The sequence below is a fragment of the Cryptomeria japonica genome, chromosome 3 (genome assembly GCF_030272615.1).
Source record: "Cryptomeria japonica chromosome 3, Sugi_1.0, whole genome shotgun sequence".
In the NCBI taxonomy this organism is placed as follows: Eukaryota; Viridiplantae; Streptophyta; class Pinopsida; order Cupressales; family Cupressaceae; genus Cryptomeria; species Cryptomeria japonica.
This window is the reverse complement of record NC_081407.1, coordinates 381,876,787-382,165,144: the sequence shown is the minus strand read 5'-3', so window position 1 is coordinate 382,165,144 and position 288,358 is coordinate 381,876,787. Positions and strand designations below refer to the sequence as shown.

The window sequence follows — 288,358 nt, the reverse complement described above, 5'->3', positions numbered from 1 at the left end:
CCTTGACTACTATAGGGTTTTCTATGAATTCAGGTGCAGAGGAGGATGCCATGATGATAAATACCTTTTTCTTCCTTTGGATGGATTGATTGCTGAAGTGCTTTGCCTCTTTGCTCAAAATGCCTTAGCTCTGCAAATTTTGCACTCTTCGAATGTTTGAATGCTCGGTGAAGTGAAATGGAGCCAAAACCACAAATTTATAATGTCAATTTTGCCAACTACCACATTTAATGCATGTTGGTTAAGTAGTCACTTAACATTATCTGCTGGTATAGAAGTAATTTCCAACTTCTCACCATTAATAGAGGGAATTATAGCATATGTCTCATTTGATTGCCAAACCCTCAAGAAAATTTTCTTCAATTTGATGAAGAGCTTCCTGCTGGTGGAGTATTACTCTGTCCTGCCGGTGAAGCACTACTCTGTCCTACCAGTGGAGTGTTGATTGGTTCTACCGGTGGAGGAGTATTCCCAACAATATTTAGGTCTGACTTTCTAATCCATTGTTTTGAGAATTCTTTCTTAACCTCTTCAAGTTTTTCTTTTCCTTTCAAACTAGGACCTTTGTTGTCTATCGGTGAGGACTTGCTTTTACAAAATTTAGCAATATGCCCAATTTTGTTACATGCATAACAAGTCACATTATTCTTCTAAATAGCTTTCCCACAACCTATGCCGGTACGTGTTCTACATTGATTAGATAGGTGTCCAAATCTTCCACAAACATAACATCTCACATTCATTCTGCAATTTTCAGAGTTGTGACCAACTTTGTTGCATTTTGAACATTGACCAGTGGGTGTGTTGATATTCTGATAATTTCTAGATCTATTTTGATTTTCTCTATGACCATACTTGTTACAGTTAAAGCATTTTCCATTGAATTTATAAGCATTAGGTTGCCTTACCGATTTGCTATGATCCTATGTGTTTGCAGTACCGGAGCTTTCACCAACTTCAAAGCCAATTCCAGAAGTGTCACCTTTAGGTTTTTTATTCTTCAGCAAGTTACCAAGTTCCTCTGAGCTTTCTTGAATTTCTCTTTATGTTGATTTGCAGTATCTAGTTCTCTTTCTATGACTTCTTTCTGCCTCATCAGTTCATTGGAGTCATTCTGAGTATGCATCAGATATGTCTTCAACAAATCATTTTCATAGCTAAGTCTTGTGTTTTCATTTGCAGCATCACTTAGTCTTCTGGTCAAATCTTCTTCATTCTTCTTTCTATCTTCAATTTCTTTACAAAATCTCATAGTCATATCCTGCATCTCATTCTTTGTTGTCATGTTCTCTTGTTTCAGCTTGTTTATCATATCATTAAGTGATTCCTTTTCATCATTCTCATTTTGCATCTTTTCACAAAGTTCTCTTCTCTTGTTCCTTGAAATAGTAAGATTTTCTTGAAGTGCTTGAATAATATCCTGAGCTGCCTTTAGATCATCTTCTAGTTTGATGTTTTTCAATTTTTCTGCATCATAGTCTAAGAGAGCTGCTTCTAGTTGCTTCATCAGATTTTCCATCTCTACCGATGTCAAGATCTTCCTCAAGCTATTAGGCTTTTATAAATAGAGGACCAAGCTCTGATACCAATTGTTAGGATTCCCACAGATACTGAGAGGGGGGGGTGAATCAGTATCTAACCGATGAATTGAATTTCTTAACTTAAAGCATGTAGAACATATTATAATGGTGTACTGGTATGCAAGAAATAATGCAATAAACAGAATTAAAAGCATCCACATGAAAAACACACCATAACACAATGTTTTAACGAGGAAACCCGGTGTGGGAAAAACCTCAGTGGGATTTGTGACCCACAATATTCACTTACTGGCCAATAAGAGAATATTACTTACAAGAGGGGCCTGCACGTGCAGGAAGGCCAATTGCCTAGAGCTCACTGCTAAATGGGAAGTCTCACTGACTTACAAAAATGGATTATACAAAGCCAGTGTCTTGTACTGCTTCAAAATAGCATTTATAATGCTAGATCCAGTACCGGTTTCTGCTCTGCTTCTTACATAAACCATTAACCTATAATTTGCATAATAGGTCTGCCTTATTTCGCCTAAATATATTCTTCTATCTTACTTACAAATGTTCTATAATGATCTCTCATATATATGACTCATTATACAATGATGCCAAGTTGGCTTACAAAGATTTTACAATAATAAACAAAATATAATATAACAAAAATCCTGTCGGCCTTTGTGCCGGTATGCTTCCTTTCTCTGTCGATGTCGGTGGCCTGAGTGTCAGTGTAGAGTCTGATCTTGCTAGTGCCAGTGTGATGCCTTGCCGGTGCCATAGGATTGTAAGGTTGCCATCAATGACAAAACCTTCAATCACCTACAATGTCTCATTGGAGTGTGCATATGCCAACATTCTCCTACATCGCCCACTTGCCTCTTTAAACCCCTTCTAAATTATTCTAATCCCTTCTAAATTAGCCTAATCCATCTCTTAAATATTGTCACATCCCTAAGCAAAGGGAAGTCACTTCTCAAATCCTCAAAGTCTTTGAAAACCATTAAAGGCTTTATGTCTTCAACAACTTAACCATTTAAGTCTCTTACATAACCATTAATGGTTAACTCAACCTTCTTACATGGTCGGAGACTTTTTGCCTAAGTCAACCCTATTCTAACCCTAGGGTCTCATCAAGAATTTATTGATTTGACTATGGTCATCCCTTTAACCCTTGCACAAGAGTTTATCCTTTGGGTAAAAGCTTTATCCAATGGGTTTTCTTAATCTAACCTTAACCCTTACCTTCTAAGGTAACCATGAGGTCTTCTCAAGCATTTAATGCTTCTTGCATCTCCTCTCAAGCAGTCTTATGTTGATAATTGTCACCATTTCATTGGTGAGAATTGTAAACATGGATTGATAACTTTCAATCCTGACCCTTGATAATATCATCTAATCTTGACTTTTCATTGCCCTATTTTTCCTATACATAGAGCTCTCTTTCCTCCATTTATGATCCAAGTCTTTAGCATCAAAATTATAGACATTTTACTAAGCATCTAATCTAAATCATTTTAATCAAGCATTTAGCCTCTCTTTGATAATCTTGATAGCATCTTAAAATAGGCATTTGTATTATCACATAATAATCATCTCAAACTAGTAAAGCATGCTAGGATAGTTTTGTTACTAATCCTTTCATCTTATCATCATAAGCATGCTAGTTTAGTTCATCTTTCATTAATATCATGCACATTAGGATTGCATTCATGTTAGATTGATCAGAACATCCCTCATTCTCATGATTGTCATCCCTAAGTCACTTTGGTCAGTGATCTGAGAGCAAAGGAATTGGCTTAAGGGGTCTTGTGAGATATAGAACAATGGAGCATACCTTGGGAAGTTGAGCTATTCCATGCAGCTCCATAACTTGCACCAAGAGTCCCATTGGTGTGTGGACTAGTCTTGAATTCATAATATTCATTTCATCGAACCACTTTTCCCACATACAGTAAGAATTGGAAATTTTAATTAATTTGTTCCTAAAATTTGACAATTGCTTGTCTATATATGTTGTGAGTTTACCAAAATATAAACAAGTCTTATATACACTACCTCCTTCTGCCAAAGCTGCATCAATGGATTGCAAGCAAGTTTGGAGTTTACCTATATCAATCTCAATCATTTGCAAAAATGTTAACTTCCGGGCCGCAATAAAATTTTCTTCAGCCTTTGTTAATGATTTTTTTAATAAATAATCATAGTGCTTAGGAATAAAATTGATAATCTCTTCAAGTTTACCGAATGAGCTTGCGCTCTCTTGTGCTTGAAATTCTAGTACTAACCGATTCAAAGCTTCAAAACTGCGTTCAAATAATTTGTTGTCTTTTGTCTACCTGGGCCAATTCCTAGGTTGCTTGAGCTTGAAGAGTTGTTGCCACCAAAATTTTATCTGTCAGTGACATTTTGTGATAGGGTTTATCAAAACTGATAGAAATTTGTGAAAAATTCCCTTTGGCTAAGGTTGTAGTGTCAATTGCCAAGCCGGAAGAGAGTTTTGTCACAGTTTCCTTACCCTTGTCTACTAGTGAGATAACCTTCAAATCTTTTATCTCTATCTCTTGTGCACCGATGGCTTCGCCACTTGGTGCCCTATCCAGATCTTGAACATCCTATGCACCCTTATTAAATCTATCCTTATCTATATGTGCCTCTATGTCCTCCATAATTTGTACATTATCAGCCTGTAAATCCTCTGCTGCAAAATGTGATTCACTAACCGGTACAATGCTAGTCAGTTTCTCAGTATGTACACTTTGGTGTTCTGTCAGTTGTTGACCTTTTGGCAACTGAATATTCTGAGATTGCAAAAAACTGGGACTCGGGTCATAACCCAAACTCAAAAGAATTCTCACCCAAATATCTACAATTTCCTTCTGAATCTCCTCAAATCTTTCCAACGTTAGGCTGTTTATTTTGTGCTTGGGATTAAATTCGGATGAGCCGGTTTTATTGATTAAATCTGTCATCTCTGGAGGGGTTATTGTGGGACAGAGATTGACCAATTTTATCTCTTTTATTTGTTGTTCCAGAGTTTGATCATGTAATTTTCTGGCCTCTAACTTATTATACAATTCTTTAGGCAAAATTTTCTCAAGTTCAATCAATTCCCTACTAAAAGAATCAAGATATAAAAGAATTGCTTCCTCAATTTTCCTCTTGTCCTTCTCCTCAAATTCATCAAAGAATAAAGAGGTATTATATAAATTCTAATCATTAATAATCTGATCAATTAAATCTTGAGCTTCCAACTTCTTCTTACTAGTTCTCCTTTTTGCTTCTAGTTGGGACTGCTCACTTGACTTGGGTTTTCTCTTATGTACAATGGTTATCTTGGGCTTCCGGGGAGTCTCTTTGGCGGGTTCTTTATTTTTCTCCTCCTTCTTCTCCCTCTCTACACCTTTCTTCTTTGGAATTTCCTATACACCCTCATCTGATTCTATTTCCTCCAAAGAAACAGTCATGTATTGTCAGGCGACCTTTTTCTTAGTCAGTTTAAAAGAAGTAAGCTCTGTGGATGGGGCTTCCGATTTCTTGGAAATCTTTGTTTGTACCAGGAGCACATTGGGAGTGGCCTGAGCTTCTTTCTGGGCTTCCCTTTCCTCTTTCCTCTTCTGCTTCATCTCTTCTTTCCTACAGGCTTCAATAATGTTAACTTTTTGTTCAACTTCTGCCCTGTCATGACCTTCACCAATAAGAGATTTTGCTACAACCTTAGTCATTTTCTTTCTCATTTCTAGTGCAACCTTTTCCTGGTGAACCTTAAGTCCTTTTTCTTGGGTTGTGCTAAATTTTTCTTCCTTTTCATCTACCGGTGCCTGCAATAGGTGTTGTGCATAAGCATCCAGTGTGGCCTTGTCCACCTCATAGCCCATTGGCATGATCTAAATTATTCTTGGTTGTACAACTTCCATCATGCATTCATCTTTGTTGACCATAAAACATATAGTATCCTTATATTTTTCTACTATAGATTTAGGGATCCTAGATTTGTTTTTCACTTCTTCTTGAAAAGTCTTGAAAAATGTGCATAAATTTTCCTTACTAAGCTTATCCCCCTGCCTATCCAAAACTTGACCTATCTGAGACGCTACTGCGCAGTCAAAAGCCCATTGAATCTTTCCAAAACTAGGTACAGTACCCAAAAAGTAAAATAACAGACAAATAAAAAAAGATCCATACCAAAAAGTATTATTTTTGTCTTCCTTGATTTTCTAGAGGTTTGTCATGAATTCTTTCAGCATTATGCTGCAAAGATCATAGTGTGCATCCTCCTTAACCATTTGATGAGAAACCAAAATATTATTGTCAGAGACAGAGTTTAGTCGATTAGACTGGTAGACCTTGTAACTAATAATCATTGTGGCAAACTTGACATCAATATCCCTCACATCATCAACCCTCATAGATCGTCCATCAAAAATTGTGTCAGTTAGCTTGTTCAGTTCAGTGTTAGAAAGCTTGCACCTAGGGTTGGGTACACCTCCAACTGTGTAAACAAGTGAAATTCTTAATCACTTCCTCTGTAATCTTGTACAGACAGTCCAACTAGATAAACTCTTTGTGAATGCGGCTGAAAACATATCGCACCCAGTTTGCCTCATCAAAAGTAGGAAAATCTGTGAACTGAGTGAAACCCTTCCTCTGCAAGTGTGCAAATTCCAGTTTCAACTGATTGTCGGTGATTAGGTTTTCAGTGAAAATGCAGAACAACTCATATCCACTAAGCTCCTCAATATTACAATGTATGTATGCCCTAATATCCTCAGTGTGAAGAATACCATGACAAACATTAAAAAATGCACCCAATGGTTCATCCAAAAGTGACTTGAAAGGATGTTTCTTGAAAACAAGATGGGGGCGATTCTTGATTTTCACCACCAAAGGAGTGTCAATGTTGGATGATGAAGAAGCCATAATAACCAGATATGGAAACTAGGGTTTTTGCAAATGAAAAATACCTCAAGATACTGTCAGGAGATGAAATTGCTTTTGAAAATAAAGTGCTTGCACAAATCACCTTGAACCCTGAATCACTCTGTAAATCACTCATTTGAATGCTTGATCATTGTGTGACAAAAATAACTTTTCTTTTCCCTTTTATCGTCGTTAACCCTAATTTTTACATAGTCTGCAAGTAGGTTCTGGTAAACAACTAAAATTTCCTGAGTACCATCCTCAATCAGAATTCTCTGACTACAGATCCAATCCGGGTTATTTGCATGATCTTCAATGATTTTCCCACCCCTAAGACAAAGTGCCTTAGTTACCGGTTGTATTTGCTACCAGTGTAGGACCCGATGACTCTACCAGGTGATCTATCGATTGTGTATCATATCTTCTTACCCATCTTTTCTCATGTTGTTTCCTAATATATCTTCCAATTTTGCCTTTCCCTTCTCATCTGTATTTCCATTAGTTGTCGGTGGGTTCTTACTTCTACAATATTTAGCAATATGTCCAACCTTATTGCATGCATAATAGAAAATATTGTTCTTTTGAATTGCTTTGTTAAACCCTTGATTTCCTTGATTTACATTTAATCTGCATTGGTTAGCCATGTGTCCAAATTTTCTACATGCATGACATCTTACATTTCCAAGACCGGTGAATGATGTATTGTTCTGATTATTCCCATTTCTACACTAACTAGCCAAATGATCATATTTATTGCAAACAAAGCATGTACCATTGAATTTGTGAGCATTAGGTTGTCTTACTAGTGATTTTTGGTTCCAGTTGTTGACATGATTCTGCTTCTATCCAAATGATTGATCTTGTTGTGTAGTGTCAGAGCTTTCTCCTTCTTCATAACCAAGACCTCTCCTGTCATTAGCATCTCTCTGATTCTTCAATAGTTCATCAATTTTAGTAGAGCTATCCTTGAACTTATCCTTGTACTCATTTTCAATAACCAAGTCATCTCTCATGATTATAATTTGTCTCTCAAGTTCCTATTCATTGTTCCAGGACAGGGTCAGCTCAAATTTCAGCATATCATTCTCATGAGTCAGTCTATTGCATTCATCAGATCTGTCCTTCAATGCTTGAGCTAGGTTTTCTTCATTTTTCTTTCTATCCTCGGTCTCCTTGCACATTCTTATGGTTAGGGCTTGCATCTCATTCTCCAAGATAGTGTTCTCTTGAGTGAGTTTTTGACATTGATCCTTCATAGCATCTTCCTCATCATTGTTCTAATTTTTTAATTGATCACAGAGTTCCCTTCTCTTAGCCTTAACAACTGAAATCTTTCTTTGCAATGAAATGATGTGTTCTATGGCTTGCTTCGGTTCATTTTTTAGTTTACTGTTCTCTATCTGCTCATTATCAAGATTTTCAAGAGCAAGTCGAAGCTGTTGCTGCAGACTGGTTTCCATTGAGAACAAATTCTGGATTTTCCTCAAGTGGTTAGACTTCTTCTGAGGAACCAAGCTCTGATACCAATTGTTGGAATCCAAAAAGACTGAGAGGGGGGGTAAATTAGTGTTCTACCAGTAATGACAATTTTGAACTTATTGCTTATTAACCAGTTACTAGTAAATAAAATTAAAGTGCATACATCGAATAACACATAAAGAGGAAACACCATAAAACCAATATTTATAAGTGGAAAACCCTGAAAAGGGAAAAACCACGGTGGGGATGATACCCACAATATCTATATACTTGATCAAGGTATACAAATATTACCTGAAAGGGATTGCACATGCAATCAAGACAACCATCTAGAGATCACTTTTCAAACACAGAATGAGAAGTCTCGCTGACTTACAAAACATTACAAAGTAATCACAAAGTAGAATAAACTTATAAGATGCATCTGACCATGCTGGATGAGTTATGGTTCATGCTCTGATAACCTTCACTGTGTATCGATTTGTTGATGTTATGTTTTGCCCTGTTCTGCTACCGGTTATGTTGTGCACGTGAAACTGCACACATACGCTTCTAATCGCTGACAAAAATGCATGTCGAAAATAACTGAATAATTCACAACCAAAAATTCACATTCCACAACTTCATTGATCTATTGCTGAAAGGATCTCCTTAAATATCCTTCAATCTTCCACCATGTCAGCTTCAATGAAAAGTATAAACATGTCGGTTGTTGAATCATAATGAATCTCAAACATAATCCCAATGATCATGTTGGCCTTCACACGTTACCATGAAATCCATGAAATAAATAATCGAGGCCTTAAGATCTCCTAGTCGCATCTTATCCATTACCGAGTTCCAAATGCACGTTACCAGGATCAGGACTTAGCCGGTTGTGAAGCAAAGTGAATGTCGATTAAAAAAAATGAATGCCAGTTAAGCCAAACAAAACAAAGTAATGGATCTAGTAGAATGTTTACACCTAAAGATGAGTTCCAATCACCTAAAGAAGAGTTGCCATCAATGACAACCCTAAAAGCCATTAACCCTTACCGGATGAGTGTCAATTGCCAACAATAACATCCAAGTAGGATCTCTCATGAGACAGGGGCATTCTATCAACATCTATATAAGTAGCGCAAATTGCTCTCATCCTTGCTTCTGGGATTAGTTGCATCTCCCATGTTGGAGAGTAAGAATTGTCCTCCTTCTTTCTTCTATTTTTCTCATATTGGATTTTATACCACCTTTCCTTTATTTTTAATAATTCCTCATATTTTTATGCATTCCTTATGAGGTCTTCATCATCTTCCTCATCCCATTGATGCTCTGGTGTTTTAGCCTTCCCAAACTTTTTGACAAACCATTCAAATTCATAAAACCTATATCTAGCTCGGGGAAGTCTATACTTGTTCAGTATAAAATCCAAGATATCATATGCTTTCCCATTGAAAAAGTGATACATCCCAATCACAACTTGTGATGGGATCATTGATCCTTTCTTGTGTGACCCGCTCATCAAAGACTTATCAGACTCATTTAATTGATGCATGATTTCTAAAAAGGTCACCCTATCCTAAACAGTAATAGGCAAAATCCTAGGAGTAACAGGACTACCAAAAACCCTTATGATTGTGTGGTCCTTGATACCTAACTCAGGCTTAAGGGCTTTTGGTCTAAGAAATTCCTTAGCCTTTTGGCTTAGACCCCACCTAACTTCCTTCTGCAAAATACTCAAAAGCTCTCTCACAAAGAAATTTTCAAAGACCAAATAGTTTGACTCATTCATATGTGAGTCCCAGATATAGGTCCACTCTTGAACAGGAAGCAACTCTCCTTTAGTCGTGGTTACAATTTGCAAATTAGGATGCCATACCTTAAGACCTTTGAACAAAAGTATATGCATTAGGAGAGAGTAATACCTAAAAAAAAATTATTTTCCCATTTTGAAATCACATAAGGCATTATGCAAATCTTGAGCTACCACAGAAGCATATTCGAAAGGCCTATTAATATCCCTGCTTTGGATATCCATACAAACCATCAACATCTAGTTTGGAATCAGGTCCCTTACATTTGCAACACAGACTTGACATAAAGCATAATATGTATCCAAAAATTTATTGATTAATAGGTCTATGATGTAAGGGGCAGTCTACTTTGATGTCAACTTTCTATCATCTCCCTTTATGTGTACAGGCCTGAATGATGTCAATCTTGTTCTATACAAGAGCTCATTTTTCTTATACTCCATATCTAGCTCTTTGGGATCAATAACCCAATATGTGTCAGGGTTGAGCATGAACACTTCATTGATAGCATCTATGGTGATCTTTGTTATCCTGCAACCTTCACTGGACACAATCTCTCTAGTAACATAGACATTTGGCACCACAATTTTTGCCAGATTGCAATTTCATATGTTGGACACTGGAATTGTCTCCTTCTTCTTGTAGCCTCTCCTCCATAGACTGAAACCTAATGGTAGAATCAATGCATCCCTGATTCCAATAGAGTGATCAATGATGAATTCATCTGGTCGGGACCCAGGCTTGGATCTCTTTTGTGTCTCTAATGATCCAGGGAGCTATGCAATTATTTCTTCAAAGAACTTTCTCTTCCCCAAATTAGAAGACTATGTCATTCCTAGGGTTGGGGTTCTATAGACTAACATAAATGAGAAGATTATATAATTCAGCTCCAATTAAATCCTACGACATTCAAACAACAATGAGCATTGACAATCTGGAAATATGCAGAGAAGGTCAAAAGCTAGCGGGAGTGTAATGAAAGTGCAGACAACAATCACTTCTTAGAAACCCTAACTATGATACCAAAAAGCACAAAACAATTTTTAGAATATGCAGAGCGCTATAAATACAAATTAGCTACAAGCCTCCTACATGGAAGGTCTTAAGTTTGAATCTCAAAAAGCATTATGTAATAAAAAAATATGAATTAGTAGGAGATCGATGTTAATATAGCAGAAAAATTCATATCATAACAAGCAAAATGGATTCATTAATGCGGGCACGTATGCAGGTGTGATGGTCAGTCGGTGTCGAAAGCAAGCATGTAGTAGATTTAATATTTTTTATTTCATCGTTACCAACTTAACTCTTAAGCCTCCTCGACATTGCGGAGTTATCTTGGTCATGCACCTTTTCCCAATCGTACAACCGCACGACAATCTCAACTGTAGATCCCCTCTGAAAGTGTCTCTCTTTAGCGCACTTAGAAAATGAGGGCCTAGGTCCCACACTCTTATTACATGGCTTAGCTATCCATATGATCTTGTCTTATTGGTCAAGACATTTACCATCAGCCTTCACGGGTCCCACATGCCACATCTATAGCGGCATTGCAGAATTAGACTTTGGATGCATCTTTGATTCGTTGCGCAGTTGCGTAATCACTTCTGGCCATTGATATTTGCCAAATTATTCACTTCGTAAACTACAAAGGATGTGACCGTGTCAGGAACACCTTTCCACCATGTCAACGGCCACATATATGCATAGTGAGCTTGAGTGGGTCCCATCTACCACGTAAGCGGCGGGGTTGCGGAGTTAACATTTGTCAGCCCATTAATCTAATCACGCAACTACGTGCAAACACTGGTCGTGAATCTGATTGAAGATGAAGGACAGTTAAACAAAAAAAGAAAGAGGGGCATACCAGATGGCTAACAAAAAGGGTCAGTCATACGATAACATAATGGGCCTCAATGGATAACTTAAGACACCGAAAAACCGACTGCCAAGGGTCACCGCTAAAATAGATCAAAAAGAGAATATAGCGTGGCTAGGACCTGGGGTTTAAGGTTTTAGGCTTAAAAATTTTAAAACATAGAAGATAAATCCTAAACCATACGGCAAAAAATTTCAAAAGCCTCCCAACACTAAGGTCTTCCTTCCACTCTGATTTGGATCTAAGGACCTTTTCAGAATTAAAATAGAGATAAAATAGAGTTAATTCAAGCCATAACAAAACATTCATAGAATCATAAAATAGAGATAAAACAGAGTTAATTCAAGTCACAACAAAACATTCATACAATCATAAAACAAAGATAAAACAGAGTTAATTCAAGCCACGACAAATTACAATATTCTTGAAATTACAAACAAAGTAAATCAGAAAGCCTAAATGTATTTGGGAATACATATTATAAAATCATTGTACGAGCTTCTAGAATTATAATACATATTTGTTATTTTTAATTACAATTATAATATTATAATAGTCTTGGAATTAAAAACCCTCACATATTACAATATTCTTGGAATTGCAAACAAAGTAAATCAGTAAGTCTGAATATATTTGGGAATACAAATTACACAATACATATTATGAAATCATTGTATGAGATTTTGTAGCATGCTCCACTCTCCATCTAATGGAACTCCAAATTGTTCTAACATATAGTAAGTGACTTGCAAATTTGTCAGCAATTCATAATTCAAAGTGGAAGTTGACATCAATGTTTCAACCAAAGCTACATTCAAGGTTATCAATGGTTTGGTCATGCCAAGAAAGTTATCCTCATTTATGTCATTAGGAAATGGGTCCAAATCATGATTCATTTTCTCCTTCGTCTTATTTTTGAAAGCAACATCTCCAATGTATTGTTGTGTTGTATCAAAACTCATCAACAAACCAAGTTTAGTCAATCTCTGCACCTTTCCATGTAGCTTCTTCGTGTTTTTTGCAGCCTTATCCAAACATTCATGTGATTCTCGTAGTTTCTTACATTTTTGAATGAAAGATGAATCCTTTACTGAGGCATCAATGTGATCATGAATTCCCTTGAATGCCAAATATTTATCATTGGATTTGTAGACTGTTTGCAAAATTTGATTTGCAATTTCCTCTCTTAAATTCAACTATCTATTCTAAGCAATGTATGCAGTGTAAAGTTCTGATGCCAATAGCTAACAAGATGAGAGGGGGGGGTGAATCATACAAACTTAATCTTCCATAAAATCAACAGATTCAACCTCGGTAACTTATACTTCAGCAATATAACCAAAAACTGCTAAACATGCTAACTCATAAACACATAATCATCATAACACATATAACACCAAATTTAACGTGGAAACCCAAATAGGGAAAAACCACTATGGGATTTCGGACCCACTAAGAAATATTCTCTTCTAGAGTATGCTCGATTAAAATCAAATCCTGTTAAAGATTACAAACACATTGCTAGATGTGACCTGGTTAAGGGATTTCCCTCAGATCTGTTAGGATCTTCACTTTGTTAGAAGTGACCTTGTCAAAGGATTTCAAACACTCATGTAGAATGTTGCCTTGCTAAAGGATTTACAAATAAGACTATTAAGTCTACTCGGTTAAGAGATTTTCTGTCACTTTACAAAATAATAGTAATAAAAATATATCTGCAACTTCACATCTAAAATGCTAAAGCAGATTCTTATTTGCTCAAAACAATCTTGTCATAGGACTTATCTTGTCCCTCTGCTAGGCTCCCTACTCTGTTAATCAAACAGGTCTTCAAGCTTCTGTGCTCGGTAATCACTATGTAGCATCCTTGTGCCTACTCTTGCCCACATACATTGTTTATCAACGATTCCTTATTTATAAACAATTTGCTAACCGCTTAATCTCCTTGATCAATCTTGGCCATTAGATCATCAACCTTGACTAGGTTCAATGTATCCTTCGATCTGAAAACGTTTTACCTCACCTTGGAACTTGCATTCCTTCCTAGGAACTTGTGCTAGGTTATTGCGGTTCAATCTGTGTTGTAGATCTTCCTCTTGATTTTCCATTGCCGTAGATCCTTAACAAACTTCATGCACAGCATACCAATCATCTATTCATCTCCAACTCATCAGCATCCTTCATTAAATAATGCTTTTATCCATCCAATGTGATTTGTCATAACTCGGTTGTTACTCGGTAAATACTAAACTTCACTCGGTAGACATTCTGCATTCTTTAACCGATATCGATAACCTTAGGGTTTACCGACTAGGTTCCTTAGGGTTTACTGACTAGGTTCTTTGCCTGGTGATATGGTATAGTATTAACCTTACAATCAACAACATATGTAGGATATCAAAACAATCAAAACAACATGATCTCATCATTGTCTAACTCGGTAATAGTTGCCCATTGAATAACTTATTATTCCCCTTCATTATCACATTCTTTCTGTGTCACTTACCGACATCTTAATTCTCATCAATACATACTTCTTAAGATATGGCAACCTCATAGTGAATCAGAAAATCAATTTCTTGACATCAATGACAAAATAATATTATAAAGATAGTAATCATCCTTCTTCATTTATATCAATAATTTCCAACAACCTTCTCAATATCCTTATTGAAATGCCAACAATCTCCTTTCTATTGTAATGCCAACATGCAGTCAACTTCACATAATGTACACTAAGATCTCCAATCAATTCAAACAACTGACACAATTGGTCAGCATTCTGCATTATTTGCTCCCAAATATTTTTTTTTATAAACCTCATTGTTTGTTTCCAAGATCCAGTCAATTTGCCTTTGAGAGAGTTTATATCATTGTATTCCTTATGCAGCTCTTGTATCATTCTTTCATTGTTTATTCTTTCTTCCTCTACTTTTTCCCCCCACTGATTTGCTCTTTCCTTCTCTCTATTCAATTGGTCTGTAATTTTTTTGTTGAGGCAGTGGCGTTCTCCATATTTTTGTATAATTGTACTGAAGAGACTCTTTCACTTTCAATTTTTTTGATGCTTTCAGCTAAGCTTTTCTTCAGTTCATTCAATTCCACCTCTACATGTTCCTTCTCTGCACTTGTAGATGTAGAGGTGGATTTTTTTATCCTTTTGCATAATTCATTGCAACTATTATCTGCAGCTTTCCTCTTTTCTTTCTCATTTTCTACATATCTCTGTAATTTTTGTATTTGTCTCTCCAATTTTTTTCTCTCTCTTGTTTGAGCAATGATGTGTACACCAATTCGTTGGTCTTCCTTAACACATTTATTTTGTCTACATTCTTTACTCCTGAGAAATCCATTTGGACGGTGCTAACGTGAAATTGGGAGGGATCAATCTGATTCTCTGGTTTATTTTGATTTGGAATTGGGGGCATAGAAACCATTAACTCCATCATTTCTTTATTTGGGTCATATTTGGTTCAATGCAGGTTCTGTTGGACATTGTTGCTACTAGGATATGTTGTTGTCATTGATGTCAACCTATTCTTGTGATTTATTGCTCTGGTGATTGCAAATTGGTTTATTGGGATCATGGTTTGATATATGGAGTATTTATAGTGTCATTACATCTTTCTGTATTGGTTTTGGTGATCTGGAAAGCTTAATTGATCATATCATATGATTCGGTTTACAATTGTGTTTTTCTTATCAGTGCTTTGCAGAGTTCGGTATTTCCTCCAGTATATTCCAGTGTGATCAGATATTGAGCTGTGTTCTTGAGAGATTGTTTGGGACGGTCTTGTGTATCTTCATTTCAGATGGTTTGTGATTTTGTGCTCCGCAGGTTATCTTTCTTTGTGACAGTCGTTGTTGTTTGAGTGTTCTTGAAGTTCAGATGTTGATCGAGGAAGATTTGATAAGTGGTGCTGGTAAAGTTGTTACTAATGATTCTAACGTGCTTGCTGGTGTTTCCTAATTGTGTCCTATTTATTTTGATGATCTGCATTGATCGTTGTGCAATTTTTTGGTATTTTTTGTTGAACCAGTGATGTTCTTTGTGTTATCTGGTATTCTTGGTGATGTAGTGTGTTGTGGTTGATCTTGGCGAGATTTCTGATGGTGTTGCCTATTTAGATATTTGATTTAGATCCATGTTATATCATGTGTATCATTATATTGGTCCAGTGGTCAATCTTTGTATCATGTGATATAATTTTGTAATTAGGTGTTGAGGGTTTAACCGACATTGTTGTCAAGATTGATGAATTGTATAAATAGGTGATATTGTCATGTAATTTAGGTGTCAAGGTTGTGTCTCCATTATTAGAGAGTGGTGTATGTGCAAACAAGGATTCATCTTTTGATGTTGTGTATTGAGTTGAGGTGTTGCGGAGCAGACATATGTGCTTAACCGGAACTGTCATCAGGCATTAGCAGATGTTATTATTGTAGTTCATTTCTTTCGAATTATAGTCTGAATCTTGTTGCAAAACAGTGAGACTTCCCTGAGGGTTGTAGCCTTCCGAGTTATTGCATATTGAGTAGTGAGCTCTAGGCAGTGTGCCTGAATGCTGGTGCATTCCCCATTGTAATTATTTTCACATACTACTGCAGAGTATCATCTTATTGTGGGTAGGTTCCCACCGTGATGTTTCTCTTAACCGGGTTTTCCATGTCAAAATTTTGGTGTTGTGTTGTGATATCAATTTGCTTATCTTTTTTGTTGTTTGAGTTTATCAGATCTGTATTTATGGTTAAGTTTGCTGATCTGGTGAAAACTGATTCACCCCCCCTCTCAGTTTTCCTTCATTGTTGTTGCCAACAGGTTCTTCCTCTATAGTTGTAGTACTTGCAACCTTCATCATGTTCTTCCTTTTTTCTTTATTTTTTCTGCTCTATCTAAATTGATCAACGAAATTATTGTAATTGAAATATGGGTTGCTGACACAATTAAATGTTTGAATGGTGAATTAGCACTTGCAGTGATGTAGGCACCTCCACCTATGCCTGTGGCTCTAACTATTTCATTGTGAGGTGGAGGTCTAGCAAAAGATGTGAAACCCATTCCTATTCTTGTCTCATTTTTACTTATAGTTGGGGTTATCAGAGTCATTTGAGGTCCAAGCTTGGTCTGGAGCTAGAAACATTACCTTCACAGGGGAACTTGATGTAGTTGGAGTTGTACAGACACTCGTCAGTGTTGTCATAAGCTTTTGCTTCTTTAGCATGCCTTGATCACTGGGATTCTATATATTATCTTCTATTGTTGGTCTTTTTTGAGTGTCTTTTTGTCCTTGCACTTGTTGACCACAACTAGAACTAGTACCCATACCATCCCCACCAATGGTAGTAGCACTTGATTCTCTACCATGTTCTGGTTGTGATTGAATCTCAGTGTCGAGATTTGAAGCTATAACAAAACAAGGTTCAGGTTTATAATTATCACCTTTCCCTTTTGATTCAACTCCAATGCCTCCATGATATGCACCTTTTCTTGGTAACTCTACCTCTAGTGGCATCTGAGGGCCTTGTCCTTTTGACCCCAGACCACTACCTTGATAGCCTGATTTTTCCATTATGGCTGCCCTTAAAGAATATTTTTCAAACATGGCCTCACTCGAAATAGATGTTTGTCTAGATTTTGTAACAATTGTACCTGAGGGTATCTCATTATCACTTTGATGATCTATATCATCATCACTGACATCATATGCTTCAAAGGGATTCTCTATATTCCACAATTTTCTAAACTCGTAATCCTCTAGGATATCTTCAAAATCTGCAATAGTCTTTGGTTCACCTAGATTCTTCCTCATAGACGAAAAATCTTTGATTTTGTTTTGTGTCTAGTTTGACTCTATACAAGTTTGTGATAGAGAATATGGGATGCTTATTCTAGTAGATGGAACATCGACTCTTTTGTAAAAATTGTTTGACCTCCTAGTTTGGATCTCTTGCTCTGTTGTTCTCTGTGGGTGCAATGTCATAATTTGTGCTAACAATTGCTCTAGAGAAATACTTTTCTCAGCAACAGTTTCCTCCATCACTTTTTTGACCTCATCCCAAGAATCCTTGTTTTTCAACATCTCTAACAAGGGTTTACTTACATGTTGGATTTTACTTGCAGAGTTCTTATTTGCCACAACCATTTCCTTAATGATGTCGCTTGGATCATACTGCCAGTAACTGTCAACATCAAAATTAAAAAAATTCAAAGTTTCATATATTGAATTCTTTTCTCTGAAATGTGTACCCTCCACATGAAAAAGGTAATGAAGGAAATATGCTCTTCTTTTGTTGACCATAAAAGTAGAGCTTATTTGTACTCTCCATTTGTCGTACATATTCCAATGCAAAAACCCTCTCTATCACATGTATTGGAAGTTTGTAGGGTTCTACTACTAATCCATAAAACCTTATCACAGTATATTCTTCCACGAGGTACCAGTCAGCCAATTGTATTTCACGTCCCAGTTGAATGCAATCTCTACAAGACTCAGGCAATCTAGGCATTAGAGTGTTTGTATTTGCATGATACATTGGAGCCAAAAAGAAATATACAAAATGGTTGTAGTTCCCTCTATTATCATGCATCCTTATCTTAGTGGTACATCCATATATTGGACGCACTATTCTCGCCTCAACATCCCTATACACCTGAATCTGAAGCTTGTTGGACTAGAATGTTCCACTATATTTCACTAGAAGAAGATGGCACAGGTAGGTTGTAAACCTAAATTTCTTAGAGGAACCTCTTTTAATCTCTATAAATTATTCATGCATGGATTGAACAACGTGCTCAACAAAATTATATCTAAAAGGTTGATTAACATAATGGATATTAAATACCATTTCAAGGAGGTTTGCACCCACTTCTATATTATTTTCCAATCCCAGGAAAAATGTTAGCATGGCGATAGTATCCTGAACCCATGGAACAAAATTATCTCCTTTATAAGGTGGCTTATGATTTTGATCTATTTGTTTACCATCCATTGTTATCGCTTTGAGATAATTATTTCTCCCCTCTTCATCAACTGCTTCAAAATCACATGCAAGCTTTTCTAGGTCAATGTGGACGTTTGAGTCTCCAAAATGTCCTCATCCAAGCCTTGAGTCCAACAAAATTTTAAATTATTCCTGAGTAATGCATAAATTTCCTTTTGAATATTTTATTAACAAATTGCTCATCTATTTTCATCATAATTTTGGGCGCAAACCATGACAATTTTTGGGCAAGGGAAAATCTCAGGTAGCATCATGTGTCCCAATCCAACATCCCACGCTATAGTTTTATTTATGTATTGGCCTCTCACATCAAAATCTAAGAGTAGTGGTTAGCCTACCATGGATTACAGGATCATAAATATCATGGGATTCATCAGAGAAACCTGGGGTTTTAATGAATTGGGCATATTCTATTTTTTGTATCTCTTTGGATTTCCCCATCGCCCCTAATTCTACAATCTAAACCGCAAGATTGAAAAAATTAAAAACATGGATGTAGGTGTTCTATATTTCTCTCAGGAACTTACCCGAAAGTTTTAATTTGAAATGATGAAGAAACAAACTGGTGCAGACAGAATCTGTTGCATCCCCGAATCTGGATTCTAATTTATGAATCTCCCTGGTTAACTCGTTACTCCAAAGTCCAATCTCCCTTAATTTCAAGAGCAATAGAGCTTTCTCAAAGGGAAAAACCGTGGTTAAAATTTGTTTCTTTTTCTTTCTTTCTTTCTTTCTTTTATTAAAAACATTCAAACATTCATTTATTAAAACCTTTCATTCCTGACAGTGCTCACACGTTTCTCTATTTCGATGACTTTTTGAAGAACTTGTGTCCTTCACAACTTCGGGTCAAAATAGAGCTTATGTCAATCTGTAATCATTCAACGGTCACTAAATTGATTAAAATTAATTAAGTATAGACTTAGATTTAATTAATTATATAGTTTATAAAAGTTAATTAGACAATGCACACACATGTTTGCATTCCATAGACTTTTTCAAGAAACATTTGTCCTTGACAACTTCAGACCAAAATTGAGCTTATGTCGTTGATCTGCAATCATCCAACGGTCATTAAATTGATTGATTAATTAAATTTTAAAGTTTCCCATGCGACGAACTAGGAACAAAGCGGTTGATGTGTTGTTCAAATGGGTTACATCTTTTCGAGAGACACAAGAATATCAGCTTGAAGATTTTAGTAATATGTCAATGGATAACGTGGTGATAGAGAATGATTTTATGGAAACTCCTAGATTTATGCAAGTTCGAAGTGATGGGAGTTGGCCAATCTAATTGGTGTATAGTGGTGGTGGAGTTAATGTAGTATCGAGCAGACAGATTTGAGGGCAAAGCAAGGACAATGCATTTATGATAATGCATTGATGAATTTGTCAACCTCACATTAATCATTCACCTTTTTACAACTTGAGAAGAAGTTGAGTTCTATTGCTTGAAAGGTAAGTAGTGAAAGATGGTGTCGTTGCAGAGACTAGTGTAATGGATGCAAGTTTTACTTTCAAAACAGAGAAGAAGCTAGTGCCTTTTGTGGGAAAATTTACAAGCAGACAATTGCAGGATCTATTTCTTTTCAAGGATGAGAGACTAATGGAGGCGGTGAAGCTAATTATGGGAGAGGAAATTGCACATGTGGGTCATTGGTATCGCATAAATATGGAAATTTATTCCCTAATTGCAGTGTGGGGATTAGAATTTGAGGACTCGGTGGATAAGGTGAAGCAGGTGCTCTGAGATTTAATTGCTAAAGAGTATTTGAAAGGCATGGACTCTATATTTGAATGGTTCATCCTAAGAGTGGGAAATGTTTCTAAAGGTTTGAATGTGTCGGTGAATCTCATACCATTTGTATGATAGCAAGAAGATGAATTGAAAGCAATATTTATGGCTTTGGCTAGATGTGGTTGGGAGGCTTTGAAAACCTTTGCAAAGTTGATGTGTGTGGAAGAGGTACTGCGGGTGGCACACAAGGTGGCTAGGGTGGAGGTGGGTCATAAGCTAAGGCTGAGGAAATGTACATTGGATGCGGTGATGGCTCTGTCGAAGTTTGAAGATGAGTTTGCTCAAAACAACTAATTGCATAATGATATGTTGTTTCTCTATGTTTTGCTAGTCGTACTCGTCTCGATTTAAGTATATGATATTGTAACTTAATGTATGAATGTATGTTGACTATCATCGAGCAGAATACATGCTTGGATTGTTATTTTTTGCCTTTTGGCATCTATCATATGGGGGGTCTTTTGGTGTTGGTTTCAAAATTAGATCTGGTAGGTGGTTTTTTTGGATGAATAGGGTGGATACACTATACTTTTTATAATCTTAATGTTTAAATATTAATAAAATACATGCATGTCATGTGGATATTTTGTTTAGTTTTTTGGGTGTTTTTGGGACTTTTCTGGACTTTTCTGGAAAGTTTACTTCTTCTGAGATGTTTTTCTCTTTGAATATGAATAAAATAACATATTATTACAGAGCAAAAAATAAAATTTATTTCAATTTCTAAAACAAATGTAAGTGAATTTACAATAAAAATTTGATATAACTTGATTGTCCTCAATGGTATTGTTTATTTATATTTTATAAATTACTATTAAAATATAAATAACATATTAAATTTCAAATATTACACCACAACACGAGACAAATATTGTTAAAAATTAAATTTTAAATATTATTATGACTAATAAATTAAAAGTTATTAATTAAAAAATATTATAAATATTCATAAAGTAGAAATATTATAAATAGATCACCATGCGATTGCACAGTTAGATCAAGATGTTTATTCACCTTAACTATGCAGCCTCGCCTGCACACATGGAACATGGGCCCTGCTGATGTTAGTCTCTTATTAAGTGGACCAATAAGATCCTACATATTGGAGGTCAAAGGACACATCAGAAAGGGTTGGACCAACCTATCCTCCTCGTAAGCCACAGTATTGAGCAGTCACCTCCTGTTTATCCGACGCCCAAATCATTGCGCAGTTGCACAATTAACCATAGTTGCTCGCCAAAACTAACTCCACCCACACGGGACCTACCAATAGTGACGTCATACCAACACTAAACGGATGACATGTGGAAAGCCACGTGACATGGCTAGGACATGGGTCCAGCATGTTCGTCTCCTAAGTGTGATAATGTGTGGTTGTCTTCTGTAAGATCAATGGCCAGGATCTTCGTGTGATTGTGGAGTTAGCTGTAAGTGCTCGATGAAGCTAACTCCACAGTGTTGAAGGTTATTATAAACTATGACAAATAAATAATAATAAAATTAAAGACATTAAACTAGTACACATGCTTGTAATTTGAATTTACCATTGTAAGGGATTATGCTCTAGGGTTTTCTATGCAGGCTATAGTTGTATTTGTTACATTAATCATTGCTTTCTTAAATTCTTTATGTCTTTCAATTTCATGAGCCTATCAGCCTAATTGATCATCTACAGTAACAGATTTGCAGAGTGAATTATTTTAACCTTTATTTTGAAACCCTAGCTATAACCTATATCGGTTTAACAATGCAGTAGGGCAAAAGCTAATAACAAAACCAAAATTGAAACCCAGCTCATACAAAATTACAAATACAACTTCACCAACTTCCAAAAAGAAGTAAACCAGACATAAAAAAATTCTAGAAATGATATTATCATGAAAGAACTTGCATATGATAGGTTAATAGCTTGGTAGGGCCAGCACCCATTATACTATGATAACATTAAAAATAAAGATACATATTTGGATTGTAGCTGAAAATATATTCCAATTGAATGTCCAGTAGTGACATAAAATATGGCACAAGTACTTAACAACCCGTAACCCACAATACAAAATTCAAAATAGAATGAAGCAGTTGCACCATACTTCAAGACTAGGAGACATTTCAAGCCTGCCTTGCCACTTCACATTTCTCCTTCATTCTATCCTGCCTGACTTTCTTGGCTTGTAAGATGAGCAAGCAGTCCTATTCGCAGTTAGCATGAGCTTCGTCTGTTACAATTTCCTCCACACCACGTCTGTCATCCTCAATCCATTCCTCTCCACTCCCTAGTTGCAGTGCCCCTACAATCTCAGCCGCATTCGCCTCATCATTTCCAGATTCATCTAGCAACCCTTTAGTGGTTTGGTAATCCCAATGCCAATTGTCCTCCTCAAGTTCCTTGATTTTGGCTACATACAGGAGGAATTTGATACTACAATCATAAAATTTAGAACCCCCCCCCCCCCAATGTAATATTTTTGTGGGAGGGGAATGAGGAGGTTCTCATCCATATTATCAATCACCGCATCAATGTCGCATAAATATGCATGCTCAAACAACATCTGGGTGATTTTTTTTGCCCACTCCTTGGAAACCCTCACTACATAGTATATCACTCCTCCACCCCTGTAGCAACGGAGCATCTTATGTTTGCACAATCAGAAAATTTAGAACCCCCCCCCCATGTAATATTTTTGTGGGAGGGGAATGAGGAGGTTCTCATCCACAATATCAATCACTGCATCAATGTCGCGCAAATATGCATGCTCAAACAACATCTGGGTGAGTTTTTTTGCCCACTCCTTGGAAACCCTCACATATAACACCATGGCAAGAAAAAAGGTCGGAATGTCCAAACTGACCCTATGCCTGTGATATGCTATCAGAAACTCCAACCCCAACACTACCTTGACCGCATGCATTATGCACGGTCATTCACCAAGACCCCTCCTAACCATTTATCAGTGACTTCATCTACAAACATTGTTTGTTGTGTCGTTGCCCTATGCATAACTAGTGTGTCCATCACTCCCACCTCTGCATTTTCAACTCGAACATGTAATGTGGAAATACAGTATACCCCAATGTCCAATTTAAAGGAATTCGATGATGATCAGATTCATCAATGATCTTAAGTGTCTCATTATATACACACTTACCATAAGTTACCTTCTGTGGTATATATTAATAGTATATATATATTCTTTTATTATTTTAGAATTTTTTGATATAAGTTACAGTGACCATGGCATGTTTTCTATATGGGTTATTTTCTAAAAAAATAGTGAATAGCTTCAACAGACTAGTGCTTATGTACAGGGCACATAGTCAAATCTAAGATCAAGAATGTAAACCCAAGAAGCAGATTATTTCAAATGAGTGAACCACTCAAGCATTAATTCCTAACAATAACACATTGACAAGGATCACACAGTGATAAGGAAATTGCCAAGACAAAACAAAATATCCTTAATATTATGATTCATCATTCATGTATCATTTGAAAGTACAAATGGAGACAATCTTAGCAACAATATAGTAGTCTATTCATTAAGTAATTGAAAAAATACTGAGAGAAAGTGTACATTCCAATTTCTTTCACCATGAAACCACCCTACACAAATAGACAAGACAAATCCTTGTTTCTACTCTACCTGGAGATAAGAAAATTTTAGAATCCTTATTTACAGCCTTGGTATTCCTTTTATAATCATAAGGAATGCAACAAGCTAGTGGCCATTTACAAGAATGTGTAACATGTATTGCATGTATAGGATATTGTAAAACTGCCAGGCCAGTATACATGAAAGCTTTGGTACTGAGACATAGAAAGCTTCCATGAAAGCCAACTACCTTCTGAGCCATGCCACTATCACACATTTGCGGTTATTCATGCAGAGGATACCAGGATACAAGATTCTCATTGCATTTTCCGCTAGGGGAGAACTTTGAGAGTTTTGATCAAGAAAGGATGCTTGACTCTAAAACATCTCATGTGTCTTCACCCAGCTTTCTCTATGCATTCCACCCATTATAAGGTGGAAATGACGGTTGGAAGAGAGATCAGAATTATTCGCAATTGCAATTGAAGCTTGTAGTTGCACTCAAGCCTTTTAATAACCATTTGGTTATCTTTGGCAATTTTAATAACCCTTTGGCTACAAGGTAAGTCATCAATCTTCTTTACTTCATGGCATCTGCAAACCTTCCGCCATATCTCCTTATGCCAGAATTCAACTGCACCTTCTATGCACTTCATTTTAAAACCTCTACAAGCAAGGCAACAACACTTCTTAAAAAATTATCCTAGAAATATGTCTATCTTCTACAATTTGAAATGCAATATGCGAATTATATAACTTCTATCTTCTACATTCTAAAATACAGCATGCGAATAATGACCCTATTTCTCTATTTGTGAAGTGGCGACAACTGACAATCAGGTCTATACTTTGGATTATTTCATATACTGTATTAATTTGTGTGAGATGTAAATTTCTATCATTCCACAAGAAAGCTTTCATTCCAACAGTCCTGACACCTATACATGACTCACGGACCTCAACATAGATTAATACTGGTAGCTTCTCATTGAATATTAAATTTGTGTTGTCCTACGTATTTTTCTTCCTCTGACACGGGTAGTGTTTTCTATGCAAAAGGATAGCAAAGAATCCTCAATCAAGATTTCATACGGATATGTAGGACATTTACAGCTAAGATGTCATGTGTTTGCTATATTAGTTTTTTTCTCCAATTAGTAATGGAAGATTCGCCTTAATTATTCTACAATTTTTATGTGATTGAAAAACATTCGCCAATGTAATTATTATTTTCCTCCAAAAATAATGACTAATTCGCCTTAATTTTTCTACATTTTTCATGTAATATGAAAAAAATCGCCAATGTAATTATTATTTTCCCCAAAAAATAATGAAATATTCGCCTTAATTTTTCAAAAAAAATCACGCAATAGAAAAAGATTTGCCAATAAAATTTTTTAAAAATCCCAAAGAGAATGAAAAATTCGCCTTAATTTTCATACAATTCTTACGCAACTGAGAAAAATTTGCCAATGGAATTTAATTTTTTTTCCCTTTTAAAAAAAATTTGCCAAAAAAAATAATATTTTCCCCCCAAATAATGAAAGATTCGTCAGGCATTTACACCTTTACCTAGGGGGGTTTCTTAAAGTTATCCCTTCTTGGGTATAGTGGATTGAGATCATAGGATATCGTGGCTATGATCAATGGTTGGCCAAGGTTGTATAGAAATTGCCCATTGGGTTGATTTGTGGAATGTTGCTCCATCCATGGTGGCTTAGCAAATTTGGAAGAAATGTAATAGAAGGTCTTTTGTAATGAGGAATGGGAGGTCAAATTGGTGATCCAAAAAATAGAGGGGGGCTCACAAAATTGCTCAACACAAGGAACAGATCTAGTACCAAGGGTATTTACACTTCTTGGTATGAAAATATTATCAAAAGTTGGTCTAGACCTGCAAAGCCAAATCTAATTTCCAACACAAAGAAGAAGGTGAACATGGGAATAGTAAAGTGGATGGCTCCCCTCCAGGTCATCTAAAGTTCAATTTTGATAGTTCCCCAAAAGGGAACTTAAGCCCTACTAGTGCGAGGTACATTGTTAGAAATGATAAAGGATTGATAATTTGTGCACTTTTGAGAAACATTGGTTCTGCCACCAACAAGGTTGGAGTTGTGGCATTAGGAAGGGGTCTATGGTTATGAAAATTGAGAGGTTTTGATGGTATTAACATAGAGGGGGACTCGTAGATTATTATCAATGTTGTCAAATTGAAACATGTCATCAATTGGAAGCTCAAAAGTTGGGTTCGCAGATTTGGAGACTTATTAAATAGTTTTAATGATTGCACTATCAAGCATGTTTACATAGAAGCGAACATGTTTGTTGATTGTCTCGCTAACCTTGGGGCCAATCAAATGGAGGTTAAGATATTGGGGGATTCAACTAAAGACTGGAATGGTTTGATAGACATCCTCACCAAGGAATGTTTGATTGTACCCTGTAATGGTGCATGATGCAATATAGCTCACATAGAATGTTAATGTTGTTTGTTGTGATACCTTTGGAATTCATGTACTGATGCGGGCCATTTTAATTCACTGGGAAGGGGTTTTTGTATCCATTGTTTTGAACTAGATATGGGTAAAATTATTTAGTGATGCTACTTGGAAATATTCTTTCCCAAGCATAGTGATGTGGTGAGGTGGGTTGCTTCTCATTATGCAAATTTTGTATATTTTGCTCTTTTGATATAATAAACAGGAGCTACCATGATTAACGACAGTACTTACATAAAAAAAAAATTGCAAGTCATCACAACTATCACATGCTTTATCCAAAAACAATTTCTTGTAATATAATTGTCCACAAAATCTTTCACATAAAATGGTTGAAATGAAATCTCTTATCAATTTAGCTTGATCTTTTTCCAAACACTTATGCAAAATCTCATTAAAATGGAAAGCTATATATATATTTTGATAAACATCATAATGGTTAAAAAATTCAAATGCACTTTACAAAAAATTGTGCGTGTGTGATTTATTTCAACATAAAATTGTTTTTTTCATTTCAAAATACCTTTGCATAATTTTTATTTAAGGATACATCTCTAGAAAAATTGGAGAAATGTTGTGCTTGAGTCATATCCAAAAAATGGTTTAATTGTGGCCCACAATTTCGACAATCAATTCTTCTTTTCACAAAATCTCTTTGAATAGATGATACTCTTGTTTTTTCAAGGCTTCAACTATAAATTTATCTTTTCATTTCAGTCTACTGAATAATTCCCATAGTTTATTATTATTTGGGCTCTTTCAAACCTCCCAAAAACTTTCATTAGTATTTTTCTACTTATTTTTAGTTCTAATTTTTCTTATTAGGTGAGTTTTATTCATTTTATTACTTACTACATGCAATATAACATTAGTATGTTTAGTATACGAGGTTTAACCCACACTTTTATATGCATTCATTAGAATTTTTACAATAAACTTTTCACTATTAGTATTTGATATTCTTAGTCCAAGTATCTGCATTATGAATCTAAACATAAGATTTCTCATCATTCCAACAAACAATTGACATCTTCCTATTTTAAGTTTTCAAATTTATTTTTCATATTTATTCACGTATCTTCTACAAGTGCATTTGGGATTATTACCAACCATTGGTTTTAAAATATTCTCATCAAGTCAATAAAAAATTTAGTTTTTCTATGTAAAAATCTTGGAGGTGTTCTCAAAGGTGAGGTCCCTCCTTAATACACATTTCTTTTGATGCATTCATAGACATTCATGGACTTGTTTAGATAAACTTATGCTACTCTTGGTAGATGCTTATGGTTTTATTTATGTTTTGATGATAGACATTTCATAATGAAAAATGATACATTAGTTTATGTGAATGATGATACATTCATGACTATATTGGGATTTATGTTTGAATATTTATGATTATTTAGTGATTTATGTTTACTTATGATGTTATCATGCTATGTGCTAACTTTACTTCATGATTATATTGGATATGATAATGTTGTGTCTTTGCGATGTATTGTTATTGTGTACATGGAAGGGACGATGTCATACCACTCATTGTGAGCAGGGTGTGACGTTGCAATTCTCTTTTCACTTATGTGTTTACTCTGTGACTGTATATATATATATATATATTGTGCATAGACATTTGGTGTTATGCAGCTTGCAGGTACTAGACATTGACTCCACCCGATTTCATAGGTTTGAGCATGTCTCTAATCTCAATGGCAAGTTGATCGAAGAATGATATAACGTCCTATCACATTCTAAGCATATATATATATATATATATATATATATATATATATATAGTGCATAGACATTTGGTGTTATGCAGCTTGCAGGTACTAGACATTGACTCCACCTGATTTCATAGGTTTGAGCATGTCTCTAATCTCAATGGCAAGTTGATCGAAGAATGATATAACGTCCTATCACATTCTAAGCTTAGTCGATACCTTGTCAATTTTAATATTTGGTTATGTTGTTTTATGGGAGTTGTGTGGTGTTTTATTTTAATTATTATGTTGGGTTGATTCAATTGTGGTAATTAATTAATTAATTTAATGTTATAAGTTTTAATGCATAATTAATAAATAAAATAGTAACTAATTAATAATATTTATTGCGAGTTTAATATTATTAAATAATTAATTTTATGGAATAATATTATGGAAGATTTTAAATTTAATTGTTAATTTCTTTTATTTATTTTTTATTATTGGCTAATTGAGAGTTTTATTTAGTAAATATTATTTTTAATTATTTTCCCTACGTTTTTGAAGGTGGAAGTGGAGTGAGCTTTATGCTTTGCATTGAAATTGATAATTGAATTTCTATGCATGAAAGATTATTATTTTTAGGATTTTTGCTTTATGTTTTATTTTAGGGCTTTTTAGAGGAGTTTTGTATTATTATTGTATGGGCTGAAATTTGGAGAAGGTTGTGATATTTTTCTGGAGAATTTGGAGCATTTTGGTGATTTTAAGTTTTTGGGAGAAGAATTGTTGTTTTCAAGTTTTTGAAGTTTCTATGGAACTATTCATTGTGGATTGCATTTTTTGGAGTTCTCATTTTTCCTATGGATTGTGTTGGTGTTTTCTAGATTGTGGTTACGCTTCAACTTTCTTTCAAAATTAGATCATTCTTCTTATTACAAGTTGGAGACTCTATTATCTTTGTATATTATTTCTACATCTTTTATTTTTGAAAAGGAAAGATTGTATACTTTGTATCTAAAATTTGTCCTCTGGGATTATTGGGAAGAAATCTATAAATTATAATTATTATAATGTCAAAATTTTGTTTACTATGCTTGGGAGTTTTGGGATTCTTGTTGTGATTTGTTTTGTGTGTAAGACTCCTGTGTTGTGAAAAGAAATTCTATAATTTGCTATTAATTTCTATTTACTGTGTATGAGAGAATTTTGGGCTTTTGATTCTTGTTGTGATTTTTTTCTATGAATGTATTTTCTTTCTTGAAATCTTATATTTTGGCTTTTGAGATAAAGACATTTCTATTTGGGTCGATTTGCTTATGTGAAGCCTTGTTTGAGTTTTCTGAAGATTGATAATAAGTTTTATCTTTATTTATGTGTCATGTTTTACTTCTTTTCATATGTGCTAGAAGAATTAACATATGCACCAAAATATTTTTCGTATGTGCTAGACTGTGTAACAAATGCGCTAAACTAAGTTACAAAAGTGCTATTCTAAGTCACAAATGCGCTAGAAGAGTTGGTGTATGTGCTACAAGATTATGTAAATGCACGAAAAGAATGTGAAAATGCGCTAAAGAAGTTTATGAATGCACTATTCTAGTTATTTTTATCTTTTGATTGTTTTTCAAATTTTTTTCAGACTTGAGATTTTCTGTGATGAATTCTAGAATTGGTTTATTGTATTTTTTAAATATTTTTGTGATATTATTGATATTGCATAAGTTGAATTCATTTGAAGTTATGATGATGAGATAGTTTTACTGTGATGGTTCAGTTTCTCATATGAGAACCAATTGATTATTCATTACTGGATGATTTTGAGATGGGATTATGATTTATGATTTGTATTTAACCCTAGACCTTACGAACTTATTAGGGGGATTGGCTTCCAAGTGAGTGTCGAGGCCCATAAGTTACTACTAGGAGATCTCATTGGAATTTTGTGGTTCAATAAGTGATAACGTTAATTTATTTATTTAGGGGTTGGGCAATTTTCACATTAACAAGATAATTATGGTGCCCCATTCATGGCCTAAAGTGCTAATTAAAGCTCGGGATGAGATTGGGAAGGCCTTGGTGGCATGACTGTACTTCCTTGTCTTCTTGAGAGGTTGAGTTGGTTCCGCATGGTTGTCACTTGGCGTTGAGGTCCAGAGAAATTGCTAGGATAACCTTGATGATGGCGCGTGATGACACTTTCTCCTATATGTGTCCTCGATCTTAGCCTTTCTTTCATGGAAAACTCTGGTAAGTCCTTGATTTATATTTGAGCCTATGTCTTATGTTTTTTATTAATGAAAAAGTAGGTTTTGAAGGAGCCCCGAAACCCTTTACAAGAAAGACTTAAACAGCAAAGCCACAAGAAACAGAGAGGAACAGAACAAAAGGAAAAAACCAGCGAAAAACCGAGGAAAACCCACAAAAGCCCCTAAAAGCCAGCAGGCCATCTAGGAATCAGATTTTATCTAGGGCTTTAGCCAGGGTGCTGCTAATTTCTTGCAACTCTTTGATGTTGTCTTTGAAGTTGGGAGGGTCCTTGGCTGCAGCAGCCACAGCTTTCTTGATACTGGCCCTGGTTCTCTTCACAGTTCCGCCCGCTAGGGTAGCAACACCACCACTTCCAGTCTGGATGGTCTCCTCCTCCAGGTCAAGATCCACAACTGGTTTAGGAGTATGGTCAAAGACCTTGGCAATGTCTTCCAGGTTTTTGGTGACAGCAGAGAGGATACTTGGGATAATTCCCATCAGATTTTTCATCGCTTCTTTTCCCTCTTCCAGCGATTTTACCTTATTCTCCATTTCCTACTTCCAATTAATATGCTCTCTATTTTCATCCTCCCTGTTTTTATCCGAATTTATCCCTTGCTTCTCTAGGTTTTTCAGGGTTTCATAAGTCCGTCTGTCGAAATTCATTTTGACCTCCGAGAGCTTCTTGAGATTATTCAGGATAAGCCCCTCACCAGCACTTTCCTTGTCCTTGCTATCCCTTTCCTCAGTCAAGTTCTTCTCAGAGCCTTTGTTTGTTTCCTTCTCATAATTAACTTCGATTTCCTCATTATCCTTGGGAGCCGTCTCCTCCATCAAATGGCTAATGTCCTTACCAGGGTGATCACTTAGAATAGGGCTATCTTAACCAGGCTCGAAATCTCCACTTTCTTCCTCGTTGCCTAGCTCCTTTTCCTTCTAGTTGTCTTCACCGTTAGAGTCATCCGTCTCCATACCACTGCTTTCCTTGATAATGTCCTCAGTTTCCAACCCGAAGGCACTTTTCCTTTTCTTGCTGGATGACTCCTTCTCCTTGCTAGTATCTCCCTCTTCCATCTTCCTTTTACCTGGGGAAGCGAAAATCCGCTTATTTTCCTGCAGAGTGAGGGTTTTGCAATGCTCATAGATGAGCAGCAGGAGCCCGCAGTGGAGAATCGGGCTAGAAGGGTTAGTCCTGTGCTTGTTCAGGGACCTGGAGAGGGATCGAAAAAGGTAGTAGGGCAAAGACACTTTTTTGTCGTGTCTGAAATGGTTTAAGAGCATGAAGTGGTAGGTGTGGGCCCTAGAGAAACGACCTTCAATCGTAATATACTCCATGATTGCGTTCAGGACCTAGCCCCACAACTTCTTGATGTTTGCAGCATCGTAGTAGCCCTCAATAGCCTTGCCAATTTTGGCCCGCTCTTTCTCTTTCCGTGGGAATAGGGTAACTGCATTGTTGGAGACCTTGAGGTCTCGAAAGAAGTTAATCCCGGTGTGGGGCATTCCAGTCACAGTAGAAATAAGCCCAGCATCCAACTTAAATTTAACTCCATAAAGTTTAAAAGAGCCATTAGACCAGTTTTCAGAAATCTTAGAAATGGCTAAGTTGACCCTACCTTTGTCATAGTCCTCAAGCTTTTCCATGAAGCTGGTGAGAGAGCCCTTCTTCAACTTTGCCCAGACTTTAGGCATTGCTTTCTAGGTCGATGTGTTGTCAGGTTCTTCGCGTCTTAGATCTCCTCCCATTTTTGAATGCAGGATATCGACTCTGTTTCTCTGCAAATTGAGAACTTCTTTCCCGATGCAACTCAAATTATTGCTCTGAGTAACCCACAAAGCGTGCGGCCATTTTTTGGAGATAGTAGGAGATTTGTTGCAGTGCCAGGTAATGATGGCCTTTTCAGCGAGGCGTAAGTGATTCTTTTTACTTGTCATGATTTAATTGTCCTTCTCTCCCCGTATAATGGTCCTTTTTGAGTATCTCTTTAATATTTAAATTGAGATCATCCTCGTGCCAAATCATTTGAATGTCAGAATTAACTCCAGTATTCGCTAAACAGTCAGCAACATTGTTTTTCTCTCTGAAGGCATGTTGTATAATAATTTCTTTGAAACTGGCGATAATCTCTCTAGCTTTCATGATGATATTCTCAATAGACCAAGAAGGCTCTGATTCCCCCTTTAAGCACTTAATAATATTAAGTGAATCCCCCTCAAGCCATATTTTATCATAATTCAGATTTTTGGCTATAATTAAAGTATGCAAGGCAGCAGAGGCTTCAGCAAAATGGCTAGTTTGATTCCCCAGAGGACCAGCCACCACCTTAAGGCAACTTCCAACAAAATTCTTGATAATGCCCCTATATCCAGCTTTACCCAGATTTTCTTTAGAAGCCCCATCGAAGTTAGCCTTAATCCATCCCTACGAGGGGAAACACCAGACAAGACCTTCTCTGCCTTTCTCCTTGCTAGTAGTGGTGGTAGAAAGATTTCATCTGTCTTTGAAATCCTCTTTAGCAGCAAGTCCATGATCAGTGCCATAGAGGCATTCAAAAATACTCCTAAAGATTTTGTCTACAACCACTTCAGGAATAGCCCTTTTATCTCTGAAAATCCTGTTGTTGCGCTCTTTCCATATGTTCCAGATAACAATCGGCAGAGTAAATCTCCAAGTCTCCACAATTTTAGGATTAGAGTTAGGACAATGCCATTGAAGCCAAGTGTCACCAAGAGAGTTTGGGAAGACCCAGCTCAGGTTCCACCTGGACAGGATGATTTTCCAGATGTCCTGGCTAAAAGAGAATTGATTGAGAATATGGCAAGTTGTCTCTTCTTCCCTGCAACAAAGAGAACATGTGTTAGGAAAAATGATGCCTCTTTTATGAAGATTATCCAGGGTTAATATCTTATTTTGGATGAAAATCCAAAAGAAGATGTTGACTTTGGGAACTAAGTTCTTATTCCAAACTTTAGGCCATATGGGAGTAGCTTCCACCAGGACATTATGAATAGCCACAGCAGAAGAAATAGAGTATTTCCCATCCAGAGTTTTCCCCCATATCAGAATGTCATCTTTGTTGTCTCTAGGGATTTTAGCAGAAAGAGCAATCTAAAGGAACTTGAGATCCGGGCACTGCTGGCTAAAGTCAATCCAGTTCCCATTTATCCAGTAATCTCTTACCATTTCACCATACTTGCATTTGAAGTTGTCTTTCCAATCTTTGATGATAGGGATTTCCTCCAGAGGTTTATCCAGGATCCGTCTATCTTCCCAAAATATTATTTTCCTCCCATCCCCAAGGTTCCAGGTTCTGCCAGCAGCAGCCCAGCCTTTAGCAGATTGCACTGCATTCCAAATGGCAGATCCATCAATAGAGAAAGAGTTGTCAAAGAACTCTTCCTCAGAAGGTTGCATATACAGATATTTGTTTTTTCCAAATAGAGTTCCATTCTCTTTCCTCCCCTTTGAATCTCCAAATTTGTTTGGCTAATAAAGCTTTATTCATAGAACTAATGTTCCTTAAGCCCAAACCACTTGAGGCCTTAGGGGTACAAATGTTATTCCAGGCTATAAGGGGGATTCTGTTTTTAACTTCCACACCCGACCAAAGGAACTTTTTTTGGATTCTTTCAATAGCTTTTGCAAACTTTGAGGGGATTTTGAACAAGCTAAGAGCATACACAAGAAGATTATGGAGAGTGGCTTTGAGCAGAGTGACTTTACCAGCTTGAATAAGAATAGCCCCTTTCCAGCCAGCAAGTTTCAGGTTGAGTCTGTTAATTAACTTATTCCAGAAGGAATCCTCAGGCTTGAGACAAAGAGGAAGCCTCAAATAGGTAGAAGGAAACTCAAATATGTTACAACCAATAATCCTACCAATCCTAATTTTCCTTTGGGCTGGGGTGTTGATGAAAAACAGAGAGCTTTTATCCCAGTTGATTTTTTGACCAGAGGCAGATTCATAGGTATTCAGAATGATTTTCATGTTTTTGGCTTCCAAGATGGTGGCTTCCCCCATGGTGATAGAATCATCAACAAATTTTTCATGAGAGCAAACAGCATTAGATGAAGAGGGTTTCAAACCCTTAAGATTGCCTTCTTCCACATTTTTAAGGATGAATCTACCCAGGCATTCAGCAAGAATGGTAAACAGGATAGGGGAGATGGGGTCTCCCTGTCTGAGACCTCTGGAGCTTTTGAAGAAATTAGACAGGGAGCCATTAACAATAACAGCAGAGGAGGAAGTTCCCATGAGTTGAGAATAGAGCTGGATAACTTTGTCACGAAAACCAAATGATTTCATGATCCTGAGGAGAAACTACCAGTTCACTCTATCAAAAGCTTTAGCCATGTCTAACTTAAGGAAGAATCCCTGTTTACTCACCACTTTGAGGGAGTGGATATTTTCTTGAATAGAGATAATAGAGTCCAAAATCTGTCTTCCGAGAACAAAGCCATTCTGTTGGACAGAGATAATCCTTGGGAGAACATCTAGCAACCTGGAAGTCAAAACCTTGGAAAGGATCTTGTAGACAGAGTTACACAAGTTGATGGGTCTAAACTTGTTAAGAGAATCAGCTTTGGGGATCTTTGGGATAAGGACAATGAAAGTGGCATTCGGTTCCTTAAGAAGTCTTGTGGAGCCAAAGAATTCCTTAACACCATTGCATATGTCCGCCTCCACAATGTGCCAGAATTTTTGGAAGAAAAACATGGGAAAGTCGTCTGGGCCAAGGGATTTATCACCCTGAAAGGAAAACACCGTCTTTCTAATTTCAGGATTAGTGGGAATACGGGATAAGAGGCGATTGTCAGCTTCGGATAGGATAGAAGGGATAGCTTGTAAAAGTGTATTTTGCTTACTGTAATCTAGGTTTTCCACTTTGCCCAACAAGGTACTGAAATGCTTGAGAGCTTCCTTCCTGATGTCGCAATCCTCTATTAGGACACCTCTATTGAAAGTTAGTCTGGATATTCTATTGGTTGTCCTGTGCTTAAGTGAAAGAAGCGGGTGCTTTTATCACCTTCCTTCAGGAACAAAGCTCTAGATCTTTGTCTCCAAAAAATCTCTTCATTAGAAATGATGGAGTGGTATTTAGATAACAGATCATTTTCAGCCATCCTAAGATCTTTGGTCAACCCCACCTCTTGGATTCTATCCTGAACAAGCTTTAATTCAGCTTTGACTTGAGTTTTGTTCTTGAATATGTCCCCAAAAATCTCTTTGTTCCAGGTTTTAATTTTGGCTTTTATGATGTTGAGCTTTTTAGCAATTCTAAAAAGAGCCTTACCCTCCACTTCAAAGTTCCACCATTCAGTAATACAGGCTTCCAGAGAAGGATGGGAGAGCCAAGCTTTTTCAAATCTGAAAGGGAAGTTTCTCTTAGCCGAAAAAGAGTTGGCAAAAAATGAGATGGGGAAATGGTCTGAACCGATTTTGATAACAGAACCAAGGGAACAACTATACTTAGAAAGCCAATCAGGAGAAATTAAAGATCTGTCAAGCCTAACTTGAATCAAATCAGCTCCGGTTCTTCTATTGGTCCAGGTGTAATTGATGCCCTAGAGATCAACATCAATGAGAGCTTGGTCATTAATGAAATCCATAAGGTCTTGTTTTCCATCAAGATGTAAGGGGATTCCTCCCATCTTATCTTCGTCTTTGAGTGGGGTATTGAAGTCTCCCATAATAATCCAACTTTGATCAGCAAACTGGAGTCTGTCAGCCGCAAGGCTTTTCCAAAATTTATCTCTCCTGAATTTAGTGTTAGGAGCGTAGACATTAGATAACACCCAAACAAAGTTGCCCTTAATATGCTCGAGAAAAAATGAGTTCCTATTAAAGGCGGAGATGATTTCCTTTCCTATTATAGTATTTTTGTTCCAAAAGATCGCAGTTCCTCCAGAGGCACCCTCCGAGTTAGTTCCTATGACTCTATTTTCTTTGAAAATTCAGATCCTTTCAACTTTTTCTTTGGACATCTTGGTTTCCTGAACAAGGACCACATTCGGTTTATGATCTCTGATGACATTCTGTAACACATCCTGCTTATGGGGGGCATTTAGCCCTCTGATATTCCAGGATATAATCTGATATTCCGTAACACATCCTGCTTATGGGGGGCCTATGTCTTATGTTGATAGACTTTTGTTTAAGTTTTATTTGTTTTCTTTGAGAGATAGGTGTCAGTCTAAGCTTAGTGCCTATGGGGCCTTATATCATTCTCTAGAGAACTATGGGTGGTTTCTTTTGGTTCCACATGATCGGGTGGTTGATGCCTTCTTCCATTGGGATATTTTATCTTCGTTGGATGTTCATGAGCGTGATGTATATTTCTACTTTTTTCAATCCTTGTACTTGGAGCATTTGTATATCATGGTTTCCTATTTGCAGCAAATGATGTATATTTGTAACAAGATATTTGTACATGATATGTAACATAATGGTGACTTGTGTAATGTTGATTTGCAAGATATGAATATCAATTGGTATTGTTAGTTTAGGATCATTTGATGAACTGGTGTTTAATGGATTTACTATGATAGATGTATTTAATGGGAATTATATGGTTACTTCTCTATGCAATATGATGGTGTAAATAATGTTAGTTATTGTATGTTTATGTTGTAGTTAAGTAATGGCGTTATGATACCCTAGGGAAGAATACTAAGATTATTTATATGTTTTTGAATTATTTCCCTTCTGCAATTTAGTTTATGTGATCATGTATAATATCTATATGTAAATTCTTAAGAATAATGAGTTAATGTAGTTTAATGTGTTGTTGTATCTTCTTAAAAAAAATTACCTCTATTTTCTAGATTATGTGTTAGTTTCTCTAGGTCTTTCATGGTGGGCATTACATCTGGTATTAGAGCCTATGTTCATACACTAGGTACTTTTTTTTCACATGATTTTGAATAATAGTATAATAACTTGAGTTAAAACTTTGGAGTTATCTAACGAAATTTACCCCTAGTAGCAGTTGGCCCTAGACTTTATATTATAATTATTTTGTACCTTCTGTAGATAAGATGTCTGCTAGAGGTAGAGGTCGTGGGCAAGGTAACCATATGGGCACTCGACAGAATCCTCATCCCAAGTTTTTTGAAGAGATTCGTCAAGAGGATCAACAACTCAATATGAAAGTTGTGTTGTGACTGTGACAGAGAGTTGAGACAGATTGTTGACAGTTGAGAAAAAAGTTGTGTGTTCATGTTGGTCGTTTGATGCAGAGTTCAAGGAATGCTTCGTGATCAAGAGATCCTTCTTTTCAAAAAAAAAATCGTATCTTGCCCTCAGTGCAGTTAGCTTCAAGTTTTGCAAGTCCTCTTTGTATCTTGTCCCATGAGTAGTTAGCATTGGTGTACAAGTTCATAGTAATGAGCTCTATCTTTTTAATCATTTTAAATATAGTGGATTATTCTTATGGGTTGACTCCCATCGTAGTTTTTACCTGTTTGGGTTTTCCACGTATAAATCTCGATGTCCATGTGTTGGATATGTGTTATTCATTAATTTCCTCCCCCCTCTTAGTCCTACCTTGGGTTCAACAATTGGTATCCGAGTGTGGTTCCTCTTGAGTAAGCTTAATCGCTTGAGGTAGATTTGGTATGGTGCATGATATTCATTACAAAGTTCCTATATTTGATGATAAAAATTTTCCCTGTTGGAAGGAGAGAATGGAGTTGCATTTGGAGACATTGCAGAATGAAATTTGGGAAATCATTCAGATTGGATATATAGAGCCGTAGGGTGGTACTAAGACTATGGTTGAGATAAGGTCGAAGGAAGCTAATGCTAAGGCTAGAGCTATGATTCTAAGTTGTATAAGTGATTCAGTGTTTGGAATAGTAGATGGATTGAAGGAAGATAAATTTGTGTCGAACAAGCTACGTTTGGCATATGAAGGTTATGCAAACAAAGTAGGCTGGGCTAATGAATTTGAAGCAAAAGTATGAGTACCTAAGAATGCTTGAAGATGAAGGAGTTGAGATCTATACTCACATAATGATTGTTCTTGTTGGTGTCATTAGAGTTACCTAAGGACATTTGGAGGAATGCAATGTTGTGCATAAGATCTTGTTGACTTTACCTAAATCCTACAAGTTGTAGACATGTTTTATACATGAGAGCAATGATCTAAGCAAATATTCTATTGATCAGCTTATTGGTACCTTAGCAACCTATGAGATTTCATAAATGGAGGAAGAGAAAGAGAAAAGAGAGAAGACACATTTAATGTTTCAAGTTTTGATGAGCCAAAATGCAATGGAGACCTAGATGAAGTTGAAGAAAATTTTGTGAGAAGATTACAGCGAGACACTGGAAAATATAAAGTTAAGTTGCCTCTAAAATGTTTTTCTTGTGGTAGAATTGGACAATGTGTTTCTGTTGGCAATATGGATGAATTAAATATGTGTTGAATTCATTTTTTGTCATTGATGTCAACACTATCTGTTATGGTTGGTTACCGACAGACAGCTTTTGGTTACCGGTAGAAGATCTTGTGTTACTGGTATGGGTTTAAGGTTTAACCGGCAGAGATTTCATTGAGAAACCTTGACAGAATGCTAAGTGGTGTTGGTGCGGCTTCTAGATGGAATTCAGAATGCAAAAGGTGATCCTTGATTGTGCCTCAACTGATTGAAGACATCGCTTTGGTGTGGTGGACCCAGATTAGGTCTGGTACCTATCTAGGTTATGGACCGATATCATGTTAACGTGTTCTCTACATGTTACCGGGATGATTTATGGATTGGTTATTGTTGTTTCGGTCTAAAGATGACATGGAATATCATTGTAATATGGATGTATGTAATGATCTTATTGTAATATCTTTTAGGTGGCCGACCTAATTGGTTTAGGCCTTAGGGTTTGTATAAATTAATGTAAGATCTCATTGTAGATCATAGAATGGTATGGGAATGGAAATATAATGATTGTGGTCATGGAATGTAATATCATATGCAAAGGAGATTTGGTCGATCATAGGTGATCGAATTGGGTTTAAGTAAGAGGTCAAAGGCCTCGGGTATTGAGCTTAACCGAGACTGTAATCAGGCATGGTAGATGCTATCTCTGGCAGTTCGTTATTCATGATTGTTGTCCAAATATCTTGAGGTGTTTATAGCCTCTCGGTAGTCAATGAGACTCTTTTGTAAGAATAGTACGCTTTAGGCAGTGTGCTTCCATGCATGTGCAAGCCCCTTATTGTATCACATACTTTTTGTAGAAGTATCATCTAACTGTGGGTAGGCTTCCCACCATGGTTTTTCCCTTTACCGAGGTTTCCATGTACAAATCATGGTGTTATGTGGTATGGTTGCATTGTGTTAATTCTTTGTTTCATTCTTAAGTTTTATTGCTTACCGGTATCTATTTCTGCTATTCTGGTATTCAATGTTTATGTGCTCCGGTTAAAGGTTATTAAGTGGTTTAAATAATATAATATGTTAACAACTGATTCACCCCCCCCCCTTCTCAGTTGTTCACCGGTTATCCTAACAATTGGTATCAGAGCTTTGGTCCTCTTTTGCAGAAGCTTAACCGCTGCTTGAGGTAGATCCTATGGCAACTAATATTTCTAATCCATCGGCAACTATTTTCAGAAGAGAAATCCCTAAGCTTGATGGAATAAATTATGGGATATGGAAAATCTGAATGGAGACTCATCTTAGATGTCTTGGCAAGGATATTTGGGAGATCACTGAGAAAAGATATACACCTTATGATCTGGCATCTGGAAATCCTACTCCTACAGACCTGGACAAGAATATTAAAAATGATTGCAGAGCTAGAGAAGCCCTCTTGTGTGCACTTATTGATCAGCAAATCATGGGATTGACTAATAAATCATCGGCAGGGGTTATGTGGGATAAATTGCAAAATCTGAATGAAGGTGATCCTAATGTCAAAATTGCTAAACTTGATGGTTACCGGGTAAGGTATGAGAACTTGAAGATGGAAGATAATGAAAGAATTGCTACATTTATGGAAAGAGTAATTAAGATTGTCATGGGAATTCAATGTTGTAGAGGATCTCTGAGTGAAGATGAAATAGTTTCCAAAGTCTTGAGAGCCCTTCCATCGACTTACAAGATGAAGGCAACTGCAATTAATAAACTAAGAACAATGGCAAACACTTCAGTTAACAGAGACATTCTGATTAGGAAATTATCTACTTTTGAGCTTGAAGAATTTGGACGTTCTGGAGCTACAAAGTTTGAACCTGCTTTTCATGCATCATCATCTACTGACAAAAGTGATTGGAAAGCCTTGTATGCAAAAAAATTGGTAGATATGAGGAAAGAGGATGAAGAATTTGAGAAACCTGAAGTCTTATTTGCAAGAAGAGTACCTAAAGGACTGACAGGAAGTAAGTATGAAGGAAAAGCACCTTTTAAATGTTTTGCATGTAAGAAGATTGGTCATTTTGCATCTAGATGTCCTAAAAGGAATGCAAGATTTGAAGAGAGAGTTAAGAAATTATTTAAGCCTAATCAAAACAGATATAGATTCAAGAAATATAAACAATGCTACATAGCGGATGAGGAAGGAGTAAGTGATGACTCTGAGGATGAACCGGTAGCAGACTTTGCTAGTGGATCCAACAATAGAAAGGAATGGGTGTTCTATTCTTTAAAGGAAGATGAACCAGAGCCGGCTATCAAGAATGAAGAAAAGGCCTTGGCAACAAAATTTGAAGACAAGGATGAATGGGTAATTGATAGTGGATGCTCACATCATATGACTGGAGATAAAAGAAAAAATTTGTCTCTAGAAGAATACAATGGTGATCAAGTCAGATTTGGAGATGACAAAGCATGTGTGATCTATAATACCCTAAAAATGGTCATCTAAACCATAGGCCCCCTAATCTCGACAATGTCACCAAGGTCCTAACCAAAGGCAATTAAAATTAATCTTGAGCACACAATTAATATCTTAAATCAATCAATGTCACATGGAAAATTAATCACTCTGAATTAATTAAATAAATATTTAATTAATTGATCATTCCAAGTAAATCATTTTTAAAACAATTATCCTATTTATTTTATTGAATATCCTAGCATATTTAATTAAATAAATCAATTTGCCATTAAAACATCAAAAAAGGAATTAATTGAAAAAAAGAATTTAAAATTGAGAAAAGAAATCAATTGGAGATAATCTTGAAAATCAAATTAAAAATTGAAGAATAATCTCAAAGAAAGCAATTAAAATAATTAAATCTCGAAATTGAATGAAATAGAGAATAAATCAGTTTTTTCTGATTTTATCTTAATTTTAGTTCAATTTCCTTGAAAACTAAGAAAAGCGGCCAATCACATCAATTCACCTAGATTGTGCTTCCTCTTGGAAAATCTTGACCACTCATCATCATTCGATCTCAGCCGTTGGTTTCTTTCTAAGTTTTCTATAAATTCAGGCTCTCATCTCTAATTCAGGGATCCTGGAGAATATATTGTTATTATGTTGTTTTTGCTCTAGGTTCATTAATATTTTGTATTGAGATATTACATATTAGTTATTGTATCCTTAGTTAATCATCTAGCTTAATATTGCTTAAATCATATCTAGCTTAATCTTGCATTAATTTAGCTCAATTCATGCTCATATAGATTAAATCCTTTGTTTAGGTGTTGTCTAGTCACTGGTATTACATATGAAATCTGAGAGCAAGACTAAACTTGCATCTACTATAAGGCAATAGGTCATTTTGTGATGGTTTATTATTCATTGTTGATTGATTTACTAACCTTGCATCTAATGACTTAATTGAAGTGTTGTGTATTCAAATACAGATACAGGTCCACTTTTCACACACACATTTTTTGTGCCCACTGTGGGGCTCGAAATTCAATCCTTCGGCCTCAAAATCACTTCTTTATCTTTTAGGTTTCATCCGTACAGCCTCTGTTGAATATCGTACGAACATAAGTCCTTCTTTGTACGATATTTTATCAAGACCTGTGTTTTATCGTGCGGATCAAAAAAGGAACTCATATGAGTTTCTTCTCTGACAATTTAACTCTGTATTTTATCATTCGGTCATGTGAGAATACTCGTGCGAAAAGGTATACTATGTTGTACAAATTTTTATTTTATCGTTTCAAAAATAGTATACTTTTCAGGGTTTTTCGTAAATTAAATTTTGATTTTGCTAACGTTGACGCTATCCTTGGTCTGTCTTTTGTTTGTCTGAGATTTTTACAGCCTAACTAATTTTCTTGCAGAACGCTTGTCAGAGAATTTATCAATCAAACATACGCCTGTCAAAGAATCGAAAACAACATGACTATTGATGTGTTGTTTTTGCATGTTGCCTAAAGAAAATCGACCAAACATCGTGTATTCTTTAAATTCATTTTTTTAGGCACTTCAATTGCTATCTGGTTAAAGAACAAATATGTCTTTTGTGTTTTCAGAAAAAATTTGAGAGGTTGGAGAGTATTCTCTTGTCTTTTACAGACAATCAAAAATCTAGACCCTCAAAGCTTTTTCTAAATTTTGAGATTTGTATACCTTTAGCAGGCCTGTCACAGTGGGAAAAAGTAATCACCTTGTGAGAATGACCCAAGCGAGTACAGTTGGACCTAAGCATTCCAACTCACTATAATAAATAGGCCTATGGGGATTAAAGTCTCAGAGGATGGGATTATTTGAGTTTTCTCTTTGAGATCTCTCATATCGAGCATATTGTAAGGTCTCACAATCTCAATCACGTATACATGACTACAGCTTGTTTCAGTACCTTGTCGGGCTATAGGCCTCAATCATGCATTCATGACTTCAAGGGGTAATTTCGAATGGAATTCTTGACTAAGAACTATAAGATAGAAGCTACCTGATTCACCTCCAAATGGGGGATAATCTTTGTGCAAAAGAGATAGTAACTCTCCCAAGACACTTGCCATATCATGCCCCCATTAGCATTTGGAGTTAGCTAATACGGTGTTGAGAATCCATTGTGTAAGACTCAGCAGTCGTATTTTGATTCACTATTGGGTGTGTACTTAAGTCAACAAGCAAAGGTTTTCTTCTCTAAGCCAACTTCTGTAGGGTTAGCGTGTTGTGCTTGGAATTATTATATATATCTTGCATGTTTTCTTTGTTTTCATCCTGGAAACTAAAACTCAAATACTGAAACTAGAGAAAACAAATCAACAACTCAATGATAAACTTTGTCTATGTCCAAAACTGGTCTCTGTCGGTCATCGAAACATCGGTCCATGTCCAAAACCTGGTCTTCGTCGGTCGTTAAAAAAAAACTCTACCTGTCAGAATTTTATTTCTGGCCAGTCCTCTATCGTATGAGTCTGCTAAATTTTCATCCTGCTACATATCTCTTGTCGTACGAGTCTTCATTGATCTTAAAAGTTTGACGTCTGGCTCTGTTAAACCTATTGTATGAAACTGAACAACTGTCGTCTGTCTTTTAACAGTCTGTCGTACGAATATATATCACATTTAGCATATTATTGTCTGGAGTCTGACCAACTGTCATACGAAATTAGGCAGCAAATCATACAAGGAACTGTCTTTATCCTTCGGGAGCTGCTAAACTGTCATCTAGGTCTAAAAACTCTGTCGTACGAATTCATGATCTTGTCAGTCAAAACAATCAAATTTGCCCAAATTAGTCTACAATGAGCATAAAACTGGTCATCATAATTCTGAGCATAAATAATCTCGATAGTGTACCCTTGTCGTTGTGTTGCATGATTTTGTCGATCATCTCTCAGCTAGTTCAATCAACTACTTATCAAACCTAAGTTAACTTAGATAACGTCTTATACAAGATAGATCATTCCTGAAACCAGACCAGATCTTAGTTACTTCTCTCAAATCACTACGTTAAACGAACAACTAGCTTCAATTTGATATTGACTTCTGCATCACATCTAGCTCTCAGTCCCGTCAGTTGTAAATGCCTATTCAAACCAGAAGATCTTCTAAAAATTCTGACAAGAGTAAGAAGCCCATGGATACCTTGGCCCAATAAATTCAAAATATCAAGTGGGAAATATATGACATTCAAGCCCAACAAAAAGATTCAATGACCCCTTTTAAAAAAAAATTTCATGATACGAGACTTCAAGAAATGCTAAAATAATTACATATGGTGGAATGAAATTAATTGGAAATCAAAATCCAAATTTTATACAAGATCACAAGACACCTTCACCAAGACAAAAAGATATCTATCCCCTAGATAGACAGTTTACACCTTTAGGGCAATCTATTGAGTCGGCTTTGGAAGAGCTTATTGAGCATAATCTTATCATATTGCCTAAAAATACCACATGGGGATGTGAAGTTTTGAGTAATTATTGTGCATATCATAGGCATAAAAAACATAAGACTTCAATGTGCATGGAATTAAAACATAAAATTCAAGACCTCCTTGATGATGGTGTTATTGAAATAGAAGACCCTAATAATTCACCTAAGGAGAAACCTGATGTCATTACCAAGCATGATCAAAATTATGAACCTGTGTCTAGAAATGGCTTACATGTAGCCTCCATCTCTTCCGTGATGCCTCCATCTCCTAAGGCTTCTCAACAACAATCCATATCATATCCCTCAATTAATGAACCTAATGATGAAACTTTTAATTTTAACCCTCTAGGGCTATCTCAAGGGCCATCCCATCCAATGATTGAAAAAGATCCTATCTCCCTAGAATCCCATGATGATCCCCTTATACCTTTCCATTTCTTCCAAGATGATCCCCTTCCATCTCAAGAGAAAAGCATACTTCCTAAGAAATATCATGATGCCTCTTCCACCTTTTCAAACAATCCTATTCAAAATCAAGAGTCAAACACCCTTCCTACTCTATCCAATGGTCCTCTTCCACAGCAAGATCAAAGTATACCTTCATCTCCTTTTCATAATCCTCCACGTTCACCTCAAGGATCCGTCATGCCTACAAAGCCCTCTCATGATCCTACAATCTGTAATATTTATAAACGCAAAGGGGTAGACCTTCATAAGCAAGAATCCCTCCATGTTAAAGAAACTATTAAGAGTCGTGGCCTCAGTGACATTCCTCAAACTATCGGTACCCTTACTAAACCAAAATCCAAGTACACTCCTTCCCCTTCATCTCTTCCATCCATTTTAGGACCCTATATTCCTCCATCCCTTGTGCAAGATCAATAAAGGCGTACATCTTCGTGTACCTTCCATCCATCTAGAAGGACACAAAGGCGCATTGAACAAAAGAAAGAAAAATCAAAATCTATATGGGTTCCTAAGGCACTTGTAGAAGCAATGCATTCCAAGAAACTACAAAAGCATGAAAAATCAAAAACCATGTGGATCCCTAAGCGTCTCCTTGAAGCACAACAGTCTAAAGAAAAATCCAAATCAACAGCCAAGATTGTTGTTCCCCCATCCAAACCTTCCAAATCTATTCTTCCATCACCTCCTTGATCCATTTTGGATCCTTATGTCCCAAAATCCCTAGTTGTTCCTCCATCCAAATCTCAAAATCTGAGATCCACTTTTCCTCCATCAATCCACCATCCCTCAAGATCTGTGCCAATGGTGATCCCACAAACATTTCCATTTGCTCGTGCACCAAACTTTCTATATCTGATCCATTATCCAAAACCTCCTTTTCATCCTTCCTTACGCCTTATCCAATCCTTTGCATAATATTTTACCCTAGTTTCATCGCAAAATCCAAAAAACTAAGGATATCGACATTGGAGATGTTGAACATGTATACTTAGCTCAGTCCTTATATCCTATTGGAAAAGACATCTTTATCTGACTTTTCAAACAAAGACCAATGAGCTACCTACACAAAACTCCCTGACCCTATTAACAACATGCATCTTAAATGATACTTTATCTAAGGGTTGGGTTAGTTTAGCATTTTCTTTCTGCATTGCATATCATTTTATTCAAAGCACTGCATCACATATAGTTTTTAAATGCATCGCATTCGCAAAATTTTTGCATTTGCATATAGCAATATTAATAAAACAGGACAATTGTTCATGTCTATCATTTGTTTGCATTCAAGATAAACAAGGGTCATCTCCTTTCTTAGATATTCAGACATGAAGTCTTTGAGGTACTAAGGTCATTCATTTTCAATATTACCCTATGACGACGCTTTACTTATGGTTGGGTAGTGATTTCACTATTTGAGAATTGTTAACCCAAAATCTATCAATTGCTATATCTCAAACACATCAATAAAATCTCTAATTCATTCAAGACACCTAGTTGATCATATGACTAGTAAAAAATCTAAAATTCTACTTCAGCATCGTTGTAATTGTCACACCCAAGTAGGTTTCATTACTTACAAGTCAAGGCAAGAAAAGAAAAGAAAAAGTGTTATGCCAAATATTCATCTCAAGGCAAAAGAGAAATTATATATAATTGAAATATCAAGCATACAAGTGCGACAAAAAGCTTGACTATGGGAACATGTGAGTAACTCCATCAGGGCTATGGACGCCTACTGGCAATGGAGCAATATTCAAGATCTTACCGTCTATAACCTCATCGGAGCTCTAAAATCTTGCTGGCAGTAAGGCCCTATTCGGGATGCTTTTGAAGTTAGAATAATCCACATAACTAGTCATATAGGATGCTAAGGATCTTTAGTGAACACAAGAGAAGGAATTAACTCATTTGCACTGACATGGGCAAAAGAAGATCAAAGTTTCAAGAATCTATGGGGAAGTTTTATGCGTCTCCATTTGTAAATCCTAGTCACTAAGTGTGTTAATTTGGATGTTCCAAGGGACCTTTAAGGATCGGTTGACCGCTTATCTATGAAATATTTTGTACCTCCAATTCAATTGGTGTATTATGAAGTGCTAAACAAACACAGTCATCCTTGTTCGAATAGGAAATGCATCTTCATCATGCATATTATATTAACATAGGTCATATCAAAAATTCATTGTCTCCACATGCATTTTGCAGATGTCATATAGGTCTGCATACTGGGGGCATAGCTGAACAAATTCTAAAAAACTTAAAATGTCCTGAACAAACTCCTAAAAATCATAAAATGTCCTAAACAAACTCCTAAAAATCAGAAAATGTCCTGAACAAAATCTTAAAAATCAAAAAATCACAAAATCAAAAACTAAAAAAATCAAAGCAAGAAAGCATAGACCATCCATCAAACCAAAACAACAATAGAAAAACTCTCAAAGTCTGCAACCAAACTTATCGCATGTCTTGTTAATCAATCTATCAAACTCTATCAAACATCAACATGTCTTATACAAGCAAAGGTACACTCAAAACCAGACAGATCGGTCTTATACGGGGTACTTACTCTTTGAAACCAGACATTCCTATCAATGATCAAATCAAAACAATGACATAGATCAGTATGGCTGCTGGATTTTGTCCAGGTTAGTCTTATCTCTTGTAGTGAAGTGTTGCATCTTTGCTTTCACTTGTACATATCTTTTAGTCACTTTTGTGGCATCCTAATTCTTTTGGAACCCTTGTGGCTTGAAACCGATCAATGTCCTACTCTTAGGGTAATCGACTGAGCAATTTATATGTCCTAAGCAGTATCAACCAAGTCATATTTCAGTCAGTCATATTTGGTCATCAACTCTAAATCAGTCACCTGTCTCCTAACTACTTAAGAGTTTTATCACTGAGTAAACAAGCAAAACAAGGTTACTGAAAACAATCACTGAACAGTTTGAGATATGCATGAAAATTTCTTTGTGTGTTATCTTTTACATTGGCTTGCGCTTATTATTCCCTCTGAGTAACTCGAGGAAGTCTATCTTGACTAAGAGGAGCAAGGATTGGGGGCATAATGTTTTTCTTTATTTTTTGCTTGTAGGAATGAATCTGATGATCCAGAAACATCTAATTAGTTGGGTGTCTGTAATAAGTGCCTTCACATCAAGGTGAAATCGCCACACATACCTCGAATCCACTTATTTATATGCTACAGAGAGGTTGGGGCCATTTCTTTGTCTGTTTTGAGAGAATTTATTTAATGTGCAATCCAAATGCATGGGTAATCTATCCAAGGATATGAACGAAAAAAATGGGTCATTGCGGACAAGATAATTAATATTGCATATGACAAAGAAATGAACTCTATTCTACCTATTGTATTTGTATAACGCTCAATGATGAAAATTAAGCATTCCAAATCTAGTGACTAGGTTTAGGTTGCATTCATTCTAAAATTTTATGCATTTCAAGTGATTTCGGCATGATAACAATGATCTCTTTATCTTTTGAATAAGAGTTTGAAGCAATCATCATTTCTTGGCTAAGCGGTCTCTTTTTCATCATTATTTCTCTGATCGAGTACTTGTGTATTCAGATGTTAGCTGCATACATGAGCATCTTATATAGATCCATACATTTCATTATTACTTATTTGCATTCATATTATTTCATGGAGAAAACTAAACATTTGCATTACTAGTTACTCATTTTCATCATTTATTTGCATATGAAAAGAAATTATAAATAAACATCCATATTCATATGCATTACATTCATCACTACTGAAAAGATATGCATACATATAGAATAAAGCATATAGAATGACATCTCATAATCAATCAACACAAGTTCGATGAAATCAAATCAAGATCTTGTATATATCATCATAAAAGTCTCAGAGTAAAAATGATATCAACTATAATATACAATGTCTCATCGGAGCAAGAATTGTATAGGCTACAAAAATGGGGCACATAACAAAAATCTAGGAGATATAACAAAGCTAGCTCTCTGCCTCTCCCTCATCGCCAGGTGGAGGAGGTGGTGCATGCTAACCAACATCCTGTCTGGATGCCCTAGCTCCCTCTGATTGATCCATTTACTAAGAATATGGAACAACTTGTTGTGCCACTGGGACTGCTACACTATACGCGGCAACATAATAGGTTGCCTGTCTCATCTGATGCAAAACCTCTCATTGGAGAGTATCTTGCTCTGCTCTGACCTCATAAAGTTGTCGGTCCTGCTCTGCAAGCTACAGTTTTGCCACTGTCAACTATGACTACAAACCTACCAATCTAGCCCTCAGAGACCGTGCTACATCCGCTGCCCCCTGCTCTCTCACAAGCTCTCTACCTCCCTGCTCCTCCCTCCGCTATCTCACCTGCCTAGGATATTCTCTCTCCTCCTCACCTCCGCTCTCTGTTGCCCTGGCACCACTGGCCTCAACCCCAACAGCCCCTAGAGATCCACCCTCCCCTCTCTGTTGTTGTCTCACTCTAGCTAGTATCTTGTTGCTACTAGCCCCAGGATCACCTCTCGCTCGCCTAGGTGCATCTGCTCTTTGACCCTACACCAGTCCTCATCCCTGCACCTATCCTCATCCCTATACCTGACCCAGTACCTGTTCCTATATTGGTGCCTTATCCTCGACCTCCTCTATGAGAGGCGCATGCTCTGCAGGATCTGTGAATCTAGGAAATGGATGTCTCTGGAACCAATTCTTATACTAGGGCAATACCCCTGCATCTGCAACATCCTCCAAATAATCCCATCATTATCATTGTAAACCGACTAGCTCCTGCATGCTTAGCGCATAGGATAACCTCGAAGCCCAACCTCATCTCTCCTCATCTTCATATAGGGCATAGGTTGTAAACTCCTAAGATATACCCTGTGATCTGCCATACTGCCTCATAACCCTAGAAACTACAAACCGCTCAGTGATGGACACTGACCTGCCAATAAGAGGATGAGTCATAAACATATTCTTCCTTTGCCCTCTCCAGTCATCCCATAGCTTCAAACCCCTATAGGGTCTTCATACTACCATGATCAAATCATCGAGTTGTCTCCTCTAGTAATTTGTCTTGCCCAGGTGGGGCTGAGTGACATAACCTAAATAGCAATATACAATAGGTTGGTGTGGCTCTCTAGCATCATCTACTATCAGCCTGCATACTGGGATGTGCTCCCATGCCCATATCTGAAAAACTAAGACTCTTGTTGCCATGCTCTTCCCATCCCTATATGGAACCTCGTGCATCTCATGATACATATGGGTAACAAACAAGATCCCCACCCTAATCTCTTAGGATGAGTCAATAGTCTCTCAAGCATCCTAGCCCAGCCACACAGAGAACCCTGTTGTCCCCTGTCTGGCATAACAAAACACCTAATGATACTTGCTAACACGCATGCCAGCAAAAACTGCTCACTATACCTAGTCATCAGAACATCTCATGTGATGGCCGACTCAAGGATAGTCTCATCGTGGAATATTCATCTCAAAGCTAAGATACCTGGCCGCTGAGCAGAATCATAATCGACCTTGTCGCCAGCAAACAAAATCCTGAGAATCCGGTAGACATCCTCAGGTGTGATCGTCATCTCTCCTACAAGTAAATGAAAATTATTATGCTCTGAATGAAACCGCTCTGCTAATGCGGTCAACATACCATGATTTACATGGATATCCGGCATCTGAAGAAGGTGTCCAAACTGCACATCTCAATGTGTCCCCTATCTGCATCTGATAAATTGTGAACTAATCCCATCGTAGGCAGATAAACACATCGAAACAAGATATCTGGCAACCGAATCTGCGAAATCAAACATATACACTTTCAGCACGTGATCCAAATTGCACTACAAATATGCTAAATATGCTTACGAAGCCAAATATACAAAATGCAAAATCAAAACTTGATATTTTGACCCTAAAACATGCTTGTTGTTTTTCATACGAGTTTTCACAAAAGGGCAGAATTTCGCACGAATCAAGATTTTACATAGCACGACAAACTATCACAATACAAAAAACCATTATACATCACACGACAAAATGGGCACTCAAGCACATGTTCATACGAGACATGGGCCCACATCATACGACAAACCCTATATGCCCATACGATAAAATAATAAGGCGACAGTTTATCGTGTGAGAAATGGTCTTATCCCGCACGATAAACCGTGAGACATGACTTTAAACGACTAAAAAATGCAAAAAAATCAATCAAAATTCAAATTTTAAGAAATCAAATAGGCTTAAGATCGATCACTTACCGTTGGGTTGTAGTTTTGTGGATGATTGTGATATCTCTGGTGCTCGAATCAATGCTCTTGGATCAGAATAGCCATTTTTCTTCGTAGAGGGCTTTTCAAATTTCAAACTTGGAGAGGTTAAAATGAATTGAAAATGACACATGGACCCCTTATATAGCCAAAACCCTAATTTTTCAACTTGCTCCGATGGACGTCAAACTTGTACCCTAAGATAAATCGACGGCCCTGATTCCATTTTCGGAATCGAAATTGAAATCTGAGATCATCTTCCTAGTCAATTTTGCACAACTATGATCACTTAGCGCTTTCATCAACTGCTCATTCTTTTCTTCAATTTGCGCTCAACACTAAATCTCAATTTTAATTCTCAAACCAACTCTAATTTTAATCTTCAACATTAATCTTCATGCTCAAATAAACTTATCATTGCTCAAAATTGCTTGAAATCACTGCGCAACCCTCGCTTTCTTTCGATTTCACTCCCGAGGGGGCATACTCATGACATCATCATCAGTGGTCTCATCCTCAAAGTCAAGAGTTTCTTTCAAAATATTTATTTCAAGTTGAGCAGCTAAGCTTCATCAAACAAGACCTTATCGCTAGGAGCATCTCAGCTTCATCGCTTCATATCAAGTTGATATTGTCTTCATATGAATCAGTCTCTTAATGTTAATCAGTTTCATCGCTTTTTATCAAGTTGATTATTCATTTAAACTCAATCAAGGGTTTAAAGAGTATCTTTGATCACACACTCAATCTAAGTAGGTGTTCAGATTCATCGCATCAAATCAAGCTGGATAGTTTATCTTCTCTAATCGTGTCTTGATCCATCAAGTTCAAGACCGGTTTTTCTCTCCACTCACTGTGTCTAGTTCAATCAAGTTCAAGATCGGTAAGATCTACAATCAATCCTAGTTCAATCAAGTTCGGGATCAATTTCTCTTTAATCAAACTATGTTCAGTTTCATCACTTCAAAACAAACTGAATACCTCGCTCTTCATCAGGTTCATGATCAATCAAGTTCAGAACTGGTATCTCCTAGACATCAACTATTCTTTGAACCAACGCGCTGCTCGCACATTAATTCAAAGAGGGTCAAATGTAATACCCTAAAAATGGTCATCTAAACCATAGGCCCCCTAATCTCGACAACGTCACCAAGGTCCTAACCAAAGGCAATTAAAATTAATCTTGAGCACACAATTAATTTCTTAAATCACCCAATGTTACATGGCAAATTAATCACTTTGAATTAATTAAATAAATATTTAATTAATTGATCATTCCAAGTAAATCGTTTTTAAAACAATTATCCTATTTATTTTATTGAATATCCTAGCATATTTAATTAAATAAATCAATTTGCCATTAAAACATCAAAAAATGAATTAATTGAAAAAAAGAATTTAAAATTGAGAAAAGAAATCAATTGGAGATAATCTTGAAAATCAAATTAAAAATTGAAGAATAATCTCAGAGAAAGCAATTAAAATAATTAAATCTCAAAATTGAATGAAATAGAGAATAAATCAGTTTTTTCTGATTTTATCTTAATTTTAGTTCAATTTCCTTTAAAAATAAGAAAAGCAGTTAATCACATCAATTCACCTGGATTGTGCTTCCTCTTGGAAAATCTTGACTACTCATTATCATTCGATCTCAGTCGTTGGTTTCTTTCTGAATTTTCTATAAATTCAGGCTCTCATCTCTCATTCAAGGATCCTAGAGAATATATTGTTATTATGTTGTTTTTGCTCTGGGTTCATTAAGATTTTGCATTGAGATATTACATATTAGTTATTGCATCCTTAGTTAATCATCTAGTTTAATATTGCTTAAATTATATCTAGCTTAAATCTTGCATATATAGCTTAAGCTTGCATTCATTTAGCTCAATGCATGCTCATATAGATTAAATCCTTTGTTTAGGTGTTGTCTAGTCACTGGTATTGTATATGAAATCTGAGAGCAAGACTAAAGTTGCATCTACTAGAAGGCAATAGGTCACTTTGTGATGGTTTATTATCCATTGTTGATTGTTTTACTAACCATGCATCTACTGACTTATTTGAAGTGTTGTGTATTCAGATACAAATGCAAGTCCACTTTTTACACACACATGATCAAAGGTAGAGGTATTATTTCTCTGGATGGCAAGCATAATATTGATAATGTCTATTATGTAGAAGGTTTAAAGCATAATCTTTTAAGTGTTGGTCAATTGGTGGACAAGGGTTTCCAACTTCAATTTAAAGATAGAAAATAAAAAATCATTAACAAAATTGGTTTGGAGATTGCAACTAGTACTCAGACTGGAGGTAATATCTTTCACTTGAACACTGGTAATAGGACATGTTTGATTGCTCATATTGATGAGAGTTGGCTATGGCATAAGAGGTTGTGTCATGTTCATTTTGATTGTATTGTCAAGATCAGTTCAACAAAGGCAATTAGAGAATGCCTAAGATTATGAAGCCTCATAATCCGGTATGTAATGAATGTCAATTGGGAAAGCAAGTTAGAACTTCTTTCAAGAGCATACATGATAAATCTAATGATGTACTTGATTTGATTCACACTGACTTATGTGGTCCGGCAAGGACTAGAAGCTTTCAAGGTGACAGGTATTTCATGTTGATTATTGATGACTAATCTAGGATGATGTGGGTGACTTTTCTTAGAGAGAAGTCTAAAGCCTTTGATAAATTCAATATCTTTAAAGCAAAGGTAGAAACAGAAACTGGATTGAAAATCAAATGTCTGAGATCAAATCAAGGTGGTGAGTTCACTTCTCATGAATTTAACAGTTATTGGGAGACAAATGGAATTAGGAGATACTTATCTGCACCTAGGACTCCTCAGTAGAATGGAGTAGTGGAAAGAAAGAATAGAACCATTTTGGATGCAGCAAGAACTATGATGATGGAAGTCAAATTGTCTCACATCTGCTGGAGAGAAGCAGTGAGTACAACAGTCTACACATTCAACATAGTTCACATCAAAGGTGAAACCGGTAAGACCCCTTATGAATTATGGTTTGGAAATACACCTACTGTTAAATATTTCAAAATTTTTGGAAGTAAATATTATATCAAAAGAGATGATTCGATTGGGAAGTTTGATCCTAGATGTGATGAAGGGATATTTCTTGGATATTCAATTTAAATCAAAGCATATAGATGTTATAACAAAATATTGCAGAAGGATTTAAATCAAAGCTTATGGATATTTCAAAAGTCCTAACTTCTAGATTGTTGGTTGTTCTCCCCTTTCTTATCTCTGAGGAGCAAAAAGGATTTGTCCCACACAGGCAGATTTTAGATTCTATTATTCTTGTGCATGAGAATATCCACTCTCTTAATGCTGCAAACAAAGAGGGATTTCTTATAAAGCTGGATCTGGCAAAAGCCTATGATAGAGTGGAATGGTAGGTTCTTTACAGGGTCATGGATGCCTTTGGATTTGATGAGAAGGTTATTAAAATTACTAGATAATTGATATCTACACCAAATTTTCTATTCTTATTAATGGATCTCCGTCTAGATTTTTTAAATCTTCTAGGGGTCTTAGGCAAGGAGACCCTATTTCGCCTATTATTTTCACTATCTTGGCAGAATGTTTGAGCAGATTGATTCAAAAGTTGAAAATGAATAAAACCATCAAAGGGTTGCAACCCTCTTCTGCTAATGTCTTCTGCACACATCAACAATTTGTTGATGATACAATTTTGTTGGGATATTCTTCTATTAGTGAACTTGTGGCCTTCAAATCTTCTCTTAGATCTTATTCCCTTGCTACTGGACAATAGGTTAATTGGGAGAAATCTATTATTTACTTCATCAATACCCCATTATTGAGGCAGCAGAGGATTGCTCACATAATTGGTTGTAAGGTGGAGCTACTCCCCTCTACTTATTTGGGTCTCCCTCTTGGTTTGGCTCCTCCAAACTCATTCTGGAATTCTTTAATTGATAAACTCAACAAAAATTTGGCAGGTTGGAAAGGATCTATGCTATCTCAGGTTGGTAAGCTTCAACTTCTTCAAGCTACTCTTCAGAATCTGCTTGTTTATGCTCTTAGCTTGTTTAGTATACCGGTCAAATTTGTTGAAGCTTTAGAAAGAATTCAGAAAATATTTCTTTGGTTTGGTGTAGAAGATAAGAAAAGGATTTCTTTGGTTGCCTGGGATAAAGTCGGTACTCCTAAAAGCAATGGGGGGTTAGGTATTAAAGCTCTCAAACCTTTCAACAAAGCCTTGTTAGCTAAACAGATTTGGAGGGCATATGATATTAAGAAAGATTGGAGTAGGGTGTGGTTTGATAAATACATACATAATCAGCCAATTCATTCTCTTCACTATTCTGAAGATATCCCTGTTGGATATTTTATATGGAATAGTATGATCAAATCTATAAAATTTGCTAAAGTTGGAGCCGGATGGGTCCTTGGCAAAGGTGATAAAATCATATTTTGGGAGGATGTCTGGATTAAAGATGAGCCTCTTTTTAACCAGGATTGCAACCATTTCATTGAAGAATGTAAAAGGAGGTATGGTTTTATGGTCTGTAATTATTGGAAGGAGAATAAATGGGTCAGACTTGATGCAGTTTATGTTGGATTCTCGTTGCTTTAGCATGATTTGTTGTCCTTTTCTATCAGTAAAGATTCTGAAGATGTGTTCCTATGGAAGAGTAATCCTAGGGGTAATTTTACTATTGCCTCTGCTTATAAATTTTTTTTTACTCAGGCCTGCAACCCAATATGGACTAAAATTTGGAATAGATTCCTCATTCCTAAAGTTAACATGGTTTTTTGGCTTGCAACTCACAACAATATTCTTACCTTTGATAACCTGGCTCGAAGAGGATTCATGATTCCTAATAGGTGTGAGTTATGTCAGAAAGAGGCTGAATCTGTGGATCATTTGTTTATTCATTGTTATTTTACCTGGGAGATCTGGAGTAAAGTGTGGATGCAATGGAAAGTTGATTGGGTAACGCACAATAATTTTAAGGAAGTCATCTGGCAATGGATCTTCCCTACCAAGCTTCCTATGATTAAGACCCTCTGGTCCTTTGTCCTTCCTATGACCTGTTGGCATATCTGGAAGGAGAGAAATAATAGAATTTTTAGGGAGGCTAAGTGTTCTTCTCAGGTGGTTTTTGAAAAGATTTGTAGGGCTATTAAAGAAAACATCAATACCATTCACAAAAATAACAAGCATTTTAGTTATATTAACATGACTGATAATGAGAAAATCATCCTAACTTAATGAAATTTGATACACAAGGTCTGCAAATCTGATATGAAGAGCAAGAGAGATAATGTTGTGTGGAGGTTCCCTCTTCATGATTGGATTAAGGTGAACTTTGATGGTGCAGCTAAAGGTAATCTCGTGAAGGATGGAGGGGGAGGAGTCATCAGAAACTCTTATGGCTTTTGTGTTGTTGCAATTTCCTCTCCCTTTGGGGTTCAAAACAACCATGTGGCAGAAGTTCTGGCAATGTTAAAATGTCTCCAGCTTGCTCAGAGTTTTAATTTTAAAACAATATGGCTGGAGGGGGATTCTCTCAATATTATTCAGGCTATTAAAGGTATTAGTTCCCCTTCTTGGAACATCCATAATATCATTGATAATGCTAAAAAATTGTTAGATGCCTATGATAGTGTGATTATTACCCATACCTTTAGGGAAGGTAACAGGGTAGTTGATTTGTTAGCCAATGAGGGGGTCATTTTAGTGGAGGATGCTAAGTATATCAGAGAAGTATCATGTAAGAATGGAGTCTGTGAGCAATTATTATTTGATAGAGTCCATGGTACATGTTAATTTCATTATTACCTTTTTGTGCTCGGATCTCAATGATGGATATTGGAGTGATGCAGAGTGTCAGTTGATTACCTGTTTAAGGCATCGTGATAATGAGCACCAGTGTGATGGGCCTTATCATATTAAGTGTTGGTTTATATTGAATGTCTTAAAAGACTATTTGAACAACAAGAAAATCGCCTTAATTTTCGATTCCAGTGTCTTATTCCTTCAGCATTTGGTTATTTTGCACTCTGTTGAGGGTTTCGACTTGAACAACCATTACATTATGGGGGGAAATCTTAATCGCAATGAGCCTTCCAGCTGTGATAGCTGGAAAAGTGAAAGGAAAATATGGCGAAGGTTGCACAGATATGGATTCACTGATTACATGGAGAAACTGTATGGGAGCAAGAAGTTTGCTTCGCATGGTTTGCCAAGGGTTGGACCAATAATAAAGTTACTCTGTTTGGCTAGACATGGAAGTTGGATGAAGATTTGGTGACGGAGGTTATTGGCTTGTAGAAGGAAGGCATCAAATTCTACAGAGACCACAAGTTCTCGGTGGAAGATACCAAGAATTTCCCAAAAAATGAAGAAGAAAGGGCTCGGCTCGCTAAGAAGGACAATGCGTCCTACTACCTCCCTAACCAGGTAAAATCTTTCTAGCAGAAAATGTTGAAAGTTTTAATGGAATACCTTACGGTTGATGGAAGGTTTTCGAAAGTTTACAATTACCACTTTGTCATCCTTAACCGTTTTCGCCATGGATCGAATATTTCGTTGCCCTTCTATTTGGCCTCTTCCCTTAACGATAGCCTAGCCGACCATGCCAAGAAACCTAAATCCTATCCCATTTCTCACCAAGGCCTTATTTTATTAATATATGAGCATCTGAAGGGTAAAGCTAGGGCTAATAGGGATGACCCCTTTGTGGATAATGCCCACATTTTCGAGGGTTATGATGGCTCTGATTCTGATGAAGATTCTTCTAACCTTCCTCTACATAAGAAATTGAGGATTAGTGATGAAGCTAAAGAAGACACGGAAGAGAATGTTGGTCCTGAGCATGAACAGGGGAAGGAGGTGGAAGAAGAGGCGAAGAATGAGTAGGAGAAGGAGGTTGAGGGCAAGGAAGGAGATGGGTAGAGAAAAGAGGATGTTGAAGATCCAGAGGCGAAGGATAATCCCTATGTCTTGGATAATAGGGATGATGTTCAGCACATCATGGAGGAGGGAAACCCTAGGTGTGTGGACTCTACCCCAGTTATGGAGAACGCAAAATCCATTCTGAATACTGCTAGAAATAGTACCCTGGAAATATTCAATTTTCAGAAATGGGTGATTGATAACATCTCTAGCATTCAGAATAAACAGAGAGACATGGATTATAAAATTAAGAATTTGATTAAGGATATCAACATTAAAGGTAAAGAGGATGATGCGAAGGATACTAGTGATGCAGAGGATGAAGAAGAAAGTTTGGATTGGCCAGAAAAAGACATTATTAAGGGAGATTTAAAGAATCTTGAAGATGTGGTGAGAATTATCAAAGAAAAGGGTGAGGTTGATAATGGTCAGATAAACAATCAGATTCAAAAAACTGAGAATGCTTTGAAGAAATTCATGGAGCATAATCTAGTGGTGTTGAAGGTGTCTTCTCAAAACATGAATGTGTTGGTTGCTTGCCTAGAGAAGAACAAGCAAAATAAAGAAATGGTGATCATTGATGACGAGTCGGCCTCTAGTTTTGTTCTACACTCCTCCAGACGTAGAACCAGGCAAAATACTAGTGAGTTGGAGTTAAAGACCAAAGACAATCAACAGATCCAAGAAAACAAAGAACTGAAAGAGGTAGCTAATGCGATGATGATGCTGGTCAAGGATGCGAAAGAGACTATAAAGATTTTCATCTGATATGTAATCTGGTTTTTGGTTGCCAGTCTCTCGTTGGCCTTGTTCTGTTCTTTTCCTTGGTTGTTGTTCTTTCTGTTATTTTTTTGCAGCCTTTCTCTCTTTGTTCTATTCTTTCTAGTTTCTCTTTTTCTTATCTCCTCGTTATGTAAGTGGGTTTCGCGTCCCTTAAAACCTAATTTTCCTTAATCAAAAACAAAAGATTGCAGAAAATTGTGGAGAGCGCTAATGTGAAAGTGGATGAGCAATATAGAAATCAATCTATATCATATGATAGGGAACCAGCAGTGGAAATGATCATAACTGAATCGACAATGCCTCAACTAGTACAAGACACTAAAATAGTTATGCCAGTACAATCAGAAAATTCAACTATGATTGATGATCAGAACAGTGAACCTAAAGTTCAGAAGACACCAAGATATTTAAGGTTAAACCGTTCTAAAGATCAAATCATTGGAGATAGGAACAAGGGAGTTATGACAAGAAGAAGACTGGAAAATGAAGAGGTATGTCTTATTTCTCAAATTGAACCGACATCTGTTATTGAAGCTTGTAAAGATAAACATTGGTTAAAGGCTATGGAAGATGAATTAGATCAGATAGAAAAGAATGAGACTTGGACTTTAGTTCCCTGACCTAAAAATAAGAATGTTATTGGAACAAAATGGGTTTTTAGGAATAAACTAAATGAGGATGGTCAAGTTGTAAGAAACAAGGCTAGATTGGTTTGTAAAGGATATTCTCAAATGGAAGGAATTGATTATGGTGAGACATTTGCACCTGTAGCTAGAATTGAAGTTGTTAGACTATTTCTTGCCTATGCATCTTATAAGAACTATAAGGTCTATCAAATGGATTTTAAATGTGCATTTTTGAATGGTGAACTTGAGGAAGAGGTATACATTAAGCAATCTGATGGATTTTTATTGGCACGTGATAAAGATATGGTTTTCATATTAAGGAAAGCTTTATATGGCTTGAAACAAGCTCCTAGACCTTGGTACACAAGGTTGGATAAATATCTTTTGAAGCTTTGTTTTACTAAAGGCAGTGCTAATAGTAATTTATATTATAAGATCATTGATGATGATATTATGATTATTGAAGTATTTGTTGATGATATCATTTTTGGAGGAGAAGATAAATTGTGCATGGAATTCTCTAATAATATGCAGAATGAATTTGAAATGTCCATGATTGGTGAGATGTTATTTTTCTTAGGTTTGCAGATTACTCAAACTCACAAAGGCATATTTATCTATCAAACTAAGTATCTAAGGGAATTGTTTTGATTAAGTAAAAGCAGATATTTGAAAGGTACCCGAACCTTGTACAAGCCAGGAGAACAGAACTACGAGAAAGAAAAGTGTCTGGTCACTTCAAAAAGACAAAAAGATCCCACCGGAAAGGATCAACTTACATAACATAACCTAAAAAAAAACCAGTAACATACAGCAAAAGGAAAGCAGAGCAACAGCAAAAAGACAAGACCAAGGAACCCTGCAGAAATAGAGACAGAGAGCTAAATGCTTTTCATGATTTCCTCAGCATGAACAACCATTTGTTTCATGTTGTTCACCGAGGTCTTTAATTCCTCCAGCTCACGACCTTTGATGTCGCCCTTGATCTTTGTGTTAGCTCTAGTCCTCATATCATGGCCCTTCTTGTCCGGCTACTTTTTATCACCATCCTTCTCAGCATTGTTCTAAAACCTGTTGATAAGGATGTTCATGTTATCCATCGAAGCTTTGAGGATCTAAAAAATTTGGTCAGCAATCTTCTTAACATTGAGTTCCAGCCTGTCGATTCTGCTGCCCAAATTGTTTATTTTATTTTCCATTTCCTTGGTGTCTCCCATCTTATTAACCTTGTTTTTTGTTGCTATAATTTTACCCACCATACATTCAATAGCTTCCGCATTGTGCAGAATAGCAACTAGTTCTTTAACATGTTCCGCGAGGGGCTTATCACCAACTGTAACTCTTGCTATAGCCTTCGTATTAGTCTTCAAACTGTTGATATCCTTTACCATGGTAGAAATGGTCTCACAGAAAGATTTTATAGTATCATTGTCACCAATATCACTTTTTTCCCCTTTATCCTCCTTCTGTAGACTTGTGCTATTCAAAACCTCAATGTTGCCCATTACCGGGTTAACCTCCCCTTCTTTATCCTTACCCTCAACCTTCTTGTTTTCATCAGCATCCTCTTCAAAATCAACCAGAATATGGTTGATGTCTTTGTTGTTATTCTTTTTAGTGTTCTTCTTCTGAGTCTGCTTTCCAGTAGCTTTCCCTTTCTTTGTTTTAACAAAAAATTTCTCTAAAGATTCAGTTTCAGACTGCGACATGTCTAAGTGCACCACAATCCTTTTCCTCTTAGCCTTATTCCTCCCTTTTTTGCTAGTCCCTTTCGATTCTCCCTCAGTCTCTGATTTAAAGTTGAATCCACTAGCTTCACTCTCTGTAGTCTCATATCATGCATTTTTTTCCTTTGATAGGCTTTTCAATGCACTTCCCCTTAACCATTGTATAAACTAGGACCATAAGCCCCTGGTGGAGGGCATGGTCGCCTTTAGGATCCTTCTGAACCTCCTTGATAGTGTGGTCTATAAAGCATGCAAGGTAATAAGGAAAGCTCACCTATTCCCCATGGTGAAAATGGTTGAGCAAAACAAAGTGATGCCCGTAGGCTCTGGTAAACCTACCGTCTAAAGTAATGTAGGCAATAGAAGCAAATAAAACAAACCTCCATGGCCTGAAAATCCTCTTTGGAGCATGGTAGGAGTTGTCAATTTTAATCATCTTTCTCCTCTCTTCGTCCATGACTGGAAACTTATCCACTGCTTTATCTGATATGTTGCGATCCCTGTAAAATTTCATTCCCTCAGTAGTCATCCCCGTAGCCTCAGCAATGACCTCCTCATCAACATTCATCATTTGGGACCCGACCAAGATTTTACCATTTTTCCAGTTCTTGATGAAATAGCTGGTAATTGTGGGATCTTTCCCACTTAGCCACTCCGTGAAAACATTCAAACCCCTTGCTGAAGGATATCCCAGACATCGTTGTTCTTTTTCCAGTCAAAGCAAGAGGTGGGTTCAAATCTTTTCTTATTACCTCCCTTTTTTTCAGCACTTTCCTTGAAGTTCCTTCTCTCGGCTTGATATCCTCTCCTCTGGTTTCTATGGTTGCCTTGTAAGAATGCCCAAAATCCATACCAGATAATTATGATAAGACACCTATATAAATGCTCATTATCTTCAAAGTAATCCTGCATCGAAAAAGGCAGATGAGGCATTAGAAATAATGATTGAAAGTACCATGTTGCCTAGCCTGGCTCCAGTCCAGATTAAGTAGGGATTTCATTTCACTTGCAATCTCACTTTCACCATGACTAGTAATGATGTCTTCCGATTGGCAAGCCAGGTTGGCAGCCCAATCAGCGCAGGAATTGGCCTCCCTGTACGCATGTGTAAAAACACACATTTCAAATTCTTCGCTAATTTTCCTAGTTGCTTTAATAGCATTACTAATAGACCATGAAGGCGGGAATTTCATATTTAAACAATTGATTGTGTTCAATGAGTCTCCTTCACACCAAACTTTAGTGAATTTAGCTTCCTTAGCAAGGATCATCCCATGGTAAGCCGCCATCGCTTCAGCCACATGATTTGTCTAATTTACTATGGGAATACTTTTTATGATTTTGCAATTCCCTCATTCGTCCTTAAGTACCACTCCACATCCTGCAACACCCGAGTTACCCTTTGAGGCACCATCAAAATTAATTTTCATCCATCCTTTGGGCGGACTGATCCATATCACACCCTCTCTAGGGTTGATTTGAGAGTGTTCTCGACCCTTTAATCTCCACTTTTTGTAGATAAATTGATCATCCTTATCTTGGGGATTATCAATGCCTCCTATGATATTCATATTTTCCACTATATTTCTTTTTAACTTCTCAAACACAATTTTTTCCTTAGAAACTTTTTCTCTCAAAATTTTGTCATTTCTCTCTTTCCATATACCCCAACACATATGAGGAAGGGCGATTTTCCATAATAAAGTTGTGGTTTTATTCCTTGAAGGATGACGCCAAGAGTTGAAAACCTCCTTAATCGACTCAGGGAAACCCCAACTGATTTTGAAGTGGTCCAGACAGCTTCCCCAAACATCAGCAGAGAAAGGGCAATGAAAGAGCATATGATTAATGGTCTCCTCCTTTTGCTTACAGAGAATAAAAACACTAGGCATACTAATACCTCTTTTTCTGATATTCTCAGTAGTTGGAATTTTATCTTGTAGGGTTGTCCAGAAAAAAATGTTAATCTTAGGGGTGAGGCCTTTAACCCATGCCTTAGCCCATCATGGGCTTTGCATGTTGGAGAATTGTTGATGATACAAAGAGGCCATAGTGAAAGTACCACTAGCTATGAGTTTCCAAATTAATTGGTTTTCCTCTTCAACCCTTACCATAGAGTTCATAACTTTTCAATCTACTCAAGGACTGATCCACCTGAGATAAATCCTTCCACTGTCCATCTTCCCAGTAATCATCCACCTTAGATCCAAATATTTTGTTGCATTGGTTCTGAAATCTGCTCCACTCAGGGTCTTCATTCAAAGGGGAATCCAGTAGCCAAGAATCATCCCAGAATTGGATAAGATTCCCTTTCCCCATTTTCCATTTTGCACCTTTGACAATTAAGTTTCTAGTTCTAGAAACATTTTTCTAGATATTGGACCCAATTGGGATATTATCCACTTTAAGGAAGCTTTGAAGGGTCGGACATTGACTTTTATATTTTTTGTCCCATATCAGTTTCCATTCTCCTTGATTTTTATACCCTCTCCAAATCTTCTTGGCCATAAGGAACTCATTTATGTCTCTTATTCTTCTAAGACCCAGTCCTCCCTTTCTTATTGTCTTGCAAACCTTCTCCCATGCAATCAAATTCATTCTCTTCTTCTCCTCAACCCCAGTCTATAAAAAAGTTCTCTGAATCTTTTCAATGGCCTCCACATACTTGGCAGGAATTCTAAAGAGACTAATGGCATAGAGAGGGATACTTTGTAGAGTAGATTTCAGCAATTGAACCTTACTAGCTTGGCTAAGAAGAGAACCCTTCGAGCGAGCCAACTTCTTATGGAATTTTTCCACCAAGGCTCCCCAAAAAGTATCAGGTGGATCATGGCATAAGGGTAGCCCTAAGTAAGAAGCTGGAAGATTTCCAACTTGACAACCCAGGATATTACTAATTTTAATCCTCCTTCTCTCTGGGGTATTGATAAAATAAGCAAATCTTTTAGACCAGTTAATAAGTTGTCCAGTAGCAGCTCCATAGCTATCCAGAGCCTTCTTTAAACTTCTAGAATCCTTCACTATAGCTTTCCCCATTATTATAGAATCATCAACAAATTGTTGATGGAAACATATTTGATCCGCCGAAGATGGGTTCAAACCACAGAACTCCCTTTTCTCAACCAGCTTCCCAATACATCTCCCCAAACACTCTGCCAAAATAATAAAGATAACCGGGGATAGAGGATCCCCCTTCCTAAGGCCTCTAGAAGCTTTCTCCCTGGGGACAGAGAAAGAAGCCGAAGAGACTAATTGTCTGATAAGACTAATACTTCTAGAGCAGAAGCCAAAAGCAGAGAGAACATCCATCATAAAATCCCAATCCACTCTGTCATAGGCTTTAGAGAGGTCTAGCTTCAGAAAAAAACCTTCTTTTTTAGAGAAAGATAAAGAGTGGATATTTTCATGGACAGTGATGATCGAATCCAAGATTTGTCTACCCGAGACAAAACCACTTTGCTGAGGCAAAATGATAGAGGGAAGAAACTTTAGGATTCTAGAGGTCAGAACCTTGGAAATTATCTTATAAAGAGAGTTGCATAGACTTATAAGTCTAAAGAGATCCATGGTGTCAGCCCCCATCTTCTTGGGGATAAGAGCAATAAAAGTACCATTAACTTCTTTCAAAAAAAATTTGGCACCAAAAAACTCTTTCATAGCTCTGGACACATCATCTCCAATAATATGCCAATACTTTTGAAAGAAAAATATGGGAAAACCATCTAGGCCTGGGGCCTTGTTGCCTTCAAAGGAGTTGATGGCTATCAGAATTTCATCATGGGAAGGGATAGTAGTCAAGTGAGCATTCTGGTCATCCCCTAAAATGGTAGGTATATTGTCCAAGAGATTCCTTTGGGCTTGCATATCCAAAGTCTGATCCTTAGCAAGTAAGTTGGAAAAAAAAGTCCATAGCAGCCCTGCTCATGGGTTCATCTTCTTCAACACATCTGCCATTCACTTTAATCTGAGCTATTCTATTAATGGCTTTATGTCGTAGGGTGGACATATGGAAGTATTTAGTATTCCTATCCCCTTCCTTCAACTAGACATTTCTTGATCTTTGTTTTCAGTATGTTTCTTCTTTAGCAATAATATCATGGTATCTCATAAGAATAGCATCCTCAGCATCTCTAGACGTATTAGTATGACCATTATTTTGTATCTCATCCTAGATATCCTTAAGCTCTAAGAGAATAGTGGCTTTCGAGGCAAAGATATTCCCAAAGCATTCCTTATTCCACTTCTTAACATTATCTTTAATAATCTTAAGCTTTTTAACCACTCTATACATGGCATTTCCTTCAATATTGACCTGCCACCAATCCTTAATCTTACTCTCCAGATGCGGGTGCCTAGTCCACATTCTTTCAAATTTGTAAGGGAAATGCCTCCTTCTATTCTTAGCTTTAGCTGTAAAGGTTATTAGATAATGGTCAAATCCTGCCCTTATATGAGAAGATAAAGAGCAGTCATGAAGGTTAAACTAATCTAAGGATAGAAGAGCTCTATCAAGTCTAACCCAAATCAAATCCTCTCCACTTCTTCTGTTGGTCCAAGTGAATTTAACTCCTTGCAGCTCCAGGTCATGGATGGTATTATTGTTAATAAAGTCCATCAAGTCCAATCTACTGTCCAGATTAGCTTGACTCCCTCCCTTTTTCTCATTTTCCTTCAAGGGGGTGTTGAAGTCTCCCATGATAATCCAGTTGTCCTCAGCAAGCCTGCTTCTTAACCCAGTAAGATATCTCCACAGCTCACTTCTACCAGTCTTAGTGTACGGAGCATATAAATTAGTTGAGACCCAAGTAGTGCAATTTTTAAGATGCTTGAATCTAATACAAGCCAAATTGTTGTCCTGAATCAGCACCTCGCCTTCTACATTATTTTTGTTCCAGAAGGTAACAATTCCTCTCAAAGCACCTTCAGAACTCCCTCCACTGACTCCTCCATTTTTGAACATCTTCAAGCTTTCTACTTTATCTTTCGCCATCTTAGTTTCTTGAATCAAAAAAATATCAGGGTTTTTATCTCTAATCATATTTTTAACTAAATCATGTTTGTGAGGTCTATTCAGTCCTCGAATATTCCAAGAAATGATCTTCATGGATTTTTAGAAATACCTGCCTCAAAGATGGTTCTCTGAGTACCATCTGCAATATTCCTTCTTGTTTCCATTGATCTTTTTTTTGCATTTGAATGTCTTCCTGGAGAAGTGTATTGCACCCCCGCATCCCCAAGCCTGCTTTTGGTATTTCTAGTCATCGTACTATTGACAAGGTTATTATTATTCTTTTTTTTTTGCTTGTTCTTTTTTTTGTCCTCTACTACTTCTTCTTCCTCTTTCTTTGTTTCACTCTTCCCCAGTGCCTTTTTGATGTCTTCCTCATCTCCCCATTTTGGACCTTTTTCCTCTGGAAAGGTCATCTTTACTTTTGCTGGGGAAACTAATGAGATTTTCGATAGCCTTGATCCAGAATATTATCAGGTTGGGCCTCCTGGAACCAATCTATTTCTTTGTCCAGATCCTGAGAATTTGATACAAGGTTGAAATTATCTCCTTCATCTTTTTTATCTATGGGATTTTTATCTCCTTTACTCTCAAACTTATCTAAGACTAACTCTGTCTTATCCTCTTCCGATTCCTCATTCTGTTTATTGACTTTTTTTCCATGCTCTGAATCCTTACCGTTCTGCTCCATCTCCTGAGGATCTTTTTTTTTTCTATCTACTTTCTTTAGATCATTTCCCATTTCACTGATGAGTTATTCCTCCGTCCTTCCAACCTAAGACTGTTTCTCCTGATCTGGGTCATTGGACTCCATTGCTTTTAGAGAACTATCAACTTTTTTCCAAACCTTAGCTTGGGGATAAGATTTACCCTCATTATTGGGGCATTTTTTAGCCCAGTGTCCTACTTTTTTGTGATGAAAGCAGGCAAAAGGGATTGGTTCATAAACAATAATCTGCCCCCACTTCCCCAATTTAGATTCTATCTCTATTTCCTCTGGCATGCTCGTATCAGGTCCAACTCCAACACAAATTCTAGCGTAAGTTAGCCTTCTTCTGGATGTCATGACTTGGTCAATAGCAATAAGCTCCCCAAAGGTATTGGTTATTCCTGCTAGCACATCTTCCTCCCAAAATTCCATTGGTAGCCCAGGGAGTTTAATCCAGACCGGAACTTGAACCAGAAAAGTTTTTCCTGTTCCTGCATTAGGGTACCACTTCTGGATGTACATGATGTATTTACCTATTGCCCATGAACCACTACATAGAATGTTTCTTTTGTCTTCATCACAAGAAAAAGAGAAGGATAGACAACCTTTGTTAATTGCCACCACATCAACCTGGCCTTTCAGGTTCCACTTTCTTTTGACAAACCCATGAACGATCTCTATGTTCGCTCTAGTCCCAAAAAAATTACCAATCAAAGTATTTTCCATTCTAGCAATGTTTTGGTCTATGATTTGGTCTGGAATAGAGATAGAAAAATTTCCCTAAGACACATTCGAGGTATTTTTAACCGGAGGCAGAGAGGACTTACCTTTAGGTTTGACTCCGAACAAAGAGGACCACTTACGATTATGTCCATTCAAACTGGGTCCCCCCTTAAGATCCTCTGGGGTCGAAGAAAGATCCTTTTTAGGAGATACTTTACCTTCCACCATGTTCTCTGAACCGCTAGCCGCTTGTTGTCTTAGGGCTCCTTCCGAGTTGCCATCTCCTGATTTTGAAGTTTGAGCCTGACCTTTCCCGCTATCACCTGCTATCCGCTCTTCTCGTGATCTTGGTCCTCCCCCTGGGTCCCCTAAATCCAAGGGAGCATCAAGATCCTTACTACCTGAGCTCCCTCCATCTGCAAGAATCTTTGAATCATCTGCACCAATTTGTCCCGACACTGAACTAGAACTCCCACTCAAATTTGAATTCTGAACCTGAGCTCCCTCCATGTTAGCTCTCCTTGTGCAGTTGATTGTTCTGCAGACTAGATCTAAGGGAATTGTTGAAGAAGTTTGGGATGGATAATTCTAAACCGGTAAGTACTCCTATGGTGACAAGTGAGAAATTATCAATCAAAGATATAGCTGCACTGGTAAATCCAACAAGGTATAAGTCTATGATTGGTGGCTTGTTATATCTAACTCGAACTAGACCAGATATTATGAATGCAGTAAGTATTGTTTTAAGATATCAAAGTAATCCTAAAAAAAATCATGAATGTGCAGTAAAGAGGATATTCTGGTATTTGCAAGGAACAACAGAATATGGTTTATGGTATTCTAGAGATGATGACTTCACTTTATGTGCATATACAGATTCAGATTGGGCAGGAGATACTAATGACAGGAAGAGCACTTCTAGTGGAGTTGTCTTTCTTGGAAAGAAATTGGTTTCATGGATCAGCAAAAAATAGTCATGCATTTCTTTATCTACTGCAGAAGATGAATATGTTGCAGCAGCAACTAATTGCACTCAAGTCTTGTGGATGAAGCAAATGTTGAAGGATATCAAGGTAAATTATGGTGAACCGATAGTTATCTATTGTGATAACTCTGCAGTTATTGACATATCTAAGAATCTGGTATTTCACTCTAAGACCAAACACATATCAATAAAATATAATTTTTTCAAGGACAAGGTGGAAGAAAAGGAAGTCAAATTGGTCTATGTGAACACTAAAGAGCAGATTGCAGATATATTCACTAAACCGTTGTCAAAGGAGTCATTTGAGTATTTGAGAGACATGTTAGGGGCTTCTGCCCCTCCGACAAAGACTTGATTAATGTGGTTTGACATCAGTCCGACATGCATTATTAAAGATACTATTCATTATGGCACTGATGAGTGATGCTACTACTCAGGGGGAGTAGTCAGCTTTGAGATTCAATGACTTATATTATTGCTTTGATATTTTTGTCAGATTTTTGGCATTGATGTTCAAGGGGGAGAGATAGTGATGTGAAAAATAAATTCAGAACTTTACAAAGATATTATTCATAGGGGGAGAGTTATTGATATTCAGAGCTATATATAGGAGATTGTTGGTTGTCTTCCACAGGGGGAGACTTGTTTGGAATTTCTTGGTACTTAGATGTTTTCACATCTAGTGTTGCCATCAATGTCAAAGGGGGAGATTGTTGGCAATATGGATGAATTGATTATGTGTTGCATTGATGTTTTGTCATTGATGTCAACACTATCTGTTATGGTTGGTTACCGACAAATAGGTTTTGGTTACCGATAGAAGATCTTGCGTTACTGGTATGGGTTTAAGGTTTAACCGGCAAAGCTTTCACTGAGAAACCTTGACATAATGCTAAGTGGTGTTGGTCGGCTTCCAGATGGAATTCAGGATGCAGAAGGTGATCCTTGATCGTGCCACTGATTGAAGACATCACTTTGGCGTGGTGGGCCCAGATTAGGTCTGGTACCTATCTAGGTTATGGACCAGTATCATGTTAACATGTTCTCTACACATTACCGGGATGATTTATGGATTGGTTATTGTTGTTTCGGTCTAAAACTGACATGGCATATCATTGTAATATGGATGTATGTAATGATCTTATTGTAATATCTTTTAGGTGGCCGACCTAATTGGTTTAGGCCTTAGGGTTTGCATAAATTGATGTAAGATCTCATTGTAGATCATGGAATGGTATGGGAATGGAAATGTAATGATCGTGGTCGTAGAATGTAATATCATATGCGAAGGATATTTGGTCAATCATAGGTGATCGAAATCGGTTTTAAGTAAGAGGTTAAAGGCCTCCAAGATTGAGCTTAACCGGGATTGTAATCAGGCATGGTAGACACTATCTCTGGTAGTTCATTATTCTGCATTTGTCCAAATATCTTGAGGTGGTTATAACCTCTCTATAGTCAGTGAGACTCTTTTAGAATGAGAAATACGCTCTAGGCAGTGTACCTTCCTGCATGTGTAGGCCTCTTATTGTATCACATACTTTTTGAAGAAGTATCATCTGACTGTGGGTAGGCTTCCCACCGTGGTTTTTCCTTTTATCAGGTTTTCCACATACAAATCATGGGGTTATGTGGTATGGTTGCATTGTGTTAATTCTTTGTTTCATTCTTAAGTTTTATTGCTTACCGGTATCTGTTTCTGCTATTCTGGTATTCAATGTTTATGTGCTCTGGTTAAAGGTTATTAAGTGGTTTAATTGGTATAATCTATTAACAATTGATTCACCCCCCGCCCCCTCAATTGTTCACCGGTTATCCTAACAGTTTCTAATTGCAAGTACAGAGAAGATTATAAGAAATCAGATGATGATGAGAAGAAGAAAAAGTTAAAAAAATTCAATTTCAATATAAAAGAGAATAAGGGATTGTGCTCTATTGAAGAACATGCATCTGAAGATGAAATTGATGATGCCTCGAATGAAGAATCTTTTTTTTTGGCAATTGAGGATCAAGAAAATGCCTTGGAGAAATCGGAAGATGGGAAGATTGTTAAGACTACGTTGCATACTAAGATAGAACCGAATACATGGATTATAGACTCTAAATGTTCAAATCATATGATTGGTGACAAACACAGGTTTATTAATCTAAATAAATATGATGGAGGATTTATGAAGTTTTCTAGAAAATATGATCCAACTATTTGAGGAATTGGAAGCATTTTAATTGATGGTAAGCATAAGACTAATGATGTTTCTTTTGTTGAAGTATTGAGACATAGTTTGTTAAGTGTTAGTTAGATGTGTAGAAAAGTGTATGAAGTTTTGTTTAGCAGTACAGGGTGTGTGAAATTTAAGAAGAATGGTAAAGGAGTTGTAGAAGGAATTAGAACAGGAGGAAATGTTTACTACATTAAAGATAAAGAGGAGAACAAATGTTTTCTGATGCAAAGTAACGAATGTTGGTTATGGCACAAATGAATGGGGCATGTCAATTTTGATAACATGGTCAAGATTTGGGTGAACCCACAATAGTGTGTTACACTTTTTTAGATGAAAAAAATTGACTCTTTTGTCCAAAACTTGATTTTAGCCATGTTCTATCGAAACCCCCTTTCAATCGAATGTAAAAAACACATTCGATCGAAACCCACTTCCAATCGAACCCAAAAAGGCATAAAACATAAAAAATTGCATTAGGGGGTTCGATAGAAGGGGAGTTCGATCGAACCCCCTTCGATAGAACATATGTTCTATCGAACATGCTTGGTTTTGGACTCCCCCCAAACCTCTCATGGTTTCTGCAGATTTTTGGCCTTCGAAGCTCAAATTGGGGGCTCAAATGGACAAATTTTGACAAACCCAAATGCCTAATAGTATTACTCGAAGAAAGATTTCTAATGACTATTATTTTAATATGTAAAGAGTTTATTATGATTTTTTTTTAGATTAACTAAACATAGGTTTCATACCGAACATCAACTTCCGAGTTCAACGGTTATAGAAAAATAGTAAACAAGTGAAAAAAAATTCTGAAAAATATTTGTGCACTAGGTATTGAAGTCCTCTTTCCAACAAAAAAATATGAATTTGGATACATACACAACAAGTTATGATCAAACACATGAACCTATGTCAAAATTATAGTTAACTCGTCTTCAAAACTTAATAGAATATGAAATATTGAAGATAATGTTATGAAACCAATTGGAAACATTAGATATGGATGTCACAAAACTAAATTCAAAAGAATCGCATTCATATCTATTTTAGAAAAAAAGTTATGTCATACCAAATGAGTATCACTCTTTAAAAATGTTGTTTTTTGTAAAAAACTAGTTTTTGAGTTAGATAGAAAAATGAAAATAATTTGATTCAAAAAAAAATATTTAGAATCTACACACAAAATGTCACAAATCACTAGTTCACATCATCTGCAAATTCTGTATGGTTTAGTAGTAATAAGTGTCTGAATGTGAGATTTTTTCTTAAAATGAAAATTGAAGTGTCAAAGTTGACAAAAAGTGTAACCTACTATCGTGGGTTTACCCATTTACAAATCTAAGGCGGTTAGATATTTACCTAGATTTGTGAAGCGTACTGATACTATATGCAAATAATGTCAATTAGGAAAGTACAAAAAGAGAAGATCCATGAATAAGGAATATTCCACTATGAAACCTTTGGAGTTGATTCATACAAACTTATGTAGACCTACAAGGATAGGGGGCTTAAATGGAGAAAGGTATTTAATGTTACTCGTTGATGATTTTTCTAGAATATCTTAGTTTACATTTCTAAAGGATAAATCTATGGCTTTTGATAGATTTAAATTTTAAAATCCATGGTTGAGAATCAAGTTGATGCTAATATTAAGTGCTTAAGATCAGATAGAGAACAAGAGTTTACTTCATGGGAATTTGATAGTAATTGTAAAATTCATGGGATTAGAAAACATTTTTTTGCTTCGAGGAATCCTTAGTAGAATGGCGTTGTGGAAAGAAAGAATAGAACTGTTGTTGAGATGGCTAGGAATTTGTTAAAATATGCTAATTTGGCTAATGTGTATTGGAAAGAAGTAGTACATACTACGCTATATCTTCTTAACAGGGTGCAAATCAGATTAAATCATACCAAAACCTCTTATGACCAATGCAATGGAAGGCCACCTACCACGAAGTACGTTAAGATCTTTGGAAGCAACTGTTATATCTTGAAAGAGATGGGGATAATCTTGAGAAATTTGAATCTAGAGTAGATGAAGGAATCTTTATAGGATATGCTACAAACAACAAAGATTATCGATGTTTTAACAAAAGGTTAAACATAATAGTAGAAAATACAAATGTGAACGTATGTGAAGAATGGAATAATATTGAACCTAAAATGATACTAGTATTGAGATTGTTCTTGCAGTTCCAGAGAAGACAAGTGATTCAAAAGAAATCAAAGAGAAGGAATCAAATGAAAATGAAGAAGAAGAAGAAGAAGAAGAAGAAGAAGAAGATTCCGTAAAATTTCCTAAGTATGTTTAGAAACATCATTGAGAGAATCAGATAATTGGAGATAAAGCAAAAGGTGTTCAGATAGGGAGGAAGATTGTAGAAGCTCAAGATCAAGCTAATTACTATCTTCTATCAGTAACTGAGTCGAAGACTTATGAGGAAGCAAACAAATATGAAAGTTGGGTAAAGGAAATGGAAGAAGAACTAAATCATATTCAAAAGAATAAGAATTGAGAGTTAATACCAGTGGACAAGAATGCAATTGGAACTAAGCAGGTATTCAGAAATAAATTGAATGAGCAAGGACAAGTGACAAGGAATAAAGAGAGATGGGTATGTAAAGGATATTCTCAAGTAGAATGTATAGAATTTGAAGAAAATTTTTCTCTTGTAGCAAGGATGGAAGCTATATGCATGTTTCTTGCATTTTCTGCTTCAAGATCTTTAAGGTTTATCAAATGGATGGCATATTAGCATTTTCGATTGGAGATCTAGAAGAAGAAGTTTACATTGAGTAGCTAGATAGATTCATACTAACAAAATATCTAGATATGGTGTACAAAAAGAAATAAAGCTTTGTATCAACTGAAATAGGCACCTAGAGCCTGGTATGCAAGATTGGATAGTTATTTACTTCAACAAAATTTCAGGAAACGTACAACAAACGATAACCTTTCTTTCAAGATTGATGGAGATAAGTTGTTGATTGTTATAGTTTATGTTGATGATATTATATTTGGAGGAAATGATGATCTATGTAAAAAATTTGCTAAGGAGATGCGGAATGAATTTGAGATGTCAATGATTAATGAGTTGTCTTTCTTTCTTGGGTTGCAAGTTAGTCAATCAAAAGATGAAATATTTATTTCTTAGAGCAAGTATGTGAAGGAAATGTTGAAGAAGTTTGGTTTTGATGATTACAAACTGGTTACTATGCTTTAACTGTTGGGTGCAAGTTGATAAAATATGATGAGACTCCAAAAGTTGAACAGAAGAAGTACATGTTGATGATTGGAGAATTTTTGTATATTTGACTCCATCCAAAATAAATATCATGCGGGCTTTTTTTCTGGTAGCTAGATTTCAAGCAAATTAGAAGGTGACACATGAGCAAGCAGTGAAAATAATTTTCAGATACTTGAAAGGAATAGTGGACTTTGGACTTTGGTACAAGAAAGGTGGAGATTTCATGTTGAAAGCCTATATTGATGCAGATTGGGCCGGAACTATTGATGACCGAAATAATGCTAGTAGTGGTGCATTCTTTTTAGGAGAGAGATTGGTTTCCTAGTTCAGTAAGAAATGAGATTTGGTTTCCTTATCTACTATTTAAGCAAAGCATATTGCATCAACATCTTGTTGTACTCAGGTGATGTGGATGAGATAGACTCTTAAGGATATCAAGGTAACATATGATGAAGCAATTCCTACTTTGTGCGACAATACAAGTGCAATAAATATTTTGATGAATCATGTTAGGATATTTCAATCAAATATTGTTATTTAAGGGAGAAAGTGATAGAGAAGGAAGTTTGGTTGGAATATATTTCTACAAAGGACCAGGTTGTAGATATTTTCACTAAGGCATTAGTGAAGGATTCACTTGAGTTTCTTTGGGAGAAGCTTGGGGTCATTGCCCCTCCTTATAGATAGGTACATTATGAGGATGCATCTTTCTAGGGGGAGATTTCATGCCTATTTCTTTTCTTGGATCAATGTTGTGGTTTCTCTCAGGGGACCAGTGGTGTGCAGTGATATGCAATATTGTTGTGACATTTTTCCTCGATGGCAAAGGGGGAGAGATTGAGTTGTTGACTGAGGGATTGGGAGAAAGAGATTGAGTTGTTAGTTCGGGGAGATTGAAGAGTATTATTCTTCTTTGAGTTTTGGTCAAAGTGCAAGTTTTTAGCAAGTGCTTATCGATTGTTATAAAGTGTTGCCATCAATGACAAAGGGGGATATTGTTGGAAATATGAGTTGATGTGTTGTTGTGGTTGTCATTAATGTCAAACTTGTTATTCCGGTTTTGGTCCAGAATGCTTGTGGTGCAAATTTATCTTGTTATGTTGTTGGTACAGTTGATATGTTGGTTATTCCGAAAATGCTTGGATCTAGAATCTGTTGTTCGTTAGGTTTTGGTTAATTAATCTTTGGAAGATGTGTTTTTTCATCTCTTTCTCCTAGAGTGGATCAACGTGTGTGTTTCTAGTTCAGAAAGTATATTTTGTGTAGATTCAAAAATTGCATACCCCTTTGTAATATTACCTACACTTTTTTAGCCACTTTAGTATCCATTCCCCTAGCATTTGAGTAGGCTCATTTCAGCCCTTGTATCAACCTTTTCCCTCTCAAGATGCTCAAGACATCTTTCAGTAGCTATCCTTCAGCTTTTGCTTCATGTTAGTCGCATGCTTCTCTTGCCACTTGTCATTTTTAGCATGATTTGTCTGGACACTAGTGCATCGTGTGAACATCTGTGCATCGTGCATTCGTCCCATAACATCTTAACATTCAAATGTTAGTTATGTGCATTTCGACACTTGTCACCTATCTTGGTCGGTGGGAATGGCTCAAAATATTCTAAACGGCTTGCTGACTCTTATTCTCTCATTTTAAATCCATCTTTTCTCTCCATTCAAGGTCTCTTTTTTTGTTCTTCAAGCAATCTCTCTAGTTCCTCCATGCAATGTCTCTCTTATTTTGGTTGCCACGGCTCTTTGCTACAACAGTCTCTAGTTTGCTACAACACTCTCAAGATATCACAATAACCTTTTGCAACTCTCTTGGCTTTATCAAGCCTCTTTGGTAATATCTTTCTATCATTCTATCCATCTCATCTTTGAGAATCTTGGGATTTATCACATCCCTAATCTATTTGATCATTTTATCATTCTAGTTGTTTATCTTTTGATCTATCTATCTATCTGGGTTGTCCATGGAGGTGGAAGCACCAAAGCGGGTGTCTCACTGAGGCAGACCTCTAAACACAACTCCCAAAAAATTTCCTCTTCTTCATGTGTGCAGGTTTGTGTTCATGAGGAGCTTACTCAGCGGGAGGCTTCATAGCTTGGACCTCTTGTATATTTATCTTTTGCCTTATCCTTTGTCATTTAATTTTTGATACCTATCCTTCTTGCATTTTTTAGATATTTTAATTTTTGTGCATCCGTACGGATGTTAGCATCCTTTTGTATGACTCTCTATCTCTATTTGTATAGGACTCTAGCATGTCGCATTGTTGTCTAAGACACACGCACTCGTCCTGTCCACAGAGACTTGTCGGGGTTGTCTAGGGACCTCGTTTGTCTTGCATTAGTTTAATTTTGTTATTTGGTATCCCTTGGCTCACCCTTAGTGCCAGAATAGAAGAGGTACTGGAGGTTCAATTTTTTCTCTAAGATCCATCATCCTTAATGTAACAAATTTCCTCCATTACATTTTGGTGAACCCAACGTGAACACTTCTTATGTATTATTTTCAAAAGAATTATTTATCATTCCTTTAGTCATGCATGGCTTGTTTAATTTAGTTCATTATTTTTGAAATGCTTTTGTTATCTTCTTTTATTAGTTCTATTTCTAATTTTATTCAATGTACTAACGATGTTCCTTTTCATGCCTGTGATGGTGACTTGGCTTTTAAGAGTTGATGCATTAGTGGATGATGAATCTCATGTTACATCTAATCTCCCAAAGGTTGATGTCAAGCAAGTTCCTTCAACTAATTCTTCTACAAGTTGTACGGAGTATGTAAATGTTATCGTTGTCTTTGTTAGCCTTAGCAAACCTAAGAGCCCAATCATTTGTGTGACTGTAACTTGGCCTTCTCCAAAGAAGGTAATTTCTATTTGTGGTGTTCCTTTTAAAAGTGACTCATAGGATCTTTTTACAAGATACAAATAGTCTAAGGCTCCTTCTCATATAATGGTAGCCCACACTTATAACACTCATATAAACAAACAAAATGTTGATCAATCGAATACTTCTTTACCACCTTCTCAACTAGATCTTCCTCAAGCACCTAAGCCTTCAGTTAAGAAATCTAGTGATTACAATCTTATTGAGCAACTTCGTGTTACTCCCGCTAAGATCTCACTTTGGTATTTTCTCTAGACTGCTCTAGTTTATCAAGGTATTCTAGAGGAATCTCTTTAGAATATCTCATTACCTTCTTCTACTAGGCCTTTGATGAAATAGCTCTGATACCAATTGATGAAATAGGGCAGATAACTGAGAGGGGGGGTGAATTAGTTGTCACAAAAAACAAGTAACTTAAACTTATTCTCAGATCTGATAATTAAACATGAAAGCATAAATCACCAACACATCATAAACACACATAACACTAAGGTATTTGGACGTGGAAACCCAATTAAGGGAAAAAACATGGTGGGGATGAACCCACAAAATAGGTATACTCTGTTACAAGTATTACAATGAGGAATCAACTTGCATTCAAATACACTACCTAGAACTCACTACTCAAAAGGAGAGGGGCTCGCTGCCCGGGGAAGGCTCACTGCCTATACAATCAATTTCAGATCACATTCAGAAGTAATGAACCGTGGAATAGCATCTCAATGCCTGGTTCAGTTCCATTGAAGCACAAAAAAAATTTCTTCTTCACACTTCTTGTCTACCTTCAAAAGATGTATACATTTAGCACACATACACTCATCCACATCTATACACCACACTCGAATACAAGATTATTACATTTATTTATACTTGACATCACAACCTTGGAAAAATCTTCAAGGTTGGCTCAACACTCACCACCTAATTACAAAAATATAACCACACTCAATGCGGACCAAGCAATCTCGGTCAGGACATAGCACAGACCCAAATATTTTGCCTCGAACATGTTACACCTCCAAAAAATATGCCTTGAACATCCACAACACACTATAAGCATTCAGTTGGCTACAAACATAAAGAACACCAATGTACCAAAGACAAACATCAATTAAAATATCAATGATCAATGCAGACCACCAACACAAAAGGCAAGTGATCCAAAAATATCCACAAGCATCATGAATTACCATAGCAACATCTGCACAAACACAAATTACTAAAATCACTAGCATCTTCATACTGGACCTCAGGAACACTAATTGCAATGACTGCTAACCTTAAAAAATCACTTGTAGACCTCCAAACCATGAACCACTTGAATTGAGGACACAAACCAACATCCCAAACATGCATCCAAATCTGTAGGACAAGATATTACAATGCGAAGTAATGCAGATCAAAATATTGTCACTTTGTCACCACTGGATAACTAAAAAACCAGCCACAACACTGATACCCATAACAGAATCAAATATCCATGCAAACCTCTGAAAAATTGAGCTGAATCAACTACAGACAGCCCTTTAATGCACAAACTTTGATCTTCATCATACTAAACAAACTAACTCACTGAACTTCACTACATCAATGTCTCAAACAGAGAAATATGTTGACAACAATGACAACACATATCTCAAATATCTCTCAAGCACATATTTGCAACATTCTTCCAATAGCCTTCAGATGTAAATAAGTTGATGGATCACATTTGTGCAGATTCACCAAATATTACATTCTATCCACATGAACTCCCACCTCGAGAAGTAAGGAATGAAGTAGATCCATTAATGATAATCATTTTATGTTAATGGTGTTGGCATTAGAAAAACTCTCATTTATATTGGTTCAACACTCAATGTTTGTAGTCTAGATCTATTGCCCAAAATCAAAGTGGATTCTAAGCCTCTTGCTGCATCTTCTATGTTCATTCGTGGTTTTGATTATACTGGTAAAACCACTTTGGGCACCGTTATTTTGCCTGTAAAGATTGGACCGATTACTATTCCAACCTTAGTACATGTTATTCCATGATATTTATCATACAATATTCTCTTGGGTAGACCTTGGATTCATGCTTTAGGAGTGCCCAATTCTACCCTTCATGGTTCTATTAAGTTATATGCTAACAATCAAGTAGTTACAATCAAGGTTGATCTTGAAGCTATACACTTATGTCAAATCATAGTAGCTATTCATGCCTCGGTTACACCTACCTTTCAAAGCTATATTCCATCTTTATCTTCTAATATTCCAACAAATATTCCCATGGACCCTCCTAAAGAGGAAACGAATGAGAATGTTGTCCCTAAAAATATCCTCCCAAAGTAGAAAGTCCTAAGTCTACTCCTACTCCATCTCCTTCCTCTCAATCAAATGCATTTCTTAGTGATGATTGGGGCTCCTTAGACATTACAAGCTCCTTCATTGGAGAATATAATGTCAACCCTATCCACCTTAACTTTCTAAAAGTATCATTCACACCCACTATCAAAGATGATCGTGGGATCATGTGACCACCATTGGCTATACCATTAAAGGTGACCCCCTCATTTGGAAGAGTTGCAATCACGTTATGGTCCAAGATTCAATATTGCTTCCAAGTATTGATATAAAGGAAATGGTCTTAGGCGCACGGGTCAAGGAGTTAAGGTCCCTTTAGAATCGAATTACACTCTTTTATAGTGGGTTTAGGTTACTTTCTTCTCCTTTGTCTTCATCCCCTTCATCCTCTAATATTCCTATGTGTTATTCTTCTTGTGAGAATTCAAACTCTTATCCCTAAGAGAAAGGGTTGCTTCCTGCTCCTCATCCTTTATCTAATCAAGAGTTTGCTTTGTTGCAGCTTCTTAAAGCCCACTTGATTGTTCTTCCTCCTCCTACACATAAGAAGTTTCATAAGGATAACAAAGAAAAACATTATTTTTGTGCATGCCATCAAGTTCTTGGCCATTCCACAAGTGAATGTAAGGCCTTGGCGGATAAGATACAACAACTTCATCAATCAGGTGTCATTAATTCTTCATCTATTGATGCACCTTCTTCTTCTTTGCACAACAAGTGATATCGAGTTTTACCTCTATCATGTTCTTTTACACATTCAATTTATTTATGCATTCTTTTCATATCTCTTTTTCACCCATAGAGGTGTATGTCTATCTCTTGCCCACTGCGGTGACTAACTTTTTGTCGCCCAATGTGGCAAGTATCTATCTTTTCCCTTTGTGGCTCTTATCAAAATTGATCTTATCTATAGTGGTCTCCCTCCATAGTGAGGTTGGGCCTATATAGAATCTATTTATCTCTATCAATAGTGGCTTTCCTTTATAGCAAGGTTGGTTCTACTTATCTTTTGGTAATGGCTTTCCTTCATAGCAAGGTTGGTGCTACTAATCTTTGATCACCTTGCATAACATAACTTGGTAGACTGTGATCTATCTTTTTAATCATTACAACCTACATGATCACTAGCTATAGAGAAAGATAGTGTTTGGTTCATGTACTATCTCTTCGGCATCGATTGCTTCTCTAACTTTTGGGTGCATTCTTTCTTGAGGCAATTGATCCTTGCATTCTTCTCTCCTTTTTAGAACTCCCCTATGTGTGGTTTCTTGTATTTTGGGGACGATGCATAATATTGAGACAATCTTTTATGTCAAGGTCTCTTTCACTTTGTTGACTCAAAACTTTTAGTTTTCTTGTTATGTGCTTCCATGTGTGTGCTATCCATGTTATTATCTATGTATCTATATGTGTATCATGGTCTAACACCATCATCTTGGGAATTTTCATGCAATTTTTTAATCTAATGCATTTGTTTTGTAGGTCTTCAACTTGGGGGCATGCTTCCTTGGCTCGAAGATTTGTCTGCTTCCTCTATAATATTTTGGCACCATGATGTTATTTTGTGTTCAGTAGATTTCCTTTAGTGTGCATATTCATGTTGATTCATAAGCCCGCTAAAGTGGGCGCAAAATGTAGTGTCTAAAATTGCATACCCCTTTGTAATTCCACCTACACTTTTGTAGCCACTTTAGTATCCATTCCCCTAGCATTTGAGTAGGCTCATTTTAGCCCTTGCATCAACCTTTTCCCTCTCAGGATGCTCAAGATGCCTTTCAACAACTATCCTTTAGCTTTTGCTTGATGTTAGTTGCGTGCTTCTCTTACCACTTGTCATTTTTTAGTGTGATTTGTCTAGACACTGGTGCATCGCTCAGACATCTGCATGCCATGCATTTGTCCCATGACATCTTAACATTCAAATGTCAATTTTGTGTATTTTGATAATTGTCACCTATCTTGGTCATTGGGAACAACTCGAAATCTTCTAAACGGCTCGCCGACCTCTTCTTTCCCTCCTATTCTCTCATTTTAAATCCATATTTTATCTCCATTCAAGCTCTCTTTTTTGGTTCTTCAATCAATCTCTCTAGTTCCTCCATGAAATCTCTCTCTTCTCTTGACTCTCACAACTCTCTCTTACTCTCTCTCGCTTGCTACAACAGTCTCTAGTTTGCTACAACACTCTCAAACTCTCACAATAATCTTTTGCAACTCTCTTAGATTTCTCAAACCTCTTTGGTAATATATTTTTATCATTCTATCTATCTCGTTTTTTAGCATCTTGGGATTTATCACATCCCCTATTAATTTGATCATTTTATCATTCTAGATATTTATCTTTTGATCTATCTATCTATTTGGGTTGTTCGTGGAGGTGGAAACACCAAAGTAGGGATTTGGTCTAAGGCAGGCCTCTAAACACAACCCCCAACATTTTTCCTCTTCTTCATGTGTGCAGGTTCATGTTCGTGAGGAGATTACTCAACGAGAAGCTTCATAGCTTGGACCTCTTGTATATTTATCTTTTGCCTTATCCTCCATCCATTTATTTTTGATATCTGTCTTTCTCACATTTTTCAGATATTTTACTTTCCACGCATCCATACAAACATTAGCGTCCTTTTGTATGACTCTCTATCTCTATTCGTATAGGACTCCAGCGCCTCACATTGTCATCTCAAACATGCGTGCTTGCTTTATCCAGAAAGACTTTTCAAGGATCTCTAGGGGCTTCATATGTCTTGCATTGGTTTAATTTTGTTATTTGGTATCCCTTGGATCACCCTTTGTGTCAGTATAGAAGAGATACTAGAAGGTCAATTTGTTCTCTAGGATCCATCATCCTTAATGTAACAAATTTACTCCATTACATTTTGATTCAAGTCAACTTGTTTTATGTTTTGATGATCTATCTTGTATATAAGGCTTTTGAATGCTTGAGTTAGTAAAAATGGGAATGAGAGAGTGTAGATGATATGGTGAAGTGCAAAGATCAGAGGAAGTGTGAGCAACAAAGAAGAGTTGTGTTCAAATGATATGCAAGTTGTGTCATGACTGTGACAAAGAGTTGAGATAGAGTGTTGGTAGTTGAGAGCAGAGTTGTGTTGATGTTGGTCACTTGATGCAGAGTTTAAGGACAACTTCATTGATCAACAAATCCTTCTATTTTAGATTTTTTTTATATCTTGACCTAAGTGTAGTTAGCTTTAGGATTTGCAAGTCCTCTTTGTATCTCATCCCATGATCAATTCGCCTTGGTGTACAAGTCTGACGTAGTGATCTTTATCTTTGTAGTCATCTTATATATAGTGGATTATTCTTGTGGGTTGACTCCCATCGTGGTATTTCCTTGTTTGGGTTTTCCACATATAAATCTTGTTGTTTATGTGTTGGATTTGTGTTGTTAATTAATTGTTTATATGTTGCTATATTTTTTTGTTTGGACTGATTCACCCCCCTCTCAGTCTTGCCTCGGGTTCAACACATATTCCCCCACCTATGGATCCTCCTCTAGACGTTATTATTGTGCCAATCACAAAGAATTCCTCTCAGGTTGTTGCCAAAGTGTCTTCTTTTGATAATGCCACTTTGGATACTATTTAGTCTCAACCTATGAGCTATGTTGTCCCCATTCCAAATAGTAATAATAATACTGACAACTCCAATAAGTTGGAGCAAATGAATCCAAAGGAAAATGCAGATTCAAATGGATGGAAGAATGCGCTTGTTGGTGAGATGGATAGTCAAGTTAACCTCAATATAGTTGCAGAGTGCTTGCAGACAAAGGTAGTCATTGCTATTATGTTACTAGATTTGATGATGGACTGAGTTGTTTCTTTAATAAAAAATACTCTAGTTGGGATTTTTTTCCTTTTCAAACCCACTATTGAGATAGTAAGAAAATGGTTGTCTCTAAAATGGCAGCTAAAGGTTAGTGTTATAATTAGCGCCATGCCTAGTGCTCTTTGCTTATTCAAATTTACAACAAAGGAAGATCTAGTTGTGGTTCTCTTAGGGTCATGGGAATATGGGAAACTCCATCTGTATCTTTGTAGATGAAAACCTAGTTTTGATCCTACAACAGATTCAAACAAGACTACTCCTGTGTGGGTCTTCTTACCAGGTCTCCCGCTTGAATTTTGGGATGAGTAGATATTCTTGTGGATTGGCAGCACATTTGGACATTATGTATCTATAGATGAGGTGACCAAGACGAGATCCAAGTTAGTTTTTCTGCTCGTTGTGTGATGGTTGTTGTGAATAATAATCTTCCCAACTTTATTACCTAGGCATTAGTTTATGAGAATGTAATAGTTTATTATCAAAATAAAATTAAACTTAGACATATAATCTCTGATTGTAACTGTAGACATCTAAAAATGGTCAACGCTTGCGGAGTCATATTTTAACATTGGTGCATTGCCTTATTTTAGGTTTTTGTGTCACATTAACATTTCTTCTATGTTGCGCACTTGGTCTTTATCATTTGCGAGCATCGAGTCTTTCTTCTGCATTCATCATTTTTCTCACTTTCGAATTAGGTCTTGTCGATAGCAATCTTCAGTCATGATTTTGGTCGATCTTGTCAATCTCTTATCTCCTAGGGTCAATCTCGTCAATTTTGCGATCGATGTGTCATCGATCGTTGTCCTTTTCAATCATGTCAATTTGGATCAATTAGTCATTGTTCCTTGTTAATTGGCACATTTATCAATCAAATCGTTTGTCAGCATTGGTCCTGTCATTAATCAGAATCATGATCAAATCAATCCTACATCAAGACCTAATTGTCATCCTTGCATTTCTAATTTATCTTCTAGGGTTTCACGATTTATTCATTTAACCTTGTTTGTCATTTTCTCTCCATTTTCTCTTTAGGATAAATGATTTATTTATTTATCCTAAGTCTTCTCATCGCAATTAAATGTTCATTTAATTGGCTAACTAATTCCTCCCTCTTTTGTGAATTAAATTAATAAATGAAAAATTGTTAATTAATTCACTTAATTCCTAATTTTCCTCATTTCTAATTTCCTAATTTCTAATTCATCTAATTTTCTAATTTCTCCTATTTCTCCTAATTTCATGGGAATGACATTTCAATTTGTCATAATTTGTCATAATTGTCAATCAATCAATTTTGACATAGAAATTTGTCATAATTTTGTCAAAATTATCAATCAATCAATTTTGCATAGAAAGTGCAAATTTGTCATAATTTGTCATGTTTGTCATTCTTGATTTGCAATTTCCATTCAAATCTCTTCATGCTAATCTTTTCATTTCTCCAATTTATCTATAAATTGGAAGAATTTCTTCAATCAAGGTCCCTAGTCGAATCAATCACGCTTCTAGTATTCTTGCGCTATCATCTTGTCTACTTGCTTTCACATCATGCTTATGCACTAGTAGGTGAGATCCACAAACAAAGCTATTTGAAGGAGAAAGAAGGACAATGGAGTCACATGAAGGAGACATTCAAGTTTGCAATGGTTTGCGTTTGAATTGATGTCTTGTTTTCATGTCTTTATTGAGTGTTTTTAGGATTGGTCATTGCAATTGAGTTTTTGTGATTGAACTAGGCTATTGTTTATGTTGCTTTGATGATTTCCACATTTCCTATCTACATTAATTGGTGAACCGAACGTGAACTAACCCCCTAACCATGCTTTTGAGTGCTTTTGAGTTGATTTGCAGGTGAAAAACCCAAGAAACAGGGTAATGCAGGGCTTTTTGAGAACTTATGCGCCTGTGTAAGAGACAATCTGCGCCTGTGTCAAGCATTTTGTGTCTGTGTCAAGGACTTCTATGCCTATGTCAAAGGGATTTGTGCCTGTGTTACTACATTCTGCGCCTGTGTCACTGCAATCTGCGCCTGTGTAAGACATTTTGCGCCTGTGTAAGGCCAGAAACAAAGGTAAAAGGCATTGTTTTTACTTGCAAATTGTTTTGTTTTGCATTCTGTTTCTGCTTTTTGGTCTTTTGGTACTGATTCTTTGTGCAACACCTTGGCATTACGCATGGCAAAGACAAAGATGAAACTACTAACGAATTTTATGCAGGTTTGCTAGTCAAAGATCAAACAAATCAAACTTCTGACTTGGTGGTTTTGCAGGTTGCCTTATACTCCAACTAAACTTGGTGTTTGTAATTCATAATTAGGCACCTAGTATGATTGCTAATTAGGATGGAATGAATGTATGTTTGCTTTGATTGTTGAGTTTGACATTGGAGTAGGAGAGTATGCTCTCATCCTTCTTAGGGTGATCAGAAATCCAGATCTTCGATACCATTCTCTTGGTTCAGATTGTTTGTCACCTTTAGAGGGCCTGCCTTCCTGACCATTTGCTTTCTTTTCCAAGCAAGTGACAATCATGAGAAGGGAATGACCCAAAGTGATTACAGCTAGAATACCTTGGCATTCTAACTCACTATAAATAAATACCTGATGGGCGAAAGCTTTGAAGGAAGGGTTACGTGGGAATTGTAGTTGTATATGGTGAAAATGAATAACAATAATAACAAAATTGAAAGGCTAAATGAATTCAACCACAAAACCCTAGCCTAACAATGAACAAAGATCCACCATAACATATGGAGATTACCTAAGACAATGCAAATAACTCAAAATCACAAAGATTATACCATCACATGTCCAATAGGGTTTTGATCTCCATTCTTCCTATCTCCATTGATCTTGCTTGATATATTTGCTCTCAGATTTTTGTATGCACAAGAGCTCAACAAAGAACGGAATGTGGTTGCAAGTAGGATCGTAGTGTAGCCAAGTACTCCAAAATCAGTCATTAGGGTTTGACAATGAAGAAAGCATTTCCTTAAATAGAAGACACAATAGGAAATGGAGGGATAAGATTGAGAGGTGTAAAAAGAGAGGTCGGCTAGGATTAGAGGGTAGGTAAAAGAAATACCAAAATAATGAAAGAGGTAGGTAGTGTATGAATTAAGAGATGAATGACATGTGTCATGTGTAGAAAAAGATAATGAATTAATTAAATAAATAAAGATTTATTTAATTAATAGAAGAAGTAGGACAATTAAATAAATAAAATATTTATTTAATTTAGGAAAGGGATAATTTAAATAAATAAATGTATTTATTTAAATGAGAAATAAGGCTAGAAGAGGATAAATGAATTAATTAAATAAATAAAAATTTATTTAATTAATACAAGAATTAGGCTTAGATAATTAAATAAATAAAATATTTATTTAATTAGACATGACAATTTTGAGTGTCTACATTTTGCCCCTCTTTGAGACAATGCGGCTTGTCGCGTTGTTTCAAAGAAGATAAGATGAACTGATACAGAGTTGCCCCAGAATGGGAATGATATGCCCCCTCGAGAGATTGGATGAAAATGTCTGAAAAGATCGCAGACAATCTCTCGATAAGAAAGAAAGGCGAGAATGGGTTGACCGGATAAAGTGACAAAGTCACGGGATAAGGAAGACTGACTCGGGAAATGAGGGCCAAGACTAGGGTAGGCTATAAGATAGACCACGGGCAAAAGACATCCTCATTGTCATCCACACCCTTACAAGATCACAGTGCAGAGTGAGAAAAGAGCAGCAGCAGTCAGCAGCGATGGCCTTCGTTCATAGATTCGACCGCGTTCGCTGATTTCAGCGACCAGCAGATGCAGGAGAGCCGGTAAGTACCCGAAAACCTCCTTGTGCTTTCACGCATTTCATTTTTTGTCATTAATGCTCAATAGGTAGCAATAAATGCGCTAGGAATAGGGTAGTGAAAAAATGCAAAAACGTAGAACCGCGTCTGTGTCGGTGCCAGGCGCGTCTATGTCCAACAGGCGCGTCTGTGTCGGGTCCAGGCGCGTCTATGCCTGGGACCGCGTTTGTGATGAATGCGGGCGCGTTTGCAAATTCCAGACGCGTTTGTGCCTTTTAGGGGCGTCTATGTTCCCTGGCCGCGTTTATGAAGGATTTAGGCACATATGTGTTCAGAAAGCACGTCTGTGTTGCAGAAGCGCGTTTGTGCAGTCTATAAGCGCGTTTATGAGTTTAAAGCGCGTTTGTGTGTCAAAAATGCATGGTTTTGGTCTTTTAGGTCAAATCAGCAGTTCTGTGATGAACATACGCTGTTGATTGGATAAGTTGCTGAGAGGATACACTCAAACAGGTCCTCTAGGAAGACTAGGATAGATCAAGGCACTTTGTGATGAACAAGGAGCACCAAGATAGGCAGCACTTTGTGATGAACAGGGAGTGCGAATGTGAGTAACACTTTGTGATGAACAGGGAATGTCACACGCGTAGTACTTTGTGATGAACAGGGAGCACTACTAGGATAGATAGCAACACTTTGTGATGAACAGGAAGTGTTACTTAGGATAGATAACCAAATGCATTTAGATAGCAAGTAGCATTATGTGATAAACAGTGAATGCCACGATAACTGATATGATTGATTGGTTGACTGCAGGAGTATCTGCCTATGCTGGAGTCACAGGAGAGATTCCCGTCGACACAGAGATTGCGACCAGAGTTGTCGATTCAGGACAGGATTGCTATTGAGGAGATGGGTCTCAGACATGTGCTATATGTGCCCAAGTTTCGGGCAAACATGGGTTTGCTGACTGCACTGGCGGAGAGATGGCACTCCGAGACTTGCACATTTCACTTACCTATGGGGGAGATGACAGTGACGCTCGAGGATGTCTATAGGATACTGCACATACCGATCGATGGAGAGCTGATTCCATATGATCGAGATGGAGACAGGGAGGCGCTGAGACGGGTATTCCAGGATCCCGGGTTGGAGATGAGAGCAGGTCACGTGGCATGGGATACCATGACTGCGACAGGTTTAGCGTTACCAGCTGTTATTGGAGGAGCCATCAGTGGTTTCTTGTGTCCGGACAGGGCGACACGGGGGTTGGCAGTGGGCTGGGGAGGAGCACTGGAGATACTGGTGACTAAGCACACCAGATATGCATGGGGGCCATGCGTCTTGGCACATTTGTACTATGAGCTGCATCAGTTTGTCTATCACGGATCAGTAGGACTGGGTTGCGGAGTGACTCTGTTACAGGTGTGGGCATATGAGCACCTTCCTATCACACGGCCTATTCATTTCAGGGGCAGAGGACATGGGTGGAGCTTTGTACATTTGTATGATATGATTACGTCACAGCCTCGGATTGGTCGACTGGAGCACTGGAGGCATGTTATAGATGATATTGACACAGTCATCTGGAGGCCGTACCTGGGGTGCAAGGAGTGGGAGGACGATGCCGTGGAGCTGCCCTATACATTCAGGAGCAGGTATCTGATTGGGCGGACGCCCTATATTTTGGAGGCAGTTGGTTGACAGGGTTGGCAGGCAGTTTGGCAGGATCCAAAGGATGCCACGAGGCTCGGGTATGTATGCCCGTACAGTCAGAGATCAGGCACAGTTTGGACCGCTGTTATCGTATGATCAGGCCGTGACACAAATGACAGAGATGATGCCACTACCTTGGGATATGTGGCCAGAGGTGGAGGATGCAGGGATGGATGCAGAGTATGCTGCGTATTGGGCAGAGCATCCGTTTTTGAGGTTGACAGATCTTGGAGAGCTGCTGGAGGGAGAGGTTGGAGGGGATGATGATGATGATGGTGGAGGGGATGGAGGTAGGGGCCGACAGAGGCGGAGGGGAGTAGTGGGGGAGAGGCGGGTGGCACCTCGGAGGGAGGGAGGACAGGAGGGAGCAGCTTAGGTGGTGAGGGGTCGAGGTGGATTGCCCCTGCAGGTACCAGCAGTACAGGGACAGAGGCAGGGACAGGTGCAGAGACAGGTGCCAGTACAGGCACAGGTACAGGTTCCCCGGCATGTACAGAGATAGGCACCAGTTCAGGCACCTAGACAGGTACAGGGGGAGGCACAGGTGCAGGCACCTGCAGAGGAGGAGCCACAGGCAGAGGCTGAGGGTGGAGATCCTGAGGAGGATGAGCTGCTAGAGCTGAGAAAGATCTGCCAGGGCCAGGCAGACGAGATCCAAGAGTTGGAGCGGGAGAGGGATCGCCTCAGGATCAGGCTCCGAGATACAGAGCGAGAGAGGGACCAGGCCATCCAGCGATATACTGAGGCCAAGATAGCTCTGAGGGCAAGGAGCAGGCGGCAGAGGACGCAGGGGCAGGCTACGCATATGTGATGCGAGCCGGGGAGGAGATTGGGTACTGGAGGGACCTCTACTATGGTGCAGTGCCAGCGGATCAGCGGGCGAGGAGCTTCCATAGACCATCGCGTACAGCGATGGCTACGGGAGGGAGTCGTAGGAGGCAGGCATCTAGTGGTGGGGTCATGGGTCCTCCACCACCACCAGACAGGCAGGGTGATCCCGGAGCAGGTCCATCTACAGCTCAGCGTCCGTCGAGGCCAGGCGGCTCCGAGGGAGGGAGTTCATCATAGCCATAGAGGGCTCCCTTGTATCAGTATTTGTACCATTTTTGTATTGTAGACACCCTCGGGTGATTTTGTAGCCATATGATTTTTGACATCATTGTATCATGACACTTTTGATTATATATGAGAGATGATTCACCATTTTTGCGGCAGCTATATGCATGTGTACCTTATGTGATGAGATGTTCTTATGTGTTGCTTATGATATGGATGCAAATATGATGCAATGCAATATATTTTTGTTCTTTTATGTTGTATATGTGATGCATGATGCAAATGTGAATGTATGTAACGCAAATGAATATGAAAATGCAAATGATTATTTACATAATGAAAATGTGAGATGTGCTAACATGTGTTGTATGCAGGATGTGATGCAATTGTGATATCTATATGTATGTATGAAATGCTTATATGTGGTGATGTAGGTGTAACTATATGAAATGCAAATATTTTTGGTGTGTCATTATACTCAGTCATGTGATAGCAGGCTACGTGGACTCGAGAAGGACAATGGAAGTCAATCAAGAAAGGGGGATGGAAGACAGAAGATATGAAAGTGAAAGAGCTTCTTGTGCGTTATCATCATTGAGCTTTATTATGGCAAGATAGGTTATGACAATCGAAGCATATGTTCGACCCAGAAAGTCATTATACCTGTCTGCATGGAGATAAGACAGTCACAAACAAGGAATGCCCCAGTTCATACTAGACTCACAGTGTCCTCGTATCCTTGGACAAGTCATAGCATTACTAAAAGACAATCCACAGATAGCAAACAAAAATAGGTGACGATACCCCATCCTCGCCTTTCTAGTCAAAGACATCTTGGAGATAGAATCTCTAGTCAAAGACATCCTGGAAAAGCTAAAAGACATGTCACCAAAAAGATAAAATCAAAAGAAAACCAAGACTCGACACCAACATCCACTGTAGTCCTCAAGTTTAGTGTCTCTTGTCACTTGTATAAGTCTTATTCGATTGTGGTCACAATGTTCACTTTCACAAAAAGGATAGATAGCACTGAACCATATGTTGTCTGAGTCTGTTGAAAGATTTGATTTTGTTGAAGCTCATTGTTGCTGCTGTCTCTCATCTGAAACTGACTGAATCCATGAAACTGATACTTTATTGCGGAGAAGATGGAACTTTATTGTGGACTGGCGATGCAGATGTTGCTTTATTGCGGATTGTGCACGGATAGACTTGAAGGAAGCTGGAAGAAACTGTACTCCTCGAAACATGTGATGTTCTCAGTTCCACACCCATTACTAGACGTAGGATTTGGCCGTAGTCACAGATAGGATCTGATTTATTATGGATGGAAAGGGAGTGAAAAGGGAGGGTTATGGATGGCTAACCAATCTTAGGTAGATCAATAACAAGCCATGATGGGAATGGGTAAGTTTATTATGGATGAATAGGTTGTGAGTGTGTGCAAAGTGAAAGGATGAAAGTGAATCCTGAAGGAGGGAGGAGCAATGTCTCTATGCATGGCGCTGGTGACCCAGTTTTCACCATGGTACTTGCCCAGGGCGCCACCGAAGTGGTTTTCACCGTTGGACGAAATTATTTCTCTTTACTTTTTTCGATTTTTCAATTTTTTTTGTGTCACAAGGCGCCTGTTTGCCAGGTTTTCACCAAGTAACGATTTTTTTGTTTTATAATTTTTTTGTATTTTTGATTTTTTTGATTTTTTTTTGTATTTTTGAAATTTTTGATTTTTTTGTATTTTTTGAATTAGGATACTCTGAAGAGCTATGTATAACACCTGTGAAGGTGCATGTTGTTGATAGGATCCTCCAAAGGTTCACCTTCTGTAGTTGAGAGATGATATGCCCCAGATCCATATGCTGTTGTAATGACATAAGGACCAAGCCAATTTGGTTCGAACTTGCCCTTCTTCTCTCTGTCTTGCTGATTTTTGGGATTTTCTCTGAGAACCAAGTCACCTACCTCAAATGTGTGAGGCTTTACCTTGTGATTGTAGTTGCATTGTTCCTTGATTGAATGATGTGTAGCTTGAGTGATTGTCTTCCTTGATAAGGGAACTAAGATAGAATTACTAGTGTGTGGACTACACAGGCCCATATGCATGTCACCTGAAGAAGTTTGGGCATCCCTGATAACAAAGTCCTTTGAGTAAGCTCCATTAAAGGTCCATGATGTATTGCTAGAAGGGGATGGATGTGTGGAACAAGTGGAAGAGTTATGAAGGCTTATGATTGTGAAAAGAAGTGAAAGTAGGATAGCATGATGGAGACTTAGGATCAACAAGTATGCTTTTTGACTTAAAATTGTAGAACTTTTGCCCCCAGTTATTTTGGTGTTAGGGGAGATCAACTCTTGCTCTTTTTGCTTCATATGAGTTTTATCCTTGACTTTGATTTTTGTAGAGTCCAATAGCTTTTGATTTTGATTTGGACTGAAGCACTTTTCTTTATTTTTGACTTTTAAATTTTTCTTTTCAAAGCTTGATTTTTGATCCCTAATGAGTAAGGGCTTTTGTGATTCTTGTTGATCCAAGTCTGGGAGTGGAGTGGAAATGGAATGAGCGGATGATATGGTAAGGCTATGTGAGTTCTCAAGAGGGTTGGCGATACACTCAATAGATTCTTTGTTAGAACCACTCTTAGGACTATTGATATCAAGAGATGCTTGCACCACTAGAGGAGATTTGCATTCAGACTTAGTAGCCACAACACTAGGTGGTTCACACCCAATTCCTTGGCATTGAAAATTGTTTGTAGGTTGTTCCTGTCAACTGAATGCCTTAGGAGATAGTGGGAGTTGATCAACATGGAAGATATATTCACCACATCCCATGTCTTTAACCTTGAATTTTTCTTTGAGCTCTGTTTGTTTTGATGTAGAAGCTTTCAATGATTCTGGATCCACATATGCTGATGAAGGAATAGCTTCTCGATTGGCTGGTATTGTTATTTTGGATCTAGGTTGCAGATTGTTGCAATATATGAATGGATTTGGATCTGCTTTGACAGTCACTTCAACTCCATTGTGTGGAAACTTGATACATCGATGATATGTAGATGGGACTGCCCTCATTTCATGAATCCAAGGACGTCCTAGCAATATGTTGTATGTGAGATCCAGATCAAGTACTTGAAAAACCACATCCTTTGTAACTGGCCCAACTCTGAGAGGTAAGGTGACTGTGCCCTTGGATGAACGCTCTTCATCGTCATATGCCTTGATGGTGATTTTGTTTGTAGAATTCACAGCTTTATCAAAATATCCCAATTGTTTAATTGTGCTCAATGTACAAATGTTTAGACCTACTCCTCCATCTATCAGGACTCTTTTTATTTGATGTTTGTGAATGAAGGCTTCAATGTGTAGTGGCGCATTATGTGGCTGACTTACGGAGGCGTCATCGGCTTCTATGAATGTAAGGGAATGTGGAATGGAAAGGTATCCCACCATGGCTTGAAACTGGTCCACGTTCAGATTAGTAGGAACAGCGGTGTCTCTCAAGATTTTGTCAAGAATAGCCTTATGTGCAAGGGATATGCGTAAGATCTCAAGTATGGAGATGAGCGCGGGTGTCTTCCCTAACTGTTCGACAAGGTCATACTCAAGTTTGGTTGATGAAGAAGTGGTGTTCTTAGTTGAGGCACCTGGCAATGTAATCTTACCTCGACGAGTTGTAACATGACATTCAGAAGTAGACTCGGAGGAAGATCCCACACCCTTTAGGACAATCTTGGGTCTCTGAGAAGGATTCTCAGGATTTTTGTTCTTGATAGTAATAGTCGAAATATGATTGTCCATTGAGATGTGATTGATAGTGGAATCATAATTGTAAGGTGCTCTAGTGTAATTGGCTTGATCATCTGTGACTTTGCCTTTTCCTTTGTCATGTTTTGGGAATGGTTCCTTAAACACCTCATGTTCTTGGTTAGATGAATGTCCCTCAATCTCAATATCTCCTCTATCAATGAGATCTTGCACAATGTTTTTCAATCGATGGCAATTACTTGTCTTATGACCCTTGCTCTTATGAAACTCACAATACTCATCATCATTCCACCAATTTGGTTTGACCTTTGGTTCATATGGAGGAAAATCTGGAACTGTGATCACTTTGTTTGCCACAAGCTTTTTGAATACTGATTCAAGTGGTTCTCCCAATGGAGTGTACTTCCTTCGTGGTTTAGAAGTTGTTTGATTGTTCACTTGATTGTTGGTAGAACTTGATCCAGAAAAAACAAACTTGGGTCTCACTGTGTTGGCATCAACAACACCATCGTTAACTGTGTTCTTGTTCTTGTTCCAAAATTTTGGTTTGTCCTTTCCTTTAAAGTCCTCTTTGTTTTCTTTGAATATCTTAATGACTCCTTGTTCAATTAAGACTCTTTCTGTTGCTAGGCCCTTTTCAATAACATCCTTGAATGTAGACAAACAAGCTTTCCTAAGATCATAGCCAATAGCCTTATTAACGTTTTGAGTGAACATTTCTACCATTTGTTTCTGTGGGATTTCGCAAGAGCATCTGCTAGCTAAATTTCTCCATCTTTGTAAAAATGTTGCGAAAGATTCTCCTTCCTTTTGTTTCGTATTGCACAAGGTAGTAACTGAGACATCTGTTTCTATGTTGTAAGAGAAATGCTGAATGAATGCCTCTGCCAAGTCGCCCCATGACTTAATACCAGGAGGTAATTGAGAAAACCATTCCATAGCTTGATCGCCTAAGCTCTGTGGGAACAACCTCATCAAGTATGTTTCTTCTGCCGCTACCTCAATGCAAGCTGTGAAGAATTGTCTTATATGTGCCTTGGGGTCTCCTCTCCCTCTATATTTATCAAATTTTGGCGTCACAAAGTGTGCAGGAAATGGAGGCATTGGAATACTCTTATCAAAGGGATAAGGACATATATCTCTCATAGTGTATGTAGGTTTTGATGTACTCATGTCCTCCATTTTCTTTTGTAGATCCCTAATTTGTTGCTCCAAATTATTCTTGGGAGGAGATTGATTTCTTGTAGCATACCCCATGTTTGAAATGCCCATTTGAGGAGGAGCTTGTTGCATGTATGGATGATACTGATCGTAGACATGTCCATATGGAGGTCTATATTGTTGCGACATGTATGGAGCACTTGGCATAACTTCTTGTTGAGGGATCCCATATCTATTTTGTGCATATATACCATATTCAATAGGCCTTTCATTTTCCATTGTGTTGCCCCCAATTTTGACATGAGGTCTCCTTGTGTCAAAATTTTGAGGATGTCCTTGAGTATCCACTTGTTTTGATTGATCCATACCTTGAGCATGTGTTTGAGCATAAGGCCTCCATGATGGTCTTTGAGTGTAAGTATCATATGTTTGAGCTTGTGTATGTGGGATTGTTGGCTTTTGAAGCAAAACTGATGGTGACTCAGGCATCACATTCGGTCCTCTATTTCCTCCACTATTTGGTCTCCTTTGATCCATGTTGGGTTGAATTTGTTGTGAGGGTCGACTTTCTATAAGTTGAGATAAGTCAAAATCATGCGGTATTTTAGCTCCACTTTGTGCCATCATGTGTAAAAAGTATTGACGATCTCTCCTCATTATCTCTTCAACCAATCTATTGAAATGAGGATTCATTATGGATTCTTCTATGTCTGCTGATAGTATTGAAGAGTTGTCCACATTGTCATTGTGTGTAGTATTGTTGTTTATAGTGTTTGTGCTTTCCACATTTGGATTATGTCTATAAACATTCATGTCTGGTAATGTAGTGTGCTCAGGATTGTAGAATAGATCATTGTCATACTCATAAGAACTCATGTTTACGGATTCTTGAGCTTCTTTAGCTATTCTCCTAGATTTTTGAAGGCGGGTTTCAACCATGAACTAGGTGTTTGACCAATATGTGAGAGACTAGATGAAAAATGACAAGAGTATGGAAGACCAAGAGTTGTATGGAGTGTAAATGAATCTGAGGTGTACTTGCAATGTCCAAAGTGTAAGACCAAGTATGTAAGTAGTAGAGTAGGTGTGACTTCCAAAGAGAGGATCGTTTCTCTTGATGAGGTAAGCTGACCTTGACTCTAAGTAAGACCAAATGAGACCCAAAGGTAAGAAACCTTGATGAGGGACCACTTAGCAAAGTGTAGTAGTATGTAGTGTGTTGACAAAGTATGATGAGGACAAGCAAGTGACCTTTTGACTCAAGTTCTGACAAGTATGAATGTAAAATGAGATGTGAAGCAATGATGGACTGTATGAAACCTTAGAACAAGCTGAATGCTAGATGAAACCTGAAGAGACAACCTAGGAAGCTCAAGTATGCCGAAACTGATTTTCTTTTGTTTGTTGGACTGTTAAAGTTTTCAATTCCTGACACAGACGCCTCTGTATACTTCACAGACGCGATTCCCAGACACAGATGCTTCTCTATTTGACACAGATGCTGTTGAAAACATAGACGCTATTCTGTACTTCACAGACGCGCTTATATGACGCAGACGCAATTAAAACAGACACAGACGCGTTTCTGTAACCTTAGTGCAATTTTTCCGATCTGTGAAGTTGTTTTGTTGTGACCAAATCCGACTGTTTGACTGCTTTTCGTGACAAGAGGACACAATGTTGATGACTCAATGTTTGCAAACTGTTTAGACTCCAAAAGTGTGTTGTTTGATGTAAAAAGTTTTGCATACACTTGAAGACACAAAAGACACAATGTTTTGTTGGTTTGTCTTGAATGTTTGAGTGTTTAACATAAGACAAGCACAAATCTTAGGGCTGGCCAAGACAATAGTTGTTGATCCCACATAGGGTTTTACCCCCGAGGCTACGCTATTCAGAGCGGATACTTAGATGCTTGACCTCACTGGCTCCACCCTCGGCACTCACTTCTCGGGTCAGCCAAGCATTAGTCCCCATGAAAACTCCCCATGGAAAACTTTGTATCTCTACTAAGAACCGTATGTGTGTGGGCCGCTACCAGAGGTCCGACCTCCTGCCCCAACAACTAGAAGGATTTGGGCTTCTAAAACAAAAAGGTGCTAGTAAGGGCATCCGCTCGTGTGGCCATACATGCGGCACTTTCAGCTCTGTAAATACAGAAGGCTCCCAGCCGGTAGGGGTTACACCCTACAACTGATCAAATAAATTTGATCAAACGGGTTTATGGGGAGACATAGTGTCGGTATGAACTAATCAGCACACGTTATTCATAGTTTTCACCATGAATACATTTGATTATAGTGGTTCGGATGAGGTGGGTTTTCCTCGCTACCACTTGGGTCGTTCTCTTCTCACTAGTAGTCCTAATGACCACACGGGAAGACAGGTCCTCTAAAGATTAAACAAAAAGAGCCTATTGCTCAAGACACAAAAGACAATGATTCAATTTTAGTGCACCAAAGGAAGTGTTTGCTAATCTATGAAAACAAGGCACACAACAAAACTACAAAACCCTAGCTAAGGCCCTGCAACAAAATTGTTAGTAGTTTGGGTTGTTTCAAATGATAACCCCTTCCTGCAAGCACACAAGTTAGGTAAATTTTAGAAAACCCAAAAGACTTTGTGAAAAGGGGCCTTCAACAAAAACGTTTTTGCCTCCAAAGAAAGCTGCACAAACTTGGTTAGCTAGATCTGCAAGGGTTAGCCGAAAATAAACCAGATCTGAAACCCTAAGTACAAAATCCGAAAACCCGAATTAAAGAAAATTGAAAAATTTGCAAAACAGAAAACACAGACGCAGTTATACCAGACACAGACGCGTCTGTACGACACAGACACGGTTCTGTAATGCACAGACGCGCTTGGATACCGCAGACGCTTTTCCCGAACACAGACGCGATAAGATCAAGCACAGACGCGATTTAAATTCACAAACGTGGTTCCAGAAACCTGCAAAAATAAAATCTGGCAAAGACACAGGCGCGATTCACGATATTGCAGATGCTTCTGAAACACAAAAATGCGATCTGAACGCTCGCAGACGCGGAAAAACCTAAAATGTCGTCGAAAATTGTCCGATCTGCAACTTCAAAACTGCGAAATCTGCAACAAAAATGTTAAATTCAAAGGAACAAGGGTCCCACCGGGCATGCCAAAATGTATATGGTGAAAATGGATAACAATAATAACAAAATTGAAAGGCTAAATGAATTCAACCACAAAACCCTAGCCTAACAATGAACAAAGATCCACCATAACATATGGAGATTACCTAAGACAATGCAAATAACTCAAAATCACAAAGATTATACCATCACATGTCCAATAGGGTTTTGATCTCCATTCTTCCTATCTCCATTGATCTTGCTTGATAGATTTGCTCTCAGATTTTTGTATGCACAAGAGCTCAACAAAGAACGGAATGTGGTTGCAAGTAGGATCGTAGTGTAGCCAAGTACTCCAAAATCAGTCATTAGGGTTTGACAATGAAGAAAACATCTCCTTAAATAGAAGACACAATAGAAAATGGAGGGATAAGATTGAGAGGTGTAAAAAGAGAGGTCGGCTAGGATTAGAGGGTAGGTAAAAGAAATACCAAAATAATGAAAGAGGTAGGTAGTGTATGAATTAAGAGATGAATGACATGTGTCATGTGTAGAAAAAGATAATGAATTAATTAAATAAATAAAGATTTATTTAATTAATAGAAGAAGAAGTAGGACAATTAAATAAATAAAATATTTATTTAATTTAGGAAAGGGATAATTTAAATAAATAAATGTATTTATTTAAATGAGAAATAAGGCTAGAAGAGGATAAATGAATTAATTAAATAAATAAAAATTTATTTAATTAATAGAAGAATTAGGCTTAGATAATTAAATAAATAAAATATTTATTTAATTAGACATGACAATTTTGAGTGTCTACAGTAGTTACTTGGGAAGTGATGACCCTTGGACTCATTCTCCTATCAACATCTAAGTAGGACCTCACGGTCTAAATCGTTCTTGCGCGACTACATTTGTTTGGTATCTTGGTGGGCTTAATGTCTCAATCATGCTTGTGTGACACCAAGGAGTAACGCTTAACAGAAATCCTTACTAAACACCTTGTATTTAGAGGCCAAAAATCCTTCTAGTTGCTTGAGAAGGACAAGTTCGGATACTTGGAAGAGATACTAAGTTCGCCATGGGGAGATTTCCATGGGGACTGATGCTTGGCTGCCCTGAGAAGTGAGTGTCATGGAGGGGAGCCCGTGGGGTCAAGCATCTATGTATTCTCCTTGAATCTCATAACGAGTCTACCTCTCAAGTACCTACTGTCCTTACCTACCATAAGAAATGTATGAATGAGCATGATTGTCTTGAGTCTAAGTTAAAATATCTTGTCTTCTTTGCTTTTCAAAAGTTGAGTTGTGTCTCATTTCAAAAAATAAGACAAATTGATTCAAAACAAGGTTAAACACAAGAGTATTTCATTCAACAAAGTTCAAAACACCTTCAAACATGGTTGTCAAAACATTTTTCAAAATCTTGTCTCAACATTCATGTCACTTAGATTTAGGTCCTCCATTGTCCATACTTAGGGCTTAGAGCATCATTCTTGCATTCCACTTGGTTAATTTCATTTAGGTGTTCCCTTGCATGTCATTATTAGGTCCTCACTTAGGTGTCATATTGCATGTCCAACATTAGGTTCATCCTAGGTTTGCATTTTGCAAATTTATTGTCAACTACCAAGGTTAGGTTTCACCTAGGTCATACTCCTTTGTATATCAATAAGGGTCACCCATTTGCATGTGTCTTCTTGCATTAGAGTAATACCATTTCATAATCCAACCTTAGGTTTTGTCTTAGGTTGACATTGTCATACATTTGCATTTGCATCCTTGTCCTCATAACATTAGGTCACATTTGTATACCCTAGGTCTCTTCATTAAGTTTAGGTCATTATCATATCATATTAGGGTCATTTGCATAGTAATTGTCCCTTTGCATATAGTCTCACAAACTAGGTTTTGTCATACTTGAGTAATTCCAAATCTTTGATAAACCCTAAGTCATTGTTAGGAAGTCTAGACCTTATCAAACTTTTGTCTTTTTGTCATCAATGTCATTTGGTCAAACCTAGCTTAGTATCCAAGCATATAGGTGAGACATTGTCAATTTGTCCTATTGTCACTTGGTCTTGTTGTTCTTTGAGGTCTAGACATCATTTCAATTTCCTAAGGGTCTCATTTTTAGAATTGCATTCATAAGTTTGTCAAAATATTGAAAAAAGAACAAAAACATAGGTTGCATTCTTGCCATAGATTGCATTTCCATCTGTTTAGTTTGCATTTAGTTGCATATCATACATCATCCTTGAAAAAAAAAAAATCCAAAAATATTGCATTTGCATAGTGACATGTTTGTTGAAATGAGGTCTCAACCTTCTTACGAAGCCATGTCATCACAATGGAGCAATCAATCATGTCAATCCAATCTCTATATGTCTCAGAACTTGGATCAAACTTATCATGATGATGTAAATGTCCAAATACAAAAACTAGAGGAGAAACTAGCTCAAGAAGAGGAGATATTGGAACAAAGAGTGAAAAAAATTGAGAAGAATAGATCACAAATGTCCAAAATGTTTCAAAAATTTCCAGGTCGAAATCCAAAGATTGAGCCAATTGATGTAAGATCTCTTCTTGAACGATTAGACATACCAGCTCTCCTCTCCCAAATAGAGATGATGAAACATTTTCAAGAAAAGAGACAACATCAATTTCAACATTATGTGCCTTCACATCAAGAACAAGAAGGTGTTTACTCTCAATCAGATTTTCAACCAATACAACCAATGGTTCAACCAATTGTTCAACATATACAACCAATACAACTAATGGTCCAATTTCAACAATATGTCCAACCAACTATACAATGTCCACAAATGGTTCAACCAATGGTGGAATATCAATGTCAACAACCACAACCAAACATTCAAAAACAAAGATTGCAGCACACACCAACCCAAGTTTCAAACATGTCAGAACAATTGAACCAAGTCCAATATCAAAACATGACATCAAATCAGAACCAACTCCTTGCCAAACAAGTTCAAATTCCAAATACAACTATGTCAAAACCTCGAAAGAAAGGTGGCTTTATTGCAATGATCTTAAGGAAATTACCAAGTGAGTTCTTCGAGGAAGATCAAAATAATACACTTATGTCTAGCAATGCCTCATCCCCTCGCAAGCAAATTGACTCTCCAGTGCATCTATCCCTACACCTCTAGAAGTTTCACAAGAACCTTCCATATTTTCCTCATCAAACAATACACCCAAGGATGAAATTACCCAAGAGCTATCCATAATTGATTGCCAAGATAATCCAATTCATGATGCACATCCTTGTCATGTTTCAGAAATACTAGACCCAATGCAACCATGCACTTTATTTCCATTACCTGTTTTAGAGGACCCCATTCGAAGTCCCTCTTCCTCATGTTCAAGCATTGATTCCTTGCCAAAATCCATCACAAATGTTCAAAGTGCATTTCCTTCATGCCAAAACATTAATCCCTTGCCAAAATCTCCCGTGCATATCCAAAGTCCAACCCCATGTCAAGAGGATAATTTAGAGCATGAAGAAACGTGTCTTGAAACAGATCAAGATCAAGATTTCGAAACCTTATCATCCCATCCAATTGTTGACCAGGATCCCATTTCCCCAGACACTCGCAATGATTCCATTATTCCTGTCCATTCTATCCAAGAACACAATGTCCTTTCAAATCCCATTGACATTCCACTTCCTAAGAAAGATCAAGATATCCCTTCCATCTTTTCTGATGATCCCCTTAAAATTCCAGAGCAAAGCACCTTTAAAGAGGATTCCAATGATCTTCCTCCTTGTCAAGATCAAATTGTTCCTTTAAATCCTCCACAAGATCCTTTTGTTCCTCCATCTCCTTGTCTTAATGCTCCATATACACTCCAAGATCGTATTTCTTGTGATGATCCCATTATTCCTCCCATTCCATCTCTTGAAGAGCCTGTCATTGAACCATGTCCACAACACAATCCTAGTCCCCCTCACGATCCTAATCCCACTCATGATTCTAACGTGTTAGTGCAAGATGTTCATGAACCCTCGACATGTATAATGGGTTCTTCCACTTTGGTGCAATCTGATCCACTTCAAGATCTCATTATTTCTCTCATATCATATCCACCTCATAATGGACTCGCATCTTCTTCCCAAAGAAAAGAGTATCCTACAAGTCAAGATATTCATAAAGGCAAAGGAGTAGATCTCCATAAGCAAGAATCCCTTCATGTCAAAGAAGATCTTAAGGGTCATGTCTACACAACTCACTCTCAAGACGTTGGTATCCCTCCATCAAAATCAAAACATACACCTTCCCCATCATACCTTCCATCCATCTTAGGTCCTTATATCCCTTCCTCCTCTATGCAAGGTTAGCAAAGGCACACATCCTTGAGTAAATTTCATCCATCCAAAAGAAGTCCATTTCATTCATATCCATCCATGCATTCCTTTCCCCCTCCAAGCAATTTGGATGCCAAGTATAAACATCATAAGTCTAGCAATCCACATGTATTCAAGGATCAACATGTCCAATATAATCGACATGTCAAAACAAAGAACAAATTGATCTATAAAGAAAAAGAAATATCCAAAAGGCCACAAAGGCCCACTGAGAAAAATAAAGGAAGGTCAAAATATATATGGGTTCCTAAATCCCTTGTGCAAGCAATGCACTCCAAGGAACCACAAAAGCATGAAAAATCAAAAACCATGTGGATCCCTAAGCGGCTCCTTGAAGCACAAAAGCCTAAAGAAACATCCAACTTGGCTTCCAAAGTTGCTATTCCTCCATCCAACCCTCTCAAATTTGTTCCTCCACAACCTTCTTCATCCATTTTGGGCCCTTATGTCCCAAAATCCCAAGCTATTCCTCCATCCAAATCTCAATATCCAAAATACATTTTTCCTCCATTAGTCTATCACCCCTCAAGGTGTGTGCCAATGTTGATCTTGCCTTCATTTCCATCCAATGAAGCCCAATTCTTCCAATACCCTATTCATTATCCAATGCATATTTTCCATCCTTTGATCCCTTTGATCCAATCCTTTGCATAAATCCTCGCCTTAGTTTCATCTCTTTTTCCATGTCCTTATCCTACCAATGTCTTTGAGCATACTTTTAAAGGTCATGGTCCATTTTTTTCAAGGCTACTATCCAAACAAAAAGATGTTTGAGTCCTTCTTCCATCCCCTATCATGTGTCCATCTTCTATTGAAAAAGTCAAAATACAAAAAAAATAATTGAAAAAAAAGAAAGAAAAAAGTAAAGCAAAAATAATTCGCCCTCTGGTGAAAACCTGGCAAACAGGCGCCTTGGGCAAGTACCGTGATGAAAACCTGGCAAACGGGCGTCATGCGTAATCTATGAACTTCTTGCAGACCACACTTGGGGGCAGGTTTCCTCCTTCATATCCTATTGCCCTTCATTATCCTATCGAACCCTTGTCATTACCCTTCATATCCTATTGTCCCTCATGTCCATTTCCTCTTTCCACCTTTGATCTTAACAAGGCTGAGGATCTTCATGAGCATCATGCATCTTGTTTGCAGCTTTTAGTCCATCATAGCTTTTGGTCTTTATCCATTTGCTTATTATAGCCTTTCATCCATATTCCATGTCTTATTGCAACTTTCTGCCACTATCCTGTATCCTACCCCAACCTTCAGTCCATGTCCCTTATCCATTCTTGGTCTTGCTTATCCTATCCATATCTTATCACTATCCATACACTCTGTTTCATTCCTTGATCTTGATCTGACATAAGGACGCAAAATTTAAACATGGTTTCAAAAACCTCTTGACATGTCCCTCATGCCATGTTCCTGCTTTACATTGTCATATCCAGTCTCTTGTCCCATCACGCAATAGCCCTTGAAAATTGCATCTGTATTGTCTCCATGATAAAAGGCCTTTGTCTTCCCTCTATCCACCAACATTTCAGAAAGCCTATTTATTCACCTGTCATATTCCTTGCCTTGCTAGACATTGGGGGCAAAATCATAAAAATCCAAAAAAAATGAAAAATGTCCTGAAATAATCCAAAAAAATTGAAAAATGTCCTGAAAAAATCATAAAAAATTGAAAAATGTCCTGAAATAAATCCAAAAAAATTGAAAAATGTCCTGAAAAAAATCATAAAAAATTGAAAAATGTCCTGAAATAAATCCAAAAAAATTGAAAAATGTCCTTAAAAAAACTCCCTAAAAAGTCAAATAAAGTCCTGAAAAAAATGAACACAAAAAATTTGTAAAAACTCGAAAAAACAAAACAACACAATATCCCCTTTGTGCATAGACAGATCGTTGAGCATACCTCCAACGACACGCAATCACACACTGTGCTTTAATGAAATCATGCATAAACAGATGAAATTTTTCAATCAAACCAGACATTCAAACTGATCACAATTGTCTTCTTGATCGAACGTCAGCATCAATATCATTCATCCTTGGTACATTATCATGAGTCTTATACAGGGTGTGGTATACTTGAAACCAGACTGTGTCCTGTCTTAGATGGGGTACTGCATTCCCTGAAACCAGACAACATGATCGTCTTATCAACACTTTCAACTTTTGACAATGAAGATCAAGATGTTTGTTTGACTTGTTGGAATTAGCGAGTCTTATCATTTATTGATTTATCTTCGATCATGTTCCTATGTTGCTCGATGATGTCACTGAGTGATTTAGAGTGATCGGGATGGTTCATGGTCCCTTTCTTTTTTGTTGTGATTGTTGTTTGTCTGCGATGTGTCTGTCTTTTGCAAAAAGGGTTGCATTTCAGCTCTGGCCTTCAATGCCATGATGCTACGCATCTGTTTTGCTACATTAAATGAAGGTCCTCACCTACAAAGTGCATTACTGAAAGCAAGTTTTTTTTCTTCATCTCTAACTGTCCTTTGTCTCATTTCTTCTTACTAACATTTCTTCCGTCAGTTCGGATAGTCAGTTCAGTCTAGTGCTCCGATTTCCCCAAACACATATGCTGCATCCTGCATTCATTAGTTAGTACATTTGCATTATATCAAAACATCACATCGAGCATCATATCAAGCATTTTATCCAGTTCATATTATAAATGCATCGAAAACACATAAAAAAAATAAAAATGTATCCATACATATTCCACAATAAACATGGTGCATAAGTCATCCATACATGGAAAGTACACATAAGTCATAACACATTGCATCCCATCATATCGATGCATGTCATATCATATATCAAAATAATATCGGAGTACAAAATTGGACTGTCTGTCCTCAGTATGGCCCGCAGGCTGACTACATAATGTTTGTCTCTGTCCTAAGGAGCACGTGCCTCTGTCACTGGGTGCTCCCTCTGTCCTCCTCATCCCTGCCATGTCTCAAGGATGATGTCCCTCTAGGTCCTGGTTGTGGTGGTCTCGTAGGTCCACTCACCCCCATGCTGCTCACTGACCTCCGAGAGCGTGCCCTGCTCTCTGTCCTCGATCGTGCCCGATATGACGATGCTCTCTACTCTGGTGGAACTGCACTCTCATATAGTGTCCTCCAATGGTGTATCTCCTCTCTGGTCTCTACCAGCATCTGTGCCATCTCACGTGCACTGGCATCCCTAATCGACCCAATATACTCAGTGACTCTCTGTTCTTCTCGCTGTGCCTGAACTATTGTTGTATCTCGAGCCTCTGTAAGTCTGGCTATCTCTGCTCTGAACTGATCCTACTCTATCCTCAAGATGGCATTCTGTCTCTCTAATGTTGCAATATGATCATGCTGACTCGCTATGGTAGCCTTGCACATCTCCATCTCCTCTATCCTAGCTGTCTCCGGCTCTATGGGTATATCCTGCAATGACTCCTGATCGACTGAATCTGGCTCATAGTCATCATCCTCATCATCTCCGTCCTCATTACCGCCCTCATCCTCATCACCACCCTCATCCTCCTCATCCTCATCATCTCCCTCCTCCTCTCCTATGAGTGGGAAGTCCTCTTGTCTCCTCGGTACTGGAATATCAGGATTTGTCAATGGCACTGGTCATCGTCGTGCAAACCATCACTCATACTCCTCTGTCATCCCGACATCCACCACATCTGATCTCCAATCCCATTGTCTCTGATGTAGCTATGTGAAGTCAGCATATGCAATGTGTGGCTGAATCATTCTCCCCCACTGACTCATCTCTCTGTGAGATCGGGCAAAGTGTGTAGTCCCTCTAGGTACATCCTGCCTCTCTCCAAACTGTCGTCTGACTCTCTCCGGCAGGTACATCTCAATCACTCTCTGGCAATTCACTAGTCGCCCAATCAGGTATCTCTCCTATCTGCAATATGATAGCTCATCACTATCATCTGACCATCCAGGGCAATCAAGATATGGCCTCCATGTGAACTCTCTCAATCTGTCTAGCTCATGTCGCCAATATAGTATGTATCAAAACAGAGCCTGTCTTAGTGCTCCCCCATAGCAGTACACATATGGTCAGTGTGGTAATACCTGTCTCTCTGCGATCGGTCGACATGTGGCTATGTGCTCAAATGCCCATACCTGTAGCAGTGTGACCCCACAGCTCAAAGTCTGCACTCCCTGGTATGCTATCTGATGCAGCTGAAAATATAGCATAGCAAGCACACATGGTCCCCATGCGTACACTGTCCCCTCTGTCGCCATCCGCTCTAGCACTCTTCCCCATCCAATAGGGAATCCATGTCCTCGTCTGTCCCCTGCTAGTAGGCATGTTATCACCACTGCTATCACCACATATCGTCGATCATACTCTGATGCCATGGTCTCCCAACCAATCTCCCTCTCTACGATATCCAGATCATCTGCGTCGCACTCAAATAATCTGCACAAAGCATCTCTCCCTATCACTGGGTCATACTCTATCATCTCTCCATGAATCGGAATGCAGAGGATACGCCATACGTCCTCTAATGTCACAATCGCCTCTCCAGTCGCCAGATGGAATAAGGAGGTCTCCGAATGCCATCGCTCTGCCAATGCAGTCAGTAGTCCTGTGTTTGCCCTAATCTCGGGCATGAATGTGATATAGTATATCCCAAGCCCTGCTAATGTATCTCTATCTGTGCTCCTGAGTCTATGTCATAACATGAAGCAGTCAGGTCGGTTCTCCCGCGTGATCAATGGATACTGTCGACTCTGCATCACAATTGGGGCACATTTTATCAGTTTTAGGGTTTCCTTCTGCGGGCTGCATTTCCTTGTTTCATGTCCAAATCAAGGTGTTTCTCATCTATTTTGACCTATCCTATTCTTATCCCCCCTTTTCGGATCATTCGCATGCTGTTTATGATCAAATTGGGGATCTCAGTGCACAACTGCGCCTGTGTGATATGTCCTGCGCCTGTGTAGCAACAACTTGCGTCTGTGTACCCTACACAAGCGCAGGATACCCTACACAAGCATAGGATGCGCTCACACAGGCACAGAAGTCAGTTTCTGCATTCCCTGTGGGCCCCGCAATGTCCCGCAAGCGATCAAAATTCATAAAATTGACAATATGGGTTTTTGAGATACATACCGCTGCTCCCGCATCATCCGGTTGTCTATAGGTGCGTACACGTTCTCTGAGGTGATCTGCCATTGGAATGTTTGCCATCTCTCTGCAAGTGTCCTTTTCCAGAGCAACAAATTCTCCTCTTTGGCTAGTGCAAATGAGCAATTTTCACTCTCTTTGTCTCATTTATAGATCTTTGTCAGTACATAGATGGACATGCACTCTTTCCATCCTATGTTGGTCGTGGTCTTTTGCGTCTTCCTTTGCTTGTCCTTCGTGCATCCGGTCTTCGATTGTCAATGTGTTTGCTTCTATCATGTTCTATCATTCTTATCGATCACTTGGCCTCTTTTCTGGATGTTTCCGGCCAATTCCTCGAGGGGGCATGCATATGTCATTGTTATTGTCTGAGGCATTTTCATTATTATTCTTTGAAACAACGCTTAGAATCGCATTGTCTCAAAGAGGGGCAAAATGTAGACATCTAAAAATGGTCAACGCTTGCGGAGTTGTATTTTAACATTGGCGCATTGCCTTATTTTAGGTTTTTGCGTCACATTAACATTTCTTCTTTGTTGTGCACTTGGTCTTTATCATTTGCGAGCATCGAGTCTTTCTTCTGCATTCATCATTTTTCTCGCTTTCGAATTAGGTCTTGTCAATAGCAATCTTCAATCATGATTTTGGTCGATCTTGTCAATCTCTTATCTCCTAGGGTCAATCTCGTCAATTTTGCGATCGATGTGTCATCGATCGTTGTCCTTTTCAATCATGGCAATTTGGATCAATTAGTCATTGTTCCTTGTCAATTGGCACATTTATCAATCAAATCATTTGTCAGCATTGGTCATGTCGTTAATCAGAATCATGATCAAATCAATCCTACATCAAGACCTAATTGTCGTCCTTGCATTTCTAATTTATCTTCTAGGGTTTCATGATTTATTCATTTAACCTTGTTTGTCATTTTCTCTCCATTTTCTCTTTAGGATAAATGATTTATTTATTTATCCTAAGTCTTCTCATCACAATTAAATGTTCATTTAATTGGCTAACTAATTCCTCCCTCTTTTGTGAATTAAATTAATAAATAAAAAATTGTTAATTAATTCACTTAATTCCTAATTTTCCTCATTTCTAATTTCCTAATTTATAATTCATCTATTTTTCTAATTTCTCCTATTTCTCCTAATTTCATGGGAATGACATTTCAATTTGTCATAATTTGTCATAATTGTCAATCAATCAATTTTGACATAGAAATTTGTCATAATTTTGTCAAAATTATCAATCAATCAATTTTGCATAGAAAGTGCAAATTTGTCATAATTTGTCATGTTTGTCATTCTTGATTTGCAATTTCCATTCGAATCCCTTCATGCTAATCTTGTCATTTCTCCAATTTATCTATAAATTGGATGAATTTCTTCAATCAAGGTCCCTGGTCGAATCAATCACGCTTCTAGCATTCTTACACTATCGTCTTGTCTACTTGCTTTCACATCATGCTTATGCACTAGTAGGTGAGATCCACAAACAAAGCTATTTGAAGGAGAAAGAAGGACAATGGAGTCACATGAAGGAGACATTCAAGTTTGCAATGGTTTGCGTTTGAATTGATGTCTTGTTTTCATGTCTTTATTGAGTGTTTTTAGGATTGGTCATTGCAATTGAGTTTTTGTGATTGAACTAGGCTATTGTTTATGTTGCTTTGATGATTTCCACATTTCCTATCTACAGTAACGTCCACCCAAAAAAGCCTCTAAAATAGGAGATATAAATGTCCATAGAGCTTGATTTTGTGGATATGACTTTGGGTGGGGATGACTCGAAGGATGAGAGTGAGGATTAGATTTTCACTGAAGAGATTATCAAGATAATGGAAACCTCCAATAAGTCTTCCCAAGGAGACCAAAATAGTATAACTCCAAAGAAACTGGTTTCCTAGTCTAAAGGTAAGATCGCTCTACCTTCTACTAACGTGACTTTATTGGAAACATTGAGAAATGCAGTGAAAATGGGACCCCTTGAGGAGGGGGAGATTCCTCTCCCATCTACCCCTCCCACCTACACTATTGTTGATGAGGTCCCAACTCCTAGCACTCCAACTTTATGCAAATCGGGTGGGCAACATGTCTTTGTTTCCCCCCCTTTGAATCATATTCCCCCCTCCCCAAGTATTGTGTAGAATTTCTCCTCACCCGGTGCCTCCTCTAGTGGTTGTGCCCAAACAGGTGATGATGGTTGAGTGACTCAAAAAAGGAGAAATAGGAATAAGAAGATAGACGGGGGGACAAAATTGAAGACTGGATGCCCATCACAGAGACTCACTAGACATAAGGAAGTGGTAAGGTTAATCGCCAATGGGAGGTAGAGGACCCTATATTCTTCAACTATAATTTAAAAATGGAATTCCTTTCATGGAATACGAGGGGCTTAAATAGCTCCCATAAACAATTGGCCCTCGATGAATGAATTGTTTATAAAATGATTGATATATTGTTGCTTCAAGAAGTTAAGATGATGAACTATTCTTTTAGTATAATATTGTAGGAAACATTTGGTCACGATCCTCTTTTTTTGTTAGCAATTCTAATGGAGCTTCTAGGAGAGTTATCATTATGCAGGACCCCAGGAAATTGGGAGGCTCCCTTATATCATCCTCTGCTAGTTTTTTAACTATTAAGTTTACCTCTCAATCTAACTCTTGGTGTATTGTTAATGTGTATGCACCTAACACCCAGACCGGTTGTCTGGTTCTTTAGGATAAGTACTTCTTGATTCAACGAGACCAAAATTCCCATTGGATCGTGGTAGGTGATTTCAACTCCCCCCTTTTTCCTTCAGAGAAAAGATGAGGCTTGATGGATTATTCGAATAGTATGGTTGATCTAGCAGATTTCACTAATAAGAATGACTTGATTATTGTTGATTTGAGGGGTCGTTTACCTGCTATAATCATAGGAAAGGAGATCGACTTATATAGGTTCAACTGGATAGGTTTTTGGTCTTGGCTAATTGGGATATTAGATATAATGCCACTCTTCATGTTCTCCCCAAGATAGTTTTGGATCGTAATCCCATTCTATTGGAATGGTTTGATAGTTCTACCAGTGGATGCATTCCTTTTTTCCATTAAATCATGTGGACAACACACCTGGAGCTTAGATATTGCCTTACTAAGTGGTGGACCACCCCAATTCAGGAACTCGAGAATTGCTCAGAAACTAGATTTTATAAGTAAGAATGTGAGAGGGTGGAATAAGTTCATGTTTGGCAATATATTTTCCAAGAAGAAAGAGATCAATTCAAGATTGGTTGATATTTAGGAAAGGATGGTGTAGGGGGGACTCCTTAGAATCTACCCATAGGGCTAAGGAAATCTAAGAGAAAAGTGGAAGGAAAACCTAAAACAGAAGGAAAATTACTAGAAGCAAAAGTCTAAAATTCAGTGGTTGAGAGAGGGCGACAAAAACTTGGTCTTCTTCCATAGATAAAATAGTAAACATAGGAGAAGGATTATGATTTTAAGCCTTGAGGATGACTCAAACCAAGAAATTAAGGATGACACTCAATTGGGTATGTTTGCCTCTAATTAATTTTGTAATTCTTTTAGAGAAGAGAGCAGGGCTAGGAATTTGCTACTAGATGATCAACTTCTCCAATGCCTTCCTAATTCCTTAGATGAGGCTAACAATGCATTGATGCTAGCTCCAGTTACTGATGAAGAGGTTAGGAATGCATATTTTTCTACGGAGGCCTATAAATCCCCAAGATCTGATGGCTTCCCTATGGATTTTTTTCAGGATTTTTTGGACATTGTGGGATTTGATGTGACCATGGTTGCCAAGGGTTTTTTTGAACTAGTAAGTTGTCAAAAAGACTGAACAATTTTCATATTGCTATGGTCCTTAAAACTAAAGAGCCACAAAAGCTTACATATTTTAGACCTATTAGTCTGTGCAATATTATTTTTAAGATTTTCTCAAAAAATTTGGTGAATAGGATTAAGTCTTTCCTAGATGGTTTCATCAACTGTAAACAAAAGGGATTTGTTTCTAGGAGGTGAATTATTGATGTTGTGATTACCTTGCATGAAATTATTCATTCTTTTCATAGGAGCCATCATCCAAGGATGGTCCTCAAGCTTGACATCTCTATGGAATATGACAGAGTCAATTGAGACTTTCTTTTAAAAGTCCTAATGAAATTTGGTTTTGGAGACAGATTAATTAGCTAAATCAAGGAGTGTGTTACTACTATGAGATATTCTATGTTGATTAATGGAGTACCTAGAGGATATTTTAGAGAAGCTAGATACATTAGGAAAGGGGACCCCTCATCTCCTTATTCATTATTCTGGTTGAGGTTTTAGGAAGAAGTTTCTTAAATCTTATCAGCAAGGGAAAACTGCAAGGGGTTAAGCTTGCTTCCTCGATCCCTACTACCAACTGTTCTACAATGGTTTATTAATGATACCACCTTGTTTTGTATGGCGTTGATGGTAGAAGCAAGGGAATGGAAATAATTCCTCAACCATTATGATGAATCCTCTGGACAACACATAAATACAACAAAAGTAGTATTTACTTCTTCAATACTTCAGTGAAACTACAAGATAAAATCAGGGCTATTCTAGGCCGCCGGAGTGAGATGCCCTACTAGGGTCTATTTAGGGATGCCTCTCATGGTTAAATAGGTCTCTAATGCCTTTTGTAACACGATCTTAGAAATAATCCAGAGGAATATGGCTAATTTTAAGGGAAAACTCCTTAGTAATGCGGGAAAACTTCAACTCCTAGCTACCTCTTTGTAAGGTATCCTTGTCTATTTTTTTCCCTATTCAAGATTTGAAGGCCCATAGAAAAAAAATTGAAAGGATTTAGAAAGAAAAATTATGGATTGGTATGGAGGGAAAGAAGAGAATGGCACTGGTCATTTGGGACAATGTCTGTTATCCTAAATATCTGGGGGACTTGGGAACTAGAAAAAATCCTTTGATTAGTAAGGCACTCATGGCAAAAATTAGATTGAAGATGGCCCTTCATAATGGTGATTGGTTCAATATAATCCATGTAAAGTATCTTAACCATGAGAAGTTCTATAGGGTTCTACCAAATCAAGGATTCCCAAGTGGCTCCAAGATTTGGAACAATGTCCTCAAATGTGAGAATATCATTCAATTTGGACTGTTGTGGTTGATTGGGAATGGGGGCAATATCTGTTTCTGGGAGGATACTTGGCTAGGGGATAAACCCTTAGCTCTACAACATTCCTTTAGGAAAATTTGTGATGGTGCTAAGGCATTCTTTGGACATTGGGTCTTAGACTACATCACCCCTACCAAGTATTGGAAATACATCTCACATTGTTGCCATTATTGCCTTGTGTTGCAAGGTGTGCGCCCTTGGTCTCCTTATGTTGTGCAGTGTAGTGCTCGGGTTTATGACATGGCTTAATCACCTCCTATGGATTCTATAAGTCTAGTGGTTGTATCGAACATTAATAGGTCAATATTTTGGTGCAACGCCAACCACACTTGTAACAAGTGGTATCAGAGCTTAGTCACAGGTTCAAACCCCTCACTTGCACTGGGGGGGATTATTGCAAGGTGTGAGCCCTCGGTCTCCTTGTGTTGTGCAGTGCAACACTCAACTTTGTTACATGGCTTAACCGCCTCATGTAGATTCTATAAGTCTAGTGGTTGTATTAGGCATTAATAGGTCGATATTTTGGTGCAATGACAACCACACTTGTAACACCTTGATCAACCCCATTTGCTACATGTGGCTTTCGAGCTATAGAATCTACCAAAACATACTATAATTCCTCTCTTCCACAAAGAGGAAAAATGCATATGTAAATTAAACCCTCATGGTGATTTCACTATCAAGTTTGCATATCTATATCTCCTTAGGGAAAATAATGCTCCAAGGTTGTGGATGAAGGTTTGGAATCGACAACTAATCTCAAAGATGAACTTCTCCTAGTGGATTATCTTACACAACAAGATTCTTACTCAAGATAGCCTATCTAAGAGGGGATTTCAATTTCCTAACCATTGTGTTTTATACAAGCAAGAGGAAGAAATCACTCCTCACTTATTTCTCCATTATACCTTCACCAAAACACTTTAGGGCTTGGTGATGCAAAAGCTAGATACTCCTTGGGTCATGAATAGGGAATTATAGCAATTTGTTATGGACTGGCGAGGACCTCATCATAGCTCCCTTATTAAACAATTATGGAGACAAATCCCACCCCATCTTGGCTGGAGCATATGTAAAAAGAGGAACAACAGTATTTTTTGTGACTTGGAAAACACTATCGAGAAGGGTTTCAGATCCTTCTCCAAACTCATGGATAATCTCCATGTCACCACTTGCCCTTGCCCATCATTTTCCCTCTCATTGTTTGGTGACAAATTGATAGGAGTTAGGGCCTACCTGACTCATATTCCAAATTTGACAACAATAAAAGGATGTTGAGAAGGAATACTAGATGGTGTCCACCTAGGTCAAGGTGGTTTGAGTCGAATTTCAATGGTGCTACAAGATAGTCCATGGATGAGGCAGCAACGGGGGGATTCATAAGGATGCATATGGGGGAAATGGTGGCAGCTTACTTTGAGAATTTCAAGGGAAGTACAAATAACCAAGCTAAAGGGATGACCTTACTTTGGGGGCTCAAAGTTGCCCTCTCAGTTGGTTTGAGGGCTTTAATAATTGAAGGCGATTCCAAATCATAATTGATGTGATTAAGGGACTGAACAAGGTTAATTGGTCTAGTGAACCTGGATAATCAGAGACATCCACAAATTCTTCATGGGGTTGGAGTACTTTGAAGTTGATCATGTCTATGTAGAGGGAAATGTGGCTACTTATGCTCTTTTGTTATTGGGCTTTTGAATTGAAGGATGGAGATGATTTATGTCCCAAACATTGTTTAGATACTCCTATGTGGAGAGTCCCTAACATTGGATTCTAATGGGAAATATCCCTTTCTTCAGGAGCGGACTTCTGCAACACCTAACTGTATGGGTTGGGGGCTGCAAGTTTGAATGTTGATGGCAAGAAAATTTGAATAAGCCGATGAGTTGGCCCAAGATGACATGGAATCATCTGATGTGGACTCCTTGACATGTATGGAATAATCATACTGAAAATGGAACTTTCTTTCCATTGATGTGGCATGGGGTTCATCGCTTGTGTCACAAGAGCCTTTTTGTTTGCCACGATATGATACGCTAGCATCATTGTAGTGAGATACATAGGAGCCAAGGTAATAATGACAAGGTAATCCCTATGGAAAGAAAGGTTGTGGATATTAATATCACTATCACATCTCATTTCATGTTGTGTTGCTAGCACAAGTGGAGGATTAAGAAAAGCTACAAGCATTTTTATGACCTTAACGGTCCACACAAGATTGGCGTTCACATTTACTACTGCATTTTTGGGATTGAGAATAATTTTTTTTGTATTCCTCTATTTTTTTATGAAACCTTCTTACTCCTTTTAGAATAGGGGGAATCAAGTGGGTTTTGAGCTCCACTTAAGCTAGATGAGTTTAAAGATATTGAGATTGTGTGACATATTTGTAAGGAGGGAGGGGTTGATGAGTATGTTGAACATTTGAAGGGGTTTTATGATGAATTGTCTATGCAATTTGCTACCTCCTAGAACAATAGGAGAGTCACGATGGAAGGAATTTCAGTCAAAGTTAGTGATGAGGTGATTGTGCAAGTGATTGGCCTTTCCATGGAAGACAGGAAATCCATACAAGAACCAGTCGTGTGGTGAATACTGACAGTCTAAATAGGTTATTTCATGGGAAAGAATCCCTAGTGAATCTGTAGGGTGGATATGCCAAAGAGGAGTTGCCTAACCTTTGCAAAATGGTATGCTTGATGATACTGAAGTATTTTACTTTGGAAGGTCATTTTAAAGTTTACTATTTTTATCATATGCCACTTCTGAATCACTTTATGAATCATAATATTATCTCCTTTCCATTTTACCTATTACACTCTTTGGAAAATTCTGTTAAAGAGACCCTCTATCCTAAAAACCAAGATAAAAAAGCATGTGCCAGGGCTTGATTTATATAGACTATTCCTTCCACTTGGCTTTGTGTCTACCTAGGAATAACATGGTATCGTAAGCCCCAATCTTGAGTGTTATCCCCTTTGTAATAGGTATGCCTAGTGTTTGAAGAAACATTGTATTTGCCAATCTAAGGCTACTTTCATTGCTTCCCCTAAAACCCCCTCTACCTCAATGGTCATTATTGATTTTGGTGCATCAAAGGACCATAATCCCTTGACAAGAAAGAAAAAAGGGAAGAATACTAACCACCAAAAAAATATTACTATTCTAGAAGAGTCGAGAAAGGAGGGAGAGGAATTTAGGGAGAGCAACAATAAGAATGAGGGTAGACAAAGGTCGAACAAGCTGGCCTCTCACAACTTCGGGAAAGGTAAAAGATTAAAGCTTGTTGATTGTGGCTTGAAGGATAAATAGGATGAATAGGATAAGGATAATGAGGAAAAGGAGGAAGAGGAGAATGCAAAAGGTGGTGGGGATTTGACTTGGATGAATACCCAAAGAAGTTGGTGAACAATAGCTGGATTGAATAGAAGAACCCAACCGAGGATGACAGAATGGAGGAGGATGTCAAAGTGACTATTGCTAGTGAAAATTGCTTGGGGTGTCAAAGGTTGACAAAGAGCTTATGGAAATGGGGACAAAATTGCGTATGCTAAAAGCTAAAATCCTTGACTTGGAGAAGAAGATGGGCAACATCTCCAAATTCATCCTCTGAGTTATGCACATCGACGACCTCCCTTTGACATTTGCAAGATAAGGTTTTTGGTTACATGGGAGAGGAGGATGGAATCCACAACGAGCTCTTCAAGTTCTTAATAGAGGATTGGAATAATATCCTTCTACAAGAGAGTTGTGGCGTCAATAATCTTGGTCATGTTTAGTGTTGTATGGGTTTCTTTTTATGCTAACTTTGTCCTTAGGAGTTTGGCTCCCCTATTATATTTATTAGTTGATTTTAAGTTTCTAGACTATTTTTACTCTTTGGTTGGTAGTTTTTGTCTGCTTACAAATTATTATGGATCTAGCTACTTTTGGTATTTATGTTGTGGTTGTGCTAATATTTTTTGATGCCTCTTGGTTGTGGATATTATAGGGACAACACCCTCATTTTGTTGCTTTCAATATAAAAAATATGCTATTAAAATAATAATATAGTTTACACACATCTAAATTTAATATAATTAATGAGCAACTCTATATTGTTCTTCACAATATCTTATAATTGATTGGATAATACTTATATATAGTAGAAACATGGCTTGAGCAGCCTAAGATAACCTAATATGGTAGCGGTGACTACGGTAGCGGTGACTACGGTGGCGGTTGCAGCGACATTGGCGGTAGAGGCCTAAAATAGGGAATGTGATGGCATGTGATGGAAAGAGTCTTTGAAATGTGTATATACTAGGACGACATATAAAATGGTGAAATTTTAAGGTTTGTTGGTGGAGGCAGGATAATTGGAGGCTTGGGAATTGGGGGGGGTTTGAATTTGGGTGGAGATTTTGATGGCAAAGAAAAAAGAGGAAGTGGTGGCTTTGGCTTTGCCTTAAGTTGGAATATAGGTGAAATCGCACGTGAAGGATTTAATGGAGGTTTTGAATGGCCATATTTTATAGACAAAATGACCAAGACAAAGATAAAGAGAAGTTTGCAAAATTCCCCTCATACTAGGGTGGACAACTCCATTATAGTTTTCTCTTTATGTGACCAAACATGTTCTACAATGAACCTTTATACACGAATTTGGGATGGAAGGGAAGGTGATCAACTTGGATTCCCAAACATAAATTTACAACCTTTTTGACCTTTGAGGATGTTGTGAGATTTTAAGAGGCTCACACCTAAAGGAATGTTTTTATCCTTTAATTAAAAACCTTTGTCTGTCTTACAAAAAAGAAAATCGTGTATATTAGTGTAAAAGTGTAGATATGGATAATAGGTATATTTGGTTTGCAAGTGAAGGTTTCTTTTTAGTGAGAGGAATTCACAAGTTTGTCTAGTGACCAAGAGCTTGGCTCTTTGACAAGGTAAGCCCCCTGTAACCTCTATTAGATTATGTGTAGTGGACCCCATTGGTAATCACCACACATTGTAGGTTAAACCATTGTAAGGAAGAGTTTAACCTATTACCTATGCTGCCTAAAGCAATAGCTAAGACCAAGTGAGCTGAACCACAAGATCAGTTTTCTAGCCAAGTTAAATGGTCATGAATGAGTTTTCTAGGGATCAAACCTTGTTGAGTGCAAGGCTCCAACATTATTAGGGATGACGTTGGGATCATGTTTTGAGGAACTTTGGTGAAATGGACACCCCTTGAATCTCCTAGGTTGTCAGTCAAAGAGGTTTCAACTTATGGTTCAATCTCTCATATATTGAGTAGCTAAATGATTGAGTACTTCATATAAAACCTTACAACAACAACAAAAGTGTAGGTATGGGAAAGAGGGCCTAAATTTGATGGATTTGACTTTTTTTTATTTTGAAAATATAGTTTATTTGTCTATTTTATAAATAAGTGTCTAAATGACCATTTATAAAATAATATTACACAAATTCACAAATAGTGCGGGTGAATATAAATCCCACCACTAGAGTCCATATGAGGAAATTTTTTGAAGCATAAAACATAGAAACAAATACAAATCTATTACACAACTAAAGTAGTAGCAAATGGGGAAGGAGAAGGATCCAAAACTTTGCCCCGTATATTAGCGAGGCCCACTGTATCCATGGAAGGGTCTCAACAAATAATTTCATTATCATAATTATGTTGTCAATTTAGAATTATACTATTTCCGCTTGCTTTTTCTTTCATTTTAAATAATACTCTTAAAACAATTATAATAAGTTCATCGATTATATTAATTCTTATGTTAATAAAAAAAAAATTATTTTTTTATTTCTTTTGTAACCGTCACAAATTTGATCTTCAAAAAGTGTAATTTTAAAAAAATTGGGTAAGAAACTTATAATTTAAAAAAAAAAGGTTAAAAAAGATTACTAATATGTATCTTTGTGTTTGCATTCTTGGTGTGGATTTCTTTGAGTATTCATTCAATGATCTCAATGTTAGGAGTGATTGAGTAACATACAAACTACATGCAAAAGCCTTTTAATTAAGGTACATCATGTGCATCATCAAATGTCTCTCGATCTAGCTATGTTTAGAGCAATTAAGGCTACCTAACTCTTTTTGAAGTATAATTTTTTTTTTGTAATGAAAACAAGGGTTTTGTAGTTGCAACCTATGCCATGGATTGAAAGGATGGTTTACAAACATTATCTAAAGGTTTGAAACCATTTAAACCATATCTTGAAAGTTTATTTATAGCCAAAACATGACCTTTATTGAACAATACTTAGTATTAATCTTAAATAAACATGAGTGTGGTTATAGTAATTATGAATGTAATAAAACATTAAAGATACACATAATTTAAATGTAATTTTTATGAGAAAAATAATGGTAACAATATATGTGATATATATGCATGAAATAGTAATTATGAATGAATAGAAAATTGATTATATGTAACGCCCGCCAAGAAACCCTAAGGAATTAAGTCAACAAACAACCTAGCTAAACATTTAGAGATATTTTTTTAAATGAATAAAAAAAATACCACATAACATTAAGCTTGTGGAAATATATATACATTGAATTAGCATGGTCACATAATTTAAATGCACAAGTGGAAATAACTTATATCATCTAACTTCCATTCCCTAGGGTATCCTAACAAAACTACTGTCAATACAAATCTACAATGATATATGATACATTTCTTACTTAAACCAATAACTAAGCATTACACATAGCACAAGAATACACGCATTCCAAACCATAGAAATATAACCATGAGTTATTACTTAATTAACACTTATAGGATACTTTATGTTTTTTAATACACCATTACCAAGTGTTTCTAAGATTTTAAGTCATTCAACATGATAAATCTAACCATTCCTATATCATAGCTAGTGCTAACATAGTAACGAATAAGTATATGAAAACACCATTACATTACACATTACATCTTATGCATAGTTTACATTATAGATATACATCAATCTTTACAAATAGAATGTCATCATACATTGGTTACATGAATGACATCCAAATTACTTAGTGCATAGCTAATTCTTTTACATATATCAAAGATCACATTTACACCATAAATCAATAACACTAGAACTAAAGAGAAGTAAAAACATCCATCACGCTCATGAACATCCACAAGATATCCCAATGGAAGAAGGCATCAACCATCTGACCATGTGGAACCAAAATGGGTCCACCCCCTGTGCTCCACAGAATGACGTAAGGCCCCACATACACCACTAGACCCAGGTTGACACCTATACATCCAAGGGAATACAAAACATTCATAGAGACATAAACATATTGAAAGACTAAAACATCACAAGACATGAGCTCAACCACAAATCACAGACTCACTAGAGGCTTTCACACAACACAAAGGTTAAGTTCCTAGGAAACACATAGGGAAGAGTGTCATCACATTCCATCAACAAGGGTTTCCTTGGTGGTCTCTCACTACACCCCAATGCCCAAGTGACACCTATGCGGAACACACTCATCCTAAGAATAATTTTATGCAAGGCCAAATTCTCAAATTTCATAGTAATAAGTCTGATCTTTCAGCTCCCCTTTCTTCTTATGTTCTTGTAGTTGAGTAGGCTTCACCTTCTTTGTAATTCATCATTGTCTCTCTCTCAAAGGTCGACATTGAAAATCCTATTTCACAACCATTAGTTGAGTCACCACACTCCTCTTTGGTAAAGTGTATGTTTAACTCTCTAAAGGATATTCCACCATTGTCAACTATCTTAACACAAATATTGACAATAAACTTGCAAGAAATGGTGGATGTGAATGTTGAAGCGACCTTATCCCTAGCCCTCATTGCAAGTGAGACACTTGGCACTTCCTTAGTCATTGTGCCTCTATGATATCATCCTCCTTCCCCCTATGATCAAGATTGGGAGGATGATGATTTGTTGGAGGTGATTGACTAGGGAAGTGTCTCTTCATGTCTTTAGATTAATGTTTAATTGTTTGTTTGCATTCACTTGCGCTTGTTTATATATTTTTGTGCTCTCTCCTGAAAAATCCAAGATACCCTCATAGGTACTTGGATATAACGGAGAAAACCTATTGTATACTTCCTCTTTCTATATCGTCATTCTTTTTTTTGTCATACTTTTCTTTTCGACATGCAAGTATGATGCAAAGCATTAAGGCACTTAAGCCTCTTCCATGTTTGCACGAATTTTTATTTAGTCTTCTCGTGATCCTTCTTCACAATATTAACAAAATTTGGAATATGATAATAATTCATACATGGATATACAGATGTTGAATCCTACTAACCCTGAATACTAGCATCCCCTTACTCTTTTATGCATGTTTTTTGTTGTTGTTGTGGGTTTTATGTGTTATTTGTCGCAAGTTAGCATTCATGGATGCATTTTGCTATGTTTTCATGACACAACATCTCTTCTCCATAGAATAACTTGTTCTCCTTTACTTAGCACAAGTCATTCTAAGTGGGGGCTATCATATCATATTACAACTTTCTTATCCTTTACTTCTTTTGTATATCTTTTTGAAATATGTCTGCATCTAATTGTCTTACCATTGTCTAACATAGGAGCAACTTGCTAGACTTTGTTTGTATACATGTTTTTGTCGCTTTCTTGTGATTGTCCTATAATGTAGTTTGTAGCAGTTACATGTCAATTGGATTATTGTATGGTCCCTAGCGTAACATAGCTTTCTAGCTATACATATTGATGTTGTCTTATGCCTAAGCATTTTTTTATCTCTATTTTTTTCTTTTCACCTAACATGTTTTTCTATAGCTAACATGTTTATGGTGATAATGGTGATTCAACTTAAGTCTCTTCCCTAGGAGAAACTCTGCACAGATAGAGGAATTTACTTCCCCTTTGCATCCAACGTAAAATACACTCGACTTTCTTCTCTCTACTTTAGCTCATATCTTATCTTGAACATATATGGCTGTTAAAGTGGGGGCAAAATGTAATTTCATAAATTGTATCCTATGCAATTTCACATCACATATGTCTTCTCCTTTAGTTATAATTAATAAAAATATGCTCTCTAGCCTTAATCTTAATCCACAACCACATGTCCAATTTCTTGATCATGAGGTTTAATTTTCACCCAGATGTATGCATGTCATAAAGACATCTACTCGACGCACTAGCATCTTGCAAAAACCCATGACTGTGCTAGCCATTGGGATGTTACACTTACTATTTTTTGGCATTGTAATGCCTTTGCCAACCTGCACCAATGCTAGGAATTGATTACCTTTTCCAAAAATCTACATTTTACCTTCAGTTCCATCTTTTGAACTCCATTATTTTCTTGTTACTATTCTTTAATAGTTTCTTTGCATTCACAACACTCTCATTCTTACACCCTCTTGCTTTTCCCTAAATACTACAGTATTCCACCACTCTCATTGCTATGGTGATATCTTGAGCCTCATTTCCATTTCTTGAAGAACATTACTATCACATTGTGGAGTCCATTGTTACTTATTCATCACATCAGTAAGTTGCCCAACTTCTATGCTTAAGGAGTGCTATCTCCTTAAGACTTTTTTGAGCATATAGTCTTGTTATTCTCATTTCATATCGTTCATTTTGTAACTTTATGTCTATTGTCACTATCTTAATCTTGGTTTTTTGTGGAGGTGGGAACACCAAAGTAGGGGTTTGACTATGAAAAACACCTATATAGTCACCCAACATATTTCTTTGGGCTTATGTAGGTGTAGGTGAAGAAATTACTTGGAAGAAGTCTATGAGCTTTCTGGGTAATTTTGGTGATATCTAAACCTTTGTTGTCATTTTAGTGATTTAGTTTTTTTTTTGGTTAGTAATAATGTTTTTATTGATATTTCATCAAAAAAGTACATAATTTAGAAAGCCTCCATCCCAAATATCTGCATAACATGCCACCTACCAGATCTAAACATAATAAGAACCTTATAGCGATCCAGTAACCACTACAAAAAATGAATGTACGAAACAAAACAGAGTAATGGGCACATTTACAGCTCAACAATGATCAAAAAATAGTACAAACAAAATCTATAAACTGCTAAAATAGATACAGGTTATCATAAACTAAGCTACTAACTAGCATTTACATGCTCCTCATTGAACCTGGCTAGGGCTCTCATCGCCTCCTTTGTGCACGCTCTCAGTCTTAGTTCATGACCCATCTCCACCCACGCCACTTCATGCACTGCTCTAAGAGCCTTTTCAAGTCGCATTAGCTTTGCAAATGTCTTAAATGCCTCCCATCCATGCCACGTTGAAGCTTTGCACCTTGCTTTTAAGTCATCTTGTTGCCAGAGAACAAAAGGAATGGGGTTCATAGGTTCCTCCATCTCTTCCTAAATATCAATGCCAACACTCGTGATATCCCATTAAAAAATTGAGTCCATGTTTCCCAAAAAGTCTTTTGCAATTAATTCCTTCAGCACTCGTTTTACCTTATCTGCAACATCTTCAAATTCTAAGCCCCAAGCAACAATTAAAGAGTAGACCTCCATATTAGTTTTGTATCTGTGACTAATGTACACAATATCTTCTCTTAGCATTATTTTAACCGCCTTCAAGAGTCTTTCATCCTTGTAAAGGAAAAGGCTCTGCATACGCCTGTTCAACACTTTACCCACAAACAACACTAATTTCTTCATCGTTTTGAAGGTGAAACTTGCTTCCATGTTCTACTTGCTATAGTTTCGTCACCTCTAAGAACGTATTCTCCACTCTACAAATCTCTCTCAGAGAAACTGATATGTTAAGGTGAAAAAGCAAAGCCACCAAAAATCCCTTCTGTCCTTCATGGTTCAACATTAAAACCACCTCTAAATCGTGTTAATTACCCTATCCTTCATCCGTTGCTTCATCCTTCCACCATTCTCGGGGTTGCTATAGACATCATGACTTCACCCATGTCATCATTTAACGAATTTCAGTTATCTTCCAATTGATATTCATGTACTGCATCAAACAAGCTAGCCCATTTAGATAAAACATCAGCCACCTTGTTTCCTTCTCTGCGCACATGAGTGACTTTGAAGTCGTTAAAACAACTCAAGTCACCTTTGATTTTCTGAACATACTTATTTAGCAGCCAAGCCTGTATTTTCCCCTTAATAATTGCATTTATTACGATCAATGAGTCGCCTTCCAAATGCAACCTTTTGAAACCTAATTTTAATCCCCACTCAACCGTCAAGAGTGTTGATTGCACCTCAGCCTCATTGTTTGTGTCCTTCTGCAATCGTTTGGTACCCCATGCAATAATGTTACCCTTCAAATCTCAAAATACGACCCCTGCACCAGATTCTCCAGGATTTCCTTTTGATGACCCATCAAAATTAACCTTGATCCACCCTTCTTTTAGTGGAATCCATTGACAATTTAGATGCACATTTGTGGTCCCTGGAGATGGATCATCCCGCCTTGGCCCATGAACGGGCCTGAACTTGATCTTTGGCCAACATCTCTAGATACGTGAATCCTCTTTTGATAATACAACATCTTTCACATATAATCTTGACGTTGTTGTCCCCACAACTTCTTCAATAGAGGTATCAATTCTAGCCATAATCTTTTCAAGAGATTCACATTTGTCTTGAAATATTCTTCTATTCCTCTCTTTCCATATCTCCCACACAATCACCATTATACTAATCTTCCACACACAGGAGAAAACAAACTTTTTACACCTGTACAACCAACAAAAGAAAACATCCTTTAGCTTCCCGAGAAAAGGACCTTGCCAAGCTAGTTTACCTTGCACCATTCTCCAACAAGCTAAAGCAAACTCACAGTTCAGAAGTAGATGATCTAAATTTTCTTCATCCTTACCACAAATTATATATTTTGTTGGCCCTACTATACCTAAACTCTTCCTCCTTGCCCCAGTCAAAATTTTTCCTCTTATCACTAGCCAAGCAAATGCACCTGCCTTAGGGAGACATTCTTTCCCCTAGCATAAACCTGTTGGCCATTCTTCCCTCTCTTCCTTGCTATCCAACAATTTATAACCAAGCTTGACCGAATAATTACCATGTTTCGCACCACACCATTTTACTACATCCTTACCACTTGAAATAAAAACTTTTCAGGTTTTAAAGATCTCCTCCATATTATGATATGATGTAGGTTATGCAATACCTCTCTCACTGATTTCCACCCCCATTCAATCCTCCCATCTACTCTTTGGGGTTCCAAGTAGTCCCTAACTTTAACTCCCTGAGCCTCCTCCAAGAATCTTCTGACCACCATTACATCCTCATTACTGCCAATTACCTCCATGCCGTCCCATGAGTCTAACCAGAAATGAGCATTCCTGCCATCACCAATTTGCCATGATAAATGGTCTATGATTACCTTCCTGCAAGAAACAATGAAATTTCATATTGTTGACCCATGCAGAGGATTTGTAATCATAAATATTCTCTAGTCGTCCAAAAGATCCAGGTATTTTGCCCATAATATTTGGACCTAGAGTTGATGAGGATTTTTGTAGATTGCCCAAACTAACTTTTCCCCCATTGCCTCGTTCATTTTTTGCCAATTCCTTAATCCTTCCCCTCCATGTTGCTTGGGTTTGCAAATTTTCCAAGATAACAACAAAATCGTATCCTCCTCCTGAGCACCATTCCAAAAAAACCTCCTCATTTTCTATTCAATCACCTTCAGCACCTTTTGGGGGATTTGCAAGCACACCATTGAGAAAAATGGGATAGCAGAGATGACCAATTTTAACATCAAAATTTGACTCGTCAATATCAGTGATTTACTTTTCCAACTGTCCATCCTCTAAATGTAGTAGTCAACAAGATTCTTCCATATGGAAGATTGGTATGTCCCAACAAAGTGAGGAATACCCATGTATTTTCCTGGGAGACTACCCACTTGCATCCCCAGTATATTTAAAATCTCCCTTTGTTTTCCCATAGGGGTATTAAAGAAAAAAAAAAAGATTTTCTTTAGTTTATCTTTTGGCTAGACCATTTTGTATAATTGTCCAATGTACTTCTTAGAACTCGTGCTTCTCTCAGGGTTGCCTCCCCAAATAATAAAGTGTCATCAAAAAATTGTAAGTGGGAAACAACCCTTACATCTTGCACAATTTTAACTCCTTTCCAAACACCCTCATCCCTTTTCTTGGCTACCAGACGACCTAAAACTTCTACCATAATAATGAAAAGAAAAGGTGAAAGAGGATCACCTTGTCTTAAACCTCTAGATACTTCAAAGGAACCTTGAGGGTTTCCATTTACCAAGACAAAAAGACTTGGAGTACACACACAACTTTTAACCCAGGCTATCCATTCACCACATAACCCAAACTTTTGCAAAGTTGCAAACAAAAAATTTCACCACACCTTGTCTAGGCCTTTTGTATGTCTAACTTGACTAACATTTTTACCATTCTTGCAACTTGAATTGAATGAATAGCCTCATGCGCCACAATAATGCCTTCAACTATGGATCTGTTAGGTGCAACCGTCAACTATGGATCTGTTAGGTGCAAAACCACTTTGCTCCTCAAAAATAATAAACTTGAACATCTTTTTCAACCTGTTCACAATCATCATTGAGATAATTTTATGACAATATTACATAAGGAAATAAGCCGCAAATCATCAAAGGAATCAAAATTTTTCTTTTTGGGGACGAGGTCAATAAAGGTGTTATTAAAGTCCTTCAAAATGAAGCCCCCAACTCTAGATTTCTCCACTATTTGCCATAGATCCATAGCAAACAAATCCCAATTTTTTTGAAAAATAGTTGTTGGGAATCAAACTGGCCCCGAAGCCTTGTCATCGCCTCAATCAAATAGAGTTGTCTTCGCTTCATCCATGGAGACCTTTTCCATCAAGCATTTATTTTGCAAGTTTGAAATACACTTAGGAATAACATCTAAAGAGTTCTCATCTACCAACCTCTGGGTATCCTCCTCCATAAGCAGTTGCTGCAAGTAGCCTACTACCGCCTCCTGAATCTCTTATCTTGCTAGCACCTCCAGATAATCCTGGTTAAGTCCTTTCTCTTCCAAAAAATCTGATTCTAACATACCATCTTGAATAACTTTGTTATGAAATCTTTCCAAGTTTTTTTCAATAGCTAGCTTCTCAGTAAAAACATTTTTTAAACTTCTTCCTATTCCATTCTTTAGAGACTCTTTTACGAATTGTAGTTTTTTATAAAAGATAAAAGCATGATTTCCATCCCAAACCAAAGAGTTGCGCCATAAATCCTCTATCAAGTCTCTAAAACCTTTATTCCTAAACCACATCATTTCAAATTTAAAAGGACAACGTATAGGAGAAAAATCATCTTGAATAAGGAGACTAATTGGATAGTGATCTGATCCATGTATAGGCAATATAATGGCTTCAGTCACCCATGATTTTGACACCCAATCACCCACAAGAAAAAAAAATGGTCTAGTTTTTCTACAATGTTGGAAAAGCCAATTCTCCTGTTAGTCCATGTGAAATCCCGTGCCTTGAACTTAACTTCCACCAAACCACTTCCTATTGTGAAATCACTGAAATCCTGTTGCACTTGACTGAAATGAATAATCCCACCTTTCTTCTCCATAGGAGACAAAGTGGCATTAAAATCCCCCCCCCATCACATAAATGTGATCCTCCATATTCGCTAAGAAGCTTCCCAAATGCTTCCAAGTCATCCTTTTATCTATAGTACTAGTTGGCCCATTCACATTAAACAAGTCAAAATTACTATGCAAAGTTTTTGAGAAAACTCGCACCCATTGCCAATGCTTCTCCATTCTCACTGGTTCAATATTTAGAGTATCTTCATTCCACAAAATCCCCAATCCTCCAAAGGCTCCACTTGCCTCCGAGAATACACCTCTCCATTTTTTAAATTGCAATTGAAAAGCTTGAATATCTTCACCTTTTAATTTAGTTTCTTGTAGCAACACAATGTCTGGTCGTACCTGATCAAGACACCTCTTGATTAGTTGCCTTTTGTCAGGGGAATTGCAGCCCCTGACATTCCACAAAAGGCACCTCATTGCCTCCGAGAAGAGTCATAAGCTCTTCCCAATCTCAATTTGGTTTGTCCTTTGGTTGAACCTGCCATCTCAATCCTTTCCCTATTGGACTTTGCACCTCTGGATCTCCTCTCCAATTTTTGGTTTGGTAACTTTTGAATTAGTCTGATTCAAATATCTTTTCTGTAAGAAGCCCACTTCCTCCTTTAATCCAAGATTATCAATATTATTTATTTCATCCTTCGACTCTTGCATTTACAAGCCTTCCCTATCCTGCGATTCCATGTCCCGACTATCATCATCAATGAAGTTTAAAGTTCTTATAGGCAAGATTTGGATATCTTTAAAAATTTCATCATTTGGATCCTCCAAACTCATCAATTTGTCCATCTTCCTCCTCTGAAATTAACTCGAGATTATGGGCGTTCTCATCATCAATTGGGGGTTCAATAGGATTTAAACCTCTGTTCTGGTATACTCTTCTTGAGACTTTATTCTTAGGAGATTATCCAATGTCCTCTTCAAAATGAATCTCTTCAATATGAGGCGTATGATCCCTGTACTGCCTTGCATGAATCTCGCCATTCTCCCTTGACATCTCCTCTGAGTCTTTGAGCTTATCCTTTACACCTTTTGTGTCCAACCTAGGTTCCTCAATCTCTAGATTGTTATTTGCAATAGCATTTTGACCCTCATTTCTTTTGACCATAGAGTCATTCAATCTTTTTGAGTTTATCTCCACTTCCGTATTGAAATCCTTTCCCTCTAAATTCAATCTTGTTGCATCAAGATCTGTCTCAACCTCCATGGCATTTATGTCCTCATTTTGATTACTTCTACCCTCTGACAAAGCACATTTCCCATCATTTACTTCCATGTCATTAACTTCTATCAATTTTACTAACAAATCTCGTAGCCTATTATAATATTGATTCTTTCCCTTTACAATGCTCTAACACTTAGCATCTGTATGCCCTTTTTTCTTGCATATAGCACATACATCAATCAAATCTTCAACTTCAATAAGTTGTCTCCATACTCCCTCACCCGACTTCAACTCTATAAATTGCGGAAGTGGGTGTAAGGATTGCCATTGAATACAAATCCTAGCATACATACTATACTCATTGACCTCTAAAGCTTCATTAGCTTTTAGAAACCCTCCAAGCTTGTCACCAATCATCTTTAGGGTTTTTGTATTCCAGCATTCATGAGGGATATTGTAAAGTGGTATCCATAACGAAACTAGATCAATCTCCTTCTTCTTGGGGTCAAAATTCGGCCACAAATCCTTGATAAAAAATCCTTTCCCCCCATAAGAAATGGACCGCTATTTAAAATCCACTCCTTGTCTTTCTCACTAGGACTGATGGCAAGATAAAACCCATTTAGGAGAGTTTTCAGCACACATGCATCTCCCTAGTTAGCATCTACCCATGACCTAACTCTGGAGAAGGCAGGCCAACTTCCATTTCACTTCATGAAAAAGGCTCGACTTTTTAAAATCTACATTGAAACCTTCCATTCATAATTATCAACAAGGATAGAAACCACAATCATGTGTTTCAAACTTTTACATACCTTTTTGGCCTATTGCTCCAGCCTAATCAGCTTTGGCCTCCAAAACTTCTTTTTGATCATTTTAAAGTCCACCCAAGGTCCTGATTGAAGAGGTGCAAAGCCCCATTTGTTTCTTTCCCACTCTCTTTCTCTACGAATGAAGCCTTTCCAATTTTTCACGACATGAAAAATTCAATTTTACTGTCCCTTTCATGCCCTGAACGAAGGCCACCACTCCCTATTGTGATAGCCTTCGATCTTGCAACCTTTATAGTTCCAAACCTACTTTTGGCATCCCTCTTTGCGAAACCCTAGATCCACTATATGATACTCTATTTATTTATATTTGTTGGTGTAAATAAATATGCATCATGGATATTATTACACTTTACTTAAGTTTACTTAGGTACATGCATTTAATAGTAGTTTGGGTATGAGACACTTGGGTGTTTGTGCCACATTGGGATAGTGTGTATAGGAGAATTTCCACCTTTTATGGTGTTGATCTTATCTTGTTCTTACATTCCACCTCATGTGAAATATTATATTATTTCTCTTACCTACCCACACCTATTTCCTACCTACCCTTGTTTCTTATTGAGCCACATGTCATGTTTGTGTGCTCACATATCCATTAAACTTGCCTATATAAGAAGACTCATCTACATTGTTTGTATGGACAATGGGCAATCATTGAACATCTTGTGATGATCTAGTTGATCACATTTTGCATCTTGATAGAATACAATTTATTTCTATCATCTATTTTGTCTCTCTATTTTGTGCTTTCCATTGCCTCTTGATCTTGGCAAAATCTCACATGGTATCAGAGCCATTGGAGTGTCATTGGTTTGCTAATTGAGAGAAATTTGATGCTATTTGGGGTTTGCATTTTGGAGCTTTCTATTGTAGGTTATTATTGAAGCTTAATGGGTCAAATATGAGGTTACCATTGGATTGAGGAGGTCCAAGAAAGTCAGTTTTGTCTTTTGTTTCATCCAAATCGGACTTCAGAGGCCAAATCTAGAGGCATTTGAAGTTTGAAGCTGTGACGAAAATTTTCTAGAAATTATAATTTTGCAGGCAATTTTCAAATAGTGATATCTCACTCATCCGAACTCCTTTTTTTGAGCAATTGTTTTTGTTTTGGGCTAGAATTTCAGGATCTGTACAGTGGTGTAGGATTTTTCTGATTTTCAGATACAGGTTTTTCTGAGATCGTGAAATCCCGATTTTTACAACTTTGGAGGTTTCGTTTGGGCTCATATGGACTCCTTTTCAGGTGCCATTTTTTTTAAAGTGCATAATTTTTTGTCTACTTTCATAATTTGCCATTTGTTTACAGTGATTTTGAGTAGAATTGTACTTTTAGTATTTGGTCATTTTTTGGCCTATTTGGTACTTGTATTTTGCTTGGATCTCAGTTTAGATCACTAGCAGTATTTGTTGAAGTCTCTTATATATCATTTTGAGAAGTTGTAAAGTTGAAATCAGAAGTCCACTTTGCCATTATTTTCAAGTGCCAACATGATCTTTTAATGGGGGGTCAATTGTTCATTTATATCTCTTGGTGAAATTCCATTCGGAGGCATCTTCATCTGCAGTGTTCTATAGGGCTTCTTTGTTGGTGGCATCATTTTCATGTTTCCACATTTAAATATTTTATCACGATGTATTCTCTTGCTTGAGAAATGGTGTACTCACACTATCATAAAGTGCCACACCTCTTTGTATCTTGTCATTGTTGACATATTTGATGTAATCCTCTTGTACATGTAGATTAGGAATATCTTGTGAGACTTGGTGCATGGCTCCAAATGAGACTTAGATTGTACACATTTGTGCATGGCTCCCATGAGACTTGGATTGTACCAGTATTTCTACCATTTATGAGCATCCAGATGATGCTCAAAGTAGGTTGTCTCCATGCCTGATCTTCATTTTGTTGCAGCAAGTGATTCATCGTCATCGACTGGGTACCTCGTTTTGTCACACTTTGACATTATTGGTGCAACATTGGCTCTCTTTCTTCCTTATGGGGGAGGGTTTTTTCCCATTGGGTTTTTCTCTCTTTCCTCATTTATGGGAGATTGCATTTGCATTTGTATATGGGTACCTAACATGGCCTCATAGCCGGGAGCCATCTTGCATTGCTTAGTTGCATTGTAGACTTTAGTGCATTCCCCTACGTTGCACTTAAGGGGGGGTGTTGGTGTAAATAAATAAGCATCATGGATATTATTACACTTTACTTAGGTTTAATTAGGTACATGCATTTAATAGTAGTTTGGGTATGAGACACTTGGGTGTTTGTGCCACATTGGGATAGTGTGTATAGGAGAATTTCCACCTTTTATGGTGTTGATTTTATCTTGTTCTTACATTCCACCTCATGTGAAATATTATATTGTTTCTCCTACCTACCCTTGTTTCTTATTGAGCCATATGTCATGTTTGTGTGCTCACATATCCATTAGCCTTGCCTATATAAGGAGACTCATCTACATTGTTTGTACAGACAACGGGCAATCATTGAACATCTTGTGATGATCCAGTTGATCACATTTTGCATCTTGATAGAATACAGTTTATTTCTATCATCTATTTTGTCTCTCTATTTTATGCTTTCCATTGCCTCTTGATCTTGGCAAAATCTCACAATATTGTTATTGTTAATTAGTGATTTAGTTTTATTCATTGATTTCATCTTAGTCACTCTAATTTGTTGTTTACTTGTATTTTATATTTTTTTGTATTTAGAATGTCATGCATATCATTTTGTGGTAATTCTTATTTTCTTTTCATACTAGACACTAGCATGTTACAATGTCATCTATGCATTGTGTGTATGTTTTGGATAGAGAGCTTGTTGGGTTGTTTGGGAGACTTCAATGGTCTACACTTCTAGTTTCTAAAGTCTTGGGAACTTGGATAATCTTAGTTATAAATTAGAACATAAACCTGAAGGTCGTAGTTACTTGAAGGCTTATCTAAGTGGAGGGTAGAAATTTGAGTTCTTGAAGGATTTGATCATTTTTTCTAGTGGCTCACTTTTCATAATCTATAAGTATAGATTGCACTACCTAAGTGGTAGAGGTCCCAGTGATGCCAAAATTCTAGTACCGTTTTCTTTGCTTATGTCTAGATTTATAAACAGGTAGAGATAAGTAGATGAATTTTCTAAATCAAATAGAAATAACTAATAGCCTCAACCTTTTAATAATAAAATTGTTTCTAGATTACTAGAGTTGTTCAACATAATAAAATCTCTAAAAAAAATCTAGAAATATAAGTAGGCGGAGAGGCTCAATCTCCAAGTAGACCAATAGTCTAGAAAGAAATCTTGGTAAAAAGGACGAGAAAATGTCATGTATCCATTTTCAAGCATCATAGGCTTGTGGGAAATTCTAGGATAGAGGCTTGAAGGTTTTGCAATTTGTGACAAGCAAGACATATTAGTCTGTTATATAAAAAAAATTATTTGATGAGAAGCCCTTGGTAGAGAAAAGACCATAAAAGGTTCAATGAGGGTACCCTTTCTTTTTACAGTTATAATTCCTATGCAACAGGTATACCCTCCCTTTGGAGGGTGCTTATTTGAGAATGTTATAGGGAATTTAAGTAGATGGCTTAGAGATATTATTGACACAAAATGTACTCCTCCCTTGACAACAACATCAACCAATCATCCTAGTTACATTCAATGAACTTACCGCTCATCATATCCCTACATTTAATCCATTGGGAGGAATATGACATTAACAATTTTGTCTTTTCCTTGTAGGTAGATAATATTCCAGTTATGTTCAAGTTAATAGAGCTAAGTTTGGAGATGAGAATACTATCACCACCTATATAGATTGTGAGGGGTGGAAAAAAATGCATGAGAACCTTCTAGCAAAGTGCAATAATATGATTTATACATTCTCATGCCCATATTTCAACCCCAACCCTTCCATCAATATAAAGGAAGCTAAATCCCTAGCTTTTTATGCACGTTTCAATAGAATATCTTAGTGTGGAGAATGGATGAAAAAATTAGTATTAAAAATATGAAATCACTATAGAATCACTAGTCACAAGGTCCAATCTCAAGAAATACTAAATATTTGATGGTATGGATGTATTTGTAATAGAGTCAAAGAGATATAATTCTAGTGTTTTCCACCAATGATGGATTAAAGCTATTACTAATTAGAGACCACCAAAAGTTGTGTTTTTTGAAAAAAGTCCTAATTATAAATCCATTTATAGCTCACTTGAGAAAGGGATTAACCACCTTGAAATCCTTTCAAATGTTCTTACTTAATTGCAACATGTTTAGTCCTTGAATGCATTATAGGATTGTTTAAAATATTTATTGTAATTGTATTACTGTAGAAAGAATTGAAACAGGCTCATGAAATGATACCTTCATCTCCTTTAAATTGTACTTCATCCATAACACCTGAGTGTAACATGAAATTGTTGCAATGTGTTGTGCTTTTGCAGTAGATAGGGACACTAAGCCTTGCATTTTACTCAACCATGACACAATACTGCCACCAAGCAAGAATGCTTTACAACTTGTACTCTTCCAATCATCTATACATTTGGCCCAATTTGTACAAGTGTATGTAGTCAAATTGAACTTCTCACTCTTGGGATATCACAAACCAAAATATATTGTTGTTCTTAGGTGTAAAACAAACCTTTTTACTTCCTTAACATGAGTTTTCTTAGGTGGTGCCTAAAACCTAGCAACCATACCAACTGCCTACATGATATCCAGTTTGGATGAAGTCACATATAACAAACTACCAATCATTGACCTATACGGGGTCTGGTTTGCCAAAGTAGAATCATCATCTTTGTTCAACTTACACCCAACCATAGGTGTACTTATTGGTTTGCACTCTTCCATCTTAAACTTACCCAACATTTTTTTTTTATGTATTTGGTCCGAAAAATAAATATACCTCTTTTTGACTAAGAAATTTGTAAACCAAGAAAGAATGACAACTCACTAAGCATTGAAATCTTAATATCCTTTTGTATTGCATCACTACTACCTCCAAAGATAATGTCACCCACATAAACCACAACAATCAACTATCGATCACCTTCTGAATTTACGTATAGATTTTTATCTACTTCACTTGTCTTAAAACCCTATTGCTACAAATACTTATCCAATATGGAATACCATTCTCTTGGAGCTTGCTTGAGTCCATAAAGAGCCTTCTTCAATCTACACACAAAATTTGGTTTGTCTAAACACTAAAACCCTTCTAGTTGTTCAATGTAGACCTCTTCCTCTAACTCTCCATTCAAAAATGTAGATTGAACATCCATCTGATAGAGCTTGTAGTTCTTAAATGCCGACAATACCAAAAGCATCCAGATAGACTCTAATATTGATATTAGAGAAAATATCTCCTCGAAATCAATTCCTTCAACTTGAGCATATCCTTGGCATACTAGTTTGGCCTTATTTCAGATTACTTTTCCTGCTTCATTTAACTTACTTCTAAAGACCCATTTGGTATCGATAACATTCTATGATGAATACTAAGAGGGGGGGGGTGAATTAGTATGCCAAAAATTACTGCACTAAAACACTTACACAGTCTAAAGATAAACCGGTAAAGCAGTCTAACAGTCAGACTGGTTACCACACATGCAAACCAAAATGCGAATAAATCATTCACCCACAAAAGCAATACAACCATAACACAAGATATTTGACATGGAAACTCGACTGGGAAAAACCACGGTGAGATGGAACTCACAAGTCACTATCTGCAGAATAGAAACTAGACCGGTTAAGGTCTTACAATGTTCTTCACCAGAACAGATCCTGTTAGGAATCTCAATCTCCGTTAGGAGATAAGTCTAATTAAAGACTACCTTGTTAGAGGATTTTAGATTCACATGTGTGAACCACCTTGTTAGAGGATTTTACAAAGGCTTTGAGGCCTACCCGGTTAAGGGCTACAAACTTGTCAAAGATGTGAGTAATCAACAAGTATTTGATCTATCTAATAGCACAAACTGCTTGGTTAGATCCAGTACTGCTCACAACTAATGCATTCCAGTATTAATTCAGTCTTCTCTCTCTCTCTCACACAGTTACAACTTGATCTTCTCAGATAAGATCGTTCTCAACTTCCACCTTAAACCCTAGCTCGACATTAACCCTTTCAGCAACAACTTAAAAACCCTAGACATGATGTCCTTTTAAAGGAATCTGATTTCATGTCGGTCCAATAGGATTACATTACAATTTCCTAGGTTCAATGAATCTAGACATACTCAGTAACACGACACAAGAAGCACCGTCAATGTGTCAGCACCGTCAAACAATTGATGGATTGGTAACTCATCACAAAATGTCGGTTGGTAACTCATCACAGAGTATTATCGGTTCATACAAAATACCAGTTGCCGGTTTGACAAAAATGAAGACTGGTAAGAATGTGTTGTGCCGCTTTGCTCCCTCATACCGCTTGTGATCTATGAACCGCTTGGGGTCGACATGCCGCTTCAGACCGGGAAACACATTCTGCAAAATCACCACTAGTCTAAAGACTAGTATACAACATACCGGTTGGAACAAATACCGATTGAGCACAAGCTCATACATATAAAGGGCAAAAATGCCAACAATCTCCCCCTTTGGCATTGATGGCAACACTTAGGAAAATGAATTTTTGACATCTAAGTGTTTTACAACAAAAACTTGCCATTAACAAAATTGCCCCCCCTAAGCATATACACTATCCCTTAATCAACACAGTGTATAGCAATTTTGCATACAGAGCATAATCATCAGAGCATATAGCATATATCACAACATATATCAAAATTTCAAAACAGATACTTCTCCCCCTGTGTCAGAAGATCAAAATTTTTAATCTAAAAACCAAATATACTTCTCCCCCTTTGCCAACAATGACAAAGTACCGCTGAAAAACCCTGTTTCCATATATATATATAAAGTTTATGACAATAATGAATAATACTTGTCAAAAACTGATTTATAGTCCTGCAAAAATTATTTCATGGATAGGGACTAGGACTCAAGTAGGGAGGTTGCCACTTCCTTCTCTGTCTACATCTGGGATACTTGTTCCTCCATGGCATCTACTGTGCTCAGTTCCTGTGTGACTGTCAGGGCATCCAGGCTCAGATAACACTTCTGAAGAATTTGCAGTCATGGAAGTAATACCAGTTGAAGCTCCTGCAAATCCCTAGACCGTGTACTGATCTCTTGCTCCATCTTAGCTGACTGGACCTGGAACCGGTGAACGGTTTGCCCATATGCTGCAAAGGAATCATAAGGAGTCTTGAATGTGCTCAAGTAGGACTGTAAGTCCGTTTGAAGCTGTTGCTTCTTGGCTAGCACATCATCACAGAACAGATGAGGTTGACAGATTTTGCTGAGTAGCAAGTTACCCTCATCTAAGGCATTCCTTATGTCCTTTTGATCTTTCAGCAATTCAGTCCTAAGCTCATTCAACTTCTTCACTAGAGCAACATTAAGAGCCTTTTGGTGCTCTTTCTTTACATTGGCCTCTGCTGCTTCTTCTAGACTCTGCACCTGATCATCCACTACAGTACACAAAAGTTTGAGTTGTGCTAGTGATGATTCAGTGTCAGGAAGATTGGTACCAGGGATTAAACCGGTAAGTGTGTCTATAGCCGCCTGAATAATATCTTGTTCCCTTTTCTTGCGAATGCCTTCAAGGTGCTCTTGGGCAACCTTGATGCTCTGCATAAGCTCGGACTCACTTGCAGATTGGAGGTCAATAGGACTCGAGATAGTAGCCGGTTTGGCTTGGCTACTGGTTGCCTTAAGAGTCTCCATCTGTGTGCTCTTCATCGCTTCGATTGTCTTGTCTGCTTCTTCCTTCTTTTTCCTCTCCTTCTCTTCTTTCTCTTTCTCGTCTCTCTTTCTCTTCTCTCTTTTTCTTCTCTTCCTCTTCCATCTTCTTCTTGTCTTCTTCTTCTTTTTGCTTCCGCTCTGCTTCTGCTTCTGCCTTCTTCTTTGCTTCCTCCTCCTTCTTCTTCTGTGCTTCCTCTTCCTTCTTCTTTTGTTCTTCCTCTTCCTTCTTCTTCTTCTCTTCTTCTTCCTTCTTCTTCTTCTCTTCTTCTTCCTTCTTTCTCTTTTCTTCCTTATCCTCTTCTTCTTTCTTTTTCCTGTCATCTTCTTGTTTCTTCTTTTCTTCATCTTTTCATTTCTCCTCTTCCTCCTTTCTCTTCTCTTCCTCTTTCTTCTGTTTCTCATCTTCATCCCTCTTCTTTTTCTCTTCCTGTTCCTTTGCCGCTTGCTATGTGTCCTCAGCTTGTTCACCACCCTGATTGGCTTGTTGCCCCTGTTCAGTTCCCTCAGAAGGTATGTCCTGAGTGACATCATCTACATCCAGGGCATCAACATCGATGGTATCGATTGGTTCTTCCACCAAGTTTCCTTCCTCATCAAAGACCTCATCCGGTTTGGAAATAGCCGGTTCCTTTTTCGCTTGGAGGTTGGCCATACATGCTTTGTGAGAGCTGATAGCATGAGCCATATGCTGATGTGTATCCTTTTCAACATCATCAACTCTCCCCTCCAACAACCAGAGTCTTCTTCTCCTTGTGAAGAAGAGACCTTTATTTTGATCTAGGGCATCAAATAATTCTGAATTTGAGAGTTCGGGGAAGTATTGTGCAAAGACTTTCTCCCTAATCTCCTGTTCCTTTTCAATGGCAATGCGCCATTTATTATCTAATGCTTTAAATAATGAATCCGGTGTCTGAGATTTAATCTCTGATGGTGACCGGTCATTTTTACATAAATAAAGAATGATTTCTTGTAGTACTTCATCTTTTTCCTCGCTATTAAATTCACCGTAATAGTCTATTAAATCATAAAGTAACTTTCTCCTAATATTTTTTACTGTTCTTTGACAATGTGTCAAAGGTTTGTATGAGGAGATGTCTATATTTACCGGTGCGGATACTGTCGGTTCATTCTTCTTCATCTTCTTTGTCTGTCTTGCCTTCTTTGGCTGTTCATAAGACTCGGTTTCTTCGGAGTCTAGTTCATTTGCCTTAGTCTTCCTCTTTCTTTCAAAGACTTTTGACCTCCGGTTTCTTCTTTGTCGGTGACCGCTTGGTCACTCTTGGAGTTGTAGTGGTAGCCGGTGCCGATGCTGCAGGCACTGCCTTAGCTTTCTTAGCTGCCGGTTCTTTTCCCTTCTTCACCGATGGTTCTTCAACCGGTGCAATCCTCTCCAAGTAGGTTCTGGTCCTCTTAGCCTTTGGATCAAGAGGCAAGGCAATAAGGGTTGAGGCATACCCTTCTAGCATGTCAAACATAACTTCATAGCCCATAGGCTCCACTTCCTCCATTCTAGGCTCAACAGCCTCCATTAAACATTTGTCCACCTGAATAGTGAAACAGATGTCATCTTCGTATTTCTTCACTATGTCACCTGAGATTCTTACCCTCTGACTCATCTTTCTTCTGAACTCATCAAAATATTTGTTCAGTACCTCAGGGTAGCCGGTTCCAATGGCTTGTACACTTTCCTTTATCTGCTTGGTTACCGGTTGGTCAGGGGACCACTGGACATCTCCTACACCCGGAAAGTAGCCTTAGAAATAAAAGAACAACCATACCAGTAGTTGTCCAAACTTAAACCTTAATGAGTTGTCCTATTTGATTGCCTTAAGATTTAACAAGAGTTGCCTCTGCATGCCGGTGCATAAGTCAAAAGATGCATCCTCTTTTATCATTCGGTAAGCGGCATTTACCGTTGCAACAGATACAAAATTAATCCTGCTAGCTGAAAATGTTTTGTATCCTATCACCATGCAGACATATTTCACCAGATCATCCTTGATAGGATTGGCTGTCATACCCCGTGAATCACTTGTTGAACCGGTGAGCTTGGTCATTTCCGTTTTGCTCACTTTTCTCAGGGCTGGCACTTCCCCTGCGTTGCAGAAACCGGTGACTGCATGAATTGCCTGAGGCATGATATCATGCGTCCTTTCCAGGTACATCTTGTCACCGTGGACTCTGCTCAAAATAATTCTGATATGATCCTCTGTGAAATCTTCCAAAAAATATACTACATTGTGGAATTTCTTCTTCTCTATGACACTAAATTCTGGTTTGATCTTTTTGTCCTTGCCGCAAAATAGACCTAACTGAGTGTGAATGGCTAAGGACCCTAGGTCTTCTATTTTGCAATCAATATAATCAGAAATTCCTTCTTCGACTATGACTCCAGCCGGAACTTGTGACAAAGTATTATATTTAGACTTCCTCTGAATAAAACTTTCTAACTCTATGGATGTACTCAAACTGGTATGAGATGCAGAAGCCATTGAAGAGTATTTCAAGAACACGAAAAATACCTTTCAGATGCAAATTTAGGGTTTCCTGATTCTGCTTCACTTCACTCTCTGTCGGATGCCAAATCACCGCTTTGTGTTCTCCACTACTGCTTGCAAACTAGATTTCAATCTCTTTCAAGGTTATCCAATTTCTTGAAATCTAAGCTCAAATTGCCTTTTCTTCGCTCTACACTTGAAAACTTTTCTTCACTCGAAAACAGATAGTGAGAAATGATTTGAAAAATGCATTTATACATGTCTCTCACCTACCGTCATTAATGCTCCTCTGTTAAGGCGTAAACCCTAATTTGCCTTTTTACCATTTCCGGTCTTCTGCCAAGTGACAGGTATCGCATACCGGTTAAGGTCTTTTATCGGTGTCAACCGAGGGTTCAAAAACATTTCGCCATTTGCTCCCCCTAAGCCTTTAAGGCTTAGTTTGCCGGTTCTGATATTTCCACACTAGGTGCAAAAATCGGTTCCTCTTCCGACATTGTTGGTTTCTTCCTCCATGTTTTCTTCATGTCCCCTTGAACTTTTTCAACATCTATTTCTCCTTCCTGAGTGACCGGTATATCATCAGATATACTTTTTCTGCTTCTGCAGAATCTTGCAATGTGACCCGGTTTGTTGCAGTGATAGCAAACAAGTCCAGGTGCTTTCCAAGGTCCATTGCACATATTTCCATTCTTCCTTCTGCATGTTGCAACAGTGTGACCATGACCATGATAGATCATACAACTTTCTCTCCATCCAGTTGCCGCTTGATGGCCACCGCTTCTTGACTGATGATTGAAAACATTAAACCGGTTGTGGTTCCGGTTCATAAAAGGTTTAGGACCAGTTCCTTGGGTCCTCTGAGGATATCTTCCAGTGTTATCCATTATAGACCTGCATTCAAATGCTTTATGCCCAAACTTGTTGCATGCATAACAATGACCATTGAATTTATTGGATCTAGGTACATTGTTGATAAAATAAGGAAAATTATTGTAGGCTTTGCTCCTACATACATTGGTAGTGTGTCCTTCTTTAAGATAGTTAAAGCAAATAGGTTTGAATTTTTGCTTACCTTTTCCTTTGAGTGTCGGTTGCTTCTTTGATGCTTCAGCATTTGTTCCTGAGGATTCTCCCTCCTCATGTCCAGAAAAACCAAGACCATTGGTATTCTTTGCCGGTCTAGATGACTCAAGCTTTTGCTCTAGCTTGACAGTACTTTTGCCAAACTTAGCAAGTATTTCCTTTGACTCAAAGAGTTCTTTGGAAATAGCAGTGTTTGTCTCCATTAGACTTGCATTTTCTGAGATGGCTATGTTCAGTTCTCCTTGCATGTCTTCTTTTTCCATTATGCTCTCATGAAGGCTAGCAGTCAGTGCACTAATCTCTTGTTTCAACTTGGAGATCTCATGATCTCTATCCTTTATCCGATCTTCAGCTTTTCTCCGGTTCTCAAGCTCTTGACTAAACCTAATAGTCAGTCCTTTCAACTCCTTTCTCAGATTGGAGTTTGAATCATTTAGCTTATTTACTTCAGCAATCATGGCTTCCGTGTTAGCTTCATCTTCAGAATTGCTTTCAGATAGTTCCATCAGCTTCTCTGCATGTTCTCTCCTTTTTTCTTGAGATGCCTTGTATTTGACCATAAGATCATCATAGGCTTGCTCAGACTTAGTGAGCCGTTGAGTAAGTTCCCTCACGGTGTATTACCCCATATCTCTTTCCAAGTGGTTAAACTTATAGAAAGCTAGGCTCTGATACCAATTGATGAATACTAAGAGGGGGGGGGGTGAATTAGTATGCCAAAAATTACTGCACTAAAACACTTACACAGTCTAAAGATAAACCAGTAAAGCAGTCTAACAGTCAGACCGGTTACCACACATGCAAACCAAAATGCGAATAAAACATTCACCCACAAAAGCAATACAACCATAACACAAGATATTTGACATGGAAACTCGACTGGGAAAAACCACAGTGAGATGGAACTCACAAGTCACTATTTGCATAATAGAAACCAGACTGGTTAAGGTCTTACAATGTTCTTCACCAGAACAGATCCTGTTAGGAATCTCAATCTTTGTTAGGAGATAAGTCCAATTAAAGACTACCTTGTTGGAGGATTTTAGATTCACATGTGTGAACCACCTTGTTAGAGGATTTTACAAAGGCTTTGAGGCCTACCCGGTTAAGGGCTACAGACTTGTCAAAGATGTGAGTAATCAACAAGTGTTTGATCTATCTAATAGCACAAACTGCTTGGTTAGATCCACTATTGCTCATAGCTAATGCATTCCAGCATTGCTTCAGTCTTCTCTCTCTCTCACAGTTACAACTTGATCTTCTTAGATAAGATCGTTCTCAACTTCCACCTTAAACCCTAGCTCGACATTAACCCTTTCAGCAACAACTTAAAAACCCTAGACATGATGTCCTTTTAAAGGAATCCGATTTCATGTCGGTCCAATAGGATTACATTATAATTTCCTAGGTTCAATGAATCTAGACATACTCAGTAACACGACACAAGAAGCACCGTCAATGTGTCGGCACCGTCAAACAATCGGTGGATTGGTAACTCATCACAAAATGCCGGTTGGTAACTCATCACAGAGTATTATCGGTTCATACAAAATATCGGTTGCTGATTTGACAAAAATGAAAACTGGTAAGAATGTATTGTGTTGCTTTTCTCCCTCGTACCGCTTGTGATCTACGAACCGCTTGGGGTCGACATGCCGCTTCAGACCGGGAAACACATTCTGCAAAATCACCACTAGTCTAAAGACTAGTATACAACATACCGGTTGGAACAAATACCGGTTAAGCACAAGCTCATACATATAAAGGGGATCTCAATACAAGTGTGTGTCCATCAATGACAATCACAACATAAACAACAAAAATGCCAACATTCTCGTCTTTAGGTCTTGGAACCAACTCCCATGTTTCATTCTTCTTGATCTGAGATAGGTCTTCCTACACAACATCTAACCAACCTTTCTCTTTGCTTGCCTCTGGAAAAAAAAATGGTTTAATTTTTTATTGTAAAGAAAAATGCACTTGTTCATTAGCTTTCTCAATTGTTTTTTGGTCTAAACAACACTATCTTTATCTCTTATAGTCCAATCTTTGAAATGATTTTGTTGCACATACTTTTTCTAAGCTTTAGCATTTGTAATCTTTGTTTCACTTCTCGAGTCTTAATCACCTCTACAGATTGGTTCATCCTTGTCATCTTCATTTGGAATCCTAATAGATTGTATTGTTTCATCAACAGTCACATTGATACTTTCCATGACTCTTCTCAATATTTTTATTATAACATGTGTAAGATTGCCATTAAAAATAGCTTCTTAAGATCTACATTCAAAATTACTCAAATTTTATTCATCTCTTTTTGATGTAGCATTTGCTTCCAAATTTTTTGAGATATGTCACTAGAGTTGACCTCTTCCTTTCCACAATTCACGTGGAGTCTTAGTAATCCTTGCATTATTTTGAGCTTTGTTCAAAATATACACTGTTGTCTCACAAGCTTCTCTTTAATACATATCCGTTAACTATGTTTTCTTTAAGATAGTTTTGTCCATTTCCTAAACAGTCAATTTCTTTCTTTCCACCACTCCATTTTGCTAAGGAGTCCTAAGAGATGAATTCTATCTTCACATTTTATTCTTTGCATAGTATTCTTCATATCTATCATAAGTAAATTCTTCACCTATATCTGATCTTAAACATTAGATTGGTCTATTGGTTTCATTTCCAACCATTGCTTTAAAAGCCTTTAACTTCTGAAAAGCATCTGATTTCTTTATTAGAAAAGTAATTCAAGTCATTCTAAAATAATCATCAATAAGAATTATGAAACACCTATCACCTTATAAACTCTTAGTCCTCATAGATTAGTATGAACCAAATCTAATGTCTTTGCAATAGAATATTCCTAAGCAAGGAATCTGGTCTTTCTTTGCTTTCCTTCATGACATGTTTGCAACTTGTGGATGGAGACTTCTTAATATTAGGCGTGTCTCCTACCATTACCTCTGAGCTAATTCTCACAATATTGAATCAAAGTTGATATGTCCAAATCTTATGTGCCAAAGCCAACTCTCTTCTCTTTGTATGACAGAACAATTGTTTCCACTAACTTCACTAAGGTGTTACGCATCACTATATGTCCTACTTCCTTTTGCAACCATCTCTTTGGTATCTATTTTCCTAATTTTACATCCTTTTGTATTGAATGAGTGATATCAACCATTGTCACACATTTGACTAACACTTATCTATTGTGTTTCAATCCTTCTAAATAGAAGACATTGTAAGTTCTTGTCTTCCCACCATCAAGACCTAAAGTACCCTTTACTGACAATCTTGGCAACAAAATTATTGCCTAGATATCTCCTCCTTCAAACTTCTTGAAATTCATGAACTTTCTTTTATCTCTAGTCATGTGACTTGAGCATCCGTTGTCAATGATCCACAAATTCTTCTTCTTTTGTACATGAACTATAGTATGAGCCACTAGGGACTTCTCTTCTTTCTGTTCTTTCAGTTTATTCTTCCAAACCTCCTTGGAATCATTGTTTTGCTTTACCGAATTGTTTCCTTTAGTTTCTATCTTAGGAGTACTTAGAAAATTGCTTCTGCAATTTCTTGCAATATGTCCAAAGTTGTCGCACTTATACCCAATGATACTGAAATCAAATAATAGAGCAAAAACATTTCTACTAACACAAAGTTATTTCTTCTTATCAGACCCTTTCTACAATCAACAAACTTATGACCAAAATGATTGCAATTAAAACTATAACCAAAGAAAGAATGATTGAACCTGGTACTGAATCATTGTCCTTTTGATGTTTGTCTTTCAAATATCCTATTCCACCTCTACACTTTGAGTGAAACCATCATCCATCTTCCTACTTTCTTTAGTTGTCACACCTTGTTCAGACCTTGAACTTTTGTTCAACCATTTTCTTCCAGATTCTCATCACCTAACTTCATAGGTTGTTCAACTACCTTTCCTTTCCGATCCCCTGTAAATCCAATGTCCATTTTGATGAGGCAACCTCCAACCATCAATTATTTGATCCAAAATCTTAGTGCTTTTCCCAAACTTTAACTTGAACTGACTATTTGTTTTTTCAAGATCTCTTCTTAATGCCACAATATTTGCCTCTAGTTTTTCATGGTCATTGTCTGGGGTCAACAATCTCTCTAGAAAAACAACTTCAATCCTCTTTGCTTCTTCCACTTGGATATTCAAATCAATGACTACCTTTTTTGCCTTCTCAAGATTTAGAGACAATTTGTCTTTAGCTTTCACTTCTTCAACTATCATCTTATTTAATCTCTCGACCTCTTTTCTAGCACAATGCAACTCTTCCACAAGATCAACCTCATCATAATCATTTCTAGATTTCATTTTGGTGTGACCAATAGGAGTCTCCATCACCATGAATGGAACCTTTTCACCTTCATTTTCAAAAGTGCCTTGATCTTCTTCTTCATCAGATGAACAACATTCCTCATTCACAAAGAAAATTTTCTAATTCTTTTGAATTTTCTTCTTCTTAGTGAATGACTTCTTCCTATTCTTTTGACTTTCATTGTTAGAATCCTTGAATGGACATATAAAACCATAATATGTTCTACCTCGCAACAATTAAAACATTTGAAAGACAACTTACCCTTATACTTACCTGAACCTCTATGTAACCTCTTAACAAAGTTTGTCTCCTTTGGATTAGATTCGTCATCAAAATCAGAGTCTTCTTGCTTCTTGGACACCTTGAAATCAACATCATTTCTTGAGGATTTGTCATCATCAAATATAATCTAACAAGCAGTCAGAGACTCATGTAACTCATTCATAGTTAGTTTATTTAGATCTTTGGCTTCTTCAATTGCAACCACCTTATGATCAAACCTAGATGGTAGAGATCTAAGTATCTTCTTTACAATTACCATTTCCTTAAGTTCTTCACTTAATCCTTTGATAGAGCTAACAACTGATTCTCATCAAATCTTAGTGGAGGAAACCCTAGGTTGTGTAAGAATGTTACGCTCATAAAAATTGCAAAAAAAGAAAACCACACGAATATGTAGGTGGAAACAAGAAATGCTAAACTAAATCAATTTAAATGTAATTTTTAGTTAGATTCTAGTTGGAAATAATGTAGAAAATGCTAGGAAATGATTCACCATAATGCTAGATTTTCAAGGCTTGCTTAAATTACTTAGATTTTATAAACTATGTTTTCATTTGACTCAAATTTGTTCTTGCAAAATGATCTGGTCCATGCACTTGAACATATACCTACAAGAGCAAGCTAATACAATTTATTTGGTGGAATTTACTTGCTTTAGTCTTCCAATGTTTTAAATTAGCTAAGGATTAATAATGTTTACAAACACCTTTGAATCTATTGAATTGTGAGGGTCATGTTCTCCTCAGTCAAACCCCTTGTCAAATTGATTCAATGACACTTCAAAACAATGACTGAGGACAACATGCAAGTGTAAAATGGACCTAAGATAATTTATGGTTTGGTAAATGCTCTTTAATTTTTCTAGGTTGCCCTTTATGTTTTCAAATGGAAGAAATATATATTTTTAAAAATATAATAACATAACATAAAAATCAACACAAATGTGTGTTAGGTTAACTCACGATAACTAGTGAAAAGGTTGGTGAGATTTAAATTTGAAAGTTGAATTTTGAAATTTCATGATTTAGATCCATGACAACAAAAAATGACTTGAATCAAGTCTATACATGTGGATCTAAAATAAGATGATGAATATGACATCTAACGATTGAGACCTCTCTTTAAAGACAAATGATAATAGGATCACAATGAAACATATCATGAACTAAATTCACACACGAATAACTCACTCACAAACTCATAATTATTTCAAAATTACTAATTAACATAAACTTATAGAAAAATAATATAAATATACAATTCCATGATCACACATAATAACTAAAACATAAATTGAATAAAACTTTTCTTTCCCTTTTCCTTAATATTTGCGTGACAATGTTTTGATTCCCTATAAATTGCCACCTCTCCCCTAAAAATTTACCATGCCCATGTGTATGGATTGTTTAAGTGTACTACCAACATAATGGGAGTCCATGGCTATGGTGCAATGATAGCAATGATTAGGAAAGCCTTCATTATCATCAAATATTGCTCTGCAAAATCAAACAAAAAATCAAAATTTAAACATAAAAAATAAAATGGAAAAACAAATTACCACCTGCAAAGCGTATCGTACTAAGTTTACCGACGTGGCGTGGTCAGGTAAATTTCACGGCGATCGAGAATGAAAATAAAAATGATGCTCGGCGGTTAAGCAATATATCGCCATGTCGCCTTTACCCCGTTTTCGCTACATATCTCCTCTGAGAAACAATTTCAGGAAAGCAATTACACAGAATGAAAATAGAAGATGCTCGGCGGTTAAGCAACCCTAGTGATCGCTGTGCGTTCCAGGCCAAAGAACTTTTACGATGGGTGTTCAATAATTTCGCAGTCTTTCATTGATTGTCTCACACATATGTACGTAAGCCATGCCTTCAATTTCAGCTAGCGAGCTTGCATTTTAATCTTTATGGAGTATATACAATTTTTTTTAAATGAAATTGTTGGCTAGAACATAAATATGTGCAGATGTTAAGGAAAATGTTGCAATTAGTTCCTTGGTTAGGGCATTTGAAGCGAACAGAGATTAAGACGGGTGCAATTGGTGGTTCAGGACAAATTATTTCAATTTGGCGTCAATTATTTCAAAGTCTTTCATATCTTTTAGGTTTTACGGACAAAATATATATGCTAAAGCTCTTCTGGTTTTAATTCACAAACGCTTTGGCAAATCTTTAAGATTATTAGGTTTCAAAATTGGAAAATATTTTTATAACACGGTTCTTTTCTTTTCTTTCTCTAAACACTGGCAAACACTTTTTTATAATTGAATTCTAACCGAGTGAGAGCTATGCGACCTCGGGCTACTTCTTAGGAGTCTTCGTGTCAATATCTCAAATTCAACACACAGAGAGGCTTTACGTTGCTTGGGGTTTGAATCCTGGTCTTTCGTGTGGCAATGCTCTGTCTCAACTACTAGACGGCAATAGTGCCGAAGATATTGTTTGAGGAGAATTTGGATATTCCCTGCCTTGTCCACCCACTTTATGGAGCTCCGTGTATCTCGTCATTTTGAATTCAAGGGAGCTGCAAATACTCACCCAATGTGGAATTGTCCCAATTTTGATGGATCGAGGAGCCTGACTAAATGTTGCAATAATAGAACTTTTACGCAGTTCATTCCGAAAATTCCACAAACAATTACTCACTGCGAAAATAAACAAAAACTTTATATTTGTAAATTCCCCTTAGGCGTATATGATATATACTAGCAATTATCTTTGTTAATTGGAATGTGCCGTGCCTAGTAATTTGATGCGGTAGTTTAGCTAATTTCAATACTTTGTCATGGCTTGACTAAATTTAATGTGGTATTGAACCTATGGCTATGTCATGAGAGCCCCAAGGCTTTTACCACTCATGCTCATCTCATTGACTAACATTCTGGTAGAAGAAAGTTAATTTGAAGAACTAGAGCATGATCGAACAAGAAGTTGCTAAGGTCATTGACCTCACCTGGAAGTTCCATTCTTATGTAGAAAAATAGTCTTAACTGTTATCCCTTATTTAGTAGCCACATTCTGACTTGTTAAGACTGATATGCCAAGTCAACTCGGGCTTCGATGAGTTCTGGCACCAAGACTTGGCAAAACTAGGTGAAAACTTGGAAAGAATAGGAAATGTTACTAAAATTTAGTTTAAATTTTATTCACTGGCAAAAATCTAAAAGCCATTGTACAATTTGAATCTTTTAGCTGAAAATCTTTCCTCTTTGTAGGGTTGGTTTGGATTTTTTAATTCATAGTGAAAACTTAGTATTTTTCAGCTGACAAACCATGTCTGCGCTGCATTAACCTGTCAGTAGAGAAAGAATGGGAGTCTGCTCAAGGTTGTCTCATCATTCAATCGTCAAAGTCTGAAATCTTTAGTTGCATCCATGTTAATAAGTTACTTGAACATTCCACCGCTTGAAAAGTATTTTCTGATAAGACTGTGGATCTGCAAAACTAGAGCATAGTTAAACAAGAAGTTTTTGTGATCTTTGACCTCATATGGAAATTTCCCTTCTTGCCTTTTATGTTTTTTTCTCTTAATGTAAATGTTCAATGACCCCAGTCTTGTTGAGTCTTATTGAAGTCCAGATAGCTTACATGAGTTTGCTGAGCCTTGACAAGTCTGTCTTAGTCAGTAAATTTGGACTCAGGTCACTCAGTACTCAGAAACAAGGTTTTTGAAAGACAAGGCAAGTCTTAATTTTATGATTATGTTTGTGGTCTATATAATTTATTAGTGCTTATGATGCCTATGTTGCGAGTCTCGTATATTTATGACAGAAAACAGAGTTATCCAGAAGTAATGTGAAAAAAGTGCCTCATATAACATTGGCCATGATTTAGCCCTGTCAAATATTCCAAAATGAAGTGTTTATTCAATGTGTGATGTGAGTCTGAATATTCATTGTTGTTGTGTTTCTTCTGTATTTTTATTAGTGTTCATTGCTTCAGAATGAACTTGGTATTGGAATCACAGTGATACACAGTCTAAGGTTTTTATTTTGTTTATAGTATGGTTATAATGTGAGAAGGTGCTTTCTAGTTTACTTATTATGGATTGCGCATTACCTGTTTGATCATGATAATGTGTTTGAGCTCATGTAGGTGCATCTTAGTTTTGTGAAGTTTCTGAAAGCCAATTGTAAAAATGTAAGTATTCAAATTGGTATTTGTATGATAGATTTTCTTGAATACCTATCTTGTGGTCATTATGTTTGCTGTCTATTTTTTGTTTCTGGTAAGACCCCTTTTTGCAATTTTGTTAAGATTCATTCTTTGTATCAATTTCTAATTTTTTTGTTTCTCCCTCTTTGTAGACTCGTAAATATATGTGACCAATGCACACAAACAGAGGCGCTTTGTTCTCACTATTGTGTCTAGCTGTAGTTTCTGTTTTTTATTGTATTCTTTTTTAATTAAAAAATTATTGGTAGTTCAAAGAATTTGTCAAGCATTGGCCAAAACATCAACATTGTCAAGTTCCCTGTACAAGAGTTGCACAATTAGAGACCACATAATTTTCAACTTAAACTCACGAATCACATGTCAAGCATGTTCTAACAACGCATGGGTGAACAAAATCAAGTTGTGTCTATCTCTTCATCCATATTTTGTTGAAATAATAAGTTGGACACAAGATATCCATTCTCCATTGTGGTGGCACAACTTGAGGGCATACATCAAGATATAATCATTTTGTCAAGCCACAAAAAATTAGGATATTGGAATTGCATATAAATGCTCAATCCTTTAGCTAGTTGTGGTTTCACATCTAACTTCTATGCACAATATAAAATATAACTATTGATAGTTGGAAAGTTTTTAAAGTGCTATGCTTAAGCCATTTCACTCCCTTAGTTTTAAATGGGAGCTAGTGGCATGTTGGCTTCATCTTCATGAGACATCTTGACATTAAATCCAACACTACGTTGATCAATTCAGTCCCCTCTTTATCAAGTTATAGGTGCAAGACCTTGAAAGAGATATTTAAGAAGTGCTTGTTGCACGTTTAAGATCTTCACATGACTTTTGTAAAGCTTTCATCTTTGTCAGCCTCTAATTTGGTAGCATCCAAAGGAACTTTTGAAGCTTAATTAATGTTTTTGTCTCAAGAAAAGGAGCTCATTTTATATCCCTATCAACTTCTGTAACTGTGCTAGTTCATCTTTGAAGAACAGAAGTTTATCCTAGAGTGACTCCACTAAGGGGCCATCTTCATCTAGTTAGATAGAAGAATTTTTTGCACTTTTCACAAGGACAATGAAGATTCACTAGAAGTATCATATCCTTCAATTGGAGAAGGCAAAGGCCCATCTAGTTGCACAAAAGTCTCAACTTGGAGATTCTATCATACTCAACTTATCTTAGTGGTCAATGATTATAATGTAAAGAATAGGAAAACTCTTGTAAAATTTTTACTCATAACTTCTTAAATGAAAGGATCATGAAGAATCTGCTTTGCTAGGGTTTTATGAGTTTTTGCTTTTGTCCTTTCTCTTCAATGCTCTTGGTGCTTGCTCTTACTATTCTTTTGATTTACCCTCAATGGTTTCTAGTAGGGAGGATCTATCCCTACACTTATTTAGAATTGTGCTTAGAGGATTTGGCACCGCAATTTGTTAGATGGAAATCAATGTATTGCTATTGGTTGTTGGTAATTGCAAGATCAATCGGTGTAGAAATAGTTTGAACTTTTGAAGGACACTCCAATCATCAACATTGATGTCCATGAATTTTGAAAGAATATGCCTTCCCTACATGGTAGAAGCCTAGTGTGTAGATTCCTTGGCATGTAGTTATCTCTTGAAGACCTATGCTTGGGGGCTCAAAGGACTTGGAAAACAAATGGAGATTATGATTTACATGCTTGTGTTACATCAAGATGGTATTTTATTGCTTTATTTGTTAATGGATTTGATAGGGATATGATCTTTGATGGAGGTCCCCATTTATTTCAAAATTCTACTGTCTTCATAAAGAATAAGTGGAAATTCAATATTTAGGAAATGTTCTCTATTGATTATTGGCTTGTTGGATCAATTTATGCCAAGCATGTTTGTCACTCATTAATGTCTATCAACTGCAGTCCACCTAGGACAAGATTCATTATTGAGGCCAAATTAAAAATATTTTGAGAATGGATGAAGAAGCCAAGTGGATTGTTGTGGGAGATTCTAGTGTTAGATTTGTTCTTCTGAAAAGCAGCATGGATATCCTTCACTTCTTAATAATGAGGGTCTTCTTGCTTTCCTCAAAGATTCTAGCCCATGGGATATCCAATCAATGAAGTGCTGGCTTACGTAGACCAATAGAAGAAAAGGAAGAAATTGAATCCTGGCCAGGATTCATACATTCTTGGCTTCTACCTTGTGGTAGGATCCCTTGTTTTGTTAAATGTCAATGCTCTATAGAAGCCCATGTTGGTTAACCAAGCTGCTTATCTTAATTACAACTTGAAGGACGGTTTGTTTTATAGAATAACTCAGCTCTACATATTTGTCATCCCCTCTCACCAACTTCAGGTAAAGGAGGCTCACTTGTATTCCATTGTGGGAGATTTTGGCATGCAAAAAACTTTCCGAAATCTTTAGCACTAGTTTGGTTGACCTTTACTTGGGAATGGGTTGGGGATGTCATTTGTCATTGTTCTTTTGAGGTTAGTCTATCTCTATTCACATGTTTCCCACTCCCTTAATGAATATATCAATATAAAAACTCTTGCATGCAGTCCTGTGTTCATCTAAGCATTGAACCATTCAAAACACACTTTTTCATTTTGCTCTGGTATTTGCTTTCCTTGACTTGACAGAAGTCATTGATCTTGAGAGTGAAATTTCCCATTATGCTATAAGTGCGAGTGGGGCGTACAACTTGAAGTAGCACTTGTCTCATAACTCCGATCAGCTCTGCATTTGTGTCAGGCTCTATCACCAGTTTAGCTGAAGGAGGCTCATTCTTACTCTTATGGTGGACATTTTGGCATAGAAAAGTCTTTTCAACATCTTTAGAATTATTTTGATTGGCTTCTACCTAGAATTAAGTTGAGGATTTCATCTCTCTCTGCTCTCTTTGAAGTCAGTCAAACTCTATTCTAATTTAGTTTAAACTCTCTAACCAGAAGCTTGGATTGTTGAAAACATCATGAGTACCTTGGAAGTTTGCAGGAATCTATTTCCGTGGACCTTGTTAGTGGTCTTCCCACATGCAACTCTATTGCGTACAACTTTGAGATCATGTTGCTGAGTTTAGAAAATATAGATCTTTATTCAGTACAGCAACATACTTGATTTTCTAATGCTTGCTGATTTGTTTATCAAACATGTTTGAAGAAATTTTGGGTTGCCATTGATAATCACTCATGGATACTATTTGTTCAGATCATCTAGAAATTTCTCATCTTTTGTGGCCCATTATTTGATCTTTTAGAAGATCTTTATATTAGAATGGAAAAGATCTTTTTCTTATAATGTTATTTGACTATGTTGCCAGTTTCAGTTTGCTGTTTGCTGATTTTTTTTTGGGTTTGATCGTAGAGTCTATATAATATAAAAAATATATAAAAGTAGCCATAATTTGCACAGAATGTACAAAATTAAATATAGAACTGAAAATACAATTCAAATTTTATAATTTAATGTCATTTTTCAAAATCTTAAATGTTAAATATAAATCAAAATGATTTATAAGTCCAACTGCATATGGGTTATCAATGCAAATCGATAATCATTATATTCCTTCATTAGGAGCATCGATATCATAAGCTGGTTCATTTGAGCCATAAGCAACACTGGGCTAGGGCCACTCCCACTGGTTGTACTGCAGCCTTGTGTAGCAACCGTGTGCCTTCCATTCTCAATTGAGACAAAAGAAAGCTGGTTGTACAAGAGAAGTATCCAAGTCGGTATGCTCAAAGGCTAAATTTGAATGCCTTGTTGTGTCCTCCTTATACTTGATTTGCTTGAGTGAGAGGAGGTGCAAGTTGGATTGCACATGCACCAACTCTTTAGCCTTTTTTGCTGCCAACTGGTTGCCCTTAATTTATTGGACTAAGGATTACATACTTTAGTTGTGCTTGGCTGAAAATAAACTTGTAACATGTTGGGATTCAAGACAAAGTCAACACAACATTTAAAATTACCATTACCAAAGAAAAGTAAGAAAATAAAAAAATAAAAAATACATTCCTACGATGGAACTTTGATGGAAAAGAAAATAAAAATAAAAAAATACATTCCTACGATGGAACTTTGATGGCAAGAGGCTGCAGGTAAACATGTATTTGGGGATGGAGGTAACACCATATATGTGGGTTCTTGTACTTGTGAAGAAGAGTACTAAGGCTATGATTTTTTGAAGCTATAATTTTTTTGATCTTGCCCATAACAATTTTCTTTACACATGGATTAGGGATGAGTCTAGTAAATGCCACCTTGTACGCTTTTCTAACATTAATCTCTTTGTATGGCGGAACCCTCTTGGGCAAATAAGTTTTTGTGCAGTAATACTTAGGGGTGGAAGCTAATGCTAGGGGTTTTTGCTCCTTAGCTGCTGTTGTGCCCCTTCTATTTTTTCTCTCATTGAATTAATGCTGTCATATATCTACCTCAAATGCTGTTTCTTCCTATCAACCAACCAGATCATACTCATGATGGTGTCAGTGAGACTTAACACATATTCCACATGAGTCCATCAGTCATTGTTTAGGAGCTGTACTTGGAAAATTTGAGCCTTATTTGTATTTAACATATATTCCATAGGTTGATGTTTACCATGACACTGAGTGCCTTTCGCACAAGTAATTTCAAGAAAATTGGGGATTTAAACAATTTAATAGTGTTAAAAGATAAGAACAAATTAAATAAATTCCAAGTTAAAAACTTAAAAGATCATCTGCTTCATTTAATTAAAATTTCAAAAATAATGTCGATCATGTAATTAAAAATGTAGATTATAATTTTTAAATTTGAAGTAAGTCAAAAAATAAATTTAAAATTTCATAAAGTTACCTTCAATAACTCCAACTTGTAGAAGGACCTATAGATGGCTTGTGGCATATGATGATTAGTTATAATAGTTGAATCTTAATAGCCTTAGTTGTTTCATGCAAACTCTGCAAGTGCTCTCCAAGTTGCCGAGTACTCTCTGTTTTTTTTGCTCTGTGAGTTTTTACAAGTTCAACTCATGAGCTTTTATGACATAGTAAAAGCATTGGTAAAAATGCCTATGCAGGTAAAATGTTGGTTAAAAACATGTTTTTCACTGGCTATAAAACCATGCATTTTCTCTTTGAGATATCAATTTTCAATTTAATACATTTTGTAATTGAATTTTGCAGAATATACATGTTTTTTAAGAAATTTTAATTTTCAGTACTTTCTAATTTGCCAAGTTTTTGTCGAGTATTTATGGAGTGGAAAATTTTGGGCTTGTCAAGTACTGTCCGAGTCTGTGAACTATAGTTTCATGTACTTGATTTTTGTGCCATGCTCTTGCATCACCAAGTGAAGTGAGTGGAAGGCACATGGTATCCAAAATGTGTGCTTGTATCTAGCGTCAAACAACAATCTTGCAAAAGCATTGACTATTATGAATTTGATAATGGTGTCCATTATGTGCTTGTATGTAGCCTCAAGCAATGATCTTGCAACTTAGCAAGTTTGAGCATTGTCCATTATGACTGATGATATTTTGGGGCTCCATAGTGCCAAACCGTTCTATGAGATGTTGGTTATGAAGTTTGCACCTTCACTTGCTTCTCACAACCGATTGCCCTAAAAATTAGGTGGTTATTTTTGCAATATTTCCATCTATAAGAGATGGACACCCTTGTTTCAGCTAGTGAATCCCAAATGGGCTGCAATAAAGTGTCTACAAACTTTCTTTCCATGGCCAATAAAACGGTGCATACCATTTCATAGCTAGGATTCATGTACCACATAGGTGCCTCATTTATCCCCCTCACCATTTATTACTAATGTGGTGATCTTATGAGATTGGCAAAAATACAATGCACAATGTGCTTATTGTTAGTGCCCCTTGCCTTGTTTTGAAATACCATTTGTAATGGGCTTGCATCCTTAGTTCTTTTGCTGGAAAGAGAGGCTATTTCATCTTCAAAGATGTTGTCATAAGAAATGGATTTGTTGTCATAAGAAATGGATGTGTGGTAGTCACTATTGACTACTTGAGAATGATAGGTGGTTTGTGATATAATTTCTTTGCCAAAGGATGATACTTCATTAGATTTATCGGTTGTATTATCTGCTTCCTCTTACTTTTTGACATAAGCAAGAATTTATCTTTTTGACAACCCATTTTTATTCTCCACAAGCCCTAATCCCTTGCCCAGCAGTCACATATAAGTGGGCATCTACTGGCCTATAGGAACTCCTATACTTGTTCTAGCACTCATTACAGCACTAGAGATAACCCCTACTTTCTGCAAGCTGCTGAATCATTGTTGTTTCATGCAATGAAAACTGGTCAAATTTGGAAGTCCTCAATCCTTGGCTAACAAAGCTAGAACTCCCAACCATTGTAGACTATAGTTGTATCTACACATTTTGAAATAAACAAATATAAGAAAATAAAATAACAATAATGTAACCCTAGGCACATTACTTGTTAAAAAAAAAAGCAGCGCTTGTGGAGCTTGGAATTTAAAAAAAACAACTTACAAACACAAAATAAATGCTTACCATGAATGAATATTCAATATTTTCCTTTATGCAAGCTCCTTGATCTTCTTAAAACCTATCTAACACTCCTTGAGGCATAGGAATAGGAAGGCCCTGATGTATGAATACAAAACTACTTGTAGCCCTGAGCTCACTAGAAATGGAATTTTGGCCGAGGACAGAGATGTAGGAGTGTATTTACACTTGGTTTTGTGTTGTTAGTGTCGCAGACTCACTTTTCAGGATCAGTTAGAAATTTAGAATATTTATTTTTTTGGCTTTTAATTTTTTGTTTTAATGAATCTTTTTTTGGAACCCATTAACTTCGCCCAGGGTCTCACCTGGGCCTGTACAATAGGCTGGGTACGGTCTGAGGACCAAATCTGAACTGGACCCAGATTGAGATCTTTACCTTGCTCACCATTCTGGGTTTGTCAGGGTTCGTAGTAAATCTGGCTACAAGGTTATTTGATAAAAGCAGTTATGGTATATCTTTTACGTGAAGTTCTTAAATTCATCTTGATTCTATACAAATGTATCTATCTTTTGATTTGAACAAGAAAGAAATAAAGCACTCAGTTTCTAAATAATGTGAGATATTTACAGCAACAAACTAAAGAAAGAAAAAATGAAGGTCAAGGCCTTTCTGTTTTACTCAATTTGCTTAAATTTTTTAGATGCTGCCAAACATCTAGTAATCTATAACTATCTTTCAGATTATTTGATTTCTATTTGTTTTGTACTTTGGCACAGTTTACCAGATGGCATTGTCTCCTCATGTAGAAGTAGAAGCTGCCAAATTTCTTCAGAAGTTGATACAGGAATCAACAGATGAACCTGCCAAATTGGCAACCAAACTTTTTGTAGTAAGAATAGTTGATTTTCACATTAATGGCATGTTGTAACAGCTCTATTTTGTAATGCAATTTATTCAGTTATTTTACAATTTGGTGATCTGCGTGTAGATATGCCACCACATGAAACTGAGTGGAAAAGAGCATTCCTTACCTTATCAAGTAATATCCAGGTGAGATGTTATAAAAATTAACACATGCTTTTAATGAAGCTAATCAACCTACTGATGCTTTTCCATGCTTAGTGTTTTCCTTTTGGATTGAGCTGGTTATGATAAATTGTTAACTTTCCTTGCAACCTGTGTATTACATTCTCAAGTTTTTAACTGCTAAAAGCAATCTCTTATTAAGGATTTAAATTTCCTTAGGACTTTAGATGCCCTTTATGTAAGGGATGCATCTGACCATTGTTTTAGTAATTCAAATTTATTTGAGATTAAACATATTTAATCTCTATGTTCTAGATTTAGACACTAAAAGAAAGTATTTGACCTTATTAGGGAAAATGAAGCGAAAGACATAAAAATGCATCATAGGATTTTTCATTTTTTTTTCCATGATTTGCACTGTAAAGCATGCAACTTCTTTCATTTTTTTTCCCCTTTCTTTGCCATAGATAAATTCACTGTTATTGTTAATTGATTAAGTTTATGGTCTGCAATTGTTAAAAACAGAAAGAATAACTTCAAAATGATGATTAGGAACCAACATTTAGATTTCGTTCAATTAGGTATTCTATCCCTTTAAAGTTGCAGTGATATGGAAGTATATGGTATAAAAAATGTTCTTTTGTGTATGCTATGTAAGTTTACTTATAGCCAGAAAAATGAAAAGTACATTAACCATCATAGATAGATATAATTTACTCAGTGCAAGTTGTATGCAGTGCCTTATAAGAGAGCCTAAGGCATTGAGTATGAGATTTCAGCTGAGGTATAGATAATAAAAGCCATAACAATGTAGTTTTTGTATAACTGGCTGCAAGGAAATGCAATTAAGTTGGAAGTTTATGTCACCAATAATCATGATCAGCCATTGTTATCATTGCCTAATATTTTCCAGAAACTGAAAGACTAATTTTTTGTTTTGAGTGGAGTTGATGGCTGTAGCTTGTGGGGACATTTTGTGCAGTCCTGAGCAAGTGATAAGTATAAAAAATGGAGTTGCAAATGCATAGATTTACGTTTATGATTGTACCAATAAATAGGACAGAATTGAAGACTTTCAATGTCCATGAGATCAAAGAAGGCATGGGACAGAAAGAAGTCAAGGGAAGCCACCCAATAAGGGCACAAGATAATAATCTGTACTTAGTTGCTATGATAGAGGGGGAATAATAGATGGGCATGTTCTTGGGAAGGCCCACAACATTAACATTGTAATAGAAAGTGTCAAAAGGAATTCTAGTCTGGTGAATATCAGAGGGTTTCTAAGGGAAGAATGGAAGAGGGTAGACAGGCAATAGGGAGAAAGAAGAAAGAAAGTAAAACAAGAAGATTTACAGCTAGAAGAAATAACTTGAAAGGAGCAAACAAAAGCACCACTACAAGCTATAACTATATTAAAGGAATATTAAAGCAAGATTTCAGCTAAGAAATGGGTGAATCCAAAGTGGATAAACCCTAAATTGTTAAGAGGATAAAACTATGCATTATAAACATTACAAATAATCATGATAAAGGAAGGCCCCTGCCAATGAAGATGGAAGAGAAAGCAACAGTTGCCCCTCATCTACATTTAGTCTTGGTTCCCTTGTCATTGATCCTTGTGAAAGAGCCACTACAAGATCAGAAAGTATCCATGGATTATAGGCAAGACTAAATGTGTCAATTTGAGTGATTGTAGCAGGATGTAAAGAGTGTCTCCTGAAAACAGTCCAAATCTCTAAGGTTGATGATCTTTCCAGTAGTAGAAGGGAAGCTAGTGATATGCACTTGGCTGTATCTCGTTGAATGTGGTGAGTTTTGATAATTGCTCCTGTATACCAAAGAACACATGACCTACAATGTCTTGATTGAGTCAAGGAGGATGAAGGTACTCAAGTATCTGCATATGGAGCACAGCACAGCCTCATTGATCTCTCACCATCCATGTGGATAATTATAGAATTCAAGACATACTGAACATTTTTAACCAGTTAAAAGAGGGTGAAGAAAGTATTCAACACAGTAGTCCTTAGGATTCCCTGCAGAATTTGATGCACAAAGGTGACTGCTTCCCAGAGTTAATAGGCCAAGTATCTCTAATCAAGAAAAGAAAATAAGATGGTGACACTCCTGAATTTCTATAGAAGCAGTGCTTTCTCCCTTGAATCTCATAGTTGATGGGATGCCTAAAAATAAAGTGATCCACTGTTTGTACATCCCTGAGCAGCATTGGAAACATATCCTGTTATCTTGGGGAATGTGGTCATCAGTCTTAATTTTGCAACTTATGATAATAAAACCTTGATCGGCCAAGAGAAATCTAGAGGCCACACGTCTAATGGCTGAATATTGTTGGGGTGCATGGTGATGCCATCACCAATTTTCAGAAAATTCTCAGCATTGAATGCCTTAGGGCTACACGGCTGAGGGGGAGGGAACCAAAATACTGTCATAAATTTCCGGCATGCATCCTCCTTGAAAACTTCATAAATAACCTACTTTTTTTGCAATGAGAAAAAGGGGTTAAGATAAAGACCACTGACTGGAGGAAGGTCAGTGAAAATACCACTAGACTGGACAAGCATATATATAGTCTTTGAATATTGACAGTGTTACCATTTAGATCAATCACTTATTCCGAATTGATTAATGCAGATCTGAACTTCAGTATGACTCTATTCAATTTGTTTTAGGAACAGCATTAGCATAAATAAGTGAAGTGCTTGCCAAAGTGCTGGAAATGTAAACAACAATGTTCATAATCAAACTACATAATAAGTTTACTACAATAGATATTATGGAGAAACCCTCAAGTAGTGAACACTGCAGCAAATTAGGGCTGTACCTCTTTCCAGTCACCAAAATCCATGAAGACTACAATCCAATCTCTATGCTGGAGCATCCAAGATTGCTGTAGAACATCTGTAACACCTCTACAATGATCATCTTGCTCTACTTGGCATCAACACTGAAAACAACATGCAGCACTTTCTGCAGACAGGTTCAATGCCTATGAATGCCAAATATATGACCCCATTATACTTATGCTAATGTTTGGCTATCAAGCAGACACAGGAGCTCCAAAAAACTTTCCATCTCAACAGTTGGGTGCTTATAGCCTTGAATGTGTCAGCTTCCATTCTGGGTGGCTGGTCTTCCGTGGTGGTTATTTTATTTCATTGGTTATGTAGTGTTGTATTTGGTAGCTACCAAATGCACCACTCTTTGCATGATTCCTGGTGGCATTTATGTCAGCTGCCAAATATGCCTCATATTGCTGATTTCCAGAATTACATGGGCCACTGGGATCCATATTCGTAAGGGCTCTCCACTTTTATCTTGGTGCCAGTCTGTCTATTCTTTTGTTTCCCCATTGTTATCCACTTTCAAATTTGGTAGTTTGAGTGGTTTGTTTGAAGTTTCGATGTGTTTTTGGCCTTTCTTCATGTCAGTTGGATTGAAACTGATAAATCTCAGTTAAGATGCTATCATTGTCCAGGTAGAGTCAAAGAAGGAACCCCCTCTAAAGAATAAAAGGTTAAATATGGGTAGCTTCTCCCGCCTAATGTAACATTTCCAGTTGACCTAAGTCTATGTAGATAGAGCGAGCTCTTAGATGTTCTCAAGACAAATAGGCTGGGTAACAAACTCAGTCTGGAAAGTCGAACTGCCTGTTTGCCACTGTTTATGTTCTTAAGCAAAGATAATGCACAACCTCTACATATGTGACCTTTCAACAAGCCTTCAGCTTGGATCCTGAACATCGGACCCATAAAGCACCATGGGTTAAATGATAAAATGGAATAGCAGCATCTTTGTAGGTATCTCTTGGAAATGCAGCTGAAAACATTGACACTCAAAAACAGAAAGGAAGGGATATCCCTTGCAAAACCACAATTGATGAGTAAGTTGAATAGTAAGAGATGGACCTATAATCTGAATTCATAGGTATGCATATGATGTTGTGACTTATACAAGCTCTTCGTTGTAGGAAGAATGTAGTGTTGCATGTAGTTCCCCAGTTGTGGGGATGAGTTTTGGGGACTGCTGTTTTTCTCAATATTCGGGGCTGACAGGGGACAATGATTAAAATTTTTTCATTTATATAAATTTTGGATCGATTGATTTTCAAATTGTTTACATAAATCATAATAATTTCTTTTACTATTTTTTATAATTAATTTTTCAAAGATTAATTTAACCATTATCCGCCTTTTGTCCCCAAATATTGGGGAAAATTTGTCCCAAAAACTCATCCCCATGTCTTGCAAACTCCATGCAACACTACATTTGAAAATTTGTCCCAAAAACTCATCCCCATGTCTTGCAAACTCCATGCAACACTACATTTTTCCTCTTAAGATGAGCTTGTAGAAGTGACGAACATCATACATTACCTAGGAGTAAAGATTATTGGTCCATCACTTACTCTTCAACTTTCTCGTCAATTGTGGCTTTGTAAGGGATATTCCTCCCTTTTTGTTTTTGAGTACTCACTAAACTCACTATCCAATGCAAATGGTGTGGCATACCATTCAACACTAGAATTCTACACTCATCTAGCTCTTGCAACCAACCTTGTATGTGCAGCTTAATCCTCATCAACCTGCACTAAATCCTTTGTTCTACATTCCACCGTGTCGTTAAAATCTCCTTGTACATGATTATTGTGCAATATATTAGATGCCAAGGCACTCTGTGTAGGCACAAGCTTTTTGGATCCCCTAGATATAAGCTTGCTCCTTTTCATAGAGTGGATGAAATTGCGTGTAGACAAGTTCCTCTTAGCAAGTAACTACAAAAATTTGGGAAGGGTCAAATGGCTGGTGTGCTTATTGGTGGAGGCCCATATAACTTCCACCAACTGGCTAGGCTGTCTCGTGTTGAAGTTTCTACCTAACTTTGTCAAAATCAAGCAGCCCCTAAGTTTGACAGATTTAGTGCACTAATGTTAACTGCAAGGTTGGGTTTCTTTGTTGTACAACGACTTTCATTTGTCCAAGCATGCTGTTGATGCCTTCATATATCTCTACAATTCTTGGAGCATTAGAATCTCCTTATCTAATCACTGTGAAAACTAGGGATGTGATGTATTTGGCTACTAACCAAAAAAATTGCCCTGACCACTTCACTCTCATCCCTTGCTCTATCTTGGATTGGACCCATAGATTCCACTCTCGTGTCATGATTGGTAGTTGCAATTGCTCTTGGAAATCCTTCACCCCCTCCAGGACAATGAAGTGGAATGCATATATAGTTTCAAATGTGGTGCTTGTATATAAACATTTACTCTTGCATCAACTACTTGTGGTGGTTGTATATAAACATTTACTCATGCATCAACTACAACTTGTTTGACTCACTCAATTTCACTAATGTCCTTGAGTGCATTGTAAATGGCATGCGCACAAGGGGTTGAATTTATATGTTTGTAGTCAACTTCAACCAACTTTTCCACTAACCTACACACATATGTCATCTCTAGCATGATTGGCACCTTTGAGGATTTGAAACTGATAATTTGTATACTAAGGAAGGGTTGCCTATGAATGTGATCATGATATTGATGAGTGAATGGTATGGGATGCACATCTACCCATTTGTGATAATGTTGCATCAATGTGAGACATATATGGCTTTTAGTGTTTCCATAAGTGTATTTATCTTAGTATAGTTCTTATCCAAGATTATAGTCCTCAATTCTTTCTTCCTTGGTGGCACATATGAATTACCTACACGTTCAACCTTAGGCATTGCAAAAGAGAGCAAGCAACATGAAATGGCAAAATAATTTGTTAATGGTGGCTTGTAGATTGAATATCTTTGCCATTGGTATTAGAGTTGGAGTTGAGCCCATGGCTTTATACTTCCCCTTAGGCTCTATTGAACTCAACTTTGAAAGGAAGCATGATGGTGGAAACTCTTCCTACCCTAATCTATATGAGGAGAGAATGTGAAGAGGCTCTGATGTAACAAGTTCTAATTACAAGATAATGTGTGCATTATTATGCAGAGACATTCAAAGATTTGCAACTCGCTAAAAACACAAGTGAGATAGTATCACCCTAGGAAAAAACCTTCCAAGAAAAAAACCTAGGCTCCAATTCGAACCAAACTTGAACTAATTGTATTTCGGATTTCCATTAACACCATTGGTTACAATACGATTCTAGGCTCAACCCTTCATGAGAGATCATACAAATTAATATAGTTTTGGAGATATTTAGATAGCATAATAGCACTTGCAAAACATTATGATATAACTTCCAACATGAGCACTCACACTATAGGCATGAGCAAAATTGCAAACCACTAGCTAACTTTGGCACCCATATCCATGCACAATATCCAACATGCAAACCAAGTTGAGGTAACTAACCTCAAATTAGAAACTACCAAAACCAAACTTGGGCACTCAAATAGTCTTATATTGCTTTTTTTGAAGGTGCTCCATGATTTTATCCAAGGCCACAATTATTTCCCTCTCATCATGCTCTTTCCTTTCCAACAACTCTTGCACATATCACAAGCTGTCATAATTGGATTTAGTAACTTTTATGACACTAAGCGAGTTTTGCAATTGCATATTGCAAACTATTATTGACACAGTGTTACTTCAAGTGGGACATCCCATATATGTTGCAAAAAATAAATAAATACAAAATTAATTAATTACTTTAAATACTAGGAATGCAAGGTGTAGACACCTATCCCCACATTCTCTTTTTTGTCATATTCCTTGCAAGAGCATAAGAGAAGTTGTGAGTTTACTTCTAGGGGTTGTGGGGCTTATAGAATCTTTGCACCATTTTGAACTTCTTTTTGCTCATAGGTGATGTAAATGGATTTACACTATTCTTCAAATTATCATCTTTTTTAATCTTCACCCCTCCATCCTCCACCATGTTATGAACAAAATGATACTGGACATCAATGTGCTTCTTTCATGCATGAAAAATCAGGTTCTTTTTCGAGCTGATGGCGTTTTGATTGTTGTATCCAATATGAGTTGTTTCAAGACTCAACCCAACATTTGAACATAATTATTGAAGCCATATGGACTCCTTGTGAGCATGAGTAGTTGCCATATACAATGCCCTTGTCATGGACAATGTGATCGCAACTTGTTTGCTTGCTCCTCCAATGGATAGTACCACCAAACAAGTTAAAGAAAAACATTGGTAGATTTCTTGTTGTCAACATATTTTGCCCAATTTGAGTCAACCTATCCCTAAATCTCCACTTAGTGTTGCAAGTGACTATAGGACCTCCACAAGTTGGTTTTGGGTAACTTGTAGAAACTCTATAGCTATCTCCACCATTATAGCAAATAGAATACTCTAGTGCTCCACAAATATCTAAAGACACTCTTCATTGCTACTTGATTACCTTGACCAGGGTTAGCCATGAAACGACTCAAGGCTTGCATTGTGAGTGCAAGATCTGGTCTAGTGCAGATCATGGTATACATAAGACTACCAATTGCATTAGTGTAAGGAACATGAGACATATCCTCCATTGCAATAGGTGTAGATGGTTACTGCTCCACAAATGACTTAGTCCCCACTAAATTAGAAATGTTCGTGGGCATGCAATTTGTCATGCTAAAACATCCTAACATAAAGTTTACATACTATCTCTAGCCTAACCAAAGCTGTTTGTTTTCTCCTTGTTTTCTAATCTCCATGCGTAAGATAAACTTGGTAGCCACCAAGTCCTCCATATCAAATTGTGTAAGAAAATTGGGTTTTCAATTCCTAGTTATATTCTCATAATTACCAAATAACAATATATCATCAACATCCAAAGTGATAACAAACATCAATCACCATACTGTTTGCAATAAACACAATGATCTGATTTGGACCTCAAAAATCCTAGTCTCAACACAAAAAAGTCAAACTTTTGATATGGCATTCTGGGTGATTGTTTGAGATCATATAAATATTTCTTCAATCTACAAACTAGTGACTCCTTATCTTTTACAGCTTAGTGCTTTGGTTATGACATGTAAATTTGTTTTGCCAAGTTACCATGTAGGAAAGTTGTTTTCACGTCCATCTGCACTATCTGAAGGTCAAAAGTTTTTGTAATAGATAATGGAAATCTAATAGATTTCAGCTTAATAATCAGAGAAAAAACTTCTTCAATGTCTATCCCTTCAATTGGGAATATCTTTTCACAACAAATTTCACTTGTAAATTTCAACATTGCCATTTGAATCAAACTTCTTTTTGAAGACTCATTTATTATTGACAGGTTTCCTTCCCTTTGGCAATTGAAACAACTCACCTTGTACTTTTCAACATTGCCATATGAACCAAAGCTCTTTTGAAGACCCATTTACAATCAATAGGCTTCCTTCCCTTTGGCAATTGAAACAAGCCCCTAGTCTCATTATTTTTCAATTCAACCATCTCTTCAGTCATGGCCAATTTCCAAGATCTATCATTGACTATCTCTATTGCCTCTTTCGTAGTTTGATTTTCATCAATGTTGGTAAAAAAAATAAAAATACATCTGAAATTAGTTGGGTTATGTCTTGGTTGCCTTTGTTGCCAAGTGGACTTCTTCATAAGCTGAGGTGGAGGTTCTTCCAAACTCTTTGAGCTCTTCTCGTTAGGTCCAACTTCAATTCTTTGTTCAGCCTTAGATGCAAGTATCTTGATCTTTGGGTGTAATTGTAGTGTTGTGTTTGGTTGCTCAACTATAGGAGAATGTTTGATCTCCTTGAATATCACATTCTAATTGTAAAGAATTTTTTCAGTCATAGGATCCCAAAGCTTGTACTCTTTTATACTGACCCCATAGCCAATGAAGATACATCGGCACATAATGACATTCCTTGTAACCAAAAACTCAAAGATGTTAAAAGTGAGAGCCTTTCACTAGTCCAAACCTCCATAGGGGTTTTTCCAACAAGCTTTGATGTAGGAGATTTGTTGGTTAGTTAACATGTAGTGCTAACTACTTTTTCCTAATTTTTTTTTTCTATTTGGCCTCATTAAGCATACTCCTAGCCCTTCCCATTACTGTCTTGTTCATTCCTTCTGTAATTCTATTTTGTTGAGGGTTGTATGGAGTTGCCTTTTGTCTTTTAATGCCCTTCTCTCTACAAAATCTGTTGAAATTTTGCTGAGCTTAATTCTCCACTATTGTCAGTTCTCAACACCTTGAAGCTTTTACCAATTTGGTTGTCCATAGGAGCCTTAAATTCCTTGAGTGGACTAAAGATGCTGAATTTTCTTTTTAGAAAATAAATCAAGTCCTCAAAAAATCACCAATAAATGACACATAATATAGGAATCTCGATACAGAAGGAACATCTACAAGTTCAAATACATTAAAATGAATAACATACAAAACCTTAGAAGATTTATGAGATATTGAGTAAAACTGAACACAAGTTTGCTTTCCATATATAGAATGTTTACAAAAATCAAACTCAAGAAAACAATCAACAAGACCATCTACAAGTCATTTATTTTTTCAAGGTCTTAAAATTTTTCTCACCAATATGGCCCATGCTTTGGTGCCATAACATTGTCTTCTCAATGAGTAACTCGCTTTTTGAGGTAAGAACATATATATGCACCCAAAATGCATGGCTATCAGAATTGAATACAACATATGTCTTCTCTGTATGTTCTGACGTCGGAGTTATAGATTCAGCATACCTCTTCACTGTATGTACAAAAGAATTGTTGCATTAACAGTGCTAGCATCAAGCCCAAAGAGAGTATCAACTCAAACCCCCTTTGTGAGAACCATAGCTCCTTGAACCATCTTACACCCTCCATTGCAAAAGACAACTTCCACTTCCACACCATTCAATTGATAGATAATAGGGTCTGTGCAAAGCTAGGGATGTGCAAAACTCTTTAAATACCCTTGATCCTCCCATTAGCTAGTTTGTAATGTCCCCTTTTGAGATTGATACTCTTGATTAGAATGCATAAACGATTTATCCTTACACTACAGTCTGGCAAGATCATGCTCTGATACCACTTGTAATGCCCCCTTTTGGGATTGCCTTGAATCTTGCCCATTTAAATATCAAAGTCTGCTAATTTTCACCCTTATTAATTCTAATATTAGATATTGATCCATTGAATTTCTTGTTTTCTTTGATTTTATGGATGGTTCCTCCAATTCCCCCTTCTCAATTGAAGTAATCTCTTCTTTATATCTTTATCCTTGGGAAGTCACACCTCTTCATAAGAAATGAGTCATCACTCTTCATTACTGCCCTTCGAGAATAATAAATTATTCTTCAAATTGATCTCCCTTGGATGTCCTCCTCAAATGAGACTTTCTCCTTTTTATATCCTCCAATGTGAGGGAGAGGTCACACCTCTTCATCATGTATACCCCTTTGGCAAGAGACACAACCTTTCCACCATTTGAACTCTTTGAAAGAGTGTAACTCTTCATTATTTCTGCCTTTTGAAAGGAACACGACCTTTCACATTCAGATCTGCACTTCTTATTTATATCGGATCAGATATGCACTTCTGATTCTCCAAATTATCCCCTCAAAAGGGAGTCACAACTTTTCACTTAATGTCTTTGACCATTCTTTAACTAAATTAAAATTTAATTATATTTTACTGTATTCTTTTATATTTTAATTTTAATTTTATTATTATCATTTATCATTAAATTGTATTTCAAAGTGGGGACATTACAAAGTTGGATCTTGATCCTATCACAACCATCAAATAAAGGTAAGAGTTGTCAATGTGATATACCTTCCCACCATAAAAAATCTCATAGTTTGGAAATCGATCTTGGTTGGAAATCATGTGGAAAAATTCTCTAGAGTTGATCATCCATGCATCCTCACATGCATGCATAGCCAAGGTTGCAACAAAAGCATTGTTTGCATCCTTCTGAGAAGACCTACTAGAATCATTAGCATATTCACCCTTGCTTTTCTTTTTTTGTTTTTCTCCTTAAAGTCTCTTGTAAAATGGCTTGTTTTGCCATAGTTCTAGCATTTCATCTTGGACTTTTTACTAGGTGACTTAAATCTCTTTTGAGACTTAGATTTGCTTTTATCCTTATTCTAGTCATTCTTCTTATCTTTCTCTTTTGACCATCTATAGACAACCAAAGCATCCATTGTGGTCTCAAAAGCATTTTGCCTCATCTTCTTCAAGAGTAAAGCAACCACTACCTTATCGTGCACACTTTGAAGCAGTGATTCCAATATAATAGGGTCATGAACGATTGTAAAAATTGGCTTAGAATGATGTTGAATGTATTAAGGTGCTCAACAACAGCGTTGCCCTTGCCCATCCTCAAAATGTATGACTTCTTTCATAGGAAAAGCTTGTTTACCAAGGATTTGATCTAGTACAATCTACCCAACTTTTTCTAAAGGATTTTCATGTTGGGCTCTCTAGAAACATAATAGACTCCTCACCTTCCTATCCAACAAAACACTCTCATCAAGTGACATTGGAAAAGGTTTGTTCACAGGGACTGCAGCCCATAGATCACAATATGAGGAATTTCTACATTTAAAGCTCTCACAACTAAAAATAAGTGCCATCAAATCTTTCCATCTCCAATCTAGACTTAATTACCATCTTGCATACCTTTGACTTAAACCATGGTTAATTAAAAAATACTTCTTCCTAACACCTTGGAATTGAGTTGGTTGGGCTTTGATATTGAATGAAAGGAGCATGATGGAAGAAATGCGTCCTACATTAATTTATGAGGAGTTAAAATGCAAAGAGATTCGAATCTAACAATTTTTGAAAACAAAATAACACATGCATTGACATGCATATACCTGCAATAACATGCAACTCGCAAAAAAACCTAGTTGACACAATATTACCTTGGGAAATCCCTTTCAAGAAGAAAAACCCAACCTCCAAACTCAAACCAATTGTAGTCCCAATAATGCCGATGGTTACAATACAACTCCAGGCTCAAGCTTTCATTGGAGATCATACAAATCAATATAGTTTTAGAAATATTTTGGCAACATAATGATACTTGCAAATCAGTATGATAATACCTCCAACCTGAACACTCAATATATAGGCATGACCAAAACCACAAACCACGAATGGTTTCTAAATAGTTAAACCATGTGTTGGAAATATTGGCTAATTTAGATTTTCATATCCATGCACAAAATTCAACGCCTAAACCAGGCTGAGTTAATTGACAGCAAATTAGAAAATTCCACTATCAAACTTGGGCACCCAAATAGTTTTATCTTGCTTTTTCCAAAGATGCTCAATTATTTTCTCGAAGTCAACATTTTACTCCCTCTTATTGTGTTCTTTACTTTTCAGCAACTCTTACACAACTCACAAGTTGTCATGGTTGCATTTAGTAACTTCCATGATACATAATGCTCTTTAAGTGGGATGCTCCAAATATGTGGGTGTTGCAAATACAAAATTAATTAAATACTTCAAATATTAGGATTGCAAGGTGTGTGAAACTATTGCAATAGACCCAAAAAAGAGAACTTATGTGGCATGTCCCCTTTTCATAATAATCTATGTTATGGATCAAATTGCCTATTTCCTATTTTCTGCATCTCCCTTGGCTCAATTGTGTGTATGTGCCGCCTAAGGTCCTGGGCATGTCCAATTCTGTCTATGTAAGTCATTAAGAGTGTGGAGTTTCCTTTCTTGGCATGCCCTTCCCTCTATTTCCATTGAGGTATTGGAGTTCACCACATTGTCTTGCCTCTTGTTCATATCCCACTCTCATTTCTTATCTCATCAGGAATTAGGAGTTTTCCATACCACCATACCTATTTGCCAAATCCACTCCCTCACAAGCCTTTGTTGGATAATCAGACTTCCTCTCATTAGCATGACTCCCTTTTGAACCACAATCCCTGACTTATGTTACAAGTCATGTAGTACCCTTGACACTCAAACTCCGACATTCATGCCTCTTTTCACTGTTCACTTCACCTACCACTTGCACGATCAAACTGCCATTAATGTTTAATTGGATGATGCACTTTCTAGTCGATTTTGCAAGCATAGAAGGATCATTTAATAATAGTAACGTGGATCCACGTGTATCTCAAGTGGTACAAACGAGGGAGATGACTTGGGATGCCATTAATGTGGTCATTATGGTGTCAAACCTTCAAGACTTCTCACCATTATTATAGAGGACTATTGTAGGTCACAGGCTATGTTGCCTCATGCTTATTGGGAACATCTAAGCAAATGTGGCACACTTTTAAGGGCAGTTTAATGAAAATGGCAGCCATTTGCTGTGGGTGTTCTCTACCACATACCAATCTCTATATCTTGGCATTTTTTGTAGGCTTTGACATTACTTCTGGTAATTTTAAAGATCCAGTGTAAGAACAGGCAATTATTATGAAAAAAATTAGAAACCCTAATTGGAAAACCATTTTGAGCACTTGTGTTCAAACACCTGGACTGAAGACGAAAACCCACGAATCTTTTGGAAGTCAAAGGATGAAAACCCTAAAGATGTCACGTGTGAGAGGATGAAAATCCTCTTCGCCAAAGAATCAATCCCATGTAGAGGTCATATTGGAGTTTGGACTTTAATGGTGGCAAGTATTGGCGATATGGAGTTTGTTTTTTAGTTTGCCGTAGCTGCTGTAGAAGTGTATTGTAACATTTACAATCCTGCTTAATGTAATAGATGATCGGTAATTTGGATACTCAATAAGCATTGTATACTTAGTTAATTGTTTTGGCGCAGCCATGGGCTTATTATAATTGTAACTGCCGTGTTTGAATCTATGTTGCTGCTGTAGCAGTGTGTATAAAGCATTTCTGACTTGTTTAATATCAATATAGTTCTACAGTTTATCTTCTATTGTGAGCCTGATTTGTGATTTGTGTTATCCATGTAAATGCACAAACAAAATGGAATTTTGTAGGTTTGCTAGATTTTGGGCAGAATAGCTTTGGGTTGTTATTTTAAGGGAATATAAAGAAGTCTGAGGCATATTTAGGCATTGTTAATGCTTCTGTCCAAAGATTAATATGACGTAGGGTTCTATAAGGCTGTAACTGCCGTGGATAAACAGTGATGCAAATTTAGGGTTTGTATGGTGCCAGCTTAAATATTCTGAAATTCGTCAACTATTTACACTGAATATATGGTCGTGAAATTAGAAGGTATATGAGGGCAACTGATTTAATTAACATTTGTAGACGGTTTAATAAATTATTTTTAGTCATATTGGCTGGGGACCTTACATTATGGCGTTCAAGGAGTTGTAATCCTAGAAGGTGGTGTTGTCGAGGTACCAGCAGGATTGGGGATGTCACCATTGTACAATTTCATTAACTGTGCCCTCTGTTGAAGTTGATTCTCATTGTGCTTTTCCTTGGGCAAAGATATTGTACTATTGACTATAAGAGAGTAACTTCTCATGAGCATAGATAGATATCTGTCAAAGGCTCCCCAAGCTGGGGAGAAGCCATTCAATGCAATGGATACCAATTCTGCATCCTTAACATCAGAATTGATTGAAAGCAACCGGTCTTGTAAGTGGTGTCATATTTACACATTTGAACCTGGGACAACTTAGTTTTCAGTAGTATCTTTCTAGATATATTCACTCTTTTGCAATAAAGCACTCAGAGTCATGTATTTCTTTTGCAAACTTTACATTACTGGTAGTATATTTGCCTTTAATATGGGAATCAAATGATCTTTTATAGAATTTTGACAACATTCCTTACCTTGGCAGCCTTCCTCTTGTAAGAGACATGTTGTTATCTGTAGGGGTAGTCCTCTTATCCTCCATACTATCCCAAAGATCCAGATCCTCTATGGGAGATCAGAGTCTGAAATGCGAAGAAATAAAGCTAGAGGCTCTCTTAATCCAGTTACATTCCCCAAGACCTTGCATGTTGGAAGTAGCCATGTCTACAACCATGTCTACAACCAGTTGAAGAATAAAAATAGAAACACAATCAGCTCAGCTAGTAAATAACTCTAATTACCTACCAATCAACAATCATGGGTATATGTGCATTTCATATGCAATCAATCTATTGTCAATGATGCATGTGCTGTATCGAAGGCTTATGCCAATTTGGAATCTTCATGTAGCTTGCTGACATTGCATGCTTACCTTCACCATTCACCGGATAAAAGAAAGCAGTGAACCTGCTCCAAGTCGTGTTCAACTTGTATGGCAACAGGCTTGCAAACAGTATGCACAATCTACAATCAATATCTTAAATGCTTATCAATTCTGCTCTTTGCAAATCAAATTTGCTGATCTGTGAATTTCAGCAAGTTTGCAGACACAGTAACATTTATGAAGCACCATGAATGAATATGGCTTATTTGGAGAAATTTAGGAGAGCAGTGTTAATGCATGATAGCCTCGGTAAGATAAATGATTGAATGAGAGATAAATGAAGTCTCTCATTCAAACATTTATTATCGTGAGGGGGCACGATCAAGTGATGTCTTGATCAGCCATGTCCAAAAGACATGACCGGTCAAGGCATTGCTTGACCGTACCCAGCCCACTACATATACCAAATGAAATGTGTGAGAATGGACATTGAAATAAAAATGCTCCTCCTCTCCTGCAACATAAAAGAAGACAATCAGATTTATACAACAATTCAGTGATAGATAATACATAGAACAAGATAAATTTTAATTCTGATCCACAAAATTAACATGGTATCAGAGCCAGGTTTCCTTCTATAAAGCCTAACCGCCTGAAGGAAGATCCGATTAAGATCAGATTGATATCTCCTTGAAAGTCTCGAATATGGCCACATTGCAAGTACTTGTCCTCTCAAACTTAAACTACAAGCGTCCCTTGCTGAAGTCAGAAATTCAGACGTATGTTCAGAAAAATATGTTCTCTAGAAGAAACTCAAGATACCTTGTGATTGAGAGGGAGCTTACTAATCAAGATTGAGCACTTCTGATGTAAAAATTGTAAATATTGATTATTATTATTAATACTAATAATTATTTTATGGGCCCTGTGTAAATCATAAGAAAGTGACGACTTCCAAATGATTTCCACTTGTATTTTTGAGGTTATTGGAAGGTGACAATCTTACAATAACTCAAGATTGTGGATAGAATCGCCGACTGAGGCAATCCACGCAAGAGCTTGTGGATAGAATCGCCGACTGAGGCAATCCACGCAAGAGCTCATGAATAGAATCACCGACTGAGGCAATCCACACAAGAGCTCATGGATAGAATCGCCGACTGAGGCAATCCATGTAAGAGCTCATGGATAGAATCGCCGACTGAGGCAATCCACACAAGAGCTTGTGGATAGAATCGCCGATTGAGGCAATCCACACAAGAGTTTGTGGATAGAATCGCCGACAGAGGCAATCCACTCAAGAGTTTGTGAATAGAATCGCCGACAGAGGCAATTCACATCTTGAAACTATGGTCCCAAGATAAGCATCATACGATTTATGAATATTGCTCCCAATACCTTTTACATTTATCTTACCTAGCTAAGAGGGAGTGTTAATGCATGATAGCCTCGGTAAGATAAATGATTGAATGAGAGATAAATGAAGTCTCTCATTCAAACATTTATTATCGTGAGGGGGCACGATCAAGTGATGTCTTGATCGGCCATGTCCAAAAGACATGGCCGGTCAAGGCATCGCTTGACCGTACCCAGCCCACTACATATACCAAATGAAATGTGTGAGAATGGACATTGAAATAAAAATGCTCCTCCTCTCCTGCAACATAAAAGAAGACAATCAGATTTATACAACAATTCAGTGATAGATAATACATTGAACAAGATAAATTTTAATTCTGATCCACAAAATTAACAAGCAGTAGAGAAAGAAGTTAGAAATATTATTCCTGACATTAGCACTTAAGAAATCTCATAGCCTTCAAAACAAATGACTTCAGTAAAATATATTCCAGCATCCTGTAGTTTATACATTCATCCAACAATTGAGTGTCAATTTTACATTAGCATTCATGTGCCTAGTTATAATTCACATGATTATAATTTATAGTTGCCTCTCACAACTTTTGAGTTATTATTACTGTAATGTCCCCTTCTTGGTTTAAGCCTGTTTTTAACAATAATTAAGCTATCTCAACATACTTATGACTTAACTAAATTGATTAGGAGACAAAACTATCTTAACATGAATCCAATTGGCGAAGACGTAATCTCTTTCTTGATATTGAATTGATTATTCAATCTGATTTCTAATCTCAGATTTATTTGTTCATTCAAATTCCCATTTCTATATATATATATTTATTTTTAGACAGTTTTATACTGTATGTTTTACTGCAGAGCAGTTCTTATACAATATTATTTGTCTGACTAACCCTTATATATATATATATTTAAAAATAAGTAAATCAGATTATATTTCCTATATAGTATTAATACTGCCATTACTTTATTCATTCCATTATCCATTATATTATTTGATTTCATATTTTATAGTTAAGTTTATGTAACATTATCATCTTGCTGGATTATTAACAGTTCATAGTTATTTCATGATTATATGTAATAATGATTTCTATCTCAGAGATACCATATGCAGATTTATCACAGATATTTGCTGAACTTTAATGTGATTCATGACTTATTATTTTATGCTTAGTATCTGACTTATCCATGCTGGTGTTTCTTCACAGATTAATACCCATATTGAGATTAGAATATGTACGTAATACTCAAGGCCGATTATTATTTTTATGCTTGATACGGTGCTTACGATACCCTTAACATTCTATTGGCATAGAGTTTTTTGTGATTTACCTGGCCGGATTCCTTTCTGAATCCTCTCCGACTGCTTTACACTCCTCTGTGAATAATGCCGAAGTGTATACCCCCCGTGGACTGAGGCTGTCTTCCCCGTGGCTTCATATCTTCCCCTCAATCGATATTCCCTGCTCCAATAAATATTCTAGGCACCGAATGGATGTATCTTATGGAGAATAGTCATGCTATTTAATAATGATTAATAAATTAATTTTATGCTGTTTAATTATTAATTTAATTAATATTATATTGTTTAATTAATTCAATTCACATTATATTGCTGATAGAAATAAATGGAGGATTAATCAGGTATTAAATAAGTGAATAATTATTAAATTATATTATAATTTAATTTTCGCAATAATCTATAATCTATAATATAATATTTACATTGTTATTTTGTCAATAATATAATATTGTAAAATTTATATTATTATTTGATAAATATGAAATTAATATTAATATTTAATAAAGGTAAATTATTAAATCTTGTTTATTATTATTATTATTAAGATTTTATTTAGCTCATTTTATTTATTTAGTTGGATATATATATATATATATTTTAATTGTATTATTTTTTATTATTAAATTTTATTTTAGAGCAGCATTATCATGTTTTGATTGTTTAGATGGGGACATCACACTTAAGAAATCTCATAGCCTTCAAAACAAATGACTTCAGTAAAATATATTCCAGCATCCTGTAGTTTATACATTCATCCAATAATCGAGTGTCAATTTTACATTAGCATTCATGTGCGCCTAGTTATAACTCACATGATTATAATTTATAATTGCCTCTCACAACTTTTGAGTTATTATTACACCTCATTCTGTCAACTAGAGACCTGACACGTGTAAATGAAATTTAATTACAAATCCATTCACTTGATTGATATATTAACCCATGATCCACACAATTGAACAAATCAATCAAACCTTAGCATTAAATAGATGTGCCTGGTGAAAATTTCAATTTGAGGACATTCTTAACTTAGTGATCAATTTAGTTTGATTAACTGACTCTTGAACTGAATGATTGAACCACGAAAGAGAGAGTGTTTGTGGCACCATAACTAACTTACCATGGGTGTTAATATCAAGGATGATGTTTCATCGTGCAAATAGCACCAACAATCTCATTATATGGCCTATTACAGGTGCATGAATTAGAAATAGTCTGAAAATCTTATGTGCTTTAATAAATGTATTTTGAGTTAGATCATTATTTTATTGCATAGACAATGACAAACAAAAAGCAGAAAAGACTAGACGAGGAGAATCAATTTGCAACATATCAACTAGCAATCTGATGGTCCCACCATTGTTATTTAGATATCTCATATCTGTCACCATATATTGAATTGGAACTTGGAAATGGGTTGGAGATGGCAGCAAAATTTATCTGTTCTTAGCAATGATTTCTCAAGATGTTCATTACAGAAAAGTTTTTTATTTATAGCTGACATGGTTATCTGCTTCCAGGGCTATGGAGACAGTTCTTGCTCAGCATGGCCTTGATCGAAATGCTCTCAGATCATCAAGTCTTGCATTTGCCAGTGGCTCCCTTTCTGCAGATGTGAATTCACAATCTACAAAGCCTGGGAATGAAAGCAGAATGTCATCGGATACTGGCAGTGGTGAATTGCAAAAGGCAAAAGGCAAAGACATTCAAGAAACTTCAACTCAAGTTGACACAGATAATGTGCCCATACAAAGCAGAATGGTAACTGGGAAAGCCAAAGAGGCAATGTCTTCTACTCTCAAGACTGGGCCATCCACCAGTGTTGTAGGCTCTGCAAGTTGCCAAATGCTTTCCTCTGAGCATGGACAAAAGGATGCAAAGAAGGATCCTGTCACAGATCATAACAGAAGCTCAAACGTCTTGCAAGCAGATGCTTCTGGTTTTGAATATTCTTCTTTACAGAATTCCAAACTTTTGGAAGCTGAGAATTCAGCTGCGCAAACTCTTGAGTGTGGTAAGAAATTAGATTTGCAGAGGAACGATTCGATTATTTCTGATGTCCAGGAGAGTGGAAAATGTTTGGAGGGTTCTAGTAAGAAAGCACCTGCAAAGAGAAAAAGGGCAGCTCCTGGAACCAGTTTGAAGGATGACCGACCTCGGACAAGACAGCAACAAAAACAAATGTCTTTTGAGTTTACTGAGGGCAAACAAGAGGCAGTCACAAGAGATTGCATCTCAGATGAAGAAGAAAGGAAGGGTGGTAAATTTTTTCAACCGCCCTGTTCGTTGTCACATAATGATCAACCACAACTTTCATCAACATTTTCTAGAATTGCTCAGACCCAAGGATTACCTTCACAAGTGATATGTGCAGTTGACAATAACTTTAGTGACGGAAATGGTTCTGTTTTAATGAAGGCAGATGGGGGGAGCAGTCAAGTTTCACAACTTACAAGTGTAGATTTTAATGGGCATGTTGGAAGGGATGTAAAGCAGATGTTTAAGCCAAAAGAACTATCCAGTGAACCTGACACTTCAAACCATCTGATGCCAGGGAATAAAGAAATGCCCATAGAAGATTTAAAATTTGATGGAACTGTTACTGAGTCTGGTGACCAAACTTGTAACGAGCCATTCAAACCTCCTACAGAGCAGCAGACTGACTTGAGTTGTATACCTGAACATTTACAGGCAACAGATCCTTCAGGGGCACAAGCAAAGGAAAAAAATTCTTCTGGAGGGTCATCACTGGTTAATTTTGGATGTAATATGTCATGTCAAAAGATGATAGAAATAGAAACCAGTTTGCAGGTTGAGAATCCTCAGATGATACAGCAAAGAAAAAAATTGTCATCTGGGATCAACGATAATCAACAAGAGGTGCTTACAAAAGATTGCAAATCAGCTGACGAAGAAACAAAAGATAGTAAGTCTTTTCAACTACCCTGTCTATCATCACAGAATGATCAAACACAAATTTCATCAACATTTTCTGAAGTTTCTCATACTCAAGGATTGCCTCCGCATGTGACATGTGCAGTTGATATGAACTTTGTTCATGGAAAGGCATCCATCTTAACCAATGTGGGTAGCGGGAGCAGCCAAAGTTTGCAAAGTATTTCTTCAAACCATCTGAAACTGGGAAATAAGGAAATTCCCATGGCAGATTCAAAATTTAATGAAGCTATAGATCAATCTAGTGAAAAATCTTCTCATAATGAGCCACTCAAAGCTCCTGCTGAGCAGCAGATTGACTTCAGCTGCATGCCTGAGAATTTACAGGCAGAGAATCCTTTGGGGGTGCAAACAAAGATAGAAATTACTGCTGGAGGTCCATCATTGGCTAGTTTTGGATGTAATGTGCCATGCCAAAATGTTCCTAGAATAGATACAATGCCACAAAATGGAATGCAAGGGCTGCAGGATAGCTCGCATGGGCTTCAAAGTTCACAGACACACAAGGAAACTACAGAAAAAAGTTTGGTAGGAGATCCATTGTTGACTAGTTCCAAGGAAAAACAAGATTCTTCTGTTCATGGGCACAAGCGGCCATTACAAGATTCTTCTCAGTCTGCACAGCTTGTTTACAATACTGGGATACGGAATCAGATCAAAGTGGACATGGCCTCTCAGATGTCTTCAGTCACTGATATTCCATCAGGCCCTAGTGTAGTACATTCAGCGATTGATTCTATTCCCCAAGAACACTGGACATCACATGAAAGAGTTGATCAAGTGTCTGTCTCATCAGGAAAAGGAGTGGGTTCTGATAATGCACGACTTTCACCAGATTCTTCAGGGAAGCAAGTTGCAATGCTGCCAAAGCAACAGGCTGAGGAAGCTAGTAATGATCAAGTTAATATCAAAGAGCATCAGTACACTGTGGCGCACAACAGTGGGGCTATGAAGGAAGAAATAGCACCAAATCATGGTGAAGTGGAATCTTCTTTAGGGGTACCACATGTTGGTTTATGTGAGTCAAACCAGTCACTGAATTTTTTGGGTCCTGACGACCAGAGTGTCCATGTCAAATTGAATAATGCAATCCATGGTGTGTCTAATTCTTCTGCACTGTTACAAACGAGTCAGCATGTTCACCAGCCTCCTGGAACAGAGAACAGTAATTCAACTTCAACTGCATGCCAGGCAAGACTGACTTCTTCTTATAAAGTTTCCCCCAGCGAACAATTTCAACAGAAAAGTAGTCCTCCAAGCAGGGTTGTTTCAGGTGTCAATTCGCTCTCAAGTGAATTTAGTTGCAACAAGTCTTTAACTTATTCCAAAGGTATGACTGACAATGAAGCAGCCAAATTGGAACATGTGAAAGCACCCATGCCAGCAACTGACAGAACACTAGATAAACATTTAAGTTCATCCGTTTCTATGGTCACCCAGAAAAGAAATGATGCTGACATAAGGGTCTCATCTCCATTAATGAATCAGTGCAGAGTTCCACAGGTTTTTGCTGTACCATTCTTATTTATTTCCAAGTCAAATTTTTTTAAAGTCTTTGTGAATTTCCTTTCAGAAATGTCAATGTGGCATGGCTGCCATTGTGAAATTATTATGGGAAAGGATTTTTTCCTAATCAATGTAGTCAACTAGTGACTATTTTCTTATGTAAAAACTATAACCACGTAAAATGACAAAGACATGCAGTGTACAGTAAGTAATTCATTTCAAGTTACGTAGTGTGGTTTCTATTTTTGATGGTTATGTTAAGGCAATTTTAACTCAATTCTCCTGATTTTACTTGGCCATTTTGTAAAGTTAGCTGGATAATCACATAAACTGTATAGATTGACTTTTTTTATCTGATGAATGTGGATAACTTTGGGAACCACCTATAGAACATCCTATGTGACAGTGTCAAAATTTTATTTTTCAGTAGTCTTCATCATGGTCCATCTCTTCTAATAATCAAGAAAAATATCATGTAATTTGATTGCACCTTGGTGATTAGAACTGCTCCTAGAAGCGGGCCTACATACCAATGAAAATGCAGACACATAGTATAATTGAATTTCATCCTTAATAGCATTTGCTTAATTCAAGAAGATCCTAGTCACAAATTAGCCATTATGATGCAGGAATGTGAATATACCTTTTTCCTGATTTGAATATCTTTGTACTATTGTAGTCTTCCTTTGCATTGGGGACAGGATGAAACAAATTCATACAAGTTCATCTCACTTTGTTGATCCAAAACCTGTTCCTCTCCACTTAATGAGAAAACTTGCAAATACTTCAACTTTTCTCAGTGGTTGAGAAGTTGCCTGATATTATCTTTCAGTTTTCATTGTTGAATGCTAAAAAGAAAGCACACAAATAGTAGAGAAAATAAGAGATAGCTACCACATCTGATTGCTTTGCACCCTTAAATAGATGGCTAGATGTACAAGGATGAGGATTTTTGGTGGCTGTGAAAGGCCAAGCAGATGCAAAAAGAAAAACATAAAAAGCTAACAATAAAGAGAATTTTTTAGAAGAAAAAGTTAAACAAAAACACACAAACAGCAGAGAAAATCAAAGATAGCAACCACATCTGATTGCTTGGCACTCTTCAGTAGATGGTTAGATGTACAAAGATGAGGATGTGTGCTGGCTGTGAAAGGACAAGCAGATGCAAAAAGAAAAACAGAAAAAGCCAACAATAAAGAGAATTATTTTGAAAGGAAAGTTCTTATTATTTGCTCATTCTTGGAAGGAGGTTGTCCTTAGCAAATGCAAGTCAATGAGGAAGGTTTCTGCTAAAGTGATCTTATAAAAGCATTGGTCTTTGTTTGTACAAGTAGTGGTTTGCTCTTTTCAATTGCTATGAGAGTGAGCATCAAACAATGTGTCCTTGCCCAAAGATTGTTGAAATATGGAATGGTTCTCTAGGATGAATTATGGAAACCTCTCTTGTAAGTGAGATGGATTGTACATGAGCTGGTTAACATTGATGACATCATGCATGCCAAATTATGGTGAAAGATATAAGCAAACAACATTGGGTTTGAGTGCTTGGAAAGCAATGTCAGGACCATATCATCTTCTGATGTTTGTTAAGAATCCTTTACTTATCTAAGTGAAGTGAAAATTGATCACCAACATAGGAATAACGAGATACTTGATGGTGTTCTTTAAGTGCCTTAAATTTGGACTGAGAATGCCTTTTTGGTGTGAATCTTGTCCAAATTTTGTATGAAGGAAGAAGTTTTATCTTACTACTACTGTTTGGATGTATTTAGAACATGAAGAGAAACCAAATCTTGTAGGCAATGAAATCTTAACAAACCTTGAAAAAAGAATGCCCCATTGTGATATGGGTAGCCTCATCGATACTGTTCTGACTGATATGCTCGTAGCTGTGCTCCTCCTTATTCTGCAGATGATAAATACAAAGAGCATGGATTAAGACATGAATAATGAACTCGGCCTGGCCATAAATCTATGAATCTACTGAAGTGGAGAAGTGTTGGTAAAAGGTGTGTAAACTTTGAGGTGGCACTCTTTGCCATGTGTTGGCACATCTTGGAATGTGCATAAGATGTTGTAAAAACATCTAAATGTCATTATGACATTGTAAGCTGGGAGTTACTTATGACATGTTTTTATTATGTGTAAGAGCACAATTATAAAGAGGTTACTTTGGAATCTTGACCAGCATCACGAGTCATGAGAGTCTTATGATGTATGTCATAGAACATTTTTGAATTCACGATGGAGCCAAATTGGGGTGCCCAATTTTGGATGGTCAAATATTAAAAACTATGAAAAAATGACATGTAAGGAATATGCCAAAAATAGCTTGGGAGACCAAGCGAGGCATTGGAATTTGTGCCAATGGATTTTGGGTGTGATATCTCCTTTGGGATTGTACATGTTATTCCAAAACCATTTGATGTTTTCTAGTTTGTTCTTCATGTATTTATTGGTGCTTGAAGATGGAGCTTGGTATGGGTTAGGATAATTTGCAGGTTTGCAGGATAAGATGGAGCGTGTATATTGTATTGTAACCATTGTTTCTGAATAATACAATTGGTCATGCTTTTGTAGTGAGGTTTTTCTCCTAGAAGGGTTTTCCCCATGCAAAATTTGTGTTGTGCTAGACTCTCTTGTGTATTCTTTTTTGTAAATGAAAATATTAAATTTACTTGCACATACCTCTCCTTATTGATCAGTGTAGGAAGTGTTTTCTGCACCTATGCTTCATTTCAAGAAGCACTGTTGACTATGAAGTAGTTCTACAATATTTGTTAATAATGATTGAAAAGTCAAGTCATGATAATCATAATTTTGAGTGTTTGCTGCACTGTTGACTATGAAGTAGTTCTACAATAGTTGTTAATAATGATTGAAAAGTCAAGTCATGATAATCATAATTTTGAGTGTTTGCTTGAAAAGATGTTTGAAGAGAAAGTCAGCATCTTGTGGAGCATCAATTGTCGTTTTCAGAATATCAATCTATTTATTTTGGAGAGCAACCCAATAAAGATGCTGTTGTGTTGGTGTTCTTGTGAAAAACCCATTGACAAAATCCATGGAAATAGTTTCCCATGGTTGCAAAGTTCTTGGTAATGGCTTATACTAGGGAGGCTTAGTTTGACTGCAAAGGGAGTATTGATAAATATAATCCTCAAGTGTTTACATAGAAGCCCAATAAAGTAACATCAAAGGTTTTGAAAAGCCTTTTGTTTGCTAAAATGTTCAACATAGGAGGAAAAGTGAGCCATGTTTATAAAATCAAAAATTGTTGAGAAGGGCCAATGGGATGTTGCAGGCTCCGGTAACACAAGGTAAGTTGGATTTGGACAATTTATCATCTGAGCATATGCTACATTTGGGTGATGTTCTCCACCATACAGCTAGTAAGAAAAACATTGCTTCTAAGTGGATTATACATAATTAATAAATAAAATAGTGAACTTTCGAAAGTGAAGGTCGATGAGTCTCTAAGTAAAGAGGAGCAGTTGTTGGCTATGTTGAGCAGATTAAAGGATTATGCTTCTAACTTGGAAGCAACTTCTGAGAAGAAGACGACAGAAAAGAGGTTGAGTGATCTAGTGAATAGGTGTGCAGATGCACACGACCATCTATAAGAGAGCATAACCAATTTTGAGACAAGTGTAGACAGTGTGGTAGAGATTTATCAATTTTGTCATAAGTGGCCTGAATCGACTCAGGGAATCCAGGATCAGATTAATATATTTGAGAATCGAATTATAGAAGTATCTAAGTCAATTAACTTTAAAGAAGATGGTGATGGTCAAGGGGGAGTTCAAATAAAGAACCTGTATAGAAAGCTCAATTTACTGATAAGTTAGAAAGAATGGATTAAGAAGGAATTCTACCGGTTGAGAGATATTATAGATGTGTATCTCACCACTATGGTGAAGATCCTTAAGGACACATAGGTGTTCAGCAAGACAATCAAGGTATTGGGAAGTTGTGAAGAATATCTTCAATCGAAGATGGAGAGTCAACAAAATCTTTTGGTCTTCATAGGAGCTGATTGGAGTACTGCATAGGCTCAGCTGAAGTTTGTTCATTAGAGTATCATGCCCCAGGCGAAGCAAAGTGGGCAACCTGCTTAGCAAGGTGGTTAATTGATTCCAGTAAGATATTTTTGATCATGTACATATGCGGATGAGTGTGAAACAATTTTGGTCTTTAGTTTTTGAGGGAGTGTTGTAGATAGGGGGAGTTGTATATGAACTATTCGGTTTTATTGTATGAATACATCCTTTGTCTTTGATGTCAAAGGGGGAGTGTTTTTGGTGTTGGTACAAGTGTTGCCATCAATAACAAAGGGGGAGATTGTTGCAAATATGATGTCATTGATGTTAAACTTGTTGATCCGGTCGAGCTACTTGGTTACAATCCATGGTCTAGATGTGGTCTGGTATAGTGCGATTACATTGGGATTGCAGTATGGTCATGTGGATGTGTGGAATCTATTGGTGATTGCTCTAAAAGGCTTATAATTATGTATCTTGATGTTTTCGGAGCATCGGTGTTGGTTTCTTGGATCCACAATTGGTGTTAGTCAAGTATGATTGTTCCAGTGTCCGTGTATAGGATTGTGTTGCATTTCTATACCTGCTAGTACTTTGGTGATGTGGTTTGGTTATTTAGTGTTATTGGTATTTGTTGATGCTATCTTGGGCATCTGCAACCGCAAGTACTCTTAATGGTCTGCATTGAAGATTGTGTAAAATTGTGGCGGTGTGCTTTGATGGTTTTATCTTTTGCACCTAACCTATAATATTTTGGTTTGTGCGGTTCCATGCGGATCTATGGGCGATGATTTAGGATGGATTGGAAGGTGTGCCAACATGGTGTGAATCCTTGCACATCTCATTTTTCCTTCCGGATATGCATTGGAGTTTGTTACTGGCTGACTGTTTGGTTTAAATGTTACACCTAATAAGGCCAACCTAATTGGTGTCCTTGAGGTTGTTGTTGGTATATAGAGGGTGGAATCATTATGGAGAGTTATATAGATAAGTTGTGTGTTGTGTGAAGTATATGTGAAGCAATACAGTGGTCCAAAAGTGTTACAGGGCAGTGATGAAGACAGTTTTAGATATGTTTTGAATTGTGAATTGTAATTAGCATTTCAGTGGATGTGGTTTCTTACAATTCAACTCTATTGATGTATCTTTATCAGATGTGTTGTATCTTGCCATGGAGAAGTGATCTTGAATGTTTGCAAGTCATTTTTGTATCTTTCCCTAAGGTTGTGCACCTTAGCTTTGTAAGTCATCTCAGGGGTAGTGAGCTCCTTGGCCTCTAACCTAAACATTGTAACTCAGCTATTCAAATAGTGAGATAGTTCTCACTGTGGTTTTTCCCTATTTGGGTTTTCCATTTACAAATCTTGATGTTATTGTGTGGTTGCTTTTGTGGTTTCAGTTGTTTACTTTCATGCATAAAGTGTACGGAATGAATGATGAGTAAAAAGTTTAATTCTATTTGAGTTTTGTTATTGTGTGGTTGCTTTTGTGGTTTTATTTGTTCCTAGGACATAAGTTTACCATCACTCAAAATATCATTTATATTTTTTACCCCTTATTATACCAAGTTTTTGCTGAACATCCCTTAGAAAGAACTAGTAACTTCCTATGAGAAGCAATATTCCACCAAAATGATCTATTAGGCACACAGTAGGGTGGGGACACCCCCATTGCCTCCCCATTAATAATCAAGTGTCTCACTTTACTCCAAGCCTTCCACAGAGTGGAGAATACAGCTGAACAAAATGGTTTAACCTCAAACTGACCAAAGATGAAATCTTGAATGTGTAGTGAATCTCAATTCTTCCCTTTCTTTGGTCTAGACAAGGCCAAATTGTTCCCAAGCAGTACCTTCCAGGGCTCATCACCCCTTAAAGCCTTAAAGATCCATTTAGAGGCCAAGGCTTTCCCTTGGATTCTTAAATCCTTAAGTCCAAGCCCCCCTGTTCCTTTGGCAAGCAACACCAAGCCCAATTCACACAATGCCTTTTCTTGTTCCCCTTACCATCCAACCACAAAAAGTCCCTCTCGAAATGCACATCAGCAAACAGCCATGCAGGGGCAAGGGCTTTCTGTACCACATGGATCCGACCTGCGGGAGACAGCAGGTGGGTTTGCCATTTGGTGTGCTCCTTCTCAATCTTACAAAAGAACCACTCCCACATGCTTTCTAAAGATGGTTAAACTGAAAATGGAATACCAAAATACCTTACAATCTTGGAAGGCTCAGCCCACTGCCAACCCTTAGTAATCAACCATTTAGGAGGATCTTTAGACCAGCCAATGACAATGGACTTTTGAGGAGAAATTTTGGAACAAGATGCAACACAAAGGAGGCCAAGCCTCTTAATAGCATTATCAAAATTAGATTTTCTCAATGAATAAGGTGGTCTCATCTGCAAACTGAGCATTAAGAAGTTGATCATGGTTAGGAAGAGTGATGCCCTTGATTGGGGGAGTGATCAAATTGGATCTCAATACAAAATGCAAAGCATCAACTGCAATAACAAAGAGGAAAGAAGCACTTCGACACCCTTTTCTGATAGACCTTTGTAAAGAAATAGGCTCAGAAAGCTCCCCATTCACATCCACGAGTGTATGAATCAGAAAAGAGGATATTTATCCATTTACAGAATTTTTGAGGGAATCCAAAGGTTGACAGCATGTCCAATACAAATGGCCATTCAACCCTATCATATGCCTTTTCAAAATCCAGGAGGATCATAGCAACATTTTGTTTATCATGTTTGGCCCAGTGCATACCTCCCCAACTAGTGATTTGATTCTCAAGTATATATCTTTCTTGGATAAAACCAGTTTGAGTAATAGACACAATCCTGCCCCAAATCCCGGCTATCCTTTGAGCAAGACTCTTGGCCAAAATTTAATAAGAAACATTCGGCATAGTGATGGGTCTCCAGTTCCTAATCTCAATTTTGTTACCTTCCTTAGCTATCAATATGATAAGCCTCTGTTCATGAATTGCTCCATAGAGTTATTAGCAAAGGCATCATTTTAGACCTCCATCAGCTCAGCAGTGATCCACTCAATATTGGCCTTGTAGAATTCAGCAAGCAGCCCATTAGGACCAGGGGATTGGCCAAGGAACTTATGGTATTCACAATTTTGGGAACAGTAAGATCTTAGTCCGAAGATTTAGCTTCCACTTGTGAGATTTTCTTAGGGATCATCTCGATATAGAAAGCCCTTGCTTCAGTTGATTTACCATCTTCAGAAGAGAAAAGCTTCTGATAGAAGGAAAAGGATGCTTGCTTCATAACTTCAGGATCCTCAGTTAAAGAGCCATGGTCATTAATTGGCCCAAATTTCTCTTTATGCTGCTTATATTTGATTATGTTAAAAAAATACTTAGAGCCTTTATCTCCTTCTTGAAACCAGTTCATTTTAGCTATAATCTTCTGCACATGGAACTTGCGACTCTGCAACTTTCTTGGACTTAGTCCTGATTAGCATACCTCCAGTATGAAGGTTAGGACTATTATCTTGTAATTGGTTTTCCAGCAGAAATAGCTTCTGATGTAACAAATTGTTTAGTTTATTCCTGTCTAAGGCCTCTTTTTACCAATGATGCCAAACACATTCCTCCAAACAAAAACCAAGGCCTCCTATTTGAGAATAGGGTATAGTTATTATTCAGGCTCTTGGAAATCTCAGTAACCATTCGAATATCATCTAGGCAATCCTGATTCTGTAGCAGGGAGCAATTCATTTTAAACCAGGAAGGATGGGATTTAGACTGAACCAAGTCTGCAGTGCCAACACTTATAGAGGCCTTAATGGGGGAGTGATTAGACATGGCGGAGGGGAAGACTGAAATAGGGGCGCCATCAAGATTGCCAACAAAAGAGATCAGATTCTTGCCACCAAAGAACTTGTCAAGCCTACAATATATTCTTCTGTTCGTAGACTGATTATTGCACCATGTGATCAACTAAGTTAAGCATTCTCTGCATCCTAATTAAGTAATACAATTCTTCTCCTTTCCAAGAAGTAACCTTTCCACCTTTCTTATCTCTCTTGTTTGCTATCATATTGAATTCACCGGTGGAGACCCATGGCATTTTGGGCAGATTACCAACCATCCACTTCCACAACTCTGCCCTTTCCTTGTAATCATTAGAAACATATATCGAGCAAATGCCAATAGGTTGAGCACCAATGTTAAGGGAAATCCAAACCAACCTATTGTAGGGTGAACATCCCCACTGAGAGATGCTATCTATCCACTTGGGGTAGAGAAGAATGGCTGTGCTCCCTTTTCCTTTTTCATGATCAGTGAAAAATGCTTTTGATTTTTTCCAAATGAATTTCAAAACAATTTCAGCTTGAAAACCTACAAAATTTTATCTCTAGCAGACATAACAAATCCAGGTAGGCTCTATTTTTCATGTAAGCCTTGACCACATATTTCCTATCAAAAGACTCTAACCCCCTCACATCCCAACTGCCAATCTTTAAATTCATTATGTGTTATGAGGGGTGGTACTTTTTTGATTCTTGTAGAGCCTAGCAAAACGTTTAGGCATCTTATCCTCTTTACCCTTTTTAGAGATCTTTTTCTCAGTGCTAGAGTCAGGGTTTTTAGGTCTATCATTAAGTTTTCTTTAATTACTATCTTCTTTAGCTGACTCTGCCTTCAGAATAGGAGGGATGCCAAAACTAGAGGCGAAGTATTGGGCATTTATACAAGAAATCAACAATTCTTTACCAAAGGCATCATCTCCCAGTTTTAGGTTAGAGTAGTTGGTTTTAGTCCCATCCCCCACTCCTTGGTTGGCTATATCCAAATTATGTTTGGCAACCTTTGCCCTAGCTTGAATGGTGTCAAGGGCCAATTGCTGGGCATTTTTGGGCTTGGGGGGCTCTTTCTCTTTAGGCATCTATTTAGGTTTAGGTTTGGTAAAACTGTCCTTGGGAGCAAATGGGTCATTGGCCTTGATAATCTCTAGTTTCCCCTCAAACACAGGGTCAGCCAAAGATATACTTTTTTCCAGAGTCTTATTGGAGACCACTTGTTCTCCCTCTTTGAGCACCATGTCACCATTAGCTTCAACACCACTGGCCTTTTCAGTGGAGACATTTTTTCTTTTCTGAACTATCATCGTATTTAGAAGTGTTATCGTCAATCAGTACACTATTAGAGGGTTTGAAGGCCCTAGATAGTTTGACAGTGGCTTTAGGGCAATCTTTTCGTAGATGCTCATTCCTTTTACACAAAAGCAAGAGTTTAATGAGTTGAAGAGTTCAATCTCATATGCAATGGTTTTATTTTCCACTTGAACTGAAATGATTTTAGGAATTTTTGCATCTGGGTTTAAAGAGATAAAAACCTTAGCATTCAAATGGGGTAGAGTCATCCTAGACTCTTTAATTTGCATAACATTCCCTAGGGGTTTTAACATGTTGAGAATGAATTTCTAGAGCTGAGGAGATGAGTTCTTCATTTCTACCCAGTTGGGAGTAGACCTATTAACCACTTCACCAAAATCCTCTTTGGGCGACCAAGGAACGACTTGAAATTTAGAATGCCCTAAATTCTTTTCTGACAACCCTCTTTGAATCATACGATAGAAAGAAACACGAATCTCCATTTTTTTCCCCCATTTTGAAGCAATCCAATAATTGAAAAACCTTTGAGAAGGCAAGAAGTTCACATCTAAACAAATAAAGAACATGGCTATATTCTTAAGCCTTGATTCTTCTACTTTTAGAGCTTTTAACTTATCATCATTGGGAGAAATGGAGAGGACCTTAGGGTTGGAGGAGCTCTTACCAGAGTTTGTTTCTCAACAATCTTCATCTCTGAGTATGCTTCCATCTCCACTTCCGTTTGTGGAGGTCCCCAAAAGTCTGTTTCCATCCACTGAGGTTGTGTTAGTGGAGAGAATTCCTTCATGATTCTGTACAAAAATTGCTGTGTTCGGACAAATATCACAGTTTGTGTTTAAATTTACCACATCCTTGTATGAAGCCTTGATAATATTTGCGGAAACCTTTTGGCTCTCATTTATTACAACATTAGGGGCTACATTAATTTCTTCTTCCACTTGCCCTTGGTTGACCATAACAACCTCATTTTCCATGGGCCAAGTTGGCTTAGGAGAGGATAATTAAACTAGATGTATTGGGCAATAAATGCAAACCACAAGCTTGACGTAAGACCCCAATAGGGGTAAAAACTAATCACGTGGGAAGCAAAGTTCAAATTGAAAACAATTACCAAGAATAACATGAAACTCATAGCACAAAGGCCACAATCAAACCAAACAAAGAACCAAAAGATTCAAAATTGCAGCAAGAGGAACAAGGTTACGAAGATGTCCAAGAGTGACGAAGGAGACCAATTTGAGTCCACTGTAACAAAAGCCAAAATGATTTTATCAAGAAAACATTAGTGTTGTTGTTTGAGTTCTTGGTCCAAGGCATATAGTTCCTTGCTATAGGTGCTATAATTTAGCTTAGCTTTTGATATATTTTTGAGCAATAAGCTACCGGTTTTCCTCATGGCTTTAGTCCCACTCTTATTTTATCTTAGGAAGAACTGGTCTCAAACACAAATGGTGCTTATAAGTTTGGGTTAAATAAAAATAGTAGAGCAAAGGTGCCATCCAGATAGATGATTTATTTCTGCCAAGTTGAGGCAAAATTTAATGGGTAATCAATGTAAAGGCCAAACTTTGTGTTGAAGGCTGCCTTCCAAATTCATGAGGGCCCATTTGGAAGCCATGCCAAGATCAGTTATGTACTTAGCACCTTGAATGTTTCCTAGAAGAATTTCATGTTATTTGGAGCTGGGTAATTGTTCAAATCATGACCAACTGCCACTTATTTCTTGTCCTTTGTTCAATACTACTAGAGCAATAAGTCTACAAGAACTGTTGGGTTGCAACTTTCTCTTTTCAAGCAATTTCATAATATTCCACACTATGTGAGCATTGTGGATGGGTCTATTGTGAGAAGGGAACTAGTTGTATGGTTGGGATCCATGGAGAAGCTTAATATAATGTGAATTGACAACCTCAAAGGAAGAAGTGTTTTATGCTTCTTATAAACATCAATATATTAATTAGTAGGTGTTATTTTACTTTGTGTGGGAGCGTGTTAGTATTCTCTACCTTAGCTTCTTCATGCTTACAAAGGGTGAGCAACCTATTTAAATTGAGCTGTTAAATCATTGGCTCATTGAAGAGAAATGGATAACAAAAGGGTTTTATACACTAATAATATTTTGGCAATCAACATGGCCTATGGAAACCATCATAGACAATTTGTGGTTGTATAGATAATGTGATTTTAAATATGTTACTGCAATAATCGAGCTGATCAATCTTATAATTGCTTCTTAGCAAAGACCACTTGATACTTGGAAAGAATTTGTGGATATGCCCTTGTCAATTTGTTTAACCACTAGCCTATCCAATAGCTAAAGAATCGTGATAGGAGGGAATTTATATGTAGGTTTTAATCTTATAATTGCTTCTTAGCAAAGACCACTTGATACTTGTAAAGAATTTGTGGATATGCCCTTGTCAATTTGTTTAACTACTAGCCTATCCAATAGCTAAAGAATCGTGATAGGAGGGAATTTATATGTAGGTTTTAGGAAACCTTAACGGTAACCTTACAATTTATTAAGAAGGTGCTCCAAGCATGAAGTTACTATAATCAAGTGGACCAAAGTCGCAATCAACTTTTTAATTCAATGGCTTAACAAAAAATGCAATAGGGTGCTTGCAAGACACAATTGTGGATAGGGCTTTCTCAATTCATCTCAATTGTTTTATGTGCATGGATGTGATTGGAGCTGGCGGCAAAAGTGTATCCACCCACTTTTGGAAAATGGCTTCTTTTCGTTTTCATGATGAAAGGTAGAAAACTCATGATTTTTGGTAGAATAGTCATTGGCCATGAGGATAATTTAAAGATTAGAAGCATAGGGATTGGTTACCTGAATCTCTAAAATTATAGACAATGACTCTTGCCTAGTGAAAAGGTTCTTGCCTTCTTTGATTTTGGGGTAGTGAGAAGGTTCTTTCCTCCTCTGATTTGGGGATATGACATTCATCAACAAAATATCTGGTGTGCCTATGATAGGCACAATACTTCTTCCCATTGCTACATGAAGAAACCATGTCATTAACAAAGCAACTCTATTAAGACTTGTCCTATTGCTAGATGAAGAAACTGTGTCATTAACAAAGTAACTCTATTAAGACTTATCATCTTAGAGGATTAACTGGCAAGATTAGAAGAGTTGACTAACATAAAGGATGAGCTCTTGTAAGATGAAAAATAATAATTGGGCATTAGAGTATTCTTTTGTTGCTTGGCTTCCACCTTCAAAGAAAGATGGAAAGAAAGCTCCAATGAGATCAGAATTTGATATAGATTTGTATAACTGTTACCCAGAAAAATTGTCTTATTAATAAGACCTCACAATTATCTATAACCATAAAGTCCAATTTAAGATCGAATGTTCCTCCATACTCCCCTCCTTTGCTGTGAACCACGAGACTCCTAAATAAGTGATCTCTAGTCCTTGGTCAATCTTTAAGCATATTAGCCAAGATGTTAATAAAGGGGCATGTGATTAGTCTTGAGGAGGCAGCGGTTGTGTTGGAGAAAGACACCTCTGTTGGGAAGAGGTAGGAACTGTGAATCATCATTCTCCCTGGAGGACTATATATGGCAAAGACTCATTTAGCAGATGGGATTGAACAAGCTGAGGGAATTCAGATCAGATCATCCCTGAGATAAGTAACTTGCATTTTCTTATAGCAATTTAGGCGATATAATAAATATTGAAGTATGCAATGAGAGAGTATATTTAATACGTAACTTCATATGTTTGGTATATGCAATAACATGTATGCCTATGCAGCATTGAACAGGAGCAGAACTTCTCATATTCACAACATGCCAATCTGAATAATATTATATTGAGTTATTGTGGTATGCAGAAAACATTTATATTACCTGTCCATATGTATTTATATTAATTATATGTAGATATTAATGTATGTAATTATATCTGATTGTATTACAAACCCCACTAGATACACCACCTCATGAGAATGGTTAAGGAACGCATGAGGCCAAGGAGGATAAGGTCCGCCCTTGGGCCTAGGGTAGGGGATATATGGGGCACCTTATCATGTCACCCAATTCTACCTTCATTATGGTTGAAATCCCATATAATCATTTAGAATCGTAATGTGCTATAAATATGTATTTCTTTGCACCCTAGAAATGCAAGTATTCTATGAATTATATCTACATCATTATCTAACTGGGTTGCAGATTTCCAAGGCAGACTTATCTCATCTTTTTCACGAGTAAAGGTTATACCCCTAACTATATTATGTTCCTTGTTATTGTGAATTTAGGGCAAATTACAAGGTAATCCAAAAAAGGGACATTACAATATCACCAAGGAACACCACACACGGGTGTTGAGTATGTTGTCATTGATGTCAAAGGTTGATGATCAAGGTCATATAAATATCAGAGAATTACCTGAAGTATTGGAAAATTGGTTTGAGTTGCTTGAGCTGCTTGCTTGGTTGCTTGAGCAGGGTGGGTGTCTACTTCAGCTGCCTATGTGTCTACTTGTCTACCTAAGCTGGCTGTTTGCTTACTTGTTTGCCAAGCCAGATTAATGTGACACATCATCAGCTGGATTATTCAAAGTGTTGATTTCTATGAAATATTTGTGACAACAAATATAAGCCGTTGAAGATAAAAGAGTCGATTGAATTTAATATGTTGTATTGAATTTGTATGTGGTGTGAGCTTCCTATAAGACGACATATTTTTTTTCTTTGGTGCGGATCTTCTTTGACTAAGTGTGGAAATATCTCAAGATTGTGGAAACGTGAGGAAGGAACACCGGCCGATCCGGGAGATTTACTGAAAACACATCATGTGTAGATTCTGGAGGCATAAAAAGATTCCTTTGTAACGGTTTTAGTAATCGTGGGCTGTTTCAAACCTTCTGGTGATGACTATTCTTGGCATTTTCTTTGAGTGGTGAGAGTTATTTTATTAAAATAAGGAGTATCGTGGCCCTGATTGATGGCATAAATTTAATCGAAACCGTGTATATTTTTTGGATTATTCTTCCGCTCAATAAAATGGTTGAAAGATACATATTAGCTGATGAGACGACTTGATGGGAAGAGAACTCAATAGTTTTCTTTAATGGCTTCAGGTATAATAATGGACAAAATTAAATTTTAAGCCAAAAAATATATCCTTTGTTGTGTAGCAATCAAGCTGGAAGGGGTCGGAAAGTTATTCTGATGTATTGTGAGCCTTACTTGGATGTCATTGAAAATCTGCTCTGCGATATTTATTTTCGGTTGGTATGGTTCTGAGGGTGGAGTCAAATTTTGAATGTGTTTGTGGAGTGGTGTGAGAATGTGCAGCAGCATACTCATATGCCTCAATTATATTAGTGGATTTGACGCTCTGAATTTTTTTTTATGTCTATTCAAATAACAAGCGATGCTGTTCTTTGAGTAGGAGTCTTATGGGGTTGTCTTTTGATGATAAATAAAAAGTCGTGGCAGTACCCTCTGAAAAATTGTATGCAGCTGTAAAAGCAGTCACTGACTGCATTTGGTGTGAAGTTTAATTTGAAGCTATAAAAGGGAATTTTTTTTGTGGGTCGAGATAAGTCGAGGACAGAGTATGTGTGTGTGTTGTAGATTGATGATAAAATAAAGGAATTACTGTAGAGACATATAGTTCTTTGCAGCATGTCTGAAGTAGGATCTGTTGCAGTTTTGCAGAAGGTTGTGAAGAAGAATATGTATACAGAGTCAAGCATATAAGTTATCAAGTCAAGCTTATCAGGAGTCAATAACTGCTTTCATAAGGGTTTGTAATATTTCTGTATGTTTTTAGCACATTTGAGTTGGTGCTCAAACTGTGGTTGGTGCCATAGCTGATCGAAGTTGGTGCTCTCTGCAAACTAGTATTCTTTATGTAATCTGGGTTGGTGCCCATCTTGTTAATAAATCCTTTTGTGTGCCGTAGTTTTTTACCCGAAAGGGTTGTCCACGAGAAATCTGGTGTTTGTGTCTTTATGGTTGCTCTTTTATGGTTTGTGTGGTTTTAAGCTTTCAAAAAGGTTTAAAAGTTCTAAAATACTGATTCACCTCCCCCCTCTTAGTATTTCCTGTGTGCTCTTCAATGGGTTATCTCAAGGAGACTTGATAACTCAAGTTCACTATAAAGTACAATATTTATAGCAACATCTCTTAATGTCAACTTCACGAGGCCCAAGCGAAGATTCAACATTTATCACAATCTCCACTACAAGAAGATGCCTTTTAACTTGTTACTATTACAAACTATCTCCAAAGTCAGAGCCAAGGATCCTATAGTATATCCAACAGGTTAACATAGGAGTGAAGAATATATCAAATTATTAAAATATATAATTTGATAGGTGAATATTAATGAATGGGTGAAACTTTATTCGTATGCACATTGAAGGCATGCTTGATACATGTCCCATCAAGGTGATAAGGCACAATCTTGTAATGACAGTCACTAATTGATCAATCTTAATTAGTTAAATAACATGCCCTCCTACCTAAAAGTGTAAGTAGAATACAGGAAGCAATAAGTTTATGATAAAACTTTAAAAGTTTGACAATTGTGCTACATGCATATAATCAGGATCAATCCATTTGAGATCCATGTTAATGGGCATAATTATCTTGGTGAATTGACATTCAATTTACACTTGTATATTGCTTCTAGGAAATCCAAACATTTTATCTCAAATTGTGGCTCAATTAATGGAACCCTGATTTCGTAAGAATGAAGAGTTCAATAAGGCTCTAGTTTAGGTTTCTTTGGATCTTGGTGATCAAATCTCTCAACCTTCGCAATAGTGTTTGACGTTGGTGATCAAAACTCTCAAGTAGTATTCTTAGCATTTATATGAGGAGATAAATACTGAGGTTGCTTGAACAATATGGAAACCACTATGAAAGCAGCAAAGTATACAAATGACAAAATATGGTACAAATGATTAAACATAGAAATCATCGTATGAGGAAACCTAATTGGGAGTGGCAATTCATAGTTTCCAAGATATCCCTTCTAACATGTGCCTCTTCGATGTAGTGATCAGACCCACTGTTCTTTATGGTTCTTAATTTTGTGATACCAGCTTGGGGACGATTGACTAAGGGTCCAAACTCTTATGTTCTGGCATATGATTTGATGTAAATGTACATTCCCTGAGTGCATGGTTTAAGTTGAGTTTGGTGCCCATAACAGTGAGTCCAGTATCTTTCCAGGCTCACTTTCCACAGTTATAGACTCAGATCCTTGGTGATTCAGCTCCTAGGCTTATAAGGTACCCATATTTAGCACTTATTTCTTCTCAAAGGATTGCCTCATTTGGTCTTTTCGGATGCCAATGATGCTGGCATATGGATGCCATTGTTTCAATCTGCGAACATTTGTACCAACCATCTACCTCTCTACTTTTCCTTAGATGCCCCTCATGTTATTCCTGATCATTTGGGCAATTCGAGAAGATATGCATGACTAGCATACCTGATTTACTTGGACTTCTCAACTTATCAGTCCCAAGCTCGCCTTCTTTGGTAAATATTATTTTTAGATCACAGTTGGTATCATCATTTGGCCTGACTTTCTTAGACACCAGCTGTCTCACGAATTGAGGATCCATCTTAGACAACAAGAAGTTTTCTCTCATCAACTTTGGATTTAGATGAACCATCAAATCTTGTGCAGGGACAGGATTTGTTTGTTTTGCCTTGTACATGAGGTATAGACAAAGGAGCACTTTATCTTCAGGTGCCCTATTTTTCTAGAGATATATAGGAGATGCCATCACTTGTATAAGGACTCCAGCGGATCTTTCTGGATTCTTTCACTACTGGGATTGGCTGCGCTTAGAGCTTATAGGGGATTTCTAGAAACACCAAGTTGATCACCACATTCTTGCAGCCTGTTAGTGGTATTGGAGGCATTAAACGCCCTTGGTCTACAGCTCTTTTTCATATTGTTGATGAAATATCAATAAGACACCATAGTTCTACACACTTGGACCAAGGCATCCCCAAATCTCTCACTTGAGGCATCACACTTGTCATGTCTCACTACTAGTTATTGTCTCTTATTCAGGTTTGTGTCACCAGTTTATTTCTTACCTCCAGTAGTATCGTAGATGGAAAAGGGTCATCTGCAATGATTGTTTGGAGAGATTTTGATAGAGTTCTGAGGTGGTGCTCCTTGTGCCCCTTCAGGATCATCAACAAGGATCTCCCAGCCTGTGGATTTCTAGAGAGGACATCATTAGTTCTTGTATTGATGCCTTCATGGTTATATCAACTGTGAGTCTTCTTGCAGTGATACATACCAGACCTAGTTCATCCATTCCAGAGTTTCAGCATTGCCAATTCCATGTACTTTGCTAATGGGACCTTCCTCTTGGATATTTGGACTACTTATCAACTATTAGTATGTTTAGTAATCTTGGTGGTCCTTTCCTTTCCTTTGTATATTGCTATGTCCCAACAACTTTCCAAATTATCATGCATACTTTTGACAGAATGTCTACAGAGAACTGATGGTATTTGTTAATTATTGGTCAGTATCTGGAAAAAATGAGTTGTACTTTAAGCACCGGCAGAATGTATTTCACACTGCAGACAAACATCCTGTAAATTTCCTCTTTCTGCCATTTAGGTGAAAATTACAAATCAATTACTGACTACAGATGGGCTTGAAGGTCTCTCTCTCTCTCTCTTTTGCTAGTTTTCCAATTTACCCTATGTCCAGAAGATTCCTTGTTTCCTCATAAAGAGAATGTTCTTCATGATATCTACCATCAGAATGTGATGAAAGGAAACAGTCACTTAGGAATTGAAGTATGTTACCTCAATAAGACTTCGGCTCAAGACGCAGAAGACAGCATCTTCCCGAAGCAGCAACAACAGACATATTTACATTCACTCAGTAATTCTAGCTCTTGCTCACTTCTCTCTGATCCTTTACTGGACGATAAAGCACGTGCTTGTCAGCTATCTTATTTTGCAATCAGGTACTTATCAATTCCATCTCCTTGCTTAATCTGGAAGTCAGCAAGTTGAATATCCTGGGCCTAAACGCATGATGTAAGGCTGTCATTTGTATTCAACCGAGGAGCATATTGTGCTTGGAGGAAGAAAGCTATTTCTTTTGTGAGCTCTCATAATTAGATACAACTGACTGTCAATAGAAAAGATTTTGGCAATCATGTGCGTGTTGCAATGTAGGAGGGAAATAATCAGGAATTTATCCATTGTTTGCACTTTGCAGTACCCGTTCTTAGATTATTTTGATTCTCAACTTTTTAATTTAGTTTATTTTTTTAACCAAATTTATACCCAATTTTTAGCTCCTCTCCCGTTACAGTATTCTCCTGCTTTGCCTTCATCCTGAACAGTAATTCTGTCTCTAGATTTTTTGATTTCTCAGAATCAGAGATATGTTTAACCTATTCCCATCATCCTTAGAGTGATATGAAACTTTTATTTTTCTGATTGAATCTTGTTTCAGCAGTTGACTAGAGGATTTTACCGGTCCTGTTGATTTCTTAGAACATGTTTTGGAAATCTTCTCCAAACGTTTCCTCACACAAGCAAGCAGAAAGTACAAGTAGAAGAGAAGGCCCAATAGATAGAAACAAGCTCTGCTGCCAAAACACCACAGGGAGCAGCATGAAACTAAACTACCCCAAAAGAGAAAGTGTTAAAAAAAGTACCCCATAACATGGAAAAAACAGAGAAATAATTTTCACATGAGAAGGCTGAGCAGGCGTGAAGCATTGTAAGTTTGAAATATCCCCCACCAACTCTACAAGAAGCCACAAGGTTTCACGAAGGAAAGCAAGCACAAAGTTTCTTTAAACTAACATTGACTCTAAGAGGTCAATCAACAGAAATTATGCTCACTGAAACTTGAAAACTTAATGTTATCTCTTTGTACTAACCAGCAGCCATTGAATAGAGTAAGCCAAAAGCAAGTGGAAAGCTTAAAATATGCTAACTCTATTTCTCACAAACCAAAGTCATTACAAACTGGCCCCAGAGCATAAGTCACGGATACATTCTTACCAAACCAGCAAGAATTAGACACCAAATTAGACTTAGAATTTTTGAAACGAGAAATTTCTAGCAAAATACCGAGATTACAAAGATTGAAGTCACTGAAATCTATAATTAGTTAACAGGACACTTGAGCTTGAGTAGAAATAATATGTTTTTCTGCTGCAAATTGTTCTATTAACACCAATATTTTATTTTTTCAAGAAAATTAGAACAGATTCCCCCTTCCAAGAACCTTTGAAGGGGTCATTGCAACTGGTAGGCCCAGGTTTATCCTTACCCCGATCTGTTTAACTTCATATTCTCCTTATTTGGCACAATCTAACAAGTCTTAGTTCTATAAAGATTCCATTTCCACCATGCCCTTTCAGAGAGGTGTTGGATTTTTTTTTTTTTTTTGTTAGTTGCACTATAAAGTATTTTGGAGCTTCATGCTTTTGTGGTCATGATAAATACCTTATAATATTTGAATATTTTCTTACAGGAAATTAACAAGCGTACATCATCATTGCATCAGATAGGAGCTGCTTCTGCTCAGGATGGTGTAATGTTGGATGCAGAACAAAGAATGCAAAGAAATGAAAAGAATGTCAATGATGAGAGAGAAAATGTTTCGACTGTCAAGTCTATATCGACAGGGTTTGTAAAAGAAGTCAAAAATGAATCAAGTGTTGCCATAGAAACTGTGAAGTCTGATCACTCGTCTTTACAGAATAATATGAAGTATGGCACTGCAGTTCGAGGGCCTTTTTTCCCTAACTCACCATTTAAGGATTATCAATTGAAACAACTCAGAGCTCAGTGTCTTGTCTTCCTAGCATTCAGGTTGGGATTTCCTCTGATTAAGTCAGTTAATACACACGATAATTTGGATTATATTCACTGAATGTCAAATAAATTCCCAGATATCATGGCATGCATATTAGGTTAATAAAGATTTGTTTTCTTGAGTCCTTAATTGTGAATTGGCTGTAATTTTTGTCGTGAGATAATTGACAACACTCACTTGTCTTTGTTTCTATTGCAGAAATAAAATTCCTCCGAAAACAGCACATTTGGAAATTGCGTTGGATATCAATCAGACCAAAATCAAAGGTAATGATTGATGAAAACTTAAGGAATTTCAACTGTTATTTTTAAGTGGAAATAATTCTTTATACCTTAACTTGGAAGTCGATTGATCAGGTGTGAATGTTTGTTTCTCAGTAGGAACTTCTGAAACCGAAATTGGAAAAAAAGAAAAGCATTGGTCAGATAAGGAAGACTTGTCTGAGGGAAAGGCAGGTGAAGGGCCATCTAATGCAGTCCAGGAAAGGAACATGATTGAAAGCAATGACAATGAAACTGAAAAGTCCCTTACTCCAAAGCTTACCCCATCAGCTTCATGCAGTGGAAGTCCAGTGGAAGCAGAATCTTCTTCAAAAGAATTGGAAACTACACAGAAAGGGAGACGCAGAAAATATCCACGTATTGATCCAAAGTTAACAAAAGAAGAGAGGAAACAAATTATGGCTGCACGAAGGAAAGCTGAAGCTGTAGAACAAGCACAGGAAAGAGCAAAGTCAAGAAGAAAGCAGTGCAACTCTTCTCAGCTGGATTCACAATCTCAGACAAATTTTGCAGAACCTGAATCACAAGCTCAAGCAAAGGTTGCAGGACCTGAATCTCAAGCTCAAGCAAAGGTTGCAGGACCTGATGCACAAACTCAAGCTAAGGTTGCAGGACTCGATGTTCAACCTCAAATAACAAAGCTTGGAGGACCTGATGCACAGGATCAAACAACAAAGGTTGCAGAACTTAATGTACAACCTCAAATAAAGGTTGCAGAACTTAATGTACAACCTCAAACAAAGCTTGCTGGACAGGATGCACAGCCTCAAGCAAAGGTTGGTGGACTGGATGTGCAACCTCAATCAACGGTTAGTGGACTGGATACACAACCTCAAGCAAAGCTTGGTAGACCAGATACACAACCTCAAGAAAAGGTTTCTGGACTGGATGTGCAACCCCAAGCAAAAGTCACTGGACCAGATGCACAACCTCAAGCAAAGGTCGCATCACTGGAGACACAATCTCAACCAACAGTTGCAGGACAAGAGACACAATCTCAAACAAATGTTGAAAGTGTTTCCTTGGCGAAACATCAGGAAGATTCTGCAAAGTTAATAAGTAGCAATCTGAGGGCAGCAAATGAAAACAACATGGTTACCTCAGTTTTAAGCACAGGAAAGCAGCTTGAGAGGGAAGCTTCTGGTGTGCTTGAAGCTGGAGTATTGCATGTAAGTGCCAAAGATAAGCAAACCATTCCTGATGGTAAACAAACACTTGATAACAAGAAAACTGAAGATCCAATAATGGATTCTCAGAACAAAGATGGAAAGAAGCCAGCAAATGCCACTCATTTAGTCAGTACACCCAATCTGGCAGCAGGATCACATGTGGATGGGCCTGTGTCTTCCTCGGGAAGGATGATTAGGATGCCAAATGGGGAATTTATTTCCTTGGAAAGGTTTATTCAGATAGCCAAGTCTATGAAGTTGCCTATAATGCACCGAGACAGTGGAGTTTTAACAAAATCAACGATGGGTGAAAGCACCACCATTGGTTCAGAATCTGTTAGTGCAAAAAGCATGAATGAATCATATCCTCAGTTTGCAGGTTCATTCCCTCAACATGCAAACAAGCAGGCTAGTTTTGATGGCCAGAGGAAAACAAGTTCTTCAGTTGCTATTAACAATGGAGCTTTCTCTGGTAACTCTAGATTTCAAAATGGGAATCAAAACATGACTCTTGATCAAGAAGAAAGAGACAATTCACCAGAGGATTCCCATGCTTTTCTGTCCAAGCCAAACTACACTACTGTAGAGAAGTGGATTCTTGACCAGCGGAAGAGGAAACAACTTGAAGAACATAATTGGGCGCAGAAACAAAGAAAGACAGAAGCGAAGATTGCAGTTTGCTTTCATCATTTAAAGGCATGTTTTTTCTTGTATCAGTGATGCTTCTTTACAATTTGGTGTGATGTCTGTACTTGTTTTTCTAGTACTATTGTTTTTTTATAGATGAGAATTAAACTTGTATCTGCCAACTTGCCTTTTGGTTTAGGCGCATATGCTAAGCTCTATTTAGTAATATTTCCCCAAGACAATTGATGCTGAAGTCGTCAAGAATACATTTGGCTACATATAGTAATTATAAGCCACCTTGGATTGCCAGACCTTGTTTTTTTAACACTTGAAAGATTTCAGTTTGGTTAGGTATGCTTCTACAATGATGGTGGGGATAGGCATCATTAAGATTAAAATTTATGATCCCATTAGAAGGTCTTTGAAGTAGTTTGTTGCATATTATAGGATCTCAGGGCCTTTATCTATGTAAGGCTTATCTTGCAGTTCCACTCCCTCATTCTGGTTTTATGTGTAGTTTAACCAGTTGTATATTTTATTACATACCTAACCATTAGAAGACCTTTGAAGTAGTTTGTTGCATATTATAGGATCTCAGGGCCTTTATCTATGTAAGGCTTATCTTGCAGTTCCACTCCCTCATTCTGGTTTTATGTGTAATTTAACCAGTTGTATATTATATTACATATGATGTGAATTGGATCATAAAAGTAAGTTAGTTCGACTTTACTAAGCCACTATTTTCAATCACTATTCAAATTTATGAAGTATGTGACTTGAAACACTCTTAAATGATCCCATTTCAATACTTTGGCAAGAATAAAGTATGCAAGTTTGTTCAAGGCTTTATGGTGGTTGCCTATGGTTATGATGTGATTGAAACACAACTAAAGCAGGTTGTTAAGAAATAGAGCAGAAATTTTGTCAGTGAGAACCAATAGCAACTAGATGGTGGCATTTCAGTCGTCTCATTGTGGTTTTAAGTCTGCCATGGTGGGTGCAGAAGTATCATGGCGTTTTTTCCTAAATCAGATAGAAAAGAAGAGTTGTCTTTAGATTGTGTCTCTCCAAGGAAGTCTCTCCATGTTCTATGACTTTTGGACTTCTTGTTGAACCTTTGTGGATTATTCATTTGTTTGCATTGAGTCAATGTACTACTACCTGATTAAGTTTTCTGAGGAATTAGCATATAGGAGAGTATGCATTGAAGCAATTCATTGAAGATTTCAAAGGTAGGGGAATTTTTGATATTCTATTGGCATCATTGAAGAATTAATGAGAAATTCTGTACAGATTTTTTTCCAATGCTTTCAGAGAGTACAAAACTCTGCAAAATCAGACAAAACTATCACAGAATGTTTTCAAAATCTGCACTTGGCAACTTAACATTCTTGTTCTTTTAATGCATTAAGGTTTACTATTTTAATTTGGATTTTTTTTTGTGTTTTAATTGCAGCATTATTGAAATGTATTTTAGGTTTTCTTTTTCTATTTAAAAACTAGAAAAGTTAAATAGGTCTGGATCAGGCCGGAATATCTTTCTGAACCAAGCTTCATACATGTCTGTCCAAAGCTGGTAACTACGGTATTCTTTATGTTAGCAGCTTATAGCATCCGTAGTTTGACAAATGTTGTCATGACTCTGGAAATTGATTGCTTTACTATCCATTTTGAGATTACTTAGTAGACAACCATTTAGTGTGACACTGAGTATCTACTATAGTTCTGGGACTCGCCAGGACTCGCTTGCACTTGGCGAGTCTTGAGCCGGGTGACCCTGGGCGAGTCCTAGTGGCCTGGATGAGCTTGGGCTCGTCCGAGTCTAGAGTGAGACTCGCCTTAGACTCGGTGAGTCCTGATGCCCGGACTTGGCTAGAGTCATTTTTTTTTTCAAATCTCAAAAATAAACAAAAATAGACATTTTTTGATGTTTATTTTCAAAAAAAAATTGTATCCAAAAATGCTAAAATGTCCCAAAAAGCATCATTTCGCCCAATACAAAGATCATTTTGCTCTCTTCACTCTCTCTTTTCTCTTTTTTTCTAATTTTTTTTTTTTTTTGGGGGGCTTAGCCCCCGAATCCCCACTTCCAGCCCATAGGGAAATGCAAGTGCATATCTCCGCACCCCTTCGATCGTTCGATTTTTCTCACATATAACACCTTGTGCAGCTTATCAAAGCTACCCCTCAAACCCATTAGCGTCTCCACTCCCAAACTCCCACTAGTTAGTGGGACCTACCTTAGATGCCTTTTTATGAGGGATGCAAGCTCCTTTGAGCCATAGACTTCTAGTTATTGTTTTGATATTTGTTTGGAACATTTGGTGTCATGGATTTCATAGTCCATGAGTTTTGTATACATTTGTCAATATTTAAATATCTAACTATGCTATTTCCTTCAACTATAATTTGTGTTTATAACTATGTGATTGATGTATACTTGTGTATGCAATCAAATTAGCTTCTGCTTGATGATGTTATTGTGTCTTTATGGTTTATTTAATAAACGGTGGATGAAACAAGTTTCAAATCCTTAAAAATCTCTAAATTTCTTGGGTTTTTCACTTGTCAAGTCTGCATTGAGTTTTTTCGCCGAGTCCCGAGTTGAGTTACCCTTGCTGAGTCTGTGCCAAGTCCGAGTCTCGTTTCTATGGTATCTACATGTGGGAATTCTAGTTGATAAATTATCTCTGTAATTTGTTATAGCTCACTGAGATTGTTTATGTTTATAATAGCGCCCAACAATTGACATAAAATACAACAAAGCTGGACTAGTAATATGTATGAAATTTTGAGATGGAGCATGCAATATATTTTCTCATACCAATCTGTACCATTGCATTCTGAATCTGCGAGTCATTCTAAAAGCTTTTCTGGTAACTAGAATAATTGATCTTCATTGTTGCTAACTGTAACTATTCATGTTCTGTCCTGTTACAATGACAAGCATTGATTTAAAGGATGAATTGATTTCTGTTTATTTGAAAGACATAATGTGTTAATTGTTATGCATAGAATCATAGTGATACCAATAATTATAGAAACATAATTTTTGCTCATAAATATCAATGTCTATGGCAATTGCATTAAATATGTCCAGATAGAATAATTTCTGAGTACTCTGATGATATAATCAAGCAGGAGGTTGTCAGCTCTTCAGAGGATATTTCTGCTAAAACCAAGAGTGTCATTGAACTTAAAAAGCTTCAACTGCTTCAATTGCAGCGGAGATTGCGCGGGTACTCTACATTTCTTTTTCTCTTCATGCATTGAGAAATTGTAGCTTTATTGCTCTTTCAGCTTTTTGTTGGAAAGCAGTTTTGGTATATTTGTGCCTAAAATTTGGTATATTGAATTGGGAAATACTTTTTGGAAGAACTTGAATGTGAAAAGGTCTTCCATCTGATACATAACTGACTATGATTAATATCAGGGACTTCTTACATGATTTTTTCAAGCCCATTACATCTGACATTGAGATCTCAAAAACAATGAAGAAGAATAGGCCTGGAAGACGCATGAAGCAGTTAGAAAGACTTGAACTGAAAATGAAAGAAGAACGCCAAAGGCGAATTCGTGAAAGGCAGAAAGAATTCTTCAGTGACATAGAAGCTCACAAGTAAGGAGAAGATTAAAATGGTGTTTCGAATGTCCATAATGATTTGCCCTTTTTGTTGTTAGGTTAGATGTGTATCTATATCTGTCTCTTAATTTATGTCAAACCTTCAGCATACACATCAAATCACCTTACATTAGATTCGTATCCAGTTATCTCTTTTAATTATCTAATTTTTGAAAAAAGCATTGCATCACTGACAAAATTAGTGCTAGTAATTTCTCTCCCACTATATTATCTGTATCCTCCTCTCTTCTTTTTTTAACTTTTAGTCTGGCAGTGCTTGCTAGGGATGTCTACTTATAGTGTTTGTGGTCATTCATGAACATTATTATAACTTATTTCTTTCTTGAAGTGTTAATGCTTACATTTAATGTTTTGTTAAATGGGTTGTGGTTAAGTGGTTGGTTGGTAAATTTGAGTAATCTGAGTGGTAATGGTGTGCTGAGAGAAATGTCAGCTAACTGATCCATCAAATCTGATATGTGAAGTACCTCAATTCTCCTAAAAGCCTCTTGCAGCACACCATTACCACTCATGCTTTAAAAGATTCAGTTCCCCGAACCTCATAGTAGAAAAGAAGCTCGCTATGTGAGTCTGTTCTTGTAGCTTAGGGGCTGCCAGTAGGTAGAAGTTGTGCTTTAAAAGCCTTAATACCCGTAACCTCCATGTTGCCTCACATCTTATCTTCTACAAGAAACCAACAGTGGTCAACTGAGTTGTATGCCATAAATTTTGGAACTATCCCTTATCATTGAAGTATTCCTAAAAGAGGACCTCACCAAGAAAAGGCAAGAATGAGTAAATAGTTAAGTGCACATTGTAAACATTCTCAACATGTCCTGGAAGAAATACATTTTCAGAAGGTATGACTGGCTGGCTCGTTTCTCCAACATAAAATGCAAAAGAAACTGATTTGCCACCCTTTTGAGGGTGTAATCTGACTACCAAGTCTTCGTAAAATACTACCTGCCTAAAGACTTGCATTTCAAAGAAGCCCTGATTTTTATATAGACTGGAAGTATCTTTTCCTTAATGCTTCAACATTATGTGGCCCACATTGATATTGCAATCAGAGCAATGCCAATAGTGTGCTTTTACTTGGTAACACAAGTCTTTTGCTATGTAGTTGTACAAAACCTTCTCTGATTGTTCCATGGGCTGGATTCTTAAAGGTGCAAATTGAAAAGATAGTTGTCGGGGATCATTCTACAGAGCTCTTTATGAGCTGCTGCGGATCAGTCCACCAAGTTTAATTTTTATGTTCAGTACAAATGTGTCAAGTGTGCCATCGGTGCATCTCATAGTTCCAAAGACTTCCAACAAAAAACCTTTTTCTTGTCAATCTTTTGTCAACAAAGAAGGGATGGGGCCAAGCTGAACTCATGGGAATTGAAATGTTCCAATTGGTTGTAATGCTAGACTTCAAGCATCATGTAACCCTTTATGGTGCTAATTAAGAGAATCGGAGATTCACTCAAAGTGGTGATGATATTGAAATCATATAAAGCTTTGGTATTACCAATTGAATTACAAAGTTGGAATGGTCCCCTAATAATGTGATGGGCAATTTCAATGCTGTGACAGAATACCTTCTATTGGGAATTATTATTTTTACACAGCTTTATCTGGAAGAGATTAATACATTATGAACTCTGAGCAAAGAATTTCAAATTGAAGCCATTCATAGCAATTAACATCCATTCTTCATCCATGATTACTTCTTGAGCTTTAATACTAAAGATTCTTAAGCCCTCTTCATCCATTGAAAGAGTGAAAAAGTTCCAAGCCACCCAAGGGAATTATGTCACCATTTCTTTCCTGTTCCAAAGAAAGCTTTTGACCCTTCTGTATTCTTTTTTAAGCTGCTGCTTGAGACGAGAAAATGTATGAAGAATAAAGATCTTCCCGCTTCTAAAATTGATTTTAGTTTATTGGATTTCAAGATAAGGGAAGAAAGAAAACTTCAGGTTCTTAACTTCTTGTAATACCCCCTGTGCCTGTAAATTTTTTTATGAACAATATATATACATCCAAAGGAAAGGATCACTGGCAATTCAAAGTTCAAAGTGCACATGTGCTATAATAGCTGTCCTCTGTATGGGTGCGGATTTCTTAGATCAACTTGATGCTGTCTGGTTGCTCAGCTGTAATGAAATGGAAGGTCAAACCCTAGGAACATCTATGATACTATTATATACTTTGTTACTAGACTTAGAGGTTGAGTCTTCGAGGGGTCTTCTTGTAATCTGCATAACATAACACAATGAAGGCAGCAATGATGTTTACATGTCATTTGGTGTCCTTGTATATCTTACATCATTACCATTTGAACCGTTATATGCTAAGTTGCCGGTTTGGGTTCAAGAACCCGGTTTGCCGGTTTGGCAAAAAATTGAAAAGGGGTTTGGGGTTGTTAGAACAAAAACTATATATATATATATATATTACATATATATCAATATACAATTATATTATATTATATAATAATGTTACATATATTAATATACAATAATAATTAAAAAATTAAAAATATAACATGATATAATATATAATACTATATATAATAATCACCGAATTTATAAAAAAAACATTAACCGGGTTAATAAATGATAACTTTAATAGCAACTGAATTTATAAAGGGAGAAACAGTCGGCAAACCGAACTGCAGACCGGGCCCAAACCCGGACCCAGAGTGGACCCGCACCCGGATCTGGGTTCCAGGGCCGAACCCTGTAACTGAGCTTATATTTTCTCACCTAGTTCATAGGTACCTTCGTAAATTTAAATTTGCATGCCTTCAAATGTTACTGCTTATTTCTGAGGTGAGACAACCACCAGAACTAATTACTAATGCAAAGAACTCTGGATTAGCTTTCCAAAATAGACAAGACAATAAAAATGGTTCTCCGATGGAGAAGATAGAAGCAATTCATTACATAATATTCTATTATTCATAGAGAATTTCTGTCTACCTATGGGGAAAGTGCAGGGCATTACGGTGTTTATCCCAGCAGAAGATCAATGTCTTTTGAAGACCATATTTAAATGCAATATCTAGTTTTAAAAGTTTGTGGTTTCCCATGTGGTTGGTTATATATACCTTTGAATATCTATTTTCCTGAGAATATTTATGCAAATTTTTATTTATCTATTTCCATAGTTTTTAAATACTTATGAAACAGGTTGTGTTTCAAAAATATCTGGCTTCTCGTGGTTTAATGTAATTTAGATGTTAGTATTAGTTTGATGGGTTTCAAGCAAGCTTCCATGGGGACGCATCCCCACCACTGGAGCCCACGTCCCCGTCCCCGTCCCCGTCCTCCATGGAGTTTCAGGGACAGTGGGGTGTTTGGGGACGTCTCCCTGCTGTCTTCCCAACTTGCTAAATTGCTGGAAATGTGGGAAACATCCCGGAAATGGGAGGGGATGCCTGGCTGTCCCAGAGATGGCCAGGCGTCCTCCACAGCTGCAAGACGTTTTGTCAATTAAAAAAAAAGGCTACAGATTTTTTTGGTTTGTGTAATTCTACGGTTTTCTTTTATTTGTTTTACGAGTCTGTGCAGAGTCAAACTTTTGGGCTGCCGAGTCGAGTCTGAGTCCGAGTTTTCAAACTTCGGTTAATACTGCTGTTATGGATCTCATGATTAATTTTATTTTTCTTTTTTAGTTTATAGTAATACTGATGTTATACTACTTTATTGAAGTTTATTATGCTGTTATACTACTGCTGTCATGATTTATTTATATAGTGATATTGCTGTTATCAGTTATTGACATCTCTCTCTCTCTCTCTCTCTCTCTCTCACACATGTTTTTCAATATATTGCTGTTGCCAAAAAAATGATCACCAGACTGCCGTCCCCCAGTCCCCGTCCCTGAAACACCATGGAACCTAGGGTTCAGGGCTTAACACTCTCATAGAGATTGAATGCATTGTCTTTTATGTAACTTTGAACACTGCCTTTTGTTATCCAATTGTTAATTTGTTACAATACTAGGATCACAAGAAGATGGCCATGCATAGTGATCATAGGGTGTGCTCGTTTAACCATGGGCAATGATTCTCATCATTGTTGCCCTCCCAACCATAAACGATATACTGTTATCGTCTCCCCCGAGCACGGAAATTATATCTCTGATATATATATATATATATCAAATCTGGATATGACTTTATAGTATTGCTTCACTTCTTGAAGCTATATGAACAAGTTGGTTTGTCATACAAAAATGCGATTTGTACGTAATAAGTTTGCTCTTCTAATGAATTCGCTGTGGCTGAAGAATGAAGTCAATCTGCTATGTAATACAATCAGCAGTAGACCAAACACGATCTGCAGATGATAATGCACAGGCTGAAGGTAAAGGCGGATCTGATTTCTCTTCTAATCGATCTGCTTGTATTATTCGATAATCATGCTTCACACATTAACCTTGCCTTCTATTCATATGGATGCAGAATACAAGACGTAATACACACTGTTTGTTATTCCTTCTACGACAGTCGCTATTCCTGAATGTCGACCTGCTGATGTGTTTGTTTTCTTACTTACCTTTGTTTCCATCGACAGCAAGGTATATGTATACAACAACGTTGGTCCACAAGGAGTCACGACTCCTTGTGGAACTGACATGATTCCCCAAGGAGTCGTGACTCCTACATGGAGTCACGTTTGTTTAACTAAAGAATGATTCCCGATAATATCGTCAGATTCTTAATAGATATAATCAGTTAAACAAACTGAGAGTTATATGCCGTCATTTGCAATGAACCAATAATGTTAATTAATGAATTAATATATGTGATTAATATTATGAATAACTAGTAACACAAGGCTGTTACAAATTATTCATAATATTAATTGTAATATTAATCATAACATTACCAATCAATACTTAAATGATTACATAAATATATATCTATATGTGATCAGAGTAGTAAGGATAGATATACGGATAAATACAATACAAATGTCTAAGGCCGTAAGGCCAATTAGACATATGGTTCATCCAACCGATGCTACATATTTCAACACCAATATCTCTTGGTTATTCATCTTATGCATATAAAACTGGAATTTGAAACATAGAAGAGTTATCGTCTAATGCTTTTGTTTTTCTTTGTGTCAAGTGTCAACATACACAATGAAGATGTATAACACTACAGTAATGTGTTTTCAACCTTGTGTTTGAAAAGGATATCTGCATTGCAATACATCTTCCGTAATCATTTATTAGTCTTTCATTTGAAATGTTGAAAGAAACTTAATTCTATTCACAGTATTTTGGATTAATATTAATGACCTGCAAATCTTCTTAGAGATCTAATCAAGCATTTCTTACTTGATGCATATATGACAAGGTTCAAAGTATAACCTTATTATGATTACATATATCATAACACGTAATTCTTAAATTTCATGCAGGGAAAAAATGGAGGACTGGTTTAAAGTTAAGAGAGAACGTTACAGAGGTTTCAATCGGTATGTCAAGGAATTTCATAAAAGGAAAGACAGAACATATCGTGAAAAGGTTGAAAGGATTCAACGGGAGAAGATTAACCTGTTAAAGAATAATGATGTGGAAGGCTATCTTCGGATGGTTCAGGTATTTGAGTTTCTTCAGTTTAAGGGTTGGATTCCAAATGTAGTTTGAGCAGCTTTGTTACTTTCTCAAATTCCAAACATTGCTCTCTTCTTATTTGCTTTTGTTCTGCAGGATGCCAAATCTGACCGTGTAAAGCAGCTTTTGAAAGAGACCGAAAAATACATTCATAAACTTGGGCAGAAACTGCAAAATCAGAAAGTTATGGTGAGGAGTGAGATGGATGAAACTCGAATAGTTAATGAAATCAATGGAAATGAGATTGGTTCTGGGATCACAGAAGGGAATGATCAAGCACAGGCAAGGATCTTTAGTTTGTTCATCCTAATTTTAATTTTTTCTAAAGATCCCTCTAACTAATGACGAAAGTTTTTCTTAGTGCAGCATTATCTGGAAAGCAATGAAAAGTATTATCTAATGGCTCACAGGTATAAGCATTCTATGAATCAGTTCTCTGTAAATATTCCATTATAAAAGTATGAATAAAATTGATAGCAGCTGGTACTTGACCAATATTGGTTATTCTGGTTGTGAGGCCTTATTTATAGATAGCTTTTATCTTGATCTATCTAGGCAACAAGTTTTTTGTTTTTGTTTCTCTTACTTTTTTATGCTTCCAAATAATTTGGTCATTTTCTATTCATATTATCCCTTATTGGTTATTAAAAAATTATCTAACATCATGCAATTTGGATTTTATACTTAAATGCTTTTTGATTCAGTGTGAAAGAGATTGTCTATGAGCAGCCATGCTCATTGGAAGGTGGAAAACTAAGAGAGTAAGTCATTTTTCTTGCAATTGGCAATGTGGCAAGTTATATGATTGTAAAAAACAAAATCATGTTCATGTTCACTGTATCATAGGATTCCATTTTTTTTTCTTTTGATGGGTATAGCTTGCATTTTAAGATATGATAATGTATTATTTTCTTCCTGGTTCAGATATCAGATGAATGGGTTGAGATGGCTGGTATCTTTATACAATAATCATCTCAATGGTATATTGGCAGATGAAATGGGTCTTGGAAAAACAGTTCAGGTAGATTAAGTTAGCAAGTCTCCTTTCTTTTATCCGTGACTTTGTTAGTTCAATCTGTCTTGTGGAAGTGTAATATATTAATGCTTATAAATTTCAATGTGATTAGCAAAATATAATACTCAAAATGTCTATATGGAAGCTTAATAAAAATTGCATTTAAAAGATGTTAGTTATAATTTTTAGATGTAGACAAAATATTATCTCGAAAAGTTGTGTTAATTTGAATTGTAATTGTGAGATTCTCAGCATCATGTGCGCATAGTCATCAACCTATTATGGAGATTAATGAAATTGCTGCCGAGACACAAGACTAACTAAGAAAAGGACTGAGATCCTTATTTACTAGCAATTTACATAGCATAGTCATACATCTGAAAGAGCTAAGCTCTTTGTAGCAGTTTGTCTTATCTTAACTAGCTGCAAGCTTTCATAACTAAAAAACAAATAAGTTTTTATAAAACAATAGAAGCCAGAAAACTCAAAGTTCCACCACTATATGCTATTTATAACATTTAATGTACATGTATTGAGGGCTATTAACTTTAAAGTGCAAACATAAGGAGCTAAATATTTTTAGCTTGGATGAAATTAATCATTGTTTTTGAATTACATTGCATAACCATTGCCTATGAAAATAATTACTAGGAGCTTGAATGGAATGCACAGCTCTTAGTTTGTGTGTTGTTGACAGAAAGTCTCTGATTATTGTATCAACAATATAGATGTAAAATCTATTTCTGCTACATGCACATAGAAGAAACCAATATAATTACAAGAAGATAGGTAAATATTGATGACCCACAAAGGAATTTCTTGTTGCTGTTGTTTTGCAGGTAATTGCATTAATATGCTATCTAATGGAGACAAAGAATGACAGAGGACCTTTTTTGGTCGTAGTGCCATCCTCTGTATTGTCTGGTTGGGTTACTGAAATCAGCTTCTGGGCGCCCAGCATTTCTAAAATTGCATATATGGGCTCTCCAGATGAGCGCCGCCGATTATTCAGGTGGTAACATGAATCTGCAAATGTGTCTTGGGTTACTTCTGGACATTTTATTTGATGGTTGATTATATGAATATTTGACTGTTCTTGTGTAAATGTTTATGGCTTTACCAGGGAAAAGATCTCTCACCAGAAATTCAACGTGCTCTTGACAACATATGAGTACCTGATGAATAAGCATGATAGGCCAAAATTGAGTAAAATTTTGTGGCATTATATCATTATTGATGAAGGACATCGTATAAAAAACGCATCATGCAAATTGAATGCTGAGCTAAAGCATTACCAAAGCACTCACCGGTTGTTGCTGACTGGAACCCCACTCCAGGTTTGATAGATGATCAACTTGAGCTAGCAATAGTTTTATTCTGTCATTTGCTATGGAATTGTGGTTGACAAATATGCACATATGTTTGTGTGAGTATACTTATACCTATACATATATATATATATGTGTGTGTGTGTGTGTGTGTGTGTGCATGTTTGTATTTATGTGTACAAATATATATGATTTTGTAGCTATATATATGTGTTTGTGTGTGTATATATAATTGTATATTTATATAAATTTTTTTAGTAAATTTATTATAACGAAAAAGTTTTTTGCTGTTTCTGCTGTTCTTTCTTCATATTTGAGTTGTACAAGCACTCCCAAAGTTCATACCAGTTTTGTTCTTATAACTTCTAGATCATCAATATTTGTTTCTTAAGACAGAATATACACTGAAGATTCTAGAAAGCTTCTTATAGATATGAGTAGCTTAACTATTTCATAAATTATAATATAATTAGTAATTTGCATTTTACTCCAGAATAATCTTGAGGAACTCTGGGCTCTTCTGAATTTCTTGCTCCCCAATATTTTCAACTCATCAGAAGATTTTTCACAGTGGTTCAGTAAACCTTTTGAAAATGTGGCAGAAAATTCTCCAGATCAGGTATCTAATGTCTTGTTATAAAGATTATAGGCTATCTATTGCGCTGCAAATAAGAATGGTTTGCTGTTTTCAAAAGTGTTCATTCATCCTCTTCAATTCTTTTACTGCTCATTAGCAGGCACTGTTGACTGAGGAAGAGAATCTTTTAATTATAAATCGTCTTCATCAAGTATTGCGTCCATTTATGCTTCGGAGGCTAAAGCACAAGGTATGATCACTAATTATTATATTTTCTGAGTTTGAGAAATTTTAATGGCTTCATCATGAATGAAAATACCATTTTACCATGTTCAAGAAACTATCTAAATGCATCACTCAAATTATTAAGAGTGCATAAAAAGGCAGTTTATCATGGTTTACATATTTACATTATATTTACTATAGCATTTTTGAGCTAAACTTGTGTTTAAATATTGACTTCAATTTTTATTAACTACAACAATACGTCTCATCTATTTTTTTGCTTTGATTGCCTGTATGTTCCTGGCCTAGGTATGAATAGCTTCTGCTTGCTTCAATCACAGTTAAGTAGCAAAGTTCATAGCATGTTGCCACTTTTATCATTGCGTGTAGCAAAATCAACGCTAATACCTCTTCCCACATTGTTTTTTTGGAGCTGATAGAACTCCATTAGGCTCCACCATTGCTCTTTTCGCCATTATTGGCCTAAATTCTGATGACACAATGTTTTCGTCCTTAACTTCCACCAAATATCTATGATCCAACTTTTACGAGCTCTATTCATTCATAATTGTCTAAGAAAAAATATATTAGTAGAGATTATCATTAACAATGCAACTGGAAACCATAAAGAATTTGTTTCATAGAAGTTGGTAGACATTCTTCAGTTGGCCACTACAATGCATTCACACCCTACAACTTTGGGTTGGTCAAGAAAGAGTGACATTGCACACTTACGTCTCATAAGGGTTAAAGTCAAGGTTGCCATTAAACCATTTAAGGATACAGTTGATTTTGATGTTACTCCTATTGCTTGTTGCAGTTTGGCATGTGGAGCACCTTATCAATATGAATGTAAGCTACTCTTTGACGGCTTCCACTAGACCTACAGATTAGGATGTTACTGTATACAAATTGTTTATGTTTCTCAATCCTTTGTTCTTTAGTCCACCAAGACTTAAACAAGCATAGCCAATCTGCACAAGTTTCTTTCTCTATGTATCATTCATGAAGCAAATGCTAATAATGCTGTCAAGCTTCTTCCCAAATAAATGAAATATTTCGTTGATGCATATTTTGATGCTCTTGAGTAGCCTAAAGGATTTCCTTTGTTGAGTTTTGTTCAACATTTTATCGAGCTTCTTCTAGGTTCTCAACTTGCTAATTGACCACCATTGAGAGTGTTGAATTAGGATTTTCAAATCAAACATTAGCTTGAAGAGGGAAATATAGAACCAACCCTTATTAAATCCTACTCTCATTGTGCCAAAGAAGAAACATACTATGTGAATGTTAGTAATAGAGTATTATGTCATATACCTATCCCTATTATTTTCCAGCCCACTCCTCATCACCTCCTAGGCCCTATCCATGGCCTAATACCAAAGAAATGAGACTCGGACTCAGCGAGGCCGACTCGACTCAGGACTCGGACTCGGGAGTCAAAACTCGGCTCAGACTCCGTTGGACTCGGCAAAGTGAAAAACTCAAGAAATTTAGAGATTTTCAAAGATTTAAAACTTGTTTCATGCACCCTTTATTAAATACACCTTAAAGACACAATAACATCATCAAATAGAAGCTAATTTGATTACATACACAAGTATACATCAATTACATAAGCATAAACGCAAATTGTAGCTGAAGGAGATAACAAACATAGATATATAAATATTGTCAAATGTATACAATATTACAAAACTCATGGAATAAAAAATCCATGTCATCATATGATCAAATGAGATGCAAACTCTTCCTTTTTAACTCTTGATGCACCAAATGAAAGTATATGTTGTTATATGGAATTGGAGCCTAATTAGACTCAGAGGTTAAAATTTCCCTACTTTTATCGGCGCAATTTCCCCCCTAATTTGACGACGGGGGTTTGGGGGTAGCGCCCCCAAGTTGGGGTCAAGGGGCAGTGCTCCGCGAGGCCAAAAGACACTTATTATTTTATACTGGCATTGGGTGTTATTTTTCTATTGTTTCTCCTCACAACTCAACTTTCTCCTCCTATTTTGCCAAATGAATGAAATGAAGTTCACTTTTAGGCTCAAAGCATAATATAAACAAAAAAAATCAATTCAAAACATATTAGAAGTGTTTTTTTTTTAACTTAAAGTTACATGCCGCCGGCCGAGTTTGGGAGTCGAGATTCGCCAAACTTGGCAATCAAGTGCAATTTTGGGCAATCCGAGTCCAAGCCCACTGGACTCGACAAGCATGACTCGACTCGGAAATCGCCCAAACTTGGCGATTTTGGGCGATTCTCGTTTCTCTGCCTAATACAAATATCCCATGGGGGCTTTTTCCCCATCCACTAGTCAAGAATTTTACTAGAGGCTCTGAAAATTGTACATTTGTTCAATTGAATCCCAAAAACTGGTAGAATACATGTACTTTGCCACTGTTATGCCATTTGATTGATTTGTGAAGTTAGACTTCATCCACTTGGCTGAAACAAACATTCGCCTCAAATTAGTCTTTTGTTCACATAGTGTCTATAGTGCAAGGAAGTGTGTTGCGAATATCATCAACCCTGGTCTAACTAGCTCCTTGCCCCCCGTGAAAGAGCGCATTATAGACAAAACCCTCGTGTGGTTGTAGATAAGTTTGGTAACCATGCGAGCCTTCTACAATGCCTCCTTAATGCATTCAATTTTTCCAATGTCCTTTAGGGTCAGATCAAGGCAATGTGCTGCACATGGGGTAAAAAACATAGAAGGGTATTTGTCTATCAGGAGTCTTCCAGCAGCAACACAAGCAACAACATTGTCTGTGATATATTGAACCACATTTTGTGGCCCTACATCCATGACTACCATGCTATACATCTTGAACAATGCAGCTGCAAGTTTTATTATATTTGATGCATCCATAGATTTCAAAAAAATGGCGCCAATCTCACAACAGACAAGGAAGTTAATGAGGGTTCAGTTCCTTCTATCTGTCCATCCATCTAACATAATGCTGCAACCACTAGTAGCCCACTATAATTGATGCTCTTTAACAACACCTTCAACATCCTGTACTACATCTTTGAGCATACCAACCCTCAATGCCTCATAAGATGGGGCTTGAAACCTAGGGCTTGCAGATGCAATAGCATCTACCATACCTTGCCAATATGGAGATTTGGTAGCATGGAATGACAAGCTAGAGGAGTACCAAAAATTAGTAATTGCCTTGTTTGCTTGATCATGGACAGTTTTCCCTCCATCCTATACTCTCCAAAGTGGTTTGTGATCTTAGTGTAGTAAGGTTGGAAGAAATCATTAATGTTTCCTCCACCTATGTTTGGTCTACGTGTTGTAGAAGAAGGTGCTGACCCAAATTCCCTGAAATGCCCTTCTTCACCATCCCCACCCAAACAATTGCTCCTAGCATATGTAGAACTAGAACCTATTTCAACCTTGGTTCTCGCCTTTTAGGCCTTACCCTCAGCAATCCTATCAAGAGATTGCTTTTCCTGATACATGACATCTGCAAGGCATTTTGTGCAAATCTCAGTGTTGTTTCCTTGTTGTTTTGCCAAATGCCATTTGAAACGATAAATTCCACCACTAATATCATTTAGACACCAATTGCATTTAACCTTTGTGCTATTGGCAATTGGTGTGCAATGTGTCCATGCAAAGTCTTTCAAATGTGGCACTATGATCAATAATCAAATATGCAAAAATATTACACTCAGTCTCTAATTTCTACATTTTTACATTTGAATTTCATTGACATGGGAAATTGAAAGTGTAAATTTAATTGAATTTCAAGTTTAAAACAAAAAAAGATATGCTAGAAACCTAGCAAATGAGAAATTTCAAAAGTATATGTAAAACATGGAAAATTTTCTGCTATTGCTACTTCATGCCAAATCTAGTGTACAAAGTGTTATCAACTTGATCACATGGTGGAATGATTATTGGTTGTTAAAAGGAAATGTTGATTTGTGGCATTGCACAATTTCAATTGAGTAGAGTATTTTCAATTTCAGCTTTAGATCTTGGAGGGTGAAGGCATAAGAACGACATTTTATACAACTTCTACAACCACCACATAAAATTTTAGTGTGAAAGTTGTATACTATTTTGATGAATTTTATTACTTGATTGACTTTGTGTAATCATCATTTGACATCATTATTGTTGATGGTAGACAAGTCAACCAAGGTTTTCTACTTTTGATTTATTAGGATGCCCTATAATACTGCATCAATGACATGAATTTTAATGGTGGATGTTATCACTTGGATGAAATGCCTACTAATAGTTAATTTCAAAAGGAGGTTAATTTGAATGGTCAAGTCAAATTGTTGATCTTAACATAAATAAAGATTTTCACATTCACTCTAATTGTCAGCAAAGTATTCTAATGGTGTATATATATAAATTCATTCTTATTTAATAATCTCGAGTTAATAACAACATTTTAACGTGGGGTGAAAATTCAAGAGGTCAAGGTTAATCAAAAGGAGACGGAGATTGATTCGGAGGACACCGGAAAAGATGGAAGCGAGATGGAAACTGACGAGTCTGGAGGAGAGGAAAGTTGGAAAGAAGAGGAAGTGGGGGAAGAGGAAGGAGGAGCTGAGGATATTTTTGATCAGAATAGCCCTACCCACAGTGTAAGCATAGGTAATGTCAACAACCAGCCAATGGAGGAGCAAGACATTAATGAGGAAAGGGAAATTGAAATTGACCAGGAGAAGAACAAGGAAATTGAGCAGGAGATGGACAAGGAGAATTCGAGCAAGGATAAGGATAAAGATGGAGAGGGGATAATTCTGGATAAACTCAAAAATCTGTACGAGGCTAGAATGGGTTTTGACAGGTGGGTTTATGAAGGAATCAAGAATCTGGAAAAAACTGAGAAGAAGCAGGCAGAGAAAGGGAAGACAGATGATAGGAACCAGGAGAAGTGGAATAAGGATATGGAGGAAAAAGCGGAGAAGCTGGAAGCTCAGATTGGTATTCTGGAGGAAGGAAAAACGGCTATTAAAAACCTTTTGGTTTTGATTCCGGATATCCTTTCCTCTATTACTAAGAATTTGGAGGAAATTTCTAAGGTCTTTGATGGCTCCAGCACCTCCAAACCTGTCGTGGACCTTGATATTGATGAGGAAGCTATTGAGACAGGGACTGTGGAAAGTGCTCTTGGTGGTGCAGCAAAAAGAACAAGGGCAAGCATGAAAAAAGCTGCTACGGCTTCTTCAAAGGAAATCCCTAAGCTTAGGGATAATATTAAAGATTTGCAAGGGATTAGCGGAAATTTGGCTAATGCCCTAAAAAACATTAAGTAATTTGTTTTCTGTCTTTTGTATGAGAAAATATAATGGTTCTGTTGGGCTTTTTTGCTGGATGTTGCCCATTTCTATGCTGGTTTTTTAGCTGTTTGTCTCTTCTTGTTTCTTAATGCTTTTATATCTTAAGGATCTTTTGTAAAGGGTTTCGGGGTCCCTTCAAAACCTGCTTTTCCCGTAATCAAAAACAACATTTTAACATGGTGAAATAATTATAAAAATAAATACATCATTTTCAAATAACAAGACTAATAAAGTTTTCAAACATATATGTAAAATATATAATCCGTAATTTATTTAATATTTATTATTATTACCTATTTACAGAATTACAATTCTGTATATAAATAATAATAATAATAAATTTCAAAAAATATGGTCCCTAGAATTTACTAATATTTATTATTTATTTACAGAGTTTCAATTCTATAAATAAATAATCTATATTAAATATTAAATAAATTTTGCAATATTATTTTATTACAGAATTTATTTAAATTAATATTTATTATTATTATTTATTAAGAGAATTTGAAATCTATAAATAAATAATAATAAATGTTAAATAAATTTTGCAATATTATTTTTATCACAGAATTTATTTTTAAAAATATAGTTTTCAGAATCTATTTAATGTTTATTATTCTTATTTATTTACAGAATTTCAAATCTGTAATAAATTATAATTTATTTTTGTTAAATAAATTTTGTATACTGCAGATTTTATTTAATATTTATTATTATTATTTATTTACAAAATTTCAATTTTGTTAATAATAAATATTAAATAAATTCTGCAGTATACAAAGTTTATTTAACAAAAATAAAATTATAATTTATTTTTGATAAACAAAAAATATAATTATGTATTTGTTTAACAAAAAATAAAAGTTTTGATACACTGAATATTTGTTTTGATAAAATTTCTGTTTTGTAAAATCCAAAATAAATTTTTGCAAACATAAAATTTTTAATAAATAGAATAGGGTAAATACCTTGCTCCAAGAAAATGTGACGCTACTCTTTGCAATGGATGGTGAGTTTCGTCTGTTCCTTCTTAACTCTTGGCGGAATCCTAGCTCTCAGCCCTCGGTCTCAACTCTCAGCAGAATCCTAGCTCTCAGCTCTCGGCAAAATCCCTGCTTTCTCAGCCGTCAACATCTCAACTCTCTCAGTCTCAGCAGATTTTTTTGCTTCAACAAGCAACAATAGGCATCGATGATAGTTACTTGCACCAGCATGGCATTTATAAGAATTTTTGCCAAATTTTTAGTGAGTTCTCATGCCTTTTTTATGCGTTTTTTAGGGTTTCTGCATAGCCTTTTTGTGCTCGTGATTTAATGCCGATTAAACCCCCGATTTATCATTTTTAAATTGTGCAAAAAATCATTGAAAAATGTGTTGATCAATTTTGCCTATTTTTGGGTAAAAAATTGGGAACCTTTGCAATTGCCAATAAATCACGATCACTCGCGATTTTTGCTAGATCATTGCTTTTATGATTTTTACAACAAAAAATTGAATTGAGCCATGACTACTTGAGACCACATTTTGAATATCTTCTCAATTTGATGTAAGCTAATAATCTAGGTGGGTCCTCCTAGCACACTCCTTAGGGTATATTGTTGCCCAGTAGCATAGAATTGTGTCTATTTAGCAATGTTCCATGAAGATTCCTGATAGAGGGATGTAGGGATGGGGGGACCAAGGGTCTAAGTTTGGGGATGACTGGGGAGGGGGGGGTTGTGGCGCAAATACATTTAGTACTTGAAAAATCAGTTATAAAAAGACATGTAAGGAATAAGTATAAGAATTATAAATGAGACTTTGCCAAACTATATAAAGTTTACACTAATAAACATTAAAAACATGAAAATGATTGCATTGAAAATCTGAAATTTGAACATTAGGAGCAAAGTGCAAACCAAGAATAAGTCTAAGAATTGCAAATGAAATTTTGGCATACTAAGTGAAGTTTAAAGTTTTGAACTAATAAACGTAAAAGACATGGAAATGATTGCATAAACAATAAGAATGGTGGGTGGAGGTTAAAAAATGGGGTCAAAGGGCAGTGCCCCTTGCAGGGGTCTTGATTGTGGCTTTGACTATGAATATGCAAAGATTTGCGACAAGGGATATGTATTATGTAGATTTTCATGATAATGATTCATCATTGGCCTACTAATTGCTTAGACTTATGGTTTGATGGGGGCAACACAAAAACGAGGTTGAGGATAGCATTCCTTGTGGGGTTTTGGGGATGAGAGGGAGAGATATAGAGAAATAGGTCTCGATCTTGGGGGAGAGTGAAGAGAGAGAGGTAGAGAGAGGGGATAGAGGAAGAGTGATAGGTCTAGAGTTCGGGGGAGATAAAGAGAGTGAGATAGAGTGAGAGATTGTTGATAGGGGCTTGTTGATCATTGAATTTTGACTAAGTTTGAAAATTTATAAATCTTCTATAACCTAGAATCTACATTATAACTCCTAGTGATTTAAAACCACTCTCAAACATCTTGGCAATATATATTTTATGTACATATTCTAATGAAGAGAATGAGACGGACTTGAAGACAAGGATGTCATTTTCACAAAATTTTCGCCATTCTTTTCTTAAGGAATTAGTTTCTAAGTGGGGGCTATGGGAGACTCATAGGCATCCTTAGGATGGCTAGGGGACGCCTAGGAGTACCCCCCCACTCGAATGCCGTCTCAGAGGGGAGGACAGTTTGGCTGGAGGACTTCCCTATCCTTGGATCTCGAGGACGTCCCTGTCCCAAAAATGGGGGAAAAAGGGGGGCACACATTCCCATGGTACACTACTATTTAGCAAAATCCCTCAAATGGGTCCCAATGTACAAAGACATTTAGCACCCAAAACCATCACACCCACCTAGCAAAAATGCGAACATATTAAATTGTAGAGTGTAATGCTCCATTGAAATCTTAACACTTTGAAAGTTGCCTTTACAAGCCAATGTGCAACCATCAGCAATCATCACATCAAAATTGTGCAAGGATACACAAAACAAGCTACTTTATTGGACACTCGAGTGTCAAGTTCGTCAATTAGATTGTCTTGTGAAGCATCTAATTTATTAAACAAGGAAGGTATCATCACATGTAGAAGATGATTTTTCAATTAGTGCATTTATGCCCCAAAGCATATTATTTCTCATCACAAGTGTAGAATAACTGGTATGCTTGTTGAGTGGTCATTTTTGTGGGTGTTAAGCACTTGATGGGTGGTTTTTGGGTACTTACACTTGGTGTAGGGTAGTTGCTTTGATATGGTGTAGATCAAAACAGTTTGGTCATTTATAGGAACAATTTTAAGAAAAAAATATATCCTCAACTAATTTAGCCAACTCAAGAGCTTCCATCAATGTTGTGGGCTAAACATTTTGGCTTCTATTTGGGTATCTTTCTTCACACCATTGATAAGACAACTTTTAAAGAATTTTTTATTTAATCCACCTGCTGCATTTGCCAAGTTTTCAAACCATGTTTGTAATCATGGTGCAAATGAGTTTGCAGTAATTTAGTTAATGCCTCTTGAACCCTTCATACTCACTTGGGCCGAAGTGAGTGGGAGGTGCTCAAAGCATTGATTCCATGTATGGAAACCTTATATTTTTTCTAGCCAATGATATCATTAGATAGCTTCATGTTTGAGGTTGAATGAAGTGATGAAAAGTTTGTAAGCTTTGGGAATTTGATTGATTGCAAAATATTGCTCTGCTTTGTATAATCAACTTATAGGGTTATCACAATGAAATTTAGGAAAGTGGAGTTTAGGCATATGTTGTGTTTTGCCAAGATTTTCTGATTTTGAGAAGTATTGTCCAAAGTGAGAGCTTTGTTTTGTATTTGAGTGTCCATTTTATTGGAATTGTTGGCTCATGGCATCGTATTTGGCACTAAGGCCAATCAGTTGGTTGTTGAGATCATCAATGTGGTATAACTTGTCCAACTTGGACAATTATTAAACATCCAACCTTCCCAAATAAAAGGTCTCGTGGGTTTGGGATTTATGGCTACCATCCCTAGGGCTATTGGAGGGGTTATTAGAAAATTATACCTACCTAATGAGCAAGATGAGATAGTTTGTACATGATTGAAAATAAGTCTTCAAACAAAATTGTCAAATTCTTGCAAGTTTGTGAGAATTTCGCCCCATAAGTTGTAGACATAATTGGCATAATTCTTTCGTTTTAAACATGATCCATTGTATTACTGTATGTATACGCTTAGATCCGTGTGATCTACTTGGATCTACCAATCTTTGACCAAATATACCAAAATCTATCAGAATTAGAGTTTAAGTAGTGAATTTTTAGGTTAGGGTGTGTTTGGCCTATTGGCTCTTTGATATAATTTTGTAAATTTTCTGTTTGTAATAGTTAATTTGACCAATATTTTAGAGATATAGCTATGGAGGATCCCATTGTTTTGGTAACTACATTATCTCGTCTCTGTGGTACAACCTTCTACCTAGATGAAAGGGAATGAATAAATGAATAAAGAAATGACAAATGACAAACAAGGCCACAATTTGATTATCTCCCCACTCTATTGAAAAGGAAGAATGGCCACCCTTCTATATATAACTTAGAGGTAGAAAGGTTGTTTAGAAAAGATAGGAGATCTGAAACTAACTAGAGTTGCATTGGTTCATTCCCTACCCACTGATCTCTGTTTGTGGTATAATGGCTCATGTTATTGGATTCTACCATTATGTTGAGGTGTCCAATCAACCACTTACTCCACTTGATTCTCTATAGCCATTGTGGCGAGATGGCTTGCCAATCATCTCTCCCAACCTACCATTGGCTGACATCATGACCATTCATCTTTATTAATGACATCATGGCGAATCCCTGGTATGATGTGGTCAGGTGGCCGTCATACCCACTATCATTACTTGACTCTCTACCTGCTACCACATCTCTGTCTATGACATCATGGTTTGCTTGTGCCGCAAGGTTTGATACTAATAGTTATAGTAATTTTAATAACACCAGTCATTTCCAAAATCATTGACAGCAGCCCCTCTCTATAGTTGAGACCTACATTAATTTAATCTCATCTTTTAGTAAATATCAGAAATGTTTGTAGAAAGTAGCCAAAAAATTGTCCAATCCAAGGGCCTTGTCCCCAATAGAGAACTTTGGCTTTAGTGAACTCAAGGATTGTATCATTATCTTCTTGGGTTTTGATCCCAATAATATTTTGGAGAACTAAGGTTGGGAGAGGCAAGAATCATCTAAAATTTCATATTGAGCATCAAGCACAACTTGGTGTCAATGTGACCTAACTAATGAATTCCCACAACCACTACACTAAGTTAGACCACTATTGTAGGAATTTTTTTTTTTGACCAATAATGGTTAGAATCCCCTTCCTTTCACTCACAGAGATCCAAAAAGGACAAGGTGAGAGCATATCATAGATAGTTGTGGTAAACCACTAATTTGTTGTAAAACATGCTGGGAAAGAGCTTTGATACTACTTGTTAGGAGCTCACCTGCAAAATTTTATCAACAAAAACAATAAAATGTTATTTTAGACAATGTGCTTGGGAAATAACTGCAAATATGCGTTATCTTGATGAATTTGGAACAGTTATTGCAGGCTTCATTAAGGAGCAAACTCCTTAAGAGCAAATCTTTATTACAAAATATGAATCCAAGATGATCTTTGTTATTACATCTATATAAAGGGCTACTTATGAGGTACAACTAACTTACCGATCTTGGTACAGGTTTGGGTTTGCTGGTTTGGTTTTTGGATTTGGCCAAAGAAAAAATGTTAGTACAAAAGCATCTAAGAAGCACAAATGTATACATATTTATAATATAAAAACAAAAATTAAATTCAAATTTTATATACATAACATCAAATTAAAAAATATTAAATATTAGACAACATATCAAACTAAAAATATTAATTGTATTAAATATAAAATATTAAAATTTAAATATACTCATATTTTATATTAAACTTCACTAATAGTATAGTGTTGTCGCTTCTTAGTTGGTTCATCTATCTGCATGAAACAAAAACAATTATAGGGAACAATTATAATTAAACTATTATCCAATTTCTAAAGTAGAGAACATAGGGAAAACATTATACCTCCCATCAAGATGCCGGAAACATATGTCTGCTTTCCGTGCTTAAGACCTTCATTTATTGGTCTCAATGTCCCCTATTTATATGCTGTCAATTATAAAAAAAAAATCTATGTTACTACCTTCCATTATTAATTGAGCATAACTAACTAATTCTCTGCAACATAACTTATTAAAATCCATGCCTAAAACCAATCTGAACATATTTCCAGAAGAGGGCTTGGCTGCCTAGGGCGCTTGACACCACCTCCTTAATGTAGCCCAGATTAGCAGAATGCAGTCCATTCAACCTTGGGGCCTGTAGCCCAGATTTCAGGAGGAGTCTTTCACCCTTGGGGCTTTCCATTGAAGTAGTTTTACTCTACCCTTCCCTAGCAGCACCTATCTCCCTTGGGGAATAGAAATTACGGATCTAATTAAAGTTAGGACAGTTTTAAGGCATTCTGTTACAGGAGTTATAGATTGTTATTTCAATCTTGTTATCTGTTCATTTATGCACCTCTGATTTATTTAATTGATTAATTTTAGTATTAGATTAATCTGTAGTCATGTTCTTGATTTTTTATTTATTTATATTTGATGTATTCGTATCGCTGTAAATCTGATTAATACTGTCTACTTGCTCTTCAGAATGGATTACTGATTTATTCTCTTGTGTGTATATTCATACAATTATTCTTTCTATACATGTACATATATATATTTATATTATTAAATTGTTCATATCTTAAATAATATTTAATAATGACTACAGAATATCTTTCTGCTAACTTACAGTCAGCAATGAATGGTTATTAGTGTGCATACCTGGAAGTTCGAACAGGTTGTATCTTTTTCCTGCGATATACTTCCGTCTATTTTTTTCCGTGCCTTTCCTCCTTGCAGACCCCATGCTTTATACTGGGGCAGAGGCTGTGTCTGTTGGGAGAGATGTGGCTTATGTGGTGTCACGTATCCCCTCAAAGGTATTTGACTATGTTTGACTGCCACCCCTTTCTTTGTTATTGGTAATCGGTGGCAAAGATTAATTAAGTATTGCTTGTTAGGTAATACTAAATATTAAATATTAAATATTATTGTTAAATGAATATTAAACATTAAATATTATTGTTGGACAAATATTAAATATTAAATATTATTGTTAAATGAATATTAAGCATTAAATATTATTGTTAGATAAATTCATTAGTAATATACATAAGAGATGAGTTAGTAAGAGATAAGGTGACTGTAATAATATTTATATAACAATATTTATGTGGGGACATGACATGGTTAGACCTGTTGGTGTGCGTTTTATTACCCACCGAACACAATAAAATGTCCAAAGACACTCTATCCTCTCTTGAACAAAATCACTGCGTATGCTAAGATTTCAAGAAGATCATATGGCGATTCCAAGGTTTCTTTTGTCAGGTCTTGATGTGTGGATAAGCTCAATGGGCGTTGTGATATGCTGGGTAATACACAAAGGGACTTACACTTGGATTGTTTACAATCTTAGGACTTAGACAAATTTAACAATAGATGCTCTTTTCTTCTCTTTTTTTTTTTGTCTTTTTGATTTTCGGATTTAGACTTGAAAAAAAAGACAAAAGGGTAAGGGTTTAGAAGATCTATTCTACTCCTAAGAATTCAAGAGACGGTATTGACTAGGTGAACTCAATAACCACACTTTGCTTCACCTCGCTTAGGACAACTACACAAAGCGGATGCAATCTTCAAGGGATGTGCTTATGATCGGAAGTGAAGCATACACGAAGGAAAGCTCAGACTAACTTTACACAATGAACAAAAATCATTTGTTCATCAAAAGTATGAGCGGAGATACACCACAAATCAATACTTATCAAATCTTGCATTCAATCTAACATACATTAAATAAAATCTAATCTATTGTGTTGAAAAAATTGAAAACCTTGCTAATCATTCAGATAATACAGATTACAAAACCTAGAAGCACACACGCAATATATTATCCAAAATGACCGCTCCCAACAATATTTCAAAAATTTACACTCTCTAAATGAGAGGAGGAAACCTTATATAGGCACACAAAAGTTTTGAACAGCTGAGATCAAACAGCGATTAAGGGCCCAAAATGAAAGATCAAAACTCTAATTAGGGTTTGTTACAACTAACTACCTCTCAACCAATGAGAAAATTACATTTGGGGACACTTGTCCTTGCTAAATATGAACCAATAATAAAAATAGAAGGTTGTTGCATTGTGAAGTGTGCCCTCTAGAAGCTTCTGTGGATAAGTTAGGTTCATTGAACCTGGACATGCTGACTTGGAACAATCTGATTGGTTGGAAGATGACGAGGCGCCACCCCAGCTTGTTGGATGTCTTCCCTGAATTGTCTTATCTGTTTGGAATACTCTTCTTGTCACCATCTGATTCTGATTGGGAGCTTGTCTTTGACTCTGAAGGAGATGAAATCCTTCAAGAAGTCAGAAATTTATTTAATTTTTCCATATCTTCACCAAGTTTGAGGACCCTTCTTTCTTGATATCTTGAAATTCTTTCAAGTGCCTTGAATTTGGAGAAGAATTCCTCTATGCCTTCGCCATAATGGAGGTATTTGGAATTTCTCTATGAAATAGTTTTTCCCATACTTGGCCAAATTTTGGCCATCTTTATGCTCGGACAAACCTTGCTTGTGGACCTTTCTTCAATTCTGAATTTGGCTTGAAACTCCATTTGTGTTTTCTGCGATGATCCTGCCTTTAGCTGCCATTTATAATCTGCAAAACCCAAAGAAAATTAAATTAAGATTCTTACTTTGAGTGAAGGTTTGATGGCATAATGAGTTCTGATTTTGGTCCTTTAACTCCAATTCCTCAAATTTTTAAGTTTCAACAGGCTGCAAGCACTTAGGAATTTATTAAAGCTTTAGGAAAGCTTGAAAAGCTCAATCTGATTTGAGAATCTGAAATTTGTCTTCGATTAATAACTTAGCCCCAAAATCTGTGAAATAAATGAAAAATGATGCGAAGATTTGATCAAGTCGTGAAAATCAGACTCATTTTCCTTGCAAACTGCATCCAAAATTTGAAAACCAGATTGAAAACTCAATAAATCTGCCTTGAATACCCTTGTCACCCTCAGAATTTAGGCAAGAAATGATTAGAAAGAATGCTTGTTGTGAAAATCTTCACTTCTCCCTCTTGTAAATGCCTTAGAAAAATCCCTGATCTATTCTTGAAGCTCTGAAGATGCCTCAGAAAACCTGAAATAATATTTTCTTCAAGTGTCTTACTCTCCAAACTCGAATCGTTGAAATGAATGAATGACTCATAAAGAGTTCAATTTCTGCATTTAGAAACACGATTCATCTTTCCCAAATCGAAATTATCTTGTTTCTATTTTCATCCCATACATCGAACTTAGACATTTGATAAATGATCTTGTTTCCTTGTCAATTTCAGTTCATTGAGAAAGTTTCTATTTTTGATTGTTAGTTGAGTATAGCCCTTAGGAAGGTTCTGATTTCGATTTTCAGTTCAATCAGAAAGTTTCTAATTCGAGTTTGAGTTCACAAATCGAACTCTATCTTTAAATTCTTCCCATTTTGAAACTTTCTAAAAACTCTTTCCTAGTTCGAACTTGATCAAATCTCTTTGACAGCAAGGCAGATTTCATTCAAATTTCTTTCCTTCTTGTTCACAGCGAATTTAGCATGTTTCTTCACTTCCTTATGGCGGACTGGAAGAGGTTTCTCTATTAACTTGGGCGGACGTGGCAAGATTTCTTTCCCAATGAGGGCAAACTTTATGTATTTCATTCCCTTAGCCAAGTTGATGGAGTGTCTTGTAGGGCGGACTTCATTAACTCTTTGCACCTCTTTCTTATTATCTCGATTCTCCACACACTTCTAGGCGGACTTCCTTAACTCTTTGCACCTCTTATTTGCTGTCTTCCTAAACCTTTGGGCGGACTTGATCACACCTTTGCACCATGCCAAGCGGACCATGTGGGCAGACTTGGAAGAAGTTGTGCACCATGTTCGATCTTCTTCAAGGCAGACTTGCTCATGTCTTTGCTCTTACCACATGGCGGACTTGCTCATGTCTTTGCACCTTCCTACATGGGCGGACTTCAAGAGACTTGTGCACCACATCTAATCAAGGGCGGAGTTCATAGGACTTGTGCGCCACAACATGGGTGGACTTCCTTGCTTCCATGACCAAGCTAAGCCCCTTCCAAAGCGGATTTCATGACATTTATGCTTTAAGTGTGAGCGGACTTGATCATCTTATACACCATGAGGGCGGACTTCAAGAGACCCTTGACCATATGAACCTCTTTGCTGGGCGGACTTGGAGAGAGATGATCTCTATGAGAACCAGATTTGAAATCTCCATAACTTATGCTTTTTAACTTGGATCCTCTTGGAATTTTGAAAATTACACACCATTCTACCCTTGAATTCCCCTGGATCCCTAAAATTTAGGAACTTAGCCTTTTTGGACAAAATCTGAATTTTGGAGGAAATCCTTGATCATCTTAGTGTAACTCAAAGCCAATAGTGCAAACCCTAGATCCCCTTTCCAAAAATAGAAAAAGAAAGGTTCCCTAAAAAATAGGAAAATTTTCTAAAAGTAGCCATTTCAGGTGTTAAAGATGATAGCTTCGGTCAGATAAATGTGATCATGAATAATACTTGCATCATCAGAATATTCATATATGTATACCAATATACATAGTAATAATCATTGAGTTTATTATTACTATGTTCATTGAGCTTAAGAAATTGCTTGTAGGACTCTTTGGACAGCCCTTGAATCCTACTGTCATCCATTGTGACAACCAAAGTTGCATCAAGCTTTCAGTGAATCCAGTGTTTCATGATAGATCAAAACACATTGAGATTCCTTATCACTATGTTAGAAACATGGTAGAAAGGAATGTGATTCAGTTGGAGTATATTAGAACAAGTGATTAGACAACAAACATCCTCACCAAGCCACTCTCCAAGATAAAGGTTGAACACTTTCGGGATAAACTTGGTATGGTTGAACATGTAAATTAAATTTGAGATTGAGTCTCTAATTATTTTTATTTGTACTAATATTTAAAGATGTTTAATGTGTAAACTCTTTTATCGTCATGTGTGTGACTCCATGACTTCATGGGCCCCCTGTGAACATTGTTGAAAGGTGACGACTTTTCAATAATGAACACTTGTATCAAATTGACATTGTAAGGTGACGACTTTATAGTGATCAATTTCACTATCATGATGGATATCATGTGACTTGACATCTGTGGACATATCATGATAGTTAATATCTCTTAGACATTATGGTAGATATCATGAGACTTGATATCATTAAATAAACCATAATAACTCTACAAGAGATCTTCCTGGTGGATATTATGAGTCTTAATATCCGTGGATATGCCATGATTTGATATTCATTATGGTAGTCATCATGAGACGTGATGTCAAGTGCACATACCATAAATATGGATATTTGTGAGATATGATGAATATCATGTAATTTGATATTCTTGGTTATACCATATCTTCCTTCACAATTAATGGATCTATTGTGTTATACTCTTGGATAGATTTTATCCTCCCTAGCTAAGAGGGAGTGTTAAAGATGATAGCTTCAGTCAGATAAATATGATCATGAATAAGACTTACATCATCAGAATATTTCATATATGTATACCAATATACATAGTAATAATCATTGAGTTTATTATTACTATGTACATTAATATACTTACATATTCTTTCCATGAATAAATTAAATGATATAATGATTGATCATATATCGACTGTCATCTCCCTAGTATAAAATCGGTGATCATGTATGATCCACTTACTGTCGATAAAGTGTATCGGCTATCCTCTTTGATCCACCATAAATCGATAATGTGTATCGATTTATGTATATCGATTAACTGACTTTTCAATTTAACATACCGATTGTGAATCGGTTGTGTTAACTGAATAGTTGACCTCCGATTATGAATCGATATCTATTTAATTGTTTGTAATGGCAAACGGATTGTTAATGCCACCGATTATGAATCGGTATTAGTTTATAACAATAAACGGTCGGCTAATGCCACCGATTATGAATCGGTATTGGTTATATTAAATGGACAGACATATCGGTGGAGAGACATGCCTCCACACGTGTGGAGACATGTCTATCCATCGATGTGCCTCCCCATTTAATATATATGATTCACAAACAGATCGATGAGGAAATCAGTGCAAGTCCTAGAAGATCGATCTTATTCTAAACACAGCGATAGTTGTGATATAATCAGCAGCACTTGAATTATTATTAAAACTTAGGAAATCAATATACTTTGTAAACATACTATCTCCCTTCATACTAGTAGCACAGCGATAGTTGTGATATAATCAGCAGCACTTGAAATATTATTAAAACTTAGGAAATCAATATACTTTGTAAACATACCATCTCCCTTCATACTAGTAGCAACCTGCAAGATTCATAGGTTAGTAAGATCATCAATTGTGAGATAATAAAATTAAAAGATACCTCTATTTCATCTACTAAGAAATCTAATCTACATTAACATCAGGGATTGTGTTTGAAGTGCCAAAAACAAAACTTCCTAAAAAATAGGAAAAAACGAAAAAGCAAAACTTTCCAAAAATAGAAAGTTTTCCAAATTCACTCAAATCAATTGCAATCTTCGTCCTTCGGACTATCTAAGCACATTGACGGTGTCTAGACTCTGTTCTGACCATGGCTTGCACAAACTGACTTATGACTCCAAAACTCAGACCATTCAAATCTGAGAAATCTGGTGCTGGGAAGATTGCGAGGTTCTAACAAAAACTCTAAAAAAAAGTCAAGGGGGGTCCCCATTTGCAATGGGGCGATGTGTGAAAAAGGTCACAACAAGACCCAACCCCTATGTTGGCATCCATACCCATAGTCACTAATTTAGTAGCCAAGGACTGAGAATCTGCAGCTTGTTTGGAGCGAATGACCTTTTAATTTTGTGCTATCACCCACCTAATAAGCTTGACACCATCACAAGTAAACGTTGTTGAACAAATTCAATTAGTTTGAGTAAAACAACAAATTCCAACTGAAAAAATCATGACAAAAGAAAACAAAAAAAATACAAATCCCTTGAGTTTGTCGCAATGTTAGAGAAAGTGCATTGTAATTTGTTCTAAGTTCATCCAAGTTCACATAGGTTGAATCCACAATCATTGTTCTGTCTCCAGTAAGATTCCTTTGCCACAGCAAATTGATATTTGAACCAGGTTCAGATCGGAGCCAAATCTGGGGCTTTTGGTTGACAAACTGGTAACATAGGGTACAACCAATGTGGGATAAATCTACACTTAAATGAACTTATTAATGATGCATGTGGGATGAATAACATTTTGTAATATCAAAGTTTTCCTTGTTAGAAAGAGACTCTTTGCTTTACTCTAGTGCTTGCTTTCCCCAATATGCCAAAGACAATGTTACCTAGCAAGGATTCATCTAGTGGCTGATCATTTTGAAGCATTATCACTAGTTAAGCCAATTGGAACACGTATCACAACAAAGAATTCTAGTCTAAACATCAAGCAAAGCCCCCATTAGCTTCATGGTAAGCAGTCAGTTCTGCATACTGATCACTATCCACTTAGTTATTTGGATTGCAGTCTAAATTTCAGGAACATTAACATATGAAGTTTGCGTCTAACATTCAACAGTTCCATTCAGTTGTGAAGCATATGAGGGGCATCACCAACAAACTGACGAATCTTCTTGGACATCCTCCCTCAACATATACTGAGTTCATCTGTTTGTTGAAGCTTGCACTAAATTACATTGTGCAGTGGATACTGTTCCTTGTCACAATGTATAAATTTACTCAACTATTTTGTGTTGTCACGAGCCCTTTTTACCAATGTTTTCTAGAGAGGATTTTCTTGGCGTGAAAAGATTTTGTGGCACTTTTATACTTTGATTGGCCTTCTAATTGGAAGAAGGTTGAGGATTGCGTGTGTTGGATGCTGTTTTTGCAATCAATGTAAGGCTTGCAATGGGGAGCTTGGACTACATTAACCATAGTGGTATCATTTCAACGATGGGAATCTGTTGTCATTCACTTAATTAGTAGTGTTCTCAACACACGGTCAACATACCTTCATCTATGGTTGTCTGTCGAGTTTCTAAAACAACCATCTTTACACTGTGCTCCAAGACCATTGGTTCATGCTACACTAGCTGTAGATATTTTCTTCAGTAATGTTTGATGTTGTTTTATTTTGGCACGTGATTTGTGTTTCTTGAGTCCCCCCTATTAGCGGTGATTGTGGAAGCATTTGGGTGGTTAGTTGCACTTCTTCACTTCGTTACATCCATAGCTTGATAACTAGAACCAGGTGGTTTTTAATCACACTTCAGTTCATGCTCTCCAGTTCTCTTAACAATAAAGTAGGCTGTGGGACACCTGTTTACATGTCATTCAACATGGTTATAGTTGGGACTTGGGATAATCATGCTGCTTCAGGAAATCTTCCTTCTGAAGTTTGTTGTGGCTTCCAACTCCAACCTGTGGCACCTTATGAGATGCTAGTTTCTCTTCCAGTTCCCATCAGCCAGGAGGAGCCAAACTTACAATGTGTGAAATTTGGCCAATATTTACACAAAAATTGATGACATGCTATAGCAAACTCAAGCCAAACTCAAGCCAAATTCAAGGCACGTCATGCCTGACATTGGGTACTTCATTCTTTCCAATTTTATGATTGTGTTGCTTCACTTGGAGAAAAATAAATTAAAGAAAGTCTTTTCCTCCTTGTGCATTGTTTTTGGGTGATGCCTGTTCATTAGCAAGCCAAAATAAGATGATTAATAAGTACTATATAACCAGCTGCCAAAACAAACCGTTCAGGATGAGTAGCAAGATTTGTATCAAGATTCTTGTGTGAGCATCTTGTACTGAGTATTTCAAACTATGGAGGTTTACATTCCATCTTCAGTCTGAACCTGAGCTTCCCTTTACTTGCCTGTTGCCAACAAATGTGTAGCAACATGAAGTAGCATGCATTTTTGCAATGGCATATTCTTTGTCATACCATACACAGTTATTCAATACAATGACATTGCTAAGAGACCAGCATAGCACCTGGTTATATGGATTTTAAAGATTTATTATTACTAGAAGTTTAGTTGAAATGGTTGAGTTATGTGGTGTTGCTTCTTTGAAGGTTGAGAATGAGTTGCCGGAGAAGATTGAGCATTTGATAAGATGTGAGGCATCTGCATATCAGAAGCTTCTCATGAAAAGAGTTGAAGATAATCTTGGATCTCTTTGTCATGCCAAGGTACACAAAATTTTTGTTGAGAGTTTCTGCCTTTGTTATCAACTAACAACATTGCTAATGAAACAATTTCTAATAATATTTGATTTAAATTGTATGTTCAGGGTAGATCAGTACATAACACAGTAATGGAGCTTCGAAATATTTGCAACCATCCATATCTCAGCCAGTTGCATGCAGATGAGGTTTCTCTTAGACAACACTATAATTTTTTAATAACCATTAGTTGAACATGAGATTGAGTATAGTATTCTGTGAACTGTCTGTATTCATTGATCTATTTTGTGCTTCTGAAATTTAGAAGTCTGTTATTCATGAATGAAGGTTTCTTTCTAATATGCGAAAAAACATTGTTTTTATAATTTACAGGTTCAGAGTATGCTGCCTCCACATTATCTGCCAACAATAGTCAGACTTTGTGCAAAGCTTGAGATGCTTGATCGTATACTACCTAAGCTTAAAGCAACTAACCATCGGGTGAGTAACACTTGCCTACAATGAAGCGAGAAAATGAGTTCAAATGTTTTTTTGTCTTGATCACTATTTTACAAGTCTACATGTATGGTTTCTTTATATACACTAAAGAAACCCTGGATTTTTCTTAACAGTGGTGTCTAACTTAATCTGTAGAGTTTCAACACAATACATCTTTTATAACTTTAGACACAGATAAATCTAACGTCTTCTCTAGGGATTGTATTGAGAAATTTACAAAGATGGCATCAAATCAGTATTTAGATTGGGTACATGCAACTGAGATGTATCAGCTTCATATGTGCTGCAGAACTGTAACTAAAATTTTCTTTTGTAATTCCTTTAAGAATATGTTATTACTATCCACTTATTTCTTCCTAATATTCCCTACCTTTTACATTTTGCGGTTATCTTACTAATTTATAATGGTTAAGTCTAAGTTGATGATTCAATTATGATGGTTACTTTTTAAAAATTTTAAACCTGGGTTCAGTATGGCTCAGGTTGGCTGTACAAAATATATATGAAATGTTAAAAATAGCTATAATTTGCACAAAAATCACAAAATCAAACAAAACACAACTGATAATTGATAATTAAATAGCAAATATTAAAGATAAATATAAATGGTTTATATTCATGGCATATGTTCAAATTAGAGCAATATTTAATGGTCAAAAGCTAAAATTCTGTGAGCACTCACAGAACTCACAGGCCAGAAAAGGCACTAACTCACTGAAAAACTTGTCGGCCGTGTTTTAGAAAAGCTCACAGCAATTTTTTCTGCAAAATCCATCAAAAACTCGTTGAAATTGATTTTTTCTGCCAAACATTGAAAAGTTAAGTGATCTAGGGCATTTTTGAGATGTGATTAAATGTGACTGCGTCAATTTAGGGCACGACAGTGACTTAGGGCATTTTTAGAATGTGATTGAGCTGATTGTTTAGCAGACTTTTCCCGCTCTCAAGTTTTCAATATTATTTACTCGGGATTGTTATTTATGCTAATCCTCATCCCAACCATTTAAACTATTAAATTAAAATTGATTAAATTCTTAAATTAATATTGAGAGAGTTTGAAAAGTAAACTTCCCATTAAACAAGTTTAGACTTCGGTAATTTGACATTTATAAGGTTGGCATATCTTACTCCAACATTAACTAATGAAATAAATTTGGTTTTAGTATTTTAGAGCGATTATAACATCCAAATGAAGATTTGTAGAGGTCCAAGTGATAAAATTGTGAAAATGACATTCGCCCCTCGACCACATTGGGGACTCTGCCCCCAAACAACCCGCAATGGGTGCTACCCCTTACCCAGCTGGGGGCTCTGCTTCCAGATCCCTGAGATGTTGAAGAATATTTAAAAAAAATTATGTATTTTCAAATCTTCGATAAAGCTGCTGAGTTTTTTCACGAACTTTTGCCAAGCACCGAGTTATTAATTTTAGGCCTGCCAAGTTATTGTTGAGTCTAAGTTTTTCAACTATGTCAAACTATATCAACATAGTGCAATTTCACATGAAAATCCTTTGATTACTGGGTTTGCTTGAAAGTAGGCACCTTATTAAGCGTCAACAGCATATAGAGAAATAGTCAAAATAGAGAAAAATATTCCTGTCCTATTCTGTTAGTTTTCTTTGACAATATTATTTTGCAAGTTGGCCACCATGGGTTCTGGGTAAAATCTAATTTTAAGAAACAAATCTGAAAATATTCCTTAGGGCTAACCAAATTCCAACCAATAAAACTGCATCTTTGATACTACTCAGAAACAGTTAAGTGATGAAGAAAACTTGTTATAGCTATCTAGAAGAAAAGTTTGCATCATTATCACTGTCCAATTTCTGCATTGTTGAAATACTGCCAACCAAAAAATCTGAAATTGTCGATAACTATCTAGAAAGAGAAATGCATAGTATCATAATTTTTATTTTTACCTCTCAGATTTTGATGTAAAATGATGTCTTTGTCAAATTTCATGTTCTTATGCAGATTTTTCTATTTCTAGGGCTCCTCATGCCCTTTCGGTTTCTGCACTTTTCTGCATTTCTTTTTGGGAGGGGTATCAAATCTTCCTCAATTTTCTGTACTCATGAATTTTTTTTCTCATTTTTTAGGGCATTAAATTTTACTCAACCTTTTTATGCATTTTCTGGATCTTTTTCAGTCCCTAGGGCATCAAGCCTTCTTCAAATTTCTCTATAGTTTTCTGGGATTTTCACTTTCATTGTAATTTGGGGGTTAGGGAGGGGGGGGCGGCGGGTGGCACAGAATGGGCTGTTCAGATAAATCCTGGGTTTGACTTAGATTTGTGTAATGCCGATATGTGAATTGGACTGGGACTGCAACCTTGTGTTTGGATGTACCCATTTTCAGGCAAATCTAGTATCAGAGGTTAAAAAAACTTCCTGTCCAGAGTCCAGATTTCATTCTTTGCAAACAAGTGCACAGCTTGTCAGCAAACAAAGGTAACTCAAATAACTTATTTTGTAAAATCAATGACAAATCATCTTACTTCCTTTGTTTGCATTTCCCTGTTCTCTGTCTTCTAAAGCCTTTGACAATTTAGGTATCCTTAATTGCATTGTAACTCCTAAGTGGAGATATTTGGTTGTTAAGCAATTTCAAGGGGAAAAAATCTCTACAAAACACTTATAATATATTTATTTTTCTATAATTCTAAACTACTATTTCTCCAATAGTCATGATAATGTAATATGCTATGGCTAGCTCTGTATGACAAATTAGCAAGACAATTCAAGTACTTATGTTATTGAGGTAAATTGAGTTACAAATCACACAAATTTTAATCTCCCAAAGCAAATGATGGACATACCTATGTGTTATACTCACTAACCATCCCTTATTAAGTATTGCCAATGTTGTTGGCCATCAAAATTCAATAATTGCAAGAACAACAGCAGCTTGAGATAGAGGATTAGAAATTATGTTGCTGGGTTCTCTAGAACCTCTCTCCTCTCCATCCGTATACCTGGTCCAAAATGTTGTGGTTCTGATCCTGCTTCAAGTTAGTCTTTAGAAATGTTCTGGGTTCTTTTGAATTTTGGGTCCTAGATGTTAATTTTAATGATCAGATTAGGTAGACAGTAAATCAAACACAAATGCATAGAATTTACCCTGGGAAAACCTTACTCTTGAAGGTGAAAAACCCAGCAATGAAATATGTCTTTATTATCTCAGTTATGTCAAGAGACTTTACAGGGAATTTGCTTCACACTTGAAGCTATATATGTATGACAATAGTTTGCTATAGAGAAAAATCCGATCTGCTATATAGGATGTATGATCTGCAATGAACTCGATCTTCCTTGATAAATTCTCAATCTGTTGTAGATGAATACGAACTGCCGATATATGTTTATTCAATCTGCAGAAGGTTGATATACAAATCGCTGGAGCAAGTATTCTTCGATCTGCTGTGTGTAAGAATAATTCAATCCCAAGGAGAAGTCTATCTATCTTCCTTTATACCCGTGCAAGGTGACTCTCCATGAAGAGTTGGCTCTTTTTGATTAACTTCATTCAAAGCAATGTGTCCTTTCATTAAGGGTGGCCGACTTCCCAAAAGTTGGCCCCCTTAATAAACATATTTATATTTATTATATTATTTGCACGTAATCAAGGGATCACATGTTTTAGGTATTTATTGGCCATATAAAAAAATGCAAGGCCGAAGGTCAATTGCATATTTGGCAGAATCGGTCTCCCAAGGAGACTCTCGTAGATATATACATCAACACTCCCTCTTAGCTAGGGAGGACTCCTTGAAGATACGAACTAACATTCACCATGGCTACTCCCAGAGGGTGAATAAGCACAAGTGCCAAGTCATGGAGTCTCTCACATGACATCCACCATACCTACTCGTAGAGGGTGGAACAAGGGCTTATACCTCAAACTTCTCTCACAGAGAAGAATGCATTAACAAGGGTTGATACCTCAAACTTCTCTCATAGAGAAGAATGCACAACAAGGGATGATACCTCAAACTTCTCTCATAAAGAAGAATGCATAACAAGGGCTTGCACCTCAAACTTCTCTCACAGAGAAGAATGCATTATAATACATATCAAGTAATCACTGATGCTGAGACTCCCTCTCAGCAAGGGCTTCATTCTCCACAATTCCAAGCTTGTCTCGAAAATGCACAAATTTCACTTTTGCAAAAGGCTTGGTGAAAATGTCAGTCGTCTGTTCCTCAGTACAAATGTATCTCAACTGAACAACATTCCTCTATACCATATCTCTGATATAGTGGTACTGGATCTCAACATGCTTTGTTTTGTCATGGAATACTGGATTGTCTGAAAGCTTCACACAGCTTTGGTTATCACAATGAATGGTAGTAGGCTCCAATGATTGTCCAAACAATCTTGCAAGGAGCTTACGAAGCCACACTGCTTCGCGAGTTGCCACAAATGCTGCAATGTATTCTGCCTCTGCAGTGCTCAGAGCTATTGAAGACTGCTTCCTGCTACACCAGGAAATCATAGCAGATCCCAAGCTAAAACAATAACCAGAGGTGCTCTTCCGATCAGTAACACTCCCTGCCCAATTAGAATCAGAATATCCTTCAAGAATCAGGTCCACACTAGAAGAGTATTTCAAACCATATCCAACTGTGCCATGCAAGTATCTCAAGATATGCTTGGCTGCAACTAGATGTATTTGTCTAGGTTCACTCATGAATTGGCTAAGTGCACTCACTGCATAGCAAATATCTGGTCTAGTGTTAACTAGATACATCAAGGACCCAATCAACTACCTGTACATAGTAGGGTCCACAAGATCTGAACTAGCTGCAACTTCCCTCAATTTCATCAAGTTAGTTTCCATTGGTGTGGACATAGATTTACAATCTGTCATTCCAAATCTCTTCAAGATATCGATGGTGTATTTTCCTTGACTTAGGATAATCTCATTGGGCCTCTGCCAAACTTCCAACCCTAGAAAGAAGTGCATGAGTCCTAAGTCCTTCATCTCGAATTCAGAAGTCAACTCCTTCTTACATCTATCAATGAGATGATCTTCTCCAGTAACAAATAGGTCATCAACATAAAGTACCAAGATCAACATATCACCATTGAATACCTTGAAGTAAAGGTTTGGATCAACATCATTCTTGCATAAACCCAAACCTACTAAGTATCTGTCAATTCTTTCATACCAAGCCCGAGGAGCCTGTTTAAGACCATATAGGGCTTTCTTCAATTTACACACATGAGACTCTTTCCCATGAATCACAAACCCCTCAGGTTGCTCGATGTTGACCTCTTCTTCAATCACACCATTTAGAAAAGCAGTCTTCACATCCATCTAATGCAACTTCCATCCCTTAGCTGTTGCAAATGTTTCTTCGTAGTCTATTCCCTCTTCGTGAGAGAAACCACGAGCCACAAATCTAGCCTTGTACTTTTCAATGCTACCATCAGTTGCATGCTTTATCTTGTACAACCACTTGGAAGATACAACAGACTTCCCTTTCTGTCTAGGCACAATATCCCACACATTATTCTTGAGAATGGATTGATACTCCTCATCCATTGTGTCTTTCCAAACTTGTTGTTTTGAGGCTTCCTCTACGCTAGAAGGTTCAGACTCAATAAGATTACACATTAATGCAACATAACTAGAAAATCTCTATGGTCTTTTGCTTTCTCTGAATGTGCCTCTAGGAGCGGCAAACTGTTCTGCCTCCTGCATAGTGTTTCTCGCCCAAAGAGGTCTCTTTCGAGACACAACAATATCTCTAGGCCCATCAGTGGGATCGAAAGGTTCAATTGGATCATTACTCATATCAGGTTCTGTAGTCTGCCTCAGAATCTCAGGAGCATGATCAACATCCATGTCTTGAGGAGTCTCATCATCTATCTCCATGCATGAGCCCTTTGATTGCCCTTTGATTTCCTGAATGCAACATCTTCCTCAAATGTGACATCCGTGCTAACTTCTATTTGCTTCTAACCAAGTATTTAAATACGGTAGGCTTTGGATGTTTCACTGTAACCCACAAATATTCCTCTCTTGCCAGAAGGTTCCAACTTGGTTCTCTTGTCCTTGGGAATATGAACATACACAAGACAACCAAATATTCTCAGGTGGCTGATATCAGGCTTGATACTTGAAAAGGCTTCTCCAAGAGTCATACATTGTAATATCCGATGAAGACATCTATTCTGAACATACATTGTTGTTCTAGAGGCTTCTGCCCATAGAAAAATCTGAAGGTCTTGATCATGAATCATAGCTTTCGCAACTTCAACAATAGATTTGTTCTTCCTTTCAGCAACCCCATTTTGTTGAGGGTTGTAAGGAACACATAACTCCCTCTTGATCCCTGTCTCAATACAGAAATCACGAAAGCTACCCAAGGTGTACTCACCTCCATTATCAAACCTTAAAATTTTAATTTTCTTTCGAGATAAATTTTCTCCAAGAGTTTAAAACTCTTTAAACCTACCTAGGACTTCATCAGACTCTTTAGACCTTAAGAAATAAATCCAAGTCTTCCTAGAGTAGTCATGGAATTGACATTGGACCACATAAATCTGAATGTTCAAGATCTAGTATTTCTTTAGACCTACTTTCACTGATATGAAAAGGACTTTTAATATTTTTGCCCATAGCACAACCTTTACAAGTACCGTCATTTACATGAATAAGTTTAGGAATACCTTTTACTGTCTTCTCCAATGATGGAAGAGCCCTGAAGTGAAGATGTCCAAGTCTTCTGTGCCAGAGTTTGCTGGAGCTTGAAGAATCATGAATAAGAGCTTGAACATGGAGAGTGGAGAGTTTGTATAAACTTTCATGTCGATTTCCAATCACACGAGCAGTCTTGATGTTGGAGTTCTTAGGCCAAGCAAGAACTCTTCCTTCAGAAACTGCAATTTGATAGCCCTTATCCTCCAAGGCTGAAATAGACACAAGGTTTCTCTTGATCCCTAGCACGAACAACACATCACTTAGGTGTAGAGAAACTCCAGATTCAAGGTTTAGAGATGTGGCACCAAATCCTCTTACAGAATAGCGTGCATCATCCCCAATAATAACTTGGAGATGTGACTCTTTCTCCACTAGATCATAAAGGTGCTCCCGATAATCAGTGATATGTCAAGAGGCTCCACTATCAATTAACTAGGTATCACTGTCTGTAGGAACATTGCTTGATAATGCTGATATGAAAAGAAAACCATCGGAGTTATCTTCAACCTCCTTCTGAGATGAGACTTCATTGATGTTTGCTCCTTGATGATTAGGTTTTGTCAAACAATCCTTTGCAAGGTGACCAAACTTGTCACACCTAAAACACTGGATGCGATAGAGATCTTTCTTCCTCTTCCTAGAATTAGGTGCAGAATCTGATTTGAAATCTCTATTCCTTTTGAAGTTGCCCTTCTTCCAATACTTACATTTCTTGGTAGATTGAGTGGCAAGAACATGTGTATCTTCATTTTGAGAACTCTTGATAATTCCTCTAGCGGTCAATCTTGATTCTTCTTGAATACAATCTGCACGGAGTCGATCAAACTTAGGTAATTGGATCTTCCACTTATGCTTTGGATAAATGGCTCCCATGAATTAGGCAGACCATTCAAGGCTAGCATGACAAGGTCTTTATCAATCACTTGATCCCCAATTGCGCTTAGTTGATCTCTCAATTCTGAAATTTTTATGAAGTAGGTGATGATTGAATCTCCTTTTGCCATCTTCACTTGGTGGAGTTGCTGCCTGAAGGCAAGAGCCCTACTTACGATGTTAATCTCATATAAATCTTCCAAGGTTTTGAACATATCTCTTGCAGTTGTCATCTTGGAGATGAGAGGCACCAAGTGATCCCTCACGGAGTCAATTAATATCTTCTTTGCTTTGATGACATTTTTCTTGAATTGAAGCTTCTCCTCATAATCTTCAGGTTCAGATAAATCCTTTTCCTCCACGAATTGAAGAAGATCATTTTCTTCAAGTGCAATGGGCACTCTAAACTTCCATGAGGTGAAGTTAGATGCTCCTTCAAGCCTATCTTCGACTTTAAGACCGTTCACCATTTTCGAGACTTAGAGATACTGCTCGACGGAGAGAGAGAGGAGATAATACTTAGAAGTTGTAGAGAATCTGATCACGATCTTCTTTCACTGTGGTTCTGATACCATGTTAATTTTAATGATCAGATTAGGTAGACAGTAAATCAAACACAAATGCACAGAATTTACCTTCCTCTTGAAGGTGAAAACCCCAACAATGAAATATGTCTTTATTATCTCAGTTATGTCAAGAGACTTTACAAGGAATTTGCTTCACACTTGAAGCTATATATGTATGACAATAGTTTGCTATAGAGAAAAATCCGATCTGCTATATAGGATGTATGATCTGCAATGAACTCGATCTTCCTTGATAAATTCTCAATCTGTTGTAGATGAATACGAACTGCTGATATATGTTTATTCGATCTGCAGAAGGTTGATATACAAATCACTGGAGCAAGTATTCTTCGATCTGCTGTATGTAAGAATAATTCAATCCCAAGGAGAAGTCTATCTATCTTCCTTTATACCCATGCAAGGTGACTCTCCATGAAGAGTCGGCTCTTTTGGATTAACTTCATTCAAAGCAATGTGTCCTTTCATTAAGGGTGGCGGACTTTCCCAAAAGTCGGCCCCCTTAATAAACATATTTATATTTATTATATTATTTGCACGTAATCAAGGGATTGCATATTTTAGGTATTTATCGGCAATATAAAAATATGCAAGGCCGAAGTTCAATTGCATATTTGGTAGAATCGGTCTCCCAAGGAGAGTCCCGCAGATATATACATCAACACTAGAAGTGTCCTGGAAACATTGTTGGAATTCTGGTAAAAACTCAAGGCAGGGGTCTGTTGAGAAATTAACCAAAACAAAAAAAGACAAAAAGATGAACATGCTTAACCAACATCACAAATCATAGTTTAAAAACATATGATATTTTGAATTATGTACTGTTTTGTCATTTTTGGTATTCATTTATTGCTAATTAGACACAACATTGATATTATCATTATAGTTATTTTTCTTTATATTTTTTATGTTGTATTTTGTGCACTGATACTTTCATGATGAACCATCCCAAAACCCCAATAAGAATGGTGCTTGTCATACCCATAACCATTGTTATCAACTTGGACTGGAAATTGCATTTCTAACTTAAGCAACCTTGCATATCCACTAGTGAAGAAGATGTTAGTGAACAACGTATCACAACTCAAATAATGACAACCAATTATTTAACATTCATAATATATATGCAATTATTTAACATGCGTAACATAGACTATGAATGTTGTGATTTAGTTAGAATTCTTAGGTAGTATACTGTCAGCTGGAAGGTTTTCCATCAAACTTCTTGATCAATGTATTGCGATTCCTAACAACTCTATTTATTCCAGCTTACCTATTTAAAAAGGGCATTAAAGAATTGTGTGGGGAAGAAGGATGCTGAGAGAAAATCAAAAGTGTCTTTTGAAACAAAATGACCACGAATAATATAGGTTATAAGTTGGTCCAAAACAGATATCTTAATAGTTTAATTTGAATGCATGCAAGACATGAATGTAGATGTAAAAGACAGATTTTTAAAAAAAGATGACAAAAAGCTAGGGAAAAATGTAAAACACTTATCTGAAAGATCTTCGAAAACCACTGAAATTTCACTTCCACAATCACCCAGAATTGCCATCAGAAGAGTTCAAAAATTATCACTGTTTGAGTGAGAAGGGAGGGTGTGGAGGTGCTTAAACAAAAAACAATCCATGTTTTTCCTACATTTCTGCATGCCCATGAGTAAGAGAACGAGTAACTGAGCACACATAGAAACTCACCACTACTCATAATTTTGGCGAGTTTCCAGTGAATTTTGAATTGATGTTCTGAGCTACGTTTAAACAGCTTGTTAATTCTTTCCTAGAAATTTACTGCTGCTGGTACTGCAACCCGATGCAATTTAGAGTGCAGTAGAGATTCTGCTGAGGACCAAAATGTTTTGTCATTTTAAAAATTAGTACGAAAAGTTCTAGCTAAAGAATTATAGCTACCCACTGGAAACCATAAGTACTCTGTCATTTGTGAATTTGAATTGCAAATATTGCTTTTTCGTATGATGTCTAAAAAATTTGTCATATTTTAACACTGATATCATTATCTTTCCAAAGATTCTCCTCCTCTTAAAATCACTATTTTCTTGGAAATACTGACCAAAGTTTTTGACCGTTAAGTTGCTGATTAATTGCATTTAAATCAGAATAAAATCATGCAAAATTGTTTGACACATTGTAATGTCCCCTTTTTGGGATATTCCTATATTTTGCCCTAAAACCGTAAGTAGTTGTTAAAACGAGAAATGTCATAGTTAGAATTTTAGCTTTACCAATAAAAATTTCTTTAGCAAAATAAACCCTGGTTTAGGTCCTGCAATCATGTTAGACAACATTTGAAATGTAATTTGTGATACCGATTACTTCCATGAGGGTTAGGGATCCAATGACACATAAGTGCATATATATTAATAATCATCATAATCTATTTTGTCGTTGTATTTTGGGTGCGCGACATATTTTTTCCCGGCCATATTTGTTTTTTTTCGCGATCTTAGCCTGCGCGATTTTCAGTGTTTTTTCCCTCGGTGGCGGGAAGTAAGTTTTTCGGCAGCAGTGGGGTTGGTTTCCTACGTTTTTTTTTTCTGATTTTCTCGGTCATGGTTGTGTGTGGCTAGGGCACTGCCGCGATATGGGGTTTTCCCCTATTTTTTTACGTTTTTTTTTTTAAATCGCGATTTTTTGGGTCTTCACTACCGCCTAGGGTTATTAACCCATTTTTTAACTTTTTTTTAACAAAAAAATGTCTCTTTTTTTACTGATTTTTTTTTAAAAACAATCAATATTATTTTCTACAGATTATTATTTTTCTGATTTTAATTTCTAGGGTTTTCAACAAACCTCGAAATTTGGACATTGGGATTCGTGCCTTGAATTCCACTCCAAGTTTTCAGATTCATTTTGCAGTTGATTCTATTTTGATTTTTTAATCAAATTCTTTTGTCTCGTGCCTTCATTAGGTTGACCTCGTTCAACCTCGGTTTTTGTGATGGCATCTTTGACCAACATCGTGTTGGAACGCTGTCAGAAGTTCAACATCTGCCACAACACCTGGAAACATCGCATGTTCACGGTATTTAAATATCGTTGCCTTGATCAGATAAATTTAGGCCAGACCTCGTCCTATAGGTCCCAAGGTTTTCACAATTTTTTTTTGAAAAATTGTCTGTTCGGTTTTCTGATTTTTTCCACAAAAAATCATGGGAGGGTTTTGCTTCATTTTGTTTCCTCAAAAATTGTTTGCAGGGTTTAGAATTTTTTCCTTGAAAATTATTATCCGTCATCAACAAAGCTTGCTTGGGATTTCTAGGTCTTCACGATTTTTTCTTCAAATATTGTTTGCTGGTTTTTACGATTTTTTCCTCAACAATCATCTGTAATATGCGAAGTTCGCGTGGGATTTGTGATTCACGAAGTTCTCTGGTTTTGATCGATTTTTCTCCTCAAAAATCGTGCTTAGTTGCAGCCAGTTTTGGGTCGCATTGTCAGGGCGAACATCTGCAAACGTGGTATTTTGCAGTCTGTTTAGGAGTTGCTGGAGCAAACAGTGCTCAATACTCTTCGGCAAAAGGGTTTGCTGATTTTTTCCTCAAAATCATGGTTTTGGGCTTCAGTAATTCGTGTGTGGCAGATCTCTAATTCGTGTGTGAGAGCTACATTACCTTGGATGGCTTTTGGTGCTCTTGGTCATTTACATTCTGCAGATCTTGGGAGGGTCTCCGTATCCGCATAGTGTTCTTTGCAAAGTCTTCTGTAGGGTATTGAGTACGATGACCATTAGGGAGGGTGTTAAAATAATATTAATATCTTCTGTAATGGTCATCTTCTATTCTTAGTGGTCATCTTAGTTGTTGACTTATTTAGCTATTTAGTTGACTTATTTAGCTTTTTAAGTTTCTTAGCTTATTTGATTTCACTTTAACGACTAGTTCTATTTATAGAACATCGTCTTGTAGGCTCTATATATATGTGTATATCGTTCAATGTAATTATTTGATTATTTTGTTCAATCAAATTTTCAGTCCATTTCCCATAATCAACCATAATAGGGGTTGGAGAAGAAACACAATAAGGTGCTTGGATGTTCACCACAACTAAGCCCAAGGGCTCGGAGCATTTGTTGATGTGTTTTTAACTTTTTTAGGCACAATCAAATACAGAATAAAATACCCAAAAGTATCTTATCCTCTCTTGAGCAAAATCTTCCCAAATGCTAAACTATGCTATCAAGTGGAAGACTCCAAGGTTCCTAATGTCGGGTCACAACTTGTGGATAAGCACAATTGGTTGATGTGATTGCTGGTAATCCAAGGGGACTTACTTTGAATACTTGAATGTTGAAAGTTTGGATGTCACTGGAACTTAGGTTCTAACTACTTGCTTGGAGAATAAAAAAGAGCAAAAGAGATAGGTTTAGGGAGACTACGCTACTCCTAAGAATGCAAGAGACAATGAATGATCTTTGGTGGAACTCCACTAAGCCTTGCTTTGACATGCAAAGCAACAACTCCAGAAAGCTTAGTGGGATCTTCTAAGGAAATTAGATGATTTTCAAATCATTACTAAACATATACACCATTAATTGAATGCATATCAATGATTGAATAACAATTGAATTTAAGCTCATTCAAGTATTCTAGTTGACCGCACAAGGCGGATTTGCAATCAACAAACTGCTAGTGGTATGGATTAGGAGTTTCACCATGAATCATGCACAATTCTTTTCATTCATCTAATTATTTATCATCTAACATGAAGATCCAACAAGAAACCATGCACTTGTAAAGAAACAACACATTCCACCATAACTTCAATGAAATGGAACTTTATTTACAACTTTGGCAACAATTTTTGCCTTCTCCTCCTAATCTACTCTGGCTGTTATCTACTATTCGCTATTAACCATTAATCTCTCTTAACCTTTACAAATGAGAGGGAGAAGCCTTTTATAGTGCTCCCTTTACAATGAGTGGCCAAGATTGACTTTAGACCAATGGCCAAGATCACAAGATGAAAACTCTAATTAGGGTTTGTTACAACAAAACTCTTCTTAGCCAATGAAATAATTGCAATATTTGGACACGTCTTCTCTTGAATATTTGACCAATAGATAGTGGGGGTAGGTACATTGGAGTTTGTGCCCTCATGGATGAGCTTGGTTCATTGAATCCGGACATGTTGATGTAGGACCTTCTGATGGATGGAATGGTGACTAGGATGACACCTCAGTTTGCTTGTACTTGGTAGATCAACACAAAATGCTTGAGCAATATCTCTTGATACTCAACATTATTCACTTGCTCAATGTGGTGATGATGATGGGAAGCATCGTTATGGTTGAGCCATTCCTCCATCTTTGCTTGCTTATCTTGCCTTAGGATAATTGTATGATCTCTCCTTTATACCCCTTTGACCTCTTCATGAAAGTTCTTGAATATCTCGAAATTCTTCTTGTGTCGTCACCTTCCTTGATACCCTTGTGCTTGCCGATGAGGTTTTCCCCTTGAAGTTGCATGGTGGTGTGCATGGTGATGTGGGTCTTGCAATCCTCCTTCTCTTATTCTTTCAAGGTGTTGCTTTGCAATTTGCATCATCATCCTCTCAAATCTGGAAAACAAACAAATATGGTATCACACACACATGATATATAACTTTTACACACCCTCTTAATTTGATATGATCTCTGATTTTTTTGTGTTGCAGGTCCGATAGGTGCATTTATAGGGGAGGTCGCTCCTTTCCATTGGCAAAGGAAGAGAGTTCGCTTCCTTCCAATGGTAAAGGAAGTCAGTTTGCTCCCTTCCATTGGCAAAGGAAGTGAACGAAGTAGCCACCCAGCTTACTCTTTGAAACCTTTTCATTCATCCGTCCCTTTTCATCAATTTGAGCCTTAAGGTTTTAGTCTTTATGTGTGTAAACTTCATCAAATTATCTTCAATGAGTGCCTTGGAAGCCATTTCGCTCCTTTCCATTGGCAAAGGAAGTGGTATCGCTCCCTTCCAATGGCAAAGGAAGTCACTTCGCTCCCTTCCATTGGCAAAGGAAGTGAGCGAAGTTTCAAACCTACAGCATCATTCCATCAATTTGATCCTTTTAATGAGCAAAGGTGAAGTTCCATGCAAGGTGAAACATTAGAAATACTTAACACTTTGTTTTCCATTTGTTTGAGTTCACTAAATCACCTTCAAGTATGCAAGAGAAGTCATGTTGCTCTCTTCCATTGGCAATGGAAGTGGCATCACTCCCTTCCATTGGCAAAGGAAGCAAATGGCAAAGGAAGCAAATGCACTCCCTTCCATTGGCAAAGGAAGCAAATGTGCTCCCTTCCATTGGCAAAGGAAGTGAGTGAAGTTGCACATACTTAGCAAAATTTTGAGACTGCTGATCGAAAATTGAATTCATGGCTTGACAAAAGGCAGCATATGATGATCAAAGGGTGCCTTAGACTTCCTAGAGAGCAAAGGGAGGGAGTTCGCTCCTAAGAAGAAGCAAAGGAAGTGATGTCGCTCCTATAAGGGAGCAATGGAAGTCACTTCGTTCCAATGAGGGAGCAAAGGAAATGAATTAGACATCAAACTTCGCAGCATCATTACATCAATTTGTCCCTTCATTTGTCATATCAATGATCAAATGCAAGGTTGTAATCAAGGTAAAGCACAGGAAATGCTTAAGGTTTCATTCCTCCGTTCGCTCAAATTCACCCAATCGCCTTCAAGCATGCAATGGAGGTCATGTCACTCTCTTCCAATGGCAAAGGAAGCAACTTTTCTTCCAAGAAGCAGCAATGGAAATTTTCATGTACTTAACCAAATTTCGTCCGTGGGATGCACCTCCCAAACTTCTTCACCTACCTTGTTCAAATTGACCTTACTTGACATCTTCCATTCAATCTTTTGCCATCATAGGCTCTCATCAATACAAAGGTTAATAGCGAAAGACACTACCACTATCCTAGAAAGCAGGAAAAAGTGGAGGTCCCCATTTGCAATGGGGCGATGTGTGAAAACATCACAACAACATCCAACCAAGACACTCGACCCCTTGGCCTCAAGTGGTAGGAGCTCTTGTCCATCTAACATGAGGTGGGCTACTTAGAAGGGGAACCCGTATCTGCTCTCCCAATCATGGCTCCACAATAAGGCTCCCAATATTTGTCACAACTAAGCACGGAGCACCCAACCAAGACAGTCGACCCCTTGGCCTCAAGTGGCAAGAATTTTTGTCCATCCAACATGAGGTGGGCTACTTAGAAGAGGAACATGTATCAGCTCTCCTTATTGGGGTTCCTCTCTAATCCTTACATGATGGCTTATAGGAGATTCAATTGAATAAATATATATTTATATAGATTAACTACTATCATTATAACTATAACAAAATATTGAAAAATTAGATGTCAAATATCATCATCATATTGCATACCACAAAATGATTAGGACACAAGACTGCTGTTATTTTGAATGCTGAAGCCTATATCAAAATTGATCTCCTTTGATGAGTGCAGATTAAATATAATGATCTCTGATCCTGATCTATATCCTCGATGAATGCAGATTCTATGTATAAAATCTTCTGCTCCCCTTCCATTCTCTTCCTATGCTGCTTGCCTTATATACCTTCAAGAAGAGTCAGAGAAGTGTCTTTATACTTGGTCACAACATTCCAAAGGTGGCGTCTCTTATACCTGTCTGTTGCCACTTCATTAAGGAGTTGCTGCCAGTTAATGATTTGTTTTGAGACAACTATTTGTTGATTTGCCTAAGTCAACCACCCTCAACAAATCACCGATTATGTGAAGAAATATCAGATTAAGGTGTCTCTTTTTTATTCATTTATTTTTGTTCTTTTCTTGCTTGAAGATGGATATAAGATTGTTACTGCCAGCCTGAGGGAAAATAGTTGATGCAACTTAGTCAACGGGAAATTAGTGCTCTAGAAAGGGAAAAGAAGGCTGCTACCTACCAAAACAATACAAAGAACTTTCAAATGGAGCATGAATTAAGGGTTTTGGTGGAAAAGAATGAACAAACAACCCAAGCCTTACTCCAAACCCTTCAAAACATAAACAATACTCTTAAGCCAAACCAAAGACATGAGAGAGAAGTCACCCCCAGCCAATCCAAGAGTAATCATGAAACTACAATTGGATCAAACCCAAGTACAAATGGACCCGCTTTCTTAACCAGAAAAGGATCACCAAGGGAAAATGAAGAAATTAACAACCCAAATGTGAGAGAACTTGCCATAGAATATGCAGGGCTTGACTCTGAAGTCAAAAGAAGCATCCCTTTCACAACATATTGTGAGGCTGGGATGAAGAATGTTCTTAAAAGGAGAAATAACCAACCTAACTAAGATATACAAAATAAAATGGGAAAATTGTCTATCCCTAACTTTGAGGGGTCGGGAAAGATTACAGCTCATGCATGGTTACAAATACTAGTGCATAGCTGACTCTTTGCCCCATGACAGAGAAAGATGCCATAACATTCGCAATATTACATCTAGAAGGGGCGGCACATGATTAGTGGCATCATGGCCTTATTACTAAAGACCACAAAAGTATTAAAACCTGTGATGTTTTCAAGAGAAGGCTCATTGAAAGATTTGACCAAACTCATCCCCAAAAACATTTCAAAGAACTAACAAGAATAAGGCAAAGGGGAATCCTTGAAGACTACATCACAAAATTCCGAAGGTTAGCTGTTATGGTCCCCGCAATATCTAAGGAGATACTCACTTACCTATTCATAGGACTGACGGATACCACCCGAGGGCTTGTAAGTGCCTTGGATCCTCCTACACTCCAAGAAGCAATCCTTAAAGCCACTCGGCTTTATGCTGCCCAAACAAGGGAAAAGGGATACTCTAAAGTCTAAACACACAATATCAAAAGACAAAACCTTCTATGATAAGGAAGGGCATAAGAGAACCTCTATCTCTAGAGATGACCGTGATGAGTCATGACTTAAGAAGCAAGAACTTATGCTTTCAATGCAAAGAAAAATGGAGGCATGGACATATTTGTGACCAAGACAAGGGTAGAGAGAAAATGGTGTGCTACAAATGCAAAGATGAATGGAGACATGGACACATTTGTAATCTAAAAGATCTCAAAAAGAAAAACTTGTGTTTCAAATGTAAAGAAAAATGGGAACCAGGGCATATATGTGGGAAAAGAAGCCAAGCCCAACTATAAAAGCCATTAGAATAATTAATTCTTTTAGTCAGTGTAATGTCCCCTACTAAGTATAAATGCACAGATATGTTTTCCTGAAGTAATAAATTGGAAAATAAATTAGAAACAGAGAAAATAGCTTACCAAAAGGAATTTTTCTGTTGACTCCTATAAACACTTGTACTCCTCAATTATTACATACGCAGCAGATGTTGGTACATTATACAATTGTATGTTAGGAGATTGTAAACATAATTTATTTTAATTTTATAAATTGGAAAACAAGGTATGACCTGGTTTGCCCAACCGTCCCATTCTGAGCCCTAAAGCAGTCATCTAGCCCTTTTGTGCTCATTATGGCATGGGTCTTATCCTCTTTGGCTATACCTTATTTCATTATTAATTCATTTCCTCATGTCAGGGAGTCAGTGGATGGTAGTGTTACTGGTGGCTTATTGCTGTCAAACCCAAGCCCAGAAGCAGTCACCTGCCCTCCTGGCCTACTGGTTATTACAATTCAGTAGGGGCCTACTTGGGTGGACAGTATCCCCTCTACAAATCCCTGTATCTCCCTGAAATGAAATCTATTAAGGTGCAGATCATTAACTACAATGTAAATTAACATTTCCATTTACTGTCTTTTGTAGAGAATTGTAATATGTTTAGACCAGATTGATATAATTACCCAGTTAGTCTCGCAACAGTTAATAACTTTATTATCTTTATATATAATTTTAGGATTATTCTATCAGATAGCCAGTTTATGAATTTATTAGAGAATTTACAGAGCTATTATGTAGTTTATTTCATTATTCCTCTTATATGTATTTTGAAGTCAAGTCATACTGTATATTACAGAAGTCCACATAGCAGATTTGTTACAGTTTTAATTAGCTGTGTGAAATAGTTTAACACCCGTGACATACTGAGTTGTTTCTATTTTACTTCAGATATACGTATTACACTTTGCAATGTTAAACAATAGTTATTACCATTCCTTTTGAGTGGTGAAGACGTACCTGAAGCGCGCCTTCCCTTAATTAAATTTGGATGACCTTGGCTGGCGATGACTCCTCTTCCATGAATCTTTTCTCCTGCCAGCTCCTTCCTTTTTCTCTTCCCAAAAACGTATCTCCCTACGTGGAATACCTAAGCGCCCCATTAATACTCCCCAACAAGTCTTACTCTTGAGTCATGATTCTTACGCGAGACATGGCTGACTTGAGTCACGTCTGTCCACCATTCAACTTCGCCGGGAAGGGTTGCGACTCAACAAAAGAAGCCGCCACACTTAGTGCGATTATTATAGGAATTACACACTAGTAGATTTAGGAATAATTCATTAATAATTGTAATAGAATAATTAATATCTGTCATCAATATTATTATTTGTCATTGAATTAATAATTAATATTATTATTAATATTTGTCATTACATTAACAATAATAATAGCTCACATAAATCAGAGACTAAATACACATTAGCTTTTGAATTAAGATTCATTGGTAGAAATTGAACAGCTATCCATAATCTGATCAAAATTTGTATAAAAGAATATATTTATGTTTGGTACATTCATTACTGGGACATGACAGTCAGTTACCTTTTTAGTGGTTCTATTAATGGTCATTTAGTTTTTCATTTAGCTTTTTAGTTCGTAATCTTAGTTGTTGACTTATTTAGCTTTTTAGTTCGTTTAGTCATTTAAGTGAAATTATTGCTTCTTTTATAAGAACGCATAGTTAGCTTTTTAGTGTTTAGCTTTTTAGCTTTATTTAGCATTTTAAGCGTTTTAGCTTCATGTTGAAGCTTTAGATTAACGGTTCATTCTTTTTAGAACACCGTCTTGTAATTCCTATATATACGGTTGTCTATTTGTAATTAATTAATTCAATATCATTCAATTATTTTTCAAAAGCAATATCCAATAAAGAAAGAGGAAAGAAGGGAGAAGAAAACCCAAACAAGAAAATAAGGCACAATGAAGGAGATCTTAGAATCATCCAATCAAAGGAAGAAGGGGCAACAAATAGATGGAGCTTTGTGGAGGAACAAGTCTAGTGGTTATGGCACCCTTGTGTCCTCAATATCTAGAAACAAATTATCTAGTCGAACTCCACAATTAAAAAAAGAAAAAAAAAATTGTAACATTGAAACTTTTACCTAAAGGGATGGAATTGGTCATAGTTGGACGTTCTTGCCTCTTGTGGGCCAAGTGATGAATTGATTATAGTTGGATGTTCCTGCCTCTTGTGGGCCAAGTGATGAATTGATTACCCCAAGGGTTGGAATTGGTCATAGTTGGGCATTCTTGCCTCTTGTGGGCCAAGCGATGAATTGATTACCCAAAGGGATGGAATTGGTCATAGTTGGACATTCCTGCCGCTTGTGGGCCAAGTGATGAATTGATCACCCCGAGGGATGGAATTAGTCATAGTTGGACATTCTTGCCTCTTGTGGGCCAAGCGATGAATTGATTACCCCAAGGGATGGAAATGGTCATAGTCAGACATTCCTGCCTCTTGTGGGCCAAGTGATGAATTGATCACCCCAAGGGATGGAATTGGTCATAGTTGGAAATTCCTACCTCTTGTGGGTCACGTGATGAATTGATTACCCCAAGGGATGGAATTGGTCACAGTTGGACATTCTTGCCTCTTGTGGGCCAAGTGATGAATTGATTTCCCCAAGTTATGGAATTGGTCGTAGTTGGATGTTCTTGCCACTTGTGGGATGTGAGGCAAATGGCCATGATTTGGATGTGACGCGCTCTCGGGCTTAGTTGGGTTGGGCAGTTTACTTGGTGCCCTTTTGAGTTTCCTACCGAACTAAGCAATGATCAGTTATAGGATATAATTAGCTTGTCATAATGTTTATCATAATCTGCTTATTCACTAAATTCTCATTATTTCTTATGTTCATGTGTATACTTTTTGTTTGCATGTGTATGCTCTGTGTTTTTATATTTATACTTCATGTTTGATATGTCTACTCCATGAATATCTATGATTACTGTAAACATGTTCCTATCATCATGGGATTCCTATTTTTGGCTGATCTAGAATATGAGAATAACAAGAGTAAACCAAAAAGATTTGAATTTATTTAGGGTAATAGATATGTGCCATGCTTCTAATCCTCATCTTAATATATGTTAAGATAACCCATGCTTTAATGCAAAGAGATATCCATAGTATGGTGCAAGTGTTGGGTCAACCAAATTAAATAAGGAATACGTATCTCCAAGAATTGGTTTGGGCCCTTCATGATTCAGTTCATAGAAACCTACATTGCTTGAGGACAAACAATCTTGGGAAGGGCAGACTATAATGTCCCCCTTTTTCTTTTGATCGGTCAATGGATCCTTTTCTATTGCTTTTGACTGGAGGTTTGAACCAGTGGGGTCACATTGGAGGACCCCATCTCCGAGGTTACAGTTCTACTAAGGCTTTAATGCTTCCTAGATTTGGCTCTTGCTGAAGTTTCTGTGCTATCCATACTCTTTATCACTCCGTATGCCTCCATACCCTTGCAACCCTTATTTCTCCACTTCTTATCTCTCCACTGCATCGAGCATATCTCCTTATCTCTCCATCTACGGCTCCTTATCGCTCCATTTTTCCCACTTTATCACACTCCGCTATCCTTGTCTGCCCACTGCCAAGAACGAGGCCTTCACACCTCGCAGCTTGCAATGAGTGGATCCTCCAACATTCTTGTCAGCGTAGGTCTCGATGTTCACATGGCAGGGACTTACTGCATGGTCGTCTTGACGGTACTGTGCAGCCATGGGGCATTTACACCCCCAACTTGCACTCCTTGTCCTTCACTGCAAGAGCACTCACCTTACTACTAGCCTGTGGCATCTGAAATGCTAGGGCAAACGACCTGAAGGGGATCGAACCTGGGACAGCCCAAACAACAGGGCCTCGCAACTACCATTGCGCCATGGGGTCATCTCCGACTGTAATGCCCCCTTGTTGAAATAGGATTTATTAATAAATAATAATAATAAATTAAAATATAAAAGGGTAAATATAAAATTTAATATAATTAAAATTTAGTTAAGTTTAATGAATGGTCAAAAGGCATGAAATGAAAAGTTGTGACTCCCTCAAACACGAAATATAGAAGGGAGAGAAGAGAACTTCATTTGGGGGAAAAAGTAATTAAGGAAGCATTAATGGGAAGAAGATAAGGAAGTGGCTCTTTCAAAGGGGCAGAAATGATGAAGGACTGTGAACCTTTCGAAGGGTAGTAATTGTGAAATTTTGTGACCTTTATGAAGAGGTGTGACTCTCCCTCACATTGGAGGATATAAAGGGGAGAAGTTCTCATTTGAGAAGGGAGGATATAGGACAAAATATCTGAAGCACTAAAAGCAGATTGAGGAGCAGAGCTAAATCAAAATTCTAAGAAAATTTGGAAGAATGATATGAACATTATCAAAGAGATCAGAACACAAATACAAACCTGCAATCAATAATCAAGCAGGCATCGAAGGAAAAGAAGAGGAAACATTAAATCAATAATCAGAGAATCAGACCTGATGGAATGGGAAGGATTCTCTTACACATATATCTGAATATAGGCAGCAGATCAGATTGATATAAACAGGGGACCTGTGCATTTACAAGGTGCTTGGGCAAAGACATAGGAATATCCCATTAGGGGACATTACAATAATGTGGAATGAAAACGTCAACTTCACCTTTCAGCACTAGAGAAAATTGTAAGTCTTATTTAATAAGACAACTATCCGAACAATAGTAAAATACACACACACACACACACATTTCTGATATGATACTGAATACTATTATTATATTCATTATGACATGATTGGGGGCATGACACATGATTTTATCTTGTTAGGGTTTTTTGTGCAATAAAATGATGAATAAAGGTCTGATGTGTTTGTTTTAATTTCATGCAAAAGTGTTTAGATTGAGCAGTCAATTGCAGAATGTAAGGTGTTTTTTACCAATTCTTTTTTCTCGTGAAAATACTTGTGAATGGTTTGACAATACCCGCCTCTGTCAACACCATCATGAGATGCAACCTCGAATTGCTTACTTATATTTCTGAACGAGCGACCTGTCACTTGATAGAACGATCACACTGGACTTGCAAAATAGACTAAAACTTGTGACCTTGGGAAAATATTGCAGCTAGAATGTCCACCCTCACTACCTTTGGTGACTTGTTTGTATTATCTGGAATAGTTTATACGCTTTAAAGTTTTAGTAGTGTTCATTGAATTCTTTGGAGGCATGGAACGATAGAATTTCATCGGGATAACTATCTAATTTCAAAGAAAAGGCATATACATATGTAGTCGCTCCAAATTTGAAATTTAGGTACCTTTTAAGTAGGAAAAACTTAAATTAATGTTCTAAAATTTAAAGAAATTAAAATTACTGTATTTATTTAGTAGTTAATTAATATTTATCATTTAAATATTATCATATTTGATATTTATTATTAAAAGTTTATGATAAAATTTTTAAATTTTTAAATTTTAAATCGATAGATTTTAAATGTAATCATTTTTTTATTATTTTTGTTTTTGTTTTTGTTACTTTTTAATTTTAATTATTAAATATAAAGTTATTTAATATTTAATATTCAATTTTAAATTTTAAATTGATTTCCAATATATATATATATGGCATCTTCAAGTCTGTCTCCTACTTTGTTTTGAAAATGGTGTATTACTCATCTCTTGTACTAGGAACAACATTAGTCTTCTAGCAACCTTGGCTTTCATTGTGTTCGTTCACTTTTTTTTGGGTGTGTTTGTTTACATTTTTTTTGGATGTATTTTACTTCTCTGTTTTCGCATTTGTTTGGCCCTTATGAATTAAATGTTTTTTGCTCCTATATACCTGCGGCTGCACCTATGTGCTGTAATACGTGCATTGGAGTGAAATAATAACTGACAAGGAATAAGTTTTCGGATTTTCTTTTTTTTTTGTACATTTCTAATCATCAAATGGAAACATTAGCTAGTCTATATTCCACGATCCACGGGCAAAACTCTCATATATTTCTATGCTATTAAAATACCTTTGAATTTAAAAATCAGCATTTATTTTTATTTTTTTAATTTTTTATTAGTTTTTTTTTCTGTTTTTTGAAAATCCAGAATTTTTGGATCAAATATGCATTTTAAAAAAAATCTTGTACTATTGGTTTGCCAATATGGACCCCAGAAGACAAATTTTGTAAGTGTCAATTTCCAAATGATCATTCACATTTCTGATCACTGAACTACTGGAAGCTATGCAAATCACTTACATCTTATCATTCTAATTTTGTATTACAGGTATTACTTTTTTCTACAATGACTCGGTTATTGGATGTAATGGAAGAGTACTTGGCATGGAAAGGTTATCACTATCTTCGCCTGGATGGACATACTAGTGGAAATGATCGAGGAGCTCTTATTGAGCAGTTCAATAGACCCGATTCTGAAGCCTTTTTATTCTTACTCAGGTGCCTTGCATGTTTAATGTCTTCTCAACCACACATTGGTATTTGTATATAGTTTAACTCTTAAGGGCATGATTGTGCTTTTTATGATCCAATTTATAAATTTTAAATTTAATAATCTAGTTTGTTTCTGGAGTTTAGAACATTCCTTCAGTATTGTTATCTCTCAAGTTAGAAGTGTAGATCATAATGTTTCTGAAATAGATGATCTTGATCTCGTAGTTCTCATCCTGGGAACTTCTTTTTATTTTGGTGGTTCATGCTACCATTGTTTCTACAGTATCCGGGCTGGAGGTGTTGGAATCAATCTGCAAGCTGCTGATACAGTTATTATATTCGACACGGACTGGAATCCACAGGCAAGTTAGGAGAAAGATGCTGGGCAATTATTGTTTTTCTGTACATTTCTCTAATAATTTTGAACATCATTGCTATCAATTCATATAACTCAAACTGGACACTTATCTATCAGTTTATGTTGCTGTGTTTCAGGTTGATCTGCAGGCACAAGCAAGGGCTCATAGGATTGGTCAGAAGCGTGATGTACTAGTATTGCGTTTGGAAACGGTACATAGTACATTATCCTCTCATTTATGGATTTTAAAGGGTCACATACAGCAGAATTATCCTGAAATGTATTGTCAAATTTTATATATGATGTGTGTTCCTTGCACGCCTTGTAGATAGAATTGCAGGAGGATTATTAGAATGATTGAAAAGTAGGAATATACTACTGCAATAGAATTATGTTTCCAATCTCACTACTACCGACACAATTCAAGAAAGAGCAAAATTCTTTTGATGATTTCTCCTGGGAGTTACATGCATATTATAGTTGCAATGAACTGTATTCAGTGAATAAAAACACTTTGTGAAAAATATCATGTGACGCAAAACTAAAACACTAGATAAGATTATTCTAATATAAAAAAACAGTCAGTATGTTTATTTTTAAGCTTTGATAAGTATTTTAGCCTGAAAAGTTTTCCTTCATTGATCATTCTTTGCTTGATTATTTGCATTCTCGAGTTCCATTTCTATAATACTTATGGTGTCAATGTGAAAAAACTTAAAATTGGAGCAGGATTTCTTGAGTTCAATTTTAATAAAGAGAAAAATGTGACTCATCCTCATTTTTTTGCTTCATGACTCATCCTCATCGTTTTGTTTCTTTGTACTGATTCTTTTCTCACCTTTGACTAGTATAAAATTCTTGAGGAACAGTTAACAATTTAGCAGAGTATTACATATGTACTTATGTCATTGACATTGTTAAACCAGGTTCACACTGTAGAGGAACAAGTTAGGGCTTCAGCAGAGCATAAACTTGGAGTAGCTAATCAGAGCATTACTGCTGGATTCTTTGACAATAATACAAGGTCTAAGCTTATTCAATTAGCTAGTTACCTTTGTAATTTATTTGTTATGCTTTTAATTTAGAAAATAGAAAATCAATTATGTGTACTCTTTGAATGGTGAAGAAGCTTTATTGTATTTTCCACTGCAGTCCGGAAGACCGGAGAGTGTACTTGGAAGAACTTTTGAGAGGTTCTAAAAAAGAAGAAGATACCCATGTGCTGGATGATGAAGCACTAAATTATCTTTTAGCTCGCAGGTTGTTTTCACTTTTTTTGGCATTCTCTTTAGGAGTGTTAAATTTGCTAAGCTCAACAAATCTAAGTGTTATTCTGCATTGTCACTATGGCAACGATAAGGCTTCTTTGAATTCAGTGATCTTTCACTCCCGATTTCATTTCAAAGCTCCAATATTAGCATTCATATTATGATGTTTGTTTGACATGAAGATTTTGTACTTGAATATTATTTTGTACCTTTTCCAAATGTTCAGAGAAACACTACTAACTACTCGGATGAAACAATCTCTTGCTGGCAGTGAGTCTGAAATTGATGTCTTCGAGGCTGTTGATAAGACGAGACATCAAGCTGAACAAGTAATGCATTTTATGTTCTAATATCCATGTTGCTGTTACACTTTAGTAGTCTAATTTTAAGCACTAAATGGGGTTGCATGCGACTGATATTAGTGTTTTTCCTTGAAACAATGTGTTCCAGGAAGAGTGGTTGAAGTGCATACAAGGAAATGGTGTTGATCAAGGAACGCCCATGCCTCCTAGGTTGGTTGGGGAAGAAGAGTTGAAGCCTTTTGTTATGTTAATGCAGGCATATGACAATGCACATAATGGTGGAAGAAAGAGGTCTTCATCTGCCCTGGATACTCAACATTATGGAAGGGGTAAACGAGCTAGAGAGGTTAGTTGATTAGTCTTGGCTGTTTCTATCATGCCTTGTCGTAATCACTGTGATAAATTGATTATTTGGTGACAATTGACACCATTCCTGCCTTCTATCAGGTACGCTCGTATGGCGATCAATTAACAGAGGAAGAGTTTGAAAGGCTTTGTCAAGCTGGAGCTCCAGACTCTCCCAAAAACAATGATTTGGGGAAAGATCGTAAAACCAAAAGTGCAGTTAAATCAGGGCCAACAATAGTTGTGAATGAAGCGGTGCCAGTAAAGCGAGGACGAGGTAGACCAAGGAGGGTACCAATTCCACCTCTTTTACCAAAAGCTTCTGGTATATGCAATACAGAGGGCAGTTCTTTAGGTATACCAGTGTTAGCTTCTATTAATGAAGTCAATAACCAGTCCAAGAATTCTTCAGATACACTAGTTTCAGCTTCTATTAATGAAGTCAATAATGAGTCCAAGAATTCTTCAGGTACACCAGTGTCACCTTCTGTCAATGAAGTCGATAACCAGGCCAAGAATTCTTCAGGTACACCAGTGTCAGCTTCTGTTGATGAAGTCAATAACGAGTCCAAGAATTCTTCAGGTACACCAGTGCCAGCTTCTGTTAATGAAGTCAATAACGAGACCAAGGATTCTGCAGGTACACCAGTGTCAGTTACTGTTAGTGAAGTCAATAGCGAGTCCAAGAATTCTTCAGGTACACTGGTGTCAGTTTCTGCTAGTGAAGTTGATAACCAGTCCAAGAATTCTTTAGGTACACCAGTGTCGGCCTCTGTTAATGAAATTAATAATCAGCCCAAGAATTCTTCAGGTGCACCAGTGTCAGATTCTGTTTTTGAAGTCAATAATCAGTCCAAGAATTCTTCAGGTATGCCAGTGTCAGCTTCTGTTAATGAAGTCAATAATCAGTCCAAGAATTCTGAAGTTATACCAGTGTCAACTTCTGTCAATGAAGTCAATAATCAGTCAAAGAGTTCTTCAGATAAACCACTGTCAGTATCTGTTACGGAAAATGATGATATTCCTACCATGCCCTCTCAGTCAAAGGCTCAAGGGATCAACAATATTGAAACTGAAGTCAGCTTTGAAACAAATGTTGAAAATGCAGCCATGTTGGCTGAAAAGACTGAAATTGGCAATGGAGCTAGGAAAGCTGATAACCATGAAAATAGTGTTATCGAGAAGGAAATAGAAAATTCTAGTTTTGGAGATTCAGATGGAAACGAAAATTTGTTGATGTGTGATGTGGCCACAGAGCATGCACTAGACAAGCAGGATAAACAAAGAGAAAGTATCGAGATTGACAGGAACCATCATCAGCAAAGGGAGGAGGGATCGATCTTGCTAGCTCCAAATGATATGCAAGAAATAGGTGGTGCTCAAAGAAATTCAGATACATCTGCTTTGGATGTTGCAAGGACAGATCCTGTTTCTGAAAAAGGAAAAGAAGTTGCAGAATCTCAAGAGGATACTGCTGGTCGCATTTTTGATAAAACAGAAAGTGCATGTGCAGAATCAAATCGTCCAGAAAATACAGTCTCTTTGCATGCTGAGATTGAAACTTGTGCTAGACAGCAAGTAGAAGAACCAGTCACGGATTTGACACCTGTTGCCATGGACATAGAAGTATCCACTATAACTGATGCAAATAATGATTGATTCATGTCATGAAAAGGATTGAAAAGGAATCAAAATCATTACATAGCTTATCGTATGTCAATTAAAAGAACACATCTCCATCAGAATTTCAAGATTTGTTGGGTTATATGGATAATGACAAGCAAACGCTAACAACTATTGTTGAGAAAAACAATGAGAGAAAGCTTGCGGAAAGTATTTACTGATGTCAGCTTCTTCACATATGATGTAAAAGAGGAAGCTGAATCTCAGAAAAATGTTCTTGCTTGGATTGACACTTGCATTCTATTATGCACTGTTGTGGCTACATATATCCGGTTGCAGTTATGCAAGAGCGCCACTCAAAATTAGACTTTCTAAGAGACAAAACTTCTCATCACAAATTTTATGTAACTTACTTGGTCATATTTCTTTGATCAGGTAAGAATAAAGACATTTAATAGGATGGATGAGCAAGTTATTTGTTGTGTACAGTGGCTTTCTTCAAGATCTCATAGGATTTAGGTTTGGCGCTCAATGAAATTTGAATTTTGTTTGTTGACCTTATGATTTTTCCGTTGTGGGAATTCAAATTTATATATAAGATTCCAATGAGACCGGTAGATTTTACTGGCCCAAGTACTGGCCATAGATCCATCCTTTCTGGAAGGACGGACACAATGTTTCTTTAAGAATCATTATCTAATAGATAAATGAGAAATCTTGAGGAAGTCACTAGTTGCTATACAGCGGGGACAATTCAATATGTCTAAGAAAGAAACATAAAACAACCACTTTATGAAAGCATGTACATTGCAAATCAATTTCAAGAGCACATCTCGTATCTGTTGTGATTAACATATGATCAATTGATTTTCAAGGCAAGTGAAGCACCCCAACGACAAATTTTATTAAATCAACAAATATTGTTATTGTAATCAAGCATTGAATCCGTAAGCAACTTAATGATTATTTTAGCCATATCAAATTGGTTTTTCTGCTATTTGAAGACAATAGTTTTAATTGGTTAAGGTTGATTCAATAAAACGTTTGAGATTCAAAAGATTTATCTAACCAAGGGCATTAGGCGCTAAGCTGATATTTGCAACAGTAAATATGCATGCTATAAACCTATCATAAGAGTATCAAAAAACTATTGCATAATTGATACTAAGAATCGTTTTTCCTAATCTTCTCTCAATGTTAAGGATATAGGTGTTTTGTCTGTGCAGTGCAGGGTGGCAAGTTGGACAGCCTATTCATTATTTGGGACTGGCCAGAATCCTTGAGTGCATGCTGGGTGGCAAGCTTGGGACAAAGTTGGGGGTTTTCACTGTTGGGAGGCGTCAAGATCAATATAAAGAGAGGTTTCAACTTTGGTTTGCAACACGTTGCAGATACGTTTAATCCACATGAGTAGGGACTAATCTCTGTCTATTCTTAATTGATTTAGATGAGATGAGTTATTATCTCATCTCCTTTAGTTAACTAAACTACCAAATTTTTAGGATTTATTTGTATATCCTAATATCTAACGTACTTAACCCATCTCAAACTTTAAGTGCATGGTTATAACAAATACTTATAACTACAATCCCTCAAGATTATCAGACAGAGTAAGGAAGAAAGTTTTGCATTCATTGCACCATAAGAACTGCTGCTTTCGCTCTATGACTAGGTGAATGATATCAAGCTTTGGCATTTGTCTCAAACGAAGCATGCTATGACTAATGCCGAAGCTAAATGATTTGAATAAGATATTGGGTCAAGGTAAATATGTCTCAGCCATCTAACTTGCCCTTGATCAAAATGTGCAGAGTGCTCAACTATGTAAGCATGTGCATGGAGACTATACATGGCAGAATAAAAATGGCAGAGCCTTTTGAGACAAGTAGAGACAAATGCCTATCATATTAGAGCACAACAAAGATCTGGTTTTGGGGAGTCCTAATGATGTTACATAAAGAGTATTATAAGCGACCAATGCTAGCTGAAATTACAATGCCAAAAAGGAAGCAAAAGATATGTGGGTAAAATCACTATAAAAAATGATGGTACAATAAATGCTATCCTAACAACTATGGAGAATAACTTACAGCAAAAACCTGCCTAAAGAGGGTGTAATCACTCTTGCCTTGTGCTGACAAAACAAATGGAATGGAAACCAAATGAAAACTAAGTCAATGTGTATTAAAAAAAAAACATAATTTGAATATCATTCAAAGATAAGGTTATTAGCATTGAAAAAATAGCAACTTTCCAAAAATAGACAGGAATCCATTTTCGTGTGATTGAGATAATGCCTCCCAAAGTTTGAGAGTTCAATATTAAATGCTCAAGAGACAGGTTTGGTGAGCTAATACAAGTGATGTAGCAAGTGACAAGCTGTTCATTTTGATTGCTAGAAATCCAATTAGCTTTAAGGGTCTAGAGGGATAGTAGGTGAAGGTGATAAGAATTGAAGCTCACCTATTGGTCTTTAAGGGCATATATGTGCTGATCAAAGGCCCCGGATGTTGATAATGAATTGAATGTAAAAGGTACCTTAGTTGTAGAAATTACTCGATTCTATTGGAGATAATCCTAAAAGAAATTGTGAGTATGTCAAATGTTTGATGGCCATGGCCTTGGTTGAGATGGGCTATGAATTATAAATGAAAGACCTTGGAGCTATGATGGGTCAAGTTGTGAATGGAGATTTCTTAGGGTGCGCAATGGCATATATAGATGAATCTAGTTGAGGAATTGACATAATAGTTTTGTTAGAAGGGATTGTGATGAACATGGCTTAGCAACAAGAGGTATGTATGTATGCACAACAAACTATGGAGATCGTATACAAATTGTGTGTGACCTAAGACAACCTTGCGTAATTTGGTTAATTGCTAAAGCAATTGCCTTAGGAGAGAGTCATGTAGTGGATTGTAAAAAAGTAGAAAAAACGGTGACAAGTGACAAAAGTTGCACACTGATACTATGCATGAAGTAAGTTTAGTCCTCTTGTGAAGGATTGGTTGTTATTCCAAGGATGAAGAATGTTCTTTAAGGGTTTAAGCATTAGTTGCAAAGAGGTAGGTGCCACAACAAGTGTAATTTAGGCTTGGAAGTAGATGGTTCTGGTCTTTATAAGGGATTTTAGGGGCATTTTGAGTCTATGGGCTAAATAAAGATGGTCATGGGGGATTTGCAACGGCTTAACAAAGAGGCACTAACATTTTAGTAATAAGTGTTGTTTTGGAACATTTTACTAAAAGTAATAAGAAATTAATATTCCTTTTTTCTTTGGTAAGTGAACTTAAAAGCTAAATGAAATAATATTTGTAAAATTGTTTAAAATGAAATGGTGTGATCTAGAAGGGTATGTTGAAATGGTGTGATTAAGGATCTAGAAGGGTATGTTGATTGTTCAACTATCTTGGCAGATTATTTATTCTTTGTAAACTTTTTCAACGCATCTGCATAAAAATCGGGTGTGTTACAAATCTTAGCCATTAAAATTAAAATTAATAATTTGGTTTAATACGCATAAGCAGTTCTTCACGTGTACCGTTTAAATTGAAATGAAGCCGCTTTCTTAGGTACATGACGAATAATTGTTAATGGTTTAAGTAGATTAATGATAGTAATGTGTGTATAAAATCTTGGCCTGCCATCACATCCGTCTGTTAGAAAGCTGAGTGTACATTGTAAAGTGCACTAATGATAGTAATTGTTTAGTTAGCAAGAAAGCTATGAAGAAGGAGAAAAGCTGAAATGATCTTCAAAATGCTTGTAATAAAACACAATAAAACACAATACGGTAAAGAAGAAGAACTAAATAATAATTTGAACAAAAAATATAGTTTTCTGAGATAACTCTAAAACATTAATTCTCAGCCAAAAAGAAAAATATCGATAAGAGTCCATGAAAAAATTCTCAGCCAAAAAGAACAATATCGATAAGAATCCATGAAAAAAATCAGAAGATGGAATTGAATTCATACATGTACCTTTCACGGTAATTGGGAGTAACAAAGTCACAAATAAATATTTATATGTTGCACTCCATTATCTTCAAAATGCCTCCAAGTAAACACAATACGGTAAAGATTAAGAACTAAATAATAATTTGAACAATTTTTTGAGGTTACTCTAAAACATTAGTTTTCAGCCAAAAATAACAATATCGATAAGGAATCCATGAAAAAGCTCAGAACATGGAATTGAATATTGAATTTATACGTGTATATTTGAGGGTGATTGGGAGTAACAAAATCAGAAATAAATATTATATTCTTGCACTCCATTATCTTCAAAATGTCTCCAAGAAAACACAATACGGTGCAAATTAAGAATTACATAGTAATTTCAACAAAAATAGTTTTCACAGGTAACTCAAAAAATATAGATATAAGCCTATGAGAAGGAGAAAAGCTGAAATGATCTACGATAGCTTATATCATTTCAGCTTTGTGCTGAAAAAAAAAGAATGGAATGAATGCATTAGTACATTTGGGTCTAATTTCTGACGGCTAATTGTTGGAAGTCCGACGATACCACGTCGGACTTCCGACCAATTTAATCGTCGAAAACTCGTCGTCGGTCTTCCCGACGATGCCATTTGCGTCGAAATTCTGACGACGTTATGAACTCTTCTGACGGTGGCGATATTTGCTCCCCCGGTCAAAAATTTCGACAGATTACGATCGGAATTCCAACGGATGCTATGTTTGCTCCTCGACGACTGTCCGACAAGGAAGTGACATCGGATATACAACATCCTTGTTGGATGTTTCTTTAGTTGTCGTCGGAATTCCGACGGTATCAAATACTGTGGGTTAGACGACTTTGCCGTCGGTGCATGAAAACATTGAACGAGTTCTACTTTTAAAAATTGCATAAAACATTTTTTATTTATTTGATTCAGTGTTATTTGCAAAAAATGGTTATCAATGATGTTTCCTTTCTCCAAGAATTGTCTAGGATCTTTCCGTCAAATAATATATAACATCCAATGACTAAATCTTTTCTTTAAAAATGCTTATTTTATTTAATTATCATTTGAGCGTGAATTATAATTTATATCTGTGCGGAAGCAAAAGATACAAGATGAAGACTCGTGTGCAAGTAAATTTTGTAAAAGAAAGCAATCAGACATTATCTTGAATGACATGAAAACAAGCTCATCGGTTGCCTAGAAGAGAGCAATTGGAGAAAAGCAAAGGAAAGTGTTAAAGGGTGATAAATAAATAGAGAGTATGCAATACAAACAAACAATGTCTGGAGTGTGTGATGTGACGTCTCTAATTTATGTTCGGAGGGACTAACTAGTTTTGGAGTTCTTGTGAAACCTATTGGGCCAGGCTTGGAGGAAATCAATGTGTTCATGCAAGGACCACCTTTTTTCTATTATAAGAATGATGCTTTTGCATCGAAGGATATTTGGAAGGAAATATCCGAAATTTTTTATAGTGTCAAACTAGAGTTGGTGGACTCGAAGTACTTTTCAGCTTCCAGAAGACGAAGAGGTTATGTATACAATCTCCCAATAGAAGGGCGATTTCAAGCATTACCTCACCCCCCCATGACTATTCAGGAAGCACTTTCTCAGACAAAGAACTATTGGCCTCCATGGGATCAAAGAAAAAAATTGAAGCATAGACTCTAGACGATGTGGTGGTGTCCTTCGTGAAGAATTCTGCACTATAATTGAAAATTCATGAGGGAAACTGCAAGATAGTGAACAAAAATACATTCTTGAAAAGTGGGAAGAATGGATCTTGGTTTGGGTGGGGCCAGGTAAGGTGGCTCCTCTAGAGGTTGACGAGATAGAAATCATATTAGGATTTGAAAAAGATCACACTCGTGGAACTTCGTGTGTGACTGATCGATTGCGTTACTGATCGATTGTGTTGTTTGGGTAATGCATTCCAAATAGATACAATTGCATACCATTTATCTGTCTTGATTAAAGCCTTTTATCCTGATGGCATTAAATTAAAGTTCTTTCTCTATTTTCTGGTGATCTCTGGAGCAGAGGTTGCTTTGCATCGACCTGGGATACATTTAACTTGTGTTGTATCTGCGGAAATATGTATCCTAGGTCGATGCAATGCAACCTCTGCTCCACTAATACCAGATAAAAGAGAAAGTACTTTAATTTAATGCCATCAGGATAAAATGCTTTCAAGATATATAAATGTTATGCAACTGTATCTATTTGGAATGCATTACCCAAACAACGCAATCGATCAGTCGCACACGAAGTTCCACGAATGTGATCTTTTTCAAATCCTAATATAATTTCTATCTTGTCAACCTCTAGAGGAGCCACCTGACCTGGCCCCACCCAAACCAAGTTCCATTCTTCGCACTTTTCAAGAATGTATTTTTGTTCACTATCTTGCAGTTTCCCTCGTGAATTTTCAATTATAGTGCAGAGTTCTCCACAAAGGACACCACCACATCGTCTATAGTCTATGCAATTTAATTTTTTTCTTTGATCCCATGGAGGCCATCCTTTGTCTGAGGAAGTGCTTCCTGAATAGTCATGGGGGAGAGGTAATTCTTGAAATCGCCCTTCTATTGGGAGATTGTGTACATAACCTCTTGGTCTTCTTGAAGCGGAAAAGTACTTCGAATCCACCAACTCTGGTTCCACACTATAGAAATTTTCGGATATTGTCTTCCAAATATCCTTCGGTGCAAAAGCATCATTCTCATAATAGAAAAAAGGTGGCCCTTGCATGAACACATTGATTTCCTCCAAGCGTGGCCCAATAGGTTTCCCAAGAACTCCAAAACTAGTTAGTCCCCCCGGACATAAATTAGAGACGTCACATCACACACTCTAGACATTGTTTGTTTGTATTGCATACTCTCTATGTATTTATCACCCTTTAACACTTTCCTCTGCTTTTCTCCAATTACTCTCTTCTAGGCAGCTGATGAGCTTGTTTCCATGTCATTCAAGATAATGTTTGCTTGCTTTCTTTTATGAAATTTACTTGCACATGAGTCTTTAGCTTGTATCTTCTGCTTCCGCATAGATATAAATTATAATTAAGGCTTAGGTGATAATTAAATAAAATAAGTATTTGTAAATAAAATATTTAGTCATAAGATGTTACATATTATCTGACGGAAAGATCCTAGATCCAATTCTTGGAGAAAGGAAACATCATTGATAATCTTTTTTTCAAATAACACTGAATCAAATAAATTAAAAATGTTTCATGTAATTTTTAAAAGTAGAACTCATGCAATGCTTTCATGCACCGACGACAAAGCTGTCTGACCCACAACATTATCCATAATAGAACAAATCACTATAATAGGTTATTATAAAGTATCTATACAAAAATATGAAAGAACATTAAATTACTATTACAAACCCATAAACCATTAAATAGTGAAAATAGATATAAATTTGTAAATGTCTCCCTACAAACACCACAACCATAACCAAAACAAAAAAAATTCTTACCCTAAAAAACTAAGTAGCAGGTGAGTTGCAAGTCTACAACATCTCTCAGATGATCGAACTGTTTCTTAATTTTGTTCTTCTGATTAGTCAATGGATTTAGTTGCATGTATAAGTTTTCTATTTGAAGCCTTCTGTTTCCTTCTGCATCATTCTTCATGTCTATAGTATTGGATAGTTGTACAATTTGTGATGCTATAATATCTATGTGACCCTTAATATCCTTAGTATATTTAGGCCATTGCCTTTAAAACATGTATGCCGCCACTACATCCTTTACACTTTTCTAAAAAAAAAATTATGCTTTCTTGTAGTTGGATATGTGTTGTTGCACATCTAATCACCAAAACTTCTAGTCTTTTCTCTTCCACCTTCTTCTCTACATCCTATAAAACTTTGGCTTCCAATTTGAAAGCACATTCCTTAAATCCATTAAGCATCAATTGTATTTTCTCTGCACTTGACAAAGACTCATCCAAAAATACTTCTAGAAGTCCTTCATGAAGGACTTTCACTGCATCATTAATAAGTTATGATCCCTATATTTGGGACTTAATAAAATTCTTGTGAGTAGAATGGTGAAGTTTATCACCCAAACAAATCATATGCAAGGGAGACAATCACTTAAGGTCCATCTGATCTTGAGACATTGATGCCCACTTTAGCATGTCCCATCCTAAATTGACAAGACTAGGACGCCTTAGGTGCCCTGGTACTCATGATTGGGACCCAAAATATGACCCCTCATTTCTTGCCTCATGTGTGAGAAAAAATTCAAACACTTTATGTATGATTAGGTATAAAAGGAAGCCTACCCTATCATTTGAAGGGGTCTACCTACAATTCAAGTGATCTCTTAATTATAAAATCAATTCAATTCCAAGTGAACAACCAATCAAGCATTCATCAAGCATTGAAGGAGAATTCAAGTTAAAGCACAACATTCATGATCAACAGTCTACATGACATCCTAAAACCTTCTGTGAGGATTCAAGAAAGATTCATCAAGGTATCATGTTCAATTTTAAGCATTTTTAGATTAGATCTATCCTTTCCCTCAAAAGAAAAACCTTATACTTCAAGGTTAATTCACAACCCGAGGTTTGACCTAGGAAAACCCCCATCTACAAACCTATTTTCGTCATTTTGTGTGTAGGAAATTGATTCAGGAGTTACGTGTGAAGAATTTGGCAAAGTAAATGATGACAATCAAACTCAAATTTTGATGGCATGAAAAGCATAAGAGTAGGTTAGTTCACACCTCCTAGTCCCAAGAATTTTTGACAACCTTTTGATAGTAGATTCTGTGTACCATCCTAATCCAAAAAACATTTATTTTGTCTACATCCGATAGTCATTGCTAAAATCAATTTAATGTGTTTTCATTTAGGGACCTTTCATAAAATATTCTCAACTTACACATCATAAAAGGATCTTAAAATATTCATTGTTTATAACGATAAGAATTTGGTTGTTCCATACACATTCCTTTATTATTTTAAAAATATCATCAACCAAAATATTATGCAGCAGTAGTATGGAGTACATTTCATCTATTTTATGCCCAAAGATTTCATCACATCACTTTCTTTCTTTTCAAAGGCACTCAAAATTTGATGTGTAGTTACTTCCAAAATCTCTAAAATAACCCTACTTCTTGGTGTTGGAATCAGTTCTAAGATTTTATAACAAGGGTTTCTATATTTTAAATGTCTGTATTAAAATATCCATAACACCCCCAACATTCAATTGTTGTGTTGGTATATAAGAAATATATGCATATCAAACCTTGTTCCTAAAATCTTTATTTTTTGAAATCATGGAAACATTACATAATTTAAATGAAGGCAACCAAAAGAATACAAAGAGATAAAAAAACTCTATAGAGCAACTATTTTACATACCTCAAATACAAAATTTTAGGGTGGAACAATAAAAAATTAAGGGTAGTCATTATGATGATTTATTTGAGGTCATTATGATGATTTATTTGAAGGTTCATAAGTTAAAGGTAGTCACTAACATATAAAGAGTGAATAAAGGTCATTATGATGATTTATTTGAAGGTTCATAAGTTAAAGGTAGTCACTAACATATAAAGAGTGAATACATTGAAGAGCCCGATGAATTGCCAGCGTAAAATGAGGATGTATGATGTTAACAATAGCAAAATGATATTAAGATGGTGGCGAAACTACAAAAAGTTTTGATCATATTTTTATTGAGCATGAAAGCAACCACCTTGAGCTCATGAATGATAGGCATTGTGTTGTAGAGTATCAACCTTTGTTGAACAAGGGTGTCACATTTTTGAGGCTCAATTAGTGCAAGGAGACATTTTGTGTATATGAAGTGGTTTCAATTAGCCATTTTGTGTATAAGTAGAGAGGAGAGGTCGATGTCTTTGTTTATTTGCCTACAAAACAATGAAAGAGGTCCTAATCAAGGAACACACACGTCCAAGCAAGGAGAGAATTTGGATTGAGGATAATTCTATGCAAGAAAGGATATCAAGTTATAAAAGATAAAAATCAACAAAGGTAAAGTGGATCCTTAAAAAAGAGGAACAATTGACAACTATTATTCTTGCTCCACAATGTAGATACAAGAAGAACTAGGCTATTACGTTGCCTCCCAAGTATGATTGCACATGAAATCGTAGTACCATGAATGACAATGAGCCCCTAATAGGTAATTAAGCTACTTATGTCATATAGCAAGATAAACACATAATAGGTTATAAATGTCATTTAGAATGGATATGATGAGTTTATAACTCATTGCCACCTATTATTTAAATGTTACTAGAACTACAATAAGTTGTTGAATTTTAATCTCCAAATCATGACATTCATTAGTGGAATAGTTGATGATGCTTGAAAAAAGGATTGTCCTAATTTTGTTTATGGTTTTTTCTTCAAGTTGTCAAGGGGAGAGTAATAAAGTTGGCTTTAAGAAACTCATACAAAATTATCTCTTGTTGTGATTAAAAGTTGTTGGAAAAGTCATAGATATATTAGACAATGGGGGAGGGGATGTCAACAAAGGAGGAGGATAGAAACCTAAATCTTCTTCAGAAAAATGTAATGTATATTTCTCATGAACCTCCACAGTTCATTGCACACATCCTAAATCATGTCCATTGCATCCATGTGTATAATTAAATGTGGCATTTAAATCATGTCTAGAGGAGTGTGTTCATTCATATTTTCAAAGTTTAAAGATCCTCAACCATCATCAAGACATGTGTTGGAAGAAGAGGTTGGAATAGATTTAGAAGAAGCTTGAATAATTGACACATACAACTCCCTTGAGACTTCATATTTGGATAGAGGGACCTTATATCAAATTAAGGAAGGCATGAGAGTGATATATGTATTAGTGTAATTATTATACTTTTTGAATATTTATCCTTAGTATAATATTGAAAATAGTATCTTATACTAATTAGGGAGTCGTAATTAGGATATTATTTTCCCATTTTTAGTTGTTGATCTCATTATTTAAGACACAAATGATTTTCATCATTTCTTTTCTTTATGTGGAATATATATATATATATATATATATATATATATATATATATATATATATCTAATGTAATTATTTATATTTTTAATAAGAAAATAAATTTATTGTAGTAATCATTTGGTTTTTTAATTTTATCTCTTGTCTAAGAGAAAGTATTGAAGATCATAACTCTAACATGGATTTATTTGGATGAGTAATGTTGGTGTTTACATCGCCAGACTTGGGCATAGCTTAATCAGGTTCTTCAAATCTCTTCTTTCATTGTAATTTTGAGATATATGCTTCAGTTAGTGACTGTCTAATGTCTTCAAAAAATCAGTAGCATATCTCTTGGTAGTCAACCTATGTAAAGATCCTTTGATTGCATTGGAACTGGTTTATAATAAGATTTGAATGGGATTGTAGCTGTAATATGTTTTCAGAGGTTGCATGACATGTTTGACGAAATGTCAATAATCTAATGAAGTCTGATTTTGACACATTATTGTGACAGTCCATGTAGTTTTACATTAGCTTCCTGTAAAGCGGAAAAATCGAACCCTAGTCGTTCTCCCCTCCCCAACTCCAAGGAGAGAGAAGGGAGAGTCACTAGGGTTGATGGTTTTCACTTAGGAGAGACTTTACATTCAAAAGAGGGGTTGAAACCCATAAGATCCAATCCCACGCAATGCAAGATTGGATTCTATATGAGTTTCAAGGGTTGTGATAGCAAGGATACCCTCTTTTGTAAAGAAATGTAGATAGAAAAATTAAGCTAGGAATGCATGTAAAGTGGGAAATATTCGCTTATAAACAGAGATAGGGTTATGATATGAAGCTGCGGACCTGGAATTAGCAGTAAAATGTCGAGACGGTGCTGTTCTGCAAATTTGAGCGAAAGTTGACAGGACGATGGCGCCCGACGTGCACACGGTCCTCCGAAAAATCCGCGAAACGAAGGGGGATCTGTTCGTCTCTGCACAAGGATTCCAGATCTTCAATTACAGCCACGTACCTGCAACCTACACACAGAAAAGAGAGGATGATTGGGGGGTTAGGGATGAGGGGTTTGCCTTTAGGTCAAACCCCGGTTTTGGAATTAACCAAGAAATGAGAAATGCTATAAATGTAATGTAAAACAAGTACTAATACCTTGTTGTAAGGATGTTTGTATCCTTATATGCGAAGGTATAGATGTTGTTGTATGTTGTATGTTGTATGTGATCTCCTCTTCAATGGTTGAATCCTTGTCTTGAATGCAACACTTAGCCTTGAATGGATACTTAGAATGATCAATTGCTTGAAGGAATGCTTGAATGCTTGAATGCTTGAATGCTTGAATGTTTGAATATCGTTTCCGCCTTTTTCCATCTTACCAAAATGGGAGAGGAAATGTAGTTTATATACTTGTCAATTAGGGTTAAAAGACTGATTTTCCCGACCTTAGGCCGACCAGGAAATATTATTTTCCAATTTGCAAACATAAAGACCCGAAGCCCCATAGGAGACCGGGCCCAAAATAGGGCCAGGGACCAGGGCGCTGGGTGCCATGGTCATGGGGGACCAGGGCGCTGGGCGCCCTAGTCCTGAAGGACCAGGGCGCTGGGCGCTCTGGTCCCACCTCCCGAGATAGCAGGGTGCAAGGAGGATCAGGCCAGGGTGTTGGAAAAATGCAGTTTTTGATGTCATGAACAAGTTTCGGGGTCTCCATTCAGGTTCTGTGTTGCATCGCCATCGTGAAGACCCAAATGCAGTCGAAATTGCAAGTGTCACAATTTTAGGACGCTACATTTAGCCCCCACTTTAGCGGGAGTATAAGCATACACCAATACTTTCGGTAAAGTACAAGGAAACAACATTGAGAAACTTTCACCACGTCAAGGAGGCAAGATACACCAAGCCCCCAGTGGACTAAGGATCTTACGACTTCGATTGACAAAGTAAAAGGGAAGATCACGAGGGAGAACCATGACTGTCAGTAGTAAGGTTCCCTCACTATGAGTCATGCAAGAAAGATATCAAAATTTTTCAAGGCAAAGCTAAATTTGTCAAGAAATTTTCAAGTATCTTGAAAAGATATGAATGGGATGTATGCCCCCCTACGTTAAAGCGATCGCACACGCCTTACCGGGGGTGATTGCTTTAAGGTAATGATACATATAAGAAATGAGAAAGGAAAGGAGCACGTTATCACAAGGATTTAGCCCCCAAGTGTGAGATAAGCCCAAGGATAATAGACACAAAACACAAAGCACAAGGTGACTTTGCTTTCCTCGGGGTCAGTATGCTGTATGATAATTCATGTATATCATATGTATGTATGCATAATTGTTCTTCATTCCCCAATCAAGGAAGGTCACCTAGAAGAAGGGAACACATGTGTCTTTTGAGTCAACATGAGAGAGATCGAGAGATCTCAATGCTTTGCATCGTCCTCAAGTAGACAACACCAAGGACAACAAATAGACGAATGAGAATAACACATAGAAGAAGTAACAAAGAGAGGGGGAGAGAATCTGCTATGCTAATGAAACTAGTCTAGCACATCATCTACCCCCTGATCTTGCTGATTAGTATTTCGGGAAGGTAGGAAACACGCTAGAGGAGGAACATCCAACACAACAGATGAAGCTATCACAAGATCCAAACAAGGGCTATGTTCATGTTTCGAGCCACGTTGTTCTTGTCTAGGAGCTAGGATAAGTGCTTTAGAAAATTCGTTAGATAGATGGTTATCAACATCAACATATTCATATTCACTATCAGAATGAACAGAAGTAACATTTGCATCATGAATAACATTTTCATCTATATCATCATCAAGATTTATAAAAATAGGATCTTTAACTCGCACAGGATCAAGACCATCATGCATCTTATGTTTAGGAGATTTCGGCTCAATCGTCGGCTGAGGAGAAAATGGAATAATACTGGCTGAAGGTGTTTTTGGGGATTGCAAAGTTTGAGAAGCAGCTGCCTGAGCTCTAAGACGACACTTTCGTTGGCGTTCACGTGCAGAACGATTTCGTCTAGTCTTAGTAGGAAGTTGAGAATATTGAGGAGGAGGAATGTTCTCATCCTTATCACTTGGGTGTTTAGGTTGTGGTCTCTTAGGTTGAATGATAGGAGAAGAGGAAGGTCTCTTCTCTCCATAAGAGGAAGGAGGAGGAACTGCTCCATATAAGGGAGGAATATTCGGTTTAGGAAGGAGACCAAGCCCATCATGACGAGGAGGTATAGGTCTACCTTTAGGAAGTTTATTAGATATAGGCATAGTCACATCCATAGGAATGGGTGAGGAATCTTCTTGAGGAAAGACATTGGTTTTATCTTTCAAAGGAAGAACTTCCTTCTCAAGAACGATAGGAATGTCAAGTTTGGGTGTTCTAGGTTCACTTAGAGAAAGGATCATATCTTTTTTCCACTTTTGATAAGATTTGAAAAGATGATCACTTCGCGGAGGAAGAGATTGGAATTGTTTAGGCCAAAAGTAATCAAGAGGAACGCTAGAAGTTCTTTCAGCTGGTTTAAAGAGACTATGATTGACAGTAACAACTTCACCATTATGGGGAAATTTCAGACACTTGTGGATAGGAGATGCAATAGCTTTCATGGAAGATAGCCAAGGATAGCCTAGCTTCACACAAAATTGTTTGGATGATGGAATAATAGCAAAGTCCACATCAAGGGATTTGTTATGGACCTCAATAGGTAATGTAATAGAACCAATTGCAGGAGAAGAAAATGCATCAAATAGTTTCACAACCACATTTGTTTCGTCATAGATAACTTGATTCAACTGCAAAGTAAAAAGAAACTCTTCAGTAATGACATTAATCATACAATAAGGATCAATAAGCACTCCACGGCAAGGTGTATTCTTGACTTTTGCAACTATATATAAAGGACCATCAGGTGCCCTGATAGTTTCACTGGAATCAAATGTGATGGAAGGTTCTTTAGGGATTTTCTGCTGTTCCACAAAGTTAATCACATTCGGAGTCATAGACATGAGATCATCAGGTGAGACAGAGGAATCAGTAGTATCAATCGCATTAGAGGCATGAGAAGGCAATGGATCAGTGAAAATCTGAAGATTTTGGTTAGGAGGAGCTACAGATGTGTTGCCTTTATCATTCACTCCAGAAACAGAGATAGTATTATTATCAATCAAATCTTGAATTTTACCCTTTAAAGCAAAACATTTTTCAGTATCATGCCCAGGATGACGATGAAATTGACAAAAAGATTTGTTATCAAAATAGGGTGAATTAATCTTTGCAGGATCTATTTGCCTTATAGGAGGAAGAGTAAGCACATTTTGTTCCAATAACTTATTCATAATACTATGCAATGATTCATTCAAAGGAGTAAACTTTCTTTCTTTCCTGAAAAACTTAGAAATAGGAGGCACACCTGATGCTGCATTCACATGGTTGTTGATGATGTGTTCATTGAATTTAATGGACTCTCTGTTCGGTTTAAACTTTCCAAATGGTTGTTGACTGCTATCACCCTTATCACTCGGAGCCATAGGATGTGATTGTTCCATTTGACTCATAGTCAGTTGATAATTGTGAAGAGTTGCACACAACTGTTGGAAAGAAGTAAACTCAGAAAACAGAAGTTTTTCTCTAATGTCTTTTTGTAAATTAGAAATAAAGATTCTTTGAATATCATTGTCAGGCACTGGAAAAGAAATTTGAGCATACAAATGCTTATATCTACCAATGAAATCAGTCACTTTTTCTTTATCACCTTGTTTACAATGCATTAAATCAATCAAAGTAACTTTAGGACTTATATTGTTTTGAAATTGTTGAATGAAAGCATTTGCAAGTTGTTCGAAAGAAGTAATAGAATAAGAAGGAAACGAGCAATACCATTGTAAGGCTTTATCTCTTAATGTTCTAGTAAACAGTTTTGCAAGCAATCTTTGGTCATAAGCAAAATCAGTACATATTGTTTGAAAGGTCTTAACATGTGTTAGAGGATCACCCTTACCATTAAAAAGCTCCAAATGTGGAATTTCAACATGTTTAGGGGGAATAGCTCGAACAATGTCAAGGGAAAGTGGGCTCGCAACATCAAATGTGGGCACACTAAACTTAGATTGATTCATAGAGGCAATTTGTTGCTGTAAAGAAGAGACAGTTTGTGCAAGATTGTTAATGGTCGCTTCAGTCGAAGAGTTCATATTAGACGTGTTAGATTGTGATGGAGGTGTTATGTTATTGAAAGAAGGTAGAGAGTAAGGTGGTGGGACACTATGGTAGTTAGTCATAGGAGATGATTGGACAGGAGGAACACTACAAGGAGGAATAGAATGGTTAAAGGAATTACCCCCTTGAGTCATGTTCATTTGTGGAGATATAATAGGAACACTCACTGAAGGAATGAATGAAGAAGTTGGATTGAATGAAGGAAGAGGGTTGATTGAAGAAGAGGGATTGCCCCCATGACTGGTGATCATAGGAGGAATATCTTGTGTTGAAGTAGTCATTATATTTGATGTAAAAGTAGGTATACTAGCAATAGGAGTCGTCAAAGGAATAGAATGATTGACTTGAGTAGGAGGTTGTGTATAACCCAAAGTTTCGGCACAACTCTTCATAGGCATTACATTCAAATCCACAATGTGTGCAATACCACACAAAATATCAATTCCATTCTTATCACTTTGAACCATACGTTTTAGACCCTCAATTAAGGAAAGAGCTTCACTATCAGGGTATTCTTGAGACATCCATTGTCGAAAATCATCAAATTGGTTATCCAATTTTGAAAGTTGTTCTATAGAAACCTCATGGAGAGCTTCTTCATCATTAAGAGGATTAGAGGAATTACCCATGTCCTCGTTAAAAAGGCCATTCAAATTAGGTTTCATCTCCTCAGTAATTACACCTTGGAAAGACTTAATTCTAAGGCTTCGTCTAATGGGAATAGTGTGAGTAGGGCTTATTGTTGTAAAACTCATGCACTAAAGAGAGAGAGAAGATTTTGAATTTTAGAGGTAGCAAATTTCAATAAAATCAGCCAATCTCCTAGATTTAAGCTGTTAAATGCAATCAGGACAATCTCCCAAAATTTTGGAAAAAATGTCCGGGACCGTGGCGCTCGGAGTGCACACGGTCCTCGCAACTTTTTTCGAAATTTGCAGGGATGAAAGTTATGATGATTTTAAAGCTAATATGAAAAAATTGAGTGATTTTACGATCTGTAGATAGGCCAAAATAAAGTTGCAATCTCAAAATTGAACCCTACCAAGATTGTTGAAAAATGTAAAATTTGAATTTTGAAAAGGAGAGGGAAACTGAAATTTTGAATTTTATGATTTTGGATGGAATACTGAAAGCAATGCAAGTTTTGAAATTTAAAAGTTGACTCGATTTCATGCAAAATTCGAATTTGAAAGTGGAAATCAAGGTTGTTACAATTAAACACTTAATTTCAAAAGTCACAAATTGTAAAAATTTGAATAAAACACTGAAATTCTGAATGAACACCAACACACTTTTCAGATTTAGGACTGCAAGAAACACAATTTTGATAAAAATTTCAATTTCAACAATTTTTGAATGATTAGAAGCCTCAATCCAAGCAATCACTAGACCAACTTTGACTTTAATTTTGAAGGTGTTAAAATTGATAAAATCAGCCAAAATTCTGGATTTTAGCAGAAAAATACAGTAAGATCTAGCTCCCGAAATTTCGGAAAAAATGTCGGGGACGATGGCGCTCGGGGTGCACACGGTCCTCGCAACTTTTTTCCAAATTTTCAGGGATGAAAGATATTGTGATTTTATTGCGGAATCCAAAATTACAGCTGATTTGGAGGTGTTTTGATCAGTGAAATTATCAGTCAAAGGTTGAATCAAGAAGGTTTTAAAAATTAGGGTTTTGACACTTGACCACTTAATTTTCAGAATTAAAGCACAAATATGAATTGATAATTTGCAATAGAAGGGTAGATCTGAAACAAGCATTAACAATTAAACATTTCACAAGTTTAATTACTTAAAAGAAAATTTTAGGGTTTTTATGCAATCAACCTCTAAAATTTGCAAAAGATCAAACATGGAAATATAATTAGGAAAGCAAAATTTTCAGATCTAACCATGAATAATCAGAATGAGGATGTTCACATCGGGTTCACCAAAATGTAAAGCGGAAAAATCGAACCCTAGTCGTTCTCCCCTCCCCAACTCCAAGGAGAGAGAAGGGAGAGTCACTAGGGTTGATGGTTTTCACTTAGGAGAGACTTTACATTCAAAAGAGGGGTTGAAACCCACAAGATCCAATCCCACACAATGCAAGATTGGATTCTATATGAGTTTCAAGGGTTGTGATAGCAAGGATACCCTCTTTTGTAAAGAAATGTAGATAGAAAAATTAAGCTAGGAATGCATGTAAAGTGGGAAATATTCGCTTATAAACAGAGATAGGGTTATGATATGAAGCTGCGGACCTGGAATTAGTAGTAAAATGTCGAGACGGTGCTGTTCTGCAAATTTGAGCGAAAGTTGACGGGACGATGGCGCCCGGCGTGCACACGGTCCTCCGAAAAATCCGCGAAATGAAGGGGGATCTGTTCGTCTCTGCACAAGGATTCCAGATCTTCAATTACAGCCGCGTACCTGCAACCTACACACAGAAAAGAGAGGACGATTGGGGGGTTAGGGATGAGGGGTTTGCCTTTAGGTCAAACCCCGGTTTTGGAATTAACCAAGAAATGAGAAATGCTGTAAATGTAATGTAAAACAAGTACTAATACCTTGTTGTAAGGATGTTTGTATCCTTATATGCGAAGGTATAGATGTTGTTGTATGTTGTATGTTGTATGTTGTATGTTGTATGTTGTATGTTGTATGTGATCTCCTCTTCAATGGTTGAATCCTTGTCTTGAATGCAACACTTAGCCTTGAATGGAGACTTAGAATGATCAAATGCTTGAAGGAATGCTTGAATGCTTGAATGCTTGAATGCTTGAATGTTTGAATATCGTTTCCGCCTTTTTCCATCTTACCAAAATGGGAGAGGAAATGTAGTTTATATACTTGTCAATTAGGGTTAAAAGACTGATTTTCCCGACCTTAGGCCGACCAGGAAATGTTATTTTCCAATTTGCAAACATAAAGACCCGAAGCCCCATAGGAGACCGGGCCCAAAATAGGGCCAGGGACCAGGGCGCTGGGCGCCATGGTCCTGGGGGACCAGGGCACTGGGCGCCCTAGTCCTGAAGGACCAGGGCGCTGGGCACTCTGGTCCCACCTCCCGAGACAGCAGGGTGCAAGGAGGATCAGGCCAGGGTGCTGGAAAAATGCAATTTTTGATATCATGAACAAGTTTCGGGGTCTCCATTCAGGTTCCGTGTTGCATCGCCATCGTGAAGACCCAAATGCAGTTGAAATTGCAAGTGTCACAATTTTAGGACGCTACACTTCCTATAACATGTATATATGACTATCAATGATGCATTTGTTTGATTTAGATATGAAATAAGAGGAATTTGAGGTTGCATCATCATACGCCCAGTTTTTGAGGACTCTTGCAGATTTGACAGCGAATATTCCTTGTTTTTCAGTCATCATTGGACAAGGGATATTACACAATCATACTAAATAGATTTCAAACCCCATAATTCGTATAGAGAACAACAAATTTGGACTCAAGAGCTTCTAGAGTAATTTTTGAGGTTAAATGAATCTATGAACAATAGTTTAAACATGAATAGTGTTTATTTACACTATGAATATTGTTTGATGTTGCGATTAATGTCTTAGGTATGGACAATGTTTTAGGTGTGAATAATATTTTCAGGTATGAGTAGGTTTTTTTGGTAATGAAGAGATTTTCTAGGGGCTATGAATAATGGTTTAAGCCTTGTGTAGTTTTTTCAGGCTTTTTTTGCTTGCCTAAAGGAATAGTTTCATGAAAATAGACATTAGTTGGGAATACGATATCCAAATTTTAAAAAATAAATAGCCATTGGAATGTTGATTCTGTGATATAAAACATCTTTAAAACATGTACCCTGGCAATTGCAGCTACAACATGTGACAAAACTCCTCTATTATTTATCCTATGATAGATATTCATACCTTGTTCAAAAACTTCCAATTTCTGTGAGGCAAACTGTCAAACAGTCGGCATGCCATTTCAAAGCTCCCATTTTCGCACAGGCTGGGGGATGTTGACAGAGCTTTACACCTGCGCCCAGACCAATGGAGAATAAAAAACATCACTATCTACAAGTGCACAATAGATGGGTGGCCGATACTAATGAATGAAAGAAGGGGAATGAAGCCAATTGCTCTTTAGTTGAACACAATGATCGTTGCGATTGCACAAAATAGACCTTTTAAAATGCTTTAGAAACTTTCAATACTATGAAGACATCAACAAGGAATTCAAACTGCTAAAATTCCTCATAAAAATGGCGTCTCATGGAATGCACGATATGCAAAAATTAGATTTGTTGAAAATCTTTTTGAAACCTTAAGGCAAATGCACATGGTAGGTGTAGAACCGAAACCCACAACCATTGCCAGCACCCTCTTCGTACACATTTGAGATTGGAACCTTGGAATAGGGTCTAGGCATCAATCAAAACATTAAGAGAGATTTTTCAGATGTTGTAGTTGTGAATGCCTTGGTAGATATGTCTGCAAAATGTGGGAGCATAAAACAAAACATTGAACTATTTTTTGAAAAAAAAAATTCCCCAAAAAGGATGTCGATTCATACGATATATGATTCATGCCCTAGAGCATGCCCTATTCCATGAGCCGACATTTCTCCCATTTTTGCAAACCCTATTCCATGAGCCGAGAATGCTTGGAGATGGCATCAATTGGTCAAAACAGTTCACGGTTCACATGCCTCATCCAAAACTTGGAGTACGCTTACTCTGGGGGGAGTCTGTTGCTGGGGCAGCAACATGAGAATGGGAAGAGGCTACGAAAATAATTTGAAATGTCTTGGTCTTTTTTTTTAAGTAATGCCCGCGGTCGTCAGAATTTCGACGAACGCGGACACTTTTTGTAAAAAAGCACAAATTTCATTGCCAATTCCTTCTCTGTCGAAAACATATATTGAATTATCATCGGAATTCCGACGAATGCGGGCAATTTTTCAAAAAAAAATCAAATTGGTTCACAATATACCTTCTCTGTCGGAATTTTAGGCCAAATGTATTAGTGATGAAACATTTAAAAACCCTCACCCACTTGGATAAATGTTTGAATTTATTTTATACGATTTCTATTTGCACATTATCTTCAAAATGCCTTCAAGAAAACACAATAAGGTGCAAAATAAGAACTATATAGTAATTTCAACAAAAATAGTTTTCAGAGGCAACTCAAAAAATATAGATATAAGCTATGAGAAGGAGAAAAGCTGAAATGATGTACGATAGCTTATATCATTTCAGCTTTGTGCTGAAATTCAAACAATGGAATGAATGAAACGTTTAAAAAGCCTCACCCACTTGCATAAACGTTTGAATTTCTTTTGTATGATTTCTATTTGCACACAACGATGAATTTTTTTGACCAGTGCCTGACTTTAGTTAACAAAGGAGTCTTATTCGCTTATCTTCTATGCCAGTCATATTAGTTGGAAAGTTTGCAATAAAATGTTATCCTTTTTTTATTTGAGTTCTCATGTGTATTTGCTTCAGTCTATATTAAGATACTTGGGTTTTCTTTTAACATGATGAATATGTGTTCCTCTTAAGTGTGGTCCTGCTGAATATGCTAAAGTTACTTGAAAAAATCATGTAAAGTGGTGAGGGAATACAGTGACATGATTCTCTTCAATGTTCAAACCAGTGGATCTAGAGTAGTCAGAGTTGTCAAAGAAACTCTAGAAGTTATCAGAGGTTTCTGAGGACTCAGAGAAACCAGAGTTTTCAAAGAAATGAGTGTTTCCACAGGCCGCAGATATTCCAGAGGCTACAAAGAAATCAGAGTAATCATAGTCATTTCTGGGAAGGCTTTCCTTCACGTCCATCACGACCAAGTTCATTCTCTTATCGTTGTCCTGATGACTCTTGGCGAGCCTGTAATCAAAATCATCTGAATGATGTGTTTTCCAAGTTCCCTAGCTTAGATTGTTGGGCTAGGAAAGTAGCAATAGGTCCTAATAGTATCCCTCTTCATTCAAGGAAACCAAGTTTTGCTCCATCTAATTAGGCTTCTTTATTCCAAAAATAGATTCACCCTCAAATCTTGCAAACCCACTTTTTGGCCCCAAGAGCTTTGCCTAGCTGCAAAGATCAGAGGGTTTTGGGAATCAAAAAACCCTTTCCCACTTGGCAAATCCCTCCATTTCACCATAAACCCCAAAAAAGGAATAGAAAAGGCACGGGGAGTAAGCTTTTTGTTCTACCTTCGGATTCTCTAAATCCAACAATTGCCCGCCTTAAGGAAAATGCCCTTTTTGTACAATGGTGCGGCTGTAGAGGGAATAACAAAGAGATCATGTCCTGGTGGACTTCTTCTTTTCCAGGAATGATCTTAGTTAGACCATTGCAGAATGAATTTTTCTTTTTAGAGTGTGCGGACTCTATGTTGAAAAATGCAATCATCAATGGCAAACCACTATTCTTTCAAGGCTCGACTTTTCATTTCCTAGACTGGAAACTAGGCTTTGATCCGGTGAATCGTAAATTTCAGAAATCTCCAGTATGGCTTTCTCTAGTTGGTCTTCCATCGGAGTTTTGGTGTTTGGAGGCCCTTTGGAATATAGGGGATGCATTAGGATCTTTAATGGGAATCGATGAGGAATTCCTGAATGGTCTCAAAGGAGATGTGGCCAACATCTATGTTGAGGTTTTTATAGTGAACTAGAGATGATATCAGAAATGGGTAGATGGAAGAAAAAAGTACTGAGATTAGGGAAGGAGATTCCTAGTAAATGCGTTCTTCGAAACCAAATCGTTAAAAACTGTTCGTTGGTAGCAACTAGAGGTGTATTAAATCCACTCCAAGCAACAAGAGATTCAAATAATGATGGCCTCAATCCACATAGGGGGGTCAAGGGTTTGGTGAATCTAACGGATCCACCTGTTTTAGATGGAGTTCTTGCAACTGAGGATATTACTTTGCAGATGGAAAACAAGGGTTTGGCTTCTCCAATTGTTTCTCTTGTTCCTGTAGTCTCCCGCCATCTTCAAACTCCAAGATCCTCTCGGCTCTCAGATGACAAGTTAGGAAATCTGATACAGTATCTTTCAAGTGTGGGATCTCTTTCTCCCCCCCTCCTTCCTCCAATCTGTCCCCTTCTCATCTTGTCTCCGATAGTTAAGATCCAACCCAATAAAACTGCAAGGAGTCTGTTTGGTCAAAACAAAACCCCTTCTCTGAGTAGAGGTGCCTTCAATATTTTCTCTCAGAATCCCATAAAGGCCTTAAAAAGGAAGAATAAACTCAGGCGTAAGCGATTTAGGGGTGCTCCAACACTTATAGAATCAAGCAAAGGTAAACCTATGCATCTAGCTAATATCTTACATGAGGAGGATGTTATAGCAAATGACATTAAAGTTGACTTGGAGGTGGAAGATGACCCTCACATATCTGAAGGAGAGTTATCCCCAGCTACATAGCCTCTATCAACAAAGCATTGCTTCAATCTTTCCGCGGAGATCCCTTATCCGCTCTTGTTGTCACCTTCATTGATTCCATAACATCTGGATATGACTATAGATCAAAATACTCAGAAACTCTTTCAGGACTACATGAATGATGATGAAGATTTAGATTCAGTTCTAGATACCCCCTAGCGGTAATGTATTCTCAGATCAAGGAAAAAAGGAAGTTGGGACTGCATCAGTATTAAGAGGGAAAGGAGAAACCTGATTTTGGATCCTCCCCTCCTAAGAAGGTCCATAGATCTTTGATTGAAGCTAGATCTCAAGACGGGGTAGCGGAGAACCAATCCAAAATTACAAACCTTTGGAAAGTAGGGAAGGGAAACCCCCTTCTTGAACAACAATGAAAATCCTATCCTGGAATGTTAGGGGTCTCAATGCCCCTAACAAACAGAGGGTGATCAAGAGAAGGATTCTTTTGGTTAGTGCAAATGTCACCCTCCTTCAAGAAACCAAATTAGATTTTCAGCAAGTTGTTTCCTTTGGTATTGGAATTATCTCTTTATTTCATGCATCTCTTCAAATGACAGTTGCCTCAGAAGGGGCCTTTGGGGGTCTAATGATAATCTGGAAGCCTTCTCAAGTTCATGTGGAAGGTGTTGCTTCTAACAAAAATTGGTTTCTAGTCAAAATCACTCACCTACAAACAAACTCATCCTTTTTTATCATTAATACTTATGGACCAATGTCTCCTCATAATAGGCGGCTCCTCTAGCTATCCCTTGATGGGGTCATATCTCAATTGGTTGATAAACAACTCATTATAGGAGGCGAATCCAATGCTATTAGGTATGCTTCAAACAAAAGAGGAGGCATTAGTCGGTTAGGCAGATCTCAATAAGATTTCAATGACTGGATAGACAAGAATAGATTATTAGAAATTGAATCAGGGGACTCCTTCACATGGACAAATAGGAGAAAAGGTTTTAGCAATATCTCAGAGAAAATTGACAGATTATTTGGGCAGGGAGACCTCAGATCCTTTCCTTTTGTTTTTGTTTGTTTAGCTCTATCCTGCTCAGGATCAGACCACTTTCCCATTATGCTATCGCTTCAGGGCACCCTTGATGCCTCTAAACCTCCCTTTAGATTTAAGAACATGTGGATGAAAGACTCAAATTTTCTAACTATGGTAGAAGACTGGTGGAAGGAAGAACCATTTGAAGGTTCAAAACTCTATTGCTTCATTTCGAAGTTAAAAATAGTAAAACAAAAGTTGTTGCAATGGAATGCTCAACATTTTAAAAACATTTTTTCATCCAAAAAATCCTTAGAGATCAGCTTGCATTTTTAAATGATAAGATTATCGTTGAGGGAATGGATCAAGAATCTTTTGAACAAGAAAAGAACCTTTTCAAGAAATATGAGGATATCCTTTCCAAAGAAGAAATTTTTTGGAAGCAAAAGTCCAGAGAGAATTGGCTCAGAATGGGAGACAAAAATATGAAGTTCTTCCATAATGTGACAAAGATTCGTAGGAGTAAGAACTGGATTTCTAAATTTGAGTTGAATCAGAATCAAGCTATAGAGGATCCTAAAGAGATTAAGAGAGAAATTATTGCATATTACTCTAATCTTCTAAGCAATGTTGAAGGCTCCCACCTGACAGAGCAAGAAAAGTTCTTGGGTTTGATCCCAAAGATCATAACAGATGAACAAAATCAGAAATTAAATGAGAAATTATCTCTGGAAGAAGTATCTCAAGCTCTCAACCAGCTTCCCTCTGGAAAGGCTCCTGGTCCGAATGGATTTCCTTCTGAATTTTTCAAGAAATGTTAGCATATATTGGGTCAAGAACTTACTGAAGCCTTAGAATGTGCAAGAAGATCAGGCAACTTTCTCAGAGAAATCAACAATTTGTTTATTGCTC

At 36.8% G+C, this 288,358-nt stretch overlaps 1 protein-coding gene across 5 annotated transcripts; it reads left to right on the top strand.

The window, feature by feature from the left end:
* Positions 1-147,170: 147,170 nt before the first annotated feature.
* LOC131044739 (uncharacterized) lies at positions 147,171-263,596 on the top strand. 5 transcript variants are annotated; one of them, XM_057978146.2, is made up of 30 exons: positions 147,172-147,393; positions 156,959-157,071; positions 157,171-157,232; positions 176,479-177,884; positions 177,999-179,416; positions 199,102-199,442; positions 199,645-199,712; positions 199,824-201,592; positions 204,665-204,762; positions 204,957-205,142; positions 210,569-210,749; positions 210,861-211,046; positions 211,131-211,174; positions 211,469-211,525; positions 211,689-211,785; positions 212,619-212,791; positions 212,903-213,116; positions 213,601-213,726; positions 213,842-213,934; positions 234,553-234,669; positions 234,771-234,851; positions 235,036-235,143; positions 258,808-258,977; positions 259,255-259,333; positions 259,467-259,541; positions 260,256-260,353; positions 260,482-260,589; positions 260,869-260,926; positions 261,048-261,245; positions 261,347-263,596. In XM_057978146.2, the coding sequence occupies exons 2-30, from the start codon at positions 156,967-156,969 to the stop codon at positions 262,901-262,903; spliced, it is 9,273 nt and encodes a 3,090-aa protein (XP_057834129.2). In that variant the 5' UTR covers positions 147,172-147,393; positions 156,959-156,966; the 3' UTR covers positions 262,904-263,596. The 5 variants fall into 5 exon arrangements, with proteins under 5 accessions (XP_057834128.2, XP_057834127.2, XP_057834129.2 ...); XM_057978145.2 differs by having other exon boundaries at positions 147,171-147,393; positions 176,479-179,416; positions 199,135-199,442; XM_057978144.2 differs by having other exon boundaries at positions 147,171-147,393; positions 176,479-179,416; positions 199,827-201,592.
* Positions 263,597-288,358: the final 24,762 nt, after the last annotated feature.

What these genes read in the sequence shown, in the direction of transcription:
- LOC131044739 (XM_057978141.2), top strand. Translation starts at nt 156,967, where the DNA reads ATGGCATTGTCTCCTCATGTAGAAGTAGAAGCTGCCAAATTTCTTCAG. An exon ending in CAATCAGACCAAAATCAAAG is followed by an intron (nt 199,713 to 199,823) that starts GTAATGATTGAT and finishes TTTGTTTCTCAG; the next exon opens with TAGGAACTTCTGAAACCGAA. An exon ending in TATTATCTAATGGCTCACAG is followed by an intron (nt 211,175 to 211,468) that starts GTATAAGCATTC and finishes TTTTTGATTCAG; the next exon opens with TGTGAAAGAGATTGTCTATG.